The sequence below is a fragment of the Pholis gunnellus genome (assembly GCF_910591455.1).
Source record: "Pholis gunnellus genome assembly, chromosome: 4".
Classification (NCBI taxonomy): domain Eukaryota; kingdom Metazoa; phylum Chordata; class Actinopteri; order Perciformes; family Pholidae; genus Pholis; species Pholis gunnellus.
In genome coordinates, this window is record NC_136530.1 from 14306674 (window position 1) to 14574218 (window position 267545).

The 267545-nt window shown below is 41.3% G+C and overlaps 9 protein-coding genes across 9 annotated transcripts in view; 3 read left to right on the forward strand and 6 right to left on the reverse strand.

The window, feature by feature from the left end:
• The first annotated feature begins 7676 nt into the window (after nt 1-7676).
• On the forward strand, nt 7677-10880 carry LOC306695261 (interferon-induced protein 44-like). Its single transcript, XM_079158462.1, has 5 exons — nt 7677-7866; nt 7957-8109; nt 8216-8387; nt 9498-9598; nt 9904-10880. Exons 1-5 carry the CDS (start codon nt 7702-7704, stop codon nt 10096-10098), a joined length of 786 nt encoding a protein of 261 aa, XP_079014588.1. The 5' UTR covers nt 7677-7701; the 3' UTR covers nt 10099-10880.
• A 2671-nt stretch (nt 10881-13551) lies between these two features.
• Nucleotides 13552-18319, forward strand: LOC306694933 (interferon-induced protein 44-like). The gene is made up of 8 exons (XM_079157988.1): nt 13552-13605; nt 14337-14856; nt 15469-15517; nt 15662-15857; nt 16646-16798; nt 16885-17056; nt 17238-17338; nt 17678-18319. The coding sequence occupies exons 2-8, from the start codon at nt 14385-14387 to the stop codon at nt 17885-17887; spliced, it is 1353 nt and encodes a 450-aa protein (XP_079014114.1). The 5' UTR covers nt 13552-13605; nt 14337-14384; the 3' UTR covers nt 17888-18319.
• A 2-nt stretch (nt 18320-18321) lies between these two features.
• On the reverse strand, nt 18322-121313 carry rabgap1l (RAB GTPase activating protein 1-like). Its single transcript, XM_079157987.1, has 26 exons — nt 121228-121313; nt 116657-116876; nt 115998-116145; nt 113961-114171; nt 113499-113673; nt 112926-113083; nt 112104-112214; nt 110378-110444; nt 109636-109738; nt 106937-107103; nt 102885-103008; nt 98577-98670; nt 96862-97012; nt 58996-59109; nt 51501-51575; nt 49786-49911; nt 47665-47808; nt 43089-43130; nt 38155-38283; nt 28371-28463; nt 25360-25470; nt 24741-24845; nt 24113-24196; nt 23527-23598; nt 22363-22563; nt 18322-21573 (listed from the first exon to the last, which is right to left on the reverse strand). Exons 2-26 carry the CDS (start codon nt 116792-116794, stop codon nt 21418-21420), a joined length of 3099 nt encoding a protein of 1032 aa, XP_079014113.1. The 5' UTR covers nt 116795-116876; nt 121228-121313; the 3' UTR covers nt 18322-21417.
• On the reverse strand, nt 83289-84455 carry gpr52 (G protein-coupled receptor 52; the record flags this gene model as incomplete). Its single annotated transcript, XM_079158249.1, has 1 exon — nt 83289-84455. One exon carries the CDS (start codon nt 84453-84455, stop codon nt 83289-83291), a length of 1167 nt encoding a protein of 388 aa, XP_079014375.1.
• A 2331-nt stretch (nt 121314-123644) lies between the features above and the next one.
• Nucleotides 123645-124745, reverse strand: LOC306694470 (protein FAM163A-like; the record flags this gene model as incomplete). The annotated part of the gene is made up of 2 exons (XM_079157336.1): nt 123645-124043; nt 124653-124745. 2 exons carry the CDS (start codon nt 124743-124745, stop codon nt 123645-123647), a joined length of 492 nt encoding a protein of 163 aa, XP_079013462.1.
• Nucleotides 124746-155020: 30275 nt separating this feature from the next.
• tdrd5 (tudor domain containing 5) lies at nt 155021-165929 on the reverse strand (the record flags this gene model as incomplete). The annotated part of the gene is made up of 17 exons (XM_079157915.1): nt 155021-155094; nt 157099-157273; nt 157382-157567; nt 157888-157935; nt 160182-160316; nt 160623-160823; nt 161257-161323; nt 161447-161656; nt 162396-162610; nt 163157-163273; nt 163603-163773; nt 164077-164133; nt 164238-164321; nt 164454-164620; nt 164861-165164; nt 165355-165566; nt 165686-165929. 17 exons carry the CDS (start codon nt 165927-165929, stop codon nt 155027-155029), a joined length of 2661 nt encoding a protein of 886 aa, XP_079014041.1. The 3' UTR covers nt 155021-155026.
• A 2967-nt stretch (nt 165930-168896) lies between these two features.
• Nucleotides 168897-182712, reverse strand: axdnd1 (axonemal dynein light chain domain containing 1; the record flags this gene model as incomplete). Its single annotated transcript, XM_079157916.1, is given in 29 exon segments — nt 168897-169088; nt 169092-169152; nt 169728-169804; nt 171039-171217; nt 173071-173142; nt 173304-173443; nt 173889-173980; nt 174099-174200; nt 174833-174907; nt 175271-175414; nt 175690-175765; nt 176044-176234; nt 176474-176567; nt 176866-177082; nt 177456-177690; nt 177975-178044; nt 178248-178414; nt 178552-178653; nt 178832-178952; nt 179402-179506; nt 179722-179862; nt 180109-180230; nt 180525-180633; nt 180801-180857; nt 180935-181020; nt 181429-181522; nt 181936-182039; nt 182112-182269; nt 182643-182712. Coding segments are annotated over 29 exon segments (3453 nt in total).
• Nucleotides 182713-183819: 1107 nt separating this feature from the next.
• crb1 (crumbs cell polarity complex component 1) lies at nt 183820-202034 on the forward strand (the record flags this gene model as incomplete). Its single annotated transcript, XM_079158402.1, has 13 exons — nt 183820-183895; nt 187098-187334; nt 188200-188395; nt 188524-188663; nt 188988-189170; nt 190628-191593; nt 192677-193227; nt 193443-193608; nt 194372-195314; nt 195923-195967; nt 196610-196732; nt 197211-197337; nt 201816-202034. The coding sequence occupies 13 exons, from the start codon at nt 183820-183822 to the stop codon at nt 202032-202034; spliced, it is 3972 nt and encodes a 1323-aa protein (XP_079014528.1).
• Nucleotides 202035-203596: 1562 nt separating this feature from the next.
• dennd1b (DENN/MADD domain containing 1B) overlaps nt 203597-267545 on the reverse strand; it is a 100982-nt gene continuing 37033 nt past the window's right edge. Inside the window, exons 4-22 of the mRNA XM_079158201.1 lie at nt 267381-267430; nt 266102-266221; nt 260814-260883; nt 258961-259041; nt 253514-253567; nt 252848-252958; nt 245254-245354; nt 242937-242982; nt 241235-241336; nt 232215-232340; nt 228093-228194; nt 222042-222132; nt 220746-220786; nt 219364-219399; nt 218803-218859; nt 217593-217682; nt 209294-209379; nt 208724-208946; nt 203597-208529 (exon numbers count right to left, since the gene is read on the reverse strand). Of these exons, the coding sequence (XP_079014327.1) occupies nt 207672-208529; nt 208724-208946; nt 209294-209379; nt 217593-217682; nt 218803-218859; nt 219364-219399; nt 220746-220786; nt 222042-222132; nt 228093-228194; nt 232215-232340; nt 241235-241336; nt 242937-242982; nt 245254-245354; nt 252848-252958; nt 253514-253567; nt 258961-259041; nt 260814-260883; nt 266102-266221; nt 267381-267430 (2445 nt within the window). The 3' untranslated portion in view covers nt 203597-207671. The remainder of the gene's footprint in view (nt 208530-208723; nt 208947-209293; nt 209380-217592; nt 217683-218802; nt 218860-219363; nt 219400-220745; nt 220787-222041; nt 222133-228092; nt 228195-232214; nt 232341-241234; nt 241337-242936; nt 242983-245253; nt 245355-252847; nt 252959-253513; nt 253568-258960; nt 259042-260813; nt 260884-266101; nt 266222-267380; nt 267431-267545) is intronic.

Below are 267545 nucleotides of genomic sequence, written 5' to 3' on the forward strand. Positions count from 1 at the left end.
AATTTCTTAATATGCAAATTAGTGTTTAGTGCTTTATTTGAATTGTGTGTATATTTGTATAGGTGGCACTGAAACAATTCATACAATGCATAAAATACACAAGCATACAATGCTTGATATGGACTCCCTCTCAGTCATCTGGATGATTTTACCTATTGAAATGCCCTTAGGTTGTTTTTATGAACTATTCATATTGATCTAAAGTCAAACATTTTAAGGAATAAATGCAAAACTATTCTTTGCTTTCTGGTTGGCAATGTTGTTCTGTCTGTCAAGCCACCATTTTGGTCCAGACTGAAATATCTCAACAACTGTTGGATGGATTGAACTTTGGTCCTATCTATCCTACTGACTTTAGGTGATCACCTCATTTTTATCTAGCAACGCCATGCGGTTGACATTTGTGGTTTTTGCATGTGAAGAAATACACATTCCTGCCAATGTTATAACATCGTTCCACTGATCATGAGATTACAGTAATATGCCCAACACATTATAATGCTGCACTGTGCCAGCAAAAGGCAGAGAAGAACACAGTTAGAAAGTGAAAATGGAGAAACATTAACAATGCATTTTTTTAAATAAATAAAAAAAGAGGCCAAGAGGAATGTGGAAGGCCAGGACATGCTCTACCAGTCCCTCAAGCTAACCAACGGCATCTGGATCTTAGCTGAGCTCCGCATTCAGCCCGGCAACCCCAACTACACGGTAGAGGATTATTACACTATTGGGCCTTCAGCTGTGCTTCATGCTTGTTTGATGAATATCTGTGTCCAGGTGACATCTACAAGGTTTAATGTAGAATTCCAATGCAGCTCAGTTGGTAAGAAAGGGAAAGAAAATAACAAAGAATTTCAAGTTTTTGTTGTTGTTATTTTTATTGATCACAATTAAACCTGGACAAACATTTTTGAGTGATTCGTGGTTGTATTTGGTGAAGTGCCTGCATGTAGTAGATTATAGCTGCGTCTCTGATAGGTAGTGAAACAGGTTTTTAGGTTTTATATACATATATTTAGTGTTTAATGGCTTTTTAATGTAAAGTAGATTGAGTTCACTTGTGCTATATAATGAGAAGAATTGGAACCAGAATTTATTCCACAAAGGACTACAACAAACATTTATTTATTTAATTTTCGATTTATTTATCAATGCTGTTTTTGATCAATAGGTTGTTAGTCTATAAAACAACAGAAAGTAGTCAAAATTAATATTCATACTTTCCCAAAGTCCACAGTGATGTCTTCCAATGTCTTGTTCTGTCCTGAGTCAGTCCAAAACCCAAATATATTAATTTAAATGTGATGTAATACAGAGATAAACAACCGGTCTTCACATTGAAGAAGGTAGAACCAGAGAATAATTGGCTTTTTTCGCTTGAAAAATGGCTAAAACGATTAATAGATTATCAAAATAGCTGCAGATTATTTTTCTTACATTCAAACTAATCGACTAATTGTTTGAAGCTTTGAATCCATGTTATGTAAAACTCTATAAACCCTCCTTCAGCTGTCTACTTAATTGTTTCTGCACTACACACACTCACAGTAGATGATCATCCAGAACAGTGATTACTTTTATTGGTTTTAGTATCTACCTAAATACACTGCAGTTTACTCTTTTGTGTTGATCAAAAATGAGTCCTCTCATAACTTCTTAGACGATATGTTCTTGTTATTATTGGTTCAGCACGTCAGCTAGCTAATCTTTCTTTATTCTGTGTTAACAAAGATTTTCAAATGCTCTCCCTGGAGTAGAAGGCACAGCCTGCTGCAAACTTTGAATTTTGACTTTTTCTCCCATATTTGAATGGTGGTTCAAATTGTGTGATGGCTCTAATGACCCATGGGTTTTCTTGGGAAAGGTTATGATTAAATACAGAATCAAACGTGTGTAGAACCATCATTACTGTTTACCCCCTGTGCGATCCTGCAAAACCTTCAAAAGTACAGTAAGCTGTTTCACGACAGCTTTGACGAGGCTCTTGAATGATCCTATTTCTGAGTAAAAGGGTTCTCCCATCGTTACTCTGTGTTCTCTCTCTGTTTCCACAGCTGTCTCTCAAGTGTCGGGCTCCAGAGGTTTCTCAGTACGTCTACCTGACGTACGACTCTGTGCTGAAGACCTGAGCTGCTTCAACACTAAGCAGCTCTGCTTCGTCCTGATGACAAACTGCAGTGTTATATCATGTTCTGCCATTCGCAGCTAACTGCCAAAACAACGGAATCCAAACAGTAGATGATGGGAGACTAAATAGTCTGGGGGTTTCTTCTGAAGTGATCAACAAGGCAAATCTCAGTCAAAAGTATATTGTACTGAAGTTGAACAGGACAAACACTGTTGATGTTTCCTTTATTTTGGCAGTTGAAAGCATTATTAACTCCTCTTATTCAAGTCCCCATTTCTATTTTTACCTCCCAGAGAAAACACGTCGACCATTCCATCCTTAACTTAGTGTCTTAATGTTGTAAAGATGTGACTGATGGTGTAACTGTCATGAGTGGAAAAAAAAGTAATCTCCCAAGTTTTCCATGAAGCCATTTCTTTTCTCACATTCCTTTTGGATTTGCTTTATTTTTGATATTGACTTTGCTTCAGTTGCACCTACAGACTGATACCAGTGTTGCTTTGTTCCTATTGCCATTCATGTTTGTGACGAGTAGAAACCTTCTTATACACAGTCTGTGGTAGAAACCCACAATGTGATTGAAGCTGCTAGCGTCGGTCCTACAGCGGGTTATCCTCCTGGAGGTCATAGCTTACAATAACTTCTAGAGACATGCTTATCTAACAAACATTATACATACATCACAGTGAGCAGCATATGTACTCCTGTTTTTCCTGTCATGACTTTAAGCACACCGCACAGCTTCTTGTATTTGATGTGATTACTTACAATTTTAGTTTAGATATATAACTTGCTTTTTCCTCCATAAGTATGAAACATTGTGCAGTAATTGAAAAACTTGACATTCTAAACCGTTGGAAAACGAAAATGTAGACCAGAGATAAGTAAGAAACGTAACCACCAAATCCAGGCATCTACGTGACAAGTGATAAAACACAGAAGCAGGTCCTGTTGAGGTCTTTATTCCAAATCTTTCCATCAGCCATCAGCACTGTTTTATTAATACTCCACCCCTTTCACCTCAGCTGCTGTCTTCCGAAGATTTAGATAATTTTTTAAGCATGTTTTTTGTTTGGTTTTAGATGTTTTAATGGTTAAATTCAAAATGCAAAAAGCTAAAGAAATAAGAAATGTCATGTGAAGCAACTTCAATGGACCTGTTCTGACATAATAAAGCTAATCTTTACTCAATTATATAGACACAAACTGTAGTGAGGTGTCTGCAGGCTACAGTATTTAAGTAGACGAACGCAAACTGTCAGTGGAACAGACAGTCAAGAAGCTTCTGGCAGAAAATAACACACTCCACATTTGTTTATAATGACACAAACCACAGCAACTATTGATTATCTGTTAACACACCAGTGCCACTTTATTTTAAGAATATTTGTTAGTTCATTTCACATTTACTGCAACCACATAGTTGCACACGGCTTTATGCACCGACATTGTCATTCCTATTTATTGTGCATCTACCTCTGTGTGTTTCCTTTTTAACTGGCTTTATTGTTTCAGTACCTTCAATTCTGTAATGTGCATTAAATGTTTTCACCTTTCTTTTTGATACCAGTGTTTTTGCTATCTTCATTCCGTTGTTGTCAAGCCAGTCTAAACCTGGGGCAAGTCAGGCCGAACCAATCTCACAGGACCAAGCATTCACGCTAACGAAATGCCCAAGCTTATGTTTTAGTACCCTAGTGTCAATATAACCCTCTGATGTTGGCTTTGTGTGTGCTAATAGAACATAGGGTGCATATGCTCTAAGGCCAAGAGTTGCGCTAGTACAGTGTAGTCAAGTGATGGTGTAGTTTATGTAGCTAATACATTTAAATGTTTTGGTATTACCCTACAAAGGAATGGTAATGTAGAAATATATTTTGAAATGTGCCTGCATGAGAGTCCACTGTCGATTTTATCCTTTTTCATTCAGGCTGTAGCTTTGCTCCATTTAAAATCTAATCTCCCAACTTCATGTCTCTGTTGTTTTAAGCAGCATCGTCTCGAGCACTCCCACACATTGAAGTATATATCCAAATCATTTGCCAGCAGCACAGAATGTATGGCGAGAGCTATCATAACATCCTTGCTGTAACCCTGTTGTAAATTATTTGTCATTGTCACAGTACCACATCTTATGTCATTAAACTGCCAAACACATGATGCATCACTGTGTCGAATGTGTGTGTGTGTGTGTGTGTGTGTGTGTGTGTGTGTGTGTGTGTGTGTGTGTGTGTGTGTGTGTGTGTGTGTGTGTGTGTTCTGACATAAAGAGAGACAGACAGAGACGGAGTAAAAGAGGGTTTCCTAAAAACGTCCTCAATTAATTCACGTTTGTTGAATGAATTTTCCTGAAGCACGTTATCACAGTCTCTTGCAGAACATTCCTCTTTGGTCTGTTCTTATGTGTCTCACATCTGGAATGACCTCTGGAGGTCACTGGGTATTTCCACTTCCTGCTGTTAACTTCGTTGTCTTGTCTAATGATCTTTCTCTGAGGGCTGCAGAGCCCCAAACATGGGCAGGAGATCATCAGATCTGCCACTTTTACTACCTGGGGTGTAGAAGTCCAATCTGGTGAGAAGAGTCTCTGAGAAAGTTTATTCAAAACTTCCCTGCGGTGATGAAAGGTCAATCCTGTGACACAAGAATGTCTCCACAGCACTTTGACTCTTCAAGTTTTAAGACAAGTAGGGGTGTCCCGGTCTCGCTACAAAACTACTGGTAGTGAAGTTGTACATTTACTGTATCACTGATCAACACTGTAAACCAGAGGTTCTCAAACTTGTTGGCCAGGGACCCCTCTCATGGGAGAACATTTTAAAAAGGAGCCCCTCTTAATCGTAACACAGATTAAGCATATTGCTTACTAACATTTATACTCTTAGATGCCATTGTAACTCTTTGTATTCTAAAACTTTTCAACCTAAATACTTCAGACCTGTTTCATAGTGATAAAAATAACAACATTTGACCTTGAATCATATTGATATCACTTATACACCTTTAAACAGAGGGATGTTTTTTGTCAAATTGCATTTGGACCTAACTTAAGCATTTAGATATATTTTTCAGCTTTTAGAAAATGAACATTAGCAATAGTCCTAATAAATCCATATATTTCAAATTTAGTTCAGTTCAGTCTAATGCTGACTATCAGTAAGTGCTTCAACTTAAAAATAAACAACTTCTTGCTGTGTCACAATCATATCAGAGTTATAACTGGCCCAAAGTTACCGTTGGTGGGAGTAATGGATACAATATGTTTTGTTGGCAAATGTTCCCCATCTGTAGAGATGCATTTGTTTTTAATAAAACAGCACAATTTTATAATTAAGACCAAATTATTTCGTGGGACCCCTGACCGAGGGCCACGGACCCCACTTTGAGAATCACTGCTGTAAACTACTAGCTTTCAAGTTGTAAAGGCTGAATTCTTGGTACTGCTACTCTCAGCTTAATGCTCGGGTTTGTAGTTTTTATAATGGGAGCTGTAGTTTCTTCCGTTCTCATAAAGTAAACATCAACCTTTTAAAACTCATGAAGGTTTCAACATCTTATATCAACTGCTGCTATACTACTGAAGTATGACATTTAGTCAAAATCTTTCACTATAGAGTAACATGTATGGAAGATGTGAGAAACGTTTACAATGGCTACATTAAGGAAATGGTGAAGATTTTAGAATTTTATACTGAAGAAAAACACTCTATAAGTTGTGTTGTACTAGGGTTGTAATGTCCATCCATTCATCCATTTTCTGCCACTTATCTGGAGACAGGTAGCAGGAGGCTTAGCTAGGTAGTCCAGATGTTCCTCTCCCAATCAACCTTTTCCAGCTCCTACGTCCCAGATAATAATATATTTTGTATGTATTAGTCATTTAACGATTGTTTAAATGATATGCCTGTATACATAACAATCAAACGTTCCAATGTTGACAAGACAATTAAAAGAAAAATGTTGCTGTGATTTCACAAAAGTTTTTAAAGTTGTTTGTCGTCTATAAAAAAAGAAATGCCTTAACTACTCTCATCTAAGTCTTTTGTGATTCAGATGCAGGAGGTCAGCGCTCGGCTCGGTGTGCCGGTGTCCTGTGTCGTTCCAGTGAGGAATTACAGCGAGGAGTTGGAGTCGGACCCGGACTGCGACATCCTGCTGCTTAGTGCCGTCATCCAGATGCTTCGTTTCGCTGATAATTACTTTGATGAAATCAGTGACCGATTCAGCAACATTGAAACCAAATAATATGAAGTATTTAGGCATCGGATGTTTATATCTTGTCCAACTTTAATGAAATGTCCATCACAATAATCCATCCATGCATACATCCATCTACTGTCAGGTGATCCTGTCTAGTTCTAGTTCACTGTGCACTTCCTCCTCTTGAGTTTCCCAAGCACCCCTTGGAATACTGGGACATGTAGTGCCTCTAGTATCTGGTTTCAGAAACTCAGTGAGCTGATCCTCATATTGATTGTAATTATATTGTTAGAAAATGATTACTTTATAAAAGGTGTTTCTTTCATTTTTACGTTAAATACTGTAATTTACTTATGTTTTTTTCCAAATCACTTACAGGTTTTACAAATGACATATGGTAAATTACAAACTATACATGATTTCACTGCAGTTAAAACTAAAGTCTACTAATGTATTAATGCCGGTCAGACAGTTAGTATACAGCAGACGGACCAGCTGAGGAGCAGTCTGCTGTAATAGGACTGTGTCAGCAGGTCTTCTGTCAACAATACGACGTATAGGCTACGAGGCACATTGTGTGCCTAATATTGGTTTGTAGAATGGAATTAGTATCTAAACTGGCTACTGAGTTCACTCTGAATTTGTTTTAATCTAAAAGTATGTGTTCAGAATACAGTTGGCTAAATTAGTTTATTTAGAGACAAACTTCAGTTTTATTTTGAAGGCAAGATTATTCCAGTATGGAAGCCCATTTCCTGCACTGTGTTGAAAAAATAAAGACCCTCTAAATCATTATAATGAGAAACGTTCTCAAAATAAAGACATAGTATCTCATAATTATGACTTAGTATCTCATAATTATAAGATAGTAACTCATAATTATGAGATACTAAGCCATAATCATAAGATGTTAAGTCATTATTTTGAGATAGTATCTCATTATAATGACTTACAGCAGTGGTCACCAACCTTTTTAAGCCCAAGATCCCTGACCTCTGCCTCGGTGACCGGCAAGATCTACTTATTGAGGCGTTGAGAGAAAAAGACTGTCCAGACTGTACTTACAACTTGAGGCTTTTTATTTGGCCTAATTGTAATTGAATGAAATCAAACACTTTGGTCCAGCTTTCAAATTGATGTGATTGATGTCTCTGCATAATACTATGCAATGATACTGTTGGCCATTCGTACTGTCCTATTCAATTTAAAGCACAATTCTTGACTTATTTTCTTAATTTTATCTGCAACCATGACTGCTACCATCACAGAGGTCAACTCTTTAACAACCAAGCTAAAAAAAACAACCTTTTCACTCAATTAAAATCTTTTCTTGTTTCTACAGGAAGAGGCAGGAGCTGATTGAGAGTATTAAGATGTACAAACCCACAGTTAGCTCTGTGTCCCAGGTTCGGGTCCTGCTTATTGGACCAGTTGGAGCTGGAAAGTCCAGCTTCTTCAATTCAGTCAACTCTGTATTCAGAGGCCACGTCACCAGTCAGGCCATCGCTGGCTGCTCTGCCACCAGCCTCACCACACAGGTTAGTTCCTTCCACTGATTGATTTCAAAATGAAAATCCTACTCGGTCCCAATTTTGTGGATTGTCACTCAATCATTTTGTTCTCGATAGTTCCGTACCTACTCTTTGAAAGCTGGGCGAGAAGGAAAACCTCTGCCGATCATCTTTTGTGATACCATGGGACTGGAGGAAAGCACTGGGGCGGGGCTTGATATCGATGACATCAGCAGCATCCTTAAAGGTCATCTACCAGACCGTTATCAGGTAAAGCTTTTTGTAACATTGAGCAGGATATTAAATGTGTGAGATATTGATTTGGTTGAAGTTAACTCAAACTGTCCCTGTGTTTCCCCTCACCTGTATGACTCAGTTCAACCCGTCCGCTGCTCTGCATTCGGAGGTCCACAGCTATCGTAAATCTCCAGCTCTGAAGGACAAGATCCACTGTGTGGCCTACGTCTCTGATGCCTGCAAGGTGTCTATCATGCCCAAAAAGCTGGAGGAGAAGCTGGATGCTATCCGCAGAAAGGTCAACCTAATGGGTCAGTAAAATGTAGTCTCACATCATTATAATGAAGACATATTGTACTGTATATGCACACTCTTGTATGTGTTCTTAATCTCAACAAAGTATGACAAGCATACTGTAGACATACTGTAGATTTCTACTAATGCTTCTCTCAGCTGCATGCTCGAACTTGTGGTGGTTTCATGGGAGCTTTGTTCTGTGTTCACAAAGTAAATGTTTTTGTAAAAATCATGGAGAGTTTAACTTCTGATAGCAAGTGCTCAAGCGTGACAATGTATGTCAACATTTTTACAATGGAGGAAGACAGTAGTGTCCATAGAATATACACTAAATTCCTCCGACGGTCTTCAAAGAAATGCCCCGTATTTTATCAGTGTGAAAATTATTCACGTGACAACGCAAGATGACTAGTAAACGACACAGCGTCTGTTATATAGGGAACAGTGAATGTGAAAACGAGGGAATGAGTTTAGACAAAGACATAGTAGCCAAGTAAATGTTTCAAGAAAAGTCAGTTTTTTGTGCTTCAGTTTTAGAAGAAACATTTCAATCAGGAGAGACTTGTTTTATAGTTTAACAATGATTTATTACACATGCAAATATGAAAAGTGCAAAGTCTTTGGCGATTGGACTCCATCATGAAGTACTATCACCGAGGGTAGGGATACTGAGGTCCAATAGGCCTAATCCCCCCTGGAGTCCAGACACTGGTGGTGGTGGTGAAGAGAGCTGCTGCAATCTGATGATGAATCAGGAGCATGATTGAGATGCTGACTGGAGGTGACTGGGGTGGAGGAGGGTCACGCCTGCTTAGCTGAAATGACAACTGACAGCAGCAGAGAGAACACTTTTAAAGTTGATTGCACCGATATGATTGGCTTAAGGAAACTGTGCCGAATCTGGTTGGTTACTTAAAAGTGCACGCCCCCAATCAGCTGATAGAGTAATTCCAAGGAGAGGAGAGACAGATTATGAGTGAGTGTCTTCCTGACTGAACTTGCGCTTGAGCTCCATTTAAATTGCAACACAAAAGTAAAGTATTTAAGAAGTGCTAGAATTGACAGCCTGATAAGTTAAAATCAACAGCATTTTGGAAATGTTCTTTCTGCTCTGTTGTTTCCAGGGATTCCTCAGCTGGTCCTGCTCACTAAAGTTGATGAAGCCTGCCCTTTGGTGACCGAGGACGTGAGCAACGTTTACAAGAGTTCCTACATTAAGGAAATGGTGAGGATTTTAGAATTTTATACAGAAGGGAAAGACGATTTGTTGTACTCTAGAGTTGTAATGTGTTTTAATTGATTTATCTAGTTCAGATACATTCAATGGACTTGATGGTGTTGAATTGAAGATGTATAAAATTTTATATTTTATGTCATCTGTTTTTTGTTTAAAAGTTATTTGTCTTTTAATGGATAGTCAACCGAAACAAACACCATCAATATAACATCAACTTTTCCAATGTTGAACTTACAAATTTAAACAAAATGTAGTACATCACAAACAATTCTTTGTTGTCTCTTGTGATTCAGATGCAGGAGGTCAGCGCTCGTCTCGGCGTGCCGGTGTCCTGTGTCATTCCAGTGAAGAATTACAGCGAGGAGTTGGAGTTGGATCAGAACTGCGACATCCTGCTGCTTAGTGCCGTCATCCAGATGCTTCGTTTCGCTGATAATTACTTTGATGAAATCAGTGACCGATTCAGCGACATTGAAATCAAAGCATAGAAAGTATTTATGCATTGGATGTATACGACTTTGTCCAACTGTAATATGATGTCCATCACAATGATCCATCTATTTACCGGCAGGTGATTCCTTGATATATATACTGTATATACACACATGCACACAGTTTTGGTGTTACATTAGTATTTGCTTTAGCACTCCTTGCAAGTTTTGACTGCCAGGCGCACAGATGGTCATTGAAATCGACCACTTTTGTTTAGTCTTTGGTGTTTAACGTGTGTGTACGTGTACATGTATTCCCACTGTAGGTGCAACGGCTTAGAATAAATTAAAATAGCTACAAATATTTGTAGTGAATAACAGAACTTAAGTTGCATTCATTTCGCCTTGGGGCAACATTAAACAGACCAGCATACATATTCAAAAGCGTTTATTTAATAGATAATAACAATTACACAAACAATATGTAATCTAACTCAATATACTTAATTAAAGAAAACCTAAAGGGAGTGTGTATGTGTTTATATGGACGAGAGAGTATGTGCAAAATGTACCCATCGGGTTTAAATCAGCAACAGTGTGGATGCGTCTTTTTTCTCCCTCATGTTCTCCAGGCATGAGCATAAACAAACATGGTCCAAACAGAAGCCCATGGAGCTTCCTCTCCACGTGAACAGCTGTGTTTAAGGCCATTATAAAGTAGGGCTGCTACCTTTCTTTGAGTAATCTTAACAATTAATCGATTATTTAAAAGATTCTTTTTTTTAAAGTCCTGATTAATATAACAAATCATGAATTGTTAATTAATTAATTAAACTAAAATAAATATCAAAAACTTGTCTGATTAATATTTAAATATTTTATTCAATCATCTTCTCTTAAAAACAAATATAACAAGATGATCCCTAATACTGGACCTCAGATTTAAAAGGATTGCTGTGACACATAAATTCATTTCTTCACTGTATATCATAGCAACCCTTTCCCTGAACTGTACAAAACCACATTTATATTTCAGTAAATTTAAAACTTTAAATGGTTATGACATTCATTTATTTTGTCACAGGAGTAATATGCACTGAAGATAATGATAATGCTCAGTCAATAATGTTAAACAAAAATCAATACACGTTCAATGACAGAAGTCCTGCTTAGCCGTGTAGTATTACACTGTACTATAGTACGTATAGTATAGAGTATAGAGTGAGGGGCTACTTGACATGCTGCCTTGTTAGCCAGACTGGCAAGAGTTGTTGTTCTGCAGTCTTTGCTGTGATGTGTTCCTGTTGCAGGTCGTAGGAAACCAGTCGCTCCTTTGTTCGAATGCAGAGTTACTAACTTGGAGCAAACATGCTTTATTACTTCACATGGAAAGTTAGCTGGCAGACTTTCTCTGTCATAGCTGCAGGCGCTAAACTTATTTACACTGGGTTGCATACTTAATATATTATGACTTATATTATCACTTTTTTGATACACTATACTGTGACTTTTTATGAGTTTTTTTCGACATACTATGAGTTTTTTGAAAAACCATATATTGACTTTTTCACCTTAATAAACCCTTTTTCAGGGCTTTTATTGAAAAAGAATAATATGGTTCTTCAGCAATATATTATGACTTATGACTTTCTTTGACATTCTATAAAATTACCTTTTTATGATTTCTTTCGACATATTATACTGTTACTTTTATGAGACCTTTGATGACATGTTATACAATGTTATTTTTAGACATACTATACTCTGACTTTTGTTTTATTTCGACATACTGTACTATGACTTTTTAGGACCTTTTTTATCATGCTGAATTATGAATTTTTTCAATGTACTATACAGTGACTTTTTGAGTTTTTTGACAAACCATATATTGACTTTTTCACCATAACAATTCCTTTGTATTTTTAGGACCTTTTTCGAAAAAAGAATACTACGGTTCTTCAGCGGTATACTATACTATTACTTTTTATTGACTTTCTTTGACATACTATACTATGACTTTTTAAGGACCCTTTTTGACATACTATACTCTGCCTTTTTTTCGACATACATTACTATGGAACATACCTCTTTATTTTGCATTCAATACTAAGCTATTCAAATAATACACAGGTTCATATATTCATGTTTTTATTTTAAACATGTGCAAGGTTCAGTGGGGTGGCCGTGCCACTGCCATTCATAAACATACCTTGTCAACTGATACCAATGCCAATATCAACATTGTCTGTCAATTGCATGATAGTCATGCATACAAGCTATTAAAATTGACGTTTTTATTTTAAACATATTTGTGGAAACGAAAATGATTGATGGCCTATTAGTGCCACTGCCATGCATAAACATAACTGTTATCTTGCATACAATACTGAACTATTAAAATAACGGACAGATTCATGTTTGGAAAAAACAATTGTCTAATCAACCAAAGATTTCGCGGACCCCCTGCAGTACCTCCGCGGACCCCGTAGGGTCTTGCGTTTTGTAGTTTTATTTGCAAACAAACACTTGTGCTGTATAACACGCATTCAAAACGTTCAAAGACTTTAGCAACGGTGTGCAAACCTGGCTACACTATCCCATGACTTTTTTAGGTCCTTACTATAATGCCATTTTTCTACATGCTTGCTTTTTTTTTACATACTATACTAAGACTTATTTCGTCCTATTATACTACAACATTTTTCGACTTATTTAAGTTTGACTTCTTTTCCTTTTTTCGCCGAAAAATAGTATAGTAGCCGTATGACTTTTTGGACATACTATACATATTTTTTAACATACAATACTTTTTTTGACATACTCAACTTTGACAGTTTTTCGATATATTATACTATGTCTTTTTTTTGCAACATACTATTCTACGACTTTTTTGGGACCTTTCTCGATATTTTGATGTACTATACTATCACTTTTGTCAACATACTAAAGAATGCCTTTTTTCGAGATACTATATGTGACTTTTCCTGACATAGGCCACTATACTACGAGATTTATATTAATATTATACAATTCCTCTTTTGTTTTTTTCGACATATTAAACTATGACTTCTTTTATTTTCTTCGACATTTTTCCAGTCATATTTTTATTATTATCATTTTTTGATAACTTGTGGTCTGCGCACATTATTTCACATAATGTAGGCAATGTAATGTTTTCTATAGACGTCATCATGTCGGGGTTAAGGGAAAACGAAAGTTAAAAGTTATTTCAGTCAAATCAGCAAGAATATGTCTTTAACTTCCGGTATTTACCTTCAAAATAAAGGGGTTATTTATGTGATCAAGTGTACATTTATTTAAAGTAGTCTAAAAGAAAAATTAGTTTGTGAATGCAATATTATCATGCTAAAATGTGATTATGGGAGTTGAAATGTTATACAAATTCGTGACATCCGGTAATAATCTAAATTAGCTAAGACTCATTTTAACTCTTTTATATTGAAGGTAACAACTGAGTACTTTCGGTTTTTTTCATTCTGTTTGTGTCTGCTGGGCTATTGACAGCTGCTAACATCCAGTACTCACCGTCGTCTTTCCTGGAAAGTGAGTTGTTTTTTTCCTGACTTTGTACATATATATATATATATATATTGTACATATCCTTTTGCAATTCTTCGACAAAAACTCTTGTTTTACGACTAATATGCCAATGGGCACTATAAAGTTAAATATAAATGCTGCATGGCTGGATCTGTACCTATGACTGACTGTTTAGCTTTCACGTTTAATCTTTAGTTTGGGCGTTTCTTAAGTTACTGTAATGTATAATTATGACTGTTTCATTTCAATTGCACATCATTTAATTAGAATAGGTCTTCTCTGAAAATATTTGCATAATGTGTCAATGGCAGTGTTTAAGCCTACATGTTTAGTGAGGTGCATTTGAAAGGTGATGCGTTCACTTACTGGTGTAAGTCTACTGACATGCATGAATGAAATACATAGTAAATAACTATCTTTGAACACAACTGAAGAAAATTATTTGAATAAGAAAAAAATATGTAGGCCTACTATTTCCACCACTCTCGACTCATTAGGGCGACTCAATTAATTTAGGGTCATATATTTTGTATATAGTACAGTATATCTGATTTATTGTGTGTTCCAAGACCTGGTTCAAATGCCAGGTACATTTAACTTGAGAAAGCTGATTAAGTGTCTCAACTTGGATCTTGGATCATGGTAAATGAATCCAGTTTACCCCATGGGTCATCTCAAATTAGATATACGGCTTCAAACCTACAACCATGCAACTGTTTTTGTTTTGTTTTTAGACACCTCGAAGGCACCAGTCAGGAACTTCAGCAGAACAACCATCTAGAATGAGCTCCATGCTAACCAGCAGCCAGCAGAAAACCATCTGCGTCCAGCTGGGAACAGTCAAACTCCAGCTGCTGTACAAGGCCAGCATCCATGGCTTCACAGGCGCTGCCTTCCACCAGCGATGTGACAACCGCTGTCCCACAGTGTCTGTGGGCTATAATGCTTCCGGCTATGTGTTTGGAGGCTACACCAAACAACCCTTCAGTCAGTCAGGGCAGTACGTGAATGATGACCAGGCCTTTCTTTTCACCCTCAGGGGAGAAAAGCTCCTCAAATATCCAGTCACTAGCCCCGTTTATGCAGTGAAAATGGTGGGTGCTTCTGGTCCATATTTTGGAGAGGCGTTGGTTCTTGCCAATGGAAGCAAAGCAGTAGTCCATACCAATCCAGGACAATATTACAACTTCACTGCTCTAGAGATGCATGGCAACGACCTCAACCTGACCGAGTGTGAAGTCTATGAAGTGGAGGGTAAGTTCAATACAAACAACAAAATATTAATGCTTACCATGTTTCATAGAAATATATTGTGTCTTACATCAAGCACAAGGCAAGCCAGATTCAGCACTGAACCTATAAGCAAAGCATTTATATTTTCCCATTTTCATAAATTATATTTGTGTTGCACTTTACACAATAAACTCAATAATATTCTTATTTTGTTGAAGTTCTGCCAGGATACACAATAAACAAACACCATACATTTGGTTACCAGAAACCAGACCTCTTTATAAAAGGACCCCTGGATACATCTGGATTGTTGTTGCTACAAGACAGCAGGTTTGAACAGGTTCGCTCTCGTTAAGTGGCAGATAGCTGTAGTTTTATTTTTACCACTGACTGACAAATAATAACCAGTAGTGAAAATTGAATTTCAGTTCAGTGTGAATATTTATTTTGTAGGGAAAACTAAAGAAACAAACAAGGGAGATGTTGTTATAAGTAGAAAAACACACTTTTAATTTATTTACTTGATTCATGTTTCATAACTACAATGTAACAGATTTTAAATTATATCGCTGGATGATATTTGAATACAATTAGATCATATTTTTTTAAAAGCTGTTTTTTGCTTTTCAACAGCAATCCCAGAATTTGAGAAGCCATGGAGGCCGGTGGTCTGGGAAAATGAGTAAGCTGGATGTGATAACACTTTGCATCATATAATAATACTATTACTGTACTCATTTTTAACATGTTACAGTATACTGCACCATGTCAAGACAAAAAGGAAATTATAGTTGAAGATGTTTTAAAGCTGCTCTTGTTTCGTCAGGAAGAGGACAGAGATGATGGAGAGTATTAAGCTCTACTGCCCCGTATCCAGCTCTGTGTCCCAGGTTCGGGTCCTGCTTATTGGACCCGTTGGAGCTGGAAAGTCCAGCTTCTTCAATTCCATCAACTCTGTATTCAGAGGCCACGTCAGCAACCAGGCCATCGCCGGCTGCTCTACCAACAGCGTCACCACACAGGTTAGGCTGGTTTCAGCTACTGCTGATATAGTTCATATCATTGTAAAACACATATCTGATTTTTCAGCCACAAATAAGCAACATAATATACACCACTACTACTGTGATAATACGAGAAATTCAAAATATTTTTAATGATGCTAGCGGCGCACAGGGTTTACATTTGTTGTTTTTAATGAAATGTCTCAACAACTATTGGATGGATGAGGTGGAATTCTGTAAAGACCTCCTCAGTATGAATTGTAATAATTCTGATGATACCCTGACTCTTTGCTGTAGTCTAGTGTCATCATGGAGTCAGAATTTTATTTTGATTAATAACAATAAGCAATATATTTCAGCATAACTAATTCATTCCCATCAGCTTTAAAATGGACTTATTTATTGTTAAAGCATGGTAACACGCTGTCCCGAGATGGTGAACACTAGCATTGTCATTGTGAGCATGTTAGCACGCTGACGTTTCAGCATTTGGCTCAAAGCACCGCTGTGCCCACAGCCTCACAAAGCCATTAGCATGGCTGTAGACTTGTTGAGGCAGGTCTTTAATCTGGCCTGAGATCTGCCCTTAACAAAGAAAATGGAGGAAAAGTTGTTATTGTGTTCTCCGCTCAGCCTGTTTCACCAACATAAAGCATAACATAAAGCTGTCTTTGCGGTTGCTGGTCAAGTATGCTTTTCCAGTCCTGCTTATGAATGCTTGAAAAGGCGTGAATGAGTCTTTGTGCTGAATAAGTTTCACCATCCACAATCTCGTGCAATAAACTCCATTACGTATTATCTGACAGTTTCGCACCTACTCAATGAAAGCTGGACGAGGAGGAAAACCACTGCCAATCATCTTGTGTGATACCATGGGATTGGAGGAGAGCACGGGGGCGGGCCTTGATGTCGATGACATCATCAGCATCCTCAAAGGTCATCTGCCAGACAGCTATCAGGTACAGCTTTTTGTTGAATTCAGCAGGATAATAAAGCTTTTGTTCTGTTACTCAAACCGTCCTTTTCTTTCACCTGTATGACTCAGTTCAACCCCTCAGCTCCTCTGCATTCGGAGGCCAGCGGCTATCGCAAGTCTCCGGGCCTGAAGGATCAAATCCACTGTGTGGCCTACGTCACTGATGCCTGCAAGGTCTCCATCATGCCTGCAAAACTGGAGCAGAAGCTGGAAGCTATTCGCAAAAAAGTCAATTTGATGGGTCAGTAAAAAACGACATTTTAATAGAAAAGCTTAAATGAAACATAATAGACATTTGGTTTCTAATAGTATCACACAGTAGAGACACTGCATTTTAGAGATAGAGACAGGATGGCTACATTTTTTGGTTGTTCAAAGTAAAGAATGATACACTATCTGAACATGTTTCCTTTTCTTTCCAGGTATTCCTCAGCTGGTCCTGCTGACTAAAGTGGATGAAGCCTGCCCTTTTGTTTCACAGGACATCAGGAACATTTATAAGAGCGGCTACATTGAGGAAATGGTGAGATCCACTTGTGAAGAGGCTTGTTTGCAGTTTTATTTTTTTGATCTGTGTGTAAGCCACACGGTAACATATCAGAAAATCATTTCACTTTTTAAGTTCTTGTCATCTTATTAAGTTGTACAGCAACGGCTCAAATATACAATAACAACATTGTCGCTGAATTGTAATCGGTGGTAATAATCTACAGAAACACATACATGTAACACAATCAACCTCTCTGTTGTGGTAGAAGTAGAAAAAAACAAAACATGAGACTTTACTTAAATTAATGCAATTATTTGTCTTGTGGTGTAAAAAACTTCCCTCATTGTCTTTTGTGTTGCTTTTGTGATTCAGATGCAGGAGGTCAGCGCTCGGCTCGGCGTGCCGGTCTCCTGTGTTGTTCCGGTGAAGAATTACAGCAAAGAGTTTGAGTTGGACCTGAACTGTGACATCCTACTTCTCACCGCTGTCATCCAGATGCTTCGCTCCGTTGATGGTTACTTTGATGAAATCAGTGACCGACTCAGCAACGTTGAAACCAAAGAAGTAAAACCGTTATTTTAAGTTCCTCAAAATGACCCATCGTCCAGCAGGCCAAGATGGCTACTCCCATTCACAGCCTCGTCGTTGCACTGGATAAATGGATAAATGGATAAATGCCTGATAACAATGAGCTATTGTTAATATGAAGAAACACATCACCTTGATTCCAAACGGTAGTGTACATTGCCCAGATTTAGCTTTAGCTGCTTTACATTATGCATCCTGGTTCAAAGTTTATTTTTATTTTTTTCATCAAGCTTTGTAGTGAACAATCTTTTTCTTAAGAGTATTTGATGCCATGGGAACAACTTCCCAGTATTAGCAGATACAATCATGCATACTAGTTTGTGCTTCTAGCTTTCAGTGGTAAGTTGTCTTGTAGAATCTGGAAACTTCCTTTGTAGATCTTTTATTGTCAGTATTTTGTTGTTCAATAAAAGCTCAAAGTGCATGAATGAACAGAAAAACTGAAATTTATTAATGTCAGAGAGTTATTGTACAGCAAACAGTGTTGGAGTCGGACCAGCTGAGGAGCAACTCTGTGTATCAGGACTGTCACATATCACACCTCTTATCAAACTTGCCTTCGCATCATTGAACTTAGTTGAATTAGAGTGGATTATACATTGGCAGCTGTCCTCTCAGTGACAATAATAAGTTAAAAAATAACTTCTCTGTGCTCAGGATAACTTTTGAACAAACGCACATCTTGAAATAGTGTTTAAAATACAGATGTTGTGTTAGTGCACAGAAAAGACGAGCGTTCCCCAGCGTGGCATCATCTTACATTAAACTGGTTGTACGACTTTGTACTGCAACTGTCACAGGTGTGACCAACAAGAATGATGAACAGGTAAGCAGGAAATTCCTGGAAATGCAAAACACACCTGGGATTCAATGAATCTTTCCTCTCCCGTTGCATCATATTGATGCATTTCCTTCCACAGAGCGGTTAGAAATGATAACGAGCACATCTGCCAATAGGATCAGATGACATGGTTGTTGGTGAGGTTGGTTCAGGTCGTTGGGAGCACAGAGGAAGACCATTGGGGACGGAGCAGAGGGGAAGGCTCTTATGGCACAGCCGGAACTCAAACTGTCAGATGGCTTCCCTCTCATCAGCCAACAGCTTCCGTCATCAACAGAAAAGGCAGCCATGTGAAGAAGAAACCATTTCAACTTCAACCACTTGAGTTACAGTGCAGAACACACTTGTACATACACACATCGAAAAACACACTCGCACACAAACGAGTACACGTGGGCTTGGTCAGAGTCCAAAGGCTGATTTCAGTGACAACCAGAGGAGAAGAAAGCGGGACATTTGGCACCTACACTGCAGCTCTCTGCCTGCTAACACAGCACTAGCATTCATGTTAAAGCAAAACACAGACTTTTTGGCTAATTGTTGTATTTGTCAACTTAGACGGCAAAATCATCCTCGTGTCCTTTATCACTGGCTGTGGTCCTCACATTTACTGTAGATAATAGCAACCAGCAATGTAATCACATGTTTGAAAGAAAAATACAAGTCAAAAACTACAAAGTCAATTCAGTTAGATCTTTTTAACTACATAGTACTAGTTAAAGTACTAGTGGGAACTAGTAACTATACTCCTAAGTGAGACGTGCACTTGTCAAGCATACACAAATTAAAGTGTTAGCACTGCGCCACACAGCCAACTGTCCACCATGGACACAGGGAAGATATGCTGTTCTCATTGCGCAAAGAGTTAATTAAAAAGTGTGTTGCGTTAACCTGACAAAGGGAAACACAACACACAGCTGTGCAAATGGCTTTAGAACTGTTTGGCAATGACGGGGAACACCACAACTTAATCTTGTTTATTAATGTTATGCTGGGTGTTTATTTAGGGATGAATTGTGCTATGAAACGGATACTTTAGAGCATACACTGCACTATAGAGTTATCTAATTTAAAGTGCATGTCACATGTGTGTACGTAAGCGAGTGAGTGTGCATCTCTGTGTCTGTCCAAGGCTAATTTCACGTTCTGCTGCATTACAGATTGGGTGCCCACTTATGGCTGTATGCTCAAGTGACACACACTTTCTCAAAACATCTTTTATTGCCTGTTTTATACTGCCATCTACTGCCTGCTCACTCACTCACTCACTACTCTTACACGGCACCCGACTGGTAGCGACCGCTAGTGATACCACAGCTGAGTGCATCTCCGACCTCCGAGGTCACAAGCCCTGACATCTCCAACGACACGGACCGTTTGCAGACACCAGAGACAACTTGGTCACTTTAAAACAAACTAGATTGACGGATACATTTAAAAACATTTTTAAAACTGAACATTTACAACTAAGGTCAATATGTAGCTTGTACATATGCACCTCACATTATCACAGAAGATGTGTGGCTTTGTATTATAGTAATTACAACTGAATCATTATCAAAAATATGAAAAGATGGAACGGACTCAGAAAGGGAAAATAGACGCTTTCTGTTGTGATCATAGCTGTTAAAAGAAATGATGACTGGATGTTAGAAATCTGCATGTAGTGAAACACAAAAAAAAACGAATTAAATACGTACAGGCAAGAGAAGGAACTAAAGTTTTTTTAGAGTGCTCTTGCACACCGCGAGTCATTTCAACCCAGATAACGACAGGAGGGACATTAGGATCTCTGCAGGTTGTCACTTTGGTTCTTCAGCATTTAGATTCGACCGACTCGATCACACACTGTGCTTACGTCAACATCTAGAGAGATGACATTCAAAATCCAAACGGTTAAAAAAAAAAAATGAACAAAAGAACTCATTGTGTTTTTTTCTTCTCTTAAAGAACTGTACAAGATTATTACAAAAATCAATAATTAGTTATACATATTTATATGACAACATTGTTTACGTTATATTACTATAAAGAAATACAACTTTTTGTGTCGACCTTGCTTTAAGACTGAATGCAATATTCCTTTTTTCAGAGATTTTGCTGCGATGAAGACGGTGAATACAGATCACTATATTTATATGCGGCAAACTTATAATATCTCTGCGTCTGGAGCTCTGTCACTATCATTGAAATATTGTTCAAATTGTGAGACTGAATGTTGCTCCCTAAAACATAATCTCATCCATGTAAATTGACTTTAACTCTGCAGTAGCATTATCTGGTCACAAGGTGGAGCTACATTATTCACCTGCATGAGGGATGCCATTGTATGTGTTAATTCAGCTCTCCTATAATGAGATCGCAACAAAAAAACATAGAATTAAATTAAAAAAACAACACTGAACTTTGAATTCAGTGGTCGTCAAGCCTCACTGATAATGCACCGTCTCCCGTCACATTACCAGTGAAGCAGAAAGGTAAACAGTTTAGGCAGGTCCAGTCCTCTGCCCGTTTCCTCCTCATGCGTTCAGATATATGCAGTCCAAGCAGCTGGGGAGCTCTGCTGTGCCAGCGGCTGGGGAAAAAGGAATACTGCATTTCTCTGCTGCTTGTTTCTTCAACTTGTGTTCCTCAGCTCTTAATGTGCATCCTGCAGGGGAATGAGAGATGGAGGGAGGGTCCTCTAGGCAGGGCCGTCCTTTGGAGAGGAGGGGGTCTGGGATGTGGAGCTGGAGGAAGAGGAGGTAGAGCTCTTCAGGGAGCCCAGAGTCTTGCTGAACCACGAGTTCTTGGCCGCCTGGATCTCGTTCATCAGTACTCCCCGCTGGTGCTCGAGCTCCTGCAAATACACAAGAGGACCAGAGAGGAGTTGGCAGGAGGCGGACTGAGGAGCTCATCTAAATCACTGCCTTTTGTCATGTGGCTCTTTATTCTAGCGCTTTATTCAGCCCGTCCAGCTACAGAACATATCTCCAATCACACACGAGCACTTTACGACAACTGCCGATTCAAATTAGCAGTCAAATTATCAACAGTCTTTTCAACGCACCTGTGTACTCGAATACACTTAATGGACTATCTTGTTTGTGTATCCTTCCAAGTCTCACATACACGGTTGCATGCACTTCTATTTTAGAATGGGTTCAGCTGCTTTTGTATTTACTGTATGACATCTTCATCATGTGGTGTTTTTAAGGTTATGAAGTTGATATTTCTGTGATACTTTATAACGATTGGATGGATTGCCAGGAAATTTGGCACAGATATCAATGTACTTTGATGATCCAATAACTTCAATCTTCTAGCTCCGTTATCAGGTCAACATTTGAATTTGTCCAAGAATTTGGTTTATGACCCACGTTAACATGCTTACAGGGACAATGTTAACATGCCGATGTTCTTCAGATGCATTAAACATCAGCATGTTAACATTGTCACTGTCGGCATGTTGACGCTAACACGTGACGTGTTTGGTGTCTTTGTTTTGTTATTATAAGCAAACTACAGTTTAATTCTTTGCGATATCTACTTTGACCTTAATGTTAGTTTTATTAATGATATCTATTTCCTCTCTGCAGCAGTTATTATGATTGTTTTTGATATCACTGTCCCTCCCGGTGCTGCTTACCTGCATGCGACACTTGGCCTCCACCAGCTGTAGTTTGGTCTGTGCCAGCTCCAGCTCCAGGTGCCTGAGCTGCTCCTTCAGTCCGTCCTTCTCCTCATCCAACGGCTCGTTGGACGTCCTGTCTCTGCCAGGGGACGAAGCCTGAAGGGACCCCAGCGTTGTGAACAGGTCCCTACAGTGGTCACAGCCCATCACTTTACTCTGCACGGGAACACAAACAGGACACATTAGCAGAGGTTGGAGGGGGAAAATACTGTATAGACATGCGAGTTCAGGTAAAAACACATTCTTTCCCAGCAGCCCGCTGGGTCACTTCTAAATCTACAGCTGAAGATGAAACATGATGAGTAAAGTTTAATTCATTAATAGGTTTGGTGGCTTTCGAAACATCCCAAAGCACAATGAGTGTGTACATGTGTTGGTGCCTGAAGAGGAACACCACATTCAATTGTTAATTAATAGATTACTGTTGCCATGCACTAATTGTGCAACGGGAAGTTTAATCCACAGTTTCATCACAATACGTGCACCCTGCAATCTACAACCCAACAATCTTTGTTTTGAACAACACAGATCAATCAAAGCGAACATGCTACAACAGTCAATAATAGCACATTTATAAATGTACAATGTTTATCTATGAGTTATGTTTCCCTGTTGGTCCTCTCAGCTTCAATCTCTTGCAAGTCGTCATTAGTTTCTCACGACGGTGTAAATGACAGTAAATCTTTATAATAACTGCTGAAGTGTCATGTTACCATGGGCAGTCCTGTGGTGAACCAACCAACACAGAGACATAAGAGGATATAATACATAAACACTTACTACAGTATTACTCTCCTGAATACTTTGGATTATTCCCTTCCTGTGTTATGTCCCACTACAACTTCCTGTTTCAAGTGGTAAGACATTACATCAAGAAGAATGTCCGGATGTCTTTCTTTGATACACCGTCACACCCACTAAACGAGCGGTGTTGGATCATTTCTTTATAGGTGTGATAATGCACCAGCCTGAGCTTGTGTTAAGTGAACTAAAAAGACAGAACAGTCTTGGTAATTCATTTGTTCTTTTGATGCAACATTGTGTTTTTAGTTAGTTTAGTTTGCAAGTCTCCTAACTTGCATCTGCTACAGTAGCTGTGGATTAACGGTGGGACCTCACCCTGACGATGTCCAGCTCTTCTTTTGTTGCTGCCTGCTGTTTTTCCAGCCTGGTGCTCAGCTGGGAGCAGATCTGTAACAAGTTGAAGAATTTGGGTGATAAGAGAGACGACACATGTGAACTACGAGATAACGGATACATTTTAGATTTATAAACTTGAGTTTCTCTCGGAAAACTCAACTGAGCATTATGATCTTTTCCATCAAAACTGTTTTCACACTCACACAGCTCCTCATATTCAAGAAACAAAAAACATTGTTCTTTGGTATGTAGTTCAATCTTCATTACCCTGTTTCTCTGTGTAAAGTTATTGAAGCAGTGAAGGATGAACTAGTTGGGTATGAACAGTAAGAGTGACACTGATGTGTTTATTTTACTGTTTGTACCAATAATATGACCTTTATTTACAAAACACTTACAGAAACAGTGTGAATAAAAACAAAAAAATATAATCTTTGCAGTTAACTGTTTTGTAAAACCTAAAGTCCAATGCACTGACTGTAAAAGAGCAAATGAGTGAGATGTTTATTTATCTATTTTCATTTAAAATACAGCAGATGGTTTTAAGCAATTCAAACTTTCCAACCTGTTTATATTCAGTTATGATCGCTGTGGTTTTCTTGATCTCCAGCTCTGCTTTTTCTAGCTCCCTCCGGAACACTTCCTTCAGCTGGAAGAAAAACAAAACAAGATGACAAAAACATAAAATTGTACAGAAGGGTGAGCTGACATAGCACTGTGACACAATGTCTGTACATATACAAATGTCAAGAGTGATAAATTAGCCTTGGCAAGGATTTATAACAACCACACATCCACTGTGCAGACATAGAAGTCATTATCTAACTGTGGTTAAATAGCACACTGTAAGAGTCTCTCTTTAAGCATAATAATACAAAATACGTGGGTGTATAACCCCGAATCAACAACAGCACGCAGGGTGTGCATCCCGCTCTCATGCCCGTTTACTCAATTGGACTTTCAGTGGAGTTTAAAATAATCAAAGCCCAAACGTAGTGAAGCCATTAAGCTAACTTCACGAGGGACACGTACTTTGTTGACTCATAAACAGTTGTTCAAATATCCGTTTAAAAAGTACAATAATATAAGCATAGCTTTCACTCTACTACCTCAAGATCATTGAGGTAGTTGACCAATTAGGGTTGCAGTTAAGGAGCTTAACGAGGTGACGGTGAACAGAGTGCAGATGTTACCTGAGCCGTCTCCTCCTCCTGTCGCCTCTTCTCCTCCTCCGTCTCCACCAGACGTTGCTTGGTGCTCAGCAGCTCTTTGTTCAAAACATCGGCCTTGTCTTCTGCCTGAGTGCACACACACACACACACACAAACACACAATCCCTCCAATTGGTACCAAATAGGCAACCTTAGCACATTCAAAACTTGACGCACTGGAACAACTGCACTTTTGATAATCTGTACTATTAACTCATTATTAGAGTTCTAGAGATTCACACGGACAACTTCCCACTCCCACAGCCGCATTCCTCCAGTGGTGTGAAAAGCTCATGACCACCTCAACGATTGCGTTTGATATCAGGAAAGGCGAGGAAATGTTTTTCTGCGTACATTTGATGTTTATGTTGCTGTCAAAGCAATCGACTCGTCTGAAATTACCCAAAATAAATCGCTAGTTGCAGTGCACTTCAAATATGCATTTGGAGCATATTATCCTTCTCATTCAGCTCTATGCATAAAACAACCAATGTTGGCAGTTAGGAACAAATACTACATGTAAACACATACGAATAAATTAATTCAGCTCTGACACAAAGTAAGCAGACTATATTGTGGGTGCTAAAACGTGCCGTGTTACCTGGTCCAGGTCGTTCCGAAGGGCTATCTTGCTGGTGACCAGCTCATGGGCCAAGTCGTCATTCTCCTGTTCCAGTCGCATACTGGCCTCCTGAAGACGACGGTTCTCCCTCTGGACAAACACATACACGCAGTTGGACAATGCATGAGTGCCTGTAGTGTTAATGCAAAGCTGTAAACGGATCACATATTCGATGCACTCTAGAGCACACGCCTCTTTTTGATGAACGTCTCCGAGAAGTGACTTTTTAGTTGCATCTTACTACAGAATTTTTGTATGAAAGCTGTAAATTAAACAAACATTTAGCATCTACAAAGTATTCTGATAACAGAAGTAAGACAAACAACCTCACTATACACTTGACAATGTGTTTTAAGGTAGTTCATTTAATCAGGTTTGTAAGAACAATACCACATGTCCAAAGGTCTGAGGCTTGTAATTCTGAAATCTGATAAACAGCTTTCTATCTGAAACAAAGAAAAGGCAGCGGCCCAATTAGTCTCAATTTCTTGTTGCAGCCCTGTAAACCTAATAAGACACACACACACACACACACACACACACACACACACACACTAGCACAACACCATCTTAAAGTCTGCATCGCAGACCATTAGTGGAGTCTCATGACTACTGGTCTGCCTGTAAACAGTCTCACATGACGGCCATGCCTCAATGGGACAGTTGACACGATTACGAGCTGTCACCTGACCCTGATATCCTGTCCCCCTAACAATGACCGCCTCTACCCCTAACTAACTCCACGCACACGCGCACGCACACACGCGCACACGCGCACACACACACACACACACACACACACACACACACACACACACACACACACACACACACACACACACACACACGTAATATAAATAAACATGTATAACGATATAACAAAGAAGATCAAAAAGTACAAATACACGTTCCCCTGAACAGCTATACAGACACAACAGACACACACTCAATCACATGTTCTGGAGACAGTTTGTTTGATGCTCTTCAGATTAAATGAATCACTTCCTGTGAGCAGAGAGGTGATGGGTTTCATTTGGGCAAACAGAGGAAAGACCTACAACGTCTTCGTTAGTGTGGGAGTTTTTTTTTTTGCTGCTGCAGCTGTTTTAATGTGATGAGACATCAGAGTCTTTACACTAAAATATTCCACACTCTACCTTTTAACATCTTGCTAAACAGTCTACGTCAACATGGATCATAAATGGCAATCAGCTAAATAAATTACTAATAAATGTAAAATGTAAAAAAATGTAATGTCCAGGATGAATCAATCAAGATCAGTGAATGCTGTAAACTTAAGATCCTGAACAAAATCTCTCATGTTAAAATCTTTTTTGGAACAGAGGCAGCTTACCGTGCTGCTGTCCAGTCACACAGTCAACAACAACGTGTTCGTATCGAGCCTCCAGCAGCACAGACTCAACTTTAACACATGATCCGGACAGGAGTTCCCCTCTCCTTACATTCCTCTTTCCAATGCTTAAGTAAAAGTACAACTCGGCGAAAAAGTCACGCATGGATTTTAAACATTTGAAGCAAACGAGACACGCACAAGTCCAAACACACACCTCGAACAATACAACACAATAAGTACATACCTGAAGCAAAAATGTTGAGCATAAAGTAACTCAAATCCAAAGAGGAATTCCTTCAACAACAATGTGTATGATTTCATTAGCTAATTTAGAAGCAGCAACATTCCTGCTTTGTCTTCTAGCTCTGTAAGAAAGTCTTTCCAGTGGCTGCAGAGCATATGTCTCTGATCTGACATCTTATCAACAATAAAGTCCTTTCCTTCCTTTCCTTCCTTCCTTTCCTCCAGAACCAGCAGCCTACACAGCGCTGCTGTGGTTGTTTGTGCGTTTCATTATTTCACTTGAATCTCTGATACAACTAATTCTTCCATTCTCGTCTTGATTGACGTTTTATTTTATCCCTTCACGATTACTACTTTTGGGATATTTTCTCAAGCAATTCCGAGTTCTACCGTCTAGTGAACTGCTCACTGATGTGTTTCGCCACGAGAAGGCAGGTTTCTATCTGAACATTTTGACTCACACAAGGCTGCAAAATATTTTAAGAATGAATAAACTAAGAAACTCTGTCTTGGTTTCAGCTTGACCACCGAGCATTTTAAAGTCTATTCAATTAAACTTGTTGTTTACTTCAAGACTTCTTGTTACAGCAATAGTACAACATTTCTAACTTAGAATCTGTCCACTACTTGAAAAAGATGTATACTTTCCAAGTTAAATGAGCAGTGGGTATAAAGAGAGATACACTTAAAATTATTAAGGGCGGTTTACATGCTTGACAAATTTGGAAGAAAAATAATTTTTCTCTTCCCTAAGCTGATTTTGGAAAAACAAAAATGACTGATTTAAAGAGGACCAAGAGGAAAGGACAGAAATCCTGATACAACAGAGCAAATGAAAGCAAAAGATGCCGTCTGTTGACAGTTTGAGTCTAACTATCTGCCTCACCTCTCCTGTTTTCACCCTCTGAAGATAAAGTCACTTTCAGCAGCCAAAAACACCTCGGCAGCTTCGCCCAAAAATAAATATTATAGATGTTTGATAATGAAAAAAAGCCTGTGATGTGTGAGAAGTCTTTTTTTCCAGCCAGAACAGTGTCACAAATATCAATGACATTGTTTTCACAGGAGATGTCTAATATTAGAAATATGGCTAATTTTAGCAAATACTTACTACATGACAAACTTTGAAATATCTCAAAGAGCCAAGAGCTTCTTACCATCTCTAGAGCTGAACACTACCTGAGAAGTAATCTAATGAACATGTTCAGGTAACGAAGTAGCTCGCACATGAATACACTGTATGTTTTGTAATGAGGTACAAAAAAGGGGATGGCTGCATTTAACTTCTTCACCTGGTAGGCAGAAGAATGTATTATAAGTAACTAATGTAAGAAAAGTAAGATCTCTTATATCTTCGTGTGTGTGTGTGTGTTTGTGTGTGTGTACGTCCTACCTGGAATCGGTCGATGGGGTCTTCTTGTTGCAGCTGGCTCTCTCTCAGTGTCAGATATTCTTTCTCAAACTTCTTCAGCTTTTTCGTTGGAACCTAAAAAAACAACAACAGAAAATACGTCATTTTTGAGAGAGAAAAGTCTGGATTAAAAGGGTACTAAAATCAACATTTTGGCTTTTAATCTTGATCAGTGAAGCTCTAACTTATGCTCAGTTGTTGCCCCTGAGATGTCTCGTTTCTGGCTTAAAGTGTGATTCAAACTAGCAACTGTCAAACAACCTACTTCTCTCAGCAATAATGTGACTTTCCCGCCTTCTCCTCAACACAAATGCACCAATTCACTAAGTAGGAGTCATGCTCACGGACACAATGGACATGATTCTAAAGTTCCAGTACCACTCATTTATTTATACTACAGAACGTATTCAATAGGGCTCGTCACAAATATGTACTAATACAGGGTGACTTTACTCAATGTGGGGAAAAAAGTTTTGATTAATAACACTAAAACAAACTGAAAGGGTCAGAAGTTAAAACAGACAGATATCCTTGAAACACAAACTCAAAACTAACAACTAACTCTGAATATTGCTGCTGAAACATTGTGGTTTTGTGGTTCGTGCTGCTCAGTTTCTATTTCTATGTATCTGCTCTATATATGTTTATGACCAGAACATTTGTATGCATGTTGTTCTCTACATTTCACACTAGATAAGGTTCGGAACATCAAGAGACCCAATAGCACATTTACAGTACTTTTGACTGCAAATCAGCCGGACGCCTTTATTCTACAAATTCTTCTCAGACAACAGAAGCTTTCAGGTCACACTGCAAACTACTCGACCGAGAGTCGTTCAGTTTCCAACAACAGAAACTGGGATGACGTACAGACGCATTTCAGTTGCTAATGAAAGACAACAAGATGAGCAATTTGCCCCACTGTGATGCTCCCAATGCAGAGTCTTTCAGTAAACAATGTGCCGCCCTTCCTGTAAAGTGAAAACGAGTGCAAACTGTCTTTCTATGCTATAAATGCTTAAAATATTTGAAGACATAATTAGTAATCCAAAAATCCATACAACAAATGTTATTTAAGTGGAGTATTATATTTTTAAATATGTCCAGTTCAGAAAAACAAAAGATTGTTTCATTGTTCTTTATGTCTCTTTCTTCAATTCTATGTACATATTTGGGTAATGTTGTGGGAGAATAGCTCCATCGCAAGATCCACAGCATGATAACGGATTTCAGAAATGTGCTCATCAGCTGTGAACCTGTGACCAAATGTGTAAACGGCAACTACCAAGCAATGCAAGCAGAAAATCTAAATCTGCATCTTGGAAGTAAAATTCACGTGAACGTACCACATAATGCATCTGTCAAAACAGGAAAACCAGTTAGTAAATAAACTATTTTCTGTTTGTTGTAACTGTCTCTGAAAGTAACGTATAAACAAGCAGGGTTTGGTTCTAACCAAACAGCAGCGACTTATGAGGCAACATAGATGACCGACTGAACTGGATCTGTGTGTGTGTGTGTGTGTGTGTGTGTGTGTGTGTGTGTGTGCTTCAGGTGGGTGGTAATGTTATCTCCCCTGTGTGGAAACAGCATTGCCATAGCACCCACCAGTAGGGCTGAGGATTCCAAGTCTCAGTCACATGACACAGACTGCCGTGTGTGTGTGTGTGTGTGTGTGTGTGTGTGTGTGTGTGTGTGTGTGTGTGTGTGTGTGTGTGTGTGTGTCGACTCAAGTACCTAATTTGCTACTATGGGTGCCATCGTTTGCCATTTACTCTTTGTGTGTCGAGTTATGTATGAAACTGTTTTAAGAAAACGGAATAATAACTCATAAGTACAAAATTGTTTATTAAATATTCTTTGTTACTTGTTGTTATTTGGCAGAAAGATGTGACGAGAGTTTAGAGTCAGTGTTTGGAACAACGACTACAAGAGCTTTCATAAACTCGGCACAGGTTGGATCACAGCTGTTTTGGAGCCATCAGGGGAGTGTAGTGTTGTTAATGTCATAGATGATTATTTTAAGCTTTAATTGAGCATTTAGTGATATTGTCTTCTGAAACTCAAACTTTGAAGTTTGCCACTGGGAAAAATAGATTTTTCTCCAAAATCAATAAATATCCTTCCTTCCTGATTGTATAACTTTGAATTAAACTCATATCCTCTAACACAATCTGGTGTTAACAGATCTGACACAATAACAATAAATGACGCTTACTCACACTATTATTATGGTTATAAACTGTCTACGTATATACAGTATAAACATTTTTCATACTGTCACAGCTCTTCACAAACAGCGATTTGGTCTTTTTCTCGTCCATCACTGGGATATGGTCATTATTTACTAGTTTTGTATTATAAAAGTTCGACAACAACATAATTACACGTCAGCCAGTTGAGTAGAATTAAAAAGGCGCTTGAAATTTACAGTGTTTTTACTACACACATAATAACACAGAATGAGAAAATAAAACGCCCCGATAACCAAGTTAATAAGATAAGAATTGTACAACTGATTTCCTCCATTAATAAAAAAAATAGATGAGGGAAACTGAACAAGCCGCTTATTCACACCAGCGGTCATTGCTTGTCCTCCTCAGTGACCAGGAACACACTGTGGTGGATGAACGCCCCGCTGTAATCTATCGGACACACAATTCCCCGGCAGATAGCAGACCTCAGACTCATTCTGTTGTTATCTGTGTACAAAGAAAGAGCAGCTTGGTCTCTGCAGACTGGTTAATAAAAGATATTTTATCGTAACAAAACAATTGAATGTGGTGTTCTCCTTCAGGCACCAACACATTTACACACTCATTGTGCTTTGGGATGTTTTGAAAGCCACCAAACCAATTAATGAATTAAACTTTACTCATTTTCATGTTTCATCTTCAGCTGTAGATTTAGAAGTGACCCAGCGGGCTGCTGGACATTTTAGTTTTTCCTACTTCTTGGTGGTTCGTAAGAGTTGATATTCAGTAGATAAGAACATTTGTAACATACAATACAACCAGCGCAGGCCTTTAACGATTATTTGATTAAGTAGATTTGGTCTCTTTTGACACATTTACTGGTGATACACAACAAAACAATATTCAAGGACCAGCTTCCCTCTCAGCCCACTTGTGTGTGTTGAACCATGTGTGCATGAAACAGTCCCACGTTAATACCCAAAATGAATGCACAAGAGACGGAGAAAGAGAGAGAGAGAGAGAGAGAGAGAGAGAGAGAGAGAGAGAGAGAGAGAGAGAGAGGGCGAGAGACATGTGATTTTAAACACCTGTGACTGGAACACACCCACACGTTCCTCAAACCCACCTCTCGCTCGTGCTTTCACCTCCTCTCACACACTCATTCATGGCCTTTAAGCATTCTTCTACAAAGAATCTACGCCACCAATTAAACCCACTGGTTGTGTGATATTTTCCAGGCTTCCTGTCTGTGATGTGATGCTTTGACACTGCAGCTTACAAACCCAAACTGACAGTAAGTACGAAATCTTTCAATTTTCCACTTAAACACGTGGAATTAAGTTTTAAGAAAACCACTTGGTTGCTTATATTAGGTGAATATGACCGTCCGTGTGAGTGTATCTTGAATTGACAATACTTGTTTTTTACATAAAACAAACCACACATCATGTAATTTTGTATTTTACATGTAAAACCAGTCGTGTTTAAGTGTTGTTCCCTTTGAGTTGCACATTAAAACAGGAATCATCGATAGACAAGCTGAAGCCTAGCTACCGATTATGCAACTCTCCAACACCCCTAAAACACACAAACACTAAAGCATGCCTGTGTAATGAAATGCAATGCAGAACAAGGCTACCTGATAGAGGCGAGGCTTTTATTCAAGCATACAGACCCACCACAGCTTCAATCACACAGGATCCCCAACACCCCTCGCAGTTTGTTGATGCTTTTTGGTCTGGTTGTCAGTGTAGTTGAAAACCATCTGATGCAATGAATATATAAATATGTTGTGAAATATATTCTACAAAAGGACACGATTATAAAACTGCCCGACTTTAGACCTGCTGCCCTTTACATTGATATTTTATGATGATATCCAAAGTGTCTAACGCCCCCTAATATATTCAGACATTCCTAGTGACTTTACCCTTCAGGAAAACATCTCAAACTTCATGCTCTACTGAGTTACAACTAGTGAGCATGTGCAGGGCTCAGCATCACGCTCAAGGCCACTTCAGACAGAAAGCTAAAATGGTTGCTGATAAACCCGTGCATGCTTGCAGTTACAGGGTTTAAACCTGCTGATGCATCCTCATACGTGCTACGCTTTTCAGTGTAAATATTGAAGGCCGGTAGTTTGGGGACAGAGGGGCCACTCTGATTCAGGTAATGCGATTAAAGAGGCCTGGTGCCGCAGGAAATGGTACCAGGCCCACTTATAGATTCTTGACCTGAATCCCTGCAGCAGAAAATGGAATTGGTCCCAAACCTCCAAGCCGAGATCACACACTGTAAAGTTATATTGGGTATTAAACTACGTGAACAAGACTCTGTGTGTGTGTGTGTGTGTGTGTGTGTGTGTGTGAGCTATTGGTGCTCTGCTATTACATTAAGTGGCAGTCCAAGAGTTTGAATATTAAAATAAGGACAAAACTAACTGGACATCTCATGAAAAACTAGGCCATTGAATTCAATTACCCATGTGAGGGAAATAGAAACACACACACACACACACACACACACACACACACACGCACACACACAAATAAAGGTCTCGATTGATTCCAAATTTGTATCAGTAATTGAAACAAACTGACAGCCGCAAACGAGTGACTGAAAAAGCTCCGTAACCTCAAACATCACTTTCAGTAGGAACACAACACACACCCACACATCATGAACATGAGTGAACATCATCGACCTCATGGAAGGAAACATGTCGTTAGTTTCTGTGAAATCTAACTTTTGTCACCTGTTTATGAACAATTGCAAAGAAATGCCAAAAATAACTAAGAGAAAAATAACAGATTGAGAAAATAAGACTACAAAAACAACTGACAACCAACAACTGAAAAGAATGATGCAGGTGCATTCCTCTATTTCTCTTATCTAAAAACTACAAAAGATAACGGTCAGAGGGAAAAGTTGGGAATGTGTCCTATCAGAGTTAAATAGGAATACACCCAATACACAGAGAGGGATGTACGAAGGAACAAAGGAAAGAAAGCGAGAGAGAGAATGACAACCGTAATGACCAAAGGACAGACCTACCACCGGTCTGGGAGCTCTTAGAGGTCTGGAGTGGGCGATCAAGCGAGTCAGTGTGTCCTCCTCACCCGGTCGGTCGACGACATGAGCGTCGTATGCCACCATTATGGACACCTCCTGCATCATCTTCACGTCCTCTTACTCCCAACAATAGAAAGGAGGTAGAGGATGAAGAAGAAGAAGAAGAAGAAGACGAGAAAGGAGGAAAAGTGGCAGAGAAGGAAGGAGGGGAGTGCAGCCGACAGGTTTGGGTTTCTCTCTAAGAGTGAAGGAGGCGACCGGCTGCTTTCAAGAGTCCCTCAGGAGCCGAGCCCCGCCCACTGAGAGCAGGAGGGCGGGGGGAGCGAGAGCGTAGTACAACACACCTGTTTGTTTTCTCCCTCTCCCTCTCTGTAACGCTAGACGTGTGCGACAAAGGATGATGAGTTTGCTTTTTCTTCCTTTCCACTGAGTGAGTCCTCCCCCCCCCTCTCTCCCCCCGCCTCTCTCTCTCTACGTCTCTTATTATAACATCTCTCTGCCTCCCTCCCTCTATTAAGGTTGGACTCAGGTTTTTTTTCTTTTTTTTCTGTTTCCTGCTGCTGATAAAAATAAAGATAAAGGCTTGCTTACACAACTACAGAAAGTGTGTGTGTGTGTGTGTGTGAGTGTGTTTGAGTTAAAGAGAGATCGGAAGGAAGTTGTGAGATCAACCACAGTGACGAATCGTTCATAGTTCCACATCGTTCCAACAGTAAAACCCAGGAAGTGAAAGCAACTTCAAGGCTGTGCCTGAATACTGTGCTATCCTCCCGTAAGACCCCACAGCTAAACACTGCCTGACGACCTCTCTGTGGATGGCAACAGATTCCCCTGTTGGAGGAGATGCATCAACAACAACGGGTCTCTGTATTTCTCTCACCATGTGCCTTTTTATGCCTCTGTGTTTTTCCCTCGATCCCAAGTAAAGAGTCTTGTTTTTAGCTCAATGGGGATTTTAAGAGAGGATTCTGCATTTATAAAAGGGAGGAGATACAATAACTGATTTACAAAGGTTCACTATTGTGTGGCACATAGGTCAGGTGCATTAAATAAGGAAAGTACCAAGTAACCTGCGTTCTAGAGTGACCCGATAAAAAAACATACATAACGACCCACACTGAATTATTTAACTAAAATACATAAATAATATAAGGGATATATTAATAAAACAACATTTCTTAAATATAAATAATAAAAACAATGATTTAATTTGCTCAAAAGTTAAGGGAGTGGAAATAATAAAATCAATCAGCTACTTTGTGTGCTCTAAACTTCACATTTATTGAACGGTGAAATCACTCTAGACTAGGAGTTTGCTCTTTTATTATGACACTTAAAGTGTTAATTTAGCAGCATTTACTTCCTCTGTAAATCTTCCTCTCTCTGTTGCAGCTTAATAAAAGTCAACTTAGATGACCTGATCAAACTGTTTTTCAAATTAGCAAGCAGGTTCATTAAACACCCGAGGCCGGTTTCACCAAATGGGCTGTGGTCTGTGTGTTCTCTGTCGTTCTCCCTCCTGGACTCTACATCTTTACGTCTCTGTACATTATTCTGTCGGTCTTCTTTCTCCACAGTCTGTTAAAGTTTAGCTTCTCCGGATTCATCAGTCAAACCCTGAGCGGCAAATGAATGTACGACATTCCCTCTCTCTCCTTTTTTTCTTAAAGTCCCGAAAAGTCATCACTCCAGCTGCGGTCGGGCGGATGTTTAAGAAGGCTGAGAAATTCAAATTCTTCCCATAATCCCCAGAAAGGCTAAGCCATCCTACTGCCCGTTGTGTTAATCAAGCCAAGGTGCCAGTGAATTCTTTCGATGTTTTAAGCAGCTTACAGAGTTCAGCTGATCGGATTTAGACGTTGACAGAGAAAAATATGTAAAGGGGGGGGGGGGGGGGGGGGGGGGGAGACAGGCTGGTTTCCCCCTTTTTCTCTGATGGTGTTTGAATTGCTCCATATATTTTCATCTACTGGGAATATTCTACTTCGAAAGTTAAAAGAGTAACTGGCTTAAAAACACGGCAGAAGAAAGATGTATTTAAGGGATAAGTAGTTAAAGATCTCAGACTCCAACACACAGTTCTGATGTGTAAACCTTGGCTATTAGGATGTGTTTCGTATTTTCTCTCTAGTGAGAATAATGTTTAAGGTAGTGCCAAGAGAAGAGTGACCAGGCTCGTCTAAGAGAAACAAAAGGGGGAAAAATAGGTACGCCGAACACAAGAGGAAACTCAGGAACAGCAGGGGAATGAAAGATCAGCTACGGAGAGAGAAACACAAAGTGTTCCTCTCTGTCCTGAGGCGAAGTCATCCTATGAGACAGACTACCTGTTCTACTTCAGTTCACCCACTTGAGCACAGACTCTACTCGTCTTTTCATTTGGTATTCGTGTTTTGATGACACTTTAGTCAGTTGCTTCTTGTGTGTGTGTGAGTTTCTATAATCCTGTGAATGTGTTTACCCATACAGACAGGTGACAAACAGAAGGGAAAAGGGTTTGATGCATATGGCCTTCACCATTCACCAGATTCAAATCCAGTTGAACATCTATGGGACAGTTTGGATCAATGTGTTAAATAGAGATTGAGGTTTATGAATTTAAGCGTTTATGCCTGGAAAGTGTGTGTATTTCAGTTAGAGAGTACATTACATTACATGTTTGGGTGTGTGTGCGCTCGTGTACAACACAAGGCCTAACATGATGCTTTGCATTTCCACAGAATTGTGCAAGAGTGCCAAAATGCCACCAAACCACTAGAGATAAACAGTGAGTAACAGTGCAGGATATCCTGTATGTAGAGAAACACAGAATCATACCAAACATGGGGGGATCTTAAGCACTTGAAGCCGTGTGTCTGACCAATACGAACACAACACACCATATCACAACCTGCGTACTCACCGAAAAATATTTTAGATAATAAAGATGAAAAAGGCCTAAAATGTAAAATATTAGTTGTATGTAGATAAAGAGAGACATGGAGAGAGAAAGCGAGCGAGCAGGCGAGTTAAAGGGAGGAGGGTGGTGGTAGGAGGATGATTATCTCTTCCATCTTTCTCAATCGACTCTTTCCTTCCTCTAGCACAACACACTCTGCTGACACTGACTGACGGACGGTCATACACACACACACAGACACACGCGCACACACACACACACACACACACACACACACACACACACACACACACACACACACACACACACACACACACACACACACACACACACACACACACACACACACACACAGACAGAGTGTACTGCTTTTGGTCTCTGGTGACCTCAGCACATTCCCGAAATGCCAGCAGCCTCATTAAGGTCAAATGGAGAATGATAACGAGATGTGTGTGTGTGTGTGTGTGTGTGTGTGTGTGTGTGTGTGTGTGTGTGTGTGTGTGTGTGTGCGCGCATGTAAGGACATTTTTGTGACCACACAACCTGGTAACATTTGAAGAAAACTATGGAAGCCATCTTTTATCTGCTGTTAAACAGAATAGAAGAAAGACTGATAAAAACCGAGCAAATATAAAAAACACAACTAAACTATACGTTAAACTGCAAAACTACTGAGCGAGTAGTGTGCAGTGCAAATAGCTTCCTTCTGCAGCCAAAAACAACGCTATGAGAGCAGTGAGAGTGAACCGACACAGTAGATATATACAGTATATAGCTGAATAATGAGCTGTGGTTTATACCCTTTCAGTGTTTTTACATTGTCATTTGATACGTTGTTATGGTAAATTACCGTTTATATGCAGTACTTATAAGAGACATTTTCCTCCCCTCTCCGTCAGGCAGAGGTTCAACCAGCATAAAAGCTTTTCCTGTTCTAAACATTCGCTGTGTGATAGCTCCTTTTCTGTCGCACAGAAATTCATGTTTTAGCATTTTAATGCTTTTTGGAAAACACAGAATAAGAAAGCACAGAGAAGCATCTCCATGCCTGAAGAGACAAAGAAATGACTCAAGGTAACAGACAGAAGATATCACAGTCCCTCTCCCTGTATTCCTTTAAACTGACAGCTAATATCTCTCTGTGAAATACAAAGCAATTAAACATAATAATCCAAATTCACAGACAGAAAAGAGATATAAAAATCATAAAGGATACCAATCAACAGCTCAACCAGTACACCTGAGATCTAGTGTTTCACGGGCAAAGCAGGGATGTCACTGTGGTAGACAATACAGTCATTTAATAGCCACAACAGCCCAAACTGATTTGACATGCTCCGGGACCTCTGACCCTTCTGGTTAAAGGTATTTGTGTCTCAGTGGGAGATGCCAAGACAGGAACTCCTCATTGTTTTGGTTGGACTCATAATAAACTCATAGTCACTCCATGAATAATGGGTTTGTGTGTGTGTGTGCGTTTGAACACACATTAACAACAGTTTGTATTTGATTTTTTCACGCATGTCTTGCTTTCACAAATAAAGTTGGTATTCACATATGGTGTAAGTAAGGAATAAAGGGTTTGCGGATAGGTCCTTACCTTGATGTTGCAGGCCTGCTCCATGAGCCTGCGGGCGTTTTCTGCAGCTCTGTAGCGCTTTGGAAGCTGGACTCTGAAGAACTTGAGAGCTCCTTCAAAGTCCGCCTGCAAGAGGTCCTCTTTAGACGTCTGGAGCAAGACATGAGGAGTTGGGAGACGAGAAGAAGCGGTGGAGAAGAGAGGTAGACAAAGGACGGTTATTTCAATATATCACATATAATGTTGACCTTGTGTATAAATCATAGAGCGCAAAAGCTTAGTGCCTTAAATACAAAACAAAAAAATAATAGTCCACCTAGAATTATTGAATCAATTACTTTTGCAAGATACAGAGGTTAGAGCAGAGAGCATTGACGGGAAAGTGAGTTGTTTGGAAACCCGTGTAAAGATGCCACACAAAACACTCAAATAATTCAGCGGGCGGCTCAGTGGCTGAACATGAATCAGAGTCAATAACAATCAATAACACCATCTTGTGGTGTAAGGATGAATTGTAGAATCTAACCAGAGACACTACTATACGTAATGTGCACGGCTGATAAACTGTCACTCAAAGACTAAGTCTGTATGCGTGTTTTTAAAAGTGAAACAGAGTAGAGATCATGTTTGTTTCATTTGTGATGGTAAATTACGAAATACAAAACTTCTTGGCAGCATCAATAGGAGACAGTGAGGACAAGTGTCCCTTCATCTCGCATGAGATTTCCATATGAATCTTTTCATGGCTAGCCATCTCTATAAAATAAATCTTTAGAACAATTGGCTGGCACATTCATCCGGTGTGACGTTCAGAAAAGTCCACATCAGAAGTAGCTCTTTCCATTATCAAGTCAAACTAACAACCATGCCTTTTCTATGTCTAAACCCGATCATCCCTGCATGCTCAGTTTCCTTCATCCAGTGTCTGTTTCCCAGTCCCCTTCTCTCACCGCCAGCAGCTTAGGGACGAAGAGCCGGTGTCCCATCCCAAGGAGATCCATCACCTTACAGTATGAGTCTTCTGAGGCCTGACTGCTGTGGGCCCCCTCATCCGACTTTCCCTCTCCGTCCTCCACCGCCCTGCGCACTGCTGGAAGGGGCAGACGCGTGGTCAAGGCAGGTATGGGGGAAGGGGAGGGAGGAGGGGATGGAGGCGGGGTGGGGCAGGGTGAGGGAGAGGGGCGGTCCCGCTCCGGGGCCAGGGTGGCAGAGGACTCCAGCGTGTCGTCCGAACGTCCCAGTGGGTTTCTTGGGAGTTTGAGGACAGGTGCACTGGGAGCAGACTGTGTTCAACTTAGGGGAGCCGAGATCCGTCTCGAGGTCGCTGTCTTCTTCTACCGTCTTAGAAGAGATGCCGATAATGTCAGTGTCACAACAGACTGATGTTCAGGACGCCAGCTCGGAAAGAAGAGACGAGACGATCACAGGAACACACACAGCGACTCAGCAGAGACGGCCCAGGCATCCAAGGCCTGCATCGTTAACATTGATCCAGTTCAAAGAGGCAACACAGAATTTAGTGGACAAGGCGTCAGTGGAGGCCACTCAGCTTGTACCACTGTCAGAGCCCGGTAACGAGGTGCCACAAAATAACAGTCAGAAAATGATGTGTTGACGCTGCTTTCGGCATAATGCTGACTCTTCCAGCTACCTGATGCCAGATTCCCTTTGAAATCCAGTCACACTACCCACTCTCATCGTCCCGTGCCAAACTCCCCCAACCAATGCCAATCCAGTACGCTGTTGCCAAGCAACAAAGCTGCTCAACACGTGGACCTCTGCTCAGCGATGGCTGAGTACTCCACCTTTTTTTTAATTTTTCCTTCGTTGGTAAGACTTCAAAGATGGAGAGAAAATCTCCCTCTGTCTGTGCAGCCGAGTGGCCTTAATGCTCAAGGCTCGGCGTGTGTGAGACGACACATCAAAGCGCAGGATTTTAGCTTTCTTTGAAATGCAGAAAGGCCTGAAATAACAGTACGAATCCTTTTATCCAAGGAGCCCCAGTCTAAGCCTGAGCCAGCGGTCCTGATGACGAGGCAGAAGCAGACGAGATGGGGTCCGTTTGCATGGGTGGATGGCACTGCTCTGCTTTCAGGAGATGATGATGCATTTGTGTTTGCTTATGGCTCAGTGGATGCTGAACTCGTTGAGCCAGATGTAAGCCAATGATGCATGAAAGTGTATCACGATAGCCTCCCTGTGTCTTTGCTCTTCTTCTTCACTGAAATAACCCTCTGATCTGAAGTCTGACCAGATCCAAACCAGATAGAGCAGTAAAAGCACAGTCCAGTCAACAGCTCCAGCATGGACTCCAATGTCTGTCCCTCCGGCAGATTTTCATCAGCAGCAGCAGCAACCAGGCATCCGGTCTGTATCGGTCAGTAGATCCTTTAGATGGGAGTCAGCTCCTTCAAATGGAAAGTCACTTCTGCCTCTCAACTGTGAGTGTTTGCACGAGTGTGTATGTTGTGCTATCAAGAGTGATGGTCCTGGCCAGCAGCCGGGGTGAGGCGATGCAGAGAAACCACGCAGTGTTTCCTGTCCACGGCTTCTCCTCGTTTTCTCTCTCCCTCAGCCTTCCTCGCTTTCTCTACCTCTCACTTTCTCTTTGTTATGCTAACAGCTAACGGCTAGCAGCTAGCAGGGGCGGCTCCATTGCAGAGGTCTGGGTGGTGGACAGAGGTAGCGTGTTGAAGAAATGCATAGCCAGCCAGGTAGAGCAATAGGAGGTAAAGAATACAAAGAATGAAGAACTGTGGGTGAGAAGCTATACGAAAGCATCCATGGGAGGTACAGATGAAGAGGAAGAAAATGGTGAAAAATCAGGTCCAGATTGCTAACGCTATAGCTTATGCTCCTGTTGTGATGTGGATAGCGACTGCTAAGCAGGAGAGAGAGGGAGTTGCACACAGATGGAGGGAGGGGGGATGAGAGCGGAGAGGAGAACAGGATGGATGGAGGAGGGAGTCTCGGGGGAGAATGCCGTCATGCCTGGCCAATGACAGGCAGGCAGTGGAAGCCCCTTCCACCGCCCTCCTCAAATCCTCATTTGTTCTCCACTCCCGACCATCGCATGCACCACATCTTTCTGTCTGACACACAGAGTACATTATCGCTAAGCTATACGGCAGGAGGATGTTTTAAAAACCAACCATGGATGATTTATTTAGAGTGGAAAGCCGGAGTGTAGCTGCATATCTACGTAAAACACTTAGTACATTTACTTTTGTTACAAACATGAGCCAATCTGCAAACATTGGATTGGCTTATCAGTTTTTATGTAGTTCTGTTTAATGATATGCTGGTGTGTTTATGTTTACCGTCAGGCTATTTTTCCATCTACTGATTTTTTTTAGCCTCCTATTTGTTAATCAGCATCTGAAAAGAAGCACTGTGCAAAATACTTGAGGATCTGACAAATATAAAACATATATTAATAAATAAATATAATACTAATTATTGCTTATGAGCTCATTGGGGGACCAAGAATATCTAATTATGGTTGAAAACTTAATAACAACCACCTTTTCTGTCCAAACTTGGCCGCCTCCCTTATCGATTTCTGGTTTACTTGAGGTTTTATAGGTAGCCATGTTTTTGGGGAAGTGACGCAGAAGAGTGAGTAGTAAAACACTTGATTACTGATTACTGATTACCGACATGATTACTGTCGGGAACTACAGGAGAATTACACTTCAGTGTGATATTACCTGTGTTTTACCTGATTTCCATTAGCTATATGAATAAGAAAATATTTTTTTTCTAAAAGAAGAAGATAGTTTTATGTCGAACTTATTCTGTAAAAAAAAGTAATATAAAACAAACTATGCGAAATGTTTTGTTTATTTTATTTCAGTAAAAAGACATGAGCTACAATACGAGTTTCAGCATGACTTCCACAAGCACTGTGCCATCAAATCAATGACCCCATTGACCAAGCAGACACCAATCCATCCGGCCACAAACAGATCTGATGACACATCAACTAGTAATTCTAAACCATTCTGCTCTGACAGCAACAACATGCACGTTTAATTCATTTATCTATTTAAAAAAAACTCAAGGAGATATTTTCTTTGGATTTCTAACTAACTAAAATCAATAAAATGGTGTGTTTAATTTCTGTCTGTATTGTTTAGTGTGTGTGCGCCTATGTTTCCATTTTACTGCATCCCAAATGTATTTTTTTTATGGAAAATGAACTTTTCTGCATCTAAATGATATATAACTTTATCAACCTCTGAGGGGAACTGCATGGAAACCCTGTATGCACCAATAACTGTATATAATGCTATAAATTTGGGTGCATGTATAAATACATTAGAAACTTTAGCTGAGGGCGGTGTGGGTGCAAATTAAAAATATTATTACAATAGATCCAATTCGTATACTGCTCAAAACATAAACTACAAAATAATAGTAAAATTAAACATTGAAAGGTTTCTTGCTGTTGTGACACATGCTGCATCAGATTAAACACGATATTTAACATATTGAGTCTTTACCTACAAATGAGCCTCCTCACTTCCAGATGCAATTTCTGATTTGAGCACTAGGGGGCACGAAATGCCAACAAACTAACTATCACTTCTCTTCCAATCTCTTCAGACCTAAAGGACTTAACACACCTCCTCATACACAATGCCTCTTCTGCACAATCATGCTTCGCCAAACTTTGATCAGTGCATTGTGGTAACATTGTCACTAATAACAGCTCCAATAAACTGCTCAGAAAATATGTGCATAACTACCATCTTGATCATTTTACTTGCAATTAATGTAAAAACAAATGTCAAGACCTTTTTTTTCTTAAAGCCACATGGGTTTATCTTTGGTACACAAAATATTTTTCTCTTTTTAAAGCAAAGGGGATCCAGCAATAAACACGATTGAAATTGTGTTTTTGACATGAAAGCTGGTAACAGATAAATGAATGAATGAAAGTGAGAACTAACCTTGAGCAGGGCCAGCGCTACATTGAAGATGATGCTCAGACCCTGAAAGAAAGAAGAGAATTAGATTTAAATTCAGACACAAGAAGTAGCAAAACTATTATGTTCATGTGTATCGGCAGGTTTTGAATAGTTTAAGATTTAAGATTTTATTCAGGAACTGAAATTGACATGCTGTCAAGTATGTTGAGAGTAATGTACAGAATATCTTCCTTGCTTTGATTGGTTATTGCTTTATCGCTTAAGCCATTCATTTTAAAACTAGATAAAGCTAAAAGTCTACTTTGTTGTATTCATTATATCTTTAATGTTTCTACATGAATCACAGATGATTGTGTTCAGACATTTTGTTTTCACTGCTACACGTGCACAATAATGCTGTGACAGCACGTTTCTTCCTTCCTCTCCTGTCGACACAATGCTTCCGACTTTGACACAGAAAGAAGGAAAATGTAAAACTGATGTCAGCGCTGCATGGGAACACCCGTCTCCTTGGTCTCCGTGACAACCAGTTCACATGGCAACACAGAGCTAAAAATATCTGGACAGCTCTAAAAATAACCGGAGGAAGAGAAAAGCGAGGGGGAGCGCTGCCTTCGCACATCCATCTTTGTAGGCCTCAAGATGGTGCTACAGTGCTGAGGCAGGATCAAAGGATAATCTCACAGTGTGTGTGTGTGGCCCAGTGAGACAGATTCATGGGGAGAAAGAGAGATAAACATGCAGAGAGGGGAGTCATCATGACACAGACGGGGGAAGGTGACGGGGCAATGGGCCAAGGGAGGAGTGAAGGTTCAGGATTACATGATGAGCACAAACTAACATTAAGATGCATGTCGAGCAGAGTTAAGTAAACAGAGGTGGAGCGGTAGGAGCAACTTACAGTTCAAATGGGAAATCTTTTGTTAGAAATAACGCTGGACAATACTAAATAGTTAGACCGATGACTCTACAGCGACCCACATTTAACCTGAAAAACGTCACACGACATCAAGTTGGAGCCTGGGACTCTTCATCAATCAGTAGAAGTGTTTTTGATCCGTGGCAAATCACCAGCCACAGAAAAGTCCAGCAGCTTTTTACTATTTCTACTTATGAGGTAAAGAGATGCTGAATGAGATAATAAAGAAATGACAATAAATAATTTTATGATAAATGACAAATAATAATAATAAAAGACATTTGGGTAAAATGTAGTAGAAATGTAAACAGTAAAATAACTGTAGAGGGGACTTCTTCAAGGAAACTGCTGACTGAAGGAGTGATGAATAAAAAGGGATGAGAAAAAAGCTAGAGAAAGGGAACACTGACAGAGGAGATACAGGAAAGAACAGGACAGAAAGGAAGATGACAAGTACAAATAAATAAGAATAAAGAGCAAATAAGTAAAGCTAGTGAAGAGGTGAAGCAATGACAGACTGCTGTATAAAGAGAAAAAAGATCAGAGAAAAATAAATAAAAGATAGACTCACTACTGTTTGAACAAACATCAGATTGAGTCAATAAACACAGAATGAAAGACAGCAGAAGAAGGGAAACAAAGCAAAAATAGTTGTTTAACAAATGTCAGGAAAGAGGGAAATAACAGCGAGAGGAAAGACAAGGAAAGAGAAGGATGATAAAGACAGAAAGGGAGGGAGAAGATGATGGAGAGAGCCAAGAAGAGAACGGCAGACAGAGAGAGACGCAGGAGATGAGGATTCTAGTTTAACGAGCAGATTCTCATCATGCGGCTCATTGGGTGAGAAAGACCTGGGAAACTTTTAATTGTTCTGCCTGGGGCCAATAGGAAGACAGAGAGGGAGGGAGGGAGGGAGGGAGGGAGGATGTGAAGGAGAGGAAACAAATAGGGCATTTTACTTTTTATGTTTCATGAAATGAAACTTTCAGAACAACTCAGAATTATCAATAACACTAATAATCCATCACCTTTCTTTCTCATAAAACACATAATGGTGCGATGTGGTGGATAACAAGTTCTTGTGCTTTACATTTGAGGTCAGATTTTGATACAGTGGATTATACTATTTTGCTGAGTCACCCGGAGAAATGGGTCGGAGTGATTCTGCCCTTGAACTCAAGCTGCTGTTTGGGTTAACGCCTCTTCTTCATCTGCTCATGTTGGACACGGTGTTCCGCAGGGCTTTGTTCTAGGCCCCTTGTTACTTTAAGTTTCTACACTCAAAACAGAATATTTATTTTCCAGAAGGACGCAGCTGCATGGTTCCACCTCCAAATAGGGCCTCAGTCCGACACTCTTAAGACATTCTAATTACACATTTGGCTTCACCAGCTTATTTACTATTCTAGTACTTGCTTTAACTAGTTTGTATTTGGTGTTTTGTTTTTTAAATTCTGAATTATTTTGTTTCTATGGTGAATTACTCTGTAGCATTGTAAACATGATGGTGATTAAAGGTGGTAAATACAATATTGGGTACATTTCTATTGCCTCTCAAAGGCTCTCAACATAGCGACGGCTGAGCCAGCGACTCAAAGCTAACGGTGCTAACAGTGCAAAATACAAAACAGTGCTAAAAGAGCTAACAGTGTTTACATGAGGGGGGAACAAAGGTGCTTTCGCAGCGATCATCTGCTGTAAGAGCCCCAGAGCGTCGGCTGTGAGCTAGCGTGTGGGGCCACGCTCACAGGCACGAACAAGCACGAAAAGCCCGCGCTGCCTGCCGACAATGTCAACAAAGTAGAGAGAAACTTGGATTACAACACACACACAGTGGAAGAGCGACTTCATTCTGCCATGACAATGGAGGAACATGTACAACCACTGTTTTAATTAAAAGAGTTTCATGAGGTTTTTCAAAAAATTGGCTCATAAAGCTCCTCTGTGGTCTCAGGGGAAATGCACTTATGTTCAAAAAGTGGTACCAGAACACCAAAGAATCATTCAGAAGATCAAATGTAAATGTATCATATTTTGAAATGGTGAGTCAGCAAGTAAACTAGTGGCTTTAGTAAGAAGGTCTCTTCAGAGGAGCTTTCTGTAAAATGTTTTAGAACAAGAAGTGATTGCTATCGGGTCACGTGATCCTAATTACATTAAATCGATGACGGTATCTGCCCTTCAAAGTCTGATCAGTGCATCTCTATTGATTACATTTGTAAGATATTAGATCAAACCAAAGCTCGTCAGTAGAGTGCAGAGCAGGGGTGGGCAATTATTTTCCCCAAGGGGCCACATTAGAAACAGGGACTGTTGTGGAGGGCCGGACCAATAGACTGAACTCAATCCTGCTCTATATCATTCCACCTTTTTATTAAAAGCAGTTAATTGTATAGTTTTAATAAGCTGTGAGTGGTAAGAGTAAATGTTATGATCAGTGATGGAATGTAACTCAGTATATTTGCTTAAGTACTGTCCTTATGCAATTTACTTGAGTATTTCCATTTTATTCAATTTTGTACTTCCACTAGATTTCAGAGGGAAATACTTTTAACTCCACTAGATTTGTCTGACAGCTTTAGTTACTTTGCACATTACACTTACTCAAACCTTTCCTAACTAGCCAAACTGAACAACAGAGTATAACGGAGTTAAAATGAGCTCCACCTGAAACATCTGCAGCAGGAATAATGATCTAAACAAATATATAATCGTAAAACACTGACATTAGTACTTTTATTACTATTGTTTGTAGTCCAATCACCTAATTCTCTGTTTTTTTTAGTTCAGTGCGAGAAATCGACTTGAACGAGTGCTCTGAAGTCAGGTTGAATGTGTGAGATGTGAAGGACAGCTGACAGGTGATCGTCAGTGAGAGAGGATCTGGATCTGGATTTGTTAAACTTCATCACGGAGACCGTTTGTTCACATATGTTGGTCGATCCAAAGAGAACCAACATCTTCTGAGCATGTTGCTTTAGCAGCTTAGCTAGCAAAGCCTCAGATGTCCGTGTCCGCTATGCATCAGTCAAGTTTTTGTATTTCTCATTGTTATCTCGTAATGGCGATTCAAATTGTAATCCTTAAACACTGCGATCTGTTCTCCACAAACTAAGCACACAGCTTTACCTTTGACTTCAGTAAATAAATACTTAGAAGTCCATGTTTTGCTGAAAACTCTCCACTCTGTGTCAATCTTTCCTTTTTTTAAACATAGCTCCTTAAAAAATGTCAGCCTAACAGCTAACTCACATTCACGAACGTACTAACGTACAGAAATTGAGAAAGCATGATGTACACTTGTTTATGTTTTATTCCTAATTTCCCATTGTCGGCGATAGCCAGGGGGCCGGGTATGGCCCGGGGGCCGTACAATGCCACGGTCTGGTGTAGAGAGTAAAGTGTCACTATACAGTTGAACCAACTCTTCCTCCCTCCACCCTTCTCTTTCCCCTTTTCCTTTCATGTCTCCTTCCATCTACCTTAATGGTTGCCTTACTCTCTCCTAACACACAGTAACCTCGGCCACTCCTTCTCTTCCTTCAGTGACCTTTTGTCCTCAGTCCTTACTACTCCTCTCATCTTTCTAGACCGTTGAGCCGCCCCTCGTTGACAAAGTAGACCAAATCACTCTCCATATACTACCAGTACAAAGTAGTGCAGTGAGCCAAATTATACCTCACAGAGCAGCAAGTCAGTGATGTGGAAAACCATGCACAGGGGGAACTTGGCAGTGAAGAGGGTGAGGAACCACTGGGAGGCGTACATGTGTGCCTCCAGGTTCAGCTCCTGGAAGTGGGACCAAAGGTCTGGAAGCTGATCCTGTGGGAGCAGATAGAAGACAAGGAGGAGGAGAAAAGTTATGAGATGAAACAGCATTTACAAGACTCGAAGGATGTGGCTCCGTTTGTCATTTATATTTTACATTATTTCATTTATACTCATCCTCTATTAAATCACGTCATCTCACTGAGATGCTAATCTCTTTCAAGAGAGCCCCAAGAACAAAAGAAAAAGTGAAAAAAAAGACACCTAACACAATTCAGTCCAACAGTCAGAGACATTATTCATACAGTGCACACTTTTTTTCAAACTACATAAAAAGAAAAAGATACTACATTATACAAAGCAAGTGTGACATAAAATGTCACATTACAAATCTGTAAGAATGAGCGATTCTGTGTTATTCATTTAATGAGGGTTCCTACATTCGTTCTCCTTTTCCACAAATGATTCTCTTTCCTCACCATTTGTTTGTTCTAGTTAATCTGTTTTTACTTTAAAAAAAATATATATTTATACCTGAAAAGACAGCTGGAGCTTTCCAGTATAGAGTGTGTCTTAGAGTCATGCAATCAGCCAGATAGCGATCCAATTTCGCAGCCAACACTTACCGTGCCACATGACACCTGACTGAATCAGATAGTGAGCTCCCACCTGTACGCTAATAATTAGCAGTCAATGCTAACATCCTTACATTGAGCGCATTTGGTCGATGCTAAATTAGTTGATCTTGATGCTGCGAGACGACGGTTAGCAGGAAGAGGATGGATTTCAGGGCTAAATTGAACTCGACTCAGTGAGGGGATTTGGGCTGTAATACCTGAGTGGGATGCGACTCAACCAAAACATCAGCCTCAACAGAGAGAAAGAAGGCTGTTTAGTCTACAGAGACCGAAAGTCACACACACACAGACTTACAAATAATTCTTGTTATATTCCATTACATTTTGTGAACAGAAATGAGTCAACAAGGCAACAACAAACATGTCGTCCCCCACAGATGATGCAATCACTGGTAACATGCTCCATGTATTTTAATACACTTTGAAAGGCTTTTTGCACTGTCTGCTAGTCTTTTCTTTTTAGTGGCAACCAGTATGAGTAATGGCACAAACCCTGCATCCAATCATTAATGAAATTAAACAGCAACAATAAAGTAAAAATGTTGGTAAATCAAATCTGGTGGAACTCACTGGTCCTTGAGACCAGACTGTGCAGCAAGGATCGCTGGATATGTCATTTTAACTGATGATGTTGACGAAACGACGATTTAAAGGCCAAGTTGTTTACATTTCTGCCTGTAATTGGTGAGACTTCTAATTTCTTCAACTATACCCAGAGATGTCTAAAGAAACGTGTGATTAACTAACTACTAAAAGAAACAAAGATTAATGAACAAACTGGGAGTGACTTGTAGCCGAAGCCTTATAGGGTTGCAAATCAGGAGAAGCTCATTTCAGGAGACCCTGGCCCCAGAAATAAAATGTCCATTAATCTTTTCCCATTGACGACATTAGGTAACTTATAGTTGAAGCATTTATACAACTTAGATCAGCATGAAATTATCCCAGTTAAATTATGGGAACAAAGGATTAACAACTGCGAGTTAAGAAGGTAGAAGTCAACTATGACTCCCAGGGTGGATTTAGCAACAAACATCCAATCACTAAAAAATACGCAGTTGAGAAAACAAAAAACACAATCTGTTTAGATCCATTCAGTCTTAAATTCTGGGTGACTTTAAGATTAACTCAGAAACTATGGCGCTGTGATTCTCAAATGCACTGACAACACGTTTTGAGTTTGCTAGTGTTTCATTGGAGCCTCTGACTGTCTGGGAATACAGTAACGCGATAAAACACTTCCAGAACCAGTGGCCCCTCCCACTTATCAACTCATTTTCATCCATCGTCCGTCCATCCAGTCAGGGTCGTCTTCTCAGCGTCATGTTACTTTCCACTGCATTGCAATACATTCCACTACATTTCAAATATTATAAAACATTGCATCACTAACCTGCATCAGCCTCTCCAGCTGGTAAAACTTGCAGTGAAGATCCTCAAAGTTGTTTTTGTAGAGAGCTCTCAGGCCGTATTCATACATGATTTTCACCAACACACAGAAAGCCTGTTCCTCTGGCATCTGAAACCACATGGATAACGATAAACTACAGGGACATGAACTTAAACTCTGAACAACTCACTGTTCAAAGTGTACATCTGTGGCAACAAAGGAAACGCCGTCACGCTGTCTTCAAGACAAGAACAGGCATATTTTATAATAATATATAATATAATATAATATATAACAATGTGTGCAAGTGTGCGCAAAATGTGCTTCATTGTGTGTTGCTTGGATGAATGAAGATAAGAGACAGTTTAAAACTGTATAAGTTTCTGTGTGGGTATATGGGTAAAATTACACACGTACACACACACACGCACACACACGCAGGTGATACTTAATCAGAATGACAGTATGTGTTTGGGGCTGAATGGGCTCCTGCAGGTAAACCTGAACCCCCATTAATATTCCTGACATCCCCTCTATAACCTCTCCCTTCTTCCTCCTTCCTCCTCTTCTTCCTCTATATAACCTCTGCATAACCTCTCTTTCTTTTACTGCTGCTATCTTCTTTTTTTACAGCCTCCTCCTCCATAACGTCCTCCTCCACACTCCTATCTTTTCCACTCCAGTCCATTTTCCTCTGTACATCATGATGTGTCTTAACCAAATCTATCCATTGCTCTCCCCTATGACTCTCCCACCATCTCTCCGCACCCCACCTCCTCCTGACCTCTCTTCCTGTCTCCAGTCTTCCTCCAGTCTTCCTCCTCTTTAACCTCTGCTGCCCTTGTAAATTGGACTTCAACCAAACTTCCTCCTCCACTTAGGACTCACGCCCCCATATGTCTACTACGCCGTCTCTCCTCCATCTGTCTTTTAATAACTTCCCCAAATACAAATGTGTGTTCAACATGATGCAACATATTTTGAACAAAAAAATAAACACTGAACAAAGTACTGAAAAGTACTGTACTTTAAAGTGTATGGGGACAGGTTTATAGAGCAGAAGTTCTTTAAGAAATATGTGTGTGTCAGTGACCTTGAAATGAAATCTGTGAGACACTGAATAAGTGTCTTGTCCGCCTCTTTACCACTTCTAATTTTCCGCTATGGCTGTATTATGCTTTCAGCTTTACCTTCTCTCGCACTCTCTCACTCCCTCTATTCATCCACATCATTCTGCCATGAAGTGTGTTCATTCCAGCGGTCAGCCAGAGACGTTCTTTATGTCTCCCTCTCAGCCTCCATTTATTCTCTTATATTGTCTCAGCTCTGCTTTATTACACCCGGCAAAAAGACTTGGTTTCTATAGATGCAGAGAGGTGTAGGTGCAGCAGCACAATGCTGACATGTTTTCCCTCTTAAGATGTCTGTAGCATCAAGGTAACAGCCCAGCATTTCATGGGAAAAGAGAAAAGCGGCAGAAGCAAGTTCTTCTGTAAATGTAAAGGAGGTAAACGTAATCGATTCAGTTTTAGGCTTTACTAATGTTGTTGATGAGAATGTGCACATAAAGAATGTAGAGAAAATAACATTGCTACGTGATATTGTAAACTGTTATGTTGTTTTGTATGCATGTATTGTATCCATCTAGTCATCTATCAGTGCATTGTCTTGACCATGAGACAGCAGGCTCAGTGGATGGCTGGAGGAAGTTTACTCACATGCAGCAGCAGAACAGCAGCAAGGAACGACTGACCCTGGCAATAACCAATTTCTTCATCATAGACAGAGTAGGCCTTTGAGAGAGAAAGGAAACAACAAATTCAGTTTGGTTATTCTAACAGTTTTCAAACCAACTTGTGTGGATACATTAACTGTAATACTTTGTGGAACAGACAGTGGTGACCTTTGACGTGAAGTTGGGATGTGATGCAGCTAGATTGGTCTTTAAAATACTGTCAGGATCAGCAACAGTCACAAGCTGGTTGGTGATTGTTTTGCACAAGTGCTAATGACACATCCTGCTAATACTGGAACTCTTAATACCATCACCATGGATGTGACGCTGCCGATGCAAGTGTGATTATATCTTTAAATCCTCGAGTGGTTAAGGCTAAATATTGGAGGCTAAAGTTACTAGTGAGGAACAATACTCCAAATGTATTTACACTTGAGCCTTTTGACTTGATACCTTCCCCCAAAAAATATGTTATTTAGAAAGTGTGCCACGGATCAATTACTTTCCCTTCATTTCCTGAATCACCCAACGTCAGCGCTATTCATTCCAAGCAAGTCGACACTTAATTGCCCGGATCCATTTGGTTTAAACCAATCTGACCACATCCACTCAAGTTGCAGGAGAGAGAACCATGAAGAACTAATGTTACGTTACGTATCGCCAGTTGAAAGAAACCGTACCAAATACAATTTAGTTCATACAAAAACTACATGGTGGTCAACAAAAAACAAATGAAGTGAAGAGAACATTATGACTTCTGTAGGACTCAAAACTCAAAGTTTAGGACTTGACTTGGGACTTAATGGCAAAGTCTTGAGACATACTTGTGACATGCACAACAATGACTTAGTCCCGCCTCTGCCCATTATTTAACCAGCGAGGCAACCTGAATACTTTTCTGTCACTGCTTGTCTTACACAGTTACAAACATTCACACCTAGGGGCTGCACAGTTCAACCACAGTGTGATACAGTTACACCAGTCAATAATCAAGTCAACCGGAGAAGCTCGGGGATTTAGTGTCTTGGACTCCAGTGTTGAGGGAGGGGGAGTGTCAGCCATTGGTTTAACGGTTTAACTTCTAGATAGAGCATTCAATAATGCTGCTATAGTTAATTGTTGTGCAATATAGGTTATAGTAGCACAAACACGGATATAGGACAGTGATGACTATGCATGAGTCATCATGAAAAATGTGTTTCTTGTGAGCACGTGGTATGGATATATTTAGAGTATACTCAGGAATTCCGGCTTCCTCTTCAGAGTCAGGATCAAATAATTTGATCAAACACTATTTGATCTGCCTTATTGATCTAAAGCGTCAGCCATACAGAGACAGACGTAGCGGCAGTTTCCTTCTAGGGCCAGCGGTTTTCCTTGTTTTTCAGAGGAATTTTCCCCGGGGGACGTCTCACTCTGTCTTCAGGTTTTCTCTTTGTCTGTTTCAACCTCTCTCTTCTAGCACTTTTTCGCTCGCTCTGAGGCATCTATTCAATAAATGCTGAGCTAAGTCCCTGTATTTAATAACTTAACACCAAAATGATATGCCCACTTTAAGAAACAGACTTCCTTAAGGACAAGTTCAGCAGTGACCAAGAAGTATGATATTGTTCAGTCAATGAGAAATGATTAAACATACAGAAAAACTACTGTTTGCTCTGTTTTTGGTCTCTACCAACTCCTGAAGGAAATATTTGGCTTTTAAGTAGCTAAATGCTTCACTATGTTCAACAGCTAGAGCAGCAGAATATGGTGGTTTTTTTGGGGTGTTTTCGGCTGACAACAGTTGCTTTGCTGCGGACGAAAACTACAACCAAAACAGTGAAGTGGCTGGCCTGACAGTTACACAATTGAAATGAAAAGTCACTATAATGCTCCATGAAGCCAAGAGGAGCTGTAGATTCAGTAGCCAATTCCCTGTAAGTCCCTCACAATGGCCAACCCCTTTCACATTGTCATCTGTTTCCATGTTGTTATAAAAACCTTGATGTATAATATAATCAGATGCCTGTAATCACTATCATGGCATCAATGCAACAACAAAAAATCTCCCTCACCACAGAGATTAGATGTCATTGACGAACAAAGCTTAGCTTGGGGCAGGACGGCCAAATCCGCTGCCACTGTTTAAGCCTGATTGATTATGAACAGTGAGGCAAATAATCTCAAGCCATGCCACAACAAAAAATTGTCTCACTACTGCAGTAGTAGGAGAAGAGGTGGCCTGTCCAATATAAGAAACCTGGCTCGTCCCCGTCAGTTTAAGTATGGAGGACCGACCAATGAGAGAAACCTTCAGATGAGCGCTCAGGGGAGGCGCCGTCTCAAAACGGGGATAGTCGACACAAGCCACCAATCACACTAATGAGCAAACAGACAGACCTTTTCACAGTGCAAATAAGGATCAGTGGAGAGGTACAACTCTAAAAGTATTCGACCTACACTCGACCACATCAAACAGCTTAAAGTCTTATCTGCCAACATCCGTGCAAGACATATTGTACAGGGCTTAAGAAACATACATTATCACTGAACAGTAAGTCATTGTAATTCCAAAGCCTGTCCAATAAATGGGAGGCATCAGAGGTAAGAGGGTCACCACACAGGGCAGGTAAACCACCTCACCAGAGTTCTACTTAACATATAAGCTGGTGGGCAAAACCGGGAGCCCTGCAGCTCAACATGTTTGAGAGGTCACCAGCACCAGAACTGAGCACGAACCCAGAGAACTTAGAACAGATAATCATGTAATCATATAGTCATATCCCCCTGTACAAATGTAGGGGCAGTCGTACAGTACAGTAGAGTTTAATGTAACACATCTTTAAATATTATGTTTTTAGTTCCGCTCTCATCCAGAGCCACTCAAAATGATTCAGCCGGTGACGGTTCAATATCTTCCTCAGATATTTTGGCAGGATAATCACTCTTTGATGGACATTAACTTCAACAGCAGTCAAACCTCCACACGTTGGGTTAGAAGAGTCCATCCCCCTTTTCCATGCTTGACAAATGAGTGTGGACATCCAGAGCTCCACTGCTGATCTGTTCAGCTAATTTGGGGTTTGATGTGGAGGTAATGAAGAAGTCTTGTGGAGCTGTCTGGTGGTGTAATCTACAAGCTGACATGCTTGATGGAGTGTGGCATTCACATGTCCCCAACTCGGCTGGGAGAAGTGCATGCTGACAGATGGATGGGGGAGGTCCTGGTGGGTGAAATCTAAATTTGTTAGCCTGAGCAGATAATAGGCTCAGAGGGATGGATTGTTACCATCTATATGCCTGGTTTCTCATAACCCATAAGCAGGATAGTCAAATGTGTACAGTATTATTAGTACAAAAGTGATAGTACTTGTAGTACTGTTTCATTTCTTAAACTGTATAGGTCATAGGTTGATTCTGCAACAACCAATGGAACTATTAGTGATCATCCGTGCATTGGCCACCAGGGAATCCCATTCATAAACTTTATTCTAAGAATAAGATAATGGGACATGTAAGTATTTGAAAGTTTCGACTTTGCAGCCTGAGGTCTGTTTCAACGGTTATTTTTGTGATACATCACTGTGTATAGATGAGACATTTTCTCGTTTGTGTAGATCAAATGTCAGCGTCGGCTTCAGAGTAGAAAGGGATTCAGCAGAGCAAATCCTTATTCTAAAGATTAATCCCTCCTGGGATTGTATTTACAAGTATACACAATTCAATCCGGGTGGCGGTCACCAGAAGTATCCTGAATAATGTGTGCATGAAAGCACTCAGTGATCACTGCGATATGCAACATTAGCCGTGTTGATGAGGCGTTATCATGTTTGCGCTCCCCCCCCCCCCCCCTTTGTTTAAGTTTTGTTTCCTTGGAAATATAGCGGAAATTCTCTTTATGCGAGAGTCACAGGTTTTGAATCCCCACACCAGCTGAAATGCTCCCCTCACCCTGAAAACCCACTGTCAGAGCCTTGAGTGAGGCAGTCAACCCCGAACTGCTTCAGCTATCCAGGATAGCTGGAAGTGTGACTGAGTGGAGCATTGAGAGAATTAAGCATATCATCACTAACAAAGAGCACACGGAGCTCAGGTGACCTACCCTGGAGAATAAAGGTTAAAAAATAAAAGACTCCGAGCATATTACGGAGTAGGATATGAAGATGAATATAAACTTTGTCCTGGATTCTCTGTGCCTGTAACCCACTCATGCCTCAAGATCCAACCAACCTTATCAGCAGCAAATCTACATGGATTTGCATACAAATGAAGGCTGGCTCGCCACTGACCTAGTTGGGTCCAGACTGGATGCTAACCCTTCCTGACAGGTTCTCCCAGAGCGCTGACCGGCCATACTCTACTTCTGCATCGCCAGGAAAATTCAAAAGGAGCAAAAGTTCTACTTCATCATTCGAGAAAACTACCTTTGATTTTAATGAACAAAACAAAACACTTCTGGGATATCCATATGTGTGTTTAATGTACACCCTCTATTCACTCCTTTGATCAGAACTAGCTTTGTCTTAACAGGTTTCTATTCATTAGTCAATTAATGCAAGCTTGTAGTGTCTAATGTGATGTTACAGTTAATTAGACATTATAGAAAGATGAACGAAATATTTTCTTTTCATCTGGTAGATTAAAAAAATACTTTATTGGTATCTGAAGAATCCCTGTTGGTGTGCAGGAGAACATTTTAGGGCCACCACATATGCTTCCATTAACAAAGCTGATAGCATTTCAGGTTACGTACAGGTGCAAATGATCTGCATGTTTACATGTGTGAAATGTGTCCCCTATGTACGGCCCTTAAAAAAATCCCAGTATTGAATAAAAGTATTGACATGACATGTTTTCTGTTAACAATAGATGCCAAAAATACAGTTGCACTACACTACACATGTCAGCGCTGATACAAAATAACAATTTAGAAGAGTCAGAAACCTCAATTTAATGCTGACTATAAAGTGAGTTACTGAGTGTATATCAGAAGGAAACGAGGTTTAGAAGGGACAAATTGTCCATATTAAATATACAGATTGATTTGTAGTTCCAGAGTTATATATATATATATATATATATATATATATATATATATATAAATAAATCAGTGTTAGATCTGTTCAAGAAGTGTAATTTTTTTTTCAGACTTTTAATTGAATTTGTTGTTAAACTTATCTTCTTTATTGCATTATGTATATATTTGACAAATTCAGTACAAGAAAATGTATTATGTTATTGGTGACTGGGCTTTGTAACCAAGACTATTTGATTAAAGAATAATAATATATTGTGTGTAATTATACTGTGTGTATTATAAGTGTGCCTGGCTAGCGAAGATGTTTCATCGACATGTAGTTTTCTGTGAACACTGACTGTCCAGACTTGAGTGAAGTACTGATTGTTAATTCGACAGATTGATGAGTCGTCTGCCAAATCTCTGCTGTTACTGAATAAACTCAATAGGTGTTAGAACGGTTTTAGTTACCCAGCAATCATCAGTAATCATCAGTGAGCTATTTTGTTGTCTAAGATTATTAAGGAATTTTCTACTTTGAGAACTACTCAAAGCATAGAGAGATTGCACCCAAGCTCAGTTAAGTGTTAATAGTATATATGTCATTATTTGATTACTTACTAAAATCATACATGCTGATTTCACAAGTATTGTTTTCCTCTGTGACAGAGCTGTTGGATATATTATAGGGCAAGGCAAAGACGCTTGTGCATAATAAATTGTCTTGGTTGAGTTCACAGCTGCAGACAACCTACGAGCACAGTGATTACGACTGGCTTTAATGCATTACAGTAGTGCTAGCCTCGGCTTTTGTCTGAATAAAATGGACCTTGTGTCTTCACAGGTAATTACCTCAGGATCTGAGTCCACTGGGCCCCTCTCCTTATTTTTCTCATTTGTTTTAATATAAAGGAGCCTCAACTGCATGTTTTTTTTATGGTACCAGGCTGATCCACAAAAGGTCAAGGGGTCTGCAGACAGTTAAAGTTACTACGAGGAACTTTTAACTGGTTATGAAACGGTCTCCATGTAATAAAAATGCCTCATTATGACCTACTTATGTAAAAGAGACCATCAGCAAGAAGATTATCTATTTCTATATAGATATTCTCAAATCTTGTAGGTGCCACAGGGGTCGGATTGTGGCTAGATCCAACGAAATCGTGCAAGTTCTCATGCAGGAAACTCCTTCAGCTCAGACTCCAGTGGGGTCTCCAGCAGCGAACGAGTCCGCCTTCGACAGACCAGAGGCAGAGCTGAGCGGGGCCGACTGTCAGACCCTGCTGCAGTAAAATGAGTAGTTTTCTAAAAAGGTACTTTTGTTCTCAGAAACAATAACCATTATGTCTACAGGGCAACAGCCAAAATCAGAACATAATGAAACTTCTTCGTTGCAACTTTGAGGATCTTCTATCCATCAAATCACATCTTTATATTGTTATATCTTTAAGACAGTACAGAGAGCTTAGCATGCATTTCAAAAAGGATTTTAGTTATTAAATACTATATTAGTGGACACACTGCTCTAACTCACTTGTCTCCTTAAATCAAATCTTTAATCTGTCAGAAGGGGACACTGACAGAAGTGACCACTGTGAAGTTGTAACTTAGTTACATACATTTGATCAAGAAAACGCGTTATGTGTTTGGTGTTCCTCTGTGGAAACTGAGCCGCAATTTTATGCGTGCCTATGCTATGTTGTGCAAATTTCCTCAGACATATTCGGCTGAACACCATTACTGACAGCCTATAAATAATAACAAGCAATGCATTGACATTGCAATGCTGAGTAGATGGCAGTGAATTAATAAGAGTCGTTGAAGGGATGCCTTGAAAACTGTCCAAATCTGCAGCATTTACACTTGGCTTCAGAGAGCTACAGAAGAAGCACGAAATATTCTGCAACTGAACGGTCTATTTCTTGTCTCAAGTTTGATATTCAGAAACTATTTTTGGTGGGTAATTTGAGAGAAATCTGCCACCTACATAACAGCAACCATGTTTTTCCACTTTCAAAATTGGAAGAAAAGATCAATCCCTTTCCACCGAGTGGTGTGTACGTCCGGTAGGTCATGTGAAGGAAGGGTTCATGCTGACGTCTCAGTAAAGGCGGGCACTATCAGTCATCTATTCTAGAGCCAACTACTTGAAATGCCAAATTCCTACTGAGCCTTGCCAGACCAAAAGGAGCAAAAAAAAACAACAACCATTTCTTGTCTAATAGCTGGCTTCATAGGAAATTGCACAAACCGTACAAGGTCGAGCGCACATTTCAGAATTAGCTTCTCATCTCACGGCGCTTCTCAGCAGGAAAGTTTTCAAAAACGTTTGAACACAGCATGAAAGAATGTGTATCGAGATGTGCCTTCTGTTCCATGATGCCATGGAGAAAGTGATTTAACATACAGTACTGTATATTCTAATGTTACTCTACACACGGATGCCTCACACAACCTCAGTGTCATATCTCAGGATCACCTTGCAGATCTTGTACAGTGAATCCTGTCCATCGCCGTCAGAGTCCTTGAAGTAGTCGTGTGCCGGGAAGGTGCGGTGAATGTCCCGGGTGATGACACCTTCCTGAGCCGAGTCCTGCAACACAAATGGATTACACGATTAAGATACTGCAAATCCTGATTGATACACTTGTTTAAATGGATTCACGGGATGACTAACAGCAAAGACTTTTTTTAACTGAGCACCCACAACCCTGACATATACACTGATCATGCTTGTACATATCTTTTCTCTGTCTGTAAATGTTTATACACAGTAGAAAAGAAGGCAATGTTTTCAACTGTATCAGTCCACAGCTATGATTCAAAGCAGCACACTGCTATTTGTGTGTGTATTAGTGTTTGTCCCATTCCTCCTGCAACAGCACTCCCCAGGCCTCAGTCTCTTAGTCTGTGCTGTCTAATCCACAGCCACTGCAGTGTACACACTCATACCAAACAGGCCTGCTTGTTTTCTTTTGCGCTTCTCACTCACAAACACATACTGTACACACACACACACACACACACTGCTATTTCCCCCTCACTTTCTTTTCTCACACACTGTCACACACACACACACACACACACACACACACACACGGAGAGAAGACTGGCAGCACAGCATTCTCCAACAACTCACTGTAAGCTGCAGATAAACCAACCCTGAGCCTGCCTGGCCTTGATGTGTGTTTGTGTGCGTGAGTGAGAAATTTCACTTTCTTGCTTCTTTCCTCTCTCCTCGTTTCCGGACAGTAGTGAGAAAAGAATAAGGGAAGCAGTCTGCTGCATGTTTGTGTAAAACATTGTAACATTTAATGCTCATATGAGCTCCTCTTGGTCAGGAGGTCCCTCATTGCCACCATGTATTTGTGCAGGGAAACTCTAAAAGATGAAATCTTGAATGGATTGAAGTGGCTCAGGCGAGCCAGGCGATTGCTTGTACAATAATGAAAGTTTTGGTGGCATTGATCATTTACAGGCCCTGATAGACGAACAAGTGCTTAAAAGTGAACCGTTCTAAAGACCTTAAAGACACATTATTAACATATCTGTTCATATCATGGTACGGTTTTTAAAAGACACTGTACAGCTTCTTAGGTTATTGATTTTGGGTTGTGTTTTAGAGCTAGAGTAGATTTTGATAAACGATTATTGTTTTGAGTTATTTATGAATAAATGCAAAATGATCTGGTTCCAGCTTCACAAACTGCAATATTTTTTGGTTTTCTTACCATTCTACCTATTTAAACTCCATATTTTGGGGTTTTTGACTGTTGGTTGGACAAAATAAGACATTTGAAAATGTCATATTGGTGCTCAGCAAAACTCAATTGGACATTTTTCAAAATTTCGGATTGGACTTTCGGATATTTTATGGACCAAACAATCAGTCAATTCATCAGAAAGGGAATTTGCAGATTTCAAAATAGTCGCTAGTGGCATCCCTTGCTGTTTTTGTACTCAAACGGTAGACATCAAAGAGAGAGTGAGGTGAGTAATGACGTTCCACTGACTGATGTGAACCAGGGATTGTGCCGTTTCTTAACCCCGAGGCCATTTTTTATTACACAAGATGTGCTGCATACAGTTTTAGTGACATATATTTCACACACACTACTTCTATATTTACGAGGAAACTCATTGATATACTGCATTCCATAGCCCCTTACCCTAACCTTAACCATCCTAACTAAACCCTGACCCCAACCCTTATCACACCGCTGACCTAAACCTAATTCTAAGATGAAAGTCTGAACCTTAAAACAGGCCTTTAAAAGGTCCGTCACTAAGTGAGGACAGGCCTAACCGTAACCTACACTCAATACAAGTCCTCCCCCTAAAATGTAATGATTTACGTTATGGGGACGTGCATTTTGTCCCCAAAAGGAAGGCGATTCCCCACAATGTGACTGTGTAACAGATGTGTCCCTACAAGGCGGGTAAAACACGTCTACACACACGCAAACACACCACAAAAGGGTTTGATAGAAGCTCCTGGCACAACTGTATGTAATGCTTTAATGAGATTTGTAGTGTGGAGGTGGTGTGTCATTCTGTGTATTATGTGTTAGAAATGGAACTAACAGTTTTACATTGCGTTTCTTCTGCGGAAACAAAAAAACAAAAAAAACTGATGCCGCTCTTGAGGAATGACGGTAGCGCTGTGGGATTTCTTTCCTTCATGTTCATGGTTCTCTTAACCTAAAAGCAAAACAAATGTCCTAAATGGGACACAAAAGATTGATAACGTAAATCATATTTAAATGTAAAAAATGGAACGGATATATCCGGATATATTTTGTGCTATGTTGAAAAGATATCCAAGATAACCATGGACAGTTTCCAAGACAGTAGGTGTGAGCTCGGGTGGTCCTACATTTAAGGGCTAAAACAATTAAGCCATTGGACCAATTAGATGATCATCAGAAAATGAATCAGCAACTATTTTGATAATCGATTCATCGTATAAGTAATATTTTGCTGCTTTGTGTTGTTTTATGCTATAAACTAAATACCTGTTGGTTGGACAAAATCAATTTGATGACAAAAACGTACATCACAATGGGCTTTAGTAAATTGTGATGTACGTTTTTTCCCTATTTTCTGACATTTAATAGACCAAATGATTAATCACTTATCAAGAAAACTTGATTAAATTAAGTGAGAAACATTAACAAGAGAATAGTGAGTAGAGACCGACCACACAATGAACAGTTTAATTAATTACTACGCGAGTAAAAACATTACTTTTAAAAGGAGTTACAGACTGATGATGAATGAACTACCTTTTGAGTAAGCCCATCAATAACAAACATGTATGACACCGTAATTACCATGGCAACATCAGCTGAGACCAGCAAGAATCTGGTTGACAGTGAAAGTTGTAAACACTTTGATTTAATAAACCATGCATGCCTCTACTAATTAACAGCCTCATTACTCAAAAAACACCACAAAAAATGAAGCGTGGACGTCCTCTACTCTGCTTCAGCTCCTTCCTTCCTCGTCTTGAACCCTTTCTCTATTAAGTTCCCCCTGCATAGTTCCCTCTACCCTTGGATCCTTTACTCCTCTTCTCCATCTCCTCCCTTTTTCTTCTTCCAAAGTCTCCCCTCTTTTTGCTTTTCTTCCTATCGTACCATGACTACTGCTTTCTCTATTTCCTTTTCTTCCCTATTAGATACTTCTCTTTCATCTTCTTTTCTTCCTTCCCTCCTCTCCTTACACCTCCATGTCTCCTCCTAAAAATGTGCCCCATCTCCTCCCATTTTCAATGCAGAAAGAAAACACGCAAAGACGTTAAAGCCTTTTCTCTGACAGTGATTCTTTACATTTTTCATGCACCATTGTTCTCTTCCAGCAATTCAACTTAAAAATGAGGTTTTTATCTGAAATGTTCCAGTTTTCGTGATGATTACGATATTTAAAAAAAATTGTAATAGTGCTATTAAGTCATTTTCTTTCGCAACAACTATATCAAAACGAACTGTAAATGGGTTGGACTACTATTTAAAGCTAATCTATTATTGTTTTTTGAATATTTTAAAAAGGATGAAATTATCATTATGTTAGCTTCATCTCCGCAGTACTGCAGAGGTTATGTAGCACTACTTCATCCAGCTAGTATTGTGTTCCGTAAACCCCACTTTGACAAATAACATTGTAAGTTTGTTCAGTGATTAACAAAGACGCACGCAGTTGCTGCGAGTCTTACCCGTCAGTGTCTTCCAACCACCTACCACCTGAGCTGATTAATGTACATCTGTGTGCGTGCTGGAACCAGACTTATATGCTGCGTGTGGATGTGGAGTGTGAACGTATGCGAATGCTGAAGCTGGCAGCTTCTTTGATCTCTGCAGGGAGGCTGAGGTGTTCAGGAGGAACTGCAGTCTCATCAGCAGCATCAGTTCTCCGTCACAGTGCCCCAGTTCAACATCCCTGCAGTACACTGCTAGCACAAACACAAAACAAAGAGAATATACCTTATAACCCTAGTTTCACGAGCACAGGTAGAGTGCCCTCTAATATCTGCTGTAGGGCTGCTCACTCACTCCTGCCCTGAACATTTGCATACTAGTTTGCCTAACAGGGACAGACCCACTGATTCCTCACAGTACCAGCTGTCAAACCATGAACCTGCATAAGAATGCCGGCAACTTAACAAGCTTCATAGAGACCAGGTCAGGGGACCCATACTCCAACAGGCTCTCTTGGCTTAATGAGGCCAAAACAGATGTTTACCCATCCTGCCACGGCTTGGACAGAGTGTCCAACACCATAAGGCACCACTAGGTCATCATCCTCTGAAGCAGGAGAGAGAGCTGGATGTCGTCATTTGAGTGTGGCACAGCTAGAAGCAGTGAGTTCAGCATCATCACGAGTATCGACACCATCAAAAGGATCTTCAGCCTGAATATCTTCCCAGCACTGCCACAAGTCAATCAATGGAACAGACCGCGGGGGGATCAAGAAGGCTGTTTGCGATGGGATTGTTCCATTTCCCGACAGGGGTAAGAAGAGGACAGAGGAACTGTGGCTGCGATAAGACCATGTTAAGAGAGGCAGCATCATATCTGAAGAGAACACAAGGCTTTTCTTGACTGCAGGTAATCCTCTTAGTTTCCATGTTGCTCATTCAGTTGCTGGAAAAAGTGGATGGTGGTTTGCAGTGTGATGATTTATACAACCGGTAACAGAAGGATTGTTGGATGCTTCCTGATTGGCAAAAACCAGTACAGGCTAATTTCAATAAGCTGCTCCACAGGAGTGAGAAGGAAATCCTGTAGAGTGCAAGTCAGAGCTATACACAAATATTTGTGTGTATGCACTTTAGTCAGCAAGCATGCACAGCAATGTACACTGATCAACGCATGAAAGCACAAAAGTCAATGCAATAAAGTTCATTCAAACACACACAATCAACTTTTGCTGACCCACACGCATACACAAATAAGCTGCAGGAATGTCACACATCAGCACAGACTCTCTCAGCATTTTACAGATGACATAATAAATATGGAGGTATTCTAAAAAAAAGCATTAGCACAGGCAGGGGGATTCCATAAACAGTGTCCACCATCAGTCTGAGTCCAACATACCGTGTGTGTGTGTGTGTGTGTGTGTAGTTTGTCTGTGTCTTTATTCTGCAGTATTTTGTGCACCCGTCAGATTTATCCCCTGGTGGCTTTTAAACTAACTGACTGAAGGCGGAAAACAAAGACAAAAAAGGAGACAGAAATACGAAGAGAAGGAGTGGGAGAAGCAAAGAGCACGGAGGGAAAAGAGACAGATCAAGACAGATAACACACACAGAGAGAGAGAGAGAGAGAGAGAGAGACAGATAACACACACACAGAGAGAGAGAGAGAGAGAGATAACACACACACAGAGAGAGAGAGAGAGAGAGAGAGAGAGAGAGAGAGAGAGAGAGAGAGAGAGAGAGAGAGAGAGAGAGAGAGAGAGAGAGAGAGAGAGAGAGAGAGAGAGAGAGAGAGAGAGAGAGAGAGAGAGAGAGAGAGAGAGATGTACAAAGAGGGGAACGAGAGGCTTCCTCTAATTGTAGCCTGGGGGCTTGTTGGGTAGACGGTCCATTACTCAGACCTCACCAACAGGTAACCTACTTAAACACACTAAAAATAAAAACTGCTGGTTTGACCAGAACTGCACTTCACCTCCAAATCCCTCTACGTTCAACAGCAATTCATTTTTACCACACTGGTCAACTGGTGAAATTACATTAAATGTCTGACAGTTGAAGTTAATTTGTACTGTATAGCTTATTCTAATACAAACGCAGTTTAGTATTTCTTGGAAAAAAAGAGGGCTGAAAGCAACGTAAAAAAAAAAAACGTGAAAGCAATATAATCAACAATTTTGATAGTTGAGTTATTGTTCAAGTCCTCTAATACTAATACTTTATAATTGCTGCTGAGGATTTGCTGCCTTTTCTGTTCATAAAGCTGTACATTGACTACCCTTTAGTTGGTGGGATTTGACATCACTACCTTTGGCTCTGGGACATTCCGAAGGGCGAAAATAGCAGACAAGCATACATTAATGATGAGCTGAATTGAATGCTGGTCATAAATGAAACCAGTGTGGGTTGCACAACATATGAGAAAGAGCAAGCTCCAATGGCTGGAACTAAAATGGTTTTGCTGCAATCCCAGTAGAGGAAAGCAATAAAAGGGCAGCTGCTTGATGTGGGACATTTTAAATGTTAATCACTGCCTTGGGAACTGTGCTTTAATTTGTATTAAGCTTGAAGGCAATACAAGCAAACACCTGTCATTTTATAAAAACAATTCATTCTGAAGCTGGTACAGTTGAGTTGACACCGGAGTTGTTCCATGTCAAGTGTGCTCCTTCAGCCGACAGGTTAAGTCCTCTGTCCACTTAGTGTTTACCTTTCTGGCTATTAGGCTCCGTCAGCTTCCTCCTGGACTAAAGGAAGGAAAGCTGAAACCAGGGTACCTTCAGGCCCACTGGTCATTAATTTGAGGCTAGCTGACATTGGTGACAAGTGACCTCGGTGAAGTCTAGTCATGCTGCCCTGCTCCGAGTGTCCACAGTATCAGGTAGACTCGTCGAGTTTTTCCACCGAAAGAATAGCGTGCTGTACCTACACCAGATCCACTACTTCAGTATCCTGTGATACAGTATCAGCACTCAGCGAGTCCGTCTCTAAATAGGGGAAAAAGTCATCAAGGCTGATCTGAGACTTGCAACCCACACTGGTCATTTTTAAACATGAGAAATGTGAAGCACGTCACAACGTCACAAACATAATGCCCACACTTATGCGTGCCTTACCACACTGCCACATTTTGCTTTAAAAGCATGAGTCAGTTCTGTCGATCATCAGCACTGAATCCTGTCAAAATGTTCTTGAGAAAGATAATGAGCCACCTACCTGCTTTCACATTATTTCTCTATTTCACATAGAGTCTCTCTGAATAAAAGTGGTCGTTAAATGCTCAAAATGTAAAAATGCAAATGTAGAATCTTAGAAGCGGCTCTATCTTTCTCCTCTTTTAGAGAGAGGGAGAGAGAGAGAGAGAGCAGTGAGCTCTCAAGTTACCCTTCTCTTCTGACAGTGTTATGTAATTCCCGGGTGTGGAAGGGGCCCAAGGGTGCTGGCTGGTGAGCCCCTCGACAGAGAGGCAGCCATGCTTTGCTAAACCGATGAGGTGGCAGCGAAATACGCTGGGTTCAGACAGCTGAACACTCAGAGCCCACTAAGTCCTAAAGTGACAGCCCAGCCAATCAGAGAGGATGCTGCTAGCGTTAAACCGCTGGAGGCAAACATGAAGACAGATTGCTGGGTACAAAGTCAAACTGTGTTTACAGAATAATTACAGAGGGAGCAAAGCTACAGACAAAACCTAAATGTTTTACTTCAAAACTCCAGCAACTGCCATTTGAAGGGAAACATCCATGACTGGATAAGATAACACAGTCCACAGCTGGAGAGATGTGTGTGTTTGTCACTAATTAATCTAATGGTGTGATTGTTCACACAACAGATGGCTATTGTTTTGTCTGATATGACAATGATATTGCCACACTGTTTATACCATAGTGAACCCTTTAACATATCTATACTACAACAATGACAAAACTGCTAACTTGCCACCCAAGTGATGCAACAGAGGCTCCATGAGTGAGTGGAGCAACGCAACCTCGTCTGACTTTCTTCTCAAGAGTGTTAGTGTAGTTATAGAACACTACACAGGAACATATTACGACTATACTGAAGGGTAAGACACTTTCAGACAGATGGACATATATTTGGACATGTTAAGATTGAATTTCTTAGCCCTATGGAGGATTTTATCTATATTTTCCATCCCTAAATGTATTCGTTGAAACATCTAAAACGTCCAAACATACGTAAAAAGAATATCAAAGCAAGGTTAGGTGAATGTAGGAATAAGCAGGTTTAGAAGTTACAAATGATTGAAATGAGCATCATTTACTGTCAATACTATGTTTATTTGAATATATATCTGGACAACCAAAAACAAACAGCAGTAAATCCAACAATGAGAGGCTGATGCACCCTGCTGGTACTTGAAGTGTGAGAGCTGAAGGAGGAGGGAGGAACGGGTCACGGCCGTGTTAACCCAGAACAGGCTTCTGGACTATAGCGACAACGCTTTGTGTAAACATTCCTAATTTTAGAATTTTTATCCCGTTCAAATTCAGTTTTTCTTTCCTGAGTCGTACTATTGTCCGTGTAGAAAAATATCTTTAGGAATCAGCATCATGTCACTAAAACTCTCAATCAAATCAAGGAGTCATTTAATTGTCTTCGGTAGGTTACCAGCTCCTTGAGGCAGGTTTCACAGTAAAACACACTCCTGAAGCTGATGAGAGAAATCGTTACTCTACTGTTTATGTGTTACTTATCTCCATACACTGTCAAACCTAATTATTGATCCTATTCTCAGGCTCGATAAGTTCTCACCCTGGCAGAGAGGCGGATCAATTGAATGAATTCAATGCACCATTCTCTCTGATGGGATTGAGAAAACAAAAGCAAGTGCTGCGCCATCTGAGCCCGGCTTCAGCGCGGGTGGGGAGTGGTGCATGATGGGCCGTGCTAGACAACAGAGGCTGAGATAAACCAGCAGAATGGTATGTCAGAGAGCATGTCTGTTGCAGAGCTGCACCCTGGAGTTGTTCCAGGCAAGAGTGCAAATAAACCAGTCTCCAAACTGGGTGGAAGAAATGTCTGCTTCAGTGTACAGCAACGGCATTTGCTGTTCACGTCAGACACATTGGAATGGAAGACAGAGGATAGTAAAGAATCTATTAAGTAGAGAATGTTAAGTACAGATATGAAAGGATGGAGAAATTACTTGGAAAGGCAGACAGAGGACGCAGGGTAGATAGGGGAGAGCAAGAGGAGAGTGGTAGCAGAATGACTGACAGCCAGAATATTAGCTACCCTCTTCATCTTTTGGATGGATGGCAGCTCCTTCAATGGAAGGCCAGTACTGAAAGTGACAAACAGGCTGCGTTTGGATCACAAAAACCTTACATAAACCCCCCCAAAAAACAACAGAAGAAGGAGGGAAAGAAAGATGTGTGGTGTTTATTAAAGATGTTTAATGGCATGGTTAAAGGAGCAGTGTTAGAGTCAAAATCTAAATGACTAATTGTAATGTGGGCTTACAAAGTCTGGTGGAGGATGTGATCATTTTTATGGGACCATGTCCTTGTTGTGTGAACTTCCTCTGACATTAAGCGCCACAGATGTTTAGTCTATCCAAAAGAACACTCAGCACTGCTTGTAATGATAAATAAAGTTGCAGACGGCATCAATACTTCATGGCGTCTTCCGATTATAAAAGTGACCTTTGTACTAGAACGAATTGTTAAAGTGTCTAGATACTTAGAATATGCTGTATGAAGGCAATTTGTGTGTGTTATGCTTTCGTGACGTATTGCCTGTGACACTGATGTTTACTTGGTATAAATATCCGAGGCTCAGAGACAGATCTCCGAGCAGCCTCGATCCATGTATACTGTATGTGAATCAACTCTGTCTCCTTCTTTGCAAAGAATAAATGTCCTGTTTAATGATTGTTACCGCAGCTCGAGTGAATTTTTCCTAACAAGCAGTATGTCAAATTCAGTGGCATCTGGTGCTGAGGTTGCAGAGGATTGCCATCAACTAGTTACCCCTAAATCCTACTCAAATGAAGATCCCGCTTTTAACTCACCTCTTTTCTGGCTATATAATAAATAAATAAATCTATATATATATATATATATATATATATATATATATATATATACTGTATGTATATACCATGAGAGATGTCTTAGAGAAAATAATCAAAAAGGCATTGCAGAGGTGAATTTCATGTGGGAATTTTCTTCTGTTTTCTATGAGCAATCACAGTAATGATGATAACCGATAATTTGGACAATATCCAGGCAGTTTAGTGAAATCTAGAGTGCTCTTTGTCTGAGACAGAGACTGAATGAGTGTTGATTCCGAGACGAGACAGAGATCTTTAAAAAGCGGTACTACAACACTGCCACTTGAGAAGCATGGACCAAACTCTACCCTGCTGCAGCAAGCCTCTGAGCAAGGCATTCTAGCCCCATGTGATACAGTGTAGCTGCTTAGTTGCAATAAAGACTGGTTAGTCTATTCCCTTTGTTCATCAGTAGATCATGAAGATGGGCGTAAGGAGGTAAATAAAATGCTTTCCAAGCCATTCAAAGGTCTTCCATCAACTCCCACTGAGGAACCTTCTGGCTTCATAAAAGAAATGATTTAAGAAAACAAACTAGGCTGAATGCGGCAAAAACTATATATTACTTGCTAAAGAATTTTAAACAGTATAAGACATGACCTCTATTTTGTCGGGCAACTATTAGACACATCAGATTCAATTTAGGTGATACAAGAGTTTGTAACTGTGAGGCTCAAGGAGCATGACCTGGTATTGGAATGGAAACAATCATATTTTAAAACTCCCAAAAGGCCAGATTACTGAAGAGATCGAACATATACGTATATACTGAAAAACGTCTCGGTCCTCTTTCGAAGAAAGGTGCTAATTCTAAAAGTATGAAAGGCAAAAAACACACTTCATGAATTCAAAGCCTAGCCTTCAGACAGCCGGATGTGAAATTGACATCCCTCTATGCTGACACACCTGGCTGCCACAAACACTCCTCATTTCTCTTCACTTCAGTGGGACACAGTGAAACAATCTATTGGTGTGATATTCAGAGGACGGCAGCCCGCTAATTAAAAAACCAGCTCCCCCTGAGACCTTTGTCCTTGGTTGCTGGCGAGGAAGTTTCTAGAGGCTGGAGGGTTGAGGGTGGGGGTGTGGGGGGGGGGGGGGGGTGTGGGGGGGGGGGGGGGGGACGACAACAGCTGGCCCGCCTGGCAGATTGCAAATTCATCTGTCTCTGTATCGCTGCCGTGGCATTTTAATGGTCCGGCTGGTTCTGCATTTCAATAAGCTGAGATGGTGAGTGCAGGAGCCGTGTTCAGACAGAAAGCAAAAACGCAAAACTTCTCATTTTGCTTGCAGTGAAATTAATTCCGCAATAATGGTTAGTCGATTAACAGAAAATTAATCATTGACAACTGATTAAATTTATCATCGAAAAATGCCAAACATTTCCTCATTAAAGCGGCTTGATGAAAGGGCATGCCGTCACTCGTTGACTAGTCAACTAGATGTTCAAACACCCAGAAAAACTCAATTCATAAAATAACTCTACACTCAACTGTGTTACTTCAAGGGTCAGCTCTTTCATCAAACATATTTCGTGAAAAGACATTAATCACCCTGCACAAAAACATGCATGTCAGTTAGTGTTGATATGTTTTACTTCCTGGTCCTGCTCCTGAAATATGGGGATTTGCTGCTTTTCTCCATTTTATCTGATAGGATATTTAATATCTTTTTTTGGTTCTGGGAAATCATGATAGCTATTTTGCATGTTTCAGCTCCTTCCACAGATGTTCAATAGGATTTAGATCAGCCTCATAGGAGGCCACTTCAGAATAGTCCAATGTTTTGCTCTTAGCCATTCTTGGGTGTTTTTAGCTGTGTGTTTTGGGTCATTATCCCGTTTGAGGACCCATGACCTGCGATTGAGACCAAGCTTTCGGACACCGGGCAGCACATTTCGCTCCAGAACACCTTGGTAGTCTTGAGATTTCATCGTACCCTGCACAGATTCAAGACACCCTGTGCCAGATGCAGCAAAGCAGCCCCAGAACATAACAGAGCCTCCTCCATGTTTCACAGTAGGTACGGTGTTCTTTTCTTTGTATGCTTCGTTTTTGCGTCTGAACATAGAGCTGATGTGACTTGCCAAAAAGCTCCAGTTATTACTTTTGTCAGTTTCAAGTTATTTCAGGGACCATTGCAGGTTTTTCTTTCTTTAACGGAAGGGTACAAACAATGTTGTCCACGTGTGTAAATGTCACTCTTTCTTGTATTCAATTTGAATGTAGTTTTACAATTTATTCACTGTAAAAGTAATACGGTGTTCCTGACAGTATTTATATTAGTGCTATGGTGCCACAGAGAAGGACCTAATGAAACTAAAACAAAAACAAAAAAGTGAAAAATGTGATGTACTGTTCCAGTCTGCATTTGGCTGGGAACAATTTGGATCTGGAGCAGGATGAGATTCTCTCGGACACACGCACACGCACACACACACACACACACACACACACACACACACACACACACACACACACACACACACACACACACACACACACACACAGGGCATCATTGAGAGAGGTCAGTGGATAAAGTGCATCCCCCCAGATATCTGACATTTTCTGTGTGTTGTGGTTTTTACTGGAGGATATGTGTTGAGTGTCTGTTATGTGGGGACAGAAGATCCCAAGGGATGATAGAGGTGGAGTGAGTAGAGGGTCAGACACTCAGCGGGTCGGTCCACAGATGTGTATAAAGTTATGTGAATTCCTGTATGTGGAGCTGGGTCTTGGTGTCTTTCATTCTTCTCATTACTTGTGTGAAAGAAACAATACAGACACAACACACACACACACACACACACACACACACCAGGGCTCAGACTGTGACCATTTAGTCGCATAACGCGACCATTTTTGGAGACAATGTAACTAAATGTTATAACTAGGAGCAGCAGTGCTACTTGCAAATATGTCCCCCAGTTTAAAAAATAATAATCACTATAGTACCTCATGTGAAACATCAGGAGGGAGCGAGAATTGGTGCGCGTTTGTGTCCCGTCCAAACAAACAGAGGCACAGGTTTGCTGTGGTGCTACTATATTCATCGCATGCTTAAAAAGTAAAAGTTGTGATTTATCAACAGTGCTCAGATTGATGTTGCAGTTGCAACCGAAGGTGGACACTAGGGCTGTCACAAGCAATCCCAAAAAAACAATTATGGTCATTGTAGGGTGTAAGTGTGTGTTGCCGCCACATAGCACGTACCCAAGAGAGAGAAAGCCAGAGAGCGACTTAAGAACACACTCATTTATGGCGATAATACGTCACGATTGATAAGTGGAAGGCAATATGAGACAAGTCGGTCGGTCACCACTCACGGCAGATCAGCTGAAAACCGTCCGGTTTTGATTGGCAGCCGTTTGAATCTGTGCAGCTCTGATTGTGTCAGATGTTGTTTAAGTGGTGCGCCACAATTCTGTGCCGGTGCTCCTAAAATTGTGATGTAGTGCTCCTAAAACCAGTTAGTCAGGAGCCTTGCACCCCCCTCCTTCCCCTGCATCTTCAAAATAAAAGTGCACATGAATGAATAATGAAGAGGCCGCTATTTTGAAGCCAATGTTAACATCCATTTTAATTGCGCTCTATTTATAAACTTAAAATGAACTCACTGAAGCCTTGGCGCTTCTTCAGACTCAGGGGTTTCCATAGCGACACAGTGGCTCTTAAGTCCCAATGTTCGGTTGGGAAGAACCGGAGCGACAATGGAGACACTCAACTGTAACCGGAGACATAGTGCTGGATGGCTGGCAGTCTCATCCACCACTACATACACAGGTTGACAGGGAGAGTATTAAATATGCATGTAGAGAATGCATTTCAGTTTATTTTGTGTGCAACCAAAGGTCAAACAAACAATTTCTACCCTATCGTTCTATGTGCACAGTGTAATAACTCTGCCTTTGATGAAAATGATCCCAATAAATGGGAATATATAGTGTATACCTTCTATTATTATATTTTATAATACAAGGTATATTTACAATTAAGTATTGAGGCTGGAAACCTGCACTGCAACCTCAAAACTCACTAACCTGACTACTACTAGTGAAGTGAAGCAGGTCATCTTGCTTTGTAAAGACATGCTATTTGCTGGATACATACTGTGTATATATACGGCTAAACGTCCTCTACACGTCCCTCGTTTGACACAGACTTAACCTTTTTGTGGTGAAGAAGCTGGGAACCATGTTGCCAATGTGACGACGAGTTTTGTCAGAATTATTTCCTGATAAAAAAAAAACACAGTTGTACTGATTATACTGCTGGTGGAAATAACTGGCATGGGCCCCCCTTTCTCAGCATATTATCAGAGGTAGTTTACTGACTTTACTGTCAGTAAAGTGACTTGAGTCGTGAATAACCCACTGGTCACACAGCCCAGCAAACATCAGACACAGCTACATCTTATTTATATATATTGTTTTTTCATTCAGTCACTCCCATCCTCCTACCCTGGCAACAGCAGCCAGGCTAAATGCCACAGAGGAAGAACTACTGTACCCATCTCAACGATGGCCTGAGGCGAGCTGCTGGACCATCACTACTAAATAACTGCCCAACGCGGACAGGGACAGGTCTGGTGTGCTACTATGGGACACACTGCTTCAGGACAGAGAGAGGGAAAGGAAGAGCAAAAGAGGGGGTGGTAAAACGAGGGAAGAAATATACTAGTGAGCCAAGGGGTTAATTTGACTCTCTTATGGTATTTAATTCAGCTAAAATGCCCTGAGAGAGCATTAGCGAAGCTGGCTGTACATCTGCTGGCAGAGCTTCAGTACCTGAGGTCTGCAGGGAGGTTAACAATAAAAAAACAGGTCTGTCCTCCAGTGTTCGTCAAGGTTGCTCGTCTTTGTCCTTTATGAATGAGAAGCTAGAGCAAGTCGATTGGTGTGAATTATACTAAATCAAATTTGAAAGGATGAATAGAAAAATAATCTTGAGCTGTCCCTTTAGTACAGCAGTAAGGTAAGTGGATTGAAGCAGTTCCAAAGCCAATACTTTAATTTGCTCCATTCTTTTACAATAAAATCCTTTTCCAAGAGGAGACAGAATATCTGCAGTTCAATGTGCCAGCTGTGGCCAGCTCAGCTGTCTGACAACGTTGACCACGGAAAAGCAGGGAGGACAATCCACCATGTCTGAAACGGACTTAAAAAGGCCAGAAACGTAGTGACATAAAAACATACTATTTGGCACCATCAGTTTTATAAACATTGACCGATTGTATTAATCATTACTTAAAAAACATGCAACAAATGTTTAGTAACATGAGTTAATTGTGCAGAAATGATCTAGTTGATCACATTAAATACAGTAACACAAAGTGAATTCCATTGATTTGGTTTTCAGACAGCTGGAAAACGACCAGCATTGGTTGAGGCTAATGCGCAATAACAGTTTTCAAGGATTCTACATTTTTCACGTCAATGGGATTTGGTTGCAACCCGCAACTTCGCTGCTAAATCCTACACACTGCACCTTTAAAGGCATAAAATGTGACACATTTCTCATTCAGATGTACCGAAATTCCAGTATTATTTTACTTCCCTTAATGTGGTCATGTACTGTAGACACTCGATGCTGATGCCCTCTCTATGTCTCTGGTGTGTGCGCAAAGAAGGGATCATAAAGGAGCTCTGAGCGCACTAAACTCAGCCATGGCGCAGAAGGCTGGCAGCAAGGCTCAGTTATAGAGGAGGTTGGCATTTACTGTCTCACACTCACACACAGTTTGGCATTACTAGGTTTTGGGGGCCGGTTTATTTATGATGTAATGCAATCCCTACCCCACACCCTTAAAGGGATAGTTTGGATTATTTGAAGTACCATTGTATGACGGCAGGGCTGGCAGGAGTATCAGCACATAATAGCAGCATAATGCATATTAAGCACTTTAAAGAAAAGCTCACCTCATCAAATCTTTATCCATATGAAGGCTATATTTAGATTATCTTCGCTGCTTTATCTTGCTCTCAGACAAGCCCTTTCTGAAACGTATCTATTCTCTCTTCAAAGCCACCAGACTCTGTTGATAAAACAGGACAGATAAGCCAAAGTTTCTCTTTCAGTTCAGTTCCCTGTCCGAAAATATTGTAAATAGAGCGTACGCTAAAATTGACAGAATTCTTTTTAAGGTGGACCTTTCTTTTAGGCGGCTAAATACATTCTGCTGCTGACCCCCTCCACAGTGTATTACTTTGCCCTTATGCTGGTAGTCCTGTCTGCTTCTCCAAACTGGGGATGTGCAGACCCCCGTCTTCTCTAGGTAATACACTGACTTTGGATAAGTACCTCATACAACCCAATTTAATAATCCGAACAGTTTAAACATTTTACACGGCTACCTTTAAAGTTTACCCAAATGTAACATTGATCTAAATTATATTAACCTTAAAACCAAGCCATTTATAAAGAAGTGAGGGCACTCTCTAAAATGTCCTACCTTTGCAAAAAAATATTATTATTAATTCTAAAAAGGTAAAGGTATTTTTCAACCTAGACCCTATTGTCTCATGTTTTTAGGTCTGACGAATAGAGACAACATTCTGATCTTGGTCCAATATTGACTCACAGGCTGCAATTTATTTATACTGTGGCAAGTTGGCACCGTCAATGAACGTCCACTTATGGGCCGATCACATGCAGAGTTGTTTGTGCCCATAGATCTATATTTGTGTCAATGTAGATGTGCTGAAAAGCGACAGCAACACCATTGCGGCGCTCAGCATTCCGAAGTGCATATTAGTAAAAAAAAAAAAATGACCACATGTGAGGAGGAACAACCGATCACAGCCAGAATATATCTTTTATTTCTTATGTAAATATCAGTCAATGGAACTTTGTGGAGAAGTTAATCATTTTAGCGCATGTCTACCCAGAGACAACGATCTGTCCCAACAACGTCACAACATCCGGTTGAAAGGTCAGCATGACAAATGGAGCAGTAAAGCTACTGTGAGCGATTTACAGTGCTGCAAATCCATTTATTTTAGTTTTGACCATGTTTACTTTAGTCAGTGAGGCTTACTGCTAAATTACCACATCTTCATCATCGTTGTCATCACAGTGTGCAGGTATTAAAAGGTAGGCGGTACCGGAGTGTAACCTCCCAAGCACCTTGGATAAACAGATGAATGTGGCCCGACTGGTGATTTCACGTGAAAAGCCCCTGAAAGTGCTTGTTTTTGCCAGACAGGCTCATATTTGTTATTATTTAAGCATTTGACACTATGGAAGTCTCATTCTGATATCTTGTATATATCATATCTCTTCAGCCAAAAAGATGATGGAAATAAACAATTTATGGAAAACATGTTGAAATATTTTAGAATGGGTATGATATAGTTGTGACTCTATATAGTAGTTAAATTCGAATAAATAAGCAAAAAAATGGCAGAATCCGTGAGCCCAATGAGCAAGTTCAAGAGAGTAACCTAGAGTGGCCCTTCAAGTGGTCGCTGATGAATAACAAAGCCTACCTATGACAATCATCAGGACCAAAGGTGAAAGGAAAGCAGCTGATGAGGAACTCTGTGAGGCATTTTCCAATGTTCCTATCCAGGGCACCCTGCAATGAGTGGGCAGGTAATTGTTCCTTATGCTTATTGCTCAGGGGCACTTTGACAGGATTTAGCTCCACTATGGGGATTTAACCTGGGACCGTTTTGTCACTGGGTGTACAATGTAACCTCTTATCAACAATGGCTATTAGAGAAATAGTAACGTTTTGAAAATAAAAGACAGCATGCAGTTAAAATGTCATGTTCCCACAGTACGCCCTGCTGAGAGGCTCACACAGTATTCTCGTTAAACTAAAGGTACATTTTGCAGCATCACTGTGTGCTTCCATGACCAATTACTACATTTATTATGTTTTATAGCCAACTACACAAACTCTGCTCACAAACATGCTACAGACTGAATCCCATGCACTTATTAGTTTGATTCTCTCCAGATGTTGAATGCACCAACCTGACATTTCACAAAATACTGAATACAAAACTCTGATGACGTTTGAAACGTATTGGATACTATTCCACAAAGCACTGTACAAAAGTATGTTTGGCTTTTGGTATTTGGTTGGTTAAACTGATAACTTTTGGTACATTTAAAACTAGAGCAAAGATTTAATCAAACACTGAGCTGTGGGATACTCCAGAGGTTCATGCAGAAATCCCAGAGAAGCACTACCAGGCTTAAACCAGAAAACTGGGTAAAGATGAGAAAATAAGAACTTTTCCCTCCCACAGAAACTACTTGATTGTGTTTTTAATCAATACATTAACCCCACATAGCCCGTAGGAGTTTGTGTTGTACGGTGAAAGTGTGAGCATGTGTTCTTAACGAAGCAGAGCAAGCGTTTGTTCACATTTTAGCCATGCTGGAGGCTCTACGGATGGCAATGATGGCCTGAGTTGGTCGTTCCACCACTATTGAATAGATTGCCATGAAATTCTATACAGACATAGAAATGCATGGTCCCCAGAGGAAGAATTCTACAAACTGATCAGTTGACTGTATTTTGTGGCGCCACCATGAGGTTGACAATGCGTTTCAGTCAAATTTCTTGACAATGAGAAGTACTGCATGAAATGCGGCGCATACATTTAGCTCAAAGCCGGCTGTGCCAAACTAGAGCCACTATAGTCTTAGCTTCAGTTAATGGATGAATACATGTTTACATTACATTCAGTAAGAGCACACTATCAGCTGTGCCCTGATCAACACCTGTTCACTATCGGACCATAGTCGCAGCACACGTTTTCAAAGACTGACTGAAGCCATGCAAGATGTATGCGGGTGTGTTGGTTTGTGGATGCATGTGTGTGTGTCCTCCTTGTCATCAAAGGCTTTTGGTGAGCGCCGCAAGCCTCCACAATTAGCACACAGGGACAGGAACTGGCTTCCCCTCTAATTATGACTTCCCCACCTCAAAAGATGGTCAGGTGGTCCTTTCTCAATCGGGACGGAAAGAGGAGGAGGAAAGTGGCAGGATGGAAAGGGAAAGAGGAAGTAAGCCGAGTGCTGCCATTTGTGGAAATAAAAGGGAATTCCTGATATGGTGCCGGCCGTGAATACTGAGCAGGCTTGGACTGGGAAGCTGCTCTTGGTTTGGCTGAATAGTTAGTGTGAATTAAATGTGTTCTGGTAAGAGGAACAACTACAGATTTTTGTGCAAAAACTAGATATCAAACATAGCAAAAAACTGGAAAGCATTAAAAAAAATGTAACACAAACACAAAATAAAAGGACTCAATACGTTATAATAAAATAGCTATTAAGCTTTGAGCCATTAAACCACCAATCCAATACACCCTTCCATCTCCCGTTGCTCGTCTCTTCACTACTCGGTGGAGACGGTGGGGTTATGGCGGTTTCAAAGCTGGTCTGCAGTCTAAAAGGTTGAGTGTATGAATTTCAAAGGCTAATTTCAGACCAAGTACAAAGGATCAGGCTCTCTAATGAGAATACTTTACACAGAGAGGAAATGATGGTGTGCATGAACTCCCAATGGCAAAAAAAGGAAGGGCTACCCTGCTTAGAAGTTGTTACCAAGCTAATACCACCAGATCAACCATCTGCTGGCTCAGAGGAAAATGAAATACATCTTTGCTTTGCTTATAACTGAGTTGGAGCAACACTCAGGGGCAGAGCGTTTGGCAGATGATCAATAGATAAAATAACAATAGAGTCTCCCTGCTTGGGCTCCATTCTCTGATAACATGGCTGTGAAGTTACAGGGTTGCATTTTTGATCTGCTCACGAGTCCTACATTTACATCAGGTATGCTTACTTCTGTGATTATTACACATCAATTACAACTCAAAAGTAACTGATGCTGTATATCAAGACCTCTTGCTCAAGTGTACCTCAACAATGTTTGATGAAGCAGTCTTTAGCTAATGGCACTCATCCCATCAGGTCTTTGGATTCAAACTGGCATCCCACATCTTCATTCTCCTCATTACTTCTTAAGATAGACGCAAAGTGGAGGAAATATGATGAAGATTTTTGAGAGTTCTACTGTGACTGACAGCTGGCTAACTGGCGATTGTTGCTACAGAAACACAGACATTTCACAAAAGCAACTACACAGATGTGAATGTCTACTATTTTCACCTTTATTGGGTAGGCAGCAACGACAAAACCATAGTCTTTGACACAATTTCAAAATAAAAAAATATATACTATGCAATTTAACACACACTGCCTCCTATTTAAAACATCAGCAGCCTAGTGATTTAACACAAATGGATGCGCCATACCTTTGTCAGAATTTGTCTGATTTTTTTGGCTGTACAGCAGGTAAAAACAGATACACACACTTTACATACAGTATACTCATACAGTATATTGTGTAAAGGTTTTCACATATCTTTATAAATAAATACATATTATCCTGCAATTAATAAAACTCTTTTTACTAAAAGCCTCAATCAATGCACTTGAAAGATGACTTGTTTGAACAAGTTGACAGTTTTGATTTTCTACCACTTCAGTTTGGTCAGCGTAATACAGACACACAAAAACTATTTATTTTTTAAATATTCATTCAGTGGCTCTTTTGATTTTTGAAACCTTGAACCAAGACACTCATTTCACATTACCCGCTACAAAAACTCCACGAAAGAAATGAATATTTGTGCAACTTCTGACCAAATACTATAATCTCCGATTGAATGGTATATTCCGACTTTTACATTATATGGTAACAACTCAGCTATTATATTTTAGGCTATTACGGAACTTTGCTTTCCCCTGTGTAATCTTTAGCTGTGTTGTTTGTCACCACATAATAGAGATAATACAGCACTAATTCGGACCCTATACATTTCTTCTACTACCCCAATGCACTATGCTCCAAAGGAGCACCAAAAACACAAGCTATCAAAATAAAAATCATCGTAGGTCTAGTATTTGACACGGCTAAGCTGTGGTTTCCTACTGCTATTCCTCATATATGCCAAGGCATATGGTTATAGAAGGGAATTCACAAGACTTGGACATCTGCAGTCTCCTCTTATTTTACAGATGTGATGTAGACGTCAGATAGTAGAACATGTACCCAATTAAAGGCAAAAATCAGATTGACCGAGAAAAATGATTGACTTGACCTATTCTTGGTTCGAGTGGAAACACAACGTGACTTCAGATGTGTACACGGTCACAAGGTATGTTAATGTCAATTTTTCCTTTTGTTTTTTTTAAAGTGCAGCAATGTCAATGTAACAGTAATTACTTATTTTTTCACTTTTCTTACAAAATACATCTTTAGGCACGTATACAGAACAATCTGCAATGTGTTAAAGCTGCATGAAGCAATATTTTTCATACTAACACTGACTCAAACAACTCCTGAAGATGGTAAAGGGTGTTGAATGCTGATGACCACGCTAAGAATCAACACCCCATACTGTAGCTATACACAGCTGCTTTTACCTTAAGAGTTTGGTTATCCTAGTTGTCTGAAACAACAAAACATAAACAATGCCAGCACATAGAGTACAAACCATGGGCAGCCACTATCAGCATGAGTATTTAAAGTTGACTGTAGGCTACCCACCTCATGCACAACTGCAGAGAGACAAAGTAAGTGAATGGCTGGTAAAGAAAGGTGAGTATGTAGATAACCCAAAACAGACATATTTTTTCTGTTAGTGGTAATGGTTTACCAAACCTTGGCTTAAAAACAATATTGAACTTACATTCATCAGAATGGCCAGAAAGACTCTTGAATGGAATGATAAGGTAGCGCTGTTTTAGCTGAATGTGAAGTCGCGAATTTCTTGTCACTGTAAGATAAAGCTAAAGGCGCAGAGTCTTTCTGCCCCTAGTGGTCAAAAATCACTTAATGCAGCTTTAAAATGAGGAATGAGCTATACAGGCTACTGTTAAGCAGCATAGAATGCATTTACAATATCAAGGGGCTGGGTTTGCTGTGCATGGATAAACATACACTACAAGCAAGGCCTAAACCACAGATGACACTACTCTATGAGCAAAGAGGGAGATCAGTAAATTATTGGCTATATTACGTGGCTGTATTCTTATGAAAGACATTATGCTTCGACCCCTGATCCAACGATCAAGGGAATGTACAAGGTAAATTGACTGTAGTGACTATACTACTGTTGAAAGTATGAGAATCATAACCAATGGCAGTTTGTGGGTTGTTTTAACAACACACATCATCTGCACTTTGTATATCAAAAGCCCCAGACTGGGGAACAGTCTTTAGATTTTACCAAGCTGGAATGGCCACAGTAAAAGAACAACATTATTATTATTTTTTTATTATTATTATATTTTTGCAGAATGTATGAGTAATTAGGGACTCCATTTCTAACACCTATATTCTACCCTTCCCAAAATAGCCATCTGTTGCTTGGGCACAGACATCATGAAAGAGGATACGGACAATTCCTCGAGCCCAGTTGCCATAATTACAGTGTGATTGCCAGTTAGGTCTGACCCTGTGAGAAGTGCACACTTATTTCTAAAGGCATTCACAAAAGCACTGAGAAGAATGTAAGACATTTAGGCCTGTAGTTTGAGGGCAGTGACTTTGTTTCAATCAGCAACAGAATTGGTACAGCTGAAAGAGAGTGGGGCAAATTAAAAGTAATTAGGATTGTCCGGCAAAAAGTTCTACAAACCTCCACAAAACAAGCTACTGATAGCCTTAAACCTTGATCCCAACTAAGCATGTAATTTCAGATAAGTTAAGTTTCAACCTCACAGCAACCTCCAGACAGATCAGATCACATTAACCTGAGCTCCTGTCCACCGCTGCTGGGAAATAAAGCCCAATATCATCTGATCTGAAGATAACCGTGTCACTGATGCAAAGCACTCAAAAGCAGCCTATATATTCCGGTCTACACTGAAACTACTATTACTTTTCTTCCCTTTAAATGACTCAGAGAAGTTTGTGAGTGGATCAAAACAAACATCCAAGAGGTGCATCTAAAAATGAGATCTATGGCTCAGACACAGAGTTCTGTTTCTGAACTAAATCTAAAAACGTGCAGTTTAAATTTGTTTAATTCTGTTGGTTCACTATTCAATATACATGAACCGACATGTACAGGGGGAATGTAATATATATTTGTTGGTTAGAAATGGCTGTCATGAGCGCTCATGCATCAAACTGTTAGCAGAATACTCATAACAAAGCCATATCAGGAATGCCACACCAATGGTGGGAGTGCTGGCCCTGATGGGCTATTTCACAAACACAAGGGGGGACCTCCGGAAAAAAAACTATGCTGGGTAGTTATCTGCTGCGAGCATCAGTTCACTGCCTTCAATATAAAAAACCTCAGTGTCAAACAAACACATCATGTGTCTGAATTCTGGACATACGGTGCTTTTTAGTAGAACCAACCATAATCCAGCTAATATTTAAATGAGTGAACAATGAAAGCAGGTCACACTACAGCAGTAGGCAAAGTGTTAAATGTGTTGACAATTAGACAGTCTATATTATAGATTAGTCACCATGTTGCATTAGGTGAAACCTCGTATTTTGGGGACTTTGACTTGATTTCAACACTCCTTTTACAAGTTTCCATATTTTAACAGTCCTTGGTCTGATGCTGTGATGTAGGGGTGTTATTTGCAACACTATTTAAGATTACTGTGCATTTCTACACTATGTCCTAAGTTTTGCAGAGGGTCTCAGCAAACAACTGATGTGTCAGATCAGCGATAGGCCTGTCACCATCTTTGTTTTGCATCTCCTGTTCACCTGCACACATCATGTTTACAGACTCAACACAAAATACTTCTGCAGAAACTGAGTGTGCACTTTCGTCTAGAAAACAGTCAACACCTTACGCCATCCGTTATCATCGGCAGCTGCCGTCATTGTCACTGTGTGTTTATACAACTAAAAAGTTAATTATTCATTTACAACCTTGAAACAGGTTTATTAGCAAAAGTAGGTGTAGGTTATCTAGTCTCTCCTAATGACAAAGTATGGAGACATCAAATCGAGGGTTGATCCACTTACCAACTACAAACAAAATATAACAAGCATGAAATAGTGGGGCCACATTTGATGTCTGAAAAGATATTTGTAAATCTTTTGGAGTTTACAGTTTAGTCTTCTCCCTATGTCACACCTGGTTGACATACAGTGAGATGTAAAGGCTGAGAAAGCCATGGGGAGACTTCTTTCTATTTGATCCACAGCCAAGTCACATACCACAGAATAAAAGCCATCAGAGAGTGACTATCTCATTGAATCTCTCTGTTTAGACACAGCACCCATCTCCTTGAAAAGCTTGTAATGCAATAAACCATGGTTTATTGTGACCAAGGCAATGTCACTGGTGTCAGCTGACAGGCTGACACAACAGAACCCATTTTCTGTTCGGTTAAGCCCACCCAATGTTACTGAAAATGAACTAGCTGCTAAGCTTGTTAAGCTTTTTTTGTTCCCCATTTGTAGATTCCAGCAGTATCCTCATCCAGTAAAAGTCATCCCATCAGATGGAGCATGAGTTTGCCCTCTTCCTAGGTTTAGGCTCCCCAAAGTCCCTGTCATCGGCTGCGCAGTGGCTGAAGGAGCAAATCGTCTGTGAGAGCCTACGCATGCCCAGGCGGAACACACTATTAGACAGGCTGTAGATGACACAGTTGCAAAAGCTGTTGCTAATGGCCAGCCAGGTGGTGATGAAGGAGAGGGCAGGGCTATCCAGCACATGGGAGCTCTCTAGCAGGAAGTAGATTATGTAGGGCAGCCAAAGCATATAGAAAACACTGGTGATGCGGAACAGCACCATCGCATAGCGCCGATCTGGTCCGTGTCCTCCATGATGCCCACTGCCACCCCCCTCACCAGCCTCCATCTCCTGGCTGGGGAAACGTGCCCGCCGTTCACTGATCTCCCTGTTGTGCTGCTGGCAGATGCGAAAGATATGGTAGTAGGTAAAACAAACCACAAGTGCAGCAGGCGCATAGAGCAAACACACCACAAAGCCTGTAAAGAGGGCAGAGGTGGGCCAAGAGTGTGCACACCACTCAAAAATGTCCCCATGATAGCCTGGTTTACCCCACCCAAAGAAGGAAGGCAAGAAAACCAGGCTAGAGTAGATCCAAATCAGAGTGATACAGCCTCGTAGTCTGCATGGCGTCACCAGCTGGTTGTAAGACAGGGGTTTAGTTATGGCCAGGTAGCGATCCACACTGATACAAGCCAAGCAGGCCATTGAAACACTCTTGAGAACAGAGATGACGTAGCTGAAAACCTGGCACGTGATGGGCTCTTGAACACCTGCTGGGTAGTGGAGCAGAGACAGGGTGGGCACTAAGCAACTAAGACCCACCAGCAGGTCGGCATAGGCCATGGTCTGGATGAAGTAGCTGGTGGTGTAGTGGTGTAGGAGAGGGGCACAGTGGAACACGAAGATCACCGTCAGGTTTCCTGCAATAATAAGCACTGTCAGAAGTACAATGACCGCAGTCTCCAGGACGCAGGCCTCTAGGCCTTCGTTCAGCCCCCAGCCCAAGGGACAAGAGTGGTTGGCGGCCCTGTAAGGAACGAATTCTCCATGACTGCTGTTGGCAGTGAGCAGCGGGTCCGTTGTCAGTTCAGACTGGTTCATTGTTCTGGGTGCTGTCCAGGTGGGTAAGGTTTGTGGTGTGTCACCCATAAGGCAGCTGGACTGAAACTGGAGAACTGCCGGCCCCCCCGTCGCCCCATCTACACCGTGTGTCTGCAGCCTTCTTCAGTTTACCGAGCTCAATACGCTCTAACACACTCACTCTCTCTTTCACCTGACTCTCACATAGCTGGGTCTCAATCAAATGAACACTGACTGGACGAAAATCAATACAGCCTCTGGGAGGGTAGGACAACTCGTCTAGCTCTCCTTTTCCAATCACTCATGGTTAGTGAAAGTAGTGGGTGGGTTACAGTCAGAAGTAGAGTGAAAAAAGCTGTATTGCTTCAGTAAACCAGGGTAGCAGGGTAGCATCGGTGCTGTGGCCAGCATCTATTCCAAAGGCGAATACCCCTGCTGCTTTGCCTGACAGTCTGTGGCCTCATCTCCTGATGCTAATGAGGGATGCCACCGGGAGGCTGAGGGCATAAGTTGTCTAAACAAGGGCAGAAAGCACGGCAGATGAGAGGGAGGACACCATACGAAGAGGTTAAAGCACGAAGCGAAGCTCAATGCTCTCCACTCTTGGCAGATCAAATAGGTAAGCAGCACATGGCTCCTATTTCACTCCTAGATCAGATTCAATTTACTGAGGCCAGTTACCTTTCAATACATAGATTTTTAGCAGCCTTTGCTAAGGGGAAAAGTTCTTCAGAGTCTCTCTTGGTGTATACCAAAGTCTGGGAAAAAAAAAAAAATGACATCCTTCTCTGCGAATAGACCCTTCAATTAGATCCAAAGTTTCACTGTGCCATGGGTGACAGTGTGTTTACAATGTAACAGAAGGCTTCCCTTATTTTGGTGGTCCTCCGGTCAGTGTGTGGAGCCCATGCATGCCCAGCTATTGTCTGAATCAAAACACAGACACAGGCTAGAACAACATGGGGATCTCCACAGGAGATAATGTCACAGCTCTCTCGGCACACACGGCGCTGGGGGGGAAAATGTGTTTACGAGGCATCCCTAGGCAGAATGAGGTAGAAACCAATCGCCGCAATATGTCTGGATGAGTTTAGCTATTAAAGTGATTTAAAGTTTGAATCCAAAATGTGCAGACTTGCCTCTCAGTGTTCTGGACTGCAAGTAGCAAAAGACAAACGCATGTAAAAGTCCAGTAGCTGATGAAAGTGCTGGATGTAAGACTCCCATGCAGGCAGGTGGAAGGACTCTCCTGGAGCAATGAGAGGCCAGCTGAATAGCTCAGCGCTCCTCTCGTTTCGACTCCTCAGCAATCCTGTGGCCGGCACTTGCAGAGAGGGGTGTGGGGATCAATCAGCAATCCACCGATTCATCCCAGAAACGTGTTACTTGTATTTTTGTTGTGATATTCTGAAGCATTGACAGGGGAGGCTTAGCACCTTCTCCTCAAGTGATTAATGCAACCATAGATGTTCTAACTTGCTTTAGTCCTTTGAAGAATGCGCTCTGTTTAGTTGTAGAGGTATAGGGTCCTATAACTCCTTCTCTCAGTATGTCTGTTGCCCTGAACAAAACACCGGCAGCCCAACAAAAGGGAATCCACTCTAGCAGCATAAAAAAAGACCAAGTCCCAGCCGGAGTCCCAGTTCCAAGCACTGTCCTCTGCAAACGTCCCCCTGATTCTGTTAAAGCACACAACCCGCGTTTTTGGAATAAAGAAATCCTTAGATCCTGGAATGCAGATAGAGATGAATGTAATGCATCTGTCAAAAGCAGCAAGTAAAAAGCAAGAAGAAGAAAAAAAAAAGATGACTGCGCTGATGGAAATGAGTTAAATCTGCAGCGAGGGAAGCGAGGGGACGAAGAGTCCCTCAGCCCTGGTGCAGTGAGCAGGAGAGATGCTGTGACTGGCTTACACTTCCCACCCTCCCTCTCCACACAATCTCTCTAGCTTGCACACTCAACCTCTCTCTCTCTCTCTCGCTCTCTCTCTTTCCATACACACACACACACACACACACACACACACACAAAAACCCTCCCTCTTTCTCGCTCTCTCTCCCTCAGCTTCTCGCTCATTGCCCCGCCTCCTCCCATCCCAGCTGCACCTGAGGCTCCCTGCCACATTATTCCGTCTCTCAGTCTGGCTTTCTCCCAGGGGTAAATTTGGATACATTCCCTATTTACATATTACTTATCTTTTACGGTCTGTTTTTTATTAACTAAGGTCCCCCCCAGCTCCCTCCTTTTCTTTCCTTCCCTGTTTAAGACCCACTAAAATCTACCTTCTCCATATATCTACCCAGCCCAAGCATGTTTAAAACAAAAACTGTTCTATTTAATTCATATACAAAAAAAAAAAAACATTGAAAAATAAATATCACAGCAAAAAGTAGTAAATATACATGTCATTATGCTGCCTCTGCTTGGGGGGAAGAAGGGCAGACGACGACAGTGTCAGTGGTCATCAGACTCAGCTCGCCACTTTCTTAACTACATTAGAATATAATGTTCATGAATACATGATGACACTCAACCTCCATAACTCCACGAAACATCTTGAGCAGCTAATTCTTGTACAATGAGTCCCCTCCGTTATCCAGCCAGGCTCCAGGTTCTTCTGGATACTTTATTCATTCTTTATATAACCAACAGCTTAGCACAGTTATGCCTCTTAGTTACAGATGCCTGGCATTTCAGCCAGTTGGGAGCATCCTATGGCGGCAGATGATAAAGAGGATCAAGTGACAGCAAATTAAGCAGAAGGGTGGATAGAGAGAAACTGTCAAAAAGAACATTTTGAGCAACTTTGCTTACATTATTGTTGTTTTTTTAAACTATGAGAGCCATTACAAGCGACGAGGCGTGGCTGGCTGCAAGTTGGATGGAAAATAGCTTGCACACAAAACTATTTATTATAAATACATGTAAGCAAAATCAAAAAAGTTTCAGAAATATGTTTTTGATGCGCAAACATATTTCTTGTTTTGCATAAATGAAAAAAAATGTTTTACTGCATTTGTGTGAGGGCTTTTTCACACAAATGCATTTTTTTTTCAACGGAATTATCTAGAGCCAATCAGATCTTCCTCCATTTTCAACTAATCACATGAGTGCACCCCGTTCTCAGGTAGTGTTACTAATAATTAGCTAAGCTAAGTTGGCAAGTCCCATTAGCTAACTTACCTACGTTCACTTAATGTTTAACGTTAGTGTTCATAAGCTATTTTTGCCAGATGATGGACTTTCCTTCAACATCAACCTTCAATCCAGTTGCTGTATAGCTTTGTTTGGATTGTTTCGGTGATCCTCACAAGCTTGTCTGCCAGGTTCGAATGAGAGACTATTCAACTTCAGTGAAGTGTAATATGCCTTTAAGGTTTGAATCAGTGCGTTTCATACAATGTGATTGTGAACTGGAGTGCAAGACAGTCTGCCATGCAGAAGGATGGCTCTCTAATTGTCATGGAGAGCAGATATTCTTCAGCATCTGTGTTGATGTTAATTTGGTCATTCAAGAGAAACCGTGTGATGGAAAAATGGAGAGAGGGGTCAGAAAGGAAGGAAAGCTAAAAATAAAGACAGACAAAGTGAAGACGAAAAAGTACATTTAGACAGTTCTTCTGTCATTGTGGAAGGAGCCAGTCAATGGAGATCACTCAGCACAGTGCTCTTTAACTTTGGATGTGGACACTGACGGAAAACATGACCAGAAGGCCACCGTTAATAATTCATTCTGCTCCAAAACAAAGCCAGCGGGGCCACTTGGAAACAAAGGTGGAGGCTGATTCACCTTTCACTGCTTCCCAGCATCCCACCCTCCTCCAGCCGTGGGCTCCGGCTGAATCCAGTCTCAATGTGTCAGCAATGTGTTGGCATAAGCAGGGAGTTTAAATCAACACGATCCACGGCGACTTACACGATGGAGAGTAAGGACGTAGGAGGTTCACCATCTTGTCCAAGGACGTTTTACCAGAATATGGTAAGTAATTCAGTGAGTAAAGTTTATAGATGGAGCATTTTTATAGAGCAAGCATCACATGGTGCTCAATCAATAAAACAACCAACTTCACACACATGACACAAAAACGTGAAACCAAGGCCTGTCTGTAGAATGACGCTTTCATATTTAAATAATCCAGAAAGGTTATTACTAAACCCGGTATGTAAACGCTTATAGTAGTCAGTATTATAAGACCTGGTCAGTGTCTGTACAAGACCTGCACAGGTTGCTGGATTGAAACTTACAAAAAAGCAGGTAAAAAAGAAAAGACAATAACAGATGACTGTTATATTATATCATGAGTAATTGTTCAATGATCTAAGTGACCAGCGGATGTATACAGTCACACCAATGCTCATTTTTATGGAAACACGTTTGCCAAATTGTGTCTGAAGTCTCTCCAGTATTTGTCAGAGGTCTAAATTCCTTCAAGGCAAACCTAAAAACACCGGGCCAAAGCTGGTCCTGGTGGAAGAAGCTTGTAAACTCACTACTTTGCCTTAGTGTGATCAGACTAAAATGATGAGTACGAATACACAAATATTCTTCAAATCTTGGGAGGGAGACGCAGACCTGCAGCGCTTTCCACTTCTTCTTCTTGTGTTTTGTTCACATCAGTCAATCTGTGTTTTTGCAAGACCGCCACCTTTGGGTACTTTTGTTTTGGTCAGTATTACTGTATTCCTGACACAATGTGGGGTGCTGAGGATATAGATATTGTCTACGCGGCTGAGGCCTAATGTACTATGATCAATTACACCAAGACATGTCATTCTAGTGCGTTACGCCTCTTTTTCTCTCCACATGGACTGATTTCCTGCATTCAACCAAAGCCTGCTCGAACGTGATTAGTCACTACTACTCGGACTACAAACGGAAACCAGAACGCTTCCGATGCCAAAATCTTGACTTGTTGATTTCTAAAAGTGAATGCAGAATCTGTTTATAGAGATCAAAATGTAGGTGCTTCGTTTATTCACAAATTGATTGTGAAGTTGGCTGTCAAAGAATTTCAGGTCATTTAATTACCTGAAGGGTACAGTCTAAATGTAGTGGCTTCTGCAGCTCGGATCACTGACAACCCTCTAAGAGTGGATTTTAGTTCCCATGTTGAGAGCACCGAAGAAGATGACGAGTCCCAAGCACAACATTAGTAGTTACTGGCTTACAGAATGCCTTACTCACCTATCATTAAAAATCAGAACTCATGCATGAGATATTTGGATGTCATAGATTGAGAGTATTTGCCAAAAATGAAATCCTGGTTTCCATTCAGATACGGTGACACAATTAAGCACTCAATCTAGTGAAAGTCCCACTGTTGTTAGACCTTCTTCCGCTATTAGCTCTTTGGATAGGCCGAATTATTTCCATTGTCAATTCATTTGTATTTTCTCGCTTAATTTACAAAAGAATTTGTTTGGTCTATGAAATGTCATAGAGGAGTAAAGAAACCAGAAAATTATTTTCTGTTTTTTTTAATTACTTAAACAGATCATTCGATTATCGAAATAGTTGGCGATTAATTTAATAGTACTAATCAATTTATCGATTAATTATTGCAGCTCTGATCCTGGAGTATGAAGCATCACAGAGCATGGAAAACACAACAACTATGCATACTTTACTGAAATGTACTTTTTGTTTTTTTATATTTTCCATTCACATCTCTTGTAGACAGACACAATTAAAGTAAGTTGAGTAAGGCTGCTATAAAGCTGTAAAATAAATGAAAAAGCAGCAAGTTATGATTACTGTTTTAGAAAGTAATGTTATGAATCCAAATTATATTACTGTTCAATATAACTGAGAACATGAAGCAGACAGTGAGGGAAAAATCTAAAATATAAAGATATGAGCTAGCAAAGTAACTATTATCATATGACAGCAATGTATGTGCAACACCCTTAATATCTATAGCTATATAGCATATTCACCTCCAGAACAAAGTCACCATGTCTACTGCGTACACCGGGATTGCTGCAGTTAATGCTAAAGAGAAGCTAAAGGTCAAAGACAGACAGGCTGCCTACAGAAATCACCGTCGATCATCTTCATCTAACCTCACACCACATGGCTGTGCAGACCTGTCTGACCGCTCAGGTTAAGATACTTCTATTGATTATTCTGGAGCAGCTATTGTCCTTCCATGTAGGTCAGGATGTAACGTGCATCTGAATGTAAACAATAAGTCTACGTGCCTACATTGATATGTTTTAAATAAATGCCATTGTATAAAATGTAGATGATGGCTGAATTTTGCATTTGCGTTGTTAGCGCCGCTAACCCACAGGCAATCCTTTTCTCATAGTGACCTGTTGTCCTGTAATTTGTATGCGTCACTAATGTATGTTGTTCCGGGGTATGCAGTACTATGTTATTGATTATGCAACATGGCTCTTCTTTAAGGCTTTGTCCTGCTTGGACTGCAAACAAATCCCATTACTTATATATCCTTTGTGGACAAATCCTATCTGAAATGTAGTAATGACACAAGTGAATGTGACTGTGCTGTGAAGAGGAGGATGAAGCAGAGGACTACTTTAGCTGTGAGGCTACAGTCAGTATGAGGACTGAGACAGAGAAGTGTTGTGACCGGAGAAGACACTGCAGGCCGGATCTCCTTAATCTGAGCTGCCATATCAGTGTCAGCATGGCTAGGAGGCTATGCTAACGCAAACACAGTGGATACACTCACTACACGATATGGCCCCACAGTTACAGCTGCAACAAACACCTTTATTTTATTTTTAAACCACACCTTTGGTATTATTGCATGGTCATTTCCACCTAAACAAGAAATTCTACGAAAAGCTTACATGCGTGCCATAAATACTCAAAATCCATCATAAACCTCGTCTTATAATCAATTTTCACTCAATATTATGTTTAAATAAACTGGGTTCCTGCGATGCATATGTGAATGGGAGCTGGAGGGCTGCATTATAGAGACACACACAGAGCCGGGATGGGAGAGGTGCTGTGAATAGACCTATATTGTAAGGAGGGGAGAATGGAAGCGGTGTTGCTTGGCTGTGTTGTGGCCATGCAATGCAGACTGTTCCCTACAGATACTATGAAGCAGGATGGGCCAGTGGGGGGAGTGTGTGTGTGTGTGTGTACACATGTCTTTGTGTGAGAGGCTTTGATTGACAAGACTTTCCTCAAGGGGATTTTTTTATTTTTTCATCCATGAACGGTGGGAGACGTCAAACTAGCGGCAGGGCAAACAACTAAGCCAGAGGAATTATGTTTATGTATGTGCATGATGGGTGTCTGTGCATGCATGAATACTGTATTTTCAGCAAGGGGTGAAAACCTTGTATCTCTAAAATGTCAATGTTTGAAGACCTAAGAAAAACAACTTAGTGTTCCCACTGCATGGTTTTTCGACTACACTTTCTGACGTCCGTGAGGTCTGTAAGAGGTGCAAGCATCAACACCACCAAAGTTGGAGTTTCTTCCTTTAATAGCAATATGCATGTTAATGTACAGTATATACAGCACATGTGCACCTCCAGTGTACATCATCAAAAGAACAAAAAGTAATCCCAATAATGCATCAGAAAAGAAGCAATATAATTATTTTCCTGTCATTTTATGAAAAAACTAGATGCCTCTAACTACGGCTGTCGCTGGTGCGGAGGCATACAAACCTGGTTTTGTGTGCCGTCATTAGTGAGACAATGTGATAGGCAACCTCAAACAGCTCTCCAGCTCACTAGACGGTAGAGCTGCCTGGTTTTTATTCAACATTTTAATTATTACGGGCACGTGTGCACATACTGTTCAATAGTGACGGCAGTGGTTGAAGGAAGAAAAAGTGTGTATTCCTAAGGAGCTGGCCACCAACCCAGTTTCCAATTATCCAAATATCAAGTACCTAATGAACTAAGGCAGAGGTTAAAAGACAAAGATGAAAGGAGACACAGAATTGTCATGGAAACAACTTCAAGTCCATAGACCCTGGCAGTTACCATGGCAGCCTATCGTATGTACATTGTACTCCATGTGTCTGTATGTGGGTTATCAGGCGTGGGTGTAGTATTATTCCAGCCTGGTTGCATGGCTGATGCTACCTTTGATTGCACACTGACGTTAAATGTCATCGCTAAGCTGGCGCCTGGCCTCAATATGATTCAACATCAAAATGCAAAGCACCTCACAGCCCCGGACTAATTTGCTCTTCGATTTCATTACATGCTGTGTAAAGAATTAAACCGAGCTGGTTCCAGTCACGGGTGGGAATTCCAGCAAAGTTCAGGAAGGAAATGGAAAATGATAGATACATAAAATCTTTACAGCTAAAATAAGTTAACCTTTTAAAAAAAATGTACCAAACGCTTATTCCTGTAGCTCAAAATAGCATTTCTCTATCAAAAGTAGTATTACCACGGTCAAATTGTGTCCAAATAAGATGAAGGACAGGGGCTGGGGACTTTGCACAGACACAACATCCAAACAAAAGACAGTGAAGGCACAATACGAAATGTTGGGTTGGCATCTATAAACTCTTCTGAAACTGATCCATAATTAATATCATCACGGATTTATGTAGAAACATGCTTTTCAATTCCATTTATCAATACCTGAATCTCCATCTAAATAACCACAAACGTATCCATTAAATGGTGCTCTAGAAGAATTTGAATCAGTATTTATACAATATATATATATAAAAGGATTATTATTAAGTATTATTACAAAATTACAAATTCTCTTACCCCGCTCACTTGGTACCCATATATTTAGCGAGGCAGCAAGGAGTGGGAGATTGTACAAAAGCAACAAACAGAAAAGTTAGAAAGAAGAAAAATCCATTCCCTTGGGAGAAACAATGTCCTTGTAAGACCTTCAGTTTCCTACAGTAGGAGGCTCCTTACGGCCTGCTGCGGTGAAACCGCTGTTCTAGGCCTCTGATGACGGCCATCGAACCTGTGGAGAAACGCTGACCGCTGTTAACACACCAGCTGTGCCGTGAGTGAGATTGGTCTGTGGAAAGGCAGGCCTGGAAATAGCTGGCTGAGCTTTTTTAAGCTGTTGGTTGAAGCGAGGAAACACACCTTGGGCTTGTTCAGCTCCAGGGAGCCGAAAAGGTTGTTCAAATGTCACTAGTGACCCTCCCAACCCCCGACCCCGGACACAGTGCTGCGCCAGCCGAGAAAAAGTTATTTGTGAATGTCTCGGATGCCTTAAGGCCATAGTGTGTGTGTGTGTGTGTGTGTGTGACGGAGTGTGTATTTGCGACTCTGTGTGTGATGACTGTAAATGAGAGCAGTACAACACTGAACATGACACTTGCTATCTATGATATCAAGCTAGCCGGCCACAGGCCACACGCTGCTAAATGCTCAGTGAGTTACTCTAACCCAGTGGTTCTCACCTTAGGAACGAGCTCCTCGAGAGGTGACGAGGTCAATTTAGAGGCTCACAACGGGATTCAGGAGTCGCTTTTGACCTCTCAGTCTCCACAGATACGGAATTAAATAAACTAATTTACTATCACCATGTAAAACAAACCCTCCACTTAGTGAGTCAGAGTCTAAATTCAATGGTAAAATATAATTTGAGTGCTAAATTAGTATAAATGGCAGTTAACTGATCGCATTCTATTTAAACTAAATTAAACTAGTATTACTGCGAGGGTGTAGGAATGTTTGGATCTTGCTTCGATTTGTTTACATGATGCTACATTTTTCTCAAGGACATGAAATGTCTATCTGTCCACATGGGGTGATCTGCATCACATACATATAGGAATTGTACTAAAAACGCAAAAAAAAGCATGCCATTTCATAGTATATGTTGTTTCTCTATTTTCTGAGAGCTTGCTAAATTATATTAGAGAAGAAGTGCATAAGACACATCCCTAAGAATGAAATATAGAAGGCTGAAGGACATTTCATTCAGGGTGTCTGATACCGTAGCTTCCTTGAGATAAACCCCCGACTTTTTAAGACTTTTACAATGAGAGAGGGAGCAGCTAGTTTTATTCAAATAATGACAAACAAATAAACACACGTTCGGACTGTTTTTCACCTTTTTGGGTACAGAATGTGCATGATGCCGTAGCTAATTTTTCATTGGAAAAACAAGAAAGAGATCTGTTTTGGTGATGTAGGTTCAGGACTAAAAACTAGACATGGTTTAACGCCCATCGGCTGTGAGTCACTAACGCAACGCCTGAACAGCGCTGATTTACGATACCGATACCCCTTCCATAAGGACGACGGTCCAATAACTTAAAATTCAATCAGCATTAACGTCGTCACAGAGCCCGGACAACAGACATTAAGAAGCTCCACATCGCCCTCACCGCTGCTGTCATTTGCCTCTCTTCCCCCTCTTTTCCTCCCTCCTCCATCTTCCCTCAGTTCCATTCATTTGGTGCAGCTATTAATAGCCCGGCCACCCGCCTATCAATACCATCACTACTCCAGCAAGACAGAGACTGTGGGCATAGGCCCCAGCAAACAGAATGAGAATAAATGCGCTGAACTACAGAAGCTTGGTCTTATGTAAGGCGAGAGAAGGAGAGAGGGGGGGGGGGGGGCAGAAGGACAGAGAGAGCCAGGCTGAGGAATGTGACATGAAGAGCAAAAGAAGAACGGTTCCAATTTAACAGATAAAGATGGTGACAGGAAGTGAAAGACAAAGAGAGAAACTTACTCAGGAGCTGAAAAACAACTTCTGAGGTATGTAACTCAGGAAAGATAGAAATCTGCCAGCACTCTAAGACGTTTACACACTTTTCTTTTCTCCAATCCTCCCCCATTGAATACAACCTCATCTTTATGGGTCCACATTCTTCCCTCTCACCATTAGTCTTCTTCCCATCTACCCCGTCTCTTTCTCTATACTTATTGATCGAGGCAGATAGTTTCACCCGCTCCTGTGCGTCAAAGAAAAAAAAGACTATTGCATTATCCATAAAAGCACAGATCTCTGTCTGCTTTGTGTGTTTATATCACCTCCTCCTCCTACTGCTGCTGCTGCTACTGCTGCTGCTGCGTGGCCCAGTGGGGCTTTGTCACACTACCTACTGGTAACCAAAGAAGGGTCACAGGCCTGGTTTGCACAACTGCTTGATCACATTTGGATTAATAACCGTAGAAAACTAGAATAGCAATGCCAGCTTTAGTTGAAAAAAGATTAATATAGATTGTTGAAATCATCAATAGATCAAGAAAAGTAATATTTATAGGATTACACAATGATTGATTGTTATCTTGTTACCTTTGTGTAACCAAGATACCTCCAAAAGGCAAAATTACAAAAATGCTTCGTCTCATGCAGTGCAACTTGTAATCAACATCAAACTAATACTTCCAGTTGAACCTGACGTAACTATTAGTTTGACAATGTCTAAAAACAAAAGGTCATAACTGTTTGCTACCCAGTAAGAATTTAATATATATCAATGTAAACAATCTTTCCATCTGTGGTCTCTGGCCATTGAAGCGTCTACCTTTAACCTTTACGATGGCCTCCTAGCTACTGGTTAACAAAAATAAAAAAGTAATTCTGGAGAGGAACAAAAAATGAAAACGATTTGTAAATTGCAAAGTGCCTATAGGTTCATGGCATGTAGCATTTATAATGCAGGATGACCGTTGCCAAAACAATCCGATTATGAGTTGCAGTACCTGTCCGTTAATATGATTTTATGTTTATATTTCTTTGTTTGTTTAGAGTAAACACAAACTGGACCAGAACGTAAAAGGTAGCAATGACTCTTTGTGATCCATTGGTCTTGATCATATGAAACAAACTCGCTGTACAATGAAAGAAACCTTAGTCAGCAGGTCCAAATCCAATTTTCCGGCGGTGTCGATGCACCACAGTTTGATGCGCACCTTAAATTCAACCCACCAAAAAGTCAAACTGCAACAAGGAAGGTTATATGTGAACAAAGCCTGAAGAACAGCAAACAGTTAAATACTAAAGGTCCTAAAATTCAAGTTGAGTTCTTGTAAGCTCTCTGGGAGGCTAAAGGGCCAATCTGAGTCAGCACCACGTGCATTTAAATGTCACAGCTGTTTGTATGCGAAAGATTCCTCTCCAAAGGCAAACAAGTTAATCTAATGGAACGTAGGCAGAGTAGCTGTGTGAACACTGTTTTCCATATTCTAAGTTTACATCAAGTCATGAATACAGCACAGAAGAGGCAACTCCACACATCAACCCGTTAAGTCAAAGTAACTCCGGACTTTTGTTCATTGGCTTTTTTCTAGCTCATTTTGAGACATGAAACCAATAACAGCCTCATGGCGCGTCAGCCCTCGGATCAGTTTATGATTTTAAATAAGTTTGGAAATTGAAGTCGTGTGTTTAATCAGCCCACAAACATCCTGAAAGTGTTTTGTATCACCAAAAAACAATGCGACTTGTTAAAAGCAATTGTCCCTCCTTGGTGTACGTGTGAGGGTGTGTGTGTGTGTGTGTGTGTGTGTGTGTGTGTGTGTGTGTGTTTACCTTGGTGATGAGGATGCGGTAGTGCTCAAGCAGGTCGTGGTTGTCGTGGCAACCAGCCAGCAGCTGCCAGACCTCAGCTCTGAGTGGTTCGGGAATGCCGCCGCGAACCAGCGAGGGCAAACCCTTCGGTCGAGTGGACAGGTTCCCATGCCTGATGCACAACACGCAGAGGTAATCCATTATTTCACAATCTCACTTAATTCAATTCAGCCACTTTAAATATTAATGTGAAGTGCAGCTTGACCGATTTGACCATTATTTTTTTTTCTTTTTTGTGCACTGGCAGTTTGAAGACCAATCAAGTCAATCAGGTGCAGAGTTCTACGCATCAACATGGATGCTACTTTGTCTTAATAACAAAGTACTTATTCAGTGTAGTATAATTAGACCAGAATGCATTTAAAGTTCTTTCCCTCACTTCTCAGGCCAGGTAGGGCTGACTGAACTTCCACTTCATTATTCATACGGGTACACACGTATACAATGGAAGCTGCCAAGTAAATCCACAGACTCCTGCTGTGGTTCTGCTTCACGTTCACAAAAGCAGCTCTGGGTTCACCGCCTCAATCAAACTAAAATCAGTATTAACTTCAGTATTGAGTGCAGTAGTCTATTAAGTACAGGTTGATTGCTTATTAACTAGTTTTAATCACAGTACGTACCAAATATCTCATTAATCATCATATTGATTACTGTAACTACTACACTGACTTCAGAACCAAATATATTACCGTCGTGTGATAGAGAAGAGTATTCACCGCAGTGCTGCCATGCTGTAAGAGTTTTCCCACATGAGGAAATATCTTTTTTGAAACACACCGTCAGCTCTTTTTAATGATGCTTGAAATCTCATAATGCATTTATTGAGGCCATATGAAAGCAACTCCCTGATAAACTACTTCACCTCATCGTGCTGATGCAACGGCAAGACAACAGGCTGTGCAATCAAATGAAAAGCCAGAAACATCTTTCATTAACTTTAATCACGCCACACCTAAAGCTGTATGTGTCAACGCTGGGTGTTGTAAAAAGCACAAAGAGTATAATGAAGGAAGCGTTCGGGATTGGATTAGGTGCAGCAGTAATTGAAACGATCGCCGCCCACGGCCGACCAACCAGCCAGACCTGCAGGACCAAACACCACAGGGAGGAGAGGGAGGGGAGCCGAATTGGAAGCTAAGCTAACCCAGCTAGGATCGGAGGCTACTCCACTACCCGGTCTACTCTGTCTGAGGTTCTGTCGCAGGAAAATCAGATGGATGAAAGCAGCGGGAGGTCGGTGACTGTTGAGCCCACATCGTCACAGAGACCCGGTGCCATCGCTCATCCCGGATCGAGCTGCACTTGACGAGCGGACAGCAGGACAGAGCGCAGGACGAGAGGAGGTGGACTCTGAGTCAAAGCTGAAGGACAAGGTTTTCCTCATGTTGAATAATTAATGTGAAGATGTCGGCCATATTATCTACCTGCTGCCGTTTACACTCCTTATGAAAATTCAAAAAATGCACTACCATTTCCCAATTTTATTTTTTTTATTTATTTCTCTATACCTTCCACCATTTCTACATTTAGACCATCTAGCTGTATACAAATCCATAACGTACATTTTTCTCATTCTCCTTGCTCCTCACCACTGTTTCAACCTCCCTGTCCAGCTTCAAACTGAAACATCTACATTTGAAATCACTCATTCCTGTCTGTTCTGAGGCCCTTACCATCTGGTGAGGATTCCTCCCCAGGACTCCAGGATCTTCTCAGGACAGTCTTTGGAAACGTCTCCTGTCCCACTGGAGATTTCACTGTCGCTATCTGCGGGAAACACAAACACACCCAGATATTAAAATACATTTAGAGCACAGATGGATCATTCCTGGTATCTGTAACCTCTGTCCACATCAAAACAGTGCTAAGACCAACAAAACATGACCTTTAACATCATCTACATGAATGTAGACAACAGGACCCAGCAGAGTCCCAAGCATATTAACCTCATGAAGGAGAATCTTTGAGAGTAGCGGCTATGTGAGAGCCATCGGTCTGCTGGAATGGGATATATACACCGCTATGTCTTCTTTAATGTATGTCAGGGCACTCTGAACTGAATTGCACATTTTAAGTATCGAGTCCACACAGTGAAATGGAGGAAGGAGTAGCAGCGCCTACACTTTCCAGGCAGACAAAGAGGCAATCAGCACAGCGAACCACTTGTGTTTAGATGTAGAAGCACTAATTGACCGTCTGGCTTACTCTGCTGCTGGAGAGCTGAACCTATACCCACACATATCCACTGGAACACACACACACAGTAGTTCCAGCACATAGTGCACAGTAAGAATAATTTTTTTTTTTTTTAAAAACAATTGTGTCAATGAACTTCTCATTTCACAGATATTTCAACAATAAATCTGAAAAGAAACATCCCTCAAAAGGTTTTAACGCCATCTTTGACTCTCACTGAAGCCTTTACGAAGGCCTTGGCGTTCAGACATTTTCTTCTGGAACATGCAGCTGCTGTGCTCAATGCACTGCAGCTCCTATACCTTACAGCCTCAGCAGGAGCTTTTCAGGTCTTTATAAATGCTTGATGAGCCCTTTCAAAATGGTTCAGGCCCAGCACAAAGGTGCTGCGTCTGTCCTCAAATTGGCGGAGGCCACGTGGCGAGGAAGCGCGAGTCCAATGCCACTGCCAACTTACCAGGTGATGAAAGAAACGAGGACGAGACGAGGACAATTACTGTTACCTTTTAATCTAGAGAAGGGCTGTGCATTCACTCTAGGATTACTCTCAAATAGGATCTCTCTGATGTGGAGACACTAGTGGATTGGTTTTGTCTACATTAAAGTGAGCAGCTATACTAGTGCCATGAAGATGTTCTTTAATATTTTACTTTATTATTATCCTGTCGACAATGTCCTTTACTTTGTCTCGCACTTTGCCTCTTATTTGACATTAGTGTACCAAATAAGCTTTATGTATGTATGGCTGTGTTGTATTTGTTATGCTTTGTGTTTCTTCTCCTCTTTTGGTATAGTTTGTTTTCTCTTACATTGAGGGGAGGTCCGTTGCATAAGCCTGTGGCTTCTTGACTTCTCCAGTCTCATTTTTCCATTATCTGGATTTGATGAAGTCTTATATATGTGCAAATTAAAAAAAATGGATGTATGCATGTGTTTGGGCCAACAACAAAAACACAATGCGCAGCAATCACAAAGCCTGCTGTGAAAGAAAAAATAAATAAATAGATGTCAGCTGCAGGCCTATTTTCCACATTTGCAGCCTCCAAGAAGAAGAAAAAAACAACATCCACATGAATTGAATGCGTGTGTGCTCACAGCGGTGGCATGTACACTAGGAGTGTATTCATTTCTGTACACAATGAGGCTGACCTCCAGCTCCACGGCCCTGAGCGCCTGCAATTTTCAGCACTGAGGGAGGAGGCGGGCGTTATAGAAAAAGCCCTCTGTGTGTCTCACAGTGCCAGTTGAAAGCTGTCAGCTCCGGCATTGGCGGCTGACTCGTGACTTTGTGCGACGATTTTTGCATCCCACTCTGTTCACACCTTTTAGTGCTTCAAGATGGAAAGAAAAAGTAGAGGAGCGTTGACAGTAGCAAAGACGAGAGAAATGCCACACAATAATACATTTTTTCCCTCCAAAATTTGCGCAAAAATAGTCAACAGACTCCTTTTCCAATTAGCACTAGATGAGTATGCCCTTTTAAGTTACTTATTTAGTGTCTTTACTAACTCTGTGCTGACCTGCTGGGAACAATGTTGAAGCGCTGCTTGCACGGAGACGGATGGGGTTTGTGGCTGAGATGAAGAGTCGGTCGTAGCAGTCATAGCAAAGATGCTCGATAACAAATATGCTGCATTACTCTCTTCGCCAATGGTTTCAAATGGTATACGCTTCCTGTCTCTAAGGTGGGCGTGGCCATAGCGCGTTTGCCTCTCCCACCATCTCGTTTGGAAGTGTGAAGGTTGTGTGGATGTATTTATATGTTCTTTTGTTAACAATAGATATTTACACAGCTAACACCCATATTTAGTGTGTCCACCCGGGTCACACGTTTCCCTCACTGCCAATCAGAGCTGGAGCCGTTACTACGGCTCAGTCATTTGTTTTTCTAATGAATGCTAATTGTAACCTTTCCCACTAAAGACAGAAGCCAGAGGTTAGTGGGGTTCAGAGGGCTTTTCGTGTGTTGAGGTTAATTTTCCACTGTAGTGCTTGAATCGTCATACCAGAATACTGCAGGCTTTTGTATCCTGTTAAAATGTAGGTGTGACTTATTAACCTGCGTAACATCCACCAAGGCTAGTTCTTTATATTGCCACAAAATAAATACGATTTGTATGTCTTTTTCATGCATACTTTGATAATCAAAATATTTCAGACATCAAAATGACCTCCACTTGAATTCTTTTAGCCGTTTACGGTTATTCCACACAATGAGAAACTTGGATAACAGAAAATCCTCTGAAATGTACACACACAGACACACACACACACACACACACACACAAAGCCCAGAAATGTGCGCCTTTATCCCTGCAGACATCATGAAGCCGAGTTGTGGCCAGGCCTCATCTGCGACACCTGCATAGCCGAGCCAGTGGTCAGGTGGAAATGCCAGTCCTGTTTATATTAGTGGGCTGAAAGTGGGTCATGTTTGGAAACCACTGGGGTCCAACAGCCAGTGTTGGTGCTTTTAATGATATTGCTGTTTTGCCATAATATCGAGGGGAAAATATCCACTCTGCTCTGGCTTGTCACCTGTTTAAATTGAATGCTTTCAGTTTCTTAATCAAGACGCTTGCGGGGAATTGACATCACAAGCAACATGGTTTGACGATGATTCAGATTAACTTAGTTGGTACCAAATGGTCTGTTTGCACCAATGCGCCAATGTAACGCTACATTTGAGCGAGAACATTTTTACACGACACATTTAAACAACTGGCACTATTTGGCTGGTTAGGAAGATCATTGGTCTGCTTGACTGAGGAAGGCTGTTCATTTTCACCCAAAAAGGTTGTGTGGGGGTTGTTTGATGGTAGTTTGACACTGCAGTGCTGTCGTGCTATAAGCCAACGAGCCCTAACAGGATTGGGACAGGCTCCACACAAAACCACTCACGCTTCACACACAAGCGTGCATAATCACACAAAACGCCATCAAAACCCCTGAGATTCTGCCAGCAGTCATTGCAGTTCTCTGTGTCACACACGTGCAACAAAATTGGTTGTAAAACACACGGAACACCTTTTCCTTCACACATATGCAAACAAACAAACACTCAGACTCATCCCCTATAAACAGACGCACACACACACACACACACACACACACACACGCCCACAACCCTGCCAATGTTTGTGTGCCTAAAGAAAATGAAACTTCACTGTTGATTCATGTCAGCCAATGAATATCACACATGTGCTTCTCACAACAAAAAAGAAAAACACAGAAGGTGTATGTTGGTAAACCTCTATTCTAGACTAAATATCTCGACATAAAATCTCATTTAGAAAAGGCGTTCATGCCTCCAAGAAAAAAAAAAAAATGCTGGATATGTGGAACGTAAAGTGAATGCTCCCTCTGCCAAGCAGTTTGCAGTAAAGCAATTAATTTCTTTGTCATGCCTGTGAAGGTTCACAGAAGTGTCTCTTTTTTCTCAGATATTAAAGACAGTGAGGGATTTGTACAGCGCCGCACAATGTGAAGTTGCATTTTTGAAACACGCAAGATTTGGAGGACAAATAATGTTGAGATATATATATATATGAATTTGGAGGGTAGGCCTGCTGATGAAGTATTACGGTTGTCTGGCATCTTATCAATGATGTACAGACTGCAAAAGCCTCACTGACTTTACAAAGATTTATACAATTTGCATGATTGGTGATAATGTCAGTGGCATAGCTATTCTATATTGTATATGATTAACTCAACTAAGAGTAAGAGGTGTATAAACCAAGCAACCGAGGAGAGAGCCAGAGAGAGAAAAAAAACATCCATACCTTCATCAGCCTCCTCTTCCTCAGTGGGCGAGGCCAGTCGTCCTTCATTGTTTCTCTCTGCCTCCCTCTGAAGACTCACCACCTCATAAACAGCATCGCTCTGACCCACCCTCTCCGGTGTCTGCTGTGAACACACACACACACACACACAAATACCATCAGGCATTATCGTATCCTCAAGTGGAAAATAATTCTAGGATTTTAGAAGAGTTTTGCAAAATTATTGATGATTGCTAATACAAAGTATTAGCAATCCGAGATACATATTATATCAGATATTACCAGTTAACACAGATATGCCTATTTTCTGCAAAGTCATTTTCTTTAATTATACTGTATACACACTGCATGTGAGCTGCCAACAAGGTACAGTAATTCAAAAACAAATTGACTCAAACAACTAGGGTACATCAGTGCCTGGAGACAATCAGATGCTACAGGGGCTTGAGAGGCGGAGTGATGAGCGTTAAACACTTTTACGTATGCAGATGACTAATCCCTTAAAGCACAGGAAAGCTAGGAGGAGGAGGATCATCCAGTGTGAAAATGTTCACTTGAAGCGTTAAGGACATGGCAGCCAAAGAAGCAACAGAGTCATATGAGCTAGCACAGAGCTCCTGCAGCCAGCATAGCATCGGCTCTCATGTCTCCAGGACAGACCGCGGTCGGAGAGAACACCTGCAGGTGCGCTTGTGTCAGTGTGAGATTGGCAGCGAGGGTCAATCTCAACAAGACAATCAGCATGACCACCCTTAGACCAGACATTGACAAACTGTCGAAATCGATCAAGCAGGCGGTCAGGCCAGAGCTCACCGTCTCATCAGATGACACAAACAAAAGAAAAACAGCCGTGTGTGAGGAAGTCGGGGGAAAAGCACTACAATCAGCAGCAAAGAGCCTGCTGTACCTCCACTGAGATGGGATGCAGGCCAGCCCCTAAATTAAACCAAGGAACGCCGTATAAAACCACGGACAGACACTGGCAGCTAACAAGCTCCAACGAGCTGACTCCGCACAAACTACCCACTGCAAAGGGATGATGGGTAAGAAATAGAAATAGAAAAATGTCAAATATGGGTGTGTTTTTTTTGTATTTATGGCAAAAGGTTGTTGATTTAGGAGATTTAGGAGCTCGTCTTGGTTTGTTTTAAAGAATTTTCTTATCCCAGCTCTTTTTTCAGTCATGAAAAGCATTCTGTGTGAAACTTTGAGTTGGAACCATAGCCTCAAATAAATGAAATAAACAATTAGATAATTGTTTTAACTCATGAGGTGGAGCAGAAGGAATGAAACCTTAAGGAATACTGGACTAAGATCTAAGACTACTACTCCGTTTCTGCTGGGCAGGTACCATTACAAAAGTTTTAGCTAACACAGTCATATGAACTTCTGAAGTATATCGATGATCGCAACAAAAACAAGTTTGTTTTGAAGTCCAGGGTGTATTAAACTGCTTAATACAGCTCTTAACTACTCCTTAAATCCATAGTAATAGACTGAAGAAATGCACGAGAGAACAAAGACACCAGCAGACTTGACCTTGGGTGTCATAAGCTACTGATGTTTATTTCTGGTCTATTCAATTACTGTAGAGCTGTTGCTTCTCCTCCACCTGGTAGAATGGATCAATGAGCTGCATTGATCGGCCCACTCGCATGGCGTCTAATGACCAACTCAAGTCAGTGATGAGAGCACAAATTGGGAGAGAATATCAAGTCTGGCCTATTTTAAAGAGAACCTCTGAGGAGGCTTAGGTAACACGTTGGCTTTGCTATAGCTGAGGGTGAATTATTAACACTGATACAACTGTGAGAGAAATTTGGACCAGAGAGGGCCCACCGTTGAAACACAGTATCATATATTGTGGATTTCCAATAAGATAAAAAAAAAAGCAATTATTCACACATTAAGAAAGAACAGCTCTCTCTGCTAAATGTTATTCTATGGGTTTAAATGATTACGATTGTACCTCACATAACAGGACAGTTAATGTAAGTCTTTACCAAGCATGTTTCTCTTGCAAAGCAATTTTTAAGCTGTTGTCATATTAAACAAGGACAACACTCTTCTGTTCCATCAACCTCTACATGCTGGCTCCATATTTTGATCATCTCAAAAGCATAGAAACTGGTAACTCAGATTTTCCATCACCTGAAACATGTATGTAGCTCCTGCCTATATTGTAGGTTTACATATCTGCTGATCTTTTAGAAACTCAAAAATCTTCATAATTGCTTTTTAGACATGTACTCAACATTTTCTGCAGTCCTAGTTTGGACTTGGTCTCAAACACGTCCTTTCGGGACTTCACTCATTCTTGAATTTACCTTGTGACACGTGTGATGTGGCCTACAGCCTTCTGTCCTGTAAAGCAGACACCTAATGCATTTTCCAGTTAAGCAGACACAGAACGCATTCGGAGAAGTTGGCACAGATAATGACTCCCTGGTACTGACAGTTTTTGGCAAAATAAGGACTGAACACATATAATAATATAATAGGACTACCTATTTTGTGTATCACCTCCGATTACTATCCTCCACAAAAACCTCCACACAATATTATCTTTTAATTAGCTCTTAACCACAGCACCAGTCCAACACTCTTCCATTCACTGAGGAGATAACTAGAGAGGCAATCAGACCGCCGCTGTTAATTACCCACATGCCAATAATGAGACAGAGCCTCTTATTAGCTCCCCACAATCCAAAGCTTCCCCACACTCCACTGATTTGCCAGCTCCCCACGGCCTACTAAAGGAGATCTGCTTTTTAACAGGAAAGAGGTGGCTTACAGCTTAACTGTAGTTTTTTTAAGCACCTGCCGCAACTGCACAAGCTCGGTGTCCTTGTGTTGGTGGGAGGTAAGTAAATAGCTTTCTTCTCTCTCTCTCTCTCAGCACTTTTTAAATCAGACAAGTTGTGAGGAAACTCCGAAGGGCAAGCATTTCAGGGTGTGTGATCTTTGCCATTATACATTAACAAGAGCTTCTTGGATATTGTTTATTTGGTGATATTTAAAAAAAAAAAAAAAACTCATCGCATCAGAGGATTGTGGTAACTACTGTTGGGCTGCCAGACATCGGCTCACAAGATGAATGTGATAACCGGGTTGGAGTTTAGCACAGAGTTTAGGGAATAACATGTTGCGCATCAATGCGCCAGCTTGACAATGAGAGGCAGGCAGACTGTGGGAGATACACAGATGGAAAGAGAGGAATGGAAATCTGACGAGGGGACATTTGCATCTTTGTGCACATATCTTTAGCTCTCACTACGACCAACTGGTTCAGCTCTCTGGAGTACAGCATTTGACTGGTCACTGACACACCACCGTGCCGCTCTGACCTCCTCCTCCTCCTCCACTCCACACTTCTTGGAAGCTGCACATCCACTCGCACCACATTTCCCTGGTCTTCGTGGAGAGCTTAGGCCGAGTTGAGAAGTAAAGCTGTTACTGAGACATATATGATGTTGGACTATGTCAATAAACTTAAATAACCTTGTGAAAGCAATATGGCTGACAGCTTTCTGTGCCAGAGGTCTCTACTCAGAATCCCTCTGATCCTTTATTCACGTTATTACATTTTGTTCATGTTTGACTACTCCTATTGCAATAAGCATAGAAAGAGAATAGATTGGATTGGCGCTGCTTTATACATTGACAATAATATCAAAGGGGTTATTTCCATGAATTTAATAATATCAGCTATCAGAATATGTGTAATTTTTATATCAATATACATATTGTGATATAGGATGTTTTCTGGAAGATGAATTGAAAAAAATCAAGAAGGAGAGATATTTCATCAGATGCAAAAATCCAATGTGACCATAAAGCAGTGCTGCTTACTGTCTCACTACACCCAGACTGGTAAAGGCAGTATTGGTATGACAGTTGACAAATGTTAAATATCGTACAGTATAAATAGGCATATTGCACAACTGTCTACAAACCAACCTTGTATTAGCAAACCAGCAAGATCCTAACTACATGTAAAATATGAAAATGAGTGCATGTTGTGTGAGGGTCGTCGTAGTGCGTAGAGATACCTGTCTGAGTTTGAGGTAGAAGGTCTCACTGAAGGTCTTGCGGCTGAAGTACCAGAAGCGTTCGTTTGATGGATATACCCTGACCAGAGTTTCCAGCAGAAAGCGAACTGGCTCCACCACCTCAGTGACTACCAGGTCCACCGCCACGGTCATGAAGACCTGCTTATCTGGAGCCAGGGAGGAAAAGCAAGGTTACTGTGGAGGCAGGATGAGAGACTCCTTTGTTTCTTTTCTTTTTACTTGATTTCAGTCAGTGAAGCACATTCACCTAGCGTCTACACTGTTAAATTACATAGTTACAGTATTATTTTCTATTCTATATAATGCTCAGATCTAGAATAACAAACTATAATTTAGAAATCCATAAATGCAACTGTAAGCTGAGGAGATTTCACTTTTCATCCGACTGGCCTCTACTAGGAGGCAGGAAATCCACACCATGTGTCCTGTGGGGAAGCCACACCCCCTAGTGGATAACGACATGACATTAACGTCTTCAACTTCACAACTGAAGTCTATACATGCATTTGTTACTGTAGGTGAAGAAGGTATGCTTATTTTCATAGTACAGATGTTTTGGTTTGTACAACAGGAACTTCATACACAAAGAGATGTGAGCTGCAAACCAACTGATCACTTCATGATTATGTTAAATAAACAAATGGAAAACAGACAATCAACCTGAGGAGGGACAGACATTAACTACCAGTGTCTTAATATAGATTGCAATTATGATAATATCAAGCGCTTGTTCTTTTGGGGGAAAGGACTCGTTTGTAGATTCAGATACTCTTGGCGCTGATGCTGAGATAGTTTGCCGATAATAAAAACATGTCTTTTGATGGTTCGGGCTCCCCAGGTGTAGTAGCTACATGTCATATCAAGATGCATTTATTTGTAAGCAACCATTATTTTTTTGATAACTAGTAAAAAAAAAATGATATACGACATGTCCTAATTCATGTACATATTGTTAAAAGAAAGAATGAACAAGACGATCTCGGACAAAGAGCTCCATTAGCTTTTTCTTGCGAGTTAATCATTAATCCATTAACTGATTATTTGCTCAGCAGGAAACTACTCAACAAGAATTTTGACCCTGACCAGTGCTTCCAGGGGGAAGTAAGCTGGTTTCAGAACCTCCACTTTAAAAACTACCACCAGTTCCACATCACACTGAAATGCATGGTAACGTATAAAAAACAAGTAACTTTCTATGCTACATAGTTCCATTCAAATACAACTCTAACATGTCTCTTTTACAAATAATTTAACTGCAAGTGTCTATTATAAGGATTCTATCATCAACTTCTGAGCATCTCTGACTTACCTATGCCAGTCAGGATGTGGGCAGATTTACAAGAAAAAATGTGTGTGTGCGTGTGCGTGTGCGTGTGCGTGTGCGTGTGTGTGTGTGTTAAAGTTAGTCTGGCTTTTCTACTGTCAGACTCACATGAGGTAGACTGCTCTGACAGACCTGCCACCCACCTTTAAGTCAAAGTCTAACAGCCTTCGAGTCAGCAAGTTGCCAAGTGCTCTAACTTGTTAGCTGTGATGTATTTGGTGAGACAAGCTGGCTGTGCCTGGATACTCTGTGGGATCCGCTCTGAACACATCTAAATGCTTCCCCTTTAAAAGACAGTAAAATTGGTCTTTTCTCAAGTTCATAATGATCTATTTGTTCAACTCCAATATGTTAATCTGAGCGGGTCTGGATTTATGAACATACATACTGTTTAAAACTTAAATACAACACTAAATGTGTTTACATATATTTTGAGTACCTACTTCATGAATATCTGATTTTGTGAACTTGTTCAATTCAGGTTCTATATGTCAATATTCAGAAAACAGATATGACCAAAGTATTTCATCAGCCGAGTATATAGTCATTATATAATATATTGTTTGTGTGCGCAATATAGAATAATCCTGCAGGCCTATGTTATCAAGTTGTGTTATTAGGAGAGAGACAATTAAAAGAAGGAAAACGTATTATGCTCAAAGACCTGCATAGCTATAAGCCAAACAGAACTGCGAAGTGAATTGCATGAGAATGATTTCCTCTAAATGTTGCTGTTATTTCTATTTCTCACTTGATTGAGTGTCCACAGCTCTGTTAGCTCTGCTGCCTGACACGATTCACGCTTCGATGTGCAAAAAAACGCACCAGGCTTTGACAAGTACTGGGTCACAAGGCCAGGTACAATGCTGTACGTTATGCTGGAGAATGAATGAAGGCAATTCTCACATCCAGGCTCCAATGCAAGCACTGCACAATTCTCTGACGTGGCCTCGAGCTTTGTGCAGTCCCACATCATGTGTGTGACAAATACTGTATGGAAATAATTCCTCCTTCATATGCGTTTGTGAACAACCAGTAAACAAGAACTGGTGGGTTCCGCTTGACACGAACCGTAAATGCGGCAAAACGTTTGATTAATCAATTACTCAAACAACAAACTGCTGCTATGTGCAATAGAATTATTCACGAATGGACCTGTACATCAGCATTGAAACGTTTTACCAACATGCCTTTGTGCATGGTTGTAAGTTACTTTTTAAGTATTACAGGTTATTTTAAAGTCAAACGGTTGCTAGCTTTGCTCAGTGACACACGACTGCAACTTTAACTCTGGATATAAATTCTATTGCAATCTGTGCGACATAACAATTAGGGGGACAATAACTCTCCTCACCTTTCGGTGTGTCTTCATTCAGCAGCTGGAAGGCCGCCATGTTGGGGTTCCATGTTCCAGTGATCACATAGGCCTTCCCGTCAGAGCTCTTCCCCATCGACGCCTGTGTAGGTATTAATGCATGGATTATGTACTAGGCTTTTGTAAAATGATTCATGTTAAATATCAATACAGGTCGATGTAACATTTTGAACAGGCACCCAATATCAGTTTTCAAACTGGAACAAAGAAAAATGCAGGTTAGAGAAATACTTCACACTTAAAATAACCATTTGATGACCATCAATTACTCGCCACCAATTCATGAAGGAAACTTTGAAGCATGAGACAGCAGTGGCTTTAGTGTTTTTAAGAGTAAGAATGTGGGGAAGATGCATGCGTCTGGGAAATACTTAGCACACAACTGTGTAAATGAGACTTGGATTACACTGCACGAGTTGTGTTAGAGTTTGTAAACAGATGTTTTGATATAGTTTGCTGCTGTAAAGGATTTACTAAATGTATGTCTGTTCCTGGATTCTCCATTCACCGTGGAGGCATGTGTAAAAAAAACAAGGTTTTCTTCAAGAGTTCAAGGTAACACACGCTGAGTAATTCATGTAGAAATGGTCATTTCAAGGATGAAGGATTCCTTTAACTACAGTGGGTGAATATATTATTAACCTGCAGATATATTACTCTGGATATGTTAATTTAAGTGTAAAGGAAGCTGATTAAATTAGCTGTTAGGAGTTCTGCTCACCATGTCCAGTAGATGCATGCCGCTGTTGCAGACTTTCTGTCCTGGACTCAGCAGCATCCCAAAACACCTAGAGGGAAGACACAGGAGGTACAACCACAAATCAATAATCACTAATTCCACTGCAGAGTTACAGTCTGCAGTCAGCAGCAGAGTGAATCTAAGTAGTTCTTGGGAGGGAAAGAAAACTGGAATATGTGAAACAACTCAAGTGACCAAACTACCCTCATTAATATTGTAATAATGCCTTATAACCTTTCAGGTATTAGGCTGACACTCTGAAGGGCTTCAAGCACCAGTATTGCACATTAGTCATAAATATATTATCTTGGCCAAAATTAAAATGATCTGAAAAAAAGCTCAAAAGAATCTAGCCGAGCATATCTAAGCTCCTTCAGGGTGATGAAAGACCCAGCTCTCCCTGCCACTGCTGGCTGCAGAAGAGGGCAACATAGACACACAGGAAGTTCAAAAAACATGAGTCATTTACAAATTACAAAGATATAGAACAGGCCAACTTCTGTTTTTAATACACAACATATCTAATGTCTTGCACTATACTGAAGCAGTAAACCTGGTTTACGTTGTTTCCAGGGCATCATAATCACTAGTTACAGTGAAGTCCCTTCAGATTTGGGTCGGAGGTGCCATCATGTGGTCAGCATTGGAATCTTGCAGAAATGCATTGTACAAGAATACATTTACAGTTGACTCAGCCATAACCCAGGACTCAGGGAGGCTCATACTGAGGTTTAAAGATATGGGTCAAGTGTCTTGCTAAGTGATATTTCAACAGGATTTGTAAGAGTGGATATAAAGACTTCTGTACAGCATCTATTAAACACATAATGCAGAACCACACTGTACCGCATTTTAAAAAAAATGTAACCGAAAATGAATGAAATAAAGTGTTGTCAAACACGGGCCGAGCCCCTCAGAGAGGATCAGTTGTGAACACAAAAGGAGTTTCCATAGAGGCTAAAAATAAAAGGAGAGGGCAGGTGTCTGTCTCCCTCTGATAGCGATAGGAGGTGAGGGAATGGAGAAGAAAGGAGGGGAGTGATAAGGATGACCTAGTTCTTTGGTGCTGCCATGCTGCTAGAGCATGTAAACACATCAACATTTGAAATTGCAGGAAATGATTTAACTACACCAGTATTCCTCTGTTGGGGCGTTATTTTTATTACGCTCTATTTGGGTGGCTTGACTGATTTTACTCTTTCTTATTGCTTTCCCTCTGCAATATTTGACCACTGAGTATATGTGCACTGTCCAACCTGGTTCTTTAATCTGTGAAGTCATTGTTTAATTTACCAGAATGAAGTTTATAACAAGACTATAGATCCGGTATGCTGTGTGAATACCCAGCATGTTTAGAGCAGTGTTTTTGAGCTCTACATCATTAACTCCTTTAGTTAAGCATATTTGTCCCGCTGAGCCAGCTGCCTTATGATCTCTGGTGGTTACAGCACCAATAGAGATGAAGAGGCAAGTCTCTTTCTAAAGTATAGTAAGTTCAGCCAACCATGTACAAAAAACAACCACAAAAAGCAAAGCGCTCGTGGAAGCAAAGATAGATATGGAGATATTTGATGTCTGGTAATTCCTAACTTTTGGAAAGCCAAGTGCAAGATTACCTGGGGAAATCCTAAACTCTACAGTAGATAAGATGAATGGAAGGTTACTAGGAATTGTGTCATGCATCATCTCTTTTCACAGTATTCCTCACCTCTCGATGCCCAGCTCCTTGTTGCACATTTGCTGAACTGAAACCACGACTTTCTTCTGAACGCCCTGTCGCAGCTTGAAGTAGAATTTATCTCTGTCCTTAGGCACTGGACTGTAGAGGGGAAGAACAGGGGCGGGGGGTTAGATTTAGTGTATTATTGTTCTGTGGTGTTCTATAATGCAATTTTAGGTGTATTTTTTAAATGTTTTATACTATTGTTTTCTCCGTCTTAATGTTTGTTTTGTTGCTATATCGTCATTGCCTTAATACGAGTAGCCGAGTTAGAGATAAAATAGGACATACATTTCCTCAAGTCCTCCAAATCTATTATATTTTATAGGTGTCTGCTGTGCATTCAAAACAGAAAATTAACTAAATACTCAATATATATATGATGGCTTGTGAAAATGGAAGGATTGTCTTACTGTGCCGATAAGCTTCACACTCTTCGAGGATGAACAATAACAGTTAGATAAAACAGTATTGCAGCAGCATATTAAAGCTTTCCAACTATCAACTTATCTGTGATACCAACAGCCCTGAGCCGATAAGAAACACACACAGTATGCGTTTATTAGGTGTAATTTACATGTATCGCAGTGCTTTCCTAAAAAAAGGGCATAATGGCACCAGATGATCAAACTATAATGCACCACCATCATTCTTCTTTCATAAAAATGTGTTAAATTGTCATGCAATTTTCACATTTAATGTGATATGCATATTGTGATATGAATATACCTTTTGTAAATGTATAGAAGCATTATACTCAGAGAGACCTACATCATTGAAGTGTATTGTGTCCGTGTGTGGACAAAGTACCTGTAGTTGCCCTTGCCATCATCCTCTTTGATTTCCAACGAGGCCGTGAAGGTGTAGAGGTCACCATCAGGCAGACTGGACAGCGGCGTGTCCCTGATGTCTGCCGGCCGTGAGGAACGCCGAAATGCTGTGGAGAAACTGTACAGGACACGACTGACCTGGATGGAAAAGGGAAAGAAAAACAGAAACGTTGGAAAGACAAGGAAGTAGGAAAGATTAGGAAGACAAAAGAAATCTAAATGGAATAGACTTTCCTTTAAGAAAAAGCTGAAAAGATAAAGTAACATGTTGTGAAAGGGAATTAGTAAATAGAATCAATATATGCAAATACAAATGAACAGAACATGAAAACTAACGGATAGTAACAACGACAAGAGTAAAATAGAACTGGACATCATTGAGAAAACACAATAGAGGACAACAGTGCCCTCTGTTGTTCTGGTTCTGGTTCACAGTGCCATGTTGACAAAGTAACTCACCTTTAAAGCCAACTTGTGTCTAATGTTGTGGGATTGTGAGTGAAAACCATGTCGAGCTACAGTTTGTCATGTGGAATACATGTGTGTGACTCACGGCCTCTTTGATTTGGCAGGAGACGACGTGAATCTGGAAGTCCTCAGAGCTCCGGTAACTCTCAGTGAAGGAGAAACAGTCACTTTCCACCGAACCCTCCTTTCCACGAGCACAGAACAACACCTTGTAGATCGGGAATGAGGCGATTTCTGTACCAGAGGCCTGGTCCACAATCCTGGGGAGAGTCGGTTTATTTGACAGGTGAAAACGGCATTTTGGTCCAGACTTACAATCGATGTAACAGCAGATTAAAGACACCAAATTTCAATAAGGTCAAAAAGTCAAGTAATATCCACTTCATCTGTAACTTCAACAGGCAACCATTCATGATAATCTGTTCTCGGTTGTATTTCGCACTCTGAGTACATGACATACAGTATATTCTACTGTCGTTTTGTCACAGGCCATTGTAATCGATCCAGGTCTCAACATAGACAGTGTCTGTCTGAATGTGTGTCTCACCTGACGGAGCCGTCTGGTCCACAGGGAACGTGCAGGGTGATGGGGATGGGGATGGCGCTTTCGGCCCGTAGGGTGGCCATGGCCCTCTGCGCCTCTGCCTCGTTGCGAGGGGCTTTGACCCAGGTGCAGCCGAGGTAGGACAGCTTGTTGAACTGGACACTGTCCTCCTCCTCCTCCTGCACTGTGGGGCTGGGTGGTGCTGGACATGGTTCTGTGGACAGACGGAGAGATTGTGATATTGTTCATTTTCCTGAAATGGTGAAACATGTTGTGGGGGTGTTCTGTCTGTAGTCTAAGCTAAACCGATTTCAACAACACCGTATGGCATGAATCTGGCATGCTATCAAGGTATCATGAGAAAGAATGTTTTCACATCCTGTGGCCTTACAGCTCTACCACGGACCAGTGTATTTAAGAGAAGAGAGAAACAGACAAGAGAAAACTGCAAAAACTCTACTGGGAAGAAGTAAAGACAAGCAGAAGGTGAAATAGAACTACACAGGAAGTTTGGGGGTCTTCTCTGTAATTACCTTTGACCTGGTACTTTCACACTTTGCAAACAGGAAGCAGAACAATGAGAGCAGCAGCTGAACTTCCAGTGCTGACTGGCTATTATTTGACACAATTGCACTAACCACTTCCTCTTTAACTCAGCAGTAGTAAAACACAAAACACTAGCAACACTGCGAAGAAATAGGAAACTGCAAGTAAATACGTAAATATGTGTAGTCCTTATGTAAAACCTTCCGTCTTGAATTATTTAGTATTCAATTTCTTTACATTTTTTGGGGTTGAACTAAGATTGTACATACAGGTAGAGTTGCTAACTACTGACGTACGTAAGGCACATATGAAAACAATTAAACAGTTTCTCCTGTTTTTTAGATCATATACAGTATGTTTAAAAGATAGTGACATAGTAATATCAAAAAGTTTTGACACACCTTGATTTTGTGTTTGTCGTGCTACAAACTCCATTGTTGACAACATTGCTAAATGCAGTGTAGGTCTGAAGACAGTGTGCTTCCTTCCTCTGTAACACATGGTATCACTTGCACTTTCATTTTACCTAAAAGTAAGGAGCTTCACCGGAAGACTTAATGAAGTGTTTGAAGAGCTGAAGCTGCCGGTCTCTAAAGGAAAGAGTGAGTTTACATCACTCTCCAGACAAGCACAGTGGATGTTACAGGGTACTAGATATCTTGGATTTAAAGCCAGTACCAGGACTGAACAGGAATGCACATGGAACCAAGACTTAAGGATGCTCATAATGCAACCCTAGAGTTTCCCAGAGGGATTGTAGCCTGTACGTTGTAGCCCTGGTAGTGCTATTGCCTTGCACCTGCCACTGAGCTTAAGAGCGCAGTATGTCGTTAACCACTGCGAGTATGTTGTTTTTGCACTAACGTTTGTTAAGCTGTCAGTGCCGACCTGTCCTTGCCTATTTACAGAACAGTCAAGCTAATGTCAGAGAGTTCAGATACTAGCCTTGCTAATCTGATATCGCAATACCATATTTTGGTATGTCAATGCCAGGCAGACTACATGTTTCTGCTTTGTACATCGTTATTTCCACTCACTTGAATTTCAGTGGAAAGAAAATAATAAAAACAAAAGAAAACATTTTTGTTTGCAACATTTTTACATTACGGCCCGAGCGTTTAGTTTTGATTGAACTGATCCATCAAATATTCTATTTGTTGTTATTCATTGTCCCACATGTTTAATGATATAGCTCATTAAAATATGACAATATGCACACTGTCACAGGGACAGTGGTATGATCCGAGTTAACTAATTGATTTAGCAAAAACAATTCAGGAAAGTTTAAGCTGCAGCGTTTGTGTACGGTGCCAAACAGAAAGACTCACAATTCAATCAGCTGCCTTTTGACAGTAATACATTGCTTAAAAAGGAAAGACCATTAATACACTGGGAACAATATCGGTGATGCTTCGGTTTTGATGCCTGTTTAGGTGAATGAAAGAACAGCTGACAAGCTACAATTAGACGCAATGACTATAAATGGACCAACACCTGCAGATTGGGGCTCCAGGACTCGGCTCTCCGGGTCCCCGTGCTTCTCCATCTTTTCCACATTGCTCTTCTCCACCTTCACCTCCTCGTCATCATCCAACACCTCCTCCATAGCTTTCTCCAGCTGATCACTCCCATTCCAAGACATCTGAGGGAGAGAGAGGAAAAGAGAACAGCAATTGTGGGTGAGAGCGAAGGAGAGACAGGGTCCGATAAAACAGGATGAGAATAAAGAAGCAGGAAGACGGATGAAGACAGAGTGGAGCTTCCTGGGCTGAGTCAGCGCTTTGGCAAAAGGATATATTAATATTTGTTTTAACTCCTCCTCCAACGTCTAATATTCTTGACAAATAAAAGTTAATTGCATATGTGTACTTGCATTATTATGCTATTATATTATTATATTAGTGGTCTTAAATATTTATTGCAATTAATTCTAGAACACAATATCATCCAGCTAAAGTATTTGAAGTGACAGGCCTATCCAGGCGGAGGGGGATGGGGGGAAAAAGGGTCTTTTAGCCGTGTTTGACCTTTTTGCAATGAAAGATCTGACCACCAGCCCTCGAGTGGCTTCATGTGTGTTCTTTGGGGGAATGAAAATGACATATTGTAGCGTTCAAGTCGAGTGTAAAAGTGTGTCCGTGTCTGGTTCTCACCTTGAGTCTTGGTTTGCCCTCAGAGCCTTGCGGTGACCCTGCGGCACTAGTCTGGACCAGAACAAACTCCTCACTGGTGACGGTGGCGACGGACTCGGTAGAGCTGCTGACTTTTCCAAGTGAGGAGCGGTCGTCCATGGCTGGCTGGTTTACTCGGGGCCGGCTGGGGAGACCAGGGTTAAAGCTCTCCCCTTCCCTGTCCCGACTGGTCCGCCCAGCTCTGTGGGAAGACAAACATATCGCATTAGAATATACATCCTACTGAGAGAGTTACAAGATTATTTTAGTGATTGGGAGTACAACTTGGGCGGTGGCGCTTCTGTTTTGTCTAGGATCTATTAACACCGGCGAATAAAAGAAGGTTTATTGCATCACAGTCAGTGTTGTCATTGCGATGCGTAATGCCAAACCCGAACACACCCACTCAGTACAGAAAGGACATGCCAGGCACTGGCAACTCCCTGGTTTGTAGGCCATATTGTGTTATTTATTCAAGTTATTTTTTGGCCCCCTGTCATCTTTGAGTTAATGACACCAGCCCAGAAGTGAGCCCAATTTGTAAGCGTTACCACAAATCTGCTGTTCCGCAATTCTTAAAATTGTTTGCGGTGCTTAGGGTGTGATAAGGGCCTTTCACAGTCCAAGTTCACAACAAGTCCAAGCTGGCAGCCACATTTCTGTTTGATCCTATTTCCTCATTCAAGCATTTGTAAACTTTGTAGGCTGAGAAATGTAATATTTAGTATTCTGCCACCAGCAGTTGGCTTCAGTTGAACATGCTGTTGATAGTAGAAACCACTAAATACAAATTTGAAGGCCGGCCCGCACGTTAGCATCGCACCGGTTCGCTCGACAATTAGCCGGCGGGATTTTTACATTGGATTTTGGATAATTGCAGAAAATAAGCTCTGTGGCAAACACAAGTTTATAATACTTCAGACTACATTCTAAGTATCCACTGGGCTGAATATTAAAAGGTCCTATATTGTATAAAGCATTCATTCATTATAAAGCAGGTCTAAGTGCTGTATAAATATTGTGATTCAGAAACTGTACCTTTGGACAAACCGTGAGGATTTCGTTACAGTTGTGACATCACAACTATACATAAAATATGGACCACTTCAAAGTTTCAAACGTAAACATTCTAAATGTGTCTCAGTTTCTGTTACTCTTGTGGACTCCATGTGAAGAAAAGCCCTGACAAAGTCTGTCTGCACATCTGTATCGGCCCGCTGTCTCTACATGTTGGATCTTGCTGCCTCATTCGTTTTGTCAACACGTCTTCAAACACAGCTGGTTGAAACCCGACTCTGAAAAATGAAGCAAGCATAAATAAACAAAACACCCGTAGAATTAAGGACGTGTTTTGTAACAGTTCTGTACTGATCAGCAACAATTAAATGAAGCCTGGCGGACCTATTGTTTTGGTTTTAACACTATTGACCATTTGACCATCGGGAGGATATGCTGCTTTTCTCCATTTCATATAATTATGAAGTGAATATATTTGGGTTTGGACTGTTGGACGGACAGAACAAGACATTTGAAGATGTATCTTTGGACTTTAAGAAATTGTGATGGGCATTTTCTCTCATTTTATGGACAAAGAGAGTCATATTTGAGTTAGGCCGCGTTTATGATGCAAACACACATAGTAGAGACCAAAAGCATGAAGGAGGCATTCTTTCATTCATACACACACACAGTGACAGGATTACACGCATACAAAAGGCATTCATACACACAATCGTACACACCCACATACTTGAGCAAAGCAAAAGGGTCATGTGCTCAAATCACACTTATTCAATTACACAGCAGCATTTTCTTCACTTATGCATTGGCTCTGCCGGATCATCATCACATGTCCCTTCTTCTCAAATCATACTGGATGTGACGCAAGGGTTGAACACACTCCAGCCACACTGAACTGGCTATTAATCATAATTACTTAATGTTGACTGTAAGTACAGATTCTCTCTCCCTCCCCGGCTTCCTCTTTGGCTGTAACGCAAACTGTAAACTCAGGAGCTAGTTTGCACCCAGTCATTACCGGCCTGCTCCTCCAGTACAGTCTTAGCGAGTTGCCTTGCTACATAACCACTGGCTGTATGGAAACTGTGAGTGGCCCGTGGTGAGGACAGGCGGAACAACACCCACAAGGCCAGGGCTAACCGGACACATTACATCTTTGAGGGCGTGTGTGTGTGTTTCTATGGGTCTCGCTGTTTTGTTACAGATGTCAACAGACACGTCTAAATACTGAAAACACAAAATCGCAGCTTTTCCCTTTGACTACCATCATCCGACTCGGCGTCTCTTTTGGTTGTAGATAATCGTGGCTACAGGTCTGACTTGTGCCTCAATCTAACTCCATCTATATACGACCGCTGACCTTCGAGTGAGAAATACAAAGCTAGGAGTGCCCAACCTGCTGACTGCATCTTTTCTACCTCTGAATGATAATGGAAAAGAAGCACAGCGAGCAGCCCCGTCATTGCAGCGTGGTAAACCCTTTCTATTGGAAGCCTTTTTTAGGACAGCATTACTTAAATACCTTTACGTTTGTGCAATCTTTCTGTATTTCCTCACATCACCAGACGTATTAATGTTCCTGGGAACCTTTCTGTGCAAAAGCATCCGTCGCACAGCTTGTTACAAGTAACCTCAGTCAGTCGTAACGTGAACACGATTGAGCCAGGTGACCCCCCCACAAAGAGGAACCGTTCATTCTCCTTTGGAACCGGGACCTAAACCTGCTTTGAGGCTTGTTGGTGAACATAAGAGCGCGTCTGTTTTCAGCGACACCTTACACGCGTCATTGAAATCACTTCCCTTTGAAGTACACTGTTTCTAACTGAAATGCGAGGTTATGACAAGCTGTACTACTGCATACAAGACTATGAATAGACTACATATAGACAATGAAGAAAATCCTAATTAACCAAGGTGAAACGTAAGGTAACCAATTCCTGCTATACTGGATAGTTCTCTGGCTGGCTGTCAAAGGCTACTTCAGAATAAACTAGTTCCTTCATGACAAAGAAACAGCGCTCCATCAAGACACGCAACAAAAGGCCACTCTGGTTGAGTGCCAATGCTAAAGCCTGGCCCGTATCAGACTACCTGTTTATTCCAGTTTGTTCAAACATCCACAATCCACTGCTGTTCAAGAGACTGCTGCCCAAGGGCTGAAAAAGGCAATTGCTTTTTCTTGAACTTAAAGGATTAATTGATTATCAAAATACGTGTGATTAATCAACTTATCGTAGCTCTACATCATTTTAAAATGTTGCTTATATCAACCGAAGCAGCTTGAGCGATTCAAAACAAAGTCCAACTCCCGATTACTTCCCAGCTGCACCTGCAAAAGAGCTCAAAGTGAAATTCAACTTAACAGGCTGAACCTGATTGTGTACAAAGTGAGAAAATATTTTACTAAACCCGAAAAACAATGCGAGACTTTATTGTAACAAAATAATGTAGCTGACCTCAATTGAGTGTCCTTGTTTGGAGTAACTCTCCTCTTATGGGGCTAAATTAACTTCTAACAAACTTCTTATTGTCATTTCAAGGTCCGAATGAAAACACATTGATATTTGTGTTGATATCTCGTGGTCCTGCTTCAGTTATGTCTTGTGGATGTTTAAGTCTCAGCTTCTTCAAGTCACCCAGAGACAAATCCTGGAGAACAAATGCTGGGACAACATGACGGCAGCCGACACATGTTCTACTACACACCTGTCAGCCCTCCAGTCGACTAAACACTCAACTGGAATATGTCAAACAAAAGCCTTATGAGCCCTTTCTGAAGTAAACACAAAGTCTGTGTATAAATGGTTAATTTCCACAAAAAGAGTCACCTAATGACCAATAATAAATTAAAATGTTTATGCTCTTTTTAATCCAGCAGAGGAGACAGTTGTCAGTGTTTGTGTATAGTGACTGTGGGGTCTTTTCTCACTCATTGCTGCAGTACACTGTTGTTGCTGCAGGCCTGGATGGAGCACATCACAGTCTCTCACAGCATCATCAGCAGGCATAACATGGCAGCTTCTCTCTATCAACACGCACGTTTGAGAAGGGCAAACGACAAAAAGGTACTTGACATATTGACAGACTCATCTCACAGCAGCTCGCGTGTGTTAATACAAACAACACAGACATCGACACTCAAGGCAGAATTAGCTGGTGGCAAGCTAACTCATCCGTGCAGTCACCACAGCCATTTCATAACAACATAAATAGAATAGCATTTGACACAAGTAGGTCCGTAGACAAGGAGCTCGCGACCAGAACAGGTGAAAGCAGGCTAAAGAGGAAGTACCTGTGTGTGCCAGTGCTAGACCTGCGAGCTAAAGCTAAGTTTGGCTAACGCTAACCAGCTCGAAGTCCAAAACAGTTGGACCACTATTTGGAGGAGCGAGCTCACTCAGCAACACCCCGCCCGACTCCGGGAGGAAGAAGGACGAGAAAAGAGAAGGAAAACAACGTCTCTATGCTCACTGCGTGTAAACGTGACACTGACACCAACACGTACGTTGAGGAAAAAAGAGCTGTCAACTTACTTGTTGAGAGCGTAGAGGAGCTGCTCACTTGCTAGCTGTCAGAGGAGTTGCAGCGAAGATCGTATATGTTTAAGAAGATGAATCACAAGGGAGTTTAGTGACACACCTTCCGGTTTGGAATGTTAGTGTAATTATACGCATGCGCAGTACTGCTGCAGAGTGTCCGGCTCACACTGGACAATGATTTCCATTTCAGCGCTGCCATGTAGGTGTATGTACATACTGTATGCACACAAACAAAACATTTATGTTTGACTTATGTTCAGTCTCTCCTATATAGGAGAGAGAGAAAGGTACAAATGTTTTATTGAATTAATAATAATTGAATAGGCATACTGTGTGTGTTTGTGTGTGTGTGTGTGTGTAGTCTTGTCAATTATCACACAAATAGGCATTTCAAGCAGTTACAAATCTTTAATTCAAAAGTTAACACTGTCAAATACTACTGTTTCTGTATTCGTCAGGTACAATATCTGTTTTAACCATATTTCTAAAAATCTTTTTTTCTTTTTTTTCAAAGATAACAGGTTAAGTAGGTAATAAAATATATAGATAATACAATGCCTAAATAAATGAATGATGACTATGTATCCTTATTTGTGGTTGTGAACAACAACATGGAGAAACACTGCTTCTATTTCACCGAATCCTAGTCAGAGATTCTAGACATTTCACAAGTTTTCCAAAAATCAAACATTTCAACCTTTAGTGATGAGCTTTCATTTTACCAGTCCTCTGTACATTTATTTGCCCCTTTAAATTAATCCAGAGAAGAAGAAGAAAAAACACAATTCTGGTGTAAAATGGTCTAAAGGAGTTTTAAGATATATAGTGTAATGGCACTGCAGTTGGCATCTACTTAACCTTAAAGAACAAGTAAATGAGAAATAAGTGAGGTAGCTGCTGATCAATGAATTCTAATCATGTTATATGCACTGTTGTTTAATTGAATGATAATACTAGGCCTGTCAGAAAATCTTGCAAAATCACCCAACGTTATCATACCATGCAAGTCCTCAAGGTTTCTTGCATTGCTCATTCAGCCTCACTGATTCTTGTAGTACACATAAATATAAATACAAATATCACAATAAATAGTATAATGTATGACACGCAATGCTGGGTAAGTGTTATGTAGAAAATGAGCATTGTGAAACAGTTTTCAATCACATAAATGTGTATTCTAACTTCCTCACAATATGAAAACAAAAACATGAAAAGAAATAACTTGATTATTTGCATTTCAAAGATTCAACATGAGAGTAGTACGGGAGTATAGGAGGAGTGCGTAGACAAAATAGCACAAACTAGTAAATCACGCTCCCTCAATCAAAATACATCATGTTGAAATTCTAGGGTGCATCTCTTTTTCATCAAGAACACAATGGGATCAGGAGGTGAGCATTCATTGCTTTCTGGTTTATAATTACACATCAAACTTTTTGCATCACTGTCAAAAGAGAAATGCATCAGTTCGTTTCACGATTGCTACTGTTGCGTTCAAGGGCTCAGGCGTCCTTGCTTGTTCACAGGCTTACACCTTAGGGGACAAATTGGGGGTTCAGTGTGGATCTGGCAACCCAAGAGAACTACTGTATCCAGTTTTATATACTTATATCTACATGTGCATCAGATCGTGATGGGTGTGCACCGTGCTTCCAATATTCCTCCAATAAAGAGAAAAACAGCTAGAAGGAGATGCCTGGAGATGAAGAGCTGCAGTAGTTTGCCAGACAGCTTGCATAGACAAAGCTCCAGTCGTCCGCCCTCCTCCACCTTTCCTGTAACTCAAGCATGCTTCTAGAGATGCAGAAAACTGCAGAGGGGATGTTGACTTTTCCTTCATGTAACTGTTTCCAAATGAATTCTAGTCTCCATTCTGCTTATCAAGACAAAATTGCTTCATATTTACTACATACTTTATCATACAATTTTTTTTGTCTTTTTGTCATTAGGAAGATGTGTAGCGGGGGAAAATCATGAATGGTCTAAGATAGCCCTCAGTCATTAAATACACAGTAACAGTCAACAGACAGTTTACAAGTTTACAACCATATCCTTCATGTGGGAGCACAAAGAGACATTTTCTTACAGGAAACCTACAGTTTTATCTACCGTAAATTACAGAATTACTATCTTCGTGAACATCAAAACTTAAAATTCAAGGGTATAAAGTGAGGAGCTATCACAGACTTTAGTCTTCACCAGTTGTCTTGGAAAATCCCCCAAACCCTAAATAAATGTGATAACCTCCACAAACAGCGGGCCTTTATCCAGTAGATCCTCACTGGCAGCTGCAGCAGGTGTCTAAAGTATGTCTGTGGTCGTTTTAGTGGTGGTGGTGGTGTGTGTGTGTAGGTGAAGAGAGGGGTGTGTGTGTGTGTGTGTGTGTGTGGTGTTTTTTTTTTTTAGGGTGGTCACACCTCGGTGCTGATGGCTCGGGTGTTGGTGTAGAAATCGGGAGGCCGGCCTCGCTGGGTCTCCCTCAGCAGGGAGCCTCGGACGGCGGGCAGCGGCATCGCCAGCGCCTGGTTCTCATAGTGTGTGGGCATGTAGGTGATGCGCTCACCACCGTTGCGCATTTCATCAGTGGTACGAATGTAGAAAGGCGAGTCATAGGGTGAGCAGGTGGGGCAGTAACTGCGTTGCCCCCCTGTGGGTTTGGTGGGGTCGGAGGATCCGGGCGGCTCTGGTGGTGACATGGACAGCGGGGTGACGATCGACCCGTCCAGGCCAGAGACACTGCAGGCGTTGCACGCAAAGTGTTGCTGAGAGACGGAACCGCTGTCAGACCCATTCTTCTTACAGCAGTAGTACTGCAGACAGAGTGAAGGGCATTACATTTTCAAGACAGATTTGTAACATAAACTGGCTGCACTTCAGTCTACAAGTCTACAACTTTGAGTTTATTATTATGCGATATCTTATTTTCTCAAAACAAGCTGAGAAATGCAAATAGAATGAGACGCAATGCACTTTATCCAATATAATCAACATGCTCCAAGAATGTTTCTTGATACAAAATTGGTGTCTTGTTTTTGTAAAGACAGTGGCGCCCACTTCTACACTATTCCTAGAAATAGACAAGCTGCACTGAGAAGTGAGAAAGGCAAATGATGTTGTGAAAAAAAGTACGCTTTCAAGGATTATTAAGGTAGGGGGTTTTAGTTTAACAAGCCAAAGCCAATATAAAATTATCTAAACTGTCAAAAGTACTGTGAACTATACTTTCTTACCGAATATTCAAAACACAATTTCCCGAAAATATGGAACAAGTAACATTTCTTGCTGCAAGTATTACATGATTATTTTCATATATTTGATGACGATTTGAAATTTCCCCACAGTCTCCTAAGGTGATGTGATAATACAATGTGGCAGAAGGTTTAACATTGAAGTGTGATTTAAACATGTTTAAAACATACCTGGAGTCTACAGTAACAGAGCACAGCTATGATACACAGAAGTATCACTGTGGCCAGTATTCCCCCGGTTATGACAACAGTTCCAGCTGTCATCCGACCAGCTCTCCATCAAACTCTGACACAGGCACAGGAAGTGACATTAGTAACAAGAGCCTCCCACTGCACCGCAAATGTGAAGTTTAATCAAATCAGGCAAAGGTCACCATCACAGTAAACACAGATGGAATATATTTTCTATGTACGTTACTAGAGCAAACTCAAAATGTCATTCTGTAATTATGCAGGGATAATTAAGTAGAAAACATGACTTAAATGACTTAAATACAAGCATGCACTATGATAGATATGGACTGCCATCATAAAGAGACCGACATGTATATTTTTTACTATTCTAAATTTAATTTACTGTTTATTTACATCCTTTAATACCTTGATAACCAAACTGCAACTGGTTTCTTTTGCAGCAGAAATGACCACATTATGTTAATCTTAGTTTGTCTAAATATACACATACAGGGGACTTTATTATTATTCATTTTTAAAATCAGTATTTAACTTAATGTAACTGAAAACCAGTCAAATAATATTCTAAATTCATATATAAAGCATATTCTGCTTAATAAACACTTAGATTAACAGAACAAAATGTAAATGAAATTGCCCCGTGGCATAAGTTTTATAGAGTAACGCTGGTTGTGTTTATTGTTATTATACTCACGTTCAGCAAAGTTGCTTAACACCTGAAAGCAGAGAAATACAGTAACAGTGGTAGTTAGATTAAATGTCATAGATCGGACAGACAGACAGAAGGACAGACGCACAGACGGACTGACTTACATCAGAAGAGTGTTTGTAAGGTTGTAAGGGTGTAGAGAGGACAAATCAGAGGTCAAAGGTGAGAGGTCACACCGCTGGATTGCCACACTGTATGAACATCTGAGCAATAGGAAGAAATGGAAAACAGTTCAATTGAAGAAGCGTCACACCTTTTTTCTCCACAAGGTGGCACAGAGAGAACAGTCAAATATTTATCACAGACACACAAACATACAGTACGCCTTCTGGCACGAGATAATGTCTTGGGATGACCAGGAAGAAAGAAGAAGGAAGAAAGGAAGTAAGGACACTAGCAAAGAAGTTAATGAGGAGTCATAAACGGAGGAAAGGAGGAAAAGGGGAAGCGTGGTAAGAAAGTCATGATTATAATACATAAATGTACACAGGGCATAAACATGCACCATTGCACCCAAACACAAACTAATGTTGCATTACATACATACAGAGGTTGGACAAAATAAGAGCAACACCTGTTGTGATGCAATGTAAATATGTTGTCCCCTTGCAAATACCAATAACAAATCAATTTATTACTGTGCCACAGCTTCAAAAAAATACCACAGAGTTGAAACAACTTTTCTCTGACACAATCACAAGAAGTGACTTAAACTTGCATTCTTTCTATTAGCGTGCACGGGACGACTCTTCTGGTCGCAAAAATAAGTCATATTGTATCGAAGTCTATGATAAAATGACCCTACTGCTCAGTAAACATGAGTTCATGGTCTCAATCGCTAGCGTCAAGCAAGTCTTCTCCAATACAGCATGACGTTCATTTTGTAAATAATGGTCTCTTTTTAAGTAAACTGGACAAAAAATCATGAGTGTGCCTGTGCGCGTGTCTGTGTGTGTCAGTGAATGTTTGCATGTAGTGTAAAGTCATTTAAGTGCTTAGAAGACTTGAAAAGTGCTACATAAATGCAAGTCCAAGTCCATTTACCATAAATGTGTCCACCTGTAATCATTATATTAATATTCGGTTTCTGTAGGTTTTTCTCGTTCCAGCTCTGCTCAATTTGCTTTTTTCCAGTTTTGCTGCAAATAATCAGTGAAACAAAACTCATAGGTCACATCACTGCTGTCAGACAAAGAGGAAAGACACTGAGAATCATTAATGAAGACATCAAAGTCCCCCAATCCTCAGATGTGCATATTCTTGAGCAATATCACTCTATCTCATCCACAATCAAATACACACAAACACATGCATGCAGCATTACAGTATAGCAGAGCAGTAAAAGTGATTTAGAGGCGAGGGGCTCTGTTGTTGAGGGGTTTTAATCTGCACGCTGAGGCTTGTCTAGGTGAAGTCAAATCTATTACTGCTGATAAAGACATGCCAAATCCATGATTGGGGTGGAGGGCATTTTAATGAAAGGAAAGGAAGAATGACACATGAGTGGAAAAAAGGACTTAGAAAATAAGAATGTATGCATGTAAGGAAGGAGGAAATTAGGAAAGGAAGGAATTAAGTAAGTAGCACTATACGGAGACGTATGTGTATGGATGTTGACACATGCATTAACGTTTTTCCACACAGAGCTAATTTCTCAGCCTGTCACATATGATTCCTGCTGTTTGACGTCTGGATTGACTAAAGTGTGTTTGTGTATGCTATGGTTTCATGTGAGCAGTTTGTCCTTTTTTCGTGATGTGATAGATGAAATATGTCAGTCCATCATTGTGCAGTTAGGTTTAGGGAGATCCAGCCACCTTACTGAGATGGTTGCATCTACTGGTCTTCTCACCAGATCTCCACAGTAAGAAGCTCATACTGACCAAGAACCGTAACTGTGATTATCTCTCACAAGTGCAGTACAAACGCAACACTCATTAGAAGCCAAACCACTTAGGGCGTAGAATTAAATATGATAATGTATCGTTTTTCAAAGTAATTATATTGTGAGGAAATCATATATTGTTATATTATGATTCAGATTTATGTTGCCTAAATTTATATTAACTAACACATACTAAATCAAATTTATTAAAAAATATTACAGTACTTACTTATATGAGAAAATACTTTTAATTTGTCAAGTATATAATTTGCACAGGAGTGGGCTATACAAAACCATGTGGTTATTTCATATAGACTATTTTTATTTATTGAATACATCGTGATAGAAATATTGCCCGGTCCTACTTAATGCTTAAAGATGGTGGAAATAAGAGACTATAGAAATTCTATGTAAGAGACTCATTCAGAGCACTTTGCTCTGCATTGAGCTGTTTTGGATTTACAGTATAAATGAGATGCCTCGTGAGAAAACCTCTTCACATCTGTGCCCTGGTGGCAATTACAAATAGAACAACTGTGACTTTTTTGGCAGTCCAACAGGATTCATTGAAAGAGTACTCCACCAATTTACTATGCACTACCATTGTCGGAGTATATCAAAATCAATGCAGCAGAACCAGAGATATCCTCACCCTTTCTCCCTCCTGGTGCCACATTACCCACAATGCATATTGACCACCGACAGATCAGTTTGACACTTGTGTGTAATGCTGTTAGTGGCTAATGTAGCCACAAACCACTAGCAGATATGAGGAGCAGGCAACAACAGAGGTCCAGTGAGCTCACTTCTTTCTAAATCCTTTTGTATTGATTGTGCATTGGGAATAAAAGTCTTTTTGGGATAATAGGGGCAACACACGACCTGCAATTCCAACTTTGGCCACTACGACAAAACAGTGCAGCCGTTCCAATATGCCTGACTGACAATACGTACAGTAAGTTAGGTCGCTGAATAAAAGCCATTCATTCTCCCTGATTTTGGACTTGTATGTTGTTCCGACAACATTACCAATAATTTCAGAGAGACTTTACTCTCCGCTCAGGTAGATATTACTGCTCTGTATCTTCATAGCATATTGTTTGCTGCTATATTACTGCTCTGAATGATATTGCTCTTAACAAAAATGATATTTAGTGTCATGTTTTTATTTCTCAGCTGTTTGTCTTTTCCCTGTTCATTGTAATGTGGATTGATTGTGTCCACTGTCAAGACACTCCAAAATGGATCATTGTTAGTGTGCATGTTGTATTTAAAAGCATTTAAGAGTGATTCCATTTCATACTTTAGTCCAAACACAAAATTACATTGTACTCTCTCTATACAATATGGATACAGGAACTAATAGCAGTAGAAGCAGATGAGGCAGGTTGACGCCAGCAAAAAACTAAAGGACTAAACTGCATCACCTCCTGAGACGTGTTGAGCATCTCAAACTGATGATATGTTCCAGTGTTATGAGATTTTGAATGGGTTCCTTCATTAAAATACACTGAGCTGGAAGTGCTGTCAGATTCTGAGGAGAAGAAAAGAAGGCGGTGCTGCTCCCAGAGGCTGCCGTCTAAACCGGGCTCATAAACCATGTTTCTGTCAGAAAGTACACTAGCCTTCAATTATTTCTGGAGACCAAACGGGATGGCAGCTGACAGACTCCTCTTAACATCGTTCATCATAGCGCTCTCCAGTGCATGCAATCTAGATTCAGTACACCAAACAATTTTTCATAATTAATGCCAGAACCAAGACTTGTACTGCATGGAGGAAATGGAAACGGAGTCACCGCTGTCACCACGTCATCCTTTACTCAAACACGAAATAACAGATTTGTTTTTCTCCGTTTACATGTTGCTCTGCAAGCACTTTCAGACAAACTTGTTGGTGGGATTAATTTGAGTTCACTTCGTCTGACAAACTACAGAGAGAAATGAGATATCTGCATCAGCACACACGCACACACACACACACACACTCGCATGCAAACACTCATGCTAAGCACAGACAGAAAGAGAGCTGGATCAGTCACCATTGGGTCCAGATTAGAGTGGCCTTCAATCCCCAATACCGCCTGAAGAGCCCTGTATACTGATAAGACTCTCTCACACACATACTGCATGCAGAATTCACTCAGGCAATCATGCATTACCAAATAAATCAGGACATCCTAATAAAACATCCATTAGAACGGACACCAATAGGGACTTTTAGCCGTTTCATAGTGGTTTTTTGAGCTCCTGTGAAACAGACAGACAGCTGTCAAAAATACACTTAATGAGCAATAAGTCCAGAGATCTATCAGTCAAATTTGCAGGCATAATAATATAAAAACTATAGGAGTGTCTCAGTTGAATTGTACCCCGTGGATGATGAAATCCTCACAGAATCCATTCGGTGTGTCACTTTGTTGTGAGTTGGAGCTGCACTGCAATCTGGTGCTCAGCACATTTCAGTTTTGGGAAAGCTGTTATTTTCCTTTAGCACTTGAATCTGCAACATTTTAGCCTGAGGCAGAAATAAATTTTTCTATCCCACCACCAATGTTCAAATTCCCACTTTGACGCCTGTCAGTCATCTTGGTTTTCTTATGTGTATCCTGCGGCTGCAGATAATGCCGGTGTCTGTTAATGGTTATACTTTATATTACATCTTGTTACACTAAACTGATAGCATGTTGTGTGACATTTTGGTATGATCCAGTATATGAATGGGTCATTCATTATCTTGTTTATCTGTTTTTTTGTGATTTGATTGGTTAATACCAACCTCAAAATAACGACTAGGGACAAAGACTAGGAGTAAGATGTGTTTTGGTTTAGTTTCTTTCTGCATCCATTTGTCAACACTGAGCTCGAGAGGGGTCTGTCTGCGGACTACAAGAAAGGGGCATAACGTGAAGGGGGCGTAACTTAAAGTTGCAGGTTCGGCAGGCTAGTTAGTTAGCTAGCTAGCTAATTCCACCATGCTTTCTGGTTACAGAAAAAGCTGGACAGTCACTTATCTGGCGATAGAAAAGTGATTTCCTATGCTGTGACAGAGTGCGTGGATGAAACATAAAGCTGTTAAATTCCTACTGTTCCTCGTGGCTGTCTAGTTAGCTAGCTAGCAAGCTAATTATTCTCCTTTGAGTTTAAAAGGTGGTTGGAAAACAATTTAAAAAGGTGCATTGCTGCCACTACTGTACTGGAGTGTGGAGCAGTAGATTGGCAGAATAAAAATAAATTGACCCTGTTACTCTTAAAGTTAATATGAGGCAGTTTTAACTGGTTATGAAACCGTCTCAATGCAATACTGATGCCTCTATATGACCTACATATTTGAACGAGATCAGCAAAAAGAATAGCTATTTCTTTATAGTTGTTCTTAATGCTTGTTATCTGTGCCACTGGGCCGGATTCCGCGCAAAATCAGTCGAAATCCTGCAGATTCACCAGGAACTCCTTCAGCTCAGATTCCAGGCAGCAACCAGCCCGCCTCAGACAGACCCAGATCCGGCTCAGCTGCCGTCTTCAATACACTACATTATTTAGATCATGTCACGGTGCATTGCACTACACTAGACAATGTTGATGTTTAAAGATTCTTACAACTGCAATCATTGGTCTTTCATATTTTGTGGGTTTTATCAGCTTGTTGGCGTCCCATTGCTTCCGCTTCCATTATTGCTATAATGTGTCTTGTAAATGATTCTGTTTTTAGGATAAATAACATATGAAATGTGTAGGATGGTGATGTAAAACTGCAGGTTTCCCATATGCTGTTTTTGGTAAATCAGAGTAATGAGAATATCTCGTGAGCGACCTCCCTCTCCCCCTCTTTCTCTGATGGAGTGTTCCCTCTGGAGTCTCTCTGCCATCAGTCTACAGGAGAAGCTGAAGGACCTTGACTGGCCAGGAGGATTTTTACAAGATTGATTCTTTGGATATTATATTGCTCAGACCAGCAGACGGCCAGTGTCAGTCTCTCCTCCCCCAAACACACTAAAAACATAATCCATGCTTGACATAAATGACACAGGTTCGATCCCGCCAGTTTGTCCTGGCAAACAAATTAAGTTTGAGCAAGACACCAACCTGCTCGCTCATCCATCAAATGTTTACAACATTTTGGTTTATTTTCATCTGAGGTTTTTTGCAATTTTGTAATTTCAGATGAAGGGTTAATAAATGTACTTTCTGTCTGTAAATTCCCTTTAAACCATCTGGATCCTAAAAAAATGCATTGTAGTCAAGCTTAATGTAAGACTTGTTTTACTGTTGACATGTTGGAGATGCACGGTTTTCACCAAAGAATGGTGTCCCTAACCTCTAGAAATATCCAAAATATCACATTTTCAGTAATAAATATATGTAATTTCTTACTCACGCTTGTGTAATTCTCAAACATTCAGCTGAATTTTGCACTATACTTCCTGTTATACCATTTTCTAGTAGCAGCAAGATTCTAAAGGTTACACAAGTGAACTTGTGACCAAGCCTTGCAAAGATTACATCATGAAGGCAATGTTTTGATCTGATTCTGACAATTGACTTTTGTTCCTGTGCATATTTTATACACTGTTGTTGACAAATGGGCAATGTAGATGAAAGCAGTCAGTCCAAACTATGCTATCAGAAATGGTTCTCAATACCCAGCCCTTTTTTGTAATACATGGTTTAAGTGCAAGTATTCAGTGTAATGAGAATAAACCAGGTACCAGATTAGTGAACGCTATAGGAGTGTTAAGACGATGACACCGACTCGCCACTTATTGGTGAAAACAGGAAGCAAAGACCAAAGGCAGCCCAGTTCTGAGTATGTGTGTCACATCAGTTGTGGGAAGAGTACGCTGTCAGTCATCGGCTGTACTTTCATCCACGGCCTTGTCACACCACAATGACAGACGTGAATATTGAGGTTTGCCTCTACAAGGTTAATTTCACCTCAGTCCCCAGAAGATGTGGCTGAGGTAAGTGGGAGACTGACAATCTTCCCTCCATCAATGTCAATCCGAGCCAATAAACTCAGGACTGTGTTGAGAATCGTACTAAACTTAAACTCGTTTCAATTCCTGACAACTTCAGGAGTTGTTCTCAGCAGCAGCAGCTCAGACACAAAGCCAACCTACCCAGGCAATAATTCATACAAAATTTCAGCACACATTATTTTGGAAAACCACCATTTTGTCATCGAAGCTCTATGGCTGCTGTTGTAAACGGAGAGAAAACAAGTCCCACATCCAAATGGGATTTCATGGTCACAGTTGAAATGTAATTTGTCTAATCCTGTTATCTGACGTTCCAAAGGCTTTCCTTCTATCCGTTTCCTCTCTCCGTCGTCCCTGTTGCGGCCGAGCATGGGCGTCTGTGTGTGTGTGTTTGCATGTTTGTTTGTTTACATGTGGGGGTCTAAAGTAAACGCAATTGAAGGGGTATTTGTTTTAATGAAGATTATTCACCGTAAAAGTAGAATCATGGGGAAAATGTCAAAACAAAAAGACCCTAATCTGTTAAAGCTGCATTGGGAAACTTCACACAGCGGAAGCTCAAAATTAAATCACAGGATTTTTAATTTCGTACGGTGACAAACACAGATTGTAAACAGCTCATGTTTGGTAGTTGCAGTGCAACTCTAACTGTAAAAACATGACTAGCTGAAAAACATCAGGTGATTTACTCTACTGTAATGAATGTGAGCTGTCCTTGGTGCTGAAGTGATGTTACTGGAAGCACTACCTACAGTGTGCATGACATTTTGTCCATGTTGTTAAACCCAATGAATCTATTACATTGTGAGGCCTGGTTGATTGAGCTGTATGGCAGGTTTCTGAGTGGATTATTGCTTTAGAAATTCAGTGTATGTGTTGTTCTTGCTGGTTCCCTCTTCCTATACACATTTGAAAATAAACCAAAGTGCCAAAGTGTGTTAGTGAGGGATTTAAGGGTTCGGTTTGCTGTTAAGAAGCTCAAAAGTAACCCCATATGGCTTGTTAACACTGTTGAGAGTGACATGGATGGCTACTTTTGGGGGCAAAAAAAACGTTTTTCCACTTAGGTTAAACCATCTCAGAAATAGGATTTAAGGAAACAGGATAAGGCTTCTAGCTCCAATTCTACATCCCAAAAAGAGCATACAAGAGTTTATCTGCACTACAGACAACATGTATATTATTGATACCCTTCTCCATATGCAATGTACATATAAGAAAGTTTGTGTTCTGTTATTTTACAAGTAAGTAGTAATAGGACATATGTATGCATACTTGCATTCTGTCCATTATTACCAATTAAATTAAATACTGTCTATTGTGTAGCTTTTGGTTAAGAGGCTTTCCGAATGTTCGACCCATAATAACAAATAAAACGAATATGTGAAAAGAGAATAACTGATGGGAATAGCAGCTGTTCACAATAGTGAAAATGGATCAATAATAAAGGAAAAGGAGGAACCACCAAATGCAGAAAAATGTCATGAACTCAATATGTGCACAAATAGACCCTTTCTTCTTTGAGGCATGTGCCATCAACTATTAACACTGTAGTTTTATTTCAGTGTTGCAGTTAGTCACATACTTTGAAGAAAATATGGTAACACTTTATATTTGATCCTTGTAAAAGCGTTAATGGGTAATAAGGCCATTATAAGTCATTATAGAAGATAATAATTAACATTATGTGTTAATTATTATACATTTATTACTATACAAAGTGTTAATAATAGCAACACAAACACATTTGTTGTTGGATTATAAGACATGTATAAACACTTATAAGAAACTTGTTTACAGACTGCTTAAAAATGTTAATTAAAGCCTTATTGCTAAAAGGACTTGTAAGGGCCCTATTACTTATTAACTAACACTTATAACAAGAACCTTAATATAAGGGTTACCAGTCATTTTATTCAATGAGTGTGAAACATTATGTACAAGCAAACAAAATTAAATGGAAAAGATGAAATCTCAAAGGATCAATTCTAACCTTTTCGATCTTTACGTCACTGTGCGTGACTATTTTTGACTACATCTTTTTGATGTAAAAATGCTCCAATTGATAAGTGCTAGTGGTGTAACTGACCACTGTGATCCGTGATCCGTACGGGTCCTCCTTCACGGTTTGGCACGCATGTGAACTGTGGATTAATTACACAGTTTAACGTTAACCATCACAGTGTGAAATAAAGTTTTAATCAAGTAATATTTATTTATCATTTGAATTGTGTGTTTTTATGAAGAAAAAAGGCAAACATTTAGAATGTTTGATGGTTTACACTGATTTCAGAGCAGTTGAAATCATTTTTGGGACGGATGGAGCCTTGTAGACCAGGCAAAAATACATGACCAGGGATCTCTAAAAGTTATATTTGTTCCCTTTTTACTTTTGTGCTGATCTGATGTTTGATCCGATCCGTGACTCTGATCCGTGATCCGATCCGAACCGCGAGTTTTATGATCCGTTGCACTACTAATAAGTACATTAACTTCATGCAAACACTTACACGTTACTCTGAGAGCCCTCTTCATGAACTGAGGGACCTACAGGAGCTCAACCAACCGTTATCCCATCTTCCCTCTTAAGCTGTCGCAGCAGTTACGGCCCAGTGGTCAGAGATTGATGACACTGAACATTTTAGTTCAATTACTTGATTTTTCTCAAGGTCATTTGGGGCGAATACTGCAATGAATGTGAAGAACCACTCCCCAGAATGATCCTCTTGGCCCTATAAAAGCACATGATCAATACAGGCGGTAAAACGGCTTCGGCCCCGTGAAGATGGAGGGAGATGGGACGACAGAGAGTTGGAACACAGTTTCAGACTTTTCCTCCGTCCAATCTGGACCATGTTGTGATGCCCTATACGCTGCTGGCAGATTTATAACTGGTGTACATTATTCCGCTATGCAGCTCTCCAGGCTACTGTACTCCAGCCTGCCAGCTCCTGATTCAGCCTTTCTACACACTCACTGTGACTCAAGATGTGGTGAATACCTTCACTCGCATGGCAAGCGTAAGCTCAATTACTCATGGTCCTTCTCTAATGTTATACACACACCAAATTCAACTTCCTCCCTTTCAATAAAGACCCAGATATCCAGGCCAGTGGGATGGCTATATGGGTGACTTCTACTCTCTGTGGTTCTACTGGTTTTTACCACTCGGGCTATTGGTTTTGGTCTTAGTCAACTAAGATTTCTTTTTGTCAATAAGTTGTTTTTAATGTTTTTTCATGCTGAATGGCTTATTTCTACGAAACTAACGAACACATTTCTGCTTTGCTGTGTTTCTTTGTGGAGAAACTTTACAGATCTGTCAATTAAATCTACTAAACGATTAGTCGACAAAATCTTGTGTTTGCCAACAAGAATTTCTTTGGTCGAGGTCAGCCCTATTCATAACAACCACGACTTCTGCTGCTGCCAATACTCCTACTATTGTGACTATTGTCAAAACTACTACTAGCATTTGAAGATCCTTTGTGCATAACGAATAAATAAAGGCTGGCAGAGATTGCTTTTAATATTTGAAAGATTCATTTCCAATATTTTAGACACATCTCCTTGTTGCCGTTTCTTTCTCATATAAACTTTAATTTCATTCACCTTTAACTTTGAACTAATTAAGACTACATTGTTTTTTACCCTAATAAATAAATGGCTGTTGGTAACAGAGTGGGATCACACAACACACGTGACACAAAACGCATAATAATTTCACATTTTCTCAAAATCCATCAGCTCAAATCACATCAGTGAGTGGGGGGCTTTCTATTGAGTCCATTAAAAACCACATCAGGCACAAAGCCTGCATCAGAGAGCTCATAAACTAATGCATGAAGGAGATTGTGCCCCAACACGGTTCCCTTAATAACAGTAATGATTCAATCTGATGAGGAGCCTGTCACAACACCTGACACCTGTCACAACACCTGACAGAAACTCTGGACTGACTGTGAAAGATAATGGACAAAAGCCTCCTATAATGCAACAAAAGCTGTTGAAGTGCCCTTATGTAAGGCATTCTACTGATGCAAATGCTATCGCTGGGGCCAACAGTAGTAGATTGTGATCTCCCAGGTTTGAATGTGTGAACTTGAACAAATGTAAAGCAGGACGGTGTTAGAAATGAGCAGGGAGCCCATTTTCACAGGAAAAGTCTGCACACAGAAGGTAAAGCTGCACCAGCGGTTGTCCACAACTGTTTTGTTCAAACAGGGCCTGTATAGCTATTAACTGTATATGATAATTTGACTAGCTGAAGTCAAATTTGAAAATATATATTTTTTTTTACCATGCCATAAAAGGAGATTTTTTTGCTGAATTGGGTCTAAACTGTTCTGAACATCCTTTTCACTAAAATGCTAATTGAACAGTTAAAAAAATAATCCGGAACCATTGCTGTTGTAAACAACCCAATGAGCGAGAATAGTAGCACACAACAGAAATACAATGCGACAAGGGCACTGTGTGTATACTATATGATTGTATCGCTTTCAGCTAAACATAATCTTGCTGAAAGCTTTTATCCGACCCAACTTATTGCAACAGTGGAAATAATTTATATACGATAAACATTAAAAATAACATAATATAATGAGGTCCGAGGGCAGACCCACAGCCATTAAAAGTGAATACGGATAGTGTCATTGAATTATCAGTTTTTATAATTCTCCTTGGAACACTTCTCTTAAAATTGTTTGATGAGCAAACATAACCAATCATAAAACAACAGTCTACTCATTGTCATTGTCTTTACCCGCTGGGTCTCATTCCCACCATGGGTACAAGGTTTGGGTCAGTCACATCAACGGAACAAAGATACAGAATATTCGTTGATGATTTTTCGAGTTAAAAACCTTACAAACCAAGCAGACACGATTGTTTACTTTCTGAGCATTTCACCAAAAATGTATGTTTTGCACCATCACACAATCAGATCCATTGTTCCCATTGTTGTTTTCACTCTAAAACCCACACCCAACTCTGCATACCTGTTATTTCAAGTGTGCAAAACTGTAAAGAAAAGTTCCAATGTGGTTGCACTTGCATCTCTTATGGATGGTGCTAAAGAAGTATGTTATTAAAATGAGTGTAAATGCTGAGCTTCATTGCACTGGTGTTCATTATGCACAACTAGACTGAATAATAATATTAAGAAGAATACTAAGACATTTTTTATATTGACGTGCATTGACGTGCATTGAAGTGAAACCCAATTGTTCAGCCTGGTATGAAGTTATTCTTTTAAAAAACAATCTGAACCAACACACTGCCTCTGGCTTTGAATTCTATCCAATTAGCCACTGACTCGCTTGCACTTCAAACTGGAAAGATCAAATTGATTTTCTAGTTAATTTATGTCCAGTTCAGACAGATTTTAAGTGAATAACTTGAGCAGGAAAAGGGAACTGACGTTATGCATACAGCTCTACGTCTGTCTGCTTTACGAGGTTTGCAGAGGTTTCATTATAGCTGCTCAGCTCCTTCTCTGCTGTCCTGCGATATGCCAGCTTCTCTTTCACACTTGGCAGCAGAGCAACATCATTGAACACACACCCAGTATAGGGCAGCCGGGGAATCTGTAACTGCTGTACCTCCATTCTGCTGGTCAGCACGGCAGTCTCATAAAAGGAAAAGAAATGGCCCAGCTTCTATCTTTGAGGGAGTAATGTACCACGAATATCACATTAGCATACATTCACATGGGCATTTTATCCGTGACAGTTAATAAAGTGAGGGAGCACAACCACAGATGGCAGAGCCAGCAGGCTGAAGAAATGGCTGCTGAGGTGCCTTGCTTCGGAGCAGAACAGCAACAGTAAAAGTTAAGGTTCATTAAAATCCAAGCTTTCTCCAGGGACCTGTAGATGTCCTTGTTTAGCCATGAGGAATTCAACCATCAACCTTACACTTAGCCATTTGCCTGTGGACTGATGCGTGGGACCAACGTTTTCACAAGTGGATTTTCACAGTTCATTCCTTCTCTAAAATATATATCACTGATGGTGGTTAACTTTGAAGCATTATACAAAATGTATGACACTAACGACGAACGACACTAGCAGCTATTGTAAAGTAGTGCAGCTTCTACTGCTTCTGCTCTAAGGTCTTGGGATCAAACAAACGTTACTGTATTTCCATTTTTTTTAATTTCCAATCCTATCTTGAATGATGTAAAACATGAGGTGGCACTGTGAATATAAAACATGGCCACCTTGAACAGTCTCTCAAAAGAAAGCCATCACACTAACAGTCAAGTCTTCATCGACTCTATCGCCTTTCCCACAGCTGTCAAAACAGATACATTTGACATAATCCGTCCTGAACACCACACGCTTTGCAGTCAGCCTGAATGAGTATAGGTGTGAATTTGAGAGTGCTGCTCCTGCTCAAGGCCATTTCAACAGATGGCTGTATAAAAAACACTGAACCTGTGACCTTCAGCTGACAGGACGGTAACTGAATCCACAGCGCCGTCCTGCTAACAGTCAGGCAGACACAGAAGGAGAAACGACTCCAGGACAGACAGCGACTCAGCGCTCCTCTTACCTCTCTGCATTAGTTAGGGTTCTTTCATGCATTAACCCACGGTCAGTAAAACTCATGAGGTAATTTAAAACATTTTACAGAGCTTGTAAAGATATATGCATCATCAAAATATTTTCTATTATTCAGCCACAAAACCTTTGTTCCGAGTAAACGCTTGACCTGTTGCCCGTGGTATGTCTTCATTCTTTGACCCAAGTAAAGATGGCAACTGGAGAGAAAGTAGTTATTGGTTAAATCTCTCCAATAATGTAAGCAGGAGGGAAAGAGAACAGACACCCATTACATCTGGAGAACATCGGTACCTTTACATGCACAGCAATGGCACTTATCTTCTTGAGATAGTATTCAGATTAAAGGTTTATGGTTTGAAGTGATGTGATTTCTGCAATATCTTGTTTTATATGGATTTATTTAGAAATCCTTTTGTATGCGCTGGCTTCACAGTGTTGTATTTTGAATTAGAGATCTCAAGTTTACTGTGTCTGGTGACCTCTCTGAAATACCCAATGATGCATGTGTAAAGCATTCAATTGGCCAACAAAATAAAAAAAAGGATGGCCAAAAATATACTTTATCTCTTAAATCTTTTATTTATACGGAATATACATTTTAGCAGATATTTCCTCCATGTTCACCTCAGGACACAGGAATATTATCTGGGTCGTGTAACCTCATTATTCATTTCATTTCATTCTAGGGACTGTATTGCAGCTCGTTCTATGAGAATCAGAAAAAGACTGCTAAATGAACAGTTTTACATCTAAAAAAACTATGAATAAGAAAAGGTCGAGGAGCTGGTGGGTAGTGACGACAAAGGGCTGACATTTTATGAAAGAAGATGCTTTAGGATGTAAAAAAAAGGAGGTCTATGCATGAACAGTGAGAGGAGTGTTTTCTCAGCGGGAAAGGTTTAGGCGAGAGGGGTGGACAGGAGTAGATACTGTATGGATCTTAAGCTCAAATGTCCCTAGTTCAATTCCCAGCTAAGGAGTACCCGGTTTCCACTACGGGGGAAGATTTTTGTCCTCCAAAAGAAGATTTCCACATTGTGTTCTTGCATAAAATCTTTTTATAACTGGAAATCAAAGTAAAGTAATTTCACAATATTTTAAGTGACTGTTGATGTAGAGGAAATGTCACTCTGGCTTAAAGTAGCAAAACACAAAGAGTGTGTGTATAAGGTATACGTTTGTGTTTGTCAATGTCCATGTGTGTCTTTGTAAGAATTTGGAGGATTGTTTTTGTCTGTGTGTATGCCTCAAGGCACATATCTAACTGTGTGTGAGTACGTATATGTCAAAGAGTATTGTGTCATTTTAGGGGTGTGCACACTTACGTTTGTCAGTCTGATTAAGTCAGGAAGTATCCGTATAAGTGTGTAAGTCTGCATGTGTGTGTTTTTGATGAGTCACCACAGATACAGCAGCCAGCAGCAGTAGAGCAGCGTTAGCAGATAACAGCATTTCTGCTCCAGAGGCCTCCGGCTCTGCCAACTAGCCTTCCTCTCACTGGCCTCATCCTCACCCAGCCTGGCTGCGCTTCAGAGCTGCGCTCACATCCGCATGCCGCACATCACTTTGCACAACAACACAGTAAGAGACACAAGCCGGGATCCAAACCAAAATAAGCAACGGAAAACAAATAAAACAAATCAGGCCCACCAGATGCTGGCGATGGCTTGCGTTGTGGCCCGTTATAGTTTTATAGTCGCAGTGTTGATTAATTACCCTAAACAAACCAAGTAAGAAGGTAACCATTATGTGCAATGTCCAGTAGTTTAAAGCTGTATCAAGAGCCACACATACCAACATATCATTTTGGTGTCATTGTCATATGGAAATCTGCCGGACTCAGCCAGAGAATGTTAAATTGTTATGTGCAGGGTGGATCCCTCATTCTTTGTTTAACACATCCGTGGGTAAAAGTGGATGTTAAGTTATCTTTCGGTCTGCCAAAAACCAGCCGGCATCTGGAGATTAAAATCGCTTATACAATTATAGCTCGTGCTGGTGTGACTGACAGCTGGAGGTTAGGTTTCCCATCCTTCTAATGCTGCAGTGCAGTTTGGACACATCTCGTCTCACCTTTAAAGTGTAACTACAGTACTCTCAACTCGCGACTGCATGGCAAGAAATACCGATCCAGCAGCAAGAAAAACCTTGAGGGCTTTTAAATAATTCACGCACCACCCCTGAAACACGGAAACACTTTCCCTGGGTAGCCACCCCAACCTCAAACCAACACACACACACACACACACACACACACCACTGCCACATCTTAAAAACACTTTTCCATGCATGTTGTTCCAGAAAATACATTGAGTGGAGTGTCAGCAGGAGGAAGCAAGACATGACGTTACAGCCTAAAGGTAGGCTGAGTACAGTAGTCCGCCTCCAGAGAGCAAGAGAGACGAAATCTATGACTTTCCTACAGAAACAGTGTCTCTATTTTGATTTAAAAATGGCTCCACACAACCAAGAGCGGATGATGTTGGGACTCTTATTTTAAATATAGTATTTAAAGTGTGATATAGTATGTGACTAACCCTCACATGTTCATGCCAATCTTTTGTGGACATGGTGCAAGAATTGTGGGTCAAACTAAGAAGTCTTCATTTTGACCAGCCAGCCTCACTTTTCAACGTGAGGTTCTTCAATGTATTTTTTAGTTGCACAACCATGACTCAATGTTGGAGGAACATTTATCCATGAAGACCATAAAACATTTAAAATACAGACGGTTACATGAGGCCAGTTCTCAGTGTCTGCATAAAGACAGCGATTAGGACTGCAGGATCGTAGTGGCAACTGTTCCAGTGCTTCATAACGTACAACATCTGCAGCCTGGTGAGGACGTATGTGACTAAAATAATGCTGCATTTTGGCTGAAATCACAACACCAGGCAGTGAGTTTGTCCAACATGTCTTTTGGAGAGGTTTCCTTGGTTAAACAAGGTCAAACCATCCCAGTATTTCTTCAACTGAAGCGAAAACGTAAAAATCCTGAGCCATGAGGGGTTAATGAGGCAGCTTGGGTTAACGGTTACTTAAATTAACTTAGGTCAATCAAATATTTAGTTTCCCAGCCAGAGCGGCTGGTACAGAACAACTTAGCACTGGCAGAGTAAATGTTGCTCACAGCTAGTTGTAATCCCCCTGTTTTGAACTGTTGGCACAGCACACCATTATACAACCTGTGTATTAAATACATTCTGTCTGTTGCTGCTGTGTTAGCTGTGACAAACCCTGACTGCAGACTCCTCTGGGAAATCAACCCACTTCCTATTGTATCACAGCCACTGGAGGTGGAGGAATTATGAAGAGTGTGTGCGTGCATGCAAGTGTGTGTGTGTGTGTGTGTGTGTGTGTTTGGGGTGAGGAGGAGACAGGGGGATACAGAGAGGCTGCTCTAGAGTTATTTAGTCAAGCTGTATTTACTGTAGCTTCCTCTGTGAGAAATGGGTCAGCTGATGGAAGATCAATACTCTTGAAGTATACCTGCCATGTGCACGGAGGGAAGGTACACGGCAGCAGAGGTTTTGTTGTGAACATATCTGAGACAGAAGCAAGCCGATGCAGAAACACAGGCAGCTAGATTGCAACACACTCTAATTATCAAAATAAAAAAACTCAGGATTAGAGATACTGTGATAGATTTGTTTCTTTTATCTATTGCAGGATGTCTACTGTATATATATCAAGTCAACTAGTAAATACAAGTAGTCACAGTATTTGTATAATTTAAACAGTTACAGCTTGGTGATATGTTGACAGATCGTTATTGTAAAGTGGGACGGGAGATTTGGTGAATTTCAAATGATACAAATATATGAATTTTAGAGTTTTATATCTGCCCGAAATGACCGGTAAATTTCTCTGCTTGTTTGATTACTATGCCCCCATTAATGATCTTTTTTTGTAGCCAACATCAAAGCAATCCAGAGGTATTAGGTGTAAAATATAGTGAAGCACTTTCAATCGACCGTTTTTTAACAGGAGTAGCCTCAGTAGGAATCGAACCTCAGCAGTGTGAGTGCTTTGCTCAACTCAGGACCTTCACCTGTGCCCCCTTTCTGTCCAAAATGCTTCATGATTGATTATCTTTTAAATACAGGTGACCTGAGTCAACTCCTATCAGTGGCAGTCACTGGCTTACCTTGCTCTTCCTCTTTTCAATTATAAATGATGCAGACTTTTAAAACCAAATGCCAGCAGCAGCAGGCCATCCAGACCAGACTGAACCAGAGTGAAAGAAGATCACAGCAGCAGCAAAATGGCAAAACTCCACGACTCCAGCTCCTGCTGAGCTGCTGTCACTTCCTCTCTTCTGGCAGCCTTAAAGGCACATTTCACGTTGAATTGAATTGAAGCCACAAATATATCTGCTAGGCAATGTGAACCTTTACATTTCCACCACTACAACGTAATGGGAGCGAATCCTTCCCATCAAAGGTCCGAGTCAGAGAAGTATCTGCCACCTCTGGCATTTAAATCCAGAGCAAATTTTATTTTTTTATTATTTTATTATATAACAAATGTAAAAAACGTGACCCCCATCTCCCCTTTTCATCACTGCACATACCTGATCTGGTTACATGGTCCGGTTGTTCAACTCAGGCTAATCCTGTAGAGTTTGACCGTGTAAAGCCACCAGCATCCTTATCGCAGTATAGGAGGAGAGCAGGGACGCGCTGTGCACGGGACTGCGGCGGAACTTCTCCAAGGATGAGCCGGAGTCCAGAGCGCACAACGCCGCCAGGAAAACCCCGCACTCCCGCTGTGGGACCAGCAGACTAAAGGTCAGAGGGACGGCTGCAGAGACAGCCACGACCAGCAGCCACCGAAAAACGGAGCATAGTCACGGTACGCAAGCGGAGCAAACAAACAAGGTAAGGACGAGGACAATGCTTCAGCACTTTTTACGCGCATGTAACGTGTAAAAACGCATTAACGTTCGCACACAGCAGCGGTCTTCTCTGGACTCCGAGAGGGTAAAACAACCATCAGGAAGCTTGAAATCACAGAAATTCAAACGGACACATCCAACAAGTGAGGGACGAGGAGGCGAAATGACGGAGTTGGCCGCTGGGCGGACTGGGAGGAGGCGGTGGGGGGAGAGGAGCCGCCCCGAATCACACTACCGCCCTGGCAAAGGACCTGATATTTCAGCGAGATACTATAAAAACATGTGTGGAAACATAAGGTTGTTATTAGAGAAAATATTTAAAAAAGATATCATAAGAAGTAGGCTGCAGCCATGTTTGCCACTTGTTCCACTTCAGTGTAGATGCCTCAGACTATGCAAGACCACACATACCAAATCATAAGGTACATTACGACCTACGAGTATTATTAAAACATTTACATGATATTAGGAGAGGAAAAAATATACAATATCAAAAAATTACCTGAATATTACAAACTAAGAGTCTATACCATTACAGTGATGCCAATCTTCAATGAGGAGATTACAGGTGATTAAGTCACTATTGATAAATACACATAAGTATCCATAAGGCTCATAACCTGGATATGATGGTTTGTTCAAGATGTTCCCATTGGAAAAGAAAGCCCCCCCCCCCCCTCACCCCCCAACACAGACCACTGAGCTACAGTAATTGATTTGCCCTCAATCATGTGGCCCTTAATCTACTTACTGTTGCAACCAAGTCAACACAAATATCGACAGAGAAGGAAGGCCTGGTGGACCAGACAGACAGCTGCACCACGAAACTGAGACACTACAAGAGTCGTACTACTGAATCGAAGATGAAGGCATTGAAAGTCAGGGAATCTGGTTTGGGGCTCACACAACACCACATGCGGGAGTATTTCAAAAGCAATTTGACACTCGAAACTGCTATAAATGTAACATATTTTGCAATTAAATGAGCTAAAAAACATTTATAAGTCTTATTGTCAAAGCTCATGTTCTGTGTTGAAATATCCATCTGAATTAAAACTTAAAGGTAAAGTCAGTTAGTTTTGCTCCTCAAATTCCTGCACCAACAGCTGCCGTTATACTTAGTGAACTGTCATATTTTCTTGGGCTGATGCTTAGCATGCTGAACACTTGTCTGCTTATCGTTTCCTTCCTTCTCATTGTTGCTGGGACTCCTTTCTCTCCACTAGCACCACATTCTCAGTCACACCCATCTGACCATCAGCCTACGAGACACTCCCACAGAAAAGATAAAAAAGCTAATATTGCAACACAGTTCAAAATGAAGGAGATAAGACTTTCCCTAAAACAGCAGCTTCTGTTCCTGCTCGTTTGCAGCTCCACAGCAGAGATGAAGCTGCAGGCAGTCCTGGTTATACAACTCCGTTCTTCATCTGTGCTCATTCAGCTAGAAAACGGCCTTCGCTGCTGCAGAGGGGGATTTTACTCTTAGCCGACCAATTTACAGACAAAGATTGAGTTTGTTATCTTCCAAATGAATCACTGGTACAAATGTTAAAGCAGCTGGATACATCTTGGTAAAAAAAAAGGTAAACAAAATACATTTGACTGCTCTGTCCGACTGCCATTGAGCAAGGCACTCACCCCCTGCCACTTCACTGTTCTGCACAGTAGACGCTGGTAGTCCAGACTAAAGACTAGAAACAGGGGAAGCAGCTAGCCTCTTCACAAAAGTAAAACAAAAAAAACTGCCAGCACCTATAGCTCACTCATTAGCATGCCAAATCTTGTTTGTATATATAAGATAAAGATGTATAAACAAGACAAGTATTTGTCTAATGGAGGTGTTATGAGCTAAAATATTTATTGGCAGGGAGCAGAGACGAGTAAGCGTGGTTCTCAAAATGTAGAACTATTCTTTTACGCCAAAGGTGACCCACGACTACTGAACAATCTGAAATGTATATAAACGAGAAATGAAAGGTGCCTGTCCAATAAAACACAGAGCAGGAGCACATCCACTGTGCAGAACTGGCTGGAGCGGAGGTGTTGCTAGTATTTTGGTGGTGTATATGATTTAGCTGATGGTATTGACTCTGCAGTGAACTGCCCAGGTGTGACACCAGATCTGGGCTTCAAATTGCTGGATCAGTCAGCAGTGACCTCCCCTCTTTGCATTACATTATAGACCAACTGACAGTGGATTCCCCTTGAGTTGGTGGATCACAGACTGAAAGCTCAGATGTCACAGCGTCCAGACAGATAACACTGGTTTAAAAAATAACGAACATTCCAGCAACAACAATACACGTTATTAAGTCACATACGTTGGGAGAAGTTGAAGTGGTGGTATGGTGTGGTGGTTAACATCGTTGCAACATGTTGGTAATCAGGCTGATAGTTTGTGATGAGTATAAATGAGACTTGAACCATTGATCTTAATAAGAGACCAAGCTGATGAGCTAAACATTGGCTTGTGGCGATTGTTCGATTGGTTTGCCAGACAAGCTATCCATTACACTGATGAGCTCGAGCCAGAGGTTTTAGTCTCATAGTCAAGTTCACTATAGAGAAGAAAAGACACGAAACGAGAGACTCTGTTCCATGGTTGTTAGAATATCCTCCGGGCATTTTACACGTATGTGTTGTTTTAATTAAACAGAAGAAGAAGACGCGGATGATTAGCATGAGCAGTGATCGCCACTGTGATCGCTGAACAGACAAAAAACTCAAATCCCATCTACCAAAACTACATCGACAGAAAATCCAGAAGCGGTAAGTCCTACTCACACCGTTTGATTGACAGGTGGGATCTGGGAAATGCAGTGCTGGAACCCAATGGAATGAGTTCTGGCACTGAAGGTGGAGCCTTTTTTAAAAATCTAATAAAGCAGTGTGTCTGCTTCTGTATGTATATGACATATCAAATGAACATACAACTATTGCACACACACTTCACAGCTGTTTGGTCGTGTGTAAGGAGGAAGCAGCATCTCTATGGCAACCTGGGGAGTAAAAGGTCACTGAGAGTGTGTGTGTGTGTGTGTGTGTGTGTGTGTGTGTGTGTGTGTGTGTGTGTGTGTGTGTGACAACAAAGCTAATGCTATTTCCTGTGCTGGGAGGCAGCTCCGACTTGATGCTTATCTGGCCATCCATTTGCCCATCCTTGATATTTTAGTGTGCTGACGGGTTGTCTCTCTCATGTCCACATATGAATAAAGATCAGCTTCATGTCAAAATGTTCTATTCAAACAAACTTCTTGAGATACCTTTCTAAAAGATTGCTATTCAGACTTAAAAAACATAATACAAAAATGCTTAAATCTCTCTATTCGGAAATCCAGGTTCAGTAAGCAGTGTGGTTCTTGTCATCGAACAAGACCTCCAGCTTCCTCTGGTAGATGCTTCATTTTACTCCGTAACAGAGTGCTGTGAATAAGAAGTTGACCTGGTCACTGTGACATCAACCATTGGTTTGTAGACTGCCATTTTGAAGACTCGACTTCAGCATTTTGGAAATCACCATCTTGGCTTTTGGCCGTCCCATCTTGGCTTTTTGCAAACAGAAGTGACACGAGAGGGTGCAACTAAGTACAATCGAACGCTAAAGACGACAATCTACGCAACCCAAAAAGTGTTTTCATTCGGTTAAAACCCACCTGACAATGCACTCGCTTCGGGTTTTTTGAGCCGGGGTTACCGACTAGCTTCATCAGTAGGGCTAAACATGGTCCTCCTCTTTCATATAAAGGGTTTCTTTAAACCTAAAATTGGGTCATGTCTTAACAGCACTTTATTTTTTTCAGACATGTACTTGCCTGAGAAATTGTGCATATGGCAAGAAAAAACATGAGGAAGTCAGGTTTGATCTCGCCATAAAGGTAGAACGGAAGTAAGATTGGTCCTGCCGCTATGTTTCAGGGATATCTCCCAGTTATGTTGTAAAATATATATATAAGAGAGAATGTGATGAAATAGAAGACGATAGGAGGAGAGAAAGGAAGAGAGAGGAGTCGAGGCTGATCATGAATAAGCGTAATGCTGCAGTCTGTAAGTGAAGCCATTCATCAGGATACGTTGCTGCTCTTCATTCACAAACACAAAGTTTCATCACTTAAGTGCAGAGTAGACATCGCTTTAAGATTGATTAGCCCCGTCAGTCAACATCAATATCTATCTAAGCTAACTTAAGTGCAGATATGCAACTTTTCAAATCACAATATATGAACAGAGTACATCCTGCATGAGACTAGTAATCTAAGAAGTTAGGAACAAGCAGTGATACAGGGCACTTTTTCAGGGAATATTTGTTTTTCCTTTGAGTGAAATGTGTACAAACACACAACATCCCAGCATATTAAAACTAATATATTGGAATGTTCAATCAGCTCATCTGTTTTCTCCGCCATCGTGGATCGAGGATGTGGTGGCAGCACACTAATAAGCAATGTAGGCCAAATGTCCATTTCTCGAGACACGTACTCCAACTGGGGTCTCCACCCAGTTGAACATTACCAGAATAAGTCCACATAAAGCTCTCCAGAAATCATCTTGATCAGATTTTATGACAACTGGTTTCTATCAACAACATAGATCAACCAGTCCAAGCTCCTTGATGCTACCCTTCACCCTGCTTGGGTGAACTCACTTTTATCGGCTCCGTGCCTGTACCTTTAGTATTGGTGACAAAACACAACCTTTCAGCAAGATAGTGTGAAGAAAAGCCTTCGTACCAAACAGTAGCGGTCACTATAGAGCACCGACAAAGACAGGATCCTTCAGACACCTTCCACCTAAGAAAACTGACCAAGCTTGAAGCAGAATTGCCTTGGAAGTAAAGCAAGGTCCCTGTGGTGGTGGATCAGTGCTTTTTACACTTGTATGAACACAATCTTTATTAAGTTCGTATTGGACAACTCTGCAGTGGAAGATTTACGTCCATTGATGACATTCAGTGCCAGAGTAGAACTGACTGCAGTGAAGTAATGGTGTGCAGGCTGCGGTGGTTGCTAGCCATGTTAAGTGTCCGACTCATGCAGGAGGCTTGCTTAGGACCAGAACTTTGAATCCGCCGACTCCACCGAGTTTGAGTCAACCGATTGACAATTCTGTGTGATCATAGCCGGGCCGGCCGCCCATTCTTTTAGTGCGTGTTAGTGCATGAATGTGCGTGTGAGCGTTCCCCACTGTTCAGCTCACGGGCGCCGCTCTACACTGCTCTCATGTGGCGGTTACAGCTGATAATGCTGTCCTGATCCAACAGCATCGTGTGAAAGTGAAGCACCCAATCTCTGGTTCCCCCTCAGGTAAACACCGTTAGCTCTGTCAGCCCTTTCGCCAGCGTTTGCATCGTTAGCGCAGTTAGCAATGAGCCACCGACTTGGCGTCGACAGAGCCGTTGAGTGTATGGAAATCCTCCCAATCTCAGATTTTGCGCCTTTGAGAGTTTTTGTTGTCTAACCCTAAGCATAATCAGTTCCCCTAACTTGAACTATGCACCATGCTTCGGTATAGAAATAGATAATTATGCATCCAAACATGTTATGAAATTCACAATTTTCCAGCATCAACATTCTGTCACCCATGACCTCACTGATGTTGTACTAGTTCTGCACCATATGGTTGACATGTTGAATAGTGGTGTCCTCTCAGGGGATCTGTGTTTGGGGCAAAAGCTACAGACTTCAGTTTCATATAATGAATGTCTAAATTGAAGGTCTGCCCACTGTATATGAATGTGTTTAAGCCTGCTCATCCATGATATGTTGTATAGCTGAGTGTCTTCTACTTGTACAAACCCTGTCTGATGCACCAAAGGGACTGACAGTAGATTGAGCAGAGAGAGTTTTAACTACAGTTTCACAGCACATATTGGGGCTCACTCCTTACATGAACATTTATATATATATAGAGTATATTTTTCTATCTTTTGCTGTTTAATGGATATGCTTCATAAACAAAAATAGGGGGGATGGGATGAGGAAAAGATGACGATGGAGGAGTAGAGACAGGATAAGAGAGAGGGATAGTGAGAGAGGTCTGTGAGGACAAATAATGCCCAGTGATGGTGTATATTGTCTCTGTTGTCACTGTGCATGGCAGTTTGATGCATTGCACTGCTGGACCAAAGACAATTCTGGGAACGTGGGCAGGCTGGCCTATCTGCATATCGATTACTTGTGACTGCCATAAATACGGTTTAATGGAACTGTCAGTGTGTGCCATCGCATATTAACTGAGGCTGGAGCTCAGCTGCAGCTGGATGCCGCCGCCAAACAATACTGGCTGTTCTGATGAACCTGTACTGACTTGAATATGGACAACTGGTGTGTAAGAAAGATATTAATTTTCAACAACTACGCTGTATTTTTCCACAATGTTAAATACAGAAATAACAAAACTGCTGTCGTTTTTGCCTCTGTATTGTGGCTTTTTACACTGCAACTTAATGTGTTCTAAACTGTATTGCAACAGTAAATACAGTAATCCGATGGAAAAAACCCTAAAAATAACATGCATGTGGCAGTTATACTCATAATTATTTCATTTTTGTGTTTCTCCTTTCCATGTTTTTCTTTAGCATTCAGAGAACAATGTCTTGCTGTGTAGCATTCTGGGGTTTGCTGCAAACAAAGTAAATCATTTAGACTAAACAGTCTAAACTGGGGTGACCGTGGCTAAGTGGAGAGCAGGGCCGTCCTTCAACCAGAGGATCGGCAGTTCGATCCCTGGCCCCGGCTCCTCTAATCGCATCTCGATATGTCCTTCATCAAGACACTTAACCCCAAAATTGCTCCTGTAGCTGTGCCAGTGTGATAGAATCTGAATTGCTTTGGATAAAAGCGTCTGCTAAATGACTGTAATGTAAAGGTTTAGACTAAACACAGTATATTTTAGAGTCAGTGAGTCTTACTCCAGGAGCTTTCAGCCACATCCAACGTTCTTCACTTGTAGTCAGAGCTGTGGGCCTTAAGTCTGTTTTTGTCACACTACTGTTTCCAAGGTCAAAAATGAACTTTCATCCTCAAAGTTGATTGTGCTCAATGGTTGTTAAACTGTCTAATGATCTGCTGCTAAATTTGACCATCAGATTTCCGTCAGCAGCTCGATCGGATTCGTCCAACAATGAATAGAAATGCCAGAAACATGTCGTCCATCCCTCCATACTAGCGACAGGGCCACAGCAGTTGTAAAGTTGATGTCACTAGCGTTTATATTGGAACAGCCAAATTCCACCTAATTTACTCCTGGCAGTGGCTTGTATGTAAATGTCTTTTGAGTTTTTTTAAAAGTGACATGGGCTTTTTCTGAGGAGAACATCCTGTTTAGTATAACTACTCTGGAAACATTTAACGCTCCCTGAAAACCTGATTTGCTGGAAGGAGGTAAGGCTAAATGATTCACTTCACGAAGCAACGTTCAAACTGGGACACAACAACGTTAAACTACAATGAGCAATCAAGGACAAGGGTGAGGTGAAGAAATTTGATTCAGTATTAGTATTCACCCCTCTTCCCTCCTTCTTGCCCTCTGTCCTTTCAACAGGCAGCTCTCCTCTGCCCCCCAGGGTCTCCTCAAGGCCTCCATCAATTCACGGAGGCATAAATTCTCAGACTGATGGGAGGCAGAGGGTCATCACAACAGGTGGCAGGATGTTTCCTTAATCTAAAGTTCTCTTTATAGTTAAAACCATATAATCCTAGTAAATGTACTGATGTTGTCAACTATATTGTACACCTTCCATTAGCTCATAAGAGTCCTGGTGCCCTTTGTTTGTCATGAGGGTGACAATTTAGGAATATTTATATTTATATTATAATTAATATATATATACAAAATGTTATTAATTTCCACGTCTTCTTTACGACTTCTTTGATTTTTTTCATGGGGAGTTAAATGGTTGTTATCACAGTGCTGGTTGCCAAAAACATGTTTGACTCTAACTTGTCTCCGACAATTGATCTATGACTTAAACAGAAAAAAGTGTTCATGAGTGAACTTTGAACAGAGCCAGGCCAGCTGTTAGATCAGAGCGGTATTGATGTTTTCATCAAACACTTGGCAAGAAAAAGAATGAGCACATTTCTCAAAATGTCTTTAAAGTTAAGCAGGATGTTTTTGTTCCCGATATTGACCTGTGAAGCCCTTTTGGAGTATTCTGCAGATTAAGAGTGACACAAAAATGTTACCTTGACAATACAAACAGAACAAGACCAATCCGTGCACATATAGTGCTGATTAAAGTGCTGTTTGGAGTTAGTAGAAGGAAAAAGAAAACTGTTACTGTAACTAAGCGTGACATATAAATCCAATGTGTTGAGAGGAAAGGCTTCATTAGGGGTGCTGGTTCTACTGGTGGGTGTGTGTGTGTGTGTGTGTGTGTGGAGCAGAACTAGAGGCCTGAGGGATTAGCAGGAGAATTGTCTTCACATTAATACAGCAGATAAGAATTTTTACACAGGGATAAAAATAAAGGCGCCTCTTTTCTAGAAATTATCTCTCCGTGGATGAGTGTGACTTCGTACACCCTTGTTTCCACACGCACACGGCTACTCACACACACACCTCCTCAAACACGACGCACACCCTATTGGAAGGCACACGTGGACACACACGCACACATGCATTAACATCCAGAAGCACTCACGAAAAAGCAGACAAAAGAAGAGACTGGAGAACAGAGAAAAAAATGTCTACTGGCCATCTGAGATATGACATTTCTGTCCTTTGTATTCCTCAACTGATGCTGCTTTTCCAAAAGACAAAACCAACAATGAAGTGGGCTCCAATCAGGACTTTTGGGGCCAATCACCTGAAAGTGAAAGCAGTATCGCCCGTTACTTGTCACCGATCACAGGGTCTGGTTGAAGGACTCGTGCAGCATTATTTATTAATTTAACTATTCTTAACATTGTATATTGAGTATTAAAATTGAGAGATGAGAAAGTATCATGTGTATCAACGTGTGCAAAATATTCCACTCACAGAGACACAACTACGGTTTAGGCCATTTTAGCTGCACGTAGAGAAATTGTCTGTTTTGCGTCATTTGATCGGCCTTTATAGAGACCACCGATCAAACTATTTAGAATATATGTATCAGCTGATAACGATCTGCTGCCGATCGATCAGAGTATCCTTATTAATAACAATATCCTGAGATCTTTTAAGATCATTGTCAAAAAATATACTTTATCTTCAGATGTTTCGTATATTTTTCTAATTACGTGTTAATTATACATGTGGTGCATGTGTAAATGTTCCAAGTATTGAGCTACTGATTCCCAGTTAGCTGTGCACTACGTCAGTCTAATCCCTTCCAACAACTGCTCTCTACCCGCTGCCACACTGAAGGCTACTTTCAACAAAGCTGCTCCGTCATCAACCAGATGCCCAACTTATGGATGTAAATGTAAACAAAGGGAGACACAATATCCAGATGATTAATAGTACCCGTCATACTCAGCTAGTCAGCAAACCAAAACCCGGTGAAACAAAAGCAGTCTTCCTCCGACGGTCTGGTTCAGGGTCTCGACTGTGAATCAAAGCCATCAGATCTTCATGCTTCATTTAGCACACTGATGCTCTGCTGCTGTTGGCTGCTAATTCAGCAGCAACGACATTACTCTCATCCTTAATAAGGTTTACGTGCGCATCTGCCTTACCAACCCTCACCCTCCACACACACACACACACACACACACACACACTCTATAATGGAGCTCGTATCATGCACTGCCTCGCAATGTTTATGTGCATTTGTAAGCTTTCTGTTGTTTACTGGTGTCACTGTTGTGTGTGATTATGTGGATGCTGCCGTTGTATGTCTGCTTAAAAATCAGGATAAGTTGAGAATGTATAATTGACTTACAAAACATTGTTATTCTGTGTGTGTGTGCAAATTAGAGATAGTTTGTATTACAAAACAAAGATAGGTATGTACGTATAATTTCTGTAAGTAAATGTATGTTGTGTGTGTACAGTGTATACAGGCTAATGCTCTTCACTGGTTTGCTGTGTTAGAGTGAGAGGAGGAGCTACTCTCATTAGGAGCCTTTTAAAAAAGCTGATTGGCTGAGCAAGTAAAGATCAGGGAGCCCAGCTGGATGCAGGACGCCACATTCTGCCTCCTCTATAAGTCGGAGCACATTTTGGTAAGCAAGCTCCAGCCTCTACATAGGTTTCAGAAGAAAAAAACTCAAATAAAATGAAGAAGGTAGGCTTTGAAACCGTGACGGGGCTTTAAAGCTATAGTAGGTGCCGTGAGCTCTGCTCAATAACACAAACACATTTTAGCTCCATAACTGTCAGCTCTGCTCAGTAAAGCGACTTGTATAACGGCACCGAGCGTCACTGAGTTTATAGATGGTCTCCTCGTTGTTTTATTCATTGTTCCCGTGCGCTGATCGCGCTTCTCTCATATTCCCTCCGAGACACGTTTTTAAGTGTTGCTGTTCGCATGCTGCCTCGTTGGGAAAGCAGAGTCACGCAAGTCAAATGCAGGAAAACAGATTTGCAAAAACTAGGGAAGTTAGAGTGACTCAGCAGGATGAGGCAAAGTAAGGAATAATTGCCTGTCCGAAGGCGGTCGCATTGACAGGTAAGCAGAACTAGGGATGAGGAAAGGCACGACAGCTGCAGTACTACTGGACCACGAATGCTGACATCACAAAACTGTCTGGAGCATTTTCTAAATTCACTTTTTAAAATGTCTTTTATGAAAAGGTCAAAGATCGAAAGGTTTGTCACAAACTTACTATTTGTTCTGACAAGTAAAACTATAACTACAATATTCTATCAAATAAGATTTATTTTCCAAAATACATTGACATTCATCACGACTTTGTAATGTTCATTTTAACAGTGTTTTGACATGTTTTAAACCTGTCAACAGCTATATTAGTATTTATACGGAAATGAAACCATTTAACACATTGATGGCTTCTGAGAAAGAAATGACACTCTTCACCCAAACAAAACATTAATATTTTTTAAACAAAAAACAAGTGTATTCACATTTAAAATAAGACCAGCCATCACTTTCCTGTATTTCAAGACAAAACTGTTAGGAAAGGGCTAAAATTACTCTAATGCCAAACTAATAAACAGAGCTTAACATACAATAAACTTATCTAGAATAGATTAAAACAAACTTCTTATAAAATTGCTTAGTAAATAACTTAAGTGCTCGCTGACCAAATTACTCCAAAACTGTGACAACATTTTGTGAGCAGTTGTAGTTATTATGGAACGAATGTTCCTTCCTTTGGGGTTTGACTCATTCAGGCGGAGCGGTTGGATGTCGGAGGCTCGACCTACCTGGCACCAAACAGAGGACACAGGATGCCAGAGTTTCGCAGGTGAAACGGAGAAACTGGTACACCTGGACAACAGAATGAAACACAAAGTCAATACCAATAAACGATTACTAAAAGAGTTGTTCAGTACTTGTACTGTACAAAGAAATCATCAAATCATTTCAAAGTGAACTCAATATACTGAAGCATCGTAGGTGAAAGAGACCCACAGTTGTGGGTTTTTTTTTCCATTGTAACCGATTTGTACAGAGTGTACAGAGACACGGAGTGACGTGCACTTTAAATAAACTGAAGATGTCAACTCAGCTGTGATTCATTTAGAATGATATTGAAAGACTGCAACAGCTACAGAAACAATCATAATCTCACATGTCAGGGGTAAATAAGTGGATACTGAGCTATTAATGTGCAGTGCTGCAATAAGCTAGTTTTTACTGAACAGACTGAGCGTTCTACTGGACTGAAGACTGAAGCAGCACTCAAACAGTGATGTGTTCAACTACTGTTGTACAAATGACTCAGAGTGGTGATGTGAGCGCTTAGCTCATGTTAAACTACATAATTAGTGACCAAGTGATTTGAACCAGCAAAGGAATGTGTGATTTACACCACAACACATTCACCATAAACAGTTCAATAGATAAATACTTGATATCGTAAGTGATAAATCAGCTGCGTATATAACTCACTATTTTATTCTTGTATCACCACTATTGTGCTACTGACAACTGTTGTCCTTGTAGAAGCTCACCTCAGCTGGTGTTCAGTTCATTAAGCTTCCATAATTAAAATAAATTAAGTCACTTTCAGTTCTCTTCTCCGAGGAGCAGCTCAACAAGCCGAGTACTGACCCTTTAACACCTAACAAATATGCCGAGCAGACAAAACTCAGCTGTAGGTGCAAGGTGCAATCAACCTAGACAAGAGACCAGTGCGGACTTTGCATATGCGAGTGGTTGTCTCGATCTTTTTTGTTTTTTGTTATTTGAGTCAAGTTTCTGCAATGTCAGGTTTCTGAGGGAAGCCAGCATACAAGTCTCAGGTCATGCTGGGAAAGTACGAACGAAGGGGAAGAATTTCTACCAAGTACGATACCGTCAGCAGATTGTGCCGTCTGTATGTAGTCACACACACACACACACACGTTACAGGAACACGCGCTCAAACACCATATCATCTCATCTGTCATGTACTAATTCTGGTTTCTATCTTGTGTTTTTATCTGGATGTGTGCAGCTTTGTGAAGCATTTCTAATGCTACAGTGCAGAAAAGCGATTTGTAGATTAATCTGCCTTGACCCACTTTGTTTTGTATTTTTTCATTAACACTATGCAAGCAGAGGCACGGTGGAGCAGCAGTGTATCGATATCAGGACAAATGCAATGCAATGAAAGCAGCTTGTTGGGTCAAATAGATCTGGTAACAGGTCTAATTGAATCAGTGTCAGGTTCTCAGTGCAGGTACATCCACCACTGCAAGCAGCAGGATGGAAATCAATACGTCCTCTCTGGAACCGTGGACACAGTCTAATTTCATTGAAGGCTTCTCTCGTGCTCGCTCTCGCTCTCTCTCTCTCTCTCTCTCTCTCTCTCATTGTGTACATGTGAAGGTTAATAAAGGTCGTTGTTTAATCCTATTAAAACATGAGTGTGGGTGCAATAAGGAGGACAAGCCTTTGTGTGTACATTAGCCTTTTGTTCCACAATGTTATCTTTCAAAAATTCTGAGGAAACGGTAACTACTCTTACAAATGATTAAATCTTTATGGGATGACATGTTAGAATAAAATATTTATGTGTTTTACGATGTAAAGCATTTTGCTTAACTTAGCGCTTCAGAAGTTCCGTCTCTGATCTATGACCACTCTACTGGCTACAACACTGACGGTGCCGGACAAGAAGTGGTGGATCTTTTCATTCAAGAACTGATTCACATGGGAAAATGACATTTGCTGAAATAGCTTCACGCTTAATCAGACATACTTTAGCAGCCTGGATTCTTTAGGTCATGTGGGCACTTCAGTGCATATTGTACTTTTCTCAATAAGTAAAGATGGATGTATATGTACCCTGAGTGTAGTCAGGGATTTGGGCCAGGTCAGGGGTGTGGAGGCTCAGGGTCCTCAGAATCTGAGGTGGCCTGTCCAACTGGGGGGCAGCGACTTTGTGCCGGTGTTGCTCCTCTTTTGGTGTTGGACAGCAGGGCCTGGAAGTGACGCTGGATGGAGGAGTCCGGATCAGTGTCTGAGAAGAGAATTAAGTTTATTTATTCTGTTTTTAAAGTGCTTTACAAAAACAAAACGTAAATCCACAGTGATTTTACGTCCATAAAACCAACTTATGTCTTCTCACTTTAAGATCAGCTTTAAAATGAGCTGGTGTCGTCTGGGTCTGGATCAAATCTGGAGGGGCGAGAGAGCTCGGGGTCGGACAGGAAGGGTTGGTGGGAGGCGGTGTGTTGGTCGAGGTCCAATCCATTTCACTGTAGCTGAAGGTTTGATCATCTCGTAGAGCATTGAAGGGGTCGGCGTCCATAGCCTGAACAACGCACAGCAATAAACAAGAATTTACTACCGTTAGTTCAGGCTATTGTCTTTTCATCCACATACAGACAAACAACACCATCTGTCTTCATCTTTTTCATCCTTCGTTGACTTTGGGTGATTGCAGTGTGAACCAGCAATTAAAAAAACAATAACTTGAGTTGTATTATACAAGTTAAGAATCAATGCAACAAACAGATGGTGAAGTGTCATAAAGAAACTGAAAGCATCTCAGTTTCACAAAGACATAATGAAGGCAGTGGTGGTGTGGACGTGGCCACGGTCAGGTGGTCATAACAGGACATGGGGGCTGACCTCATTGTCCTCAAGAAACTCCAGGTTGGGCAGCTCTTCGTCGTCAACCTGAGACACAAAGACAGTTTCCGTTTCCTTCAGATTCACATTTCATGAACATTTGTAACTGTCCAGTGATCTTTAGTTGTAGTTAGTGCACATTGATTCATTTTTTCAGAAACCAACATACAATATATCCTGTAATTGTGGGTTATATTGCACACTAGGCAATATGATTGTAAGTCATTTCAGCTGGTGGCATTGCATATGTGAACATAAAAAGGCCCCTCACTGTTACTTTAGCTTGCATAGAAGCTGTTCATTTATTGCTATAGATTTATGACAATGTTAACGCGGATATTGTGCAAACAACTGCAAGGTTTCCTGAAATGGCTTTCTCCATTCGCATCAGAGGGAAACAATATTATTCAAATGAATTAAATCTTCTGGGATAAGAGGCACATTGTGCCACTGCAAAGGTCACATTTTCAATTAAGGTACTAGTTAGACCTTCATCTATTGTTAACTATAGAGGAGATACTGTGATGGTCTGTCAGACGTAGCAGGTGAAGGTGATTAACGGCTCACAGAGTAGTTATTCAGGGCAGTGGGCACCATGTTGCAATGTCGGTTACAAAAAAAGATTGGATTGCAGAAGATTAGTGAGGAATAATGTTGATGAGCGCAAGCAGCACAGGCTGATAAAACTGCGTTAAAATCATATACAGCATGGCTAAAGTTAGCTTTATGCATCCAACTTCAATATTAGCTCCATGTTGATGGGATCAATTCCTCTCAGAGGGTTATTTTAGAGAAGCGCAAAGGAACACACTCCACCTGATCTGTGTAACCTTTTATCTCATTTCAGAAGTAGTGGCCAATTAATAACTTCACTATCTAAGAAGGGTATCACTAAAACAATAGGAAACTATGTGAAACTAAACCCTCCCAAACACCACAGCAAACAAGCATCATTCAAAAGAGTATTGTTGTAACTGGTCAACAGGGGGTTTCTGTTGCCTCGTTCAGTTCGTTTCCTTTATTATTTCTTTGTTCTGCCACTATTTATCAGTCTGGTTGAATCATTTTATCACCAACTTTGAATTAATATGCAAATAAATTCAACAATAAGCAGAATAACTGGTAATTTGTAGTCATCGACAATGACACTGTAAAATGTCCTTTGCTATATGTTCAGTTTACAACTATCTACTCATTAACATCAGATGGACGCAATCTTGTAATCCAATATCCAAAAGCCCACTGATTGGCCGTCATCTGATTTATTGGCCGACAACAAGCTGTGACCTTCTCAACAGTGTGACTATACATTAAGGGGCATTCAGCAAGAGGATGTGAGTGTGTACACTGACTGTGTGTGTGTGTGCGTGTGTGCGTGCGTGTGTGTGTGTGGTGCTGCAGTGTGCCTGCGGGAGTGACAGTATGGCTGGTAGGATAAGAGCTATGGACAGCGGAGAATAAAAGCTTTACAGCAACATTAAAAGATTGGGTGAGAAAAAGGAAGTGAGAGGGGGAGGAAGAGAAGAGACAAAGAGACTGCACTCATAGATAACAAACAATTGAGACATAAAGCTGCAAATCCACCACAAATAATCCAAGTAACTCAGTAAACTATTGTTTAGTTCGGCTGTACTGCAACCTCAAAGAATTTTACAAACAAACAGCTAAAGCTAGATGTGTTTGTGAGTGTGGCCGTGTTTTACTGGTCTTGTGGGGACATAAATCTGAATTCACAGTCGCACTATGGGGACTTGCCTTCCTTATGCAACTCCCCATTACATAAATCCTTACATTTTATGGTGAAGTCTTGGTTTACGGTAAGGGTACGATTAGATTTCGGTTTAGGTTAGTATTAGTATGAGGCTGGGTATGGTTCACCAGCAAATGAATGTAAGACAATGTAATGTCCCGAAAGTCATGAAAACACAACTACTCGTGGGTGTGGGGGTGTGTGTGATTGTTTGTGTGTGTGTGTGTGTGTGTGTGTGTCTGGGCGTATTTTACCCATCTTGTGGGGACATAAATCTGATTTCACATTCACACTGTAGGGACTTGCCTTCATTGTGGCGACAAAATGCAAGTCCCCATGACATATCTCATTGCATTTTATGTGAAGACTTGGTTTAAGATAAGGGTACGATTAGATTTAGGTTGTGGTTCAAGTTAGGGTAAGGGTTAGGATTAGGCTGGGTATGGTTCGGGTAAATTGCCAGGAAATTAATGTAAGACAGCGTAATGTCCCCAAAAGTCATTAAAACACAACGTGTGTGTGTGTGTTTGTGTGTGGGGCATACCTTCGGTGAAGCTGACGTGGACTGTTCAAGCATGTTTGCTTGCTTTGGTGAAAAAGTGACGACCTCTTCTACTTCTGGCAGGTCAACCATTCCCTGCCCCAGGTAGAGACTCACTGGGCAGACGTGGACACACCGCTAAAGAAACAAAAAGGAAATACAAAGCACAAAACATTTACAAGTGGGTGTATGGATCGGGTTTGAGTATATATCGACAAAAATAATCAGTATTTCAGTACTCATATCATGGTCACATAAACCATGTTGTGTAGTCAGGAATGAACTTATAACTAACCTGCATCAATAGTATTGATGCCATTCATTATTACCAGGTACATATGTTAGTACATTTAGTACACTGGATTAACTACATACTGTACACAGACATGTGAGGTGTACATGTATGTATCTAATATATTTTCAAAGACTGATATTTATGTTTACCGCTGCACTGGCCATAGGGCTGCAGGCTGTCCCGTGGCCCTGGCTCTGTAGGACAGTGTGGATGTAGATGTCCTTATCAGTACGTGTGTCACACAGGTAGAGCTGAAGCACATCTCCAGAGTAACAATCCAAAGCGCCCACCAGGGTGCGATCGGCGCACAGCTTCTTGAAAGAAGCCCCGGCCTCAGCAGTCCAGCTGCCCTGCAAGAGGCACACCACAACACTCTTACTCATAAAACTCCATGTAACAGAACATTGTGTCTGCAGCTTGACAGTTTGAATTTGAAAAGATTAAAAGTATAAAACAAGTACACACTACTTACTTTTTTACAACAATATAGCACCCAACCATTGTTTTGTGCTTGTATTACTGTCTTATGGAACATTTGAACAAAAATAATCACGACGATGTTGGAGGGGCCACGTAAAATACTCGACACTAATGTCGAGTATTATAAATAACCAAATCAAATCAAATCAAATCAAATCAAATCAAATCAAAGGCAAGTATATAGTATACATATAAATCCAACACCGTCTATAGTGCTAATACAGATGACCACTGTGGTACTAATGAGAAGATAGTGCCTTTGCAAGAGCGCTCACATGTGATTAAATATGCTGTCAGACTTACAGTGCTGGGTTTAATTCCAGCGAGTGAAGACGGAACTGCGTGTGCCGGAAGAATTGAATAACAAGACCTGAGGAAACGGAGATGAACAGTAGCGAGCACAGCAAAGCACAGATATGTATTAGCAGAGCAGCAGGAGTGGTGGTAGTAGTAGTTGGATTGTTTAAGTGCTTAAATGTTTAGATGTCCCTACTTGAGGAACATTAGGTTGACGCTCTGTGCTGCGATGATGTCACCATAGTCGACGTAGTACACCTCGACCTCAGTGGGGCTGATGATCTGATGGATCACCACCCGGTAGAACCACATTCCTTTGGGTGACACGCAGCAGACTTGACCTGGTCGGACAAATCGCTCAGGGAGGCGGTAACGCTCTGACACTTTGGGACAGGTGTAACATCGTCTAGAGGAGACAGAAGAAGAGGGGGAAAAAAAAGACACAGGATGTCATTGTTCATATAGAGGCATCAGGAAGCCTGAAATGTTAAAAGTTCATGTTGAGCAGTGTTGCTGAAATTTTGTGATGTTTTACAGCGACGTTTTGTGATTTAAAAAAAACAGTCCTAGCTTCAACCGTACAGCTGCTGTCAGTGTTTGGTTTTATGCAATCTTCTTCTGACAATTCAGAACATTGTTGGACCTAGTCTACCAGTTTTCCTCTTATTTGCTGTGTTCGGGTCTCTTCTGGGCATCAGCAAAGAGCATTTGGACCTCATGTAGGGCTGTAAGCCCCAGCCAATAAGCAGGTTGCTCGGCACGTTCTAATTCCCGGGTCCGACCCCACCAAATAACAAAGGTAGGTATGTTACTCATACTTACTGCCATGCCCCAAGAGGAACAAAATTTGGGGGGCTACATTTCAAACTTGTACACATATATATTTATTATCAAGCTAAATGACTATTTTGTTTCATGTTATGATGAACCCCGCTCAGAAAATATAGATATCTTAACTGCCCATCAGATAGAATGATATCGTTCGACATAGAGAGAGTGCCAGGCATGATGAAATGGTAAATACATTATGTATTATATTAATGACTATGATGCAATTCCAAAGAGGACCCCTATTTTGCAATAAGCACAGGAATGTGCGAGTACATTATCATTTGAGTAAGCTGCCACTAGAGCGTGTCCACCACCTCATCTCCATCATCATGTCCTCCAAAGCGCGGGCCTCCTCACTCTTGCTGAAGCTGATGTAGAAATGTCCAGGCGACTTCACATGTTCCACCAGGACTTCTACCAGCTCTCGAGCGCCATGGCGTGTCGGTGGTTTGAGACGTTGACTCTGCAGGGCATCCGGGGGCACCGCAGGGCTGCAATGCAACTGAATGGCAGCGTACATCTGAGACATCTACAGGGGGACAGATCAAATGTAAAGTGAGAGTGGTGACCGGTACACAGCGGTGTTAAGGTGCATTCACACCAATTTGCCGGAGAGGGGGCGTGGCTTATCGCCCTGGAAGCCGTTATTAACTTAAGCCATTTCTCAACGCTGGTAGGCTATCGCAGCCCGAGTTGGAAAATGTCAACGTCAATCGCGCCATCGCAAATTCGCGCCACTCCAGTCTCATCGCGTCTGTGCATAGACTTTGTAATCTACTCGCGCGTTACTCTATGTACAGTATTATTCTACAGCACTTTTAATAATAAAGTCATAACAGGTTTCCAAGTTGTCTAACCGGTATTTATGGGCACAATCAACATTTCACACAGGGTACACTAAAAATGGGGCGTTGACATCTGCTTGTTACGTGCAGTGAAAGTTCATGATTTGCACTGGTATCACACCATGTGATGCTCTGATTACTTGATAAAATCTGTACTTAGGTCTCTTTTTTATGATTGTTCTTTGAGCCTAATAATGTAAAACAACACGATCAATTAGATATTTCCCAACCATTTCATGGGTCTTGGAATTGTTACTGGTCTCCAGCTCCTCGTTCTCATCGTCTGCTGTGATGTCATCGTCGTCTCCTTCCAGTTTGCCTTCCCAAAAAGACTCTGTCACCTTCGAGTCTAAAAATGTAAGAAAATACATTTTCTGCTCAGTTGAAAGCCATTGTTCCACTAGTAAGCTTTGTCACATGACATCCCAGACACTACCATTGATTACAACATGTCATTGATTAGACAAGTATTGATTACAGACACAAAATGTTGTCCTAGTGAGACACTGGTTGCTTTCAATCATATTTATATTTACAACAACATTAACTAATAGCACCAAGTGTAAACACCAATTTAATTGTCTATGTCCAATATTTTCCACCATTTTGACAGCCAGCTATATTCCATGCCTTATGAAGTAATTACGGTGATATTGGCGGCTGGTTTGTGAAACACATACACACCTGGTTGTGTATTGCCACTGTCCTGTATGTCCATGACTATCCAGCGTTGCCCAATTTGACTCACGACAGGTTTCAGGTGGAAGGTGTCACTCATGGCACTGACCAGTTCGCTGACACTGACAAACCCGCTCTGCTGCAGCGGGAGTTCCTCACCGAAAACCCTCTGAGGAGCAAAAAACATCTTTCATTATTATCTGAACCGAAGAACAGCTTTGTCACTTGCTCGCTTCCTGATCACTATTAGGAGCAGGCGGGCTAAATGTCAGAGAAGTACTTTCGAGATCAGTGCTTCAAAAAAGAAAGAAAGAAAACCAAAACAGTGAACCCAACGCTTTTTATTTAGCTTGATCAGGAAAGACTTAAGCCAGGTCCTCACATGAATGAGTTCTGAAGCTCCCAACCCCGCATGTGACACGATGAAGGTGAACAGGAGAACTGCATGGCTATCTTTTTTTGTATTTTTTACCTTGTACTCAGCAGGCAGAGCGTGCACTGACAACCCACCACTGGTCTGCCCTACAACCTGCAGAGAGTCATGAACAAACGAATTACAAGAATTGTAACCATGGTCCTGGTAACATTTGAAGCAAAGCATATTAGAAGCTTGTAGTCACTAGTAATTCTGACCTCTCGCAGCTTGTCCTTCAGCTCCGGACTAATGGTGCCAGCGACTCCATTCTCCAGGATTCGCTGGCGAAGCTCCTCCTCCAGCTGACATAGAATTCAAGTAGAAAGACCAAAGATAATGAACTTATGTATATTTATCCAGGAATACTGTGTGGTCTCCTTTTCCCCCTTTTCAAGTTCATGTCTTGTTCTAATGTCGCCATGTCGCCTTCTTACCTCAAGGACACGTTTCCGATAGAGCTGACCTTCCTGACATTGCTCTGGGTTCGCCTCCTGGTTCTTCTCAACTACCTGTGCCTTGTTACCAGTTGTTGACTCTTTATGGACAGGGCCAAAGGTAGTCTCAGCGGCTGGCTGGTTCAGAGGACTTTCCTTCACTGGGACTTCGGTTGGAATAAAACCCAAAAGATATTTCAAAAATTAAAAATGGGTGCCAACGATAACATCAACGCTACAAAATATGAAAAGCCCCTGCTCAATGCTTTTCAGTGCGTTAGTTCGACATTACTGACCCAAATTAACAAACCATTCCCTTTGGGTAAACAACTACCCAATCTCAACAACGCTCATGTCAAAAGACACTGGTATGGATTGCAAGATGTTCAAAATATGCAAATGCATACCTGAGGTTTTTGTGGGTGTCTGAGATATGGTGTCTGTCACTTTGAAGGCTGACTTGACAGTTCTAGGCAACTCTGACATTATGGGTCCAGTCCTTGTTAAGCTGATCGGTCTGGGCAGCGGACTGGGCTGCACATGTTCCTTCAAGATCAGAATTGATCCCAGCCTGCCCTGCTGAATAAGGACTAGGTCCGCCACTGCCTCCAGCATCTCTCCAGTGGAGTAGAAGCCGTAGTTGTGGACACGCAGCGGGTGGCCGTAGCAGCGCAGGAAGCTGGACTCCAGGTCAGACAACCTGAGTGGACCCTGGGAGAGAGGCCGCTTCGTTACAAGCAACACTCTGCAGTAACAGAGCTAAATGCTTTTTGTTAGAAAAAAGAACATATAGAACACTACTTCTCTGATTTAGTAGGGTGTGTTTGAATAGTGAACTGCAGTTTAGACATCATTTGTCAAAAAAAAAAGCTAAACCTCACAGGTTACCTTCAAGTCATACCTGGGAGAGCAGTATGCGGAGCTGTGCCCTGAGCTGGGCGGGGACAGCCACAGGAGCATGAGCTCTTCTGGGGAGGACCACAGCAGAAGACGGGTGACAGTAGCGGGGCAAGAAGTAACTCACACCTCCCCTCCGAGTCTTCTTGGTGGACTTCGGCAGACGCTGACTAGCTACTAGCTCCTCAATGATTCGGGTGGAATCGTCGCTCACAGCTGCGATTGCGGACATGTAAAAAGGTGACAGCATGAAGAATAGGAAAATGTTTGAGAGGACTTGCATGCATTTTTTTCCCCCCCTCAATGCTGAATTGACAGTGTTCAAAGGACGTTACCTTTTAAAAATGAGCTGCCATCTACCCTGAAGTTAACAGACACCACGTCAGGCATCTCCTTCGCCATATCCATGATGTGTCTGAAGCCCAGGAGTTTCAGGGGCATGGGATGCCCCATCATGGAGACATAGTCTCGCCTGAGCTGATCGGCGTCCAAGCCCATCTTTGATGAAATGAGCAAGGAACGCACATCTTTCTTCAGCTTTGTCAAAACCTCCTCCGGGTTCACCCTGCCTGCTGACATCTGGGGAAGACAGCAAGACGACATGATGAAACAAAACACGAACATAACTGCACAACCTGAACCCAAGCAGGTGGTTGGAAGACCACCTGGAGAGAAACGCACAGTCCTCAATGCTGGAATAAAGTTAAAAATGCTAGAGTATTATTTGCTTTGATTGGGTTTTGCTGCCCAAAAATATCTTGTGTTAACTTTTTATAAATATAAAATGATATGTTCAAATCTTTGCAAAAAAAGACTGTCAGGAAATGTTGGCAGTGGATGTCATGGCGTTAAACTAAAACTATTCGGCCACCTTTAAGAGTTACCTTACACCACTGCCTTACACCTGCACAGTAGCAGCATGCTAACTGTGACGGTCATGACAGCTCCAACAAACCTTCTCGAGGTAATGTTAACACACCTACACCATGAACACGTGTTACCTTTTGCTGTGCAGACACACCACCACCGAATGCACAATTGTTGAAATAACAAACGCGAACGTTAGCATCCAACTTGAACATGCCGCTGCTGCAATTTTAAATTAGTTGACGTTTAGCAATTGCCTTTAAATGCCGACACCGACTAGAACAGGCCTGTCTCGTTCAAATTGTTCCAAAAATATTGTGCACACCTTACCATAAAATCGTCAATCTGTTCGTGTCCTTGACCTCCACTCTCTGCACACCTGTTGCTAACAGACCACCACACACGTTGATAGACGGCAGCGAAAGTGTGGCGTTAAAACAGCAAAAACAAAAAGGGACCGTGGGACTTGTTGTCAACAAGTGACTTATCTGCACCAAAACCTGTTCAAAGATAACGTGAAATAACTAAAACACAGAGCCGTTATTGCTTAGCTAAATTAAAACAGTTCGCCACGAAAACTCTTGCAGTCACCTCACCATGGCAGCAATGCGCGAGCACAGATCGTGTATCGCAGCAGCGATGACTAACGAAGAACACAACCAGAGAACTCGTGCACAGTGGCTTATTTATATATACAAATAGGAATTGGAGCTGGATGATACGGTTAAGAATATAATTTCGAGATTTTGTAGAATTGATATGGCTTTACAAATGGATAAATTAAAAAAACATACAGTTACTGCTCTGTTTCCACTGAAGAAGCAGCGGCGCCCCCTGCTGTTTAGAAAGAGAAGTGAAAAAGCGTACAGCACCTGGTTCTCCCAGGCGGTGTCCAATTCAGGTACTGGCCAGGGTCGATACCTATCACAAATGTAGTGGAGTGAAAAGTACAACATTGCCCTCTGAAATGAAGTACAAAGTAGCTTAACACTGAAGAAGTACCTCAAGCCTTCACTCAAGTACCTCTTTATCATTCATAGGAAAATCATATCACTGTATCACTGTAATAAGAGCTCCGAGTCCTTGGCCAGCACTATAATGTCCCTATGTACACACATTCACAAAGCTGTTTATGATGGTGATGGTTCTTTTTGTTCATTATATTGTTGCTTACATCCATACCACCCTGAACCTCCATGATTCATCATAACTCCACATAAATTATGACAATTGTCCAGCTTTTCATTTTTAGTTTATCACTGTATTTGCAGGAATTATTTGTGTACGTTTTTGTCTTCATTTTAAAATTTTCCTGGAATACATTTTTGTCTGACAGGGCTAAGGTCTTCTGAGTTATTTTGGTGTCTTATTTGGTTTCTGGGCGGTATTTGATTTTGGGTAGCATTATTTATTTTGTACATGGTTATTATTTTTCATTTGAATATTGTGTGAATAGCATTGAAAATATTTGTCCTTTGAGTGTTTAAACTTGTATTTTTGATAATGAAAACTGGCCGCCTGATCTCGTTGGAGAAAAATGAAAATGACGAGCTGTGATTTGACAATGCGCAATTTTTTAGTTTAATTAAGGATCTATTAGGGAGGAGACTGTGTGTCCTGCCCTGTAAAAACAGAGGAAAAACCTCCATCAGCTCTTGGGAACGGAGAGGCCTGAGTCTGCACATTCCAAATGAAGACACTGTGACTCCCTCAGCTCCGCTGACACAATTTTTCCCAGTAATTACCTTTGAATGGCTTTGGATTTACAAGGGAAGAAGCGTAATCCCAACAAATGCATCCAGTGACACAAATATTTAGAGTTTTTTTATGCAATTAGTGTGCCTGTTTTATATTGTATATGACATTCACTCAAGTAGCATGTTCTATGCATGATTCAATGGCATACAAGTATTTTTCTCTTCTTTGCCAAGCGCCTCCACTAACTTCTCCAAAGCAATGATGTCAGATATTTTAGTGGGCCATGTATACCAGTACACCATGTATCGTATATATGCTGGGAAATATGAGAATGCATAGGACAATTGTTGTTATTGATGATATTTCTGTGACAGAAACAAGGGCTTCCAAGCTGTAACAACTAAAGAAAACATCTGATTGAGTTCAGAGAACCTAAAACGTTATACTGTTGTTGTTGTTTTTTACCCTTGTTAGAGATTTTTGATGAACATGAGCAAAGAATAATGCTAATAAATTAAACAGAATAATGCTGAAATAAACTCATCCAGCAATCCCTGGATGTTTGGAGTTTATGTCTGGTAAAGGCCTTTCTGAACCAGGCAGAAAAGAGGAAGAGATTTGCTTGCAGATGAGGAAATGACCTGTACATGAGAACTTATCATTATTACTGTATCTTCACGCTTCTCCCCACATTAGTATCCTTACTTAATGTTTGGTTTGCTGCTTTGACAACATAAAGCCTTTTGAATATCACGCTCACAAAAGTTCACTAACCTGAAATGATTTGAAAAACAGAGAAGGTGTTGGGTGTCACTCCCACTGCTGTTCTACTCCCTAGACAGTCAGCCTAATTCACCATCCATGTAGTCTGTGTGATTACCACAGTAGACAGCAGCACCACTGACTCCAGCTACAGACCTCCAGCCGGAGGAAGCAACTCACAGCAGGAAAAGTCCCGATATTTCTCAGTTCTCTCTCCTTTCACCCAAAAAGAAAACCATCCACTAACCCATCGAGCAGAAACATCCCAACAGCCATCACTCCTATGCTCTTCACTGCAGAGCCTCCGGCCAGTATGGACAAGTCCTCCGATGTCCACCCCGGTCTCCCGTCGAGATCCAGAATGACGCCCAAGAGGGAGAGGGAGAGCGGAGCCTCTGTGCCTCCCAGAAGTCACAGGCAAAGGCCATTGAAGGCAGGCCGGGTCCCCGGGGCAACATCAGTGAGGAAAGAGAGGCTGCAGAGGGAGAAGCTAGAGACAAATGAGGTGAAGGTGGAGCAGGAGACAGAAGTGAAGGTGAGAACCACTGTGGTGGACATAGACAGCGTGAGAGACAAGGAGGTCAAGGAGGAGAACCTGGGCCTCCTGGAAGCAGCAGAGTCGGAGGAAGGTAAGTCAAAGCCTGAAGGAAAGCCTGGCACATTGTATGTGCAGTTGTGAAAAGCTCAACAGTTGTTTAGTTGTTCCCAGTTCGGTGTTCTGAGGAAGAATAAATATGTAATCTTGTGATCGGAAAATGTCTTTGTTCAATTTCTTGAAGCGTTCTGGAAAATAGATTGCAGATAATAAGATACAAAGTATTGTTAATTCAAGAATGCAATGATACAAATAAATTACATTTTCATTTCAATTTTGCAATAACATCATTCTTCTTGGTCGTGACAAATTATAACAAAAGAAAAAAGTCTTGGGACATTTTTGGAAATTGAAAATTGCAAAATGAATTAAATTATATTTAGTCTGAGTATCTTGGATGGGTTTCTTCAAACAAAGTGTGGATTTGGATCTCTGCAGGTCTGAAGCGCAAGAGCCTGGGAGTGTTTGAGTGGCTGCTGATGGTCTTCGTCTTGGCTCTGGTTCTCCTCATCCTCCCTCTTTCCATCTGGTTCTGTGTCAAAGTACGAACTACAACACAGACTGAACACAAACCAAACACATGGATAATAATCTACTGTAAAAACTAGTGGGATTTCTTCAACAGAATTCATGCAAAACAAACCAGGCACATGGAGTTTGTGATGGAGAAGTTAATTAACAAGAATAACATCATTCATGTTTATTTTGAGACGGCTCTTTATGGTAAAAATGCTGTTTCCAGCTTTTCAACCTAAGTAAAATATTTGGAGAAATTAGTGAATATTGGGGAATTCTAAGCATGCCAATGGGCTATTATAGAGAGTCAGCATTTCCCTCTTTTAGCCATTGTTTTAAATCTAATGCAATGTACTACAGTCACAGCCAACATAACAAAACGGTGTCAATGTTCTAATACTTTCTGACTCCATTGTTATTGTACAAAAGTATTGTAAACACTGGCCTACTTGTCAACTTGACTTGTAAGTCAGTGCAGCCGTCACTGTCTTACGTTCACATGGACTGACTGATGTCTGTCATTTCGATTGACAGATCGTGAGGGAGCATGAGAGAGCAGTGATCTTCAGACTGGGTCACCTACTGCGTGGAAGACCCAGAGGACCAGGTTGTCACCAATTACTTTCTTTTATGCAACACAGTTGACTTGTCATTTCTGAGGATGTGTCAGTGATTTTAATTACTGGCGGGTTAGGTTTGGCTTGTGATCATATAGCTAAATCGTGTTAAGTTTGGACAACACCCTCAATTAGTTACATTCTTTTAGTCATCGTCATCATCAACCTTTCTCCCTCCTCTCTCCAGGCCTTCTTTTCTACCTTCCACTCCTTGATGTGTGTCACAAGGTTGACATTCGACTGACAATGCTGAAGGTTCCTCCTCACACGGTACACAACAATTCCCGCTCAGCTCCATATGTAAAAATGATTACTACACGCACTTTGCTTTCCCTAAAATCTTTCATAGTCCACAAAGAAATCAGACTTATTTGTCACTTACTAGTAAATGTCATTTGCTACTTTCACTGAAGTATCGTCACAGAAGTTTACAATAAAGCAGGATTCCTTCGTTGTCACACAGTGTTTCTCAAACATTCCGGACGATGAGTAAATGAAGTGCTCCCCGCTGAAGCAATTAACTAGACAATGATGAGGATTTCATTTCATTAGACTGCTGACTTCTCATACGTCTGTACCCAGGTGGTGACAAAGGACTTGGTGAGGCCGGAGCTGAGTGCAGTGTGCTATTACCAGATAGAGAATGTGGCTTTGTGCAGCGCAGCTCTGTCCAGTCTGACCACAGTGCTGCAGACTCTGGTCCAGGCAGTGGTCAGAGACATACTCGCCCAACACACATTCAGCCACATCCTGCTGAACAGGAGGAAGATCGGACAGCAGATACAAGCAGCTGTTGACTCTGTTGCTTGCCGCTGGGGCATCAAGGTGGAGAGAGCAGACATGTAAGACTGAAGATAAAGAAAGATGATTTATTGTAATTAACTTTCCTCGGCAGCATTTATCTTACTGAGTTTCATTGGAAGCCAAGACTTAAAATCACAAAACACATTACATCCTGCGGTAGCATCGCATTCTGATCTACCTCATGTTACTGTGGATGTAGTCTGGTCTTCATGTCCCTCCTACTACTAATGTCCTGGGTCAACATTTATGATTGTAGCTCTTGCAGGGACTGGCAGCAACACCTGATATTAACAGCTGATGCTTTAAGTGGTTAAAGATAATCAAGAGCCAAAAAAAGGAGCGTCTGTTTTGTACATTACAAAGGGTTCATAAAAAAATGCATCACTTTCTGTGTGCAAAGTATTTTTCCTCTGAAGTCTTTGATTTTTCCAGGTAAACCATAAAGAGGAATGTAGAGATTTGTAGTGTACTGTGATCTTCCTGCTGACCAGGCTTGTGTTTGATTTCCTGTCAGAGACGAGCTCAGTTTTCCTGTGGAGTTACAGCAGAGTCTGGCTGCTGAGGCTGCAGCCAAAAGACAACACCAGGTCAGAGTGAGTTACTGTTCTATACCAGCGTATTATAAAACACTGTTTTACATGTTAATGCCTGCTTTTGAATATGATGTGTTTATGTTCATCGATTTTCATCTTTTTTGGTCAAATATTGGCATTTGACTCAGGAACGTTATTATGATCAGTATTATTTAAAAACCTTTGGAAGATAGGTAGAAATACACAGAAAGACCTTTATGTTTACGATTATAATATGTCTAACTTTGGCAGATCCTTGTCGTAGTATAAAAGACAGTAGCTGACACCAAAGATTGCTAGTGGCTGATCTCTGTTCCGATGCCTTCCAACACTCTGCTCAATGGACTAGTTTCTGTTTCCATTTCAAACCATTTTGCTGTTTTTCCAGCCCAGAGCACAGCCTTGGTTTATCCTGTGAACTGAAGTTTACCTCTGCCAGTGAGATCGTTTCTGCACCCCCAGTAATATTTCTGTACAGAAAACATGTTTCCAACAGCAGTCTTTCTCTCCCCCAGGTAAAAGCAGCAGAGGGGGAGAGAGATGCCTGGGAGGGGTTCAGGGCTTCTTTCCGTCTCCTCCATCCTGCCCTGGTCCTTCCACTCCCCCAGGATCTCCTGAGCGTGACCCCTGACTTCGCATCTCTACCACTCCCTCCTCCTCCCCCTGCTGTGGAAGGAGAGGGTGGGACGACAGAGGGGGAACCAGATACAGACTCACCAATGATGTGACTGTTGTGACGTGAAAGTTTATGATTATTGAAATGTTATATTTCATTCACAATTTACAATTTCCATGTAATGTCAGCAGGGACTTTAATTTTTGGAAGGAAACACAAACTAATTTGCCTTTATTTGGAGTCAGACAAGGTCAAACAAAACCACATCAAGCCATTATATAAATGATAACATCACTATATTCATTCTCATACACCAGACTAGCAGTATGAATATTGGACAACCTCCTGATAGTGGCAATATCTTTCTGTATTGTTTTTTACTTCCTGTGTGTTATACTCATTTGTAAACTTCTGAAACAGTACATTTGTTGGTAACATGCAGCAGAAGTGATAACACCTTAGATACTTTTCCTTTACTGCTTTTATGAATGTGACTGCGATGGACTGCAGGCGATGAGCCTAGTTACACAGAAAAACACTAAAATTGATTTCAAAAATAGTTCACCCAACATTTAATGGAGAGTTCCACACATAGATATAAAGCTGTGAGACCTCCTGATCACGTCACGTCACCGTTTCTTCTTTTTGGTGCTGCTTGTTGGTTTGGCTTCAGCTGCGGTTTTCTTTGGAGGAGCTGGAGTTGTTACTGGTAGTGGGGAGGGTGGTGGTGTTTTCTTTGGAGGAGCTGGAGTTGTTACTGGTAGTGGGGAGGGTGGTGGTGTTTTCTTTCTCTCTGCAACTAAAACAAATGTACTGTACTACACGTACTACCTTTATGTTTGAATACTGTATTATTGTCTCTCTGTCTCAGTTACAAGATTATAGAATCTTCTGTTTAGGCGGTACCTTCATTACTTTTGGGCTCCAGACTGGGCCAACCCTGCAGTTGTCTCTCCAGGTCCTGATTCTTCTCCAACGCTGCTTGCAGGGCTTCCTCGGCCTTGAAGGCTCGCTGCTCGGCACCCTGGACACGCAGCTCTGAATCACTGACACATACATGGAGAGAAATCTAACCTGGATGCCTTTTGCACAGCCACAGGTCCACTCTCCATCTCTGAACAAACACAAACTCAGCTAATATGTGGACATTTACCAAACTTATTTCAATACAAAAGCATGAATGTTCAGCCATGGTGGTAAATGCTGCTCATGCTAGCCCCCCCAGTTGCTATTTTATTAAACAACAAAAGAAACATCAATTCCTGTGTGGCACATTGAGCTTATAGCCATTAGACAACAAGTGTTTAAAACAGTACATGCACAAACAATCTATTGACTATTGTCCTTTTTGGAGCAGTCATGAAAAAAACATTGACAGCTTGGGATACAAGAGGAAAGAAACATAGATTTCCCCTTTAAAAGATGACGCGATTGATATCATGTAACAGTATTACAAAAATGTTCTACTTAACGTTAAGAGAGTTAACTTACTACAGTTCCTGCTGCAGTAAATCTACTGTGGTCACATCACTGAAAGCTTTCTGGGCTTCATCTGTTGCTGGAGACACAACCAGCTCCTCAGTCTGACAGACAGAGACAGACAGACGGGTGGTCAGAGAGACGGACAGTTTGTTCAGCTCTATACACGGTGAAAGGCATGACACTTAACACTGGAAAAAGTGTGTGATTTAATTTTCTGACCCCATTTAGGTGGACACTGCTCTCTTCCAGCTTTCTTTGTGTAATGTTTCCATCATAGCTTATCAGCTTCATCACTGGGGTCTCAAAAACCGCTAGCTCCCCCTGCAGGACAACAACAGCAACACTGGTAATTTTAGCAAGTAAAGTCTTGTTCATAATGTACCAAGAATATGTGAAACAAATTGTGTTCCTTTAAAAAGACCCATTTGTAAAATCATTTTTATTGAATTCCTTAAAACTGCAAGTCTACAAACTCCAAGATACTCCAACGCTCTATAACCGTCGCAATGAACCATGAATGTGTAATTTTACTGTTTAAAAAATGTACTAATGGACAGACTAAAATCTAAGTAGACTTGATGGAAACTATATTAATACCTGATAAACCTCTTGCTGTGTATCATGTCCTTCAGCAGTGTCCTGTGGAGAAACAAGAGTACAATTACTGCCCTCATCATTAGCATCATGATTATTATTGAATTGGTAACAGATGTGGAATATCTTATCTTGAGCATATTATCATTTTGAAAAAAAAGGATGCATATTATACAAAAAATGGAAACCACACAGCGCCGGTCAGTAAAATAAAAGTCCAAGTTAATGTCATTAATGAACCTACATAATAGTTATTTATACTGGCTAGGTCACACTTATCCAAAATATATATAGTCTAAATGGATACAGGGTGTCATTGAGCTTTTTACTCGTAGTCCACAGCTGTTAAAATGACTCACTTCTCTCGGTTCTGCCTCAGTCTCATCTTTGACCTCACTGTCTGCTTTAGGCTCTGCTGAATCCTCTTCGTTCACCTATAAACACACACAAACCCACGAAAACATGTTGTTCCTCTTGCAATTTCCAGATCTCAAACCTTTGTGATGAAGTGATCACAATGTATTTGGGTAACTGATACCAGCATCAGATCCCGACTACAGTAGAACCTGATATTTGATCAATGGCAATCTTTACTGTAGTATCAGTATCACTGTCTGTCAGTCAAATGACACCAGGCTTTCAAGTCATTTCTCCAATAATAAAGAGATAACCAAGTTGAAATATAATAATAAACCACAGCCATGCTTATCTTCAGCAAATATTTTTAAATTCAAGTTTTAAAGTCAGAATCCAAATTAGGTCCATCCATGTGGGTTGTATTTGAATTGACTCCTCACCAAAGTCTCCATGCTGTCTGCTGGAGAGACCGGGACATGGACGCTGGAGGCAGGGTCAGCCTGTCGGACAGACAGCTCTACAGGACCACCTCTCACTCCTGAGAGCAGGATTATACTGCTCTCCACCCAATCAGTGCACTCCTTCTGAGGATGGACACGACAACAGCATGTACAGTACACATGTAGGTTTGTTCAGCGCATCTTCCCCGAGTCTGTAAAACCACTATGCCTCCCTCTCCTGGAACTTTTTAATGTTTGAACAAAGTAAAAAACAACAAGCCGTTGGAATGTAGGGTGGTGCGTATCATGATTTTTCTATTGTGCCTTAAGCAATGATTACTTGCGAAATGTATAAACACGCAGCCCTGATGTTACTATCAAGTCTTTGCCATCTATTTAATTCTGTCTCATAACTTTACCTGCAGCTTTCTGCACTCATTCATCTGATCTTCACTCTCGACTTCATGTTGCTCCTCCAGAATCAGTTGGCAAGAGCTGGAGTCAAAAACAAGCATTTCCTGATTAGTAAATCCTGGAGAGAAAATCCCCCTCTGAGTATAACTCAAGATACTTAGCAGTCATTTCATTTCTGTGTGTTGTTAGCTAAACGGTAGAGTGTGAAAAGGTTATCACTGCCCTCTGATTCAGTTCAGTACTTGTGCTAGACAAAAAAGGTTTACTTATTTGACTGTGGACAAATTGTGAGTTACGTTGGTAAACAGCATCTGCATGACGATAAAATGTAAAAGCAAAATGGTAAAAACTTCAGGTACCTGCTGATGTATATGGAAATAAAGTTCAGTTTCTCAGCCAGCATCTTGGCATCCTTATCCAGTGTCTGTGGTGAGATGTTTGTAATGCAGTGGTGTTCCTGTTCTTGATCGTGGTCTTCACTATACTCAGGTACCATGAGGAGCAACAGGTCCAACATCCAACGGGTCTGTCCCATGTGAATAGAACCGACCTGACAGGAGAGGAAACACTACAACTCAGCAAACAAACACATCATAACTGTGTTCGTCCCCTATATGAGTTGCTGTGACATGTTTTGGGTTTTGGTCATTCAGATGTATTGTCTGTGTAACATCTGAGCTTCACATTCACGGAGCTGATGAAACACGGAGTGTTTGTTGCAAAACACTTGATGAAAATGTAAGTGACATTGTAGTTTTTGTGTGTTGACTAAACCTGGGTGTTACTGACCTCCTCACTGAGTCTCTTGTTCTCACCATCAGTGAAGTTGGACAGGCTGGTTATGAACTCCTGCACTTTGTCTAACAACTTGTCTATCTCTGTACTGTTTGAACACACAAACACACGCAACAGGTAAATAAGTATTTCAGTTGCAGTATCAAGATGTATCTTTTTTTCAATGTGCTCATTGAAACTGTCTTTAAAAAAAGAGACTTGGCTTGTCCAAGGAACTACATATTTCCTCACAAGTGATTCATAAACACATAAAGAATACCACTTTTTATGTGCTGAAGAACTTTCAAAAGTCTCCTTTTTGGAGCAAATTGACAGACTTATTGTCAAAATGTTGATAAATGAGGCATCTGCCTTTTCATTAAACCCATTGTTTGAACCAAACTTACAACATGTCAGGCTTATTTTTGTCCTCTTCGTTCTCTGTCTGATTGCTGGAGACGTTATTAAAGGCTTCTTCAGCCAAACTCTTCCAATTTTGCAGTGCCTTCTCCAGATTCAGCCAGTCAGAAACAGACATCGTGTTTGGTTGACCAATCACTGCACCAAGCTTGGAAGCCTGGCACTCCATCAACCTGAGCAGTGACATGATCTGTCCGTGGATCCCTGAAACAGCATGGCTGGAATCAGTTTCAACACTTAAGTCCATATCTTAAGGACTGTATTCCACAATGAGGCCCACTAAAACACCAAGAAAAACAAGAGAGATATATATATGAGACAGCTATACGAAGGTTCTGTGCCTATAGCTTGTGTGTGTATGTGTGTCAGCAACACACCGTGACACTCACCAAGGTCCTGATTTTGCAGCTATCAGCAGTTCTGTTTGTTTACACATATCCTTTTGGACTACACTCAAGCAAAAACTAAAGCAGTGCCAAGTGAAAGTGTATACTTTACTTACCCGTCTGTAGGCCTCAAAATCACAGTTTCTAGCTCATTTTGAATTATTCAACATTGTGTCTCTATCAGCCCTCACCACTCTCTCCACTGACTTGGGTGTCCAGCTGTTTCAGGAGCTCAGATAGGCCCATGTCCAGCTCACTTAGGACCCGTTGGCCTTCACGGGGTTCACCATCGGGAGAAGCGTGTCTTCTGAACAGCTCAAGGCTCATATTCCGCCTTCTTTCCTGGACACGGCTAAGCTCGATGAGTGTCTGCTGGCTGCAAAGCCGCTTCTTACCTTGATAGCTGTCAAGGTAGAGGGCCAGTGTCTGCAGAGAAACAGAAGACAGAGGAGGAGCTTAGGATAACAAAAGGAAACTTAGCTGTTGACTAGACATACTGTATGACACAAATTTCAACGTATCCACTTGATAATTGGAATACAATCTAAAAGAAGGATGAACTACTTTACGAGGGAAAAATATACGCATGCTTTAAAAATAGCTTTTCCTGGTCGAGCACAACATCAAGGCAAGTGTGCATAGACAGATAGATAACATCAATGACCACAACGAGAAAAACATAGACAGAGGAAGTAAATGTACTGTCTTACATTTGACCAGTCCTTCAAATCAGCATGAAACTTTTCCAAAGAAGCTTCCTCATATTTTGGTTGAGGACAGCTTGAAAGAGAGAAAGAGCATGTTTGGCAGAATACACGCACAGATCAATCTCTTCTTCCTTAAATTGCTCTCAATTACTTTACTGATCATTGACACTATACTGGGCAGTAAGTAGGTTAATACAGTAAATCATATTTTCTTTAAAATAATGGATAATCATGAAACGTTACATAATCTCCCTGGGTATCTTAGCTTATCCTTACTTGATCTGCATGGTGTAGAAAACCAGCCACTTAGCGATGCCTTGCTGGATTGCACTGATCTGTTCACAGTGAGCATGCTCAGTCTTCTTCAGCTGGGACACGAAAGCAATCAGATGCTTTTTCCAGTAGTCAGTAAGCTCCATGAGGATAGTCAGGTCATCTGTGTCCTATAGCAGGATGGTCACTATTATAGTTAGAGTGTGTTTGAACAACCAGGGATATTTCCAAAAAGCCATCTGCGGCGTTTGGTGTTTTTGCCATGAGCAATACAGAAAGTGTTAAGAAATAGGAACTGCATAATTACCGTCAAAGTGAGGTAAAGGCAGCATTGCTCAGCCCTCTTGAACCAGCTCTGTGCAATGATATGGAGCTGACTGATCAGCTGCAGCTTCTTTACACTGATCACCTGACAATCACAGAGACATGTCATTCTTACAACCCAAAACTCAAAGTGAGCAAAAATGTGCGCCATAGCTATTTATATATTTCTCATTCCTTCTGATTGTGATCAATCACAATCACAAACAACTAGCACATGATGTGAGTCCAATCGAAAGACAAACACCACATCATGGCTCACACACCTTGAGGGCGAGGCTCAAGGTGAACTGGCTCCAGAAGTCTCTCTGCTCAGTCATCTGGAGCAGCTGAGCCTCAAGGCGACCCCTCTGCAGCTCATACAGCTCGCGGTAACCCTGCGCCACACTGAGAGGAGCACACGCACTATTTGAAAGGGGACATCTGGTCGCATTTTGTACTTCTGCACTGCTGCTGCTCTTCAAGAAAATCAGTTTTTTTGTCCCCTTGAAACACTAATTTGAGATTGTAAATTTAAAAAGTAATATATGGAAGTAATATATAAAGATACAGTAAAGGCTGGTGTGTACAATACAACAAGGATGCATTGATAGCAGTACCCGGTATCTAATACATGTGTAGGTAATTGCTTCTACAGTGTTACTCTTTACTGTAATTCTTTTGACATTTTTTTTATCAAGGCACAAATAAATCACTTTATAAGTGCCATATCGACCAGATAATTAAGCTTCATATTAATCACGCTGGTTAATTTTGCAATGCATCAACTTGGTGAAAATGTGTTTTGGACTCAATGAGCAGTGGTTCAATTCATTCCGACTGTACGAGGGACTGACTCTGAGTTGGCGTGAGTCTGCTGGAGTTCCCCAGCCAGCTGCCGGTGAGCGCGCTCCACCTGCTGGGAAACAGAAGCATCATGGTCTCTCATTCTGGACAGCTCCCTGTGAAAAGGATGCACAACCATAAACACTTCCACAGACAAATGAGCAAAAACACATTTCTTGTATTCACACATTGTAATGAGTGCTATTTCAAGTTTCTTGCATTTATTATTTACTCTTTGAATAGAATCACTCTTTGAACACGTTCCAGTGCTTAACAGCAAACAGTAATTTCATCCATCATGAACCAGCAGCCTGACACCTGACCTACGTACGTGTTGAGCTCCTGCATGAATGTCTTGATGCGGTGGATCTCCTCAGTGAGCCGGCGGTCCAGAGCTCGCTGTGCCACTACCTCAGTGTGCAGAGCCTTCAGTCGTTGGGGGATTCGCTCAAGCAGGGTCTGGTAGCGCTGTCTGGACACACACACACACAAGAGCTGCCGTGATGAAGGGCTTCTTGGGGTCATTGCTGGAAAATAATTTCTGAAAATCTCCTAAACTATCCGTCAAAAGATGTTTCAAAATTAACTTGAGGCTCAATGATGGCTCATTTTACGAGTTCTTATTTACATCCATATTTCCATAATCTGATGCAAAAGCTCATGAAAGTCCCTAAACAGTGTTTTACCACTTAAATACCGTCCTCTATTGGCTGCTAACCTGAGTTTGGCAAGCAGCTGTCCTCTCTCAGCACAGTCCACGCTGACCTGCCGAATCAGTTCATGGAAAACAATGTTGTAGATGTTCTGCTCAACCTGCACCAGCTCCAGCAGACCCTCCATCTGTAAGACATTTCAGAATATGTATAGCTGGCTGTACTAGAATAAAAAACTCAGAGCACATTTGTTTTTCACACACTGTAAAGCTTTTACATTACGACAGAAAGATTTCCAGTCGCACCCTCAGAACACTTGGCACTCCGAATCCAACTCAGTACACTCACAACTCCTGTCTAACATTAGCCCAAAGGCCTGATGTTGCTTGAGTATGTATTTTTCTCTGTACATACAGCAAATGCAACACAGCGATAGAGGCAGAGAGCAGCCTGTGTACGTTCTGCTTGTGTGTCTGCCTACCTGGGAGAGCTCTGTCAGCTCCTCAATCTGCTGATCCACTCCGGCCTTCTCCAGCATGTCATCTATCATCCCCATCAGCTGGATCACTTCCAATCTACCACTGGGCCTCCTGGACACACAGAACATACACACATCCCTTATCTTACCAGCACTTTGCCTACCTTAAGGTACACCGTACTACTACTTCCTACTATTAAACTGTACCATTACTAATTTAGACAACAAAATCTCCAAGTGAAGTCTACTCGACTAAAATGTATCTGTAAATTTACTCACAATGAAGGGAAGACCCGCAGATTCTGCTCATCATCCTTCAGCTGCACTGTGAACGCACTGAGAAGAGAAGCAACACGAGAGTTTATTTGAATTCCGAAAACAAAATGAGGGTACACATGAGAAAGCAGACTCACTCCTCGAAGAACTCAAGGCTCCGCAGCCCTTTGTTTTTCACAATGTGATATTCTTCCGGGATCAGACTTTCCGAGACATTCAGGTTCTGAAAGACAGAGTGGCTGTGGTTATCACCTCACACTGTATAAATGAGAATTTTAAATCTGTACAATTTGTAAGACAACTGTAAAACCTTCTACTACTCAATATGAAAAACCTATTTGAATCTCTCTCTTAACTTTTACTTTTTATTTAATTATTATTATTTTTTCCCCTTTATGCTGTAGTTCCTGAGCTGGGATATCTTATTTGTCACATCTGGTTGATTTTGTTGTATTGTAAAGTACTACTTTAATTTTGTGTTGTACCACACATGCTGCTCAGAAAGAAACTCTATCAGGTAGGTTATGATAAATTAAAAATGTGAATTTCGGCACATTCTACGGCCTTCCATATTTTTGCCATGAAGGGTTAAAAGGCCAAAATGTCGGACAGGTCACCTGAGACAGTTTACCTTTGTGTCTCCAATGCAATTTCTGTCAGACAGTGGTGGGAGGGGGGTCATCTTCCTCTGGGTTACCATAGCATCACGCAGGAATGAAATATCCCTGTATGGACGTCATCCAAATAGAAGAGAAAATTAAAAAAAAACAAGCACATCTAGTCCCTTAGGTTATCTGCAGATTGCAGAAATGTAAGACCCTTTGAGACATCTAATGTTGCCCTGATTCTAGAGCAATAGTATAATTCTCTGAGTACAGATATTCAGAAAGAACCTAAAATCTGTTTGGCTTTACAATGTGTCCAGTTATGAAAATGCTAAATAAAAACCAAGCTAGGTTTGTATTCATACTGTCCTGTATTAGTGTCAAGAGTTAACATGCATGTCGGAGTAATGAATACAGTATATGCAACGTTGTATTGGTTGACAAAACCCCACAGTTTAATATTCATTTCAAATGAAATCTTTGGATAAACTTCCTTGTTGCAACAACAGCATTGTTTTGTCGGTCCAGCTGACCTGCCTGCTCCAGTCAGGGACGTCGGCTGCTCCAGAAGGAATTTGTATTTATTGCGTCCGAGCCGGTGATGCCAGACTGGATCCGGCCGCCTGATTTCACTGCCCTGTATACAGAATCATCTTAGGAACCGCCACACAGAGAGAACCTTATGGGGATTAATGGGGGTAGAATATACCTTGCAGTGCTGATGGTGTGCACTGTGCCCCAGTGTGCTCCTGCTGCTGACAGTGGAGGTAAGGCTGACCAGCAGTTCATCTGGGAGGATGTGGTTGTTGACAGGAGGAGGTTGTGTCATTCTGCTCTCTGCTGGGACTTGGCAATTCAGTTCCACAACTGAGAAAAATTAAATAAAACTCAGACAAACCAGTAGTATAACTCACCTTGGTATGAGGGGATGTATGTATATACACATAACGTCTCTAAACATCTTCCTGTGATGATGAACACTATTGTTGTGATAAATGAGATGATGATGATAAGTGTGTTAGTTTGAGGGGGAGATGCATAACTTGTATTTATCTTTGGCAAACAGATTAATAGCTGTGTGACTGTAATCATCACTGCAAAGGTGTGTGGCTGTTGTGAATTGACTGTGGCGTGATGTGTGTGTGTAAGACTAATGATTTCCTAGCATTTGCTAACGATGTGTTTGTTTACCATCCACTGTAACGCTTAAGCTCCCCCACTGACTGTGCGCTAACGTCACCTCTGGTGTCCCGTGCCCGCTCCGGCCTCGACGAATTTAGGACTGAATTGTCTCTCATGGACGCAGACATCCTGGACTCACGGCGGAGATGTTACGATAAGGTTTTGGGAACCAAATTCCAAAACGTTAACGAAGTCATGTGGACGAGAAGAGAGTTTTATTTGCCGAAAAAAAAAAGAGAAACGGTCCCTTCCACTCTCCCCCGAGGCTCAACTTCCTGGTCGCGCTGCCATGGAGATCGACACCCAACGCTTTCCATGGACACTGAATAGACTGTTTATAAATGTAGCTACGAGATAGAAGAATACATTGTTTTATCCATTTATTAATGCATTTTAGTCTGTACTCCATACTATAAAACAAGGCATACAGGTGTCTCTTTATTTGTTTACATTTTTTTTGTCAAATGCAGCATAAAAAATAGACACAAAAAATACATACGTTAATTAGTCGATTAATTAATCAACCAATCAAACACACAATATATATTATAATGTATTGTTTCCCCCTGTGTAGCTACATGTAGGCTAGAAGTCCCATGAGATCATTATATACAATATTTACAGGACAATGTCATGTTGAAGACAAACATTCTCTTACACTCTTTAAATCAATAATTCAATTGTAATCATCGATTCAGAAAATAACTCATTATTTGACTCAGTCATTCCCATGTTTATGTTCTATTCTGGCTCTCTATGGTGGAGATAATTGATTCATAGGCTAATTGAAATCGACACCAAGATCAATATGTCACAATATCACATTGTGATATTTTGATTTTAAGTAGGCTATGCAGACACGTGCTGTATATACATAAGCTATACATTTAGCGACTTCAAGTCAAATGTCGCCTACATTTAAATTATAACATTTGGGTCCTCTTATATGTATCTAAACCCATTAATGTGATGTTTAAATGTTATTCCTAAACATCCTTCTGATATTGCTGTTGAACTCCCTCCCATGTGATTCGTCACTGCCCGGCTCTGCGCGGGAGGGTGTGTGTCGCTCAACGCCACGCTGTGGTCTTTTTTATTATTATTCCATCAAGAAGAGAAGTGTGCATCAAGTGGATCTGGAGGTGACAGCAGATGGGTCGCAGCAGGCAGAAGCGGAGAGATCCGTGTGTGACAGGACTTCAACACAACGATCAGGATGATTTCCTGTGACGATTATGGATTTAATTCGCTTTCATAATTTTGAATTACTTGCATGCGCTCTTCTCATCTCATCACTGTTTGTGATTGGTGGTAAGTGACTGCTTATTCTCCCGTGGTTATGAGTTGAGTTTCAGTTGTTTACCATGAAAAAGGCCTACTCGTTTGACGTGAGCTGTAGCTATATAATCATCATGCATTTCCGTAGTTGATAGTTAATGTGTAGAAGTAGATTTTTAGGGCTTTTTGCATTTGAACACCTGCAATACTAGACTGAGTTGTTTTAGCATCCTCTTAATTCTCCACAGGGTGTTTTCTCTCATGCCTGCAATTAGCTCTACAACACTAATTTAATAGGTTTGTTTTTCCAACACTTTCCTGCAAAAGTTTCCTTAAAATTAAGTAAAGCAGTGTTCAGATTGATACCAGCTTCTGTGTTTTGATGTGCTTCTGAGTCTAAGAATTGGCTTGCATGTTAACAGTCCATGCTTGGAATATCAATTAAGACTGTGAAAGTTGACATCTTTGTCTATGGTAATCTTTGCACATCTTCTATGGACAATGGGGGGGGCAGCTTAGTGATCCATGAGGGGGTGTGATGATAGGGGGGGGGGGGGGGGGGGGGGGGGTTAAGTGATGGGACTATATGTCTCTGTGGCTCTACAAAACACCCAACAATAACACGTCTTCTTATCACCACTGAAACAAACAGACAGACAGATACACCGGCAACACGCATCTGTCAGGTGCCCCACATGTGCCATACGAGGGCCTCCAGATAGGACCAAACAAAGACCCTTAGAAGTGATTTGCATATGAAAAAAGCCTTACATGCTGTGGGAGGGGATGTGGGGTTGGCTGGGCTGTGTCTCAAACAGGCAACAGGCCAGGCTCTGAATCGTCTGAACTCTGCCTCAGGGGAATACTGAAGACCACTGGATTCACGAAAGAGCAAATCTTACATCAGACACCGCCTGTCATGGTTTCCTAAAATATACATGGATAGTCTTTTTTTTTGTCCACGGTTATGAGAGTCTATGTTTTTGTTGACATAACATATATGCTATACACTGCTGCAACATGCCTCTAATCTGGTCTGAATTTACTGGCTGATCCATGTTGTCATGAGAGCTGATATAGGCATATGGTCAGGGCATCACCACTGAGACCCATGATCTCCATCACACCCCCGGGACAATCGGCCCATACCTCCAATTCCAAGTCTAGACATGTATAAGCTGCTCCTGGAGAAGCCTGCCAACTGTCTGTAAAATTGATTGACCTCCACCAGTGACTGACGATTGGTGCCTGAGTTGGTGAAGATGGAGCACCCAGTGTAATTGCACTCTTTTACTTCTTTATAGTCTGCACTCAGCCTGATTGTGCTCTTGAGGCATGATTACTGTGCGTCATTATCATCTGTGAAGGATATTACCGGAATATCTCTTTTCATATCTGTGTGGCTACATGTGTGACCCCAGCGGCATAATGATGTTGACTCTATTCTTGCACCCATCATGCAAAACACACTTTCAGATGTGATTCAGTCTGATTATCATCTAACAGAGGCAACACTTTTCCAGCTGATTTGAAGCCGCCTTTTTGTGGCATCGTGCATCTGTGGCCCCTTATGCACATTCCATAAATTACGAGGATTGCTGTCTCTGAGCTGGTCCCATTCGTTCTGCCTGGAGTATGGCAATTTTGAGAAGCCTCATGGTAGCAACTGGTCTTTGATGCTTTCTTGCATATATGTAAAAGCTGTAGGGGGCAAGTCTCAAGGTAAACATGATATTCGTCAGGAAGAGTGAAGCAATAAGCATTGCATCATCATAGGATTGAGGTTCTCAAGAAGTCTGTTTTTCAGGTCACAGTGAAACTGTTTCACCCTTCAGATCTTGCATGACCAACTCGTGGCCACATCTTCATAAAATGATGATGTGCCGCCTCACGTTGCTCAAATCAATACACTCAAGTTATCTAGAATATGTCGATCTAATGTAATAATGCAATAATAAATAATAAAGCCATGGTCAATGACATCATGAGTTCAAATATTTTACTCAGTGTAAGTATGAAAAAACTTTGGTTAAGTGTTGGAACACCCAAAAGCAAAATTCTTATTAAATATTCTATATTATTGATGTTTAAGGGGGTTTAGGAGTTAAGGTTATTTCCCAGAACTATTCTTAAAAAAGGCAGTTGTATTTTTGAGATTTGAGAAATTAACCAAGATTATAGAAAATACTATCCTACAACTGCACATTCCAATGCCTGAGTTGGTGCTCCCATAATTTCCTTAAATATACAATTTTAAGGTTTAAAATAGCAGTTTTCCTAGAAATCCACAATATCAGCTATTTTATAAAGCTTATAATTAACAAACACATTTTTTGCAAGGAAAGTGGAGTCTACATTTACAGTGAAGTTGTGAACTGTAATTTAAAGTTCGGATCTCGTGGGCGGTTCTGTGTATTTAGTGACCTAAAACAGTCTCTTTCTATTTGTTTGCATATGAAAGATGAGGTGCAGTAGAGTTCTGTCTACGATGAGATGAGAATCCTTGAAATGCAATATTATTTGTTTTTTCTTTTCTAAATGTGTGATACATTTTATGATCATGAAAAGTTCAAAATCAAATAACAAAAAAACTCACTATTTTTAAGACGCACATGATGAAGTCATACACAGAGCGAGAATAATTGCTTTTCATTGTTGTCACTGGGGAGGATGAAGTGCTGATCCTCTAATTAGTATGTATAGCATGCATTGATAGAAATGAGACCTAAACCCAGAGCAGCGTGGCCTTAATGTCCTGCTGATCAAAACACACCGTTAAGTGTAAAGAAGTAAATGCTTCAAATCTTCGGTCAGATGCAGTCACCATGGAAATAGATTGAACACTGAAGCCAAACAGTGTAATTGGTTACCATGGCAGTCAGCCATGACGCCTTGAGAGGCTCTTGAATTGAAAGTCCTTGTACCGACAGCTGCTGGGTTGTTTTTATCAAAGCTAAACAGAAAGGCAGCAACTTTACAAATCTAACGCTTAATAATTCGATCATTTTCACAGTAAAGTAGAAACAACCAGATGTTATTCAGTATTTTGATCATAAGTCACTGATGTTCTTTTAGTTGTAACAAACTATTGTAAATTAATCAATATGAGAAGTAGCATATTGCAAATGTTTCTTTTCAGGAGGAATGACAATATATTTTTGTTGTTTTTCAGTCTAAGTACAGAGAGCAATGACATTCTGTGGTATCAATATTTCTAAATGTGATCTGTTCATAGGTGCGTCTCCTGACAGGCTGCCTTCCCCGGTGGACCAGTGCTCTCCAAACCCGTGTCAAAACAGGGCGATATGCAGAATCCGCGGGGACGGCTACTCGTGCTTCTGTGTGCCGGGGTTCCAGGGCGCTCGCTGTCAGATTGACGTGAACGAGTGTGCTTCACAGCCCTGCTGGAACGGAGCCACATGCGTGGACAGAGTGGGCAGGTTCTCCTGTCTGTGTTCTCCAGGGTTCACTGGTGAGTGGAAATAACGGTGCTCGGTCTCCTCAGAGCATCTTAAGAGTGAGGCCACATCATTTTAATACTAGATGGACAAAGGGCTTTATGAAAAGGATTCCTGGCCATTTTAGATGAATAGAGAAAACGACGGTGCTTACACGTGCACATGTCTAACCTCTGTTTTGGATGAATTTGAACAAATGTGTGAAATGTTGAATGGGGTTAAACATATAGGTCATCCATGTTGTTAAAGAGCTGCTAACGTGACTGTAGACTGTTGTTTTCAAAGAAGTCTGGTCAAGTGAGAGTTCCATATGATTTATGATTATTTTTAAAGTAATTTGGAGTAGTAAAGTGTAACTCTGAAAACCTCAACCAACATCTAATGTGATGATTCATTCAATCTCTTATAGGATGTAATTTAACTTTATTCTTTTTCTGAATAAAGATTAATACAATTATTTTATACTCTTTTATTATTTATATTAATATTATTTCCAATATCAAAAAAAGTCTAGCCTGATAGCATTATGACACAGGCAAGATAGATTTAGTGACTCAGGTGTCCCCCATTTAATTGTTGATTTACTGCATTTAGGCAGTCTAAATCATGTCTTGTTATAGTTGTACTTATTCACTTTCTTCTACATTGCACGAAGACCATACGATTTTTCTTTTTGTGCAGGGATGCATTCAAACATATATTGTCTACAATGCACTGTTTTTTTAAAATTGCGAACAGCTGCAGAAGCATTGCTGTGAGCAATCCACTCACGATCACAGCCAGCACACATGAAAGCTTTGCTCATTTTTGGCCCCTGGCCTCAGTCTGTGTAGCAGGCTCACTCGCCCTCTGACATCTGAACTGCTTTGATGTTCACAGGGGCCATTTGTGAGGTTCAGATTGATGAGTGTCAATCACAGCCATGTCTCAATGGCGGCAGTTGCCAGGACTACGTCCGTGGCTTCTCCTGCACCTGCCTGCCCGGTTTCCAAGGACATCGATGCGAAATCAACGTTGACAAGTGCCAAGAGCATTCATGCCAAAATGGGGCTCTGTGTGTAGATACGGAGAACGAGTAAGTGGCCCAGACAGTCGTTGGAAATAGTTTATTTAAGCAAAATTTGTTCTATTCAATCATTTTAAACCTGTTCACACAGACTTGAAGAAATACGGTAAATATTCCCACTAATGTGGTTTTCTCAGCTACAGCTGTGACTGCTCTCACACAGCCTTCACTGGCAGACTCTGTGAGACACCACTACCACCATGCCTCTCTGAGCCCTGCTTCAACAGCGCCACCTGTAAGGACGACCAGGGTAACTACAGCTGTGAATGCTGGCCAGGTACGTGAAGCACCTTCTCACTCAGCTAACTGGGAAAAGATTGTATTTCTGAGTAACAGGTTTTTAAAGGAGCGTTTAGAGACACTGGGTAGTTAGGTGGGAGAAACAGGTGGAGGTACGATCAAGAAGTTAGAAATGAATTTGCAAACAGAGAACGAGACAAGTGCTGGTGAAAACAGAGGTTGACACCAGTCATTATCAAGATAACAACTGCATGAAGCTGCATACAAACTAAAATTCTGACCCTTTTTACACATCTACTATGTGTTGTCAATCCTATGTATCATTGCCATTAGAAAACACTATCTGACTTCCTCATTCCAGGGTTTGAGGGGCGCCAGTGCGATATTGACATCAATGAGTGTGGCAGCAACCCCTGCATGCATGGAGGCCGCTGCATTGAGAGGTCGTGGCAGGTTCTGTACGGCAGCGAGCCTCTGCTTCCTGAACACTATGACCAGCAGCATGCTGCAGGCTACATCTGCAGCTGTCCTCTAGGATCTACTGGTAATCCATTCTGATTAACCAAACTGAATTAATTATGTCTTACACAGATCTCACATTGTGTGCAGTCAGGTGTCTGATCAAGGACGTTTCTGGTTGGAGCAACAGCAGGGTGAATGGGGTAAATTAGAAATGGGAATGTTTAGCTATATACAGAACTAGAAGGGTGACCTCAGTAGCTCTGCCTTTAGCATGTTTAGCATGCCATTTTTTTTTATAAATGAAATATGCTATAGTCACAACTTTATGTACGAGTTTTCATTCGAATGCTGTTTACAATTGATACTACTCCGTGTAATAACATTGACATATTCAGAGTATATTGTTGGTGCATTGATGCCCAGATAAGCTTTGCATTGTTGCAGGGATGTTACATCTAATTATACTTCAGTTGCAAAAGCAGAAATTCCTTGTTTTTGTGCTTACACAAGACTTGATCTAACAATGAGGTAAGACTGTGAGCTGCTGAGAGTTGTGTTCTAAAAATTGACTCTCTGCCAGTCGCTGTGGCATTGACTCAGTAAGGTGGCTAAATAGCATTAGTTTAATCCCCAGGATCTGGCTTTGCTGGTCTCCTGACTGGAGCTACTCAGCCCTACGTTGTTGTAGAGAAGTAGAAACCGAGCAGACCTCCACTGGAATGGCATGTACATACACAAACCAATATGGTGCAGTTAGACAGGTTTGAGGCTATCCTGGGGGACAACGTGACGGCATGATGTGGACACCCGCACCATGGATTTGGGGGATTTTGTTGCTTGGAACAGGTAACATCAGAAGACATTCCTGTGTAAATAGATATTTAGCACACCATTACGTAATAAGTATTTAATTCCTGTGTTTTGTTATCTTTTCTTTTACCAATATAAAACAAATACACCTGTTGTTACTGTATTTTTCTACAGTATGCTGTACTCCTTATGTGCATTTGTTCAAGCTTTTAAATCTAACCATTTGTCCACTGTACACATTTTAAATGCTGATAGCAACCAACACACAACAAGATTTCTGGAGACAAATAAAAACAAGCAGACAAACAATGTGGATAACACATGGATAAGTAATAGTTGGGTATGGCGGTAACTTGACTTGGCAAGTGTATCCAAGGCACCAAAGGAATTTGATAAAACAGGAACCATGATATACATATCATGCGTTGGCAAAATATGGAAGAAAAGGGGAGAAAAACTGGGCACATGTCCTTTGTTTTGTTCATGTAAGTTGCCCCCATAATAGGTGTATGAATTTGACTTGTTTGTAGTAAACACTTAGCAGGGAAATCTATTGTTTACAAGACCACTGAACAAGGAATAATGACAACAATTCCCTCCTCATTGAGCATGATTAAAAACGGGCCACGGTTGTTTAAAGGCAGCGGTAACAGAGTGTAAGAGGTTTTTGTTTCTTCCCTTGCTGCAAAAACACAGGCTTGGTGTGACTTTATATTTTTCTGCTGACAGGTTCCCTCTGCCAGGAGGTGATAAACCAGTGTGATCCCATTCCCTGCCAGAATGGGGGCAGGTGTGAGAGCCATGTTGAGGGCTACGTTTGCCACTGCCTCAACCAGAGTCCTGATGGTGTCCTCTATGGAGGTGTAAACTGTGAGGTGAGGCTAGTGGGCTGTGAGGGACATGAATGCCAGAACCAAGGCTCCTGCTCTCCTTTCTTGTTGGATGGGACTCAGGGATACACCTGTTCCTGCTCACCTGGTCACACTGGACCCCTCTGTCAGACCCCCACCACCTTCTCCTTTGAACGCAGAGGCTACCTGCTGCTGCAGAGTCCCCTGGTGGACACCGTGGAGTCCTGCAACATCACCCTAAGCTTCAAGACTACTCTGCCCAAAGCGTTGCTGTTCCAGCGCAACAGCAGGGGGCTGCTGCTGAGCCTGGAGCTGGACGAAGGGCAGCTTCGTCTCTCACTGAGGAAGGATGCCTCTGCTGGGGCTGAGGCAGAAAGCCCAAACCAGGTCCTGGAGATTCCACACAATGTCACAGATGGAGAATGGCATTCTGTGAAGGCTGTGCTCGGAAGTGGGATGCTCAGTCTGACACTCTTGGATGACGCTGGGAGCTGTAGGAGCCAGTGGTGCCACAAGGCGGCCCAAGTCCACAGCACCCTGGCCATGCTGGCGTCACTTCCTCAGGACACTTTCATTGGAGGAGTGCTTCAGGAGTCAAACGGCCCCAGCGAGGACTCTCCACTTCCAGCATTTATTGGCTGCATGCGGGATGTGTTTGTGGACTGGCAGCTCGTCGTCCCAGAGGATTGGCTGAGCGACTCTGCTGTTAATGTGTCCCCTGGCTGCAGCCACAGGGACCGCTGCCTGGACGTGCCTTGCCAAAACAGAGGAGAGTGTGTCAACCTGTGGCAGAGCTACCAGTGCCGATGCCTGAGGCCTTATGAGGGGCAGGACTGTGAGGAGGGTATGTTCACAGCTGTGAAATAATTGACTTCAACAGGTCAAATAGCAGCAACACAGTGTAAACTAATGGGAGAAGATTTAGTTTTTTGCTAGTAGTCCCCTTAAACTACATTTCTTTTTTCACTCACGCTAAAAAAATGTAAGGAAAAGTTTGGTACTGATAATCATCAAATAAAGAAACAGGACTTTTTGAGATAACCTGATTAATAGAGTTTTCATGAAAGGGTACGAGGTCATTTTCACCAAATTTCTTAAGTGGGTAATTATATAACATCCTTAGTTGCTGTAACAGAATAAGGGGGTAGAGATGAGGCCAATCAAAAGCCACAGCGAAGGACGGAGGCATGAGATCCTCTTATCTGACGCACTGGATTAAGGATACAGGGATTCTATTTTGGAAATACAGAGAGCATGCAAGGAAAGAGTAGATAGTTGAATACTGTAACCAAAAAACATCAGAATCTAAATAAGAAATAGAAAGTTGTAGTTCGAATTTCTCACTTAAGTTACACCAACAAATTCGAACATGTCCACACACACTTTCATAAGGTTTTTATATGACCTGTCATACACTGTTAGTCCTCCCTGCTTTAGCTTTGTGTGTTTTCAATGTCCTGCCTGTCTTAAGGTGACCAACCCACAGTGGAAAGTGCTGACAGTGTACACAGAACACACAGAACATGAGGGCTGCTGGCTGCTTAGATTTCCTCTTCCTTTGTCCGTATTTCCAGGGACCTAAACCTACAGTCAGTTAGTTCTGAAAATACACAAAGCTGTCATATTTTGTGTCTGTTCTCAGCATAGATGAAGATAAAAACTGAATAAATTAGTCAAATAGATTTGTGAGTGTAAGCTCTTTTTGTCTTTGGTTGAATGCTATCTTTTTCCTTATATTGTTTTCACTCAGAGGACTGCAAATAAACCATATCTTTGACTTATGAAACCCCTTTGAACATGCATGCTGGCTAAGCTGAACGAATTTGTTTTCCTAATGTTGACATTAGGAGCCAAGTCACTTTTCTCTCATCGTTAACCTGAAACCTTTCTTGTTTCATCTTATTCTTATATTTTCCCCTTTTTGCAGAACACGTGACCGCACGCTTTGGAGATGAGGACTCTCACAGTTATGCAGCGTTCACTGTCACCGATGATCTGGACGACGACTTCTCCATCTCCCTCTTCCTGCGTACACGGAGGCACCACGGACTCCTCCTGGCGCTCACCAACAGCAGCAGCCAGTACCTGCACATGTGGCTGGAGAACGGCAAGGTCACAGTTCAGCTGAATAACTTTGAGAGTCTGAAGGCACAGAGTGCAATTGATGACGGGGAAGTCCACTTTGTGAGTGTACAGGTGGTGGAGCATCGTATGTCTCTGTATGTAAACGCTCAAAAACAGGGTGTTGTGGAAGTCAGGACAGTCAATGTCCAAGCAGGACACACTGTGTATGTGGGCGGCCTGTTGGAGAGTTGGACCACTTCAGTGTTTGGTGGATATTTTAAAGGCTGTATCCAGGACCTGAGGATCAACGACAGGCGGCTGCAGTTCTTCGGGTTGGACACCTCAGTGAGATCTTATCTTCTGGAGCTCATGGAAAATGTGACTGCTGGATGTACAGGGGACAATGCCTGTGGCGTGAGTTTCTTTCAACTTTGTCAACCTTATTCTCACTCTTTAGTGTGAGCTGGTTTCAGGGCGTGCAGAAATGGATTAAAAACTTAAAATCCTGCTTAAATTGAGGCCTCACTCATGACCAGGAAATCATTCCGATACAATTCATACATAGTTACACATCATATAAAGTGCAAGGACATCAGATATTATTTGGTAAAAGTATGTTTCCTCCTCAGACGAACCCTTGTCTAAACGGTGGGATGTGTTACTCCGTGTGGGATGACTTCACCTGCACCTGCCCTCCCAAGACAGCAGGGCAGCGCTGTGAAGAGGTCAGGTGGTGCGAGCTGTCACCCTGCCCCACAGACTCAGAGTGCAGGATGCTGAACCAGGGATATGAATGTAAGTGGTGTCTACAATTTCAGCAGTTTTAAGCAGGAGCTAAACGTCCAAGTTGTTTGAGAAATAAAAGATCTTGTAAGTTATTTAAATATTTATTATCTCAAAATAATGAGAAACGTTCTCATCATTTTGAGACAGTAAGTCATTATTTTGATATACTTCCTTATTATAATGACTTAATGGACTTCCACAGTAGTAAAGTGTGTTGCCTTCTTCTACTTGACATCATTTCTTAGTTACATAAAAGCTCTTAAACCCAGACACAATGTTGTTTATCTTCTAGATTTACATTCAATTTAGGCTACGTTACCTAATCTTTGACCTTGTTTATGGATTCGGTCATTGTTGACTTAATTGGCCACTATGTACCTGAAGGACACAACATGCTTCATTATATAGGCCTATTGGCCTCAATCTGCCCACACAGTATATTCTATGTGCTCCGTAAAGCAGGATTGGCTTGAGGCCAGCTTATCCTTATTTTTGCTGGGATTAGTGATGATTTGCTGGGTTGCCTCTTGTGAACCACACATGTACAGGGATTAACTCAAGGATACTTGCTTATTACCTGCTTATTACGGATGTTTCCGACAGATGACCCCATCTTGTTGCCTAAATGGATTGCAGTGTTATAAAACAGCACAATGCCATGTTGTTGTATTGTCATGCATAAAGCCTAATCTAAACAAGACAAAAGAGTTTAAATGGTGCGTGTGAATGTGTAAATAAATATACACAACATATATTCTCTCTAATCTCCTAGGCTACTCCAATGCAACCTTCCTGAATGACAGCACTGTGTTGTCCTACCGGGGAAACGGTCACATATCCCGCAACCTTACTAACCTCTCCCTAAACCTACGCACACGAAAGCATAACACGGCTATTCTCCACGCAGAGAAGGGCTCAGCGTTCATTACACTCTCCGTCCAGGGCGGTTTCCTCTTCATGGAGCTGCAGAGTCCCACCGAAGAGGAGGAGGAGGAGGAGGAGGGAGAGCAGGGTGTGTCTACGGTCAGTCTCAGCAGCAGGACGAGTGTTAGTGACGGTGAGTGGCACAGCGTCCACCTGTTCATGGCAGCGCCATGGGCACAAACCTCCCGCTGGACTCTGGTGCTGGATGAAGAAATAGAGGACGCCAGCACTTCCAGGAGCCAAGGAGGCAACCTGAACTTCCTCAGGCAGGGGGTGGACATCTTCTTAGGGGGCCTGGCCCCTGACGCTGGGTGGTCCCTAGTTGGGTGCCTGGGCACAGTAGAGCTAGGTGGCATTGCCCTGCCTTACTTTGGCTCCTCCGATGTGAACCTCCCACGCCTGCAGGAGGGGCAGTTCATCCCGACATCACAGCAACCACCGCTCATCGGCTGCAGCGGGGGCCCCGTGTGCGAGCCCAACCCCTGCCTGAACGGAGGGGAGTGCCAGGACCACTTCAACACCTACAACTGCAGCTGTGCCGAAGGCTGGGCCGGGAGACGCTGCAGCTTCTTCAGCGACACCTGCGCTTCCAGCCCCTGCGCTCACGGCAACTGCAGCGTGAACGGGCTGAGCTACGAGTGCACCTGTGAGTCCGGCTACGCTGGTGATGACTGTGATGAGGAGGTGGATATATGTGAGAATCACCTGTGTGCCCATGGAGGCACCTGTCTGCATGGGCCGGACAGGTATGCCTGCCTCTGCCCTGAGAACTACACTGGACCCATTTGCAAGTGAGTTCAGAACAGAACTAGTATAACAGAATAAAACGGCGTAGTCACAGGCTCCTGTGAAACATTGACAGATAAATGTTGTATGCTCTGAAGAAAACTTTTCTCTTCTATTAACAGTCTTGGTTATACAAAGTACAAAATACACAAATAAATGCTCCAATTTGCACAAACAAGGGACCGCACTACAACACAAATAAAGTCCTTCAATGTAAATGTCTCCACATCGCTGCCTCTGTTCAGCATTTCAACCACGCCCGCTGTGAGCGTCTCAGATGTTGCATTGCTATTCTAGTGTCAGCCAGAAAAGGCCTCAGTCTGCTGTGGTGTCTCACTACACAAACCCCCTGTCATCTAACGTTTGCCTCGGAGAACCAGCAGGGGAACGCCTCCGAGCATTTATCCTGTAAACACACAGCCTCTTGCATTTGGCCTCTTTTGCACAAGGAAAACCTTTGCAAGTGTCTCGCTAAGACAAGCTGCACATCACCTTTTACTGGGAACATCTACGCTGTAAAGTTTTCATCAAAATGACTTCTTTTTTTGTTTGTGTCTCTTGTTTGTGTCTCTTGCTACCCCCTTTCCCCGTCTTTCTTTCTGTTTCTCTCCAGTGAACGCATTGAAGAAATTCCGTGGTACATTGTTGTCAAAAAAATGTAAGGTTTTTTTTTCTTCTTTTTTTCCTATTTCTCAGGTGTTAGCTATTTGTTTCCTGTCAGATATTCATCCCTCAAATGTCATGTACGACGTCGCCTGCTTTTTTGTTCGGCTGTGTGCAACAAAATGCCAAGCAAAGCTAATATTAACACTGCCTGTGACATCGTTTGCCTTTAAATGAGATACCAACTGTTTCAAAGGAGTGACAGCTGTAGTTCAAAATGATTCCTCTAAAATTAAAACTTCACCTCCAAAAATTCGACACTTTCCAAAGTAACAAATACAGTATTTTGTAACCATTGATGGATGAATTGACAACAGATAAATAACATTTTGGAACAGAACAGCTGTGCTTCAGGCACAACACGAGGTTAAAGAGGCCAAAGATAAATGATTGGCTTTTTCATCCCCGTACATTTGATTTGACCTCCTGCTGGTGAATAGTGGCCTGAGGACGTTCATGTTATTAACCTGGTCCTCTCCTGAGCCTGTTTGTCTCCCCTGCTTGGCTGATCCTTCTCCTAAAAAAACAAACGTCAAACTCTGCTGAACGTGACCCGCTGAACGCCTCAATACCTCTGGTACTAACAAACAACACATGCATTAACCCTCTTACATGTCTGTCTGTCTCCTGTAACCAGACGGCCTAAGCTGCCTGTTTCTGTGTGCGGCGATGACATCAGAAACTACACCTGCTTCAATGGAGGCAACTGCACTGACAGAGAGCTGTACTGTGACTGTCAACCTGGCTTCATTGGACACCGGTAGGAAAGAAAACAATATTAGCATTACTAAATGAAAGGCCTACCTGTAAATAAGTAAAATGCCTCCCGAGCAGCCTGAGATACTAAGGCTGAGTTATCCACACAGCACAGCATGAGTTTGTGCAGAACACTTGCATTAGCTGATTGGCAGCTGTGTGGCTCTCGGCTAACGTCCAATCATATTCATAGTTGTGTCCTGACAAGTTTCACTTCTACTCTGCTATCATGCCAATGCCTGCTCTACCGCCCCAACCTCCTCCTTATGTGATATACATTTGTTTGCATGATTGACATAACCAGGATCTATGTGTGTTTGCTAAGGGGGGGGTAGTTCTCCCAGCAGAGCTCGGATTCTTTGAGAGCTCCCTCAAAGAGCAGAGCCCGTTTTTCTTCAGAACTTACTGTATGCCTATTTGCTGTAAGTGGTAACGTCCTTGACATGAGTGTCCCTGACTGCACTGTGACTCTGTGTTGTTAGGTGTGAGCAGGAGGTGGACGAGTGCAAGTCCAACCCCTGTCTGAATGGAGGCTACTGCCGCAACCTCATCAACAAGTTTGTGTGCGTGTGCGACATGAGCTTCGCTGGAATCACGTGCCAGACGGACGTAAGCGACATTTACTTTTACGTGGCTGTGCTGCTGTGGCAGAACCTCTTCCAGCTGCTCTCTTACCTCATCCTCAGGCTGGACGACGAGCCGGAGGTGGACTGGGGAGGCAATGACTGAATGTGTGTGTGTGTGTGTGCGTGTGTGTGTGTGCAGGCGTGTGTATCTCTGCACTTCTCTTTGGGACTGAGAAAAGTGGGGGCAGAATAGGGTCTGCAAGTTTGTCAGTGAATGTGTATGGGTGATTGATTGATCATAGAAGATGAGAATGACCAGTGGTTTCCAATACAAAGCACAAGAGATCAGCGGGTATTTTATGAGAGCACGCTGCAAACATTCGGGTTTTCTCTAGTTTGACGAGCTTATTGGTACCACAGAGCTGTTTCTGTGCCTTAAAATTATACTTTAGTCATCAGAAGCACCTTATTCAGTATAGTAATTTACTATGTTACTCAATTTATTTGACTTATTTAAGGAGCTATAGAACACAGATGCAATAATCTCTCACAAAACCAACACACACAAATTACACATTAGGGCTGCAACTAAAGATCATGTTCATGATCAATTCATTTGTTCATTATTGTCTTGATTATTTGACTTATCGCTTAAAAATTAAAGTAATACACTCAAACTGCTTGTTTTGACCGGCCAAAAGTCCAAAACTTAAATAAAGACTTACATTTGAAACTTATTAATTAATTATAAAACTTGTTGGCAGTTAATTGACTGATTAATGATCAAATAAACAGTGCAATATCATTACTGTGGTCTAAAGGGTAGGATAGTCGACACTCAAAAAAATCACTTTCTGAAGCAGCGAAGAACATTATAGAACGTGTTTTATTTATAATGTTTCTCACTGAAGATATCCTGTCAGTCTTGTCTGAACTGGATTTTGGGTGCTCCACACGGATGAATGTGTGAACTATCAAAAACAGTGTTGTAGTTACAAAAGCACCTAGCGGGGCTAGAAGACGACAAGATGTCGAACTTTGTCCTTGATGTGCATTCAGAGCGCCGCGGTGACTGACTGACTGACTGACTGACTGACTGCTGTGTGTTGTTTTGTACCCAAAGAAGAAGTTTCCGTCTCTAAACCTTCCTGACTGAGGCAAAGATATTTAAAGCCTAAAATTCTCTGCGGCTCTGCATTAACGGTACTTATCAGCATTCACCATGCTGTTGCGGTCAACATTCCATAACACTATAAATCAATCTCTGTTCCCCAAGGACTTGATTGTGTCTTTTAGTCTCATTGTGCTGACATCATGCTGGATGATCCATGTTTGACAGTAACTTGTTGTTTGTCTGTCTTTCCATCATCATGTTCTGTCCTCATGTCTTGTCTCGGTTTAAATCCAGTCTCTGTCTTTGTTGTTGTCAAATTAAAAAAAACAATCGTATCAGCCTTTGTCTGTCTTCTGTCCTCTTTTCATCTTGTTCAACTATTTTTCCTCTTTCATCGCCACACATTTTGCTTTAATTTCCAATTTCTTACCTCCATTTTCTCCTCTCGACGACTAAGCAGTTGAAGGTTAACTGCTGCACAAATCCTCTCATTGAATTCCTAACTGTGTGTCAGTGTGTGTTTGTGACTAACGGAGCGGAGGCCGAAGTCAGGTGGCTACTGTGACGCCAAACATAGACACTTGATCTCTCTTAACAAGATGTCGTGTGAGTAGATCCCAGAATAGCCCAAGTTCATAGACACACAACGAGTCAAACACAGAGCATACGCACACAGTGCTGCATTGTGCTGCTGGTCTGAGGTTATTCTTCAGTGTTTGGGGTGGGCAGGCAGCATAGGGAAGGCTTTCCTACCATTTAACATGACAGTTCCCCTGAGCAAAAACGAAGAATACATTCAGAGCATTAACATGGCAGCAAACAGCTATTAGCTTTGTAAAGATCTCGTACGAGTAATGTCAACCTGAGCAAAGAATGAAGTTGCTCTTCCTCTATTGTGTGTTGCTTCTTAAGATCCTTGCTTTGCTGACATAGCCGTGTGTGCTTTTAGTGCATGTTAGTGACCAGCTGGTTAGCTCATGGCCGCCGCTCTACACTGTTGTCGTATGGCGGTTAGAGCCGATAGCGCCGTCCCGTCTGACAGCTTCGTTGTGGAAGCGTAGCAACCGCCCTCAGGTTCCCCCTCAGGTAAACACTTTTTCTGCTCCGTCAGCACTCCCGCCATTTTTTGCACCGTTTGCTGTGAGCAGTTTAGAGGCAATCAAAACGCTCCCAATCTGGTATCGTGCACCTTTAACGGATAGGTTAACAATAAACAAAAAAATACAAAAAAGACAAGATGGAAGAGAGGACGCAGGTTTATGAGAGAGGAGTGCAACCGCATACCGACTACATGGTGAAAAGAAACATGGCTCGCTCCCATTCACCTACTGATGCTGAGGTCAGGGCGTCCTGCAGGCCAATCAACTTCTTCTACATCAAATTCTGAAAGCTATTTCTTTATTAAAGGACAGGTTTCCCATTTTTCAAACAATAGACAGGTGCCTATATTGCTTGCTGTAATCATTCATCCTGTTCATACTGTCTATTTAATTATCCTTTTGTCCTATTTTGTACCGCACCCCTTACACAGGAATCACATTCGGAAGGATGAAGGGCCACTATGATCCAGTGGAATGATTAAAGCGAGCTAAAAACAGTTTTGATGTTTGTATGGGCACCTGACAATTGTTTAAAGACAGACTTGAACAAGGGGAAACCTATCCTTTCGTGAAGAAATAGTTTTCAGATTTTGATCTGGAAGACGTTGACTGGCCTTCACAACGCCCTGACCTCAGCCTTCAGTGTGTGAACGGTAACAAGCCATGTTCCTTTTGACCATGAGGTCAGTGTGCAGTTGCACTCCTCTCTCGTAAACTTGCGTCCTCTCTTCTGTCCCGTATTTTTGTACGATTATGTTGCTATTTTCCGTCTGTGTGTATGTATGTGTGTGAGTGTCCTTTGCAAGCACAGGTAGCCCTTATGGTGAGGAAAGAGGGGGGAGGAAATGGGAAGCAGTTTTTCAGTGTCGGCACTGATATGGCCATCCTTTGAGAGAAGCAGAGAGGGAGAAATGTGCTTCGCCAGCGAAAACAGCAGCATCTGGTGCTGAAGTGCAGTTTCAGCAGAGAGCTGGTGGCATTCACAGAAGTTTGGTCTGCTTCACAGAAACGTATGAGAGCAGCTTATCTGGCAGGCACCCACACACACACACACACACACACACACACACACACACACACACACACACACACACAGAGCAGGTTGATAGTGCTGACAGCAGGGAAGCACTGCTGCCGTCTCTGTGTAGCTGCTCTGCCGAGGCTTCAGGGTGGCCTTACCTTGTACCTTAGAGACTGGTTAGTTAGACATTTCCGTGTCTGTGTGTGTGGCAGTCGGTGACTGATGGCGGGTCCTGGCTTCAGGCTGCTCCGGCTCGCTTGTGTCACACTCACTCTGACAGCCAACTCTGCTGCAGTGACAGGTAAGCACTTTCCAGGAGTCAACAAAGCCTGTAGCAAGGGAAAGAAAGTGTAATGTCTACAGCGTCGAGCGTGAGTGCATAACTTATTTTTTGCCTCAGGATATGGATGGTTGTATTTTTATAAGAATTACGTTTCCATGTTGATTGCTCAGTGTAAAGTTTGCCGACTTCTGAGATTCCTATTTTCATAGTCTCGTGTGACCTGACGAGCTCAGTAAGAGGCTTTAGTTATGAAGATGTTGTCAGCCCAAATGTGAAGTGTAATGGAGTGATACTTACAGCTGTTGTTGCTGTTGGTATCCTTGTAGCTGCCACTCGGAGTGTCACGACTATCACACCAACCAGAACTACTGACGTGAGTGCATCTGCTGCTGGTTAATGAACGTTACCAATCATTCACTGGCTGCACTGGAAGCTTGATTCGGAAAGGGTTTGACTTGCGAGGTCAGAAATCTGTGTTTGCATGCAGGGTAGTTGTGTAGGAGCTATTTTTGGGTGTGTGAGTGAGTTTCTGGTGGTGTTCATGCTAATGGGATCATCAGGCAGCATCTTGCCTCTGTGTGTGTGTGTGTGTGTGTGTGTGTGTGTGTGTGATCCTCCACAGACGGAGCGTGCTCCATACAGCTTGCGGGTGGCTGCCGTGCTGGCACCGTGTCTGGTTTGCCTGGCGATAGTGGTGATGCTGGGGCTGGCGGTGGCCGTTGCCAAACTGCGAGAGAGGCGGCAGACGGAGGGAGGTTTCAGTCCGCGGCAACTCGAGGCTCCTGGTGGTCTCAACCCACCTGCTGAGCTGGGAAACACATCCATCAGCACTTTGGCAGCTCGCGTGGAGCGCCTGGTGTAGTGTAACGCAGTGAGGAGAGGAGAAGTGTGTGTGAGGGTGTGTGTGTGTGTGTGTGTGTGTAAGAGTGAGAGAGACAGAAATAAACAATGTATCATGTGAATGAGGTTCTTAAAAACAGAACATTTGTCTCTTTCCCTCCAGTTGACCGCTGAGGGTTTGACCTCTGACCTCTTACTGTCCATCAGTCTGGCGTCTGTCGTCCTGCTGCTGGTTCTCATTCTCACCTCCATCAGCCTGGTGGTGGCGCTAAATCGCCGTGCCACCCACGGCACCTACAGTCCCAGCCGACAGGAGAAGGAGGGATCCCGGGTGGAGATGTGGAGCATCACCCAGCCGCCGCCTATGGAGAGACTTATATGAGCTGCAGGCGGGGACTGTGTTTACACGCAGGGTGGTAATGTGGTTTTGGTGGTAATGAAGGAGCCGATGCTAGAAATACAGCCTGCATGTAAACATGGTCTCCCCCTCACAGTAACTCCATTTTAAATTACTGCTGTCTTTCTTCACAGGCTGGAAGACTGTCAGAGATTTTGTGACACTATTTCTGTGTAATCGTATATATCCCAGTGCTGCATCCGTCTTCCTGTGATGTTTTGCACCTGGCTTCACCACCCAGGAGCACATCCATCAAAATGCAGAAAGATTTTTAGCTCAGAACGTATCGGGTCTGCCACAGGTTGTGTCTGATCCATATTTTTTAGGATTGATGGACCGGTGAGCACTAAAAGGAAAATCGTGGCAGAATTTGAGACACACAAGAACATTGTGTCAAAGCGTCATCTAGAAACGGGCAGAATGAGTCAGAACGTTCTTCGTTTAAAGGATAAGGCTGGTGCTATCCTATGTTTTTCTTATTGTCACGGAGTGATCAAAAGTAACAATTCGTTAGTCTGTCATTCAAAAAATAACTGGCTCCTACTGGAGACAAAGGTATTTTAAAACTGACGAGTAAAAAAGGCTCTTATTCCTATTTGGAAACTGTAGTTTTTAGCAAACATTACTCAAACAGAAGTAAACTGTTCATTTATAGAGGACTATTTTCAGCAGAGGATTAATAAACATTTGGTGCTCAAGTGAGTATTTACTTCAACAGGACAGTGTTTGTGTGATTGGCTCAAAATGAACTACAGTGCGCTGAATCATTATAGTGAAGGAACGCGTGGAACCATAATGGAGCTCTATGGATCGGAGGTAAAAGACTAAACTTGTTGGTAAAATCAACTCAGTATTGGTCTTTTCATGGGATTTGTTCACAGTAAGAAACATATAGAATATCACGAGACCTCTACTTAAAATGCATGAACTTAACCGTGTGTATTTACTACTGGAAAACACCTTTCTAGTTCTAGCTCGTCTTGCTGCCAGTTTTGATTTAGAATAATATACTTCAAGTCAGGTTTCAGGATAAGTTGCACTAGTCGAGAATTGTTTCTGCTAGGCTGACTTGTATGTTGTTAGAAACAAGAACCGTCTTGACTACAGTGTAATTATAAGTGTATATACCATAATTATAAATTAGTTTATTATGTTTCAACTGTGAATTTCATTTCTACCTTTAATTGATGGAAACTGTACATAGAAAGTGTGCTAGTTAATAAAGTAAATTCATTTGAGTTAATTTATCGTATGTAAGTGATCCTAGGTCTATTTAGAAACCGTGTGGTGTTAGAGAGGATTAGCATTTTTGCTTTCGTGTTTGCCAAATCAATAAGCCAATGCAATGATATTAATGATCTCACACACACAATAACAACAACGCTGCACTATTAAATAAACCAGCACTCTGTGTGACTTGTGAATACACAATACAGCACCCTGACTATAAAATGCCTTGTTTCTTTCCACATACTCTGCTTCTATCTGTTAATACAGACTCATCTCGGTATAAAAAAAAAACGAGATATATAAGCATTAAACACTATAATTTATTTTCAGTTCACAGTGCATACATTGTGTGCAGTTGTACCAAGTTACTCATCAATAGCACATTAGATTGATCTCAGTTGTTTAAGACAGTTGTTTTTCTCTGCAATGAGAACATGCAAGTGAGCACAGAATCAAAGAAATCAGTAAATGTAATACCGAAGAGTTAATCATTATGACAACACCCAAAAAGACTGAAATAAAGTTGCATACTGTAACTCGTCCAAAGTGGTCACTGTACTGAAGATGTGTTGCTTTTTGTCTTAAATGTGGAGCTCGGGGGAAGTAATGTCTTTGTAAAGTCCACAGTACCTCTGTAAACACTGCTACATAAGCCGTCACCTCCAACTCACTCCAAATTTGCAATTTCAGGACAATTATGCTTTATATTCATAAATGACTTCCCACTGTATTGTTTGCAGTTATCTTCAGTTATCACAAGCCTTCAGACATTGAAACGCAAGTCATTTCTCTGTTACTAAATTACTCAGTATTTCTTCCCACAGAACTCTTCAGTTAGATTTACAGAAGCCAGTAACCAAAGTAGAAACACATGAAATGCAAGGCAGATGACATTAACTCCACAATACCCAATGCAAGGCAGAATGAGTGTGTTGTGCCAGACCCAAAGTTATTTCCATCATTCTCGATTTGACGGAAGCGCTAAATACTGAAATAATAATTAATAACAAAAGAATACAAATAAAAAAAGTCATAGCATACAACACATACAGGTACATACATGCAGATACAACAATAAGCATTGTACCGCGTCATTCTCTGCTTATTTTGATTAGAAGGTTTCAAATGCTTCTGAACACGAGTGGCTACATCAGACATTTGTTAATATTCTCTCTATATTTCTTCTTCCAAAAATAAAATCTAAAACATTCAAATATTAGGTGTCTTTTTTTTTTTTTTTGAATCATACAGCACCAATCATATATTATCCATGTAAAATAAACTCAAGCCAGCAAAAATACACATCTATTCAGTTGAAAATAATTGTTCATCAATATGAAATCAACTAGAGAGACTCCTCTGAGAAACGTCTTTCAAAAAAACAAAAAAGAACGAACGAGCTCAGAATGAGTGTGTTTAAAAAAAAGAGAGAAAAGAAATACAAGCACACAAACAATACAAGGAATCACCTCATAGTACAATCAAAGAAAGAACCTAATTGACAAAAAGTCAAACAACCCAGAGCAATTCAAAGACGTTCTATTAAATACAGGCAGGAAGATTCCCACCGACCACCAAAGAAACACACTGAGTAACTCCAGCTGGACTGCAGCCGAAACACAAAAACAAAACAGCGATAAAAACAATGCTAGTACCCAAGTTCTTTTCAGGTCAGTTTTTAAAAAGGACCAAACCCGGTCTGTTTATATTCATAAATAGCATAATGATCAATGATCTTACTGTGAGTTACGGTGGTCTGAAAGCTTTGCATACACCTCCCTTCTATAATACTGTACCTTGTTCCGATTATACTGGGTGATACTCTTCCTGTTTAAGGCACACTACACACACCATTCTGTCATAGACACACCTCAGCTCACACACAGTTTAATAGACGGCCATGTTTATTCATTTAGGGACACATGAAGCTTACTCCTACTAGAAACTAGATCGATTGTGATTATTTTTCAAGTAGAATCGTGCATAATCATGTAATTACTGTTAAATAAAACTGACCTTTCTTTTGAAAATGTTTAAATATTTGCATAGTAAATAAGTTTTAAAGTCTTTACAATGAATAAGGCCAGAGCAGAGATTCTTCTGGAGTCTTTTTTTTCTTCTTTTTGGAATTACTAGGACTGGTTCCTGGGCTTTTAGAAGCACGCCAAAGACTTTATGAGCAAATCGTTAACGCAGAGCAGCACTCAAAAAAGTGGAGAAATAGCTGCTATTAAACTGCCACAGCGACTGGCGTCTGGCATAAATCATAAGAACAACGAACCATAAATGTAATAATCCCAACACAAGCACAGAAAAAGCTTTCTTCTTTTCTCCGGCTTTGTGGCAACGCAGAGGATGATGGGAACCCCCCCAACCTCTGGACGCTGCGTTTCTCTCCACAGGAGAGTCCGTCACAGAAATACTTCAGTCTCTGTGCGCTTTACATCCACGTCGCTACTCTCTGAGGAGAACCGTATTGCTTCATTACAGTACAATCATCAACCACCGCATTGCATTACAGTGTGTGACTCTAACCTAGAAAGGACAGAGATTGCATTTCCACCTGTGAGCAAAGAAAAGGGAGACAGACAGACAGAAAGCAAAGGAGAGCTGTGTGATAAGTCTGGTGATATCGTGCATTATTCTGATGTATTCATCCTACAAACAGGAAGTCTGTCCCCAACAAATGCACTGTTCACTTCTGTTTGAGTAACATTTGCTATAAACTACTGATCCCAGCTGTTTCAGGTCTTTTCTTTTTTACTTAAGATATATTTATGATCAATTTTGTTTTCAGTAGGAACGTGTACACAATTCATTGTTTAATAAGAAAACATAGAATATCACCAGCCTCATCTTTTAAAGTCTAAAATCTGAACCACATGAGCTCTGCAACAACTGGCAACCGTTCTAAAGATTGAGAGTGAAAGTCAGATGTGCTGAAAGTGCTATTACACAAGTAGAGACAACATGAGGAGGAAGAGTGATGATGACGATGATGATGATGATGGTGGAGAAAGAGAAAGAAGAGGACATGGGGCCTTGACACTGGCATTTTCAGATCGAACGCTGCTCTGACTTTGTTTGCTTCTCTTCAGACACACACAGAGCCAGAGAGAGGATTCTACGTCTCACTATCTGGAATGCTCATTTTAAAAACAGCAGGTTGAAGCACATCATATAAATATTAACTATTCTATTAATCCAGAGAAAAACTGTGCTGTTTGAGTACTACTAAGTGTTGTATTTATGATCTGAGCGCATCAGAGATTCTGCTCACAAAGTACCTGTATGGTATCTATAGAGTAAGACACGTGTCCATTTAAGGCACGGTGATACAAAAACAAACACTAGTATCACACAGTGTAGGGTTAGTTTCAAAAGCCAGAGTGGACTTTGCGTCTGGAAAATCCTGTCTCACCTTGTTGTTGTTGTTTTTTTGCTCAAAGGATTTGAGTACCAGGTGGTCAAGAATGTGTTAATCTACAAGTGCAAATGTAACCTGATCACGTATAATGTTTGGAACACTGAGTAAAAGACATCGTGATGTGTTGGCGGTATCATCCCTTCTTAATCCTCACAAGTACCGTTTCTTAGATCCTGAAAGTCAAGATGGTTGGCTTCTTATATACTCGATCCAAAATGTAATGTATGGGTTTCATGGCTGTTTGTCTGGTAGAACATTGTGAAACTGTTACAAGATGAAAATATACAACACATGAAAATACATGTTGTCCATGAATTTAGATGATTACAGACAGAAACACTTTGTTTTATCAGTAAAAAGATTGCACAAATCTCCTTCTTAGCAAGTCTCTGTATTTGAGTTCATGAAGTTGTATGTTCTTAAAACAAGTGAAAAATCTTGCCGCGTTTCTAAAACACAAAACAATCTCAACATTCTGGACTTCCAATTCACAGGAGAATACAGTTGTTTAAAGAAAGTAAAATACTATAAAATAAAATACCACGTTGTTGTCACTTCATCAGAGATTTTTTTACTTGTTTTTTTTAACTCATATCAATCATATTCAACCTTGTTTTTGAAATTATTTTGTGTTCAAGAAACAGGTTGACATATATTGGAAACGGGTTAAAGTATTCTTCCAACACTTGCAGGTTTTTTCACTTGTTTTAAGAAAAATAATTTAAAGACGGAGAGTTGTGCAGTGGACCAATTTCTCTCTTCCTGTTTCCTGCTCTTCAGGCTGAGACTCGGTTTGTGTCTGCCTGTTTGACATCAAATTTGTTCATAATGTTTCCTGATAGCAGAGCGCTGACATCAAAAAGATCCGGTTCTCTGAAAGTGTAGCTAGTTGTAATAGAGGAATTACAGTGAATAGATTTCAGTGGAACTTATGGCGTTTTGCAGACACCGAGTCTGTGACGTCCCTATGACTCGTCTGTGGCTTTGCTCTGGACCGGCTGGTGACTGTTGTTGCAGTGAACCTGGGAGAGCTGCAGGCTGGTGTGGAGCACTGAGCCGAGGCAACACATGGACTCAATCTCCTCGAGGAGGCCTTGATCCTGCACCACAGCTTCCCCCGAACCTTTACCCTGACCCAGGCACAGGCCGAGCCCCAGGAGCCCCTCCTTGGACACCTCTTTCTCCCACGGGACCTGCACAGCTGACGGGCTGGGCCTCGACGGGCTCCCCTGACCCTCCTGCTGGGCCTTGCTGCTTTGCCTCTGGAGGGCCTTTTCCTGGTAGTGCCTCACGGTCTCCTTGGACAGCACCTTCCTCCTCAGGATGCCGGTGGAGGCAGTCTGGTTCTGGGCCTCAGAAGGCTCCATGTTGCCTTGTGGGTCCGAGATGGTCCGAGACCGGCCCGTTGGTTCAAGAGAATAGTTTGGGTGAGAAACGGGTGCTGGAGAACTGTAGGTGTGAGAGAGAGTGTGAGAGAAAGTGGGAGACGGCGGCGTGGGCGTAACTCTATGGGACGCTGAGGGCGAGTAGGAGAAGCGGTCTTTTGGTCGTCGCCCTACAGGTAGAGGGTCATAGTTGAGCTGATGAGGGTATGACCTGGAGATGTCAGCCTCCTGGGCCGGGGGTGTATTCGTGATGATGGGCACAGCGGAAGCTGTCGCAGGTTTCTTTGTCACCTTCAGGCTGCTCTTGTTGGGCTGTCTGCGCGGGGACGGGGGGAGGTGTTTTCCGTGTACCGCCGTGTCATCCTGGCCCATATTCCAGCCGCCATCACAGCCACTCTCATCAGCAGGTGTAGATCCGCTGGGAGGTGCGGGCTTGCTCTGGAACAGCAGAAACAAGGAAATACCATTAACTTAATACCTTTATGAAGAAACACAGATCTGCCCTCTTGACGTGTGAAGGTGAAAACAACGCTTCCAGCGTTCCTCACAATGTTTAAGTGAGGTTGTAAAAGAACTTGTAAATGCTGACTGGCCCTCTCATAGCCATGTCTTCCTCTGTCTCTCTTGCGTACCGGGGCCTTGTAGTCTAAATCATCCATGGACCTGAAGAAGTCCAGGCTCTTGGCAGCGCTAAGTTTGCCTTGCTCCACAGTCGTGGTGTTCAGGGAGTCCAGGATTTCCTCCAGCAGGTTCATCTGGCCCGAGCGGGTGGAGTCGATGTCGAGCTCGAGTGAGTAGGAGTCGTCGCTGTCCTCGATGTACGAAGGGACATCCCCGCTGTCCTCTGAGGAGATCCTGAGACAGAGACAGGCAGAGTTAAACAGTGATTCGTGTATTGTTTGACAAGATAACTGTTTTTTAGCGAGCATCAAATGCTAATCAACACACAGTAATATTTCAAGTGTATACGATTTTATTGTGAATATCGCTGCGATAACCACTTCCTTTGAGTGACATTTCTGTCAACTTAAACTGTTACCAAATATGTCCACCTGGGGGCAGTATTATCATGGGTAAAAACCAAAAAGATTGAATGTGCTCAGAAAAAGAGAATTTCAACCTGCTTTTTCTTTATAAAATGAATCAGTCAACCAGCTAAAGTTCCAATATCTGGACAAGCATGCTTGAAACAAAGTACTTACTTGCTCGCACTGTCCAGCTCATCATCATCGAGCCCGTAGCCAAGATCTCGAGGGCCCATGCTCACGGGATACTTGTTGAAGTTTTGCTGTTAATGAGAACAACACAGCAAGTGGATGTAGTTAGAAAAGCAAAGCATTACATGACAAAACAATGAAAGTGGACCCGAGAGAGAGAGGGGGGGGGGGTTCGCTTTAAGATACAAGGCTTCGTGATAAACATGGAGTCAGACAGAATGGGGTGTTGTGCTGAGGTACGGCATTTCACTAAACAACGACTTGGAACCTGATAGAGAAAAGATGCAGGTCTGCGTCTGGTGGGTCCCCATAAGACACGAGCAGCAGCTTGTTTTAATGAGCCTGGACCCTTAGGGTTGAGACTAAATTTGTCAAATTTGGGTCTCGGGACAAAAATCTTTAACATCCCCTTGCAGTATTTTATCAAACTCAGCATTATTTGGGAAGTTAAAGCTACGTACACACTGGGAGGGAAGCTATGGGCTAGCTACATTAATCATTTGCATTGCGACACCAGCGCATGTGATTGTATTTGTCATTTGAGTGTTGAATGATCAGTGCGTAGTGTAGTTGTCTCACACAGTGGGTTTAATAAGCCACCTGTGTACCATATTTAATGGGTGGGTTAAAGAAGAGACAGAAGCTTTACAGAGCAGGGCAGGACTCTCCCCATGGGAGCCCAAACCTGCCCCAGGCCACCTATTAACATGCCTTCCACTCCGACGCATATGTTCCTCTCTCACTGCATGCGCATGTTCGCTTATGTTAACAATATCTCTCACTTTCTAATTTACACTCTTTCCACTCTTACCCATTTACCGTCTCACGTATTGCTGCACACCTCCTGTGTCTATTATTTTGGTAACATCTCAAACTGTCGTTCAGTCTCTTGTGTGTTTTTGTACACAAACAAGCACTCATGTGGTACAGTTAGCAGCCCCCCCCCCCCCCCCCCCCCCCCCCCCGTGTTTTTTTACACTGGCTTGGCTCCACCTCTCGAACCTCTCTGCATTTTTTCTCTTTAAACTCACGTTAGCCAATTATCAAAGCCCTACAGTGGGAAAAAGGCTCTTCACAACCCTAACAGCGAGCGGAGAACGGGTGTGTGTTTAGGGAGTGAAGTGTAGTTTGTGCGCTTGTGTTGTGGTTGTGATTTGCGAGACACAGATAGAAACACACACCAACAAAAAAAAAAACTGACACGAGAGCACAATAACTAAGGACGAAGGGAATTAATGAAAAAAGGAAGGAAGGAAATATTTAGAGGTGAGGAAAGATTCCTCAAAGCTCTAACGAATGATGGGAATGGGGGAAGGAGGGCAGTATTGGAACCGTTAACCAAGCTGGTCTTGATTAGCCGACGCAGTGCCAGCCAGACAGGCGGAATGTAACGTGTGGCTGGCCTGGCCTCATTTAGGGCCTGTGTTCGGCCAGGGAAGACACACACACCCACATATACACACTCAGTCACATACGCACCCTATTACAAAAAAAACACAAAGAGTTAAAGTGCCATTTTCTCCATAAAAGTCAGCGGAGGAGATGTGTGCAGTAGCCACTTAAGCCTCTCAGCCATCGGGCTAAACATGAACACATGTGGCGGCACTGCTGATTGGCCGAGCCGCTCGCCTTCCATGGTAGCATGGAGCTATAATGAAAGAAATTTCAGAGGGGCTCAGGCCTGGGATCCCTAAACAGCCTTTAATGGATTCCTGTGTCAGGGCAGTAAATCTGGGGCCGGGCAGACGTGCCAGCCGGCCAAAGCGGAGCGGAGATGCACCTGTGAGACACTTGGGGAGGGTGGGCTTTGGACAGAAACAACAAACACATGCACTGCATGTTCACGGTGCATTCAGTTATTTAGACCGTGCATTTGTGCAAGAGAGCGGTGTTTTTTCCGGGAAGCAGGGGCCTCTCTCTGTGTCTAGGTGTTTATTAAAGCAAGGTGAACCCAAACACAACCAGACACAGGTCATGAAGCCTGGCCCTCTGATCTCTGTTACAGCTCTGATGCCGTCTACAAAAGAAAGTTCCACAGGGAGCCGTAAATGGATGGCACCTCACTTCACGGCTTTATCAATTTGTCATTCCCTCTCTTCACTGTGACCCTCGAGTGCAGCAGTTAAGATTAGACTATTTACAACAACCAAGCATTTTACGATCGAAGGAGTGGGTTTATCACACTTTTTTTTTTTTTTTTTATTTAATGGCCAACATACTGCATTCATTTGACTGGTAATGTGAGATACGACGTATGCTTTTGTTAGTCACTTAAATATAATATCTCTGCTCCTTAAAAGCTGTTGAAATCATCAGCATCGGTTAAATCTGAGATCTAAAATTAGATGTAGTGTATGTCAATGTAAAATGACAACAAAAATATAGAGAGACTCTTCAAATGTGCTCTGAGATATTCTCAACCAAAGCTGTGACAGCTCTGCCACCTTCCCATACCTCCTCAGGCCTGACAGGACAGGGGAAAGCATCGAATAGCAGAACAACAGATTATCATACTGCTCCTTCATTAGCTTCTCGCTGTCGGCTAATGGGAAGCTAAAAGGTGAAAATGTAAAAAGTGATTCTCCCCTACATGCCTCCCCGTCTCCCATTTCCTCCCTCCATCAGTCTGCTGTCGGCGACAGATGTCACTGTTTCTGTCGGTCTGGCTCTCGCTTCCCTTCCTCTCCGCCACAAGTGCGACTGTACAGATCGCAGGGAGCGAACGAGTCAGGAGGAGATACAGCAGACGAGTCACGAAAATAATAAAAAAAATGATCGGGTTGTTTCAGTTTTGGAAGAGAGAGAAAAGCCTCGTGTTTCTTAAATCAAGGATAAGATTTGACATCTGAGCTTCTCCTCACAGTGTTATTTTCGTTTTTACCTCCAGAGAAACATTTCTTAATCATTGTAATATTACTTTGTAATCTTTTTATTTATTTTTTACTACGATCAGAGTTCCTGCGTACCTGGCTCAAGAAGTTCAAGAATCCTGATTACCACTAGTTTTGGCTTCAGACATAAAAAGCCACACATCCACTTACGAGCCTTTACAGTCACCGATTGTGAGCAAACTGAATAGAATTGTAAACGTGACCAACTTATCCTTTACTCTAACCCTTTATATCCTGGCCTTGCAATAAGCAAAGGTATGAAATATATCTAAGGGGCCTCAGATTTGATACAACAAATTTCATTTCATTTCTGTGTTTATGAGGGGAAAGTAGTCATCAGCATCTACTTTTGCAGAAACAAACTTTCCCCTCCTCTTCCCTTCCTTCCCTGCATGACCGGTTAAGCGGAACAACTATGCCTCTCTGTGACGGGGCCAAACGCTAGCGGACTTTAACAGCCAGTCTTACATTATACATTTCATATGGTGTTTCTGAGTGGGCACTGATCTCACAGCTTGGCAGTGTATGTAAAGAGATGCCGGCAAAATGCAAACAAACCTTGGGGAGAGGCAGAGCCTTTGCAGAAGTACGGCCAAGTCTGTTTAAAGAGCTGCTCACTCAGAAAAAAAAAAAAAAAAGACAAGAAAGAAAAAAGAAAAACGGCATTTGAGGCAAGATTCACTGCTCGTCTATCCAACTGGCTGTTGCTGAAAGCCCGCTTCCCTTTCGCTTGAAAAAGGAGGCATATAAGAGAAGGAAAATGTGAATTATGCTCATTCTGTTGGACTAAACTCATCCAGTAAGATCACCTGGTGTCTTTCTGTGAATGGCTGCAGTGCAGTACTTTGAAGGTGCCAGGAGATGGCACTTTGGGTTCAGCGAGGAAGTCAGTTGGTCTCTGAAGTGGGGACAAACTAAATGAAATGGAGACTACAAACGCATACAAATAACCACGCGCACGCACACACACACACACACACCTCAATGGACAGAGCAACTGTACTTAAAGCTCATTGTAATGCATTCTAACCATTCATCTAACAATATTAATCTTATAATAAATATTATGAGCATATTTGAGCTATTTTCCATTTACAATAACAGCAAAAATGTCATTGTTATGAATTATAACACACACACACACACACACACACACACTGTATGCTCTATAATCTACAGTACATGAATAGGCTGTGAAATAGTTATTAGCTATTCAGTTTACTCAAAAAGTATTGCTTTAGCATATTGTTCATATTATAGCATTTTCAATCATGTACTGAATACAACGCACACACACACACACACACACTGTCTATGTAAGGCTTTATGAGCAATAATTCAAGTTAAGTGTATTGTACTAAAAATAAATATTATTAGTAGAAGCATGTTTAACTCAAAGACAGATGATCCTGAAATCATAACCACACAAATACAGTCAGTGCACATACGTGTCCAGTGGCCATGAACACATGAGCTGTCTCCCACTGATCGAGCACACAAACATCCACCCATGCATACACACGCACACACACACACACACACACACACACACACTGAAGTATCCATGTGACTTTGTTCCTCTGTTTTACATCTTTGTCAGCTCCCTGATTCCCCTCCGCCCTAAGCGATGTGGTGTTTTCCGGGCTGGCACCTCTCCTGCCTCACCAGGTGAAGAGTCCAGAGCCTGAGGCTGAGCCGGGCCACAGGCCTGCTGGCTGTCATTGTCCATAACACTGACCCAACCTCTCCTCTCCTCTCCTCTCCTCTCCTCTCCTCTCCTCTCCTCTCTCAACAGCTGTCATTGTGTTGTCTCCAACCTGAGGCAAGCTGCTAAATGCATGCGTGTTTGTGTACATGCAGTACACACAATCAAAACCATGCTCATGTACAAAAGGGCTGAGGTACAGACACGCACTCTCTGTTTGCAGATGCTCACAGCACAATACCACATAAAACACACACACACACACACACACACACACACACACACACACACACACACACACACACACACACACACACACACACACACACACACACACACACACACACACACACACACACACACACACACACACACACACACACACACATACCAGATATACAGAATCTCAAAAACAGATGTGGCACTCACACAGAAAACCATACAGGAGCCAGAACAATGGTTGTTGTTTGTTGTATCAGACAAGGAGTCAGCGGTCCAATTCAGTCTTGTTTTTGTGAAACGAAAGGATTACTCCTACATTCTTAATCAACAAGCTCACCAAACACTGCGAATCACCCACATTGCCAGATACGGCTGAAATATGTGCGCAAATGACAGCAGCACTTTCACTTTGGTAATCAAATAGAATAAGAATTTCATAACTCTGATTATTTTTTGCTATGATTAATTAAAAGAAAGCTACTCCAGGATCATGCATTTCATTTCAAGGACAGCCATAGAGGAGTTTGCAAAAAAAAAGGGAAGATGAATGCTAAAAATGTTTCAGGCTTCTTCTTTCATACAGGAAGATGGAATGTCTTTAATCAGATCACCATCATCATGTTTGGAGCGCCAGATGACAAAATATGTCTGAATTTATAATGGCAGGTGAATGAGCCTTTGTTGGTCACTTGGTCAGAGGTATGGATGTGTGAGAAGGACAAGGGAGTGGGTTTATGAGTGTTTGTACTGTAGCTAAGGACACAAGGCAAAAATGCGTCCTAAAGGCAAATTAAAAAATTTAAAAAATCTGTTTATGAAGCGAGTTTCCTTTCACTTAGGCATTAATACGGTTCAATAAGCAGCGCCATTCTACTATCTTTAATATACACTCAAGTTGCCAGTTTATTAGGCACACCTACAGTAGCTAAAACTAATGGAGTACTACCTTAAAGAAGGTTTTAATGTTCAGTTTTTGTTGAACTTTAAGAACTGAAGAGAGGTGCTGATTCAGCTTGATGGTCAGTTTGGAGGCTGGTTTTTTGTCGTGCTGTGTTGTGACGTGTTTCTAAAAATGAGTCTGAGGTCACTGATAAAATTGGGGTACAATATCAATTCAAGAAAAGTTAAATATATTTATATTAGGATTGAAAGATGAATTGCATGGATGGACAGACAGGACAGAGATGGAGTGTGACATATTTTAAGGAATAAGCGTCGAGGAATAAGAGTTGGTCCTGCTATAGGTGTCTGTGTGTGGGCACAAGAGGCAGGGGAGGTATGAGGGGGTAAAGGAAGGTTTTCTATTTTTTTTCACCTTACTTAACCTTTATTTAACCAGGTTAGTCCCATTGAGAGCAATTTCCCGTGCAAGGAACACCTGGTCAAGACAGCTGTGGGCAGAACACAGTATCAAGATTTCACGGGCAGCAATTTAATACAAAAAACAGATAGAAAGGAAGGAGGAGGGACGATAAGAGGGGGTAAGAGCAATTTTCCTCCAAGATTCTTTTGAACTGTAACTGAAATGTAAATACGGTGTGCTTTAAACAGTCAGGTGAAAGTAAATAAATGGCTAGCATTAAGAAAAATAAAAACCTAAAAAAAAGAGTCTTTATGGAATTCTGTACTTGCCAAATGATTTTCCAGTGGTATTCCACAAACAAAAAACATTATTTCTGAACTGGACATGAACATCTTTTTGTGAAAGAATTTGTTATTTTTTGAGCTTCCATTTTGAGTTTCTAAGTAACGTGTTTTAATGTGTTTATAAGGACGTAAACCAAGCTAATGCGACTATCTTGGAAAAACAACAACACAGTTTTGAACTGTTTTGAAGAGTTTCAATCTTTCAGGGGTTACTGCACACTGACGGGCCATAAATGATCAAGGCTTTCTTGGCTTCTCAATTTTCAGTCTTAGTTTCAGTAGACAGAACGTCAGCGTGCACTCTCTTACTGGGGTTTATGTCTTTAATATGTAAGCGTCCGGGAAACATACTAGTAAACTGTACTTGAGCTAAACGGTAGAAGTAAATATACAAAGTTAATGTGAAACGAGACGAAAATTACATTGTGTATGGCTGAAGAGAAACTGATGGACTAAATATCTAAACACAAACACACAAAATCAGTGCTGTGGGACATGTGTCCTGTGCGTCCCTCCTCCAGTGGTCTCCAGGGACCCGTTACTGTGGCAATGAACAGGCCTCAATAGCAGGGACAGGGGTGTGAGAGTGTGTATATCCTGAAGACAGTGTGTATGCTTGTTTGTGGGTGTGTGTGCACATCAATTGCATGTTAACTGTTAATCTGTGTGTGTGTGTGTGTGTGTCGGGCTGGCCCGTCTTTGTGTGTGTGCTTGCTGGGGGGAGGGTGTCCGAGGAGGCCTTTAGAAAAGCCCTAATTGCCGTTCCTCTCCTCTCCCCGGCCGTCACACCTTCCTCTGCGCTAAGACTTTCCAGCCTCATCTCACGCACACGCACGCACACACACACACACACACACACACGAAACACAACGCTAAGTAGAGACGGCACAACCTCTCCTAATCAAACTCTTATATGACTGTGACCAAAATGTCAGTGTGTGCATGCAGGGATGTTTTTTTGTGTGTATTTTTAAGACAGAATTGGCAGTCAACTTGGTATTTTTTTTCATTTAGCCAAAATAAGAGGAAAAGCTCCAGCTGAGAGTACAGAGGTATAGATATTAGGTGGAAGATTTAACTAGTAACCTGAGGCTGTATGCATGCTTTTAATACTGTACTTAAGTGTGCAATTTTAATTACGTTAAACTAAACTTCCTTCACCAAGAACTATATATGTCCACGTTTTCATTCACACTACAGTCTCTTCTTATTTTCTAACGTTTTTACCTCTCTTGATAAATTTATGGATGAATGTGTATTTTGTGAGCGTGCACGTGTTTGCACATTGTATGCCAGCTCTGCACGAACACACACACACACACACACACACACACACACACACACACACACACACACAAGTGCTATCCACTTATGGGGCACAAGCAAATTCTTCAGAGGAAATGCTGACCAGCAGATGAGTTGCTTCTACTGTCCGTGTTGTTCAGAGAAAAACACTGAATGTACAACATGAGTGCGTTGAAAGAAAAAAAATTGCTTATCATTACATTTGGCACCCTGACAAACTACTGTACTTCCAAGAGCTGTTTCAAGAGAGAGAGAGAGAGAGAGAGAGAGAAAGTAGGGGGAGAAAGAAAGACAGGAGGATGGAGATAAAAAAGAGAGAGTGGGGATGAAGAGAGAAAGAAAGACAGAAATGAGAACAAAAAGTGGACGGAAAGAGCACAGAAGTGGAAGACAGCATCCATGTCGATCAAATGAAAACTGAGCTCTCGTATGATCAGTCAGTGTACATGTAGTTAACTTATTTACTGATGTGTATCTGTGTGTGTGTGTGTGTGTGTGTGTGTGTGTGTCATACCCGTCTCATCTTCTGCAGTCTCCTTGGAGACAGGCTCTTGGTGCTGGTGGGAGACCCCTCACAGACCATCACCCCCTCTTCTTCTTCTTCCTGAGAGAGAAATGAAATGAATGTAAATGTAAAATGATCTGTGTTCCTCCTGTTACTGCAAAATACTCGGTAGCGCACCAAATCTGCCCCTAAAAATAGTCCCTTACAAACGCACCATATATTTGTGTTTGGATAACGTTTGCTCGGCTGTTTCAGTAAATCACTGAAACAATTAAAGTATATACTCATGACCCGTCTTTCAAAAGAAAGATCTTCAGTAAGAACAAATGAGTTTGGGTCTCTGAGCCACGGACATGGTATCACAGTTGGAAAACATAGAGAGAAGAAGTAACGCATTGGTGGTTTCGGTCTTTTAATGGGATGTTTTGGATAATAGCACATATATTTATCATCACCAGCCTAATCCTTTAAAACATTCTCTACAAGGTTAAAACAATTATATTCAAGGTAACCCCGACTTCATTTCAATATGTTTGTGCATTGGGGTCCTTGTTTAGACATCTGTGGCTGGCAGCAACATAAATGCACTGCAGATTAAGTGGGATCCTGAGAAAGTCAAATTAATTCATTTGTGTATTTGAGAATTAATTCATGAACGCACAGGAAATCTGTTTCACCTCAAATCAAATAGATTTCAAAACCTCTACCTTCCTCTACTGTGTGTGTGTGTGTGTGTGTGTGTGTGTACACACACATGCAGAACACTGCAAACTCCTCATGCTCTTCATCAGTGCCCCCTCTGCTCAGTTTCCCACTGACAGATCAAACTGCTATTGCCTTATCAAATCCATCAGGCTTATGGAAACATACACCTCGTTACATTAGCTTTGAGGAAATCACAGGCTCACTGATGAAATATGCAGACAATAAAAGAGAAAGAGGGGCCGGGGCCTGGATGACATGACAGGCCATAGCCAGAGGGGCGTTGGTTAAAAATGTACAGCCCTGAACAAAGCGCTAAGCAGGCTTCAACAGTCATTAAAGAGGCCTGCGTCAGAATCACACACTCCATGTAAAGCAGCCTTCCTGTCTGTTTCTATGAGGGGGTGTGTGTGTCTACTGTATCTGTGTGCTCTCAGAGCAGAATCACGTGTGCACACGCAATTTCTACGAGCGTGTGCATGCATGTCAGGGAGGTGTGAAGGTCCGTGCTGCTCACCCTTGCTTTAAGTCGGCCCTTAATGTCTCGGATGCCCCTCTTGGCATGACTCTTGGCCTAGGATGAAAAACAACGCACACACACACACACACACACACGCACACACACGCACACACACACACACACACACACACAGAGATTACTAATCAAAACATGTTGCATTAACATTCTGTTCTGGTTTCGTGTAACATCACGAGAAGCTTTGATCCCTGCGGCAAAAACACAGAGACAAAAGGCTGGATGAGAGAGAATCGCACACTAACAGAAGGCGATAACATGAAAGGGCACCCTGACCACCTATTGAACAGCACATAACGACATGGTGCTGCTCATCAAACGCAGACTACAAAACTCCCATTCCTTCCACCGTCAATTACCAAACAGACAGCTTCTCAAATTCATTTGCTGTATATTTTTGGCAAACTGATTTAGTTTCACAAAACAACCGGCAAAATGTCTATTTCAGTGGCGTTTTAAGGACTCGATGTTTCGAGTCATGTACATAAAGAAGAAACATTGCATTAAGCTACATTTATTTGACCGTTTTGAAGAAGAACGTACTTTAGTCACCGCTGTGTTGAGAAGCGCTCCTCCTCTCTGTAATAGACACAGAACATTATTAGTAAGTCACTTTGGGTGAGTTTCCACACATACAGATTCCTTTTAAAATATCAAATATTCATATTATGCACACAGCATGCAATCATATCGTGGTGATCGAATTCCAGCATAAATGGCTCAGAGCAAGCTGCATTGCAGTTTGATTATTGCATACATTTATGTCATACTGTGGAGAACAGTATCCTTATCAATAGCATGAGGATTATTTCTACCATATCATTTGACTCCCACAGTAGTCACAAAGGACTCATTTTCAATATCAAACACAACCAAAACTCCCTGTGCAGCTGTAAATAGTATTGTAATGCAACTTTCATATACAACTGGTGACAGCTGGCAAAGTATCATATCGCTGAGCCATGATAAACTGCATGATTCAAAGCATTCAGGAGGTTTTTATTTAGAAGCAGCCTAAAACAGCGATGGAAGGGACTGTGCGTGATTGATTTCTACTTTGAGTTCTGCAGACTGACATCATGGCACCCAATATCTCTCGGTGCCTGTCTTCTTCTCTCTCTCTCTCTCTCTCAGAGTTGCTGCATCTCTCCTCTGGCGTCTCGCTCTTCTTCTCTGTTTGGTCTTTAGTGTAAGCACAAAGCGTCGGCTAAACGGCTAAACAGAGTAAATGGCAGACAGCGTTTTAGAAGTCGGCAAAGGGAGAAGAGGAGAGAGGCCGAGGTGAAGGCCCCTCTTATAGATCCCTGTCAGTCAGGAAATGTGAACTTTAACAAATCTTTGAAGAGCACTCTAGAGAACTAATTCAGCCTTAGCTGACGGCGTGGGGAGAGAGGGAGGGGGGAGAGAGAGGTACTCTGTGTGAGAGAGAGAGAGAGAGAGAGAGAGAGAGAGAGGGAGACAGAGGGGGGGGGGGCTGTGACAGAGATGAAAAGAGGGAGAAAGAGAAAGGAAGAGAAAGTGAGAGAGAGAGAGAAGGGGAGCAAAGAAGAGGAGAAAAGAGACAGGAGATGAAGAAGGAGGGAGAGATCTATGTTCTTGGGTCGGTTCAGCAGAGTAACGCCTGTGTTTGCTGCCAGATCAACATGTCATGTCGGAGGACGTCTTGTCACGTCAAATCACTTCTGTCTCCCTCCCTGTCTGTCTGTCTCCACTGTCCTGCTGCACGCGCCGCTTCACACACCGAGCTGCACTCGAGCTGGATCTGTACATTCAGGCGGCCCCTTCATTCCAAAAGCAACACCAGGACTTCAAACGCTGACTTGTGTCAATCACACTTTCAATTAAATATAACTCGGGAATGAAATGAGTGAAATAGCCATAGATAAAAGCATTTAGATACGATATGCAGGACATTCTGTGAATACCTTCACAGTGTGCATCCATTGCTGGTAAGACCTTGAATTACCTGGAGGGATGTATAAAACACAGAGAACATGAATTAATCATTTTTGCACTCGATAGCATTGTATTAACATTGCAAAGCAAAGGTAACTATGTATATTACACTGTGACACATAGTCTCATAGCTACACACACTCGCACATTACCGAGCATTTAAAAAAAATGTGTTGAATATAACTACATTTAGTGCTATAAGGCTTTGTACTGGTCTGTTTTTTTCTTTTGTCCCTTTTGTTACAGAGTCAATAATAAATACTGTTGAATATAACATTAGTGTGAGCAACTGGATGTAACAGACATTGTGCATGCAGAGTGGAGGACTGCTTTACGGTGTCCGGGGCTCTGAGATGTTTACAGAACAGAATTACTGACGACAGTGTGTGTGTGTGTGTTTGGGATCAGAATTCAAAAGCCCAATAATATGATGGATATTTAGCTGCAACATCTGGATGGCATTTCTTTTTTCTTGTCATGTAAATAAGACTCAAACCTGAAGTGATGTGATCAAAATCATATAATTTGTGTGAGCGCTCCGATGGGATTTCAAACCTCTGATGTCTCGTGCTCAGTCTCCACATGTAACAATGCTCAATCCTGCCAAAACAATACTAATTCTTTCGTCAATCTTCTTTTGTCACATTCAATCACATTAACCAGTAACCTTTGTATCAGTTCCAATTTGTTTTTTTTTACAACAAATGACAATCAAGATACATGTCAAATATAAAAAAATAAAAATGTACCTTTTTTTTTAAATTTTTTTTTACAGTTTTTAGATTGGCCAAGAGTCACTTGAAGCCATTTTGTTGTAGTTTTTAAATCGATAAGAAAGACAATACAGTTCATTGGTGCATTAGTATTTGAAAGTGTATTATGTGGTCATGAGAGATTTAACAGCAGCCTTCAAACGTCACTCAAAGAATAACAAGTTCAGGACCAGAAATGTTATAAAATGTATACTTGGACACTACAGTGTACTATATAACTACCATCTATTTAATTGGTTTATCATTGTTTTTAGAAGACTTTTGGTAACTTCAATTGTTTTAGAGTTTTGAGAGCAAGATACATTCTATTTGGGGAGTGAAAGGCTCTTAATGCCTTTGCTTTTAATTTTCCTAACTTTAAAGATGTCTACTTGTTTTGTTCACTGCTTTCACTGTACATCATACTATAGCACAATAACTACAGCCCACTGCATGAAATATGGCAAATAAATATAATGTGGCTAATTGATAGACAGGTCTAGCACCACTCACTTCCACAGAAGCCCCCCTCTGTGATCTCCTCTTCAAACACGTCGGAGAAGCCGCGGCCTGCGTTCAATTTGGCCAGCCGTCCGTCGATGAACTACAACCATAAATTACAACGTGCTTATTAAAGAAGGGAGGGGGAGGTGGTGGTGGACACACTTAAACAGATACAAAACACATACACACAGATTCAAACACTCAGGCCGCAGTGGGGTGTTATTAATCCTACCTGACAGAAACTACATCCCAAGATTAGGTGGGTTGCAGGTAATAAGGATTTGGTAATGTGGAGCAGGTGAGGGATTAGGGCAGCAGACTACATGCTGCACACTGTCTGAGACATGAGGAAGTTTCATTTCCTCCCTTTGTAACATGGAGCGCATAAAACTCCATCTCATAAATACTGACCTAACAGCCAAGACAGCTACACATTTCAAAACCTCCACAGACACAAACTCACGTAAATATGTTATGCAAATACAAGCGGTCACACATGTACCTCAACATTTGTGATTAAAACAATAAAAAATTAACGGCATTCTTTAGACATTAAAGCATGAGAAACAACTAGTTTTACAGGCCACGACCAAATAAAACCAAGTGGAAGGGAAAAGACATAAAACCAAAATGGTGTCAATCAATCGTTTTTAACACATTTCTTATCATTTTTGGGCCCTTATAAAAGCTCTGCTGCCTCCTCCATACAGTTTACAGGCTCAGTTGACCGTCATCGTTTTTGCAGGAAAAACAATCTAACTGTATATCATCTTTTTAAATACTGAACATGAAGAAAATCTCTAAAACAATTATGTGAATGTAGATCACTCAGTCACACATATGGTGCGCTGTTTTCTATTAGCTAAATCAAACCACATTGACCCCCAAGTTGCTGTTAGTTTCCTGTCCCATCGCTTATAATATCAGCAAATCACTGGGTGGAAATAATACGTTCCAGTCAAATCCTTGGGCTAATGTTGGCAAGTTTCTAGTGTTAAAAAAAAAAAAAAAGCCAGCTGCAGCTCTTATATTTTATTTTCAAGATGTGGGGCCAAGTCGTGAAAACTACTTTCTACCAGTTTCAGTGTGTATATTTATTTAGCTAAATCTTTGGTGTCCAACCTTAAACTAGGATCTATCTTTTTAACCTCTTCAGTTTATCTGTGTAAAGGTGGGAGGGAAAGCATTTAACAGTCTGTTATGGTGCCATTCAAAAATTGGATTAAAAACTAAAATATATATTTGACTGATGATTGCATTTAATAACGATCAACACCTCCTACCTTTCAAGCACTATTTTGGTACACTATTGTTTTTAATACTTGAAAGCAACATAAAGTCCTAACTGCATCACTCCTACTCCCCCCTCTGTGACTGTGTCCAAAGTGTAACAACAGTGTAGGTTGTTTTAGGGCACGTGTCCTCGGGGACAGACTGCTAACTAGCGACCGACACGGCCACCCGCTCCTCTGGTCAGAGGAGCCGGAGACTCATCATTAGATCATTTTAATGAGAGGTGAGACTGCAGGTTTTAACCACTGCTCCGCTACTTGGCTGGCCCAATTAGTGCAGATAATCAACCCAAATCATCACCTAGCCAAAGCCTCCACTTATCTCCCCCCTCGTCTCCCTCCACACGGCCAGATTACCTGCCTCACTGTGGGCCTTAATTGGACATTACTCAACAATGGCAGACTGTGATCACCACACACTCTCACACACAGACACACAAACCAACACTTGTTCATGCACTCGTGCACATGCACAAACACAAGAACACAAGACAATGGCTCATTTTCTTTGTTTTGAAAGAGAGAGACCAAAAAAACAAAAAAAACTCTCTCAAAGAATTCAAACAAAAAGTAGGAGACCTTTAAATATATTTCCTTAACGCTTTGTCAATGCTTGTTGACCTAATGACATACAAATAAATGTACTTCATTAACATTTAAATGATTCTGCTTAAATAGTTTTTGTGTCAATAAAAGCACAGCAAATCCTGCTCCATCTCTCCATCTCTCCGTTTCTACATGTCATCTTGTTTCCTGAAGCTGTTGTATAGCAGACCGTAGACCGTGAGAGTTATTCCATCTGGCTACCAGCACATTGACTCTCTCACGGGTTGGTCACAGTGGTCTAGATTTATTTAAACTCTGGAATTGTGGAGCCAGAAGTTGGGATTAGGACTCCACAGGGGTTCATGAACGGAGATATATACACTGACAGCCTAAAGGAAATGTAACTTTTGCAACCTGGAATTTAGGCCCATAAACTGTGGATACTAAGGGATATAGCAGAAATCATGTCACTCATAAGTTTCTGAAAGGAGGTTTTGAAGGTTGGATACTGAAGCATGGAATTTTAAATTTGGCCACGAGGAAGGAGACCTGGAGAGCAAGCAGCAACCACTATCGCGGCTTCATAAGCTACCAAACAAATTATCTTTACATCATTATTCTCATTTTCATTGAAATAAAGAATATGATTATGGTGTGATGTCTGTACCAAACAGTATGTTGACACACACAAATATTGCACCATTTTGCGATTTCAATAAAATCTTGATTATTTGTGCAGCTCTAGCTCTGAAATGACAACTAAACACAGGTATAGCAAAGTATAGTTCATTTTACGCCATGATATCGCTTCAAACAATTGATAATCTTCAAACATTTCACAGTGACACACAAGAAGACTTCAAATAAGCTATTTAGACCCCAATCTGTTATAGAAAAATAGATTTTTTATTTTGAGAATGTAGTCAGAACTATCTGAAATGAATTCTTTACAGGAAGAGTGTTTGTGGAGCCAGCATCTAGCAGCCATTAGCAGTGCTGCATTTTAAAGCAGCTACCTTTATCCATTACTCCCATTGGTTATAATAAAACATAGTTTTCCAGCTTACTGAGACTGCTGTGATACGGAGTGGACGGAGCAACTACACGATCAGATTTTAAATCAGATAATTTGGTTTTGCAAGGACGCACCTTTTCCCCTTTCGGTAAATGGCTCGGCTACTGCATTCATACACACGGAGAATGACGGATGATTATTGATTGATGGGACGCACATCGTCTACAAAGGCTCCTGGCAGTAAATTATCAGACTAGTCTCCCTACTGACTCAATGAAACTGCGTACGGCTCAGTTTTGTCAATAAGAGGAAGAGACTTCATTTTATCAGTCTCTGCTAGCACAATACACACACATGATGCGCGCTTGTGAGTGTGTAGGAGCTGAGAATGGTTGATAGGAAGCAGGTTAACGTCGACAGGCTTTCCCCCGCATTCTTTTAGAAGATTTCTCCCACTTGTTCTGTTCTGAACAGAGACGGGCTGGTGGACCGAGCACACAGGAAACAGGAACAGAACAGAAGTGTGTTAGAAGGTGAAACTGTGACATTTTAAGAGGTGTGTATGTGTATATATATATATATATATATATATATATATATATATATATTTTAGGGTTGGCTTAGTGTCTATATGTCATAGAGGCAAAAGATAAAAGGACTGTTTCTGCTTTTTGTCCCCTAAGCACACGACGTAAATGCACTTGACATTTACATTGTAGTTCACAAGAAGGTGTTCTTATCCAACATGTTGCAATAATACATTTTAATATGGCTATTGAAAGTAATTGATGGCCCTAATGACATATGACAGCACACAATAGTCTCTCTGTCTACTAGGCCACTCAGCTAATAAAGTATTACTAATGTTTCGCTGAATTTGCATAAAAAACGTCACGCTGTTCCATCTATAAAACTGAAAATACTTGTGAAGCAAAAGAACTGCTTTACAAGGAATGAAAACAAAATCACCTGTAGAAAAGCAATTTCCTGCTGAAAAGGTAACACCTCAAACTCAGGTAACACCTCGACATTCTGCGCGTGTGCTTCCGCGTGTGTGTAATGTGTGTTGTGGTCTACCAATTCCTATAATGTGGTTTGAATTTGGCTCAAGTTTGACCCATTACTGTTGACAAAACAGTGACAAATCCCATACTCTTAAGGCCATGGTGTGCAAGTGATTAGAAGATATACAGTATATACTTGATTATATATTGTATTAGACATGTTGTTGCTTGATAATTGAGCAGCCCAACCTGTTTGTTTACACATTCCTGTCAACAATCCCATTGGGAAAAAAAATGGAAATTGTTAACTTCATGACTAAACTAAACTTTAAAAAATGGAAGTAAAATGTTCATCCTGGCTCCTTTAGTAATATTAGCATTGCAACATTTTGGAATTGTATTCTAGTTGATATATATATATGACAATTTATAGCAGTAAAAGGGTATTATTCATTGTGTGTGGCCAAATGCTATTCCTGTTTTTTGAATTAGATGGCATACTAATAAGAGAGCAGTCCTACTTTCAGGCCTATAAACAATGTGCAATATACTGACAATGAGGACAATATATTGGAATGTAGGTGCAAAATAACACATTGGTATAAAAACAGTCAATAACAAAAACAAGGAGCAGGAGAAATGGAAAAAATACAAACTTTCGCAGTCCATGGGTGTGTACTTATGTATATAAAAATGAATGTGTGCATGTGTGTGGCCACGCAAGTTGCGTGTTTGAGAGCGGATGTGGGTCATGGCCAGAGCCGGGCTCGGGCGGACCGCTGGCCTCTCTCACTTTAGTCGAAAGAGGAGTGGAGGAGATAAGCTCACCCCATCCACCGCGCTAGAGAGGAGGAGGAGGAGGAGGAGGAGGAGGAGGAGATAAGGGCCTGTTTCCCAATGCTACCGCTGAGGCAGGAGCCAGCCCGGGAGGATGCTTTGAACTGCTGCTCGCTATCTGCTCTGCCTGGGAAAATTATAGACGAGGCAGAGTGTCCAGAGAAACAAAAGGCTGATTGAGGACTGCTGTGCTGTAACTCTCGGGGGTAAATCACTCTACTATCACGGGTCAGAGAGCACCAAAAAAAGAATTCAAGGGTTGAGAGGAAATTTTCTTCGGAGCCAAAGGTGTCTCTCCACTCGGCTCTGGCTTAGCTAAGTTTAGTATTGCTGAAGGGATTTGGGGATGAAAACATATTAAGTATACATGAGTGATTTTAAAGGGAAACTCATGTAACCACACATGAATAAAGGATACCTGCTCACACGCTCACAAACACACACACACATACACACACACATACACCCTCTACATTCACTGTACATAAATACAAACATGAACACAGTGGATTATTTACTAGCGGTGGGTTTTACATTTTCCAAGGACAAAGTTAAAATCCGAGCTATGTTTTTTTTTTTGTTTGTATTCTACAGGCATGTGCACACATGTTAAAGACAGAATACAACCTTGATATGGTTTTTCTCCAGTAAAATACATATAACAGGCCTGACTTATCGTAGTTTTGTTTGTACACCAGGAAAAATTGAGCAAACAGAGAGACATTAAGAAATAACATAAGTGTTTTGAGAGATAACCAGAGTAAACAGTTTCTAGGGTCAATAACCGTCTCTAATCCCAGGCCTCTCTCTTCTCCTTCGTCTGAACAACTGAACTATCAAGATACTAAATGCTTCGCCCAGTTGACAGTTCAGTGCACAAGTGGTACTGGGAGACAACTGTAAAACTGCTTTTACCCTTTTAAATATAGAATCTGCTCAAAAAATAAACAGCTCAACAATAAACATTGATGGGAGAGGACGGAGTAACCTTCCATACGAGCACTCATTCATCTTTTCATATTTGTGCTGGCCCACAGCTTACCGGATAGAGTCAACGTAGCCATGTACCTGACAGTATATAATATTATTAATATTATAAATGATGATCTAAGGAGGATTAATGGTTCCGTATTGATGCATAAAGGTAAACATGATGTCCAAAATGTTCTAATGGTCAGATAGATTTTTACTTTCTATAATATGACATAGATGAGTAGTTCATGCTGGTTTTAAGAAACTGACACACACACACCTACACACTGACACACAGGTAGAGAGACACACACCTACACACAGACACACACGCACAGGTAGAGAGACACACACCTACACACAGACAGGTAGAGAGACAGACAGCGGTTTGTACCTGTTTGAAGAGCTGCAGGTTGACGGCCATCGACAGGAAGTTCTTCATGGTGCCCGATCGATGGTTCACAAAGCTCTCCTCACAGAAAGTGATTGGCTCCCCCTGAGGAATCCACAGCGACATTATTGGCAACAATTACAATAGAAATATAATACTTGTTTATTTTGGCTCACTTTTCTTTGTACCAATCTGTTTATCTCCATGTTTACTTGAGCCACAGGAAACTAAGGCAGATGTGTGTGGTGCCTTAAAAGGCAGGGGGTCTAAACAATGCTGCTTATAATATGATTCATCGCATCATTTATATTTACATTATGCAATGTAAAAAGTCTTCTTAAAAACCAAAGAGTATTTCAACTGATTTCTTCATTAGTGAGCTAACGAGAGACAGGAAGGAAAGAGGATCAAGAAGGATAAGGTGAGTATTAACAGAAAAAAACAGTTTAAAACGGTTTCCCTGGAAAAGAGCGATCTCCCTTGGACCAGAAGACTGGGTCCCAGTAAACTCTCCAGTACTCCACATGAACACATCATCACATTATTACTATTTCTTACATCATGTCTGTTGGCCTGTGAGCTATAGACATGGAGGATGACAACAGAACCACTGCAGGCCAATCACACGCAGCCCTACAGTCATTTCCAAATCAGTTTTCTTCATAATTAACATAATTCTCACATATTTCAATGATGCTCTAAATTCTTCTTGCGTAAAACAATGTGCTTTGTCTGTTCAAGGCTACAAGCACAGTGTGGCACATAAAAACAACTTAACAACACCAGAGACTAACTACATTTTCGAGGATGGGCGGATGATACCAGTGGCCCAAATTACATCACAGGAATACTGCTCCACTTACATCACTAAAAGTTTTTAAGGCTTATTCTCTCGTAAAGCCAAGTTGAAAGTAGCGTGTTGTGTTTAATCAGCTTGCAGTTTTCCATCTGGCTGCTACAGCCTCCGACCATACTGCAGCGACCAAAACTGAATAGCATGCCGAGACTAACAACTAATTGCTACTGGAAAAAAATGTCCAAAGTCAACTTTAAGGCGAGGTCTGTGTACACATCGCTATCCAACAAAACCCTTTAGTACACACAGGCCACCAAAGAAAGAGAGACATGTTCATTTGATCTATCTTAAGAGGGTCACCATGGTTGCCTAGCACAATAGGACAACTTCCAGTTAAAGTGAAAAGAATTGGATGTAGCCAGCCAATACCGTTGATTTAGTGAGACACAGTTAATCTAGAGAAACAGCACGAGGCTGGGCCGGTGCTGTAACGGCATGAAAAGAGAGGGTCACACGCACTCACGTCTGGTACCGTCATAGTGTTAACCAGGCTTGTGCCGAGAGGTGATCGGATCATATATCGATATGATGGCCAATTGTGTTTTACCTACAATGACCAGGTTTTTACTTACTATCAGAACTAAGATGTTATAAAAAAATAACGAGTGATTTTTAAATCCTTAATTAGATACTCTTCATCTGACACCCCGTAACTCCGTTCTCCATACGCCTGCTTACTAAAACTGCGAGCCTCGCTGCGGCTATCGGGAGAACATTTTTTGGCCGCAGTGAACATGTTGTTACGGCTAAATGCCAACACATATGGATTGAAGCAGATTATTTCGTTACCTAAAAACATGACGTTTCTTCCATACATTTTGACTTTTGGACACACAATTAGAGCGACAAGGAGCCGCGTTGCACGCCGTAAAGAGAGAGGGGAAGAGTAGGCGGACTATTAAACGAAATGTTTTTGAAAGTTTTCAGTCATCAACTGAAACTGTCCTTCGTATATGGAAGCATGAAACTCATCTCGTGTCAGAGTTTATAAGGAACAAGTTTTAAAAACACTCAAATAAAACAGAAGCCCCTGCTTTATAGACATGGAATCTTTTTTGTAATATTTGTCCATAGACAATACAATCTGTGAAGACAGCTACAGGTTTATCTGTTTCATGTTTGACATCAACCAATGAAATGTATGTACGTTATACATGATCACCATATTTCATGGTTTCATGTGTCAATGTCATGTAAAACGAGTGTGTTATGTGTAGGTTGCTTTCTGACTGAATAAACCAAAACGAGCTGTTGTTTCATACAGCTGTTTTATAATGTGTATTTGAATGTACACCACTTGTAACTAGATGTTTCAAAATTATCCTTTTCCAAAAATAAATTGTACCTTAATGTAGACCTGCATGTTCTTGTACAGGACTCCGGCTGTATGTGGACACATTATATAGATCTTCTATACATGCAAATATGCTTTGTGTAGGATTTTGTGTATAAAACAGCCTCGACAGCTTTTAAACATGTGATGGCACCCCGACCTCTCCTCCTCAGAGTTTCCACACCTGGTTGGATCTCATGAACTGGTTACAAGCCCGTTTGAGCGAGAATGTTGGCTAATTCTGCCCCTGAACAGTACCGGTGACACGCCAGTGTAATATGCACATCCACCCACTCGACTTGGCTTCATCAACGGTGGTGAAAACTAATTTGAACTGCTGTTTCAGGTTGTTTTAGCCCGACATGTGCGTGCTGCTCTGAGCAGGTGAGAAGCACCTGGGAGAGAATCAACGTGAGCTGAAATTGATGACCTAAGAAATGGTGTTCTAATCAGCGGATTGCTTTCCAACTCATTATCATTTTCCAGTATTGTTTCATTTACAACTCAGCAAGACTCCAACCAAACATCCACACCCCTCCTTCTGTCGAGGCATATGGGCCTGTGAACCACAGCGCTCGGCTCAGCTCCGTCTTTTCCTCAGCTCGGAACAATCACTAGCAGAGTGATATTCCACAAATATCAGAACGCAGGGAGCATCATCAGCATCTCCATGCAAGCAGATGTGCATGTTTATGTGTGTGCATGTATGTTAACGACACCGATTGTGAGCGTGAGTGAACTGAGAAATGACTGCATGTTGTGCTCGCACATACACTAACACACACATAACACTGAGTCTCAGCGCTTGTGTCAGAGGGGAGGCAGTTTGTTCATATACTGTCTGTATACAGAGAAAAGAGAGACAGCATCAATAATGTAGCATCTTGACTCCGGGAGTCCACAAAGTCCAATTAATCTCAAAGCCAAAGGAACAAAGGCTTCGCTATTTGACAAACAGGACATGCTGTAGTTTGCTCTGCTCTGACTCAGACTTGATAAGCAGAAAAGATCCAGAAAAGAAATGTTAGGGGGGCTTAGTAAAGGAGAGTAAAACACCAAAGGTGGCTAAAAGGGATCTTCAAAGGGAACGTCCTGACTCTTTTCAGCTCCTCTGACATTTCACTGCCTCAGACAGGCCCACCTTAGCTCTGCGCTCCAACCGAAAAACACACCTTTTACCTTCAGTCAAAACTGCCCCAGTCTAACCAGACTTCAGTGAAATTTGACTCAACTCACCCAAACTGAGATTGCAACACAGTCTGACGAGCAAATACATCATATTCTTGTCTGTGAATATTTGATTCTGCCTGTGAATGAAAATGTAGTCTATGGCCTTTATACTTCATATGTTATCAATAAATGTTCTTGTTTTTAAATGCAATGCATCAGAGCACACGTTTGTAAATATGTTTGCTTGCTGTCTAAGTCTGAGATGAATATAAATGGTGACATCAGCCAAATTAGAAAAACACAACATTCATTGTCACTTACCTTGAGATTCAGATAGTGCGGGGGTTTAAGTTTTTAGACATCTGTCTCTGAGACTTCTGCTGCCACCTCAGTATAAAAGATGTTAATGGAATTTAATTTGAGGTCTTGTCAGTATCGAAGAGATATAGTCTATAGAAACTGTACTGTGTGTTCTCTGATTTACAGTTCAGGGGGACATTTCTTTCTTGAATAAGCACAAATGAAATTCCATTTACATCCATTGTATTGGGGATAAATAACTCTCTGTATGGCTAGATACCACGAGAGGAAAGTGATGTTTGCGTAATACGGTTAGCTCAAACACTGGATGTATGTATCACACTCTGGATTTGATGGCAAACAAGCAAACGTTCCAACATACATGATTTCAGAAAGTAAGGCTCTGATTTGACACTGCAATGCTATACAACAAGGTGTCTGGAGACTAATGACGCTGGATCCTTACAGGTTTATATCTGAGGGCATCTCGGTAGGATCCAAACAGAGCGGCCTGCACTCTCAGGAAGGCCCTCGCCACACCACTTCCTGTCGCTGTGGACTGCTTCTTCAGCTTGCTCTTCAGAGAGGACACCTGGTGGAAAACATAAAGGCAGAATGTGGGAGAGAGAGAGAGAGAGGTGGGAGGGTGGTAAGGGAGAGATGGAGGGGTAAAAGTTAAATTATCACCTCTGAAATTGGTAGAAGAAACAGCTAGCCCATTCTGGGTGTGAAGTGTCACATTTGCAGGTCATCTCAAAATAGGAAAGAAAAGAAAGTGAAAAGCTTCAGCCTTTCCTCCTAGCTTATCTGTTGTGCAGCTGGGAGCACCTGCTGCTTTGCTAATTGAGCAGAGGAGGGAGGGGGGGCAGCGGAGAGGAAATGGAAACTCGCATCTTTGCTCTTCCACTCTCACCCTCTCTCTCTCTCTCTCTCTCTCCATGCTGCCACCCCCACTCTACTCCCCATCGCCTTCTTGCTTTATCGGTTCTCCCTCCATTTCTTTCCAGTCCTCCTGTTTTCCCCTCCCCTGTTGGCTCTCCCGAACTCTCTCTAGAAAGGGACTCTTGACATAAAATGTCTTTAATTATTTCCCCCTCTCCTGGCTCTGTCTCCAGGACTCCAGGCGAGAGTGGAGGAGCAGCAGGCCCAAGCTTGTTTTAGGATGACAAAAGATTCACCCTGGCCACCGGGCCCTGGGGAGTCTTAGAAAGAAGTTGTCAAGAGGCTCTCCTCACCTGCTCAGCAGTAGTCTGACTGTGTTGTGGCAGAGCGAGGAGGAGGCAGAGACAGCGAGGGACTGCTGCTCTCTGTGTGGGCTGTGCCAGCGTAGCACAAAAGCACAACGTTTGATTGGGTTGCACAGGAGGTCTAGATTACTGTAACACAGTCTGGTGCGCGCCGTTAGCAGGAGCATGGGCTTGGATCACGATTTTAAAGGAAAACCTATTAATTTAACCTTTAACTTCAGTAAGTGGACAAAAAAGAAAAATGTAACGTCCTCACTAAATAACTTTGCAATATTATATATTTAATTATATTACGATTATAAGATAAAATGCAACAATTAATGACAAATCTTTGTATATAGAACTCAGAAGAGTGTCTCCTACACAGTACTGTGCCTGTGGCTGCTTAGGCTTTGGTGTCTTGCTCATGGGCACTACAAGAGGGCAGATAAAGCCAAAGCGCTCCAGGTAACAATTTTCTATCTTTTTACTTCAACACTCTGAATATGGGGGAGAGAAAACTGACGTCACATGCGGAACTTATAAAAGTGTGTGCGAAGCAACAAGGATTTTGTTTAACAGTCTGCCTATTACATTTAACACTACACTTCATATTTCACCAGTCAATTCGGTCACCTCTTTATACAGAGCAACATTTTGTGGGCTCTGGTGGTTCTTGGTTCAGCGTGTGTGTCATATATTTATGTGTTAATTGTCAGGCCTGTCCACCTCTGTGAAGCAGCATAGAACATTTACAACTAATTCTATACCATTATCAATATCATTAGTTTTAATGTAGCAGTATTTGTGGGCAGGAAGGAAAGAAAGAAAGAAAATTTGAGGTTGTGTCAACCATTAAATGACCCCATTTCTTCTGTAATGTGATACGATTTTGATCAGGTCTACTTCAATCAGAGGTGGCCAGAAGTATCACGCTGTGCAGCTGCAGCGTTAGAGGGATATCGTGGTCTGGCATCTGCAATTAGCCTATCTGGAAAACTTCAGGGAGGAGAAGCAAAGTGTTCGCACAGCTCATACAGAGGACCGACGGAAAGAAACAGAGAAGGAGAGAAAGCGAGACAGAGAGAGTGGCAGTCTTAAACTGGGACAAAGACAAAACGAGCAGCGTGAATTCCTCTCCCCTGGGCTTTCTCACTCTCCACAACGTCCCCGCGCTGCCATTGCAAATGCTCGCAGGCATCAAACAGGAAGTTTATCACGGTTAAATTAACAAGTGTCATCTCCATATTCACTCATTGTGCTAAATGCTTTTATGTTTATGTAAAGCCCTTTTTGGAATTAATATTTCATGTTAATGTGCGTTTTCACTGATTTTTTTTCTTTTTTCATCCTCGCAAATCATTAAACTGTCTTTTTTTTCGGGGGGGGGGGGGGGAGAATCAAAGCGAACACAATGTCAGTCTAAGTGGGGGAGGCATACCCCGAAGACTGTCAGAGAAGACGGGATAGCAGCGGAGTTTACTCTGCACACAGAGTTCTGTACAGCAGCTTTGAACGGGTGAGAGCACTGCAGTGGCAAACACTTTTTAATGAGGTGGGGACACAATCACTTGTGTTTTGTTAGCCAGAGAAAAATGGGTGATAAAGTGATGAGTTCAAAGTTTCACACATATTCACAAGTAAGACGAGGAATGATGACGAAAATATTCTTCTTTCATCACATGAGGTAATAAATTAAATCGTCACGTATAGCATATATAGTCGTGCATGACAAATACCATAATATCATTTTTGCTAATAGAGAAACAGAGCACAGTCTATGGGGCGCTCCTTCACATATCAGACGCAAAAAAATAAATGTGTGTTTAGTAATTGGATATTGAATATGGCGTATATACCACAATCATCAGGTATGCCTCCACGGTAATGGTTCTGTCAAACTAATTAACTTCTACAGTTTGAGTGAAGCTAACGAGATGCGTACAGGCATCAGAGGAAGGCCAGGCTCTACAGGTGATAACCCTATTTGGCAGTGACATTTTTTAGTGTAAAGTCACAGTGGCGGTGATGAGATCAAAGGCAGAGAGTCCCCCATTGGGTCCAATTAGAACTGTAGCATTGTACAGGGAAGGGGCGGCAGGAGGAGAGAGGGGAGTAGGTGGTTGGGGGAGAGGGAGAAGAAAAAAAAAAAAAAACTGTTGAGTTATGATATTCATAATCTATGCAGAGAGGCCTTTCCAGTACAGGTCCTCTCCCCATAGCTGTGATCTTTTCAATTTACATCAAGGGAAGATGGTCGGGGATGAAAGTGGGGCATCCAAGGCGCACAGCCCACAGAGGGCAGACATGGGGCCTCATTAAGACCCAGCCCAGCCAGCCCCAAACAGGGTTTTGAAATGCGTCACATAAAGAGCATGGGGTCAGAGGTCAGACATAGAACAGATCTCCATTTAACTCTCCAGCTGGAGATGGTAATTAGCAGGTGCAATGATGATCCCTGCCTGACTGTACGGGATGATACCGCTGTAGGTGACACCAGGCATCTGTGTGAATGTGTGAGGCCATGCATGTGTACACATGGACACACGCGGTGCCTGGTGTCACCTACAGCGGTATCATCAAAAATAATTTTACTTGACAAAAAAAACAAAACACCTCCGACTGTCTCTGTAAGAGATGAAGTAGCCTACGACTTCTACTGCCTATTCTGACACTCAACCTGATAATAGCATACAACCGGAGCACATTCTTTAATCACTTCCTGTTCCGCAGAACAACAAGCAATATCTGCTCATATGCTCATATAGTCAGTCAGACCACACGGCTTATGATGGTCATTGCTGTTAATTAATATCTGGACATATTGTTAACTTTCACTTACAGTTAACAACGCAAAACAAAAAACATGACAAAAGGTAAGAGCCATGGCTGACAATATCATATTTACTGAGTAAATGAAAAACAGGTAAATGAGAGAAAAAAAAAGAAAGTTACTCACAAAACTCTGAAAATATATTTAGAATTTTCCTCTAAATCTTCACTAGAGCATAAAAAAACCCTCCTAAATAACGACCCTGACACTTGTCTGTTGTTAGAAAAATAAATAAATAAAAAGTTGGGTTTTTCTTCCCACAAAAAAAGAATGTTTTGTTTAAGATTCTGTCCAGGGAAAGAAAGCCATGGGGACGCAATTAAAGAACTACAAAGAAAAAAAATAGTTATGAAAATCTCCCACTTTCTTTTGATGTGCTGCAGTCTGAACTGTACACACATACACACACACAAATCTGAACAAAGACACACAGAGAACCGGCAAATACTCTCACTCATGCACACACATACTTGTGCACAATGAGCATATAGCTTGCAATCTATGAAATGCATTCGTTCAATTCAAAAGAAATATTAGGTATTCAATGATTTTTTTTTTTTTAATTAGCCTCTATTTTCAGTCTTGCAGTAAATTGCTCAATAATGGGGATATTACTTAAGTTAATGGGGTGGAGTTTACTACAATCTCTCATAACTAACACATAAGACCACTAACTTCTAGTCTTTGGTATGATAGAAAATATTATGAATACTAAATTAGCAAAATTCTGTGATAAAATAAATATTTAAAAACAAAAGAAAGACTGAAATAGACAAACTATTAAGGCACGCCGTGAGACGTATAATTCTTAGTCGTTCACTATGTTGATCTGCTGTTAAGTACATGCAACACAATAAGTTAGTCAAGCGAAATGAAAAAGAGTGAGAAAGGAAGGGGGAGAAAAAATTCAGTGTGTGTGTGTGTTTTAATAGGGCTATCTCATTGCCATGAGACTCTCCCCGGTGTGGGGTTACTTTGTCAAGCTGACCTCTTATAGCAGCTGAGCGGCTGAGTTTTGCATACATAATTAACTACAGCTAAATGTCATCTCTCACTTCAATAACTAACGCAGTGGGTGATGCTGCTCTCTCTTTTTGACTCCTAATCCAGAGTGAACCGCCGGCAGAACGAGCATGTGAAAATGAAGTGCGGCTTTAAAACTCCACATGATTAAATGGCGGGCTGTAACACTGCAGAGAGAGAGTGTATGCACAGTTCAGCGCCGTCTAAAACAATCATAACCTGTAAAATAATGTCTCAAATGAGCACATATCAACAGTTGCAGTCGGTCGAGACTCAATAGCAACAACAAAACTACTTTGGATGTTGGAGACAGCAGGACTGGTTCTGGTAAAGTACAGTATGTATCTGAGGTGGAGCAACCGCATTCCCAGCACTGAGCTAACGTCTAGTTAGTACAACATGTGAGGGGCTTTACTGTAGGTGGCTCCGCTATACTGGGAAGACACACCGATGAAATGAAAAACACACGGCTGTATCTAAAATGAAAATGGGACAATCTGGTGGACGTACCAAAAATCTGTGAGTAGCAAAAGTTTACTGCTGAACTAGATCTGAATGTCATTGATGAACATTCCTGGCCGAAAAATGTGTAGGTGTCCCTGTGTGTGTGTGTGTGTGTGTGTGTGTGTGTGTGTGTGTCGGTGCATCTGCGAGTGTGAGTGTTTGCCTGCTGTCGGCTGTACACCGTTGTAGATGATGATGTAGATGTTGTTTTCTGGGAGCATCGGAAACTGAACACCAAATTAAAGCCGCAATGTTTGATTAAGTGTGCCAGGTGATCTCAGGAGAGGCGCGCAGACACAACCTCAACCCCCTCATTCATTTGTAAACCTCCAAATGCAGGCTTGAAATACAGGAAGTAGGAGTGTACGCTTTAAATCTCCCCCTTGATTGGGAATACAAATGATCAAATGTATGAAGGCTAGGAATGTATGGGTACACGGTGTCAGCAAAGTAGCGAGAGGCAGAGAGGAGGAGAATAGAAGGAATTAGGCTGTGATGTGAAAGAGAGCATCTGAAAATAAAGATGTAAGCTGCATTGTAGCACCTCACCTTGAATATGTGGCACAGAAAGAATAATACATGAAAAAAAAAAATTCCCGTCATTGGTTTGAGATCAATTGCCGGGATCAAATAAAAATCTGATTCAGTCACACACTGTTTGTTTTCAGAATTAACAGACTCCTAATTCGCTATTCTTGGATACTTTTAATGACTAGCGCGGTAAACAGCTCCACCAACCAAAAGCCAATTATAACTTTATCAGCACCATCTCTGTGTGGAAGAGGAACTGTGGATCTCAGAAAGAGAAACAAAAATACCTTGATCTTCCAGGGAAAAAAATGTTTTTTATTGAATATTTCTTTTCAGTGTGCTTGTCAACACATTGATTTTACTGACACGAGCATTCTCTCTGAGATTTAATATGATTTATTAATGTGTAGAAACTATTGAAACTTTCAGTTCAACTTAGGCAATCTTAAAATATGCAAAATCCAGCTAAAAATACACTATGTAAAATAAATTTAAAAAGGAATATATTTCTCTAATAATATCTAAAATAACTAGCGTAATAACAAAATAGCTCAAACAGAAAAGCACAGATTTAAAAAAAAAAAAGCAACAAAAATAGTTCCTTGATGTGCATTATTTTTTATACCAAGAAATGTAAATATACTGGTTAATATAGGAAATGCCTAGATTGACTTTCAATAAATACAAAACAAATTGTACAGGTTAAGAAAAAAAAAAAGAGATTGATTTTAACGCCACTGTCGAAACATGCTGTGTGCATTTAAAAAGACGAATCCAGAACAAAAGATCAATTAATGCTGAACGTTTGATTCATATGACATTTCCAATTTAAAAATGTCAATCGTTATTCTCAAAAGACTGTTGCATCCTTTTTTGACCCGTTACCAATTACTCTGCTATTCAGATCTTTCCCTTTTTCTGCTAAACGGAACCGCTACTGGCATGGTAGCATTTGTAATAGTCAATAAATCTAAAATATTATGTGTGAAGTTGCGGGAAAAGACCATTAAGGGGCGGGCCCTAGTGGAGCCGGGTGCAGGGGTCCTGTCTGAAAGAAGGCAGCTAATTCAGGACAACTGTGAACTCTGAACCTGCTAAAAGCTCGACCACTGGTCAGCCGAGCCACTTAATAGAGTCCACATGTGCTCACAGCCTGCATTGCCATAATTAAACGGATCTCTAACGGTTTGCTTGAATCTAAATCAGAGTGCTTTGTTTTCACTTTTAGTTCGACTTGAAAGACGGACAAAAACTGCCTGTGGCCTTCACCTTTTAATCCATTTCATGCTTTATATATTCATGCAAAGTGATGCTGGGCTTTTTTAAAGTGAGAATAATCATTACTTCATTGGTCTCAGGGCTTCAGTTTCACACTGCATAAAGCCTGAGTGTTAAGTAGCCAGTGTTACAGTGAGAATTAGAGAGAAATGAAGAGAGTTTTAATAGCTTCGAAACAACGCGCGGCAGCTCAGCCCAGGCACAGAATCGCTCGGCATTAATCAAAATTTCAGGCCTCTTTGACAAACTGAACAATGCCTCAAACATCTCCTCGTGTGTAAACACAAACATCAAATGCCATGTGGCATGTCCTCATCACTAACAAGCAAACTAACAAGAGACCTGGAATTCCACTCAATTAGTACCTGCTCGCTTCCTTATTAATCTACTAGCCCCGGTGAAAAGATGAGAGGAGACAGGGAAAAAAAAATAAAAAATGAATCGGAATAAAAACAACAACAACCATTTGTTGCAATAAATATATTAATGCCAGTGTGGTTTCCGTTTCAGGTGGTGTAATTTGACATGATATGTGGGCTATGTTCTGTCATTAGTAAGGAAAAATGGTGAGTAGGGGATCAAAGCAAAAAGGCTCAGAGTCTGCCACTTAATTTATCACACGGCAAAGACAAAGGCTTTTCTCACTGCTTCTGTCGCTTTTCAAAAGCCCTGACTCCTTTTTATGACAAACTCAGTTTGCAATTTAATTCAGGGCTCGAGTCCCTGGGAGCAGAAAAGCAAGCAGGCAGGAAGTGAGAAGACGGCACTGTAGCCAGACAGACAGACAGACAGACAGACAGACAGACAGACAGACAGACAGACAGACAGGCAGGCAGGCAAAGAAGCAGGAGAAGCAAACAGCGGGCGCAAGAAGCGTCCAGGCTGGTGGTAAGTACTGTGAGAGAGAGAGACAAGAAGGCAGACAGGTGTCATGAAACTCGAACAGCCAGGCAGCAAGGCAGGCGATAAGGAAGGCAGGCAAACAGGCTAAAAAAGTAGGCAGGGAATTGTATAAAATGTAGGGAAAGATCGCATCATTGCAGGTTGTGAGGAGGCATTAATACACACTAGCAGCCGTACTAGGCTGAGCAGCGGTGCTAAATCAGGAGAACCAGAGAAGTGTGGGAGTGTGACAGGGTCTGGAGTCTATTGGGCAGTGGATTGAATTATATATTGCGGGTAGGACAGGAGTCCAGTAGGCGGTGTAACCTGAGAATATACTGTTAGCAGTGCAGATAAAAGTGAGTCCGCAGCCTCAGCGGGGGCCTCACAGAGGGGCTGTAATATATACATCCATAAAAGCAGCTAAACAAATAAATTCCTTCGACAAAGACGGGGAAGACAACCTTGTGTGTCGTTCTCTGTGTTTGTGTGTGTGTATGAGAGAATGTGTGTGTGTGTGTGCGTATGAGAGAATGTGTGTGTGTGTGTGTGTGTGTGTGTGTATGTGTGTGTAAATGTGCGAGTGACCCGCACATCGTGGTGATGCTTCCTGGAGCACTGACCGGCGTCAATGCTCCATTAATTAAAGAGACGATGCACTGGCAGGTGGCTTCACTGCCCACACTGGTAATTGGCCCCCTTCTTCCCACTATCTCCCCCTAGAAAATCACCCATCTCTGCCTTTTCTTTTCTCTTCTCTGCCTTGTTCCCTCCTCCTATCGCCCGCTCTCAGAAACGTGCCAGTGGGCAGGCAGAAATGCAAGACTTTGTGAAATAATGATTAGAATGGATGGAGATGAAGGGAAGGGAGTTGCACATTTTCCCACAAGCCTCTGATGGTCGGGGAATGCTGTTTGCCTTCAAGCGTCATACGACGCGACGGGAGTTTACTTTAGACAGCCACAATCTGAGGAGCCAGTACTGCAGTCATTAATGATGTGGGGAGGGGACAGAGCTGTACTTTGACAAGTTTCTGCATGTGTATGTGTTTGTCTGTGTGCGTTTCTCTGTTTGTGTGTGCACATGGGCGTGAGTCTCGATGTGAAAGAGGAAAAATGAACCTTCTGTGTGTCATGCGTAATGAGACAATAAAGGTTGAGACGCTCCGGAAGGTGTGTGCGTGTGCGTGCGTGTGTTTGTGTGTCTCACCACGTCACTGGGCAGGTTGTGCAGGTCATCAAAGGGACTCTCCAGGGTGTTGGTGTCCACATTCAGAATAACCACATCCTCCAGTGATCGACTGCGTACTCTCTAAAGGAGGAAATGTCCAGTGTCATCAGCAACAGTGCAGACGCTGCCACAGTAACTAAAACAACTCGCATCATCTCACAATATGGAACAAATCTCCAACACTAAATATTGTTACGACATGTAAAATTTTGCATTCAGAAGTTTTTATATTACTGACAATATAAAAAAAAAAAATTTTTACATAATAGAATTTAAGCATTATTTATTTACAATCTAGCATCTCATAGCAATTTATTGTGGTAACTATTGAAAATTGGTAGAATCGTGTATGTTTTACATATTTGAATGAACAAAGAACCTGAGAATATAGTTTTGGTTAATTACTAAAAAAAAAAAAAAAAGTGTGGCCCAGGTGTGTTTGCTAGCAGACAAAGTCTTCTCTGTACTGAAGCCCCAGGAAGGAGAAAGCACAGCGGTCACATTTAAAACCACACTGTCGTCACACTCCTTTACGATTAACGACGAAATATGGTGCGAAGGAAAAATATATTAGGACATCTTTATTGTAACACACACACACACACACACGCTAACAAAATGAAGAATGGCACTGAGAGGAAACATTTGGATTGCGCAAACATTTTCCACAGCACCAAAACCTCATGCATCAACAACAACACAGTGATGCTGTGCTGTGCTGCGTGCATTCTGATGGCGACAAATTCAGCTATTATTTCAGTGTGGCGCAGGATGCAGGCAGGTGTGTGTGTGGGGGGGGGAGGCAGCATAGTGTGTGAATTTCTAGTTTGTCACTTTTGTGACAGCCTGTGCAGTGGAGGCTCACATGCTGATCTGGACTAATTATGTAGTGGCGGAAAGGGGGTCTGTCACGGATGCAGAGTGTGATAAATACTGCCACTGCTGCAACTGTCAGACAACTATCACACACACACACACACACACACACACACACATATATGTGCATTACAACATATGCATTTGCACAATTTACACACGCACACACACACACACTTACATACTAACACTTACACACAAGTGAAAATGTGCGTGTGCTTGCAACATGCATTCACACACAACAGCAGTGCTGGTGAAGGCTTGCCCCCCAACCAACACACAGGGTTTAGCAATGAAGTAGAAAAGCTCTTTGTTCGCAGATGCTTTTTCTGCCTTTCTCTCTCTGTCTTTTGTACTTCTGGTTAAGAATGCACACAAGCAAGACAGGGAGATAAAGAGGGGAAAAAACAATCTGTCACTTTTTTGATTCAATGTGTTGCAGATGACAAAAATTGCCTTAAAGAAATATTTTATACCAAAATTAAGAGCACAATTCACCAAACGAGGTGCAGCATTATACAACTGACCATACATACTGTACAGAGGAAAAAAGAGGAATTGACTATACACATTTACGGCATAATTCCTAATGTTATTTGGTTGTTCTTTTTAAGAAAATCCACTGAAATTCATACTGTGTATCTGATGCAAAATAGAAAAAGATCATTTAACATTTCATGTACAGTACAGTTTCCAAAATATACATCGATTTGCAGCAACATATATAAATATGCACACACAGTATAATGATGTACATTTAAACACGTGCACATTTATATGCATACACATAGATTAACTAACGTACCTCCAGCAGACTGAGATGAACACCCACAAAGTATGGCATGGGGGCACTGTGGATGGAGAGAGGAAAACAAAGCTGTGAGCAATACCAACATCAGATGGGTACATGCAGTAAAGAAACAGTTACCAATACAGCACACTTCACCCGCCCATCTGAAAAGTAAAAACTGAATGTTGAGGTTATTGTTTGATCAACAGATTGTACTTAATCAATATGTTGAAATCTGATTCATCTTTAGTTATTCGTCAATAGATAAACTGGAATAAATCACAGCCTATTCAAGTGAGGATTTGGTGTTTTTCTTTGTATTCTTATATCATTTTAAGCAGAATGCTGTTCGGGGTTACCCAAATGAAGATATGACCTGGCTGTAACATAACTTGTGATTATTTCAACTTCTTATACACTAAGTTATACATTTGAAAGATAAATCAATCAATAGATCATTAAAACAAACATTATTGAATACCCCAAATGATATCCACCGAATGATCAAAGCTAAGAATACAAGACGAAAATGTATTTATTTAAAATGTATCAAATATCATATTTCATCAACTGCTGGAAATTATGTGAAACTACGAGAATGCAACAGTTGTGCACTGGATGCATTGAAACTAACTAACCTCGCATGAGATAACATAATCGCAACATAGGCAGCAAAACTGATTATCGTCCATATGTTGTTCTCAATCATATCACAGCACAGCCGCTGACTTAAAATCAGACTTCAAAATCATTTCCCCAAGAAATAACATGTGTCTCAAATTGGGAAACAATTAGATTGTGTGTGTGTGTGTGTGTGTGTGTGTGTGTGTGTGTGTGTGTGTGTGTGTGAGGACACGCAAATGTATGTAGTGCTAATTAAAAAAAGTTACCAGAAAAAAAGAGCAAACAAGTTTCTCCTTCATTCTGACTCTGAATATTTTGGATTTCCAAGCATTAACTTAAAAAGGTTTTGTAAATTCTGTCTAAAACGTTCACCCTTAGCTATCAGTAAGCATTCATTTACTTTCAAAACAATTGTCATGCTAAAACTCTTATTCCTAGCACTATTTATTAGAATGATAAAAAATAATCTCAACGGTAACATCAAATATGCTTTTGCATGACATGTAATAAGGTTTTCCCTCTAACAAGATGCTGGATTCAGAAAGTAAAGACAGACTTGGAACTCTTTCTCAAAAGCTAAAGGGGAGAAGTGTGAAATGTTTTCATTTTACTCCAAAAATATGCTTTTCATGCTTATTATTGTGTAATTCTTGTCTTATGTGATATTTATCTCCAGATTGAAAGTTAGTGGCAAGGAAATACTGAATCATAGAGTACGTTTCCCATCCACCAAGACCAATAAAATCAACAAAAACAGTCAAATAATAGAAACCATTTTTATGATGAGGTTTACAGAGGAGGCAATAATCGGATAGCTTTGGGTCAGCGTAGTCCTGGCCAGAATGATTCAGAGGCCACAGGCTTGTAATCAACTTAAAGCTACAGCAAAACAAACAGCAGGCCTGTAGCTCTGAACTTTAGCCGCTGCTGTCTTCTCTGTTTCATGACTGTACTGGCTTTCAACATTTACACACGCACACACACACACAGCATCTAATATAATCTAGTTATCTAATCAGTGCATGGAGGATACCCCTGTGATTAAATAAGATAACGATGAGTCTTCACAGAGTGTTGAAAATCACATTTTACTGTCAGTGATGAATAGCTTTTTGAAGCTGACGTGTCCCTCATGGTTAAAGCACTATACCGTGTGTGCTATCGGCACTGATTCGACAAAAGCTGACTTTCCCACTCTTTTTTTCACATGTACATATCTGAAGTTGATATGAACACATGTAGATTTGAAAATGAGCTGATGCTCTCCAATAGAGTCCGTTCAGATTACTTGGATTTGAGTTGGATGGATGGTAATGAACCCCTGTGAGGCTTACGGTGATGCGAGTTATGTGCTAGCACTGGCATGAAATATGGAGCAAGGTGATCCGGGTCGTTCGTTATGTCGAGGGGCCACACAGGAGAAGGTGCACACCGAGAGGAATCGTGAGATCGGGCGGGAGAATGTGTGAACATGCGTGTCTGCACTTTTACACCGCTGGTTTTAGCGACAGAGCCCGGTGCATGACCAGCACACACGGCGTGACGTGTGATTACGTGTCTATACTGTCAGGTATGTGTGCGATTCAGAGGGTGGCTGGAAAAAGAGAGAACGAAGAAGAGAAAAGATGAGGGTGTAAACATGTATTATGATGCTCCTGATGGTTTTCTTGTATGTGTGTGTGTGTGTTTCAGGGGTGGTCAGCCTTACCAGCAGTAGTCCAGAAGATGCGGGGGCAGTACAGGGATGAAGATGTGCTGCCAGTACATAGGAAAGAGCAGAGCAGCTGCACCGTGGACACATGCAGTTAACTACAGAGAGGGAAAGAAGAGAGACATACTCAACACAACTTTCCAAGGCAACGCTAAAACTAAGAAAAGCAAAGACATTTCTATGCTATACGTTTACTGGTAATTTCAATTATTTTTCAGCCTCAAGATTTACCCCACAGAAAATATATTTGAAAAAAATACTGCTAGTCTTCTTTTCTTTCACTTATTCATGTGAGTTTCAACACAACTAAAGTCCATCGAAAAGGTCTAGAGAACAGCAGCTCTGAACAATATTCTGTTTATTAAAAATATAGAGGTCTGATCAATGTTGTTGCTGTGCTGATGCTTTGTGTTAAAATATGTCTGATTTCATTGAGTGAGCTTTTAATCTTGCTCACAGACAAACGCACTCAGAAAGAAAAGCGCGGTGCACCGACATGTCTAGTGCTGTTGTGATGAACACGACCTGCAAGCTATTGTTGGAGGAAGAGAAGAACAGACTGAAAGCTGAAGATCAACTAGGTGATAGGAGCCTTGTCTTAAACACATGACAGAAACACAGCAGAGGAGAGACAGATTGATGAGGAGGTGAGAGGGAAAGTACTGAAAAGACTGACGTGAAGAAAGGCAACACATGCTTTACACACAGAGAACATGAAATCAATGCTTCCTCCATATTGATTCATTTGTGGCGGGTCATCACTGCAATAATATTGCTGCTTTTGCACATGGCATTGAGACATTTTAATAAAAAAAAATAATTCAAAGCACAGATTCTAACCTGTTTTTGCACACAGAAATGAGAGCAAATACAAGCCCAGTGTTCATAATGAACTGCTTTTAAATTCAATGTCAATGTGAGAATTGTGCTGCGACCAGCACAAAAACAACAAAAGGAGCCCAAAACAGTGCTGACAGTAATCATAAAAAAATCTGAATTACACCAACTAGTATGACTACCAAATTAAAGAGAAAAGAAGCCCTTTTTCAACAAATAATGAGAAGCAATCACATGAAGATGGCATTCCTTTTCAAAGGAGCTCTCTACATTGTCAAACAAACATTACACATAAAATTAAAGTCATTGTCTCCCATTGTCTTGAAACCAGAACCCCCCTCTTGACATCCCGTCTCATGAAAACCCAGATATAGTAATGACCTGCAACACACACACACACACACACACATACACACACAGAGAGACAGAGACACGGCAGGAGAAAGAGGCGTTAGCTCATCCCCCAGATTAAAATAACATGATTAAATATGGAAAGAGAACAGAGGTCTGAGGGGCTCCTGCGGGACTTCATTAGGGCAAATTGCCAAAGAATGAAACATGAGTTAGCCAAGAGAGACTGCGGGCTAGGCCAATACCGCCGGGACCCCGGAGCAGCAGCCGCCGTTATACTGCTGCAGCTTCACAGTCAATGTGTGAAGCGGACACACACTATCACACACACACACACACACGCACACGCACACACACACACGCACACGCACACACACACACACACAACTACCAGGAGACCCCATGCTCACTCACACATACACAGTGTCACAATTGACCGGCCAAAAGCGGATGAGCTCGGCAACTGAAACCCACCGCGGCCAGAGAAAGAGGAGCCCCACCCTCTGAATGCACCCCGAACATCAACACCGGACATCTGAGAGGCTTAAAACTAAAAGTGTGTGTGTGTCCATGTGCATCCCTCCCTGCATGTTTGTTTTAACTGCATTCATTTTTCATATCGGCTGAAAAAAAAAAAAAAAAAAAAAGGCAATGATCTTTTTTTTTATTGTCTCTGTGCTTTTCTCTCATACACCCAGTCCCACAATAGTTAGGACTTAATCAACATTTAATTGGTGTCTTGCTCTGTGTATCTGCATATGCATATTCCCGCTGCATGCCGTCTTCAAATAAAACAACAATGCCACGCTCCTGTCAGGATTAATTCCCTGGCAAACAGTTTGTTTTTTTGCTAATTCTGAGAATAAATCAATGCTATGAATATTAATGTCTGAAAGTGAGGCACTTGGTGGAAGAGCTACTAACAAAACCATCACACCCTTCTCCCTTTTCCAAAGCGAGGACGGTAAGGGGCCATTAAATTGTGATGAAGAGAGGTCAGCAATCCGGCTGTGGATATACATGCACACACTGAGCGGAGCGCCAACAGGCGAGTGTATTCCTCCTCTGGGAGTGCAGACAAGCCCCAGTCATTCACTGGTACCAGGAGGTAATGGCACAGAACACCTCGCTAACCAACTCCAATTATCTCCACCAGGCCTCAAGGTGAGCCCCCCAACTGGCATGATTTACTCTCAGGTTGAAAGGGAAAACAGGAGTCTCTCTCTGCCTCTCTTCTTCTCAGGCTGGGTGGCTGTGGGGGGGGTGTTACTGATACTAAGATAATGATTTATAAGGCAAAATCTAGATTTCTGTTTACTTTTATTTGCTATCTACAAAGCAATGGAGGTGGCAGTGTGCCTGAGATAAGCCATTTGGAGGGAACTCCAGAGGAATAGTTCACATATTTGCTTCTCTAATTCAGCTTAATACAAAGCCCCGTGTCCTTGTTCAGGTTTTATAACGAACAAGGCAAAAAGTAAAAAGGAATCTAAACTGGAAAAAAGAGAAATCGTGCCCCTCGTTCTTTTTCTTCATTTAGAGAGGGGGGGCTTCACATGAGAGTGGGTCATGAGAGGCTAAGGCTGATAAAATATTTGCCAGGCTGATAAATAATAGATGAGTGGAGCCAAATGGCTTACACGCTCCACAAAAGACCTGGGTGCTTAATATTCCATTCAATGGAGAATCACAGATACAGTCCCCAAGAACAAATACAGGATTAGGTGCTGGGTCCAGTCCTCAGGGACCAGGGCTCTGCCCTGTAATGAGGGGCTGCCTGCCTCTTACACTGTGTGTGTGTGTGTGTGTGTGTGTGTGTGTGTGTGTGCGCGTGTGGGTGTGTGTGTTTCCCCCTTCCTCTGAGAGAAGCTAACCGATTATACAGCGACAGCCTGCTTCAAAAAGCAGTCAAGGTCTTTGGTTCTGCCCTGAGAGCTTTTTTTAGTGCGCTGTAGCTGAGACAGAAAGTATCCACACTAACACTGGTTTTCCAAGATCCATTCTACGGGACTAAAGGAAGGAGAGACAAAAAAAAGAAAGAGAGGGAGAGGATGATGTGAAAGTGGGAGAAGAAGAAAGAGAGAAGTGAAGAGATAGAATTTGCAATGCAACTTTGAAGTAGGTAGCAATCAACTTAAGCTAAGAGGTCAACACACCAGTGTTGTCAATAATGGGGTCTGAGCGTGAGTCAATCGCTGTGTCCCATTCAATACTAATAGTATACAGGAAGAACTACCCAATGTCTAAGCATACTGTTATTTGCAGTTATTATGAAAAAAATCAACATAATCAGGATATGAATCAATGTGTGACGTGATGTCAATCAAACTGGGACTTTGGTATGTCACTGCCAATTAACCTTCACAAATTGAAATTAAAATGTTTTCCAATGATTCAACAGTTAATCTTTCTGCTGTGTTCACAAAGCTGTTTTAACACCATCTACAATTTGTTTTAATACTTTCCAGCTGTGAGCAGCTCCCCCATTTCCTCTGTGAGTTGCATTGTGGGAAAATAATGTCCATCAGCAGCACAGTTTTTTTTTTTTTTAAAGCACACTTGTTTGATTTACTGAACTGTATCACTTCTGCACAGTGAACACACCACATTATACCCTGCTTAGAAGTAGTATGTAGTATGGAATAGGGATTCAGCTAATACGTTTATTTTCTGCAAGAAATTAACAAAAAAGCTGAATTATGACACATTTACACAAGAAAAGAAAAAAAGACGTGAGCAGAAACAACAACTCTCCATTTTCGTACACAACTCTTCAACACGGATGTTTCCTTAAAGAGCCGGACCCACCAGAGACCTCAGATCTTCTCAACACTGCAACTCTGAGCTCCGCAGACTGTCAGTAATCTTCCACCTACACCATTCCTCTTTACCTGAGCAACTGGACATGTTGAAGTGAAACACAGACAGAATATGGAGGAACTGCTACCGTGGGGGCCTAGATGCACCTCTTTCGCATATTTTTCATATTAAACGGCAGTGTTATGGAGATTTTACTGGACTGAGGACATAACAACGCTCGCTCCCTCTGCTTAGATACTCTTAGATGAGGGAATCTTTCGCACATGTTAAATTACATCGAGCGCAGAGTGTGAGACAAATAGCTGCTGCTGCAGGCAATGTAATTCAATTTGACAGGAGGAATGGTATCAACAGAGTCGCTCTTGACCTCTTCACACCAGCCTCAAACACTCATTTCCCCTCCACTAGCCTTTCCTTCCAACTCCGTCCCTACGCACTCTCCAAATTCAATCCTCTCTTCTCCTTTCCCAGCCTCATTTCCATTCCCGTTTCTTCATTCCTTATTCTGTTTTCCTCCTCTCATCCTGCTGCCTTCTGTCCATTTGCTACCTCTCCCTCCTTTCTCCTGTTGGTTTATCGCTGCGTTAGCCAGCCTTCCCCCCTCCCCTCCCCTGCACAGAGTAAGTCACCAATTACGCGCGCTCTGCTTCTCCCTCTGTTGACAAACGCCGGTGTCAGGCCCGGCACAACGCAGGTGTGCCACAAACAAGTAGGTGGCACGGGGAGAGAGAGCGAGGGCACGCAGGACGACACAGGTAACGGCTAACGCCAGGCCTCCCACACACAGCCACTGACTCGACACAAGACATAAGGTACAAACATCTGTGAGCGCAGAAGACACACAAACAGATGCATGCGAAAGAGACACAGACACCCACAGCATGCACATGCACACGCACACAGCGGCACAAGTCAGACACATGGCATGGGCCTGAGATAAGTCTATCGAGGAGAAGGATGTCCCGATGTTCTGCAGATGCCCCACAACAGAGAGACGCATTAAGACACCCAGGAAAAGGGAGGCAAAGTCAGAGAGAAAGAGAGGTGTAGCCAGGGGTAAGTGAGAGACAGATGGACAGAAAATAATAATGTCAGCGAGGAAGAATAACTTAAGATAGAGAGAAAGCTAAGAGACGGAGAGAAGTCATGGAAAGAGAGGAGAAGAAGAACAGAGGAAAAGGCAGGAAACAGAGAGACAGCTGGCACTCTAGGGCATGGTGGATGGATAGTTCCTTGTTAGCATAGGCCTGACAGGCTGATGAGAGGGCTGCTGTCAGCCGGTGCTGGGGCCTGGCTGTGTGAGTTTGGGCGATAGGCAGGGCAGAGGCTGGGCTCGAGAGCTGGGGGGCCTCGGCAGATGAAAGACACGGAGGGTGGTGGGGCGATGGTGGTGGGGGTCCTCCCAACTGACTAGTTAGAGGAAGGGCCGATGCAGCCCTATTATACGGCCCTATGACAAGGCTGCACGCTCGGCTGGCTCCCGCCCCTGCGCCACCGCCGACCAGCCTTTTAAAACAGTGGTACCATTCACCTCCGGTCACGAAACAGCAATAAGTCAACTGACGCATTGTTGTAAGATCATGATTTATTCCTTTGCTGTTGGCTGCTTGCGAGACGCGCCGGCCATGTACCGGCAGACTGACACACTGGGTTCACCGGGGGGCTTTAACACAGGCAGCACCTAGAGCAGGCAGAATAAATGCAGTATATCTTCGTGTGTCTGTCTGTGTGTGTGTCTGTGTGTCTGTGTGTCTTTCTCTCTCGCTTTCCACTTTCTCTTTGCTTGGCTGAGAGGCTGGACAGGCGGAGGTGGTGAAAAGCAGCTGGATGATACTAACGATGTTACTAACAATACCTTCTCTCATACATCCTCTATCTGTGGCAAGCAGACTATAGAAACATTACCTGTCTATTCAGTGACCGCTAACACTCACTTTCGCAAACATTTTGACAAACTGTGACGTTAATTATATATTTCCCATCTTCAGATATTTGATCACAAGGCAGTGGTGTAGATAATGAGCTGGGCTTTTTGCACTTAAGCATGTATACACTTAGATATCCGGCCTACAGAATCATGGCAGCCATTTCCCCACCTGAACTAGGAGGTCATTCCACCCAACAGCAAAAAATAACGCATCACAGGAGCAGTAATAACATCAGTCCTGCTAGTAATCCCAGTGGAGATGTGAAAATACCTTTGTAATGCAGTGCCTGACATGTATCGCTACCAAACCAAAACACCTCTCCCTGAGGAAGATGGATGGATAGACAGATGAGTGGATGAAGGATTGAGGAGGATAAAAAAGGTTTACAGGGGTAAAGGTCTGACGTGGAGGCTCTTAAAAAATCCTGTCGACATAAATTTGTGAAAAAAAAACAAGCCAAGATTAGTCTCCGAGCTGCAGAAAACTATAAATCACAGACAAATAACGCCTCCACCCCCTCTTCCTGCGAAAAAGAAAAACACCTTCACCCTTGAGTCTGATAATTTACATCGTGTAACCCTCGAGTCACAGCACAGTGTGCAGCCTAGACCCTGAGCGCAGTGCTGCTGGTCTGAGGCGCTGAGGGGAGACAGGTGATATTCTCCGAGGGCTGGGTCATTTTTCACAGCTCTTTCTGGGTATAGATCCTATGGGAGACCTTGGGTACCGTTCCCTCCAGCACCCATCACCACCCACAGGCCCCTCCGGCTGTTCAGTGTTCTCCAGCCTTGTAGATACCAAGGCAGGACCAGCTACACTACAGATACAGAGAGGACTTGGATGACATCACTTCCCTCTCCCATCTCATCTGTCATAAACATTTGGCTCTGCCTCATCAGCCACATAGATAACAGGGGGGGGGGGGGGGGGGGGGGGGGGGGGGGGATTGGAATGAGGAACAGAGGGAGGAAGAGCGGAAGAAAGACACAGAGAGAGAGATCTCCTCCCTCATACAGACAGAAAGAAGGGACTTTAAATTATGTGAGAGAGTTAAGACATGTAATAACGGATAATTTAAGGCTTTTTGGCCGTTAATATGTTGCAGCTTTAAGACAAACAGTCAGATATAATCCAGCTTTAGTGTGGATTTCACAGCTTGTCTGAGCGTGGTGATAGTGCGGCTGTCTGAGCGCAGGACGCCCGGGCAAAGAGGGGGGGGGGGGGGGGGCAGACAGATCTGTACAAGTGGCTTAGCCATGTCAGATAAATATTCTCATCGTACTAATTAGGGTTTGATATCCTGCTGGATTATTGATGAAGAAAATCATGTTCAATCTCGGAAACGGTCCCAACATTTGAGCTATATACTTCTTTTTAAGCGGGCACATCGGTTTCTGAATTTGTAAAGAAGCCAAAAATAGCAACCGTGACTCTCCATGACTGTAAATTAGAAAACAAAGTGAGATAGCTCACATGAATCCTACATTACAAAACATGACATTTTAGGACTGAAAGTTTCCCCTCAACTTGAATGGAATGTTTAGCAAAGTCGTCCTTCAAGTGGTTGCCGTATTTGTTTTCTAACCTTGTGCCTGACAGGGCAGAGCTGATAACTGACTGCAGCTGAGAGAATGACTTGGAAGGAATGGACTCACAGTGCTAAGCTTGGTTGAGGTAATGATGATGCGCCGTTCATGCAGCATACAGGCGTAGAGCTGGAGCATGTTGTTGACATCCACAGCCACAAAGTACTCTGTCAGGTTCCTCTGGAGATAGACAGGAACAGAGGGATATGCAGGTTCATAACAAACTGTCCTTGTTTACAGTAAAGTGTCAATGCTACAGACGGTGAGAGTGCCAGAGTGTGCTAAAAAAGAGAGACATACAGTACTGGCTGTAAAAGAACGTGGACTTCAATCTCTGCACATATTTTTTTTGCAGCAAAAAAATAAAAAATGTTAGAGAAATACAGTATATAGTAATGTTTGGGGGGTGTCGATCAATGTTGCTTGAATTTGTTAGATTGATCACTCATAAAGACTTTGGATGCTCCGTGCTTGAGCTACAATTTGAATACAAAATAATAAAAAAAAAAAGATTGTGTGTTTAATTTGAATCCTCTAATACCCACGACGATCACTGAACTTCGCCATTAAAAGTACAAGCACCACAGGAGATAAAACTGAAACAAAAGGGATGATGCAATGATTTCAAAAGGTGACAAGTGTATTTGATTAAAAACGATTAGAGGCGAAGATGTTTCCAGAAGAAAACGCATCTCTCTTCAACTCCTTTTCTTTTCTTTTCCCATGAATACTTACGCTTTCAGGGATGGTTGGCAGTCCATTGATATCCGGGGCGATGAAGTAGGAGTGCTGCGAAAACACAAACATGCAGGAGAAAGAAGAGAGAAGGTCACCAGTGAAGCATACCACTCACACAGAAAAGAATGAGGGGAATAGGGGGGGGGGGGGGGGGGGGGGGGGGGGGGGAAGGCCGTTCACTTTGTTCTATGATTTATGGCTCATCTTCAGCTCTGTCTATATGAATTGCTGAGCTGGTGTCTGAACTGTGGCAACGCTTTTATCAGGCCTGCAGAACAGAGAAAGCTCAATAGCAGCTCAGCTCCCCATAGACACAGACTGGGGTGATGTCTCCGGTGGAAAACTGAGTCTTTATTTAAGCATTAAAAAGGCTTGGGGAGCACCAACACACAGACAACAGTATGTGCACATGTGCATCCACACAGACACACACACACAGGTTGTTTAGAGGATCACAGGGCTGCCTGTCTCACTTTGGGAGAGCAGGGCAGGTTCAGTGTTCAGATAAAAGGGGCCTGAGAGAGGTGGTGTTTGGAGACAGGTAGACAAAGCATCAACTGAAACACACCGTTGTGTTTCTCACACACTCTCTCCTGTATGCTTATTACACCTGCGTTTCTCAAAGCCTTCACTCTACCATCTGTTGCAGGTATTCACTTAAATTGTAACTGTAAATCATGTAAATATAGCGCCTACAGTAGATACTAGCACAGTATTTCAAATGTTCAAATGTATTTCATCTTCTAAGACTTCTCAGTGTTTAAACTTGTGACCACTATTTATTTGTGATGCAAATCACGGAACAATTAATGTCTTATATGGGCTTACACACAGTCAGTGTGGTGTTTGATGTGTGGCCCCTGTGGCAGGAAGACTGACATCCAACACCTGAGAGTTGGTGGCAAAACAGCATTGCATCCGAGACTTACGTCTGATTAGGAAACAATCTGCACTTTGAAAGGAGCTTTGAAAGGATGAAATGCTAAATAGGAAAAAAATGAATTCCTTAAACAGAAGACAAAATGACAGTAATGCATTACATAACAAACAATACAATTAAGAGTATGCAAACATAAGAGTCATTCAGAATCAGCAACCCCACCGCAAGTGTCACCACCAAGAAGGAAAGATGTGAAAGCCCGTCACAGTCAGACAAAAAGATGGAGTTTAAAAAACCCACAACAATGGAAGAATATTAGCTTAATGTACTGAGCAGGGTCGTGACAGTTGGACTTGATTCTGTGCTATTTTGAGCAATGCTGGGTTAACCGTAGGTCATAATGTTTCATGAGCACATTTCTTTATATAAAGTGCTGCTGGTCAGTTTTGTTCTGGCGACCTACACAATTTCTCAAAATGATTTATTCATTAGGGGATTTATAATAACATGACTATGAGAATTACAGAATGATGCTTGTTAGTCTTAAGTGACAGTGTTTGAGAAAACATTGACAGACTGTAATGATGAAGAAAAAGAAATGGCAGCACATAACTTTGTCTGCAGTTGACATTGGACCATTCAGTTTAAAGTAAAACAAACTAAAATGTTTCACCCCTAAGTGCATTAAGTAGGAAAAAAGTGAAAATAATTACCACAAGTAAACAAGAGTCATATTCCCAGAGGACGATTTTTGTAGTCAAGCGACGCTTAGAGGAGATGAACATGCAGCAAACATTCTTTGCCTTTTGAGGTGTTTTTTTTACGGGCAATGATATTGTTTTTGAGCAAAAGCAACTCCTACACCCCCTTCTTTATGGCAGGTGAATTTCTCTAAATGTTTGAATTGCTGCGGCCATATTTTGATGCATATTACGGATAGCTACCACCACACCTTAACAGAATATCTACAACAAAACATAATTGTTTACATGGCAGTGAAAGAGAAAAGAGGAAAACATATGCAAGGAAAGCATTTGTTATACTAGAGCAGATGCCCTCTTCCACTGTTTCCTGTTTTCAACAGCAGATTAAACTATTTCAAACAGAAGCCAACCTGTTGTTCTGCAGCAAGACAGAAACAAAACCACCAGGTTTTTCCACCCTGGAAGGATGTGCAAAAGGGAAGAAGCTAAATAATTTTTTCTATTTAAGGAAATGCTGGTTCTTTGTTTGTGGTTATACTGTACGAAGCAGAAGTAGTAGTAGCATAAATTAGCATTGCAGCTATTAGTTTACTGTGAATTAATGCTACTACACCTGTAACTGCAGCCATCTTCTATCTCACAGATAGAAGATGCCATTGTACGTTTCTGCAAACCAACAGATGAATTTAAAGTTTCCGCTTCTGAACCAAAATTCTATTTCATAAATATGTTCATCTTATATCATATATCGGCCTCGTATCACGCTTACAGAAACGCTCACTGACTCGTGGTTAACGTAGTGAAACGATTGGTTAGGTTTAGGCAGAGATAATTCAGGAATGGCATTTGTCAGACAGACAAATTGAGAGAAAATGAACTTAGTTTGAGACTTTTCTGTCTCAGCAACACACTCTTGAGAGATCTGGCAACTTTGCGTCGTTCGCAAAAGTTGATATAACTCAGGATTAACATACTTAATTAACCGAAACAGTGTTGTTTCCCTAAACCTAAAGGTTTTGGTGCCTTAATGTGACTGAACTGCGACCATTTCCAGGGCGTCATGTCGTTAGCGTGTCCTGTAGTACTGTGATCCACCAGATCGTAAAGTCAGCATTTACTTTTGGTTTCACAAGGGACACGAACAGCGGTGAAAAGGGGTTAAAGTCTTGCGTTTGTTTGACCCATCCATCATCACTCCTGCCCGGCCTTAGTGGACTTCGTCACTTGTTATACTCAGAATTATACTACGGAACTTTCAATAACGGTCGCTTAAAGATACTACGTCACTTGCTCTGCGCGTTGCTCGTTGTACCACGTTGCTTGCGTTGACCTAATGGAGAAAACGTAGACGTTCATCATATCAGTGGTTTGCAGAAACGTACGATGCCAACATTTTTCCTGGCAACTTTATAAAACACAAATACAGAGCAACTGATACAGAAACGCTTGTGTACAACTTTTAAATGATTTACACTTGAATGAATTCAAAGGTTTCACAGTGAACCTCACTGAAGTTTCACTTTCCAGTGGCACTTAAAGAACTTCTTAGTTTTTTTTTAATAATTAAATGAAGACAATAGATCACAAAAATATACATTTGAATGAGTGTTACTCCTATAATACCTTGTTAATTAGCTCTCACTCTTACATTGGTATACAATGAAGGCACAGATGAGCGGAATTCTGCTTCCACCTTATTGCTAACCTGCTCCACCGCCTATAATCAGCTACTAGAAAAGCAGATTGCTTCTTAGATATCTTTATAAACAATACTGTATGTGGGAAGGGAAGCTTGTTCAGAGTTGACTGAAAACACGACTAGAAATAGAATAATTGAAATGAAACACAAAAAACAATTGTAACTAAACAAATAAAATTGCAATCAAAGATCAGGGACTCGAGACAATACATCCGAGGCACGGAACAACCCTCCGTAAGCATACATAGTTACTAAAGTATACTGTAAATCTGTCTGTCTGTCTTTTTGTGTGCTCTGTGTGCTAAATAATGTTTCCCTGTTGGTCGACAAATTCATGGCACTGTGATAATCACAAGCCATGCTCCTCAACTCAACCCGGGCTTTCATTGGCTGTTTGCTTGCTTATCTGCATTTTTCTTTTTCTTTCGAAGACATGTTTGTATAAAAACATTGAAAGTGGGTTAACTGGAAAGGCATCAAGGAGATTTTTTGAGCACAATTGCCTTTGCTTTAAACATAAAGAGGGGAAAAAACTTTTGATATTCAGAGAGAGAATATAGCAGTGTGGAATGGCATTAATCATTTACAAAGTTTGATTGTTTTCCAGAGAAGAAGAAACATACACCAAGGCCCAGGATAGTTTGTTTTTGTTATATTTAAAAAAGATAGCGCAGCTTATTTGGCCAAATTGGAAAGCCGTTGCTCCCATGCGATTAGTACAGCAGCGGTTTCATATTTCACAGCAGCCTCCTTCCCTCCTCCCGTTTCTGCCGTTCACTCATTCCCCTCCACTCACCGGCTCCTTGCTTCGCCGATCTCTCAGTACTTGCCCAGTGGCAATATACAACTGCTCATTCTTGCACAATGAGAGAGGGAGATAGAGAACAAAACAGGGTTCACACATGAAAGGGGACAATGATCCTTCTTCTTGGCTGCCATGATAAAACAAAAAAACACATCTTTAAGGGAATAATTCGGCTTCATCAATTAAATATCAAACTAGTGGCTTCTCCAGAAAAGACATGGAGCCATCACCTCTGTTCTCCGGGGCTTCTTTTCCAATGAAGCTCCGAGATGCAGATGAAAAGATTTTGTTCACACACTGTTCACATACAGCTGATAAAAAAAAAATCAAAAAATGACGCAAAGAAAAAATAAATCACAAGGGATATGAATTGACCGTGTTAACCTTCATATAGATATATTGATTATCTCATAAAAGTCTTGTTATGTTGTAGAGTCATCTGTGTAATTAGATGTGTATCCTTCTGAGACGTACGCCACAGAAAAGACCCAGAGTTGCTTTTTTTAATTGGTCCAAAAAAAGGAGCAGAGGTCCTCAAGGACAAAGGCTAACGCTGAAATTCTTTTGATCCCATTACTGTGCGGAGTCTAAGCAACTCGAAACTAAAGATATTAGTGAACAAAACATCATGCGTTTAGCAGTCCCCCTGTATAGTCCAGGCGTATGTGAGCGAACTCTGCTCAAGAGTGAGTGTTTTATGTCGGAGCTGGAAACACACAAGGAGAGATTGTGTCAGAGGTAACACTAACACTGGCTGACTTTGAGGGACCCGGGCTCGTTAAGCCATTTCAGTTTTTGATAAGCAGGAGACATGACGAGTTGTGAAAGGACCCGTCCAGTTTCAACATGTGCGGCTCTGGCTTATCACACAAAAAGCTGTTAGCGCCACTTCTTGTTTCCAAACAGAGTGTCAGTCCGGGGCCCTCTGTGTCTCTCTCTGTTCCTACCTAGTGTATCTTAACCTCCTCCTGGTCTCCGCTCTCTGTCTGCTCTGTTCCCTCATTTATCTCGTCCATTTCAACCTCTGTTTTCTCGATCTCTCCCCGTTTCTGCCTGTCTGCCCTATTTTCTTTCAGTCAGTTTGTATGCCATCTTTGTCTCCTCCTCTCGTCTTTGTGTCAATTTCATTGTATTTCTCATTGTTCCTCCCTTTGTCCCCACTTCTTTTTCTATCGCCTCTGTTGTCTTTAGTGTCTCTCGCTCTACTTTTAACTTCTTTAGCCAACATCTCCTCTTCCTTTCTACACTCTCCTTCCTGATGCAACACACTACTGCAGTAACCTACCTGTCCCCCTTTCTAGCTCTACTCTCAGCTGTCTTGCCTCTGATAAGGGGGAATATGAGATCTATACCTACCACACTCAGGTTGACTGGCGTGAAGGGCTTTGGCACAGGCAGATCATAGAGAGAATTCAGCATGTCATTCAAGTCATTTTCCTGGGGGAGAGAAACAAACAACAAAAGAAAAAAAGAAAAAACACATAAAAACATGGGACACATGAATTTTATTTACTTGTTTTGTTGATGTCACGATGTTATGTGTCAATCTTAACAACGGCTCTGGGACAGGCACTGGTGCAGACCAGAGGGCAATCCTGCAGCAAGGCCTGAAGGGCTCCAAAACTTCCGACTGACATATGTTTAACGAGCAATGGTGAGGTTAAAAGACGGCTGAGTGTAGGGGCTGCAGACGCTTATTATCCGGCAGCGTTGATTTACGGCCAAGAGCGGGCTGTCAGTAATTAAGCAGGGGTCCCCGCTCCAAAGACAGGCTCTTTAAGAAGCCGTCAGAGAGAGCTAGCTTGACCACAGAAACAGGCCGAGAGATTATTCTCCCGGCATTTATGAGCTCTGCGACAAGATTACTATTTACACTCGGGGCCCCCTGGCTGGAGAACTGAAAAAACAACAGTTTGCAACTAACTACCGTGAACACAGCGATGGCGCTTTGTTGTTTGTTTTAGATTCTTTTTCTATTCGCCCTCTCAAGAGAACTTAGTTTTGGCTTTCGAACCGTGGCTTGTTTGAGGACATGAGTGTATATGTATGCGCGAGCCAGAAGGAAATAGAAACTCGAGAGGAATGGGCGGCGATATACAGTAAGAGAAGGAGAAGGGTGGGAGGGAGGGGTTTGTGTTAGGGTGTGTGCAATCGAACAGCCTCCTGTCATGAGAGGCTCAATGCTCACACGCATGGTCAGCAACACGGCCTGGGGAAACAGTTCATTTACCCCTCGCCTTAAACCCTCATCGCTCTTCTGTCTTCCCTCGTCTGTCAACATCTCCCTCTCGCCCGGAACGGACAGCGGGGTAAATAGAAACCAAATCATGCACACTAACACTTCAGTCACCCAGGATTTCCACCAATCTTTCCGTCTCTCTTCTCCTCCTCACACACACACACACACACGCACACACGCACACACACACACACACACACACACACACGCACGCACACACTGGTCTATTCTACTCGTCTGGCTCTCTCTATATTTGACTATCCCGCCTCTCAATCACATTAATGTGAGTATATGTTGAATGGTTATGCGATGTGTTTGTCTGCTTTAGCAGGCCTCTCTTTTCCTGATCATTGCTCTCGAAGGATCTTGGAAGAAGCAGCGACTACATGACAATTGAAAGCGGTCCCAAAGCTCTCTGCATCTCTCCCTTGCTCTGCCTGCCTCACTCCCTCCTCTTCTTCTTCTTCTTCTTCTCACTTCAGTCTCAACATGGGAACATCACCTACACCCTCTGTGCTAGATGCCGCACATCTCCCCAGTTTGTTGAATATTTTACATTTCCCCTCCCTTTGCTAGTACAATGCAGTGAATAGTCAGGGGAAAAGACTTTTGTGAAGTGCGAGCATTGTGTATGTGTGTGTGTGTGTGTGCTTTTGTTAACGATTTGTTTTCCAGTAAATCATCAGGAATAACTTCCAGTGTCAGATCAGCGTTTGGTCTGTGAAATGTCAACATTGTTGCTGCTAACAACAGGCACCAAGTGGAGCCCAAGACGGCGAACAAAACTTGCACACAAAAGAGAACATGCAGAAGAAGAACATGGAGGAGAAATATTTCACCACAGTACACTTTCAAAAACATTAAACTGTGCTCGTTTCCCAGTCAAATCAAACCACCATGTCTTATTTCTCATGTGCTTACCCTGCAACATACACATACAATTCTCAATACCTCCCGAGAAGATGGTTACCTGTTGTTTTGTTAGGTAGTCTGCCAGAGTATTTAGCAACTTGTAGTAGATTTCAAACCATGGTAGATAACTGAAAGAGTCAGACAGACAAATGTATTAATGACAATGTTTTCATTCATTTTATCAACCTCTACAATAAACAAACAAGATGTGCTTCAGTATAAATGGAGAGAGATTTAGTCTCCTGAAAATTATTTGTGTTCTTTCTTTGCCCATCACAATGTATATAAATAATTTCACCATCTGCTGGACAGTAAAATATTGAAACAGCACTGAGTTTTTAATAACCTTGCTATATGACTCTGTGTTATTGTTAGTGACCCATTGTTTTTGGATCAAATGAACTCAGGACATTGATAATGGATTGTGTTCCCAGCTACTCCAAAGCAGAAAGTCTTTGTTGCAATGGGAAAAAATGAAACGCTATCTAGTCCGTACAATGACATTCTTCTCTTCGACATCCAGGGCCCTCCGCATGCTAAGGATGCTGAGCCAATAGGGAGGGCAGAAAAAAACATTCTTTAATAAAAAAAAAACACCATAGCTTTCGTGTGATGTGGAGGGATGCTAAGGTTTACAAGCATGCTGCTCACAGATGCACAGGGTTAACAAAATGCAGCCTCCCCCCCGTCCCCCCGTCCCCCCCCCGTCCTCCTCCACCTCCTCCTCCTCCTTCCCCTCTCTGTGTTTCTTCTTATGCCCTTCACATTAAAAAAAGAAATCTTTTCCTTATGCAATTAATGTTAAATAAATAATTTCATTAACAAGCTCAAAATAATTTATACTGCAGTGTTTGTGTTAAAGCTAATGACTGAGCACACCCACCATAAGCTAAAAGCATCTGCAGCGTGGCTTTCTTTACAAAGTTGACATATTCTTGGCCAAGTGGACTTGCTTTCTAGATGGAAGATGGCCAACATTTTCTTTTGGCATAAAAGAGGGCTCAGTTCATTTAATGTTATGCAATCAATAATAATAAAAACACGGTGTCCTGTCAATGTATTGAATTTTTATTTAGTTTGGGGTTTTAACATGCAGTTTTGAAGACTGCATGAATAACGATTCTAGATAAGGACTTCTTAGCATTACGAGGAAATAAACAGAAACTCCCATAAATGCTTCATAAACTTGCCTGGATGCACGGTTGGAAAATAAATTAGTGGCAAAATGAGCCAATCAATCAAAAGTGGATTCTTCTTTGCTCACCAATCTCAGCGAGTATTTCTTAATGTCAATAAGAGAAAACGGTGTACAATACAAGTCATTAAGACAATCATTTCAGTCAAGTAAAAAATCTGACAAAGAGCTTCCATCTGCAGTTTCTTAGTTATAATAGATTATACATTTGTCAGAGTGAAGCTTTGACTGCGTGTGAGTTTAAAAGCCAGTGAAGTCCTGCTTATGCAATTGGCTGGAGACTGAGGAGTTTCCAGGGCATGGGTCACCGGCTGCTCTGTAGACTGGAATTAACAGACAACAAGAAAACAATAAAGTGAACCTAATGCAAATTTTCATATCGCTAAATCCGCGAGGGGCCAATGACAGGCCAGGTTCCCGGAGAAGTGCAGCCAAGCGCACCAATCAGAGAGGCTGAGTGACCATTAGCCTGAAACAATCAGCCTCTTAACATGCCAATATTTTGACGTCTGTGTGAAGATTTAACGCAATCAGGTCACATTCGCAGGAGAGCCAAAATTCAAACATGCGTATGTTAATTCACATGCTGACCGGATATCAAGCTTGAAGACCTATTTCTGCCAAGACAACACAAATATCTGCATATGGGGTCAGTTTACATTTAGCAATTACACAAAAAGTTCAGTTGATAAAATGACTAACGGGGGAGGGCAGAGCCTTTGTATTATCTGCCTGCTGTATGCGTGTGTTTAAAAAGCCAGGCTTCTGGACATTAATCCTTCATTTTTCACAGTTGAAGGGGATGTAAATAGGAGTCTTGCTGTCAGGGAAGCCGTCAGGCCTCACAGATCTCACAGTCATTACACTCCTACACCAAGGTGCTGTAAATCCTTTGTTTTAGAGGAAAACGCATGATCGCTGGCGAAGGCAGCCAAGCACAAATGATCAATATTCTTATAACATCTTCCTGCAATAAGTAATGTCTTTTCATGCTTTATTAAAATGCAATAGAATGAATATAACTTAGAGATGTATTGTTCTGTTCTACTTATCCCTCCCCCCCCTGCTCTGCTCTCTCTGTTGATGCAAAGTTAAAGTTTGGAAAGCTTAGAGAGATACTCCTACTCATCACAGTTCATTGCTCAGATCTGTTTGTGCTCCGCAAATCCTCCGATAGAGAGAAAGAGAGAGAGAGAGAGAGAGAGAAAAAGAGAGGGAGAGAGAGAGAGAGAGAGAGAGAGAGAGAGAGAGAGAGAGAGAGAGAGAGAGAGAGGGGCATCCATCACAGCAGTGCTCAGTGTGTGGGGGCCCCACAATCTCTCCTGCCATTTTAAACACATGTCTTCTCAAAGTGCCATGTACTCAAAGACTGAACCAGTTAATCTGCGGTCCACTCACAGCCCGTCATGCTCTTCATCCAGGGCTCAGACTACCTACCTAACAGCACGGAGATATCTGACAGAAGACAGGGACATGGAGGTGCCTCTGGGAACTTACAATTATGCCATTATGGACACACAGCTGAAATAAGCTTTCACAAAGAAATTGGTTTTCACAAGCATTGTATACAGCCACCAAGACAATCCAGAGTGAAATAACAAACTATTCACAAAATCTCCAAAATGATACTGATACGTTTTAACTCTACACGTCAGTAGTTAAGGCGTTTGATTAACTCTTTGTATTGGAGTACTTACATCAGCCCTTTTTGCTGCCATAAAGTACCTGTTGGGTGCTAAACAAGACACTTATTCCTGTTCCTTAGATGAGTCTTAAATCTCCTTTAATGCACAGGTACCTGCAATCGTAAGTCATCTTACACTTCGCAGACGGCTCAGTGGAATATTTCATTACACCTTTACTTTCTCGGGTTAAGGGTTAAGTACAGGGAAGGAAATATCCTCCGGCGAATCACTAAGTCACCACACACTGGAGCAACGCAGTCCCTAAAATGTATCCCTAAGCCTCAGCCGTTAAACACAGATCCACATCTTTCTTCTCCGAATAACTCACGTGTTGAACAGAAAATCTGTCAAATGTGAGGGACGAAGAATGAGAGAAGATGGAGGAATAACAGTATTAAAACAGAACAAGTGAAATGATCTAGTTTGTGTTGTTCCTCGTTTTGTAGAAAATATGCCTGAAGGGAGCATGGCCCTTTCGGCCACGGCTTTAGCAGTGAGACTACAAAGGGCTATCCACATAAAACTGTCCTGCTCATTAAGGCACTTCCTCCTGTAAGGAGAGGTGACAATTTTACGGTCCCTGCACTTCAACATTCCCAGAGACGCAAACTGTTACTATTACTTTTATCCTATATCCATGGGAAATTATAGATGAAAGAAAAAAGAAAAAGAAAGTGGGTCTGGGCCGTCCTGCTTTACACTTAGATAATTCTTTAAGATAAATCATTTACATTATCTGTTCTTCTTTGGTAATCATTTTCTCTTAAATCAAACTAGTCTGCTGTCCTTTCCATAACACTGTCTTGCATGGCAGAATGAAAAACAGTTTAATGACTAATAAAGATAAATAAATGTTTAACCAACGAATTTTAATTTAAACATTTCTCAATAAGATATCTTAAATGCTTTTATGCTTTAGAATAAAGACACTTGTTTTAATAAGAAGACAAAAAAATAAAAGACAAACGTAACTGGGGAGCAAACAAACAATTTTAAATTAATGTAAAAAAAAAAAAAAAAACGTTTCTATACGTTGTCTTATTAAAAATGAAGCAAGCCATGCAAACTACTCAAAATGCATAATGAATTTTATACATCATATGTCAAATGAATTAGCATGTCTAACTCAGCGAGAGGGACAGGGGAACCTCTGCTAATTGGCAGTGAAGCTTCATGCATAATTATGGGCCAAGCGTCTTTGCTGTCGCACTGTGGCAGTAGCCGAATAACGAGGAGAAAAGAGGGAGGGAGAAAGAGAGACAGAGAGAGGAAGAGAGAGAGAGAGAAAAGAAAAACAAAGGCCATGGAAGCTGACCGAGAAGGGTGGGTGGTGTGGGGAGGAGGGACACTGTTCTTCACAGCAGCTCATCAGGGCAGCGACAAACCCACGACTGTCCATCAACAGCCACACATACCCATAACACACACACACATAACACACACACACACACACACACACACACACACACAGGCGAGAGCAGCACTTATAGGAGTGCTGCTTTCCACCAACAGCGAAAAAGAAAAGGCTTTGTGCTCTTTTTCCAGTTTGTTGTTTGTTAAACTGCTTAAAACATTCATTAAAAATGTATTTATTTGTATATTTTCCTCAGTTTATTCTAAAGCACATGAGCCTGTCCACTGAGATTAACACTGGAGCGCTCCTTCTTTGTAATGGTAAGGTAATTACATCTGTAAAAACATAGTGTCAACATGCAATTACATGGGAATTAAATGATAATAGCCTTTCTTGGAGAGTAATTATGCAAAGAAAATGCTATTTTCCTGGGTTTGGTATCCTAAATTATGTACGCTGTGATAAGATGAATCCACCTATGAAATATCAAAAACTGCTAAACTTTTGGATAATTATAGCCACATCACTAACATATTTGTGTGGGCAGATGAGAATATAAATGTGTTATTCTGGCATAGTGCAGCTCCGTGTGAAGAGTGAGAATGAATGGAAATACTTTCTAAAAAAAAAAAAATCTGTGCTCACTTCTAAGATCTGGTAAATATTTTTTTTTTTCATCAGACTTGAGAAATAAATGCAGATATTAAAAAAACTGTTCTGAGACGGATCCAAAAGGGGCAAAAAGGACCAAGTCTTGGTTATTTGAACGAATAAATAAAAGCAATGGTGTTTGAAAAAGTCATTTTCACACATTTTCTTGATTCTGATTCAGAGAGTAAAATGTGAAAGGCTGACTTTTATATGTTTGGATTTGTGATGTGCAGCATAACTTATACTACATCCGGTTGTCGCTCTTTTGACATTTGTTTAATTAATGGGAGTTGGATTCTATTAAAATTGACAAAGTGTTTGATACAGACTGCAGTAACATTCATTTCATTAGAACAACATGGTTTTGAACAAATACAAAACAATGTACCTCGGAGTATTAAAAGCATAACAAGATTTAGTGTGAATATTTGCATGTGTCAGTGTGCGTGCGTATGCGTTACCTGAGCAGACATATGCAGACCCGGCAGCCTTGAGTGAGTCGACAGAAACCAAACCTCTGTTTGCTGTCGATGTCCGTCAGCACAAAGGTGAAATTCTGCCCCAGCTGATTCTGGGAAACCCTGAGGCCGGACAAAGGGGAAACACACACACACACACACTCATAAATGGCCCAAAACCACATAACAACTTAACAATCAACTGAATACAATGGGGTGCAGTAAATCTATGAAATCATTTAAAATACAAAAGAGAAAAACACAATTTGCTCTGGCTGGATGAGGAACTAATTCTCAGACAAAAATCTCACCATGAGCTAAATCTGCAGTCAATGTCCAGATCTGATGTCACATATTTCCAATATGGCTTGAGAAACGTCAAAAGCTTTTTGAAATTGCAGAGAAGCTCTGTACATCCCAACTCCACTAGATGGCAGCAGCTCAGCTCCAGTAAAATACTGTACATCCCCCCCCCCACCCCCCCCACACACTCCGTCTTTACAATGTGAATTTTAACATGTCATTTTCCAGCCTCAAAATATAGAGGACACTACTTTTCAAAAAAGCTGCTGGTCCATTCAGACCTATGTAAGGTAGAAGAAAACACACCTCCTTAGAGGTCTCAGGTCTCTTTCACTCACTCACACACACGCACGCACGCACGCACGCACGCACGCACGCACGCACGCACGCACGCACGCACACACACACACACACACACACACACACACACACACACACACACACACACACACACACACACACACACACACACACACACACACACACACACACACACGCGCTCATAAACATGCTACTGTTCACAAAACATCAAGTGGGCAGGTCACTGATGACCTCATAGGCATCATCGTTAATGGAACTTGTTGTTGTCATCATCATCATTAATACAGTGTGTCCTCATCACACCATTTACATTTGGGGACATTTTGCCAACAGCTGTTTTGTCTGCAGGAGAATATCAGATATTTTTTGGGTTCAAGACCAGAGAGGCTACATGCAATCACACCGACCAATCATTTACACTTAGTAAAAGGTTAGTAAATCATCATGTGACTGTAACTAGGATTGATGGTAATTTCACTGTAACGCAATGGTGTGATGCACAAAACACACATCATCTCATTTCCTTTTTCAAATGCATATGTGTTTCTGTAGTGAGAGGAAAGCTAGGTGTACATATATGTGTGTGTGCGTTGTGTGAAGGTGAAAGTGCGCTGCAGCGCGAAAACAACGGGGGAGCTGAAAGGGAGAGGAATCGTACCTTTCCACGTCAAAGGGAAAGCAGAACTTTGGTATCGTCTGAAGGACCTCCTGAGAAACCGGAACAGAGAGACACACACACACACACACACCTTTTTAGAGAAACACACATCACAGGGAAAACAAATAATAACTGCCTATTTCAATGTGAAATTCTCTTGGGGGC

Bases quoted from the DNA above. Each gene is read 5' to 3' on its own strand.
- LOC306694933 (XM_079157988.1), top strand. From the start codon at position 14,385: ATGAGCTCCATGCTAACCAGCAGCCAGCAGAAAACCATCTGCGTCCAG. The intron at 16,799-16,884 runs GTACAGCTTTTT...TGTATGACTCAG, and splicing joins ATCTGCCAGACAGCTATCAG to TTCAACCCCTCAGCTCCTCT. The intron at 17,057-17,237 runs GTCAGTAAAAAA...TTTTCTTTCCAG, and splicing joins CAAAAAAGTCAATTTGATGG to GTATTCCTCAGCTGGTCCTG.
- rabgap1l (XM_079157987.1), bottom strand. From the start codon at position 116,794: ATGGACGACCGCTCCTCACTTGGAAAAGTCAGCAGCTCTACCGAGTCC. The intron at 116,146-116,656 runs GTGAGAACCAGA...TCTCTCCCTCAG, and splicing joins AGGGCAAACCAAGACTCAAG to ATGTCTTGGAATGGGAGTGA. The intron at 49,912-51,500 runs GTGAGTAAACTT...ATGTGGTTTCAG, and splicing joins CTGCTGTTCTGCTGCTGCAT to ATGCCAGAGGAACAGGCTTT.
- LOC306695261 (XM_079158462.1), top strand. From the start codon at position 7,702: ATGTACAAACCCACAGTTAGCTCTGTGTCCCAGGTTCGGGTCCTGCTT. The intron at 8,388-9,497 runs GTCAGTAAAATG...TGTTGTTTCCAG, and splicing joins CAGAAAGGTCAACCTAATGG to GGATTCCTCAGCTGGTCCTG. The intron at 9,599-9,903 runs GTGAGGATTTTA...CTTGTGATTCAG, and splicing joins GTTCCTACATTAAGGAAATG to ATGCAGGAGGTCAGCGCTCG.